General features: G+C 45.6%; 2 protein-coding genes across 3 annotated transcripts; both read left to right on the top strand.

The window, feature by feature from the left end:
• Positions 1-32788: 32788 nt before the first annotated feature.
• Positions 32789-69150, top strand: MTDH (metadherin). Of its 2 annotated transcripts, XM_088442706.1 has the most exons (13): positions 32789-33309; positions 37940-38041; positions 39594-39678; positions 42183-42341; positions 42837-43052; positions 43634-43705; positions 44042-44140; positions 44286-44342; positions 49750-49874; positions 58386-58505; positions 58969-59079; positions 60595-60748; positions 67372-69150. In XM_088442706.1, the coding sequence occupies exons 1-13, from the start codon at positions 32950-32952 to the stop codon at positions 67440-67442; spliced, it is 1731 nt and encodes a 576-aa protein (XP_088298832.1). In that variant the 5' UTR covers positions 32789-32949; the 3' UTR covers positions 67443-69150. The 2 variants fall into 2 exon arrangements, with proteins under 2 accessions (XP_088298832.1, XP_088298833.1); XM_088442707.1 differs by lacking the exon at positions 44286-44342.
• A 67109-nt stretch (positions 69151-136259) lies between these two features.
• On the top strand, positions 136260-267084 carry LAPTM4B (lysosomal protein transmembrane 4 beta). Its single transcript, XM_088442621.1, has 7 exons — positions 136260-136551; positions 213434-213545; positions 217358-217431; positions 218914-219036; positions 235742-235840; positions 242073-242168; positions 265925-267084. Exons 1-7 carry the CDS (start codon positions 136453-136455, stop codon positions 265997-265999), a joined length of 678 nt encoding a protein of 225 aa, XP_088298747.1. The 5' UTR covers positions 136260-136452; the 3' UTR covers positions 266000-267084.
• Positions 267085-288358: the final 21274 nt, after the last annotated feature.

Raw genomic sequence — 288358 nt, 5'->3', positions numbered from 1 at the left:
TTATATACGGGGAGAGCCCGGAGGGAGCCCGCCGATGCCTGCCTGCCCCACCTGACTGCAACCACGTCAGGCGCCGGACCAGACACCGACATGGACGGAGGCGAGGCACATGTCAGAGCTGGGGATAGCCCAGCAGGACCCACAGTATCACGCCCGTGAGGGGTCCTGGGCAATGTCATAACCCCGGCATATCTGGCAGGGGTGGGAGCTGAGCACTGAGGCCGGGACATAGTAGAAAGGTAAGATGGCAGGAAAGGCAGTAGGAAAAAGACTGAAAGTAGGTAGGTGAAAAGCTAAGATAAAAGAAAAAGTAGAATGAGGGAAAGAACTATATAAATGCTTGTGCACAACAATCTGGTACTTGCCTGTGGAAAAGTCTAGAAAAAGAGAGGCAGAGCCCTCCCTAACGTTCCACTATGAAGGACCCAAACTCCACCCCTACCATGACACCCTAATCTCCCATAGGCTGAAATACAAACACAATTAACACTCCACAATACCTCTACTGGCTAATAACTATCCTCCAAATCCCTAGGGGTTTATGAACGTTCTTGCACATAAAGTGCACTCTCCCCTCATCCTTGAATCACTGCGCCATAGAGCGCCAGCAATAAACTGTGATCAACTGTCAACCTTAGGTTCAGTTATGTGGTTGTGGACAGGGTTGTGCTTGTGTATGTCTATCACAATCACCATAAACAATTTGGGGGTCTATGTATTAAGCCTTGGAGAGAGATAGAGTGGATGGAGATAAAGTAGTAACCAATCAGCTCCTGTCATTTTTCAAACACTGCTTGTAACATGGCAGTTAGGAGCTGATTGGTAGGTACTTTATCTCCATCCACTCTCTCTCTCTCTCCAAGGCTTTGTACATAGACTCCATGATCAGGGGCTTATTGAGAGAGGAGGGGGCCTGTGCGCATTCCCCATCCGGGGCCCCCTTCTCTCTCCCCAGCGGCCAGCAACAGTCTGATGCGGCTGACTGGCGACTGCAGCATCAGTAGACTCTGGGCACTAGTCTGCCATTTTCCTGGGGATTTCCTCACTGCGCATGCGCAAAACACCGGAAAAATGGCTCTGGCGGCCATTTTTCGGCATTTTGTGCAGGGCTGAGATACCCGAAGCAGGACCTCAGCGAGGTAAGTATTAGATAATATGGGTGCAGGGTGTGCAGTGTGGGCCCCCCGTGGACCCAGGGGCCTGTGTGTACCTCACACACTACACCCAGTATAGATACACCCCTGGCCTTGATTTGGTTCTGGACCACTAACCCAGGGCACCCCTGCAAGTATCCTGCAGAACCCCGGGGTGCCATGGCCTTCAGTTTGGGAACCACAACACTGACATATTGGAATGTTGTCTCAAAACAGAGGATATTTGGATATCTTCATTGTGTAATTAAATTCAAGATCTATAGAAAATTATATAACTTGCAAGTTTCAGTATTTTGCACAGGTGAAGGTAAAGGCACGTATCCACTAGACAATATGCTCCATGTGTGATTTTGTCTAGTGTTTCCCCTGCAGTGTCGGGCTTAATGTCGTTAATGACATTGCGCATCCACTCTGAACCATATCGTTAATGATATTGTTCAGTTGCATCACCCTCCCTCATTCCCGTACTTGCAGAACCTGATGATATTGTCAGGCGATGAAAGATGTCGTCAACGCATCGCTGGACACTGACGGCATACACACTGAACGATATTGCGGACGATGAACGATAACGATATCTTTATAGTGCAAATCGTCCAATTTATCGTCTAGTGGATACCCGACTTTAGATCGTATTTTGTGGACTATAGCTGCCTTTGGATAATTAAATAGTTCTATAACTCAGGAGAGCTGAAATTTGTGTTTGCTGTTCTGCAGAAAGCTTCATGCCTCGAGGTCGAGGGACAATTTGTGGGGAGATGGGCAGCAGACAGAAAGTCTTGACAATGTGTCTTGATTCCTCAGTATTTCTTTATCTCTCTTTTGTGGAATAATTTGTTATCTTAAAAACTAGGAAATACCTTTTTCGGTTAATATTTCTTCGGACAGTGGGCCTGATTCAGAGGTGAATGGAAGCGGGCGATGTTTTCATTCCGTGCGTGTGTTCTTGTCGCACTGTGTATATCCGATGGTTACCGCTCAAAGTTACAGAGATGCAATTTCAGTGTGCATTCTTGGGTGGTAATAGGAGTGTGGCTTTGCAGATGTGGTCCTGTCGCGATCATTGACTGTGTCTAAAGATGTGGTTGCACTGACACAGGCGGCCATGTTCAGACAGAGAATCTGTACCTCCATAGGGCTAGTGCAATCTTCGATGGTGCAACCACTGGAGAGTCTTAATACGCACAGCAGTGGATTAGTGCCCCAGCTGGTGGGCAACTCACTAGGAAAACGATCGGCCACGGCATTAGTATAAAGATGCCGTCATGGCTGTCGGCAAAAGATGCAAATGACAGCTACAACTGCGTCCTCCTCTGAACCAGGCTACGTGGCAGTACATTTTCGGACTGGTGCGTTCCTATTTACTGCAGTGCTAAGTTCTTAAGTAGCACAGTGTGCATCAGAGGACAGGTCCAGAGTTAAACGCAAATCGGCTGTATATGCTCCCGCATTGTGTACACAGAAGCAATGCATGTACAGAGTTGGGGAATACTCAACCTCTATCCATATGCATGGTATTCTATTTGTCCTCATCATCATCAGTGAAGACTTTCACCATTGTTCACACGGGAGGCAATCGGGAAGCCGACTGCCTAAATACCGGCAGCCGGCTTCCCGACTGTCTTATCCCGGCAGGGGTGAAATGCCAGGCGTCTAGATGTAGACGCCCGCATTTCCCTGACGCCGGGAGACCGGCGCCCGGCATCACGATCGTAGTGATGCCGGGTGCTGCGAGCGGAGAGCCGCGGGGGGGGAGGGTTAGGTTTAGGGCTCCCGGGGGGGACTTAGGGTTAGGCAGCCCCCCGGGAGGGTTAGGCTTAGGGTTAGGCAGCCCCCTGGGAGGGTTAGGGTTAGGCTAGGGGGAGGGAGGGTTAGGGTTAGGCACCCCCCCGGGGGACAGGTTTAGGCAGCGAGGAAGGGGGTGGTTAGGGTTAGGCACTTAGAGGGGGGATTAGGGTTAGGCACTTGGGGGGGAAGTTAGGGTTAGGCACCCCTAAGGAAGGTTAGGGTTAGGGGGTTAGGTTAGTGGATACTTACCTATCCACGATCGGGATTTCCAGCGCTGCCAGGCATCCGCTGCGTCGCACTCTGCTCCTGTCGGGCTGCCGCCGACAGGAATCGAACCAAGCGGCCGGCGGTATTTCATACCAATTCCGTTCACACAACCTGCCTTCAAAGAACTTTGCTAATATGAGAATGCCCAATACAGCCCAGTTATGTCACTTCAATCATAAGTGGAGATGGGATTGAACAGCATACGTCTCTGCATTACCCGTACTTGCATACTCTTAGCCTGGGACCATGCACATTGTAATAACTAGAGATATGCACGCGGACCATGTTTTGGTTTAGGTTCTAATTCATCATCGTATTTTGGTTTTGGCAAAACCACCCTTAACTGTTTTGGTTTGGATTCGGTTTTGCACTCCATAAAATTAAATTTAAAAAAAATCGATGAAACAGCTAAAATCATGTAATTTGGACCTGTTTACATGCAATACAAAAACCTGAATTCGATTTTAAATCCAAGTTCCAAACTGACTATAGAACCGAATTGGGACTAGTTTTGACTCGGAACACGTAAGTTCGGGTGTGTTCGTATTTCAGGAAAACCGAAACATAGTAATAACGAGCAAGATATATTCCGCAGTCCATTCAACTCTGCATCAGGGCTTAAGTGTGCATTGTAAGTTACTTACACAGACTAACTTCAGGAACCCTGCATTAGTCCCTGTAAGTCCTTGCAGAAGAAAGCAATAGTACTGTTTTGTTTCAGTTTTGTTCAGCAGGTAATTACAATATAGAGTTAAGTGGAATGGAACATTTTTGGATAGGGCACTTTCAGTTCAGTCATCTGAGGGGTTGGAAGTCCCTGAAACAGACTTACTGGTTTATAAGCATAATGGGATGTAGTCAGGATGCCGGCGGTCAAAATGCTGACCGCCGAAATCCCGACATTGAAAGCCTGGCATGGGACTAAAGATAGGTGTCTAATTACTGCCGCCTATCATTAGCCCCATGCCGAAATCCCGACTCCCGGCATACTGAACTCAGGTAAGACGGGCATCGGGAGCTCTTAGCCGCGCGGGGGGGAGGAGGGTTAGGTTTACGGACTCCCGGAGGTACTTAGGGTTAGGCACCCGGGAGGGTTAGGGTTAGGCTAGGGAAACGGGGGGTTAGGGTTAGGCACCACCGGGGGGAGGTTAGGGTTAGGCACCCCCGCAGGAGGGTTAGGTTTAGGGTGCGGGGAGGGGGGGTTAGGGTTAGGCAGCCCCCCGGGAAGGTTGGTTTAGGCACTAGGGGGGGAGGTTAGGGTTAGGCACCACTAAGGGAGGGTTAGGTGACAGGAGGGAGAGGGAACCGTTAAGGGACTTACTTACCCTAGTCGGGATCTTCATCTGCCGGCCTTCCGGTCCAGAGTATTACATACCCATTCCAGCATAACATCTGAAAGATGATAAACATGTTTCTAAAATCAGTACACTTCACATTTAATTAATTCATCCTCACAGCATGCCCAGGTCATGTGAGTATAATCATGTTCTTTATTATGCAGGACTGGTACTTTTTAAATCATAGATAACACACAAATGCCTAATTTTAACACTTCATATACAAAATCTGCAATGCTATTTTACTGATGTAAATATGCTGTTTTACAGAATAAAATTGACAGAACTTGACTGCCACCTCCTGGTCAGTAAGATAATTGCATAACAGTCAAACTAATCTTCCATCTAAAATATGAAGCACAAAATATTTTGGGCAACCAAAAGGGGAAAAAAACTGATGAGTGCAATGGTTGCAAAATTAAAAGGTAAGTAGGATTGGCAATATAAAAATGTTCATGATTTACATCTGTGCTTTTATTTATTTTTACAGAAATATTGTTCTATTTCTGTATTTGGCTACACAGCACCCATGCGGGGTACTAACCAGCTTTGCTGCCCTCACACACTGACCAATCAGAGTGCAGTCTAGGGCCATAACTAGTTATGGTTGACCGGTTCTGCTGGACAGAGCACAGCGCTCTGTGGGCAGCACCGCCGACTATCCACGATCCCTGCATCTGGCTAGCAGGGTGCCTGGAACAGGAAAAGTCAAAAACTTTTTGCCTATTGTACTTTCCGCCGCATACGGCTGTTTGAGACGCAAATTTGCAACATGCACGTCCCCGTGATTCGCCCTATTCAATTGCAGAACAGGCGAAAACACAAATAGGCGAATGCATAACAGGCGGAAAGTACTGAATACATTGGGGAAATCAGTCTGTAACCCAAAATAAGATGCACTGACACTATAAATCATTATGGATGTATACTATTAGCCCTAATAAGTGTACTTTAAAGCTGCATACACACGTAACGTGTTAGCAACCAACGATTTTCGTTCAGATTTTCCCTTGAAAAAGTGAACGAAAATCGTTTAGAAAATTCGTTGGTTACTAAATTAATGAACAATTTTGTCAACGATTTTCATGAACGATTTTTTAATCATGCTTACAGTGAATGGACATCGTTCATCGATCATCGTTCATTCTGTACAACATGAACGATTTTTTGAACGAAAATCACTCTGTTGGACAGTCAAAATGGACGATGAACTACAAACTACTACAAATGGGAGCGTGCTTGGACGATTATCGTTCATCGTTCACCCCAGAAAAATGAACGATTTTTCAAACGTTTTAACAGTAACAACGTCGTTATAGTTAAATCGTTATATTTGTAAAAGTGGTGAAAAATTATAGAAAATAGTATTGCTTGTAGAAAATTGTCAAATTTGGGGTATTTGAAACTGGGTGCTAGCATATTTTTGTGTTTCTAAAGTTTACTTTTACAAAATGTGAAAAATCCACCTGCTGCATGCACCTGCACTCCTAAAAACATCTGCCCCTTCCCTACAGCCCCCCAAGAAACCTATTTCGCTACTTTTTATCCTTGTCTCCCCCCCCCCCCCGCTTTTGTCATTTCCACCCAAACAATGACATGACTTTTTTGGGGTGTCCTGAGGTAAAAAAAAATTGGTGGCTGTTTGTCCTTTAGGGGGTGTCCAAAGGGGTCTGAATCAATTCCCCACATTTGCACCCCAAAATTGAGATTTTGCACTTTTTTCCGCCTGCCATTCATTGGAGAAACTTTTCCGCCTGTTTCAGTGCATTGAGTTTCCGCTCAGGCGAAAAAAACGTCCTGGAATTGAATTTGGAGGTAAGATACAAACAAGCGAAAAGCGGCAAAAGGAACTTTTTCGCCGATTTTGGTTTTTTTCGCATCTAATTGAATTCGGCTCACAGCCTGTAACATGACAGAAAGGCTGGGTACACGTGTAAAGATTTTCTGTCCAACCATCCAACTAGTTGATGGTTGGAAATGAAAATCTGGTAACATAGGGGAGTAAATGATGATCAGCAATTTGCTCCTAAATGCCAGAAAACAGATGAAAATGGTCATTCAGACAAGTTTGTTAGATGTTTTTTATCCATTTTCCGGTGTTTAAGAGCAAATTGCTGATTGTCTTTTGAATTCATACGGTACCTTACCAGATTTTCATTCCAACCAATTAACTAGTTGGCTGGTTGGACAGATAATCTTTAAATGTGTGGCCAGCTTTAGGAACTGAGTGGCTGGTCGTTAATCACTTTCTAATTTATCACTTCCCAGAGCTTAGTACATCGCCCCTAAAATCTTGACTGGTTAAACTTTGAGCACTATTTAGATCTTCACCTCGCATAGGGGCATATGTATAAAAGCTTGATGTCAGATAAAATTGTGAGATATATATCACCAACCAATCAGCTTCTAACTTACATTTTGCAGGCTGTTTAAGAATGATAGTTTGGAGCTGATTGGTTGGAGATATATATTTCACAATTTTATATCACATTAAGCTTTGATACATATGCCCCATATGCACAAACATTTTGTTTAACTACATAAGCTTTGGCAATCACCCTTCTCTGTTTTGTCTGGAAGTTGCTGGTGTTCTATTCCACTTGCAAGCCAAACTGATATGCAATACTGTTGTTGCTATAATTCATAGGGTGCTTGCACTACATGCTTGCATTCGCCATTCACCACCATCTTGTGATTGGGAATTAGCTCAGGGGGTAGCATTTCTAACAGTGCTTCTTGTGTAGATGTGAAATAACAGGGGCAAATGTAGTACTTCTAGAGGGGGTTTTCCAAATGCTTGATTTTAAAGTGAGTGTGACCAGTCCATGAAGAGGACAGAGGGCCTGACTCAGCACATTAACTATCAAGTGTGCAGCATGGGTGCATAGTAGCATGCGGACCCTTCTATGCCTATGCCTGATTGACAGGCAGAGGCATTAAGGGGTGGTGCGGGGGCTGCCAGCATCCCTGGAAATGGGGGCGTGTCCACCCCGTTTTCCGGGAGTGACAAGCCCAGGTACTGCGTTGACACAGTGTCCTTGGGGTCTATTTACTAAGCAGTGTTAGGAGACAGAGTGAAAAGTGATAAGGTGCCAGCCAATCAGCTCCCAACTGTCATCTCACAGGCTGTGTTTGAAAAATGACAGTTGGGAGCTGATTGGCTGGCACCTTATCACTTTTCACTCTGTCTCCTAACACTACTTAGTAAATAGACCCCCTAGGCTTGCTAGCCAGACAGCCTGAGTAAGCTGAGGCTCGGCCTGATGCCATCCACCATCACGACCATCGACCACCGATGGTCGCGATGGCGATCCCAGTCTGCTGGGATCGCAAATGCAGCAGGGGGGGTCATACAATAAGGAGCCTTAGAGAGGCCCCTGGATACAGACAAAGGGGGGAGTCACCCCTCCCCACAGTCCTGCAAGGGAACTGCGGATAAAGACCAGTCCCACTGACATTGAACCTCTTCTGAGAAGAGGATTGGGGAGTGCTGCAGAGGTAGCAGCTGGAAGCAGAGTGCCTGTTGAGTGAGGAAGTCACTGCAGATGATCTCAGGGAAAGTACTGCCTGATGCCACAGTGGAAAATGAGAGATCTCCGGTGAAGAGACAGCCCATGTGATGAGAGGGTGAGTGTCTGTGATGCATAGTGCTGGATCACTGGTTGATAGCCCCTGGAGAAGTGCCCCATAGTCAGGGAGGGCTTAATGCAAAAAGGCAGTGTGGCTAGAGGGGAGTCCTATGGAAGAATCCTGTGTAACCATGTGCTGAAGTAGAGAAGCCCAGCAGTGAAAGGGTTAACAGTATATATTAAGTTGCCAGCACGTCAGATGAAAGATGGATAGTGGGACATGTACTAGAGGCAGAGTCCTGGGATACACAGGACGTCAGTATGCCTGAAGGTGTATGCGGGGTGATGGAAGGAGAGAGGGTCCCTGTGTAATGGGATGTGCCGCACGTTAGGAATCTCTCGTGAGGATAGAGACGAGTGCGATGAACTTCAAATCTGGAGTCCCCTGTATGCTGTATGAAGTATTTGTTGGACTGACATGTGTAGAACTACTGAGCCCAGCAACACCGGGTATGTGCTACTATTTCACTGCTGTGTCATATGTGTAAGTCTGCACTGGATGTGTTCGCTTGGAGTGGAATGTAACTAATCTTCTGTAACCATTAAGCTTAAAATACACCATCTGCTGCAAGTATTGTGCTGGAGGACGTTGGCGAAGTAGAGCTTGTAACCGTTACGCTTACTGTGCTGGAGGATATGGAGGAGTGTAAATAAAGTCTTCCTGTTATTGCATCATGAGATGGTCTGGCGCCCAACTTGTGTTCCCTCCAGGGGCGTTTCTAGAGAGGAGGGGGCCCGTGTACAGTCTCCGACACGGGCCCCCTCCTTTCTGCCCAGTGGCAGGCAGCGCACTGAGATGTGCGCGGCCGGCACCGGAGTTATAGACTCTGGGCACTAGAGTGTGCCCAGAGTCTATAGTGTATGCACAGGTAACCGGGAAAATGGCTACGGCGGCCATTTTCCCTGTACTGCGCATGCGCAAATGACGGGAAAATGGTCACCGGTGCCATTTTCCAGTCGTTTGACAGCACCGGACGCCTGCGCCGACGTGGGACTCCGGAGAGGCAAGTATTATTATGGGTGTAGGGTGTGCTGTGCAGGGCCCCCCTGGACCCAGGGGCCCGTGTTCCCCGCACACCCTGCGCCACTGGTTCCCTCCATCAGGTACTTTGTGCTAAGCACCCGAGTATTCGGGGGCCCTGCAGGTCATGGATGCCATACCCACGCCATAGCCGGAACAAAGGAGAGTTACCGTGAAGAGGTGAGAGACAGTATTCAGGTACTCCATGTAAGTGTACCACACTACCAGTAGGGTTTCACATTTTCATCAAAACATAATTATCACATGTGATAATATTGGTTTGAACTCACTGCGAGTTCAAACACAGTTTAGGAGGCATTCATCATGCCTCCTGTTCTAAACTATCACCTCCCAAATACTGCTGTTTCTACGATGCAGTTTTTTGGAAGTGTGAAACTTTTCACTGTCTGTCTTCAAGCTGCACATGCGCAGCTTGAAGACAGGCTGCGGACTTCACTGACCCCCACCCTCCCTGCGGCTCTCGTGTCTACTTTCGGTGAGCTGGGCCATATGTCTGCAGTGCTGAGCTCCGGGGCTCTGCAGTGCTGACACAGCAGGGAGGGATCTGAATAGATCCCTCTGCTGTGGCTGCCATGTTAATCTTCACAGGCTGCCGTGTAACCAGCAGCCTGTGAAGGTTATCGGGGGCTGAACGCCACCTAAAAGTGGCGTTCAGTAACACCATCAAGTTCTGAACAAAATGCTTTTTCGGAACTTGATGAATAGCCCCGACACTTTTCACAAAATTATGTGAAAATGTTAATTTTCACATGCGTTTGTGAAAAATAAGTGATGATGAATAGGCCTCTGAGTCTGTTTAGGATGCTGAGAGAGTGAGTGACTGTGCTGCTGAAATGGCCTGGGGCTGGGTATCTATCTATCTGTCTGACTATTTTATGTTATTTTTGGCATCCGCGTATAAACACTAATCCCGGACATACACATCCAGATAAAATGCCTCCAGCCGCAGATGTCCGCAGCATACACTGTGATATCTCACAGTGTATTAGCCCCGACAGCTGCGCTCCGCCCTCGGGGGAGGAGACATTTCCCTGTTCCTTCCATGGGAAGGAACACAGGAAATGCCTGTCGGCTGCAGTTGGGCATACACAGCCCGATGCGGCCTACAGTTTAAATTATAAATATTGCATCGGACTGGCATGCTGGACAATCTGGCATGCCCGACTGAGCGATATTTAACCCTCGGTCACCCGCACACACGCTTCAATTATCGGGGCGATCCGCAGGTATCAGATCACCCCGATAATTGTAGCATGTATGGACAACATTAGTTTGGTGGTGGGATTATCTGCTATGGGGCACCAAACAAAATCTTGCCGAGGGCACCAAATTGGCTAGGGCCGGCTCTGCGAAGAGGGATCCTTTTGGTCACGTATGCGCACTACTGTTTCGGAGCAGTGAAAAGATTGACTGCTGCTCCAAGCCACTCGCGGGACATCAGATTTTCGGATCAGCTGTCACACTCCGGAGTTCTAAAATCACTTTCTTACCTCTGCTGTGTTTGTCCCGGCTGGCGCTGAGGTCCACTCGCGCTGTGACCGCACATCACTCCCGGATGATGCAGAGGTCCGCCCACGCTGCACGTCACTCCCGAGCCAAAATCACTCCCACTGACATCACTAGTGATGTCAGTGGGGCCGGACCCAGACGGTAGGCGTTCCCATGGGAACGCCTCCGTCTGGCAGCCACGCCCCCGGCACGCCCACCAAAGGGGGCGTGCTGTCAGTCACCATCGACAGCACGCCCCCTTTGGTGCGAGACCCGGAGCGACAGCTTGGCTGACGCTGTCCGGGTCTCGCGCATGCGCACGATGGAGCTCCCTCCGTCGTGCGCATGCGCATTGGGGTAACATCAACTCTGCTTGCGAGCGTCCTGCGCTGGCGAGCGGGTCTGATTGACCCCCTCAGTGTGAATACACAGCATGCTAGTACTCATGCTTCACACCAGGGGCGGGATGCAGTAAACGAAAAATGCGGTAAACTCCCCGTTTACCGCATTTTTCATATGCATCATTCTGCTAGCCGCCGGGCTGCGATGTGGAGGGTAACGCCAGCTTTTGCTGGCATTACCCTATAGAAGCCTATGCGCTTCTGCCGCATCGCGCTGCTATGAGGGATCCGATCGGATCCCTCCCAGCATGCCCCGCGGCCGCCGTGTCAGTCTGCACATGTGCAGATGGACTCCCGGGTCATAAACCCGGAAGTCCACTGTGCAGGAGAGATCGCAAAGGACAGCTCTTATCGGAAGAGCTGTCCTTTGCTGTACAGATCGCATATGTTAGTGCATATGCGATCTGTACATTTGCGATGTCCGGTGGTAAGTATTAGTGCATCCCGCCCCAGATTTCCATCCAAAACCTCAGTATGGGCGCAGCCATGTTGGACTCCACCACTCAGAGGGCCTCATTCAGAGGCGGTCGGAGGATGCAAGCGGTCGCTCAGAAACTGGGCGGCTGCTTGCATCCTGACCGCCCGCCTCTCTTGTGGTTGTTAGGCTGTGGGTTAACACCCACAGCTCTAACGACCGCTCTGGTGAAGGTCGCGATGGTCAGAGACCATCACGACCATCAGGGCTTACGACGAGACCCTAGGGTAGGGTCTCCCTTGTCGTAAGCCCCGGAGAGCTTCTGGCTCTGTCTGAGCCGGAAGCTCTCCACTATCACATGGGAACGCCTCCGTTTGGGCTGCCACCCCCCCCGGCCCGCCTTCCAAATGGGGCGAGCTGTCAATCAACATCGACAGCTCGCCCCCTTTGGATCAAGACCTGCTACGACCAGCGCTGTCGGTCGTAGCGGGTCTCACGCATGCGCACGATGGCGCCGGCACCGTCGTGCGCATGCTCTGTGGGGGGCCATCGACCCGGTCCGAGCACATCGGCGCTAACGACCGGGTCTGAATGACCCCCAGAGTGCTGCTCCCAGACCAGCTGACCGTAGCATCCAATCACTGAATGGGGATGCAGTTTATAGACCGGCGGACTAAATGCGCGAACCATTCAGTGCGGCCGAAAATCGTTTGTTCGCTAAATAGCGAATGCCTGCTAATATGAGTGACAGGAGGAGGCGTATGTGGGTGGTAACAGGGGAAGGTGCTTGAAAACGGGGAGTGGAGATCAGAACGCAGGCGTGCTTAAAGGTCAAAACGGGCGGTTTATGGGTGTGCATAATTAATACAGCAGCGTCATTGACCACGTCACTGGGTTATTTTATAGTCAGAACTGCTCGCAAATTTGTGGTAGGAAAAACCAACCACAAGAATAGCGAGCAGTTCATACGCTGGTTGATGTACTCGATTAATCTAATAAATAGCGGACATGACGTATGATGCGAGCGGCCAGGGGGCGTTTTTATAAAAAAAACGACTGCATGTTTTGTTCGCTCGTTCAAACATAGAGGCGGCAACAGACCACAAAGAGCGAACGGTTCATTTGAATAGCCACCCCCTTTTTCTGAACGAGCAAGCGCTAATAGCGACCGGCTCTGAATCAGGGCCTTGGTCATCCAATCTATTAACCAGATCCCGTGACAGCAACATGTGTGGCAAATGTTGTGCAGGGTAGAGGTTTAAGGGGAGATGTATCAAACCTTTAAGGGAGATAAAGTGGAGTAGTTGTCCATAGCAACCTATCAGTTTCTAACTATGATTTTATAGACTGTGCTAGATAAATGATAGCTAGAAGCTGATTGGTTGCTATGGGAAACTTCTCCAATTTATCTCTCTCAAAGTTTTGATACATCTCCTCTTTAGAAAGAGGTTGTCTCTCCAATCAGAAGGTGACGCAGATGTTTAAATTGAACCACAGGACCCTCCTTGGTCTCTGTGAGCACGTCAGGGATGAATTCTAGCATTTATCTGCATGTTCCAATTAGAGCCAGATTGTTCATTAATCAACTTATGTTCCCACCTATGGCCCAGTGGGGCACAGATTACTGTAACCTGTTTTTGTGTGTGAGATTTTGAAAAATGGAGGGGTGAGGGGGTGTCCAAACCAGTATCCTGTACCTAATACTCTCGCCAAAGGCCAAGTGTACAAACCCAGTGCTCGAATTGTAACCTCTAGAAGAGCAATGTCTGCTGCTGGTGGGCAAGTTGATTACTAGTGCCTATAATATATTACACAGAAAGAAACAACAGTATCCACCATGCTATCTAGATGATAATATAGTTCTTGAAATGTTTGTATCAAAAAATTAAAATTTTATATATATATATAATCACTGCAAGAATGATTGCAAAGAGTTGGTAATAATACAAATATAGTACACATTTATTTATACATATATATCAATGTGAATTCTCCTAAAAATTATTAAAAAACCACTGGAAATATTAACTGATTCAAATAGTTATATATCATAGGTACCAGACCGTCACTCTGACAGGTAACAGCTCAGCAAGAGGCCTGAACTTTGACATGTGCTGCTGCGCATGCGTGCCTTGTTAGTGCATCTTCCCTCCCCGGCATTCCACATGAATGGATGTGTCCTCTAAAGCCACATACACACTAGACGATTCTTATGAACGTTATGGACGATAACGATATCGTTCAAAGATATAGCGTTCAGTCTGACGATATCATCAAGAATTTCCTGTTCAGAGATGTGACAGGATGCCTTCACTGAAACATATACTTCAGTGTTTACAACCAATATTGTTTGTCCTGCACTACAGAAAGTTCAAGGGTAATCTTTGGAATCGGTATGAAATACCGCTGGACCCCTTGCTGGCGGTTCAAATCCCGACAGCGCCTGGCCGACAGAGGAAGAAATCCCAATCGTCCCTTGGTAAGTATTGACTAACCTAATCTACCCTCTAACCCTCCTTTAGGGTGCTTAACCCTAACCTTCCCCCCCAGTGCCTAACCCTAATCCCCCCTCTAAGTGCCTAAACCTAACCCCCCTTCCCCGCCACCTAAACCTAAGTCCCCTGGTGGGTGCCTAACCCTAACCTCCCCCCGGGGGTGCCTAACCCTCCCTTCTCCTAGCCTAACCCTAACCTCCCATGGGTGTGCCTAACCCTAAGTCCCCCCGGAGCCCTAAGCCTAACCCTCCCCTCCGCAGCTGTTCGCTGCGGCACCCGGCATCCGCTCGAACGAGATGCCGGGCAACAGTCTCCCGACGTCAGTCAAATGACAGGCGTCTAGATTTAGACGCCTGTCATTCGTCCCTAGTCGGGATAACAATGTCTGGTAGCCGGCATTCCGTCCGCCGGATTCCTGAACGTATACCTAATCTTTCACCAATTCCTCCTTCATCCACTAGGGGACACTGGAGGCTTCATGACAGTGGGATATAGACATGTGCTAAGTGGGAGCTGGCACTTTAAATTTTAAAAATGTGACTAGCTCCTCCCCCTCTATACCCCCCTCCAAGCTCAGTCTTAGTTTGTGCCCGAGGGGAGCTGATAGTGTTACACTTCTCCTAGTGGAACCCGGTCGCAACTACTCACAGTTCGCCTGGGGTCCCCAACTACAGAGACACTATCTCTACATAGAGGATTCTGCATGCCGCTCTGTGCAGCGTGCATTGAGGTCCTCCACTAGAAAAACCGCCACCGGCAGTGGAGGCAGTTTCGTGAGTATAACCTGGCTCCCCGACTAGCGGGGTAGCCAGGTTCATTGGTGGCGTGTTATAGCAGCAGGCTACTCTGAGTAGCAGGGCAGCCAAGCGGCATCATTCTCTGTGTGAGGTCTCCCTCACACAGCACGCTTCACAGTTCAGGATAAGCGCCATAGCTGGGGGGTGGAGCCTAGCTCCGGAGTCCTGCTCCTTCCTCCCAGTGGCCTCAGCGCTCTCTGAAGCGTGCTGGCGGTCATTATGGAGGACACTGACTGCTGTAATAAGAAGAAAGCTGCTGCATGAGACTGATAGCCTGACCTAAACCTGTAAGTGAACAGTGGGGTTTAGGCTTGTCATGAGAGCATTTATGGCAGAAAGTAACTACTTTCACTTCAGTGGTTGCTTGTGATTAATGCCTAGCATTTTTTAGCATATAGGTGCGCTATTAGGGCAAGTGTGATAATCCTTATCTAAGCCCTTCTCTCCTGCCTCTAAAGCTATCTCAGGGTCTCATTCAGACTCGGTCGCAAGCGCTGAGCGCTCGCAACCGGTTCGATATTAAGGCCCTGCACATGCGCAGCGGCTACACTGCCCATGTGCAAGCCCCAGACGAGAAACTCTTGCTCCGGAGCTCACTACAAAAGGGGCGGCTGTCGATGTTGATCGACAGCTCGCCCCGTTTTGTAGGCGGGGCAGGGGGGTGGCTACACAAACGGAGGCGTTCCTTAAGGAACGCCTGCCATTTTGTGGGTGGCCGCACTGACATCAGCAGTGATGTCAGTGGAGAGCTTCCTGCTCGATCAGAGCAGGAAGCTCCCTGGGGCTTGCGGTTGCCGAGACCCAACCTTTCCTGTCGCAAACCCCGAGGGTCGCAATGGTCTTGACCATCGCAACCATCACCCTGGTCAGTCGCTAAAGCTGTGGGTGGTAACCCACAGCTTAGCTAGCAACCAGGAAGCTGCACTTGAAAACTGAAGTGGCCGCCCTCATTCAGAGCGAGCGCTCGCTTCTTGCGAGTGCCTCTGAATGAGGGCCTCAGTCTCTACCTTTCCCACTACACTTTACTGTTGTTTGTGTGGACTCTGCATTTATCATGGCTGGAATGGGCTATAAGGCGTCTCAAAAGTCTTTTACCTGCACAAAGTGTGCTGAGAAGTTTACATAGGGGCAGTCATCTAACTCCCTTTTGTGTGACAATTGTGATCCTGAACAACAAGCTTCACGGATGTCTGATTCGCCGTCTTGGTCAACTCAGTTTTCATCTGCTACTGTATGTCGCATCTCACTGAAGATTCCAATTTCAGAGGAACTAGATTCTCTTCTGATTTCAGCTTGGGAACATCCGGATAAAAATTTCAGATATCCCGGAGGATATTATCTTCTTATCCTTTTCCTACAGATAGCAGAAAATCTTGTGAGACTTCTCCGACGTCTGTCTAAGACTACGCTACCAGTTCCGGGAGCCATGTCTTTGAAGGAGACATCGGACAAGAGATTAGAGAACACTCTCAAGTCCATTTATACAGCTGCAGGGGTGACTCTGCATCCTGCGATTGTAAGCTGCTGGACTAACAAAGCTATTGAGCTTTGGGCAAGACAATTGGCTGAAGGGATGGGAGACCAGCTGCCGGTGGAGGAACTTATTCCTTTAGGAGAGCATATAGGTGAAGCTGCAATTTACCTTGGAGAGGCGTCCAAGGACGTTTGCAATTGTGCCTCCAGAACTTCAGCTCTAGCAGTTTCAGAGTGTAGATCCGGGTAAAGGCAGGGACCCTGAGACAACAGGTCCCGACATTGAGGCAGAAGGAACGGAGCGTCGATGGAGAGGCTCCGAAGATCGGAGTACCAAGGACGTCTGGGCCAAGCCGGAGCAACAAGCAGAAGCGTGCCGCTGTCCTGTTTGAATTTCCCAAGAACCCACGGAAGCAGGGATATCGGAGGGAAACGATACGCCAACCAAAAGGTCCATTTCACCGACAGCATGTCCACCAGGCTTGCGTCAGCACCTCTTGTCCTGGTCCCGTACACGGGCAACTTGTGATTGTGATGGGAGGCCATGAGGTCCACCTCTTGCAGTCCCCACTTATCCACGAGTAGTTGAAACACTTCTGGGTGAAGCGACCATTCCCCAGGATGCACGTCGTGATGGCTGAGGAAGTCTGCCTCCCAATTGAGGACTTCTGGAATGAAGACTGCCGAGATGGCTGGAAGGTGGCACTCCACCCAAGGCAGGATGCGTGACACATCTGACATCACTGCCCGACTGCAAGTCCCTCCTTGATAGTTGATGTACACCACTGTGGTGGCATTGTCGGACTGAACTTGCACGGCCCTTCCTTGAAGAGCGTGACCGGACAACTGGAGGGCCCTGTACACGGCCCGAAGTTCCAGAATGTTGATCGGGAGAACAGCTTCTTCTGCAGTCCAACGGCCTTGAAGGGAAAGTGGACCTGCACTGCACCCCAACCCCGGAGACTGGCATCTGTCATGAGCAGAACCCAGAAAGGAGCGACCCTTGGTGAGATGAGAATTCTGAAGCCACCAAGCTAGCGACAGGCGCACCTCCGGAGACAATACCAGTATCTGAATCTGGATCCAGTGAGGTAACCCATTCCATTTGGATAGAATCAGTCCCTGCAGGGGCCTGGAATGGAACTGGGCATATTCCACCATGTCGAATGGCAACACCATGGACCCTAGAACCCTCATTGCCGAGTGAACGGACACCCGGCAACTTCTCAGGCAACTGCGCACTCGTAGTTGCAGGGAGGCAATCTTTTCCAGAGTCAGAAAGATGCTTTGCGGACGAGAATCCAGAAGGACTCCCAAATGAACCATCCTTTGTGATGGAATCAGGGAGGACTTTTTCCAGTTTATCAGCCACCCGTGCACTTGCAGACAAGCAATCGTCAGGTGCAGATGTTGTAGAAGTACCTCCGGAGAGCTTGCCAGAAGCCGTATACCCTGGCTCCGCAGATGGGCAGCCATAATTTTGGTGAACACTGTTGGAGCCGTGGAAAGGCCAAAAGGGCAGAGCCTGAAATTGGAAGTGGTGCTGACATATAGCTAACCTCAGATACCGCTGGTGTGAAGGTGCTATAGGAACATGGAGGTAGGTGCCCTGGATGTCCAGGGAGACGATGTAATCCCCCGGTTCCATAGCCAGAATGATGGAACGCAAAGTCTCCATCCTGAATTTGAGCACTCTGAGGAACTTGTTCAGTGACTTTAGGTTAAGGATAGGCCGATGAGACCCATTGGGTTTCTGAACCAGAAACAGAGTAGAGTAGTTACCCGTCCCGCGTTGAGAAAGTGGAACTGGAACAATGATCCCTGCTTTCAGCAAGGACTCTATGGCTCCCTGAATCTGCAAGGCCTTGGTCTCGTCCTGAGAAGTACTCGTGCAGAAGAACTGGTGGGGAGGTCTGTGATGAAAGGAAAGGGCGTACCCCTGAAAGACCATTTCTTGTACCCAAGCATCCATGGTGGTGTTGCACCAACACTGGGCGAATTGAAGAAGTCGGCCTCCCACTCTGGGATGCCCCAGAAGGAGGCCCGTCCCATCAAGCTGAAGGTTTATCCTCTGGCTTGGAAGCAGGGCATCTAGCACTCCAGGCCTGCTTCTTTGGTTTAGGGGCGGCCTTGGTTGCCGAGTGCCTTGGGAAGGACTGACCCTTGGACTTCCCTTGAGTTCGAAAGGACCAAAAAGCAGAGGTCCTAGACTTAGAAGGCGCAGCCGCCGATGGTAGAAGAGTTGACTTAGCCAGGGTATCTACAATTTTGTCTAGGTCTGGACCAAACAATATCTCCCCAGTAAAGGGTAAGGCTTCCAGGCCTTTCTTGGAATCTGCATCCGCTCTCCAAGAACGTAGCCACAAAGACCGGCGAGCAGACACAGCTGCCGCCGATACTCTGGAAGTCAGAAGACTGGCATCTAATGCCGCTTTGCCAATATAGGAAGTGGCATCCCTCATCTGTCCCACTAGAGCTCTCTGAACTTCCGGAGCTTTCTCAGGCAAGGTATCTTCCAGTACAATGGCTTTAGCCACTCAAGAGATGGCCATGGAGGGATGGGCCACAGCCCCTGAGAGAGAATAAATTAATTTTAAACAATTCTCCACCTTCCTGTCTGTGGGATCCTTTAGAGATGAAATGGAAGGCATTGATTAAGCGAGTAACATGAGAATCCACCGCAGGAGCAGTTTCCTACTTTTTGCAATGACTTGAAGAAAACAGATAACTAGTCGCTAAATGTTTCTGCGGCTGGAACCTTTTACTAGGTGACTGCCAGGCCTCCACCATATGATCAGTCAGTTGGTCAGAGAGAGGAAAAACAGCCACTTTTGCCTGTTTGAAATTTGGGTATTTGGATTTAGGGGCCGGTGCGTCATCCTCTATATCAAGAATGGATCGCACCGCCCTTACCAATGCTGGCACATTAATGGAAGATTTAGTTTGCACTTCCCGGACAGGGGAATCCGAATCAGAGTCCTCAGGCAATTCCCCATCATCCGAGTCTGACAGTTACGTAGACTGGGACTACATAACAGCGCGTTTAGATGCCTTCTGAGGCTTGTCACTCTGTAGCATGGTTTGAAAGGCTGAAGATGAAGCCACCAAACTCTGGAATGAACTGGAGAACACATCCACCCAAGGTGGTTGACCCGCCTGAGGGAGTCCCTGAAAGGGAATGACGGACTGCTGAGTGTTGTCTGGGGTTCCAGACAACCAGAATACCTAAAGGAGTGAGACACCAGGAGACATTGGCCCTGATTCAGACCCGGTCGCAAGCGCTGAGCGCCGGTTCCGTCGTGTGCATGTGCGAGACCCGGCTAGCGACGAGCAATCAGTATATTTTTGGAGTGTGGGAGGAAACCGGAGTACCCGGAGGAAACCCACGCAAGCACAGGGAGAATATCCAAACTCCGCACAGTTAGGGCTGTGGTGGGAATTGAACCCACGTCCTCAGTGCTGTGAGGTATTAACGCTAACCATTACACCGTCTGTGCTGCCATATGATGGAGGGGTATAGCTGAATGAGAGCAGCAGCAGCAGCACGCTGTAGATCAGGCTCCGGAGGCCTCTGTAGTGGCTTGGGAGCCGAGAAACAGTCTGTGCAATGGTGCAGCTTTTTAGCTGGGAAGCAGTCTGTGCAATGGTGCAGTTTGGAAGCTGGGAAAATGACTTCATAAACAGAAACTGTAAAACTTGAAAGACTGGCTAGGACTCTTGAGAACAGAACAAACACAGCATGTCAGACAATATAACCGGCAGTGAGTCCAGGGCTGGCTGTATACTTATGAGATGCAGGCTCCAATCAGAGTTAATAAACGAGCACATGAGATCAGTACACAGACACGCAGGAATGACAGGCTATGAGCTGTACCCAGACAAGACAGGATTAGATGCAATATCCCAGTCGCAACTATGGCTGGAACTTGTCACCAAGATGATCCGCTACCCGCAGATCCTAACACTTAGTCACTGTGGTGACCCGCGACTTACCTGTTCCCCGGTGATCCAGCTGCAGCCATGGGATACCCCCAGAGCCTGGCTAGTACAGACTCTGGGATCCCACCGCGTTTCCCAGATCTGTGCTGGTGTCGCGCCGCCAGTGGGGTGTAGGAGCAGCAGCTTGGACGTCCAATGCTGCCGCTCTGAAGAGTTATAAAAATAAAATGAAAATTCATAAAAATAAAATAACCCAACTCTGGACGAGTACCAACTTAAACTGAGGTGCCTGTAGCTCGGGGGCGGGGTATAGAGGATGGACCCAGTGCATCCTGAGAGCTAAAGCTTTAACTGCGTGGTGCCCGTGGATCCAGATCCAGCTATACCCCAAGGTCAACCCTGTGCACCCCCTATGGACCCTGAAGAAAAATCCTTTTCTCCGATTCCATAGGTGACACTGGACGCCCACCCTGCACTGTTCCTTCCTGCCATGGTTGTATGTTATCTGTTAGAACTTATCGATTCCTACCTATCGATTCCTACCTACCTATACACTCTAAAATAATTGTCGCTGTTTAGCGTTATGAGTCGCACAAGAAATAATTGCTTTCAGACTTTGATTGTGGTTCCAAAGCACAAAAAGTTATTATTCAATATAAAAACAGATAGTTACACGCTGTGATCTAAATACAATTAGCGCAAATAAATCATACAGACCCAAGGTACAGTCGTTATATACGCACGCGCTATAGACCCAGACCCCGGCATCAAAGTAGAAACCTCCATCAACAGCAAAGCAAGCAGACTGGGCATCTAGTTTCAGAGAGCCCACATATATACTCTTACAGGGATAGGCAATACAATAGAACAGTTTAGCATGATTCCATTGGTTCTTCTTCCTGGTTCTTCTGTTACAATACAGTTCATAGGTCAGTTCGTATGGACACAATCCAGCCTCCAACAGCCCTTCGTGTCCTTTTTCCCGCTGCATAATAAATCTAAGCTGGCTACATTACAGAGTACATTTTAATGTTTAACTCTCTATGGTCCATAGTTTTCAGACACATGTTGCGATATTCTCACCGATGATACCGGAAATCTGCAAAGACACAGTGGATCAGTACAACACCAAACACAGTCTGCTTACCATGTACTAAACCTTAGATATCAAATTACATTTATTTCACAACATTACTAATACTGAATAAACCTTTAATATTACACTTTAATACTAGGGAACCTTTTATGCAAGTGTGCAGTGTGTAAGTATTGGGGTATTGAGAAAAGACGCTAGTTAGCGTTGTGCGACGTGTTTGTGGAGTACACCATGGTACGTGTTTTGCAGGGTTGATCATTTTATATGTTTTAGTGACTGTCTGTAGTTATATGTTGAGGACTTTCAACTTCTATTGTGTGGGAATTGCATGACGCTAAATAATAGCATCGCCGTATGTACTTATAATAGGCGAGATTCACTTAAATGGCACTGGGCGGCCAGTTACAAAATGGCGTTGTGCAGATTTAATTTTAAACCGATCCTGTCTCAGCCAATTATCCGGCTGTTTGTTTCTGTTTTTCCAGCTCTCCTCAGGCACAGTTTCCTAAGACTGAGCTTGTATATAGTATATAGGGTATAGAGGGGAGGAGCTAGGCACATTTTTAAAATGTAAAGTGCCAGCTCCCACTTAGCACACGTCTATACCGCACTGTCATGAAGCCTCCAGTGTCCCCTATGGAATCGGAGAAAGGTATTTATCGATAAGTTTCCAAAATCCTGTTAGCGTTCATACAGCACATTGTTCCGTGTGTATGAGCCTTACAGCACCTTACAGGCACAGCAAGTACCACACAGGGGCGCCAAGAGGGGAGGGGGTCCAGTAGGGGCCCTGTCCGTGCCTGGGTTAGCTGCCTCCCCAGCATTCGTTCACACCCCCCTCAGTACCTGGGCCCATGGCAGTTCTCGGCCCCTCTGGACCACATACCACCACTGCTTGTATAGGGTATAATAGCACCACTGACCACCAGGGTGTTTGTCATCTTACTGCCTGGCGCACTACACCGTCCAGCAATACCCTTGCCCTCCAGGCTGCTCCATACAGTTATTATATCTGTTCATCCCTGTTTCTCTGCTACTTGGTTAAATAAACCTGAGACCTGGTTAGGCCGTACCATGTGTGGACTAACTGCCACCAACACCATTATACTGCGCAACACACCATTATACACTTTGGCCTAGTGTATTGTCTTCCAACTGAACAAATATAATAATACCCAGTGTACTTAATAGTCACATCTCCCGTTGCACTCTGCTAATAGGTTACAGACTCCTGTGATTCTCTGCTAATTGCAACTCTGCTGGAATAATACTCCCTTCGGGATCAGCAATAATGAGCCCTGAATAAGTGTAGCTATTACTTTTGTACACAGTTCCTCTCCGTTTTGAAAGCTGCTTCAATTATGCTCCATAACTGTCTATGTGGTTCGCTAGAGTCCTTGTGCTGTAGGAAAATGTTTGGCCAGCCGGGCGGCATGTTTGAAACAAAAACTGCAGACAAGGTTCTGCTTTGGTGTTGACGGAAAGGAGATCCAGTGATCAGAGGGCAAAGCGAGTTGATGCGTTTTGTTCCAATACTATGAACTTTCCTAAGACCTCCTGCTTTCCTAGCCTGAAGGAACAACAGCATAAATTAAATATCACTTTCTACAGCTACTATGAACTACCCAATGATTTAGGATGCCTACATGTTGATCTGTGGCCACCTCACAACAGAGCACATACTTATATTAATACCTTAAGTGTTAAGGACTAGTTTGACTCATCCTCATCCGAAACCTCAAGTATGCGAAGGATGAGTCCCATGCATTCTCAGCATTGCAGGTGTTCAGATGAGGAAAAATACTGATTGCCACAAAATGAAAGTGGGGGTCGGGGTACAAGGCCCCCAATGTTTCATATTGCTGTATTAATGCCTTAAGTGTTAAGGACTAGTTTGACTCATCCTCATCCAAAACCTCAAGTATGCGAAGGATGAGTCCCATTCATTCTTAGCATTGCAGGTGTTCAGATGAGGAAAAATACTGATTGCCACAAAATGAAAGTGGGGGTCGGGGTACAAGGTGGCAGACTGATGATGACATTGCCCCCGCAGAGGTACACGCAATAGGCACATTTGTATACACATAGTGAGCCTGCCCAATCATCTCTATTTTGCAGGAACACACTAGACCACAGGTTCTCAAACTCAGGGCCTGATTCAGACCCGGACGCTATTTGCATCGCTTGCTGGCTAAAAGGGGCTGGCTTTTTAAATCATGTGCTCGCAGTGCGTCGCGCAAAGCCGCCCACTAAGTAATAGCGAGCGGACGCAGTATGCGCTCGCACCTGTATAAAGACGCCCCTTTGCCACCCGCAACACACGTCATCTCCGGCAGTTGTAGGATTAATCGGGAACATCGAGAGCCATCGGAGCTGCTCGCAGCGCTTGTGGTAGCCTTTTCCCACCACAACACTCCGAGCAGTTCTGGCTAAAATACAACCCAGTCACGTGTGTAATAACGCTACTTTGCTAATTATGCACACCCATTAAATGCCGTTCTGACGGTCAGGCACGCCTGCGTTCGCACATCCACACCCCCGTTTTCAAGCACCTTCCCGTTACCACCCACAAACGGCACTATCTGTCACTGCGGGCTAGGGGCGAGCACTTTTCCATCGCAATGACAGGTTCTTGCACGCGCATTACGACTCATACGCATGCGCAGATTGTGAAAAATCGCAAAATGCGAGCAAGCGATGCATAGCGTCCGGGTCTGAATCAGGCCCTCAGTCCTCAGGACCCCAAACAGTGCATGTTTTCCAGATCTCCTCACAGAATGGCAAGTGAAATAATTATCTCCACCTGCGGATCTTTTAAAATGTGTCAGTGAGTGATGAGTACACCTGTCCACCTGCTAGGTGACCTGGAAAAAATTCCCCAAAAATTGTGAAGCATGATTCCATTATAAAAACATTCTTCTCATGCCAGGGACTATTGAACATGTTTATCAATGGGGCCCCCCTTCCCCATTACCCCCCTTATTTTCCTGTCCACACCATTTATCCCTTATCATACCATCTCCAATACCTGTCTACCTCTGAAAACAGCAATAAGGCCGATCCTTGGATGCAAAGCATAGGCTAACACATTCTTTAAGGATGGCTAAGCTGTTTCTATATGTATGTTTCATATTGCTGCCATAAATATAATTTTTTTAACATTTGCTTTGAATGTTCTTTAATCTTCCTGATGTAGCTCCTATTTAGAAGTGCACTAACCCACTGTGGGATCTCTCAGACAGGTGTATTTATGTGTACCCTATTTCAGCCAAAAGATTGTATACCTATGTAAGCAATTACTGTCTACAGTACCTTTCATTTCAAAGCTTTAGAAGTTTTTTTTTATTTGACATTATATTTTCTGTCCATCAGTAAAAATTTGCATCAAAAAAATTCACTTTGATTCTGTGAGGTGAAGAAAATATAATGTGAAAAATGCTAAAGGTGGTGAATCCCTTTTTATAGCTGCTGTATATTTTGGCCTTTACAAAAGCATTCAATAATGTTCCACATAACAATCTCATATATAAAATGAGGTTACTAGGTCAAAGGACATCGGTATAGAACTGTTTTAACCCCTTTGCTTCGGAGGAAAAGTAGCGTTCATCTCATTTGTCATCCGAAGCAAAGTGCAGTGATGTCAGCGTGCATCCATGGCGACCTCCATTTTTTTGTAATGTTATTCATTATTTTTTTTTTAACTTTAACATATTGTCAGAGATGGGGGAGAGACTTTAAGCCCCTCTATCTCCGCAATCCTGGTACTTAGAGAGATGAGGACATTCTTGTTTGTAAGAGGGTCCCCTCTTACAAACTGTGAGCCCCCATTGAGATTATTGCCCAGTGATCAATGTGATCACCAGTCAAACGCCCCTGCACTACAGAAACACCATAGAGTCCATGGGATGTAGGAATGTCTCCACCCACCCTTACCTGGCATCCATGAAATTAGAGCCACCCATTTTGAAAAAGGGGGGTACCCCATTTCAAATGATGGGTGATTTGTTCCTTTAGTATTTATTGTCTGTGATCACATATGACCACTGGACAGTAGGGCTGATTCAGAAATGGACGCTATAGCACAGCGGCAGTGATAAAATATGCAAAGCGCTCAGAAGGCGCCTTAAGTAAAAAGACACCCTCTGGCAGCTTGTCTAAAGATGCAGCCACTGTCTTTGGCATGCCCAGAAAATGGGGCTGACACGCCATCCGTTTTCAGGCACACTCCTTGTCGCCGCCCCCAAACACCAGCAGCAATCAATCATGCTGCGAATTTGGGGTACTGCAACGGCCGGCGTAGAAATGAGATCTGCACTTGCACAGTGCGACTCCTGCACAGATCTGCAAACATCGGAGATTGACATAAATATCGAATTTACGCAAATTCCAGAATTATACCCAATGTTATGCTGCACTACGGAAAATGAAGGCTTTCTGTATATGGGGAAGGAGGGCACTATATGCCCTCTGACCGCCATATTATGTGGCCCACTAGTAGTTATTGTCTAGTGATCACCAGACAAAGGACGTCATTCAGAGGTGGTCGTTAGTTGCAAGCGGTCGCGCTGAATCAGGGCGGCCGCTTGCATCCTGAACGACCGCCTCCTTGTCGATCGCTATGCTGTGGGTTAACACCCACAGCTGTAGCGACAGACATTTGTGATGACCATCGGGGCTTACGACCAGACCTTAAGGTTGGGTCTGCGCTCTCGTAAGCCCCAGGGAGCTTCCTGCTCTGATCGAGCAGGAAGCTCCCCACTGACATCACTGCTGATGTCAGTGCGGCCGCCCACAAAACGGCAAGCGTTCCGGTGGGGCGAGCTGTCACTCACTATCGACAGCTCGCCCCGTCTGCTGCGAGACCCCTAGCGATGGAGCGTCCGTCGCTAGCCGAGTCTTGCGCATGCGCACGACGGAGGCGGCTCCGTCGTGCGCATGCCCAGTGGGGCAACATCGAGTCGGTTGCGAGCGCTCAGCGCTTGCGACCGACTCTGAATGACCTGCAAAATTATTACCCTGCGCTATGGAAAACTTTTTCCGTATTAGTGGGAGGGCGCTACGTGCCCTATCACACCAATAATTACACCTGGAAATTTGAGGTTGCTCACATATGAAAGAGGAGAATACCCTGTTACATATGCGAGCGATTCAGTATAATTCTGCTGCCTGGTAGAGGAGGAGAGGCTGGGGGTAGGCAGCCTGCAGTGAGTTCAAACTGGTAGATGATTCTGTTAGCCTGCGACTGTCATATCCCCCAACCGTCATGCTTTGGACGGGAAAGTACCACCTTCCAGGCACTGTCCCGCCGTTCCACCCGCCGGCCGCAGTGTCCCACTGAGGGGGGAAAGATTATTTCTGTAATACTGTTTTACATTATGATGGGACCTTGAAATTGTGAGGTAGGATCCCAAATTGTATAAATGATGGGCCCGTGTGATGACTAGGGGCAGGGCCATGAATAGACGACAGCAGCGCCACACTCCCCGCACCTCCCACCTGGCTGACCCCACCCTCTCTGAAATGAAAAGGTTGCGTTGGGTCTAAACAGTGACAATTACATATCATGTCACTCACACTTTCCAGAAGAAAATGTGTAATCAGAATAAAAATGTGCAAATATTACGTTTTTATCTGCATTCTGAGGTATGCGCACACTTTTTCCGTCTTGTAAGAAGTATTTTCTGTAATCCTTTTATTATCTTGCAAGTTTACTGCAAACAGAAGGGATTGTCACCTCTACTGGAATAGGTTTATGAGTGTGAGAATTAATTTATGTTTCCAGCAAAGTATCTATAACTGCTCGGATAGATAGGCAAACGTATTGCAGGTGTGAGAGTCAAAATGGTCTGGTTACAAGAATATAACTTGTTTCAGCCCTTAGCACAGATAATGGAACAGAACTTTATTTTCACTTGGATGTACAATGTTTGCAGTAACACAGAGCTATTTTTCAGGAAACGACAAGCAAATGATACAACTGTTTATGGGCCTGATTCAGACCCGCTCGCAAGCGGGATGATGGCCGAGCAGTGTGCACACGAGCCCCGGAGTGAGAAATCATTCGCTCCGGGGCTCGCTACAAGACTGGGCGGCTGTCGATGTTGATCGACAGCTCGCCCCGTTTTGTAGGCAGGTCAGGGGGGTGGCTGGACCCCTGGCGATTGTGCATGTGCAATATAACTCCTGGATCAGGAAACCCCCCGCGATTTGCGGGTCTGCACGGAGGGGGCGGGGTTAAATGACGCGATTCACATCATTTAGCCCCTCCCTACGGACCCGCAAATTTCACGGAAAATCTCTCCATCCTGCCCACTTCACTAGGAAGTGGGCGGGATGCGGGAGATCTGCCTACAATTCCGGGGATGCGGGGGGTTACCTGAAAAATTGGGAGCCTCCCGCGACTCCCGGGAGAGTAGGCATGTATGAAGTAGGACAGTTGGGCCCCCATTTATTAATGATTGCAATACGATTTGGGCATATTACCGCTAATGATCGCATTGCAATATAGATAATAGTGTGCGAGTTTGCATGTTCTTGCACCCTATTACTTTGGGTGAGTCCTAAAAATGTATAGTACTATACTCGCACATTTTAAAAACTCAGACCCTATTACATTTAGATCCAAATGTTGTAACGTAGACAAATCTGCAGAAAGGACTGGCCATCGACTATCAATAGTTAACCATGATAGTCGATGGCCAATAGTTTTGCCATTGATGGCAGAGATCCAACGGTTCTGTTCCATCGATGGCAGACTAGGACCCAATGGTTACCCCCAGTGCTATTTTTCAGCAGGAATTCAGGACCTGATTCAGACCCGCTTGTTAGGAAGCGTTCGCTCGTAACTGCCGATAGTTTGCATTGTGCGTATGCGTATGCATCGAAGGTGCATGCGCGAACTAGTCCGAGTGATCGGGAAGCGTACGCTCGCCGAGCATAAACAGCCCAGCTGAATGAGCAACAGGACAAGCCATTTGTGGATGGTAATGGGCAGGCCACTAGAAACGGGGGAGTGATGGTGCGAATGCAGGCGTGCCTGAGCGTCTTAACGCCGTTTCAGAGGCGTGCATAATTAACAGGCAACGTCATAGTACACGTCACCTGGTTGTATTTCACACTGAAGTGATTGCAGTGCTTGCGGTAGGGTATAATCAACCTCAAGTGCTGCGAATGCATCCAATGGTACCCGATGTACCGATGGTTGCAAACACTTCCTGGAGATGACGTGCGCAAGTGGGCATCTTAAGACAGGCTGGTGGGTGCCTGCAAACACAAAGCGATCGCACGCCAAGACATAATGGACGTGCTTATGCCTTGCCGTGTGATCGCTTGCCGTGCCGTCACTTTGCCGAATTTGCATACGCTGGGAGCAAGCGTATGCATCTAGCGAGCGAGTCTGAATCGAGCCCTCAGTTCCTGAACCTCTCATTAACTATGACATAATATCCTGGGCCAAAATGTATTTTCCATAAGATGTTTTATTTTAAAGTCCCTTTTGAGTGCCTTCTTTTCTAAATTATATATATATATATATATATATATATATATATCTATCCAGTAAAACCCGGCACTCACTCATCCATGTAAGTAACTGGGCTCCAGTGCCCTCCTAGGGGGTATTGCTCCCCCACAAATGATCCACAATCCACAGAGGCGACACTCAGAGACTTCGGTATCAAGTGAAAAAAAGACCCACTGTGGGATAACTTTTACTGTGACATACAGGTCATATAGGTCAACATTTCAGGGAACGTATCCCCTGTTGTCTTGATAAAGGGGATACGGTCCCCGAAATGTTGACCTATATGACCTGTATGTCACAGTAAAAGTTACCCCGCAGTGGGTCTTTTTTTCACACACATATATATATATATATATATATATATATATATATACACACATAAATATTGCATAAATATTGGGACATTGACAGAATTCTCATATTTTGGCCTCTATTCACCACCACAATGGCTTTGAAATTAAACAAACAAGATGTGCTTTAACTGCAGACTTTCAGATTTAATTTGAGGGGAATTATATCCAAATCAGGTGAACGGTGTAGGAATTACAACGGTTTCTATATGTGCCTCCCACTTTTTAAGGGGCCAAAAGTAATGGGACTATCAACTCAAAAGCAATTTCATGGACAGGTGTGGGCTATTCCCTCATTATTTCATTATCAATTAAGCAGGTAAAAGGTCTGGAGTTGATTCTAGGTGTGACATTTGCATTTGGAATCAGTTGCTGTCGACTCTCAATATGAGATCCAAAGAGCTGTCACTATCAGTGAAGCAAGCCATCATTAGGCTGAAAAATCAAAACAAACCCATCAGAGAGATAGCAAAAACATTAGGTGTGGCCAAATCAACTGTTTGGAACATTCTTAAAAAGAAAGAATGCACCGGAGAGCTCAGCAACACCAAAAGACCCGGAAGACCACGGAAAACAACTGTGGTAGATGACAGAAGAATTATATCCCTGGTGAAAAAAAACTCCTTCACAACAGTTGGCCAAATCAAGAACACTCTCCAGGAGGTAGATGTATATGTGTCAAAGTCAACAATCAAGAGAAGACTTCACAAGAGTCAATATAGAGGGTTCACCACAAGATGTAAACCATTGATGAGCCACAAAAACAGGAAGACCAGATTACAGTTTGCCAAACATCTAAAAAAGCCATTACAGTTCTGGAACAACATCCTATGGACAGATGAGACAAAGATCAACTTGTACCAGAGTGATGGGAAGAGAAGAGTATGGAGAAGGAAAGGAACTGCTCATGATCCAAAACATACCACCTCATCAGTGAAGCATGGTGGTGGTAGTGTCATGGCGTGGGCATGTATTGCTGCCAATTTAACTGGTCCCCTTGTATTTATTGATGATGTGACTGCTGACAAAAGCAGCAGAATGAATTCTGAAGTGTTTCGGGCAATATTATATGCTCATATACAGTCAAATGCTTCAGAACTCATTGGATGGCGCTTCACAGTGCAGATGGACAATGACCCGAAGCATACTGCAAAAGCAACCAAAGAGTTTTTTAAGGCTAAAAAGTGGAATGTTATGCAATGGCCAAGTCAATCTCCTGACCTGAATCCGATTGAGCATGCATTTCACTTGATGAAGACAAAATTTAAGGGAAAATGCCCCAAGAACAAGCAGGAACTGAAGACATTTGCAGTAGAGGCCTGGCAGAGCATCACCAGGGATGAAACCCAGCATCTGGTGATGTCTATGCGTTCCAGACTCCAGGCTGTAATTGCCTGCAAAAGATTCGCAAACAAAGTATTAAAAAGTGAAAGCTAGATTTAGGATTGTTTAGTTTGTCCCATTACTTTTGGCCCCTTAAAAAGTGGGAGGCACATACAGAAACCGTTGTAATTCCTACACCGTTCACTTGATTTGGTTGTAATTACCCTCAAATTAAATCTGAAAGTCTGCAGTTAAAGCACATCTTGTTTGTTTAATTTCAAAGCCACTGTGGTGGTGAATAGAGGCCAAATTATGAATATTCTGTCAATGTCCCAATATTTATGCACGTGACTGTGTATAATATTATATATATATATATATATATATAATATACATACATGTTTTTCTACAGCTCCACCCCCAGTAGCTCCACTCACAGTTCCTGAACCTATTTTTCCAGAAATATAGCCATGGTTGCTCCCCCACAGTACATAGCTTAGCCCCGCCCTAAGCGATTTTGATTGGCCTGCCGCCCACCATTTTCCCCAGTAGCAGTGACCATCGAGGGTTGCATTCAATCAATTGTTCACCATAGATTGTTTTATGCCATCGATGGTAATCATTGATGGAACAATCGATGGAGACAATTGATGGACTACCCACCGATGGCCATCGATCTGTAGTTTACTCAGGGCCTGATTCAGCTTGGATTGCAGTTGCTAATACGCACGCAATTGGCCGATTGTTGCGTACTGCGCATGCGTAAGCATCTCAGTGCACCAACCGGCCACTGCAATTGGGACTGCGATTGCAGTGACTACGCAGACCCATCGCAGAGTGATTGACAGGAGGTTCCATTTGCATACCCTCCAACTATACCGATTTAGCCGGTACAGTACCGTTTTTTAAAGGTCTGTACCGGCAACAGGGGCTGTACCATTTTGTACCGGTGGGGTACAATCTTCTGAATTCTTTAGCAGCGCTGCTGGGACACAGGACTCCCGCAGCGCAGTAGCGGCTCCAGGCACGGGAAAGCCGGTCCGTCACCCGGGTCGCTACTGTTTCCGGAGGGCGCAGGAAACGCCCACTACCCGCCCGGCGGTATAGGACATATTTAAGCACAGGGGGGAGGGAGCGGAGGAGGGAAGGGGCGGCAACACAGGACGGCGCTGGACGCAGCGCTGCCTAGCACCGGCCCTGCCGCAGCGCTGCAGAGTGACAGGCGGCACCGCTCCGTCCTCCCTGGTGGTCTGTAGTGCAGTCAGCACTGACGCTGACGTAATCACGCCAAATCCGGTGATCAGAAGTCAGAGCCCAGCCAGTGCCAGCTGCCTCCAGCCCCCATGTACAGCCCCGTGGATACGCCCCTTTATATGTAACCATGCCCCCTTTTGAACGTGGCCACTCCCCTGTACCGGGTTTTCTCTATGAAATGTTGGAGGGTATGCATTTGTGGGAGGTGACGGGGAGGTGGCCGGCGAAACGCAAGCGTGCCAGTGCGTTTGAACACTGTTGCATGGGCTGCATAAATTATGCACTGCGATGCCATATGCAGCCTGAGGCCTGATAGCATACGCTTAAGTTAGCAATTTCTGAATAAGGTCAGAGCTTGTGCAAGTGTGCATGAGGCTGCGATGGTACTCGATTGTACCGATGTTTTCGCAGTCTTGCTAAACATTACGGATGTTTGTAAGGTAAAGTGGGTGTAGCGCTGTGGCGGCATAGCGATCGCAATGAAATAGCATACTACAGCAGTTTAACTGCGTGCGTAAACGCAAGTGCGATCGCAATATCAATCCAATCTTAATCAGGCCGTCAGTGCTAGCAGTCCACTGTTCGCCGCTGTTTGTTTTTATTAAGGTTTATAAGAAAAATTTTTAAAAAAGCAACTGTGTCGTTTAGTGAGCTACAATGGGCCACAACACACACGCGCTCCCGCGCATGCGCAGAACACGGTGTTCTAAAATGCCTGCCGAGCGTGCAGGGGCGGCCATATTGGGTACTGGCACCATACGAAGGGCGCCTGTAGTGGAAAGTCAGCGTGCGCGGCGGGTAACTGCGTCAGATCCAGCTGATGATGTAACGCTGCCGAGACCGAGCTTCTTCGTCACGCGCAGTCATACCCTGTCTTCGCCCCCGGGCCGCAGTAACACGCGGCTGTCTACAGGTGCCTCTCAGCAGCCACGTCAGCAGCTTTGCCGAGGGTCACGTGACGCGCTGTCCCCTCCCAGCTACGTAGCGAAATGGCGTGTTCCCCCCTCCCCGGCCGGAGTGATGACGTTGCTATGCTAGGCCTGGGCGGAGCCGGGACGCCGCTTACTGCTCCCCAGCCGTCACCTCCTCTCTCATTTTGTGCTGTGCTGACTCGCACTGTAGCCGCTGGCGCTCCCGGCGGGGTAGGAGGCCAACTCCCGGCGCCTACTCACAGACACCATGGTCTCCAGCTGGCAGGAGGCGGCGGCCCAGCAGGCCGAGGAGGTGTCTGCCCGGCTGAGGCAGCTGCTGACCACGGGGCTGGGCCTCCTCCGTACGGAGCTGGGCCTAGAGTTGGGCCTGCAGCCCCAGAAGTATCCGTCCTGGGTGTTCCTCGCAGTCCCGGCTTCCCTGGCTGTCCTCCTCCTCCTGCTACTGGTCTGTGCCGCAGGCCGGGGATCCCCGAGCAAGAAGCGGGCGGCACAGGGGGAGCGGGAGCCGGCCGACGCCCAGACCAAGGCCCCTGTGTCCGGCAAGGCGGCTGTTAAAGTAGAAGAGGCCAAGAAGAAGGGCAAGAAGAAGCCCCCCGAGAAGGCCAAGGTGAGGGCTAAAGGGCCAGAGTGATGGGGAGGGGCACAGGCCATCCCTGCTACTTCTCGTCCCATTATTCTGTGTGTATGTGTGTGTATATATATATATATATATATATATATATATATATATATATATATATATTCAATCAGACATGCATACTGGGTGTTAATCTCATTGAAGCCTAATCTGACACAGGTTGAAGACAAAGCTACAGGGATGGTGCTTAGACTGTCAGCTTCAGGGGGAAATCTGTGTTGGGCTGTCATGAGGAATATCCCAATTTTATAGAATAGCTTTAATTTATTTGCAATTGTAGCAGAGTCAGTAAATTATCTATAGCTACTGTGACCACAAGCAGCTTTTGATGGGTTTTTTTTTGAGGAGATGTATGTGTGTATGTTTTCCACACAGGGACAGATGGTCACTGATTTGACTGTCACTTAACCCTCTCCCTTTTTTTTTTTTTTTGGCATACTTTTTATGCACCTCAAGGTGGTACACTGCTGATTGCTGTCATTAGCCATTCATTGTTCATGGAGTCTGTCCCAGAAGGGTTATTGCCTGCTGTAGTGTCCATGGTAAAAAGAGAATGGGGGTTATGATGGCTCGGGTTGGTGTCACAGTGGTGCCACTGACCAGAGCTGACCTCGCACCTAACTCACATAGAATATGGGCTACAGCCAGCGTTTTGTTTTTTAATCCCTGGTTACTAGTTACACCCTAATGGTGCGTACACACTGGGCGATTAAAGTGGACGACTGAACGATAACGATATCGTTATCGTTCAGTCGTCCACTTTATCGTCCATGTTTAACACAAAAAAGATGAACGATGACGACGACGCGCGTTCCCGCGGGTCATTCGTCATCCTCGTTCATCGGGCTGACATGCAGGCCAACCTGACGACCTCGTCAGGTTGCTGCATGTCAGGGAATGGGTGAGAGAGCCCGGCGCTGAACGATATCGCTAATGATATCGTTCAGCGGCTGTGCTCAATGTCATGAACGACATTGAGCACAGCCTGCCGGGGACACACTAGACGATATCGCTCAGGGAGCATATCGTCTAGTGTGTATGCACCTTAATGGTGCATACACACGATCAGATTTTTTCTTCAGATATGGACGATAACGATTTAAAAATCGTTCAGTCGTTCATATCTGAAGGAAAATCGTTCATATCTGACATGCCTGAACGATGGACGATCAACGATGCGCGTTCCCGTTTGTCAGATAACGATATCTGACATCTGATGGGTTTGCAGTCAGACTTGGACGATTCCATTCATTTTAATGCAGTCAAAAATCGTTCAATCGTTCAAATCGTTCAAAACTTTGGTCAAATCGTTCAAATCGTTTAGTCGTTCATCTGACAAATCTGACAAGTCTGACAAATCTGACCGTGTGTACGCTCCATAATTGTTACATTTTATAACGGGCTGAAAAACTCTTAAATTGGGTACACACTGACAGATATATCTGTCCAATCTGTCTGGTGAAAAGGAAAATCTGGTCAGTCTTCCAGGGTTTTGGAGCATTACCAGATTTTCCTTCCCACCAAACAGATTGGACAGATATCTGTCAGTGTGTACCCAGCTTTACAGTTGCTGCCTGAGTTTCTCTAACTGCTTATTGGGCTATATAACCTTGTGTCCGGGGCTACTTTAAGCTGGCTAATAAGGTTTAAAGTAGAAAATGCCCTCTGCTCCTTCACCCCTAGATTCCCCTGCTTTAAATATACCAAAAATGTGGAGTCGGCATTCCTGAATTTAGAAACTTGTTCCCAGCCTTGTGAAATATTTAACGCCATCCAGCGCTTGGTATGTCTGTCAAGTTCTCATTAGGGGGGTTTTGGAAATCAGAAAAAATATATATTTTTAAGGGAGCAACATACTTTGGTCTCAGGAACTGAGCAATATGATTTCTGAAAAGCATGGCGTGCTGAAGGGTGTTGGAAATAATGATAAACTGAATACCAGAGAAACTGCAATCTCACCCATGAACAAAGTCTAAAACCAGCATCCAACAGTATGAAATGGCCTAACGTCCTCATTGTGCCATACCTGTCTTGGCAGTGTAATGCTATGGGCCTCATGTTCTGTTCTAAGCAGGTGTTGGCCTTTTTTTTTTTTACCTTTTAACTTACATATTGTAGATAAATATTATAGACGGACACAGATACCTAATGTTTTCTTACTCCAATGAAGTGAGACCTGTACAGTCCTTGCCTCTACTTATAATCCTATTTACTCAGGAAACATTCCCACTGCTTATTAATGTAATTGTTGAAGTCCATCCTGCAAACTATATCCTACAATGAGATCTTATTGTAGAATTTAATTTGATCTGTAAAACCTCTGTATGTGACAGAATGTTAAAGTCAAAAAGTCTGCCGGTTGCCATTTTCCAGTAAGTGAAAAGATGCCTAGTATATGGGGTTTGGAGAGAGGCTTCTGACTTTTGATTTTTTTTTTTTTTTAGCTACATTAGGCAGTGAATAAGATTAAAACCCCATCTCATTCTGAGAGGCCTGCAGGCTCCTTGCATGATGTGATTGACAGTTCATTTCAGCCCTGTATTGCTGCAAATCACAGGAGATTTGTTGTAGTCATTTTCCAAATCCTAACGTTAAGCTTTGCATTATTGTATTCTTTCTTACAAAGCATACTTTTTATTATATACAGAATTTAATTTGGCTAAAAAAATGCACTTGAGAACGTTCTGAACTGATTCATTTGTCATCTTGCTCTATTACACACATGGGGGGCCCTTTTCATGTGTCTATTATGGAACCCGAAGCTCAGTGTAGGATGTTTTGCTATAATATGACATTGTACATTATCGTGGACCATTAGACACCTATGACATTTCATATTGGCGATTAGTGACAGGGAGCCTCCTCCTCATAGGTATGAAGATCTGGTTCATAAAGGAAACCATCTGTGAAATGGAGCCACAGGAAATCCTGAAATAAATGGGGGCTTTCAGTGGGAACTTATTTATTGTTAACGCCACACGTTAACAATAGTCCCACAGTTGGGACTTTCTATTGCCCATTTTATTTTTTTGGTAATATAGGTCACATACCCATGCTGGCGAAAGTAGCTTATGAATATACCATATTGCTCCCTACAGTCCGTGATTATGGTGGTATGAACCTTAGTTTGATGTAAGGGCAAGTTGTACTGAAGCACACACGTTCTACTAATAAGTGAACAAAAAAAAGTAACTTACAGTACAGTGAAGGACATTATATACATTGCTGCAGTAGTGATTAAAACACTCACAATAAGCAGCAGGGAGTTGGCAGAGATGTGTTAGGTGCCCTTATGAGGAGTAGAAGAAAGTGTAAGGAGAAGCACATGAGGGAAGAGGTCCCTGCTCGTGAGAGCTTACGTTCTAAAGGGGAGGGGCAGACAGACAGGCGTGACACAGAAGGGGAAGATAGAGAAGAGAGAGTATTACCGTATATACTCGAGTATAAGCCGAGTTTTTCAGCACATTTTTTGTGCTGAAAAAGTACCCCCTCGGCTTATACTCGAGTGAAGTGTAGCGCTGACCGGACGGAGTTCGGTCAGCGCAACACAGCACAAACACACAGCCGCCGGAGCCGGCAGCTGTGTGTTTGCTGTAATCAGCAGCCGCTGAGAGTCTGTCAGCCTCTCAGCGGCTGCTGCTGCTCCTACTGCGGGAGCCATCTTCCGGCTCCCGCAGTGGGTAAATGGGAGAGACGTCATGAGTAATGACGTCTCTCCCATGCAAAGCGGCCGGAGGAGCAGATCGCGCGGGACCAGGAGCGGGAGTTTCAGGTAAGTGATTTTTTTTATTTTTTATTCTCATTACGCTCTCTCTACTGGGGGGGGGATTACTACAGGGGGCACTAAAAGGGGGGATTACCACTGGGGAAACTACCAGGGGGGGATTACTACAGGGGGCACTAAAAGGGGGGATTACCACTGGAGAAACTACCAGGGGGGTTTACCACTGGGGAAACTACCAGGGGGGTTTACCACTGGGGAAACTACCAGGGGGGGATTACTACAGGGGGCACTAAAAGGGGGGATTACTACTGGGGGCACTGAAAGGGGGGATTACCACTGGGGGTACTACCAGGGGGATTACTACTGGGGGCACAACCAGGGGAAATTACTACTGGGGGCACTACCAGCTGCTGCATTTCCCACCCTAGGCTTCTACTCGAGTCAATAAGTTTTTCCAGTTTTTTGTGGTAAAAGTAGGTACCTCGGCTTATATTCGGGTCGACGTATATACGGTATGTGGGTTAGGATGAGACCTGGAAGGCCTTGATGAAGTAGTGGGTCTTGAGAGCCCATTTGAAGATATGCAGTGAGGTGGAGAGTCTGATGGGGAGAGAGTTCCAAAGGTAGGGAGCAGCACGGGCAAAATCTTGGAGGCGGGAGTGGGAGGAAGTAATCAGTGGGCAAGAGAGGCCTATTACACTAACATTCAGTTATACTTTTTGAACAAAGATGCAATGTTTGAAATCTCAATGTTTAGTTGGTCTTTTATCACTAACCTATTCCAAGTGTGTTTTTATAACCTTGAAGTTTACACACAGGTTTTATTTGAATTACTCGGATTAGAATCTGGTTCTCTAATTACGTTTTCTGTTTCAGCCTAATGGCCGCCCCATAAAGGTGTCTGAGGAAGAGTTGCCGATTTCGGTTAAGAAGGACAGTCCAAAGCAGCCGCTTGATGCTGAGAAGAAGAATGAGAAGGTGACTTGTTCATGTATAAGCACTACAGAATGAATCGATTCAATTACTGCAGGTTTCCTTCACTTTATTATGCACCAAACACTGCTGGATGCAAGATGAGGTCCTTTAAGGTCTCTAAATGAGCAAATCTGTGCATACTGTATGCTCACTGCATGGGACTCTCCGGTGTAAAACTAATTAGCATTTATTTGCATATCGCATAACCATATAGCTGTCTTGGCTTTCTTTACTGCTGGATATGTTCAACAGTTGACTTTCAGAGGCCATGAGCTTCTACATATAAATGGTTTTAAGTTTTTTTTTGTTTTGTTCTGTTTTTTTTAATCTATACTTTCCACTGGGGGTGGAGGTGGGAATGTTGATAAAGGTTGGTTCGAGCTGTACATGGGTGTTCTAAATTGTAAAATTAATATAATAGATGCTTTCACCTCACTGAAGCACACAATTAGTTTTTGGATTTTATGAACCGTTATTTACATAGTGCACATAAATTCCATATGTACACACATACACTAAAGTAAATTTTTTCTTTGAGGCAGACGGTAGAGGACCCGGTCTATGAGTTTACATTCTGAAGCAGGGTAAAAAGATAATTGGATAGTGTTCCCGCAGGTCGCTGCACCATTTAAAGTGGCAATATGCTCCCTGTCCTTATAGCAGCATCCTGGCAGCTTGCTCTATGCTGTCTCTACCCACGGGCCGAAGTGTCCTGCTGCTTCCGATCATCGCCACCGAGTGAATAGATGCCGTGTGCATGCGCACGCCTTCTATTCACAGTAAGTTGAGAGCTTGGGGGAAGCCCAGCACCTCCATAAGTGCTGGGCGCGCCCACCAAGAGTGACGAATTGGGGGCGTGTCACAAGGACATGTCCCCTTTTCAGAAGCCATGCCCGCACCTCCACTCCGTGCCCTGCCCCCGTTCTGGCGTGGATACTACATTTTACTTGCAATATTTTATTCATTACCAGTTATTTTATATAATGGTATCAACTCCACAAACAAAAAAGAAATGTGAATGAATAATTTTTATTGTAGCAAAAAATACTTTTTCAACTTGGTCTGTGCTTAGTTAATAGCTGTGTTTTCCTTACAAGTGATTCCTTTTCAGGTTTTAACACACAAATGCAATGCTTAGTTTCCTGCCTTACCGAACTGTACCTACTAAGCTTTCTCCCATCACAGGTTCAGCCATAGAATGGAAAGGAAGGCCATGTTCTAAGAGTATCATTTTAGTCTTTATGCGGCTAGTGGACAGTGCATAGCAAAATGGCAAAACCTAGCTCTTGCCTTTCGCTCCCATCACACACAGCATGCAGCCGGTTGCAGTACGGGATCGGTATACTGGTAGTCTGTTGTGGAAGTGTGTACCGGATTCAGTTAATGAGTCTGACTTTTGATATATTTAGAAATGATTAGTGTTTAGTGTGGTTAATGGAGATTCCACAGGCAACGTATCACAACAGTCAGATAAATGTCCCACTCCTTAATGAGTGTTCGTTGTCTGCCAGCATTGGCAAAACCTTCTAAAGGTTTTTCTTTCTCGTTTCCCTAGATCAAGAAGAATAAAAAGAAAACAAAGTCTGATGCAAAACAAACACAACAGTCACCCAACCAAGACAAGAAGGAAGCCGAAGAAGGTAAACCGTAATTACCATTCACTGCAATGTAGCACAAGCTAACATCAAATAGCCAACTAAGGAAGGTAGAGACAAGAGAGACAACTAGTCATGATAGAAATCTTAATGCTCTGCTACTGTCAGCCAAAACAGTTTTCCACTAATTATCTTAGCTGGACCTGCTTACTTTCATCTTCTAGTTCTAGAGAATGCTTAAACTTTTCTGTAGTTGTCCACCAGCTTAGAGTGGCTGGTGGTTTTTCTTTAACCACTGGCCTGGTATGGTCGTATCGGATACGACCACACCTGACTAGGCTTTCCCTGACATGGTCGTATCTGATACGACCGGTCTGAAGTGCCCAGTAGGCGGCTGCAGGAAGCTAATCTTCCAGCATGAAGGCTGATTCAGTCCCCAAGCCGCCTCCCTCCTCCTTACAGCGCGATGGCGGCGGCTTCTGTGACCCAGGTCCCAACTCCTCCCAGTGTGGCAGCTGTATCTGGGTCCCCGGGCCGGCCACCTCCTCCCTCCCTGCATGGCGGCGGTGGAGGCTGCTGTGTCTCCGTGCCAGCCAACTCATCCCAGTGTGGCAGCTGTATCTGGGTCCCCGGGCCGGCCACCTCCTCCCTCCTTGCATGGCGGCGGTGGAGGCTGCTGTGTCCCCGGGCCAGCCAACCCCTCCCAGTGCGGCAGCTGTATCTGGGTCCCCGGGCCGGCCACCTCCTACTGGCCAGCTGTCAGTGGTCCGTGATTGTGGCCGCAGCATACCCAGTCCCTGTGGGAGCTCTGCCTCTGTCCCTATCACAGCTGAACACAGTGATCGGGCAGAGGATTGTGTAATATATATACACACATACAGTGTGTGTGTATATGTATGTATGTATGTGTATATATACACTATATTCTCTCACACATACAAACATACGGGATAGTATACTAGGGATGGTAACCGACCATCGGTGGTTTGCAAACCATTGATAGCCTATGACAAGTGGTTTTGCCATCGCTGACGGGCACCGTTGATGCACCAACGATGGTAGCCCCCAAACAGATGTTGAAACATCGACGGATGCGGGCTCAAACAATCGATTAATTCTATTGATGCTTCAACTCATCGGCCATTGATGGTAGTTGTCAATGGCCATTACTACAGTATACCATAAAAATTGCTATTTTTTTAATAATATTGTTTTGGAAAAGTTTTTAAAGGTGTTCTTGACCTAATTTAATCATAAAAAAAAAAAAAAAAAAACTACTATTTCTGAGCGTTTTTTGGGAAAAAAAATGGTCAGTTAAGTGGTTAATATAATACCCACTGCTGGCAACAGAGCTAGGAGTCGTGCTCCCTAAGCTTGACGGCAGCTTCCGCCACCATGGAGGCAATGAAAGTGCCAGAGGAGGAGTCAGAGTGACTGTTCACAAGTTGCTATGGTGCAGTGCTCTTGTGGGTAAAATGTAAAAGCCTGTAAGTGCTGAGATTTTGCAGATTTAGTGTCCGTTTTTATGTTAAAGCAAAACCAAGTTGGTTTTACCTTTTAAAAAAAAAAAAAAATAGCTTCATTTAAATCTTGACTGTGGGGTCTGTGTACTATAATCGCAGCACTGCCGCAATTATTATGTATCCATCTCGCCAGGAATAATAATTTTAATGAAAATATCCCCGCTATGTAGCAAGGGTAACTCGCAGAGACAGCGGTTGCGGTAACCGCTGTCCCCGCGAGTTATATCCCCAGCATTTTGGAGAAGTGAGATACTTCCCCAGGGGAAACTGACACTGCGCATGCGCACATTGTCAGCTTCCGGGGGCTGCGGGGGAGATGAAGATGGTGTAAACTACCTGGTCTAAACTCCGAAAAGTTTTGCTTTTTGGAGTTTAGTACATGGGGGTCAGATCATAGTCGCCATTGACAATAATGGGGACTGCGATCTGAAGTGCTAATTAGCACTTTGCCGGAGATATCTGTGAAATCTCCTGCATTGTCCTATTAGTACATAAAATTATGCAGAAACTGCAGTTTCTGTATATTTTTATGTAATAATCGGCTTGATACATATGCCCCTATACCTGTGAAATCTATGCACTTGCCAAAACTCACAGGTACGTCGTATTTAAAATAACCTTCGTGGCAACCTGCATATAAAAGGTGCTGTACAGCTATTACTTGAGTTCGTGTGAAATTAGGGTCTTCATAAGAGACCCAGTTTTAGTTAGTTTGCAAATCCGTTGTTCTGTTTAAATTTGATATGGTGTCTTATACATAACTTGTGTCAGTGCAGCCCTGAATGGCCTTGCTTACTATGCCTCAGTGTTTTGTAATGGTTTGTGGGAGTTTTCAGTTCTCTTAACCTAGCTAGTCTCTCCTCCCCTCACCCAACACTTATTAAAAGGTCCATAGATTCTTTTGCAGACCTTTTAATAAGTACTTTGAAGGAAGAGAAACATGTAGACAATTCTATTGTCATAAATCTGGGGGAGTGCTCTTCACCTAAGTATGTATAGGATGACATATTTACATTTATTTGTTAGGAAACTGGGAAACTAAAATCAGCAACAAGGAAAAGCGACAACAACGCAGACGTGACAAAGGAGCGGACTCTGATGTAATCCTCTCTGAGTCTACCATGTCGCTGGGTGAGGCATTTACCCTGGTATCATCCCATTCTGCAAACGTTCGGAAATCTAAAGGTACGGTGCTCAAAAAATGTTTGTGTGGCATTGACTCTTTAGATTAAAGCAGCTGTATATCAGACAGATGTAAGAGATGCTAGCGGGACACTTATGCTGGGTACACACTGACCGACACGTCGGCCGTCTAATATATCGGTCTGTATATTGTGTGTACCAGCGATGTGTCTGTGAATTACGTAGTTCGCAGACATATCACGTCGACTGTGCAGCACAGCCCATGGCCAATATATCTGCACATCGTACTGTGTGTAGGGGCAGTCGTGTAAATGCTCACCCAGTTGTACGTTAGGCACGACACAGGACGAAGATTGGTAAGTGTGTGCGCACTTGCCAGTCAGATATTCCAGCCAATCCGTTGCCCTAGTGTGTACCCAGATTTGGCCTGTCTGATCAGCTGTATCATACTTTTTTTTTTTTTTTAACTGTCCTGTTTTTAAACTTGTGGCAGAGAAGAACCAATTTGATTTGTTATTGCTAATGTAAATTCTCCAGGTCCAAGTGAAGTTTCTGCTGTGAATGGAAGTGGTTGGAATGAGAAGCCTGTAAAAGTGGCTTCCTCCCAGTTGGTAGAAGAAAAGTGGGTGCCTACCACTTTAGCAGGAAAGAAGAAAGCTGAGCCTCCTTGTACTTGGAATCAGGGTACTGTGGACACCAATGGAAAGGTCTGGAGCGCACCTTGGAGCGAGCGCTCTATCTTCCCTCCAATAGGTAATAAATATAAATTCTGCATAGATTCAGTTACCTATTCAGATTTGCAGTTTAAGCACCTTATGGAAGCAAGTCAATTAGTGGTTAGGTGTAGTGCAGTGGTGGCGAACCATGGCACTCCAGCTGCTGTGGGACTACATATCCCAGCATGCACTGCTAGAGTTTTGCTATTAGGGTATGCTAAAACTGTGGCAGGGCTTGCTGGGATATATGGCCCCACAGCTGCTGGAGTGCCAAAGTTCGCCACCAGTAGTGGTGTCTCTCTACCGGAAAGAGACACAGCAACATCACTGGTTTGTCTTTGCACCCCATAGAAGAGCGCAGACAGGTTAGCTCTGTTGATCTACTGTAACAGGTGGAAATGTTAGCAGCCAGACATTGCAGTGCTGTTCAGCAGTACATCGGCTGGAAATAAATTGCCACCTGACTGTTTCCTATTTCCTTCTTGGTTTTCTCAAATGTGTCATTGCTTTATAACTTGTATTTTATTTTGTGTTTAACTTATTTATATATTTGCAGTATTTTCCATTGTGCTTTACAATTGGGACTACATGATCATTCTAGATTGTCATCTGTTTTAGCTCCATGGGTGAATTCATCGGAACAGAGGCCACCACCTTTTTCCACCATCGGATTGAACAATGCTGTGCCTGGTATGTGCGACGATCTTGAACCTAGATGTAATATGGTCCTTCTCTAGAAACCCATTGTATTACACAGTACATCCAACAGCCTGGAAAGCATACTGTGTGCATATTCAGGAAATGCAGCTTTGCTGTAGTTGTGTGTTACATAAAATGTAGCAGCTGAAGCAATTTCAGCTTTTAACAAATTTAACTTGACCAACCCTTCGTTTGTTTATATGAACCTTAGTGACTATAGATTTGCTACGCCGTCATTTCCAATAACCGTTGCCAGAGAAAATATTATGTGCATTATGCATATATGTGTGTTTATTATGTAACATTGACCATCCTTTTATTCTTAAGCTGCCACCAGTGATCCCGTTCCTCAGCCAAGTGCGTCTGATAGCCAGTGGGAAGCAGCACCTGCTGAGCCCAGCGTTGATGATGAGTGGTCCGGTCTAAGTATGTACACTACATTTAATGACTATTTTTTTATTATTATTATTTTAACCAATATTAACAGTACCTTCCCCCTTCTTTTTTTTTTTTTTATTTAATCCTGATTTACTCTGTAGCTGAACCCAATTTTCTATTTTCTTTGATTTAGTATATGTAGAAACGCAAGGCTCCAACCAGGACAAATATATGCATAAATCTAACAAAAGTACGTGTTCATTTTTTTTTTTATCAGGGTCGGAACAAATTGTCTCAAGGGAAGTTGTTTCTAGCTGTGAATTCACATTATGCAGGAGAACTTGGAAAGGGTTTTAAATTTGTTTAAATATATTCACAACTCACGGTAGAATTTCTCTCGCTACTCAACCAATGTTATACTGCATTGCCCCCTCCCACTAACAGAAATGTGTGTCTGCAATTTAGGATCCTTGCTGATTTTTGAGCTGCATTAAAAGACCTAGGTGTGTGTTTTGGAAAGCAAAAATGTACTGAAGTTACCAGGGATTGAAGTTGTACAGTGGTCACCAAATAGACAAGTTTTAAGCCTTGCCCTGAAACTTCAAAACTTTGCTTAATTGTACGTAGACCTTGTCTGCACAGGGGGACAACATAAACTTCGGCAAACTGTGTACCACTTATTCCGGCTCTGGTGTATTTTCTTTCCTGGCCATGACCAGAAAATGTCAGAAATTCCCCTGCAAACGAATGAAGTATATAAAGATGTGTCCTCGTACAGGTAGCCTCAATACGACATGCTAGCGTTCACTCTTGGTCCGGCGCCGAACCTAGAAAGGGCACCATATCACGCATGCCCTCGAAAAGGGGGTGTGCCCGTGAGAAAAGGACGTGCCCCCTTTTCATCACTCGGCGTGCCCGGCACTTACGGACATTCCGGACTGCCCCCAATGCATCCATTCACTGGTGGTGATTGCTGCACCGCTATTTTTCCCACCAGCGGGTGGGGACGGCAACCTCCATGTTGTGTTATCGCTAAAACAGCCTAGTGGGCAAGCTAAAATGCGACAAGAGCAAGTGAGCCGAGCAGTATAGCAGGTTTTTGCCCGACAATGTCTTAAAACACTTTCACACAAACCCTGGCTTGGACCCAGGACGCTGGCCCCAGGTTGAAGCCGTGGTATTCTGTACTTACCCCCATTCACACATGGGTAACGACCCGGGTTGTCACTCTTCACACTAGACTCAGATCTTCCGTCAGGAAGTGGAAGCTTTAAGGAGATGTAATCTCCAAGAGCCACTAAGCGTACCAATCGGAGCTCTTTAGGCTTGACCCAGGTCTAAACCTTCTACCGAGCAGGGCCGGCCCCTTTCACACATAATCTAGATCCTGGTCGTTGTGCGTTCACTGGCCAAAACCCAGGTATTTAGGCTGTGTGAAAGAGTATTAGAGGGGTATTCAATATGGGAGTGAAAAGTCCGTGCTGGACTTTTCGCTCCACATCGGAGATTTTCCTGGGATAAAGTATCGGGCGCGCGCCCGCTTTATCCCCGTATTCAATATACAACCTATGAAAACGGGAAGCTGCGAAGTTGTATCTGCGTAAAAAAAACAAAATTTTCCTGGAATAAATTGTAGGACCCCCCTAAACTTGTAAAAACATGGGGGATCACTATGGGTACCCCCGTTTTAGCCTGCAAATGAAAGTCGGGGATTTAAATAGCCGCAGCAGGTGTTTTTTCCCGACATTGTGTTGCAGAAAAGAGCACTTAGGTTTGTTTTTTTTTCGTCTTTTTAAGTGGTCCCATCAAATTTGGGGTACATGAAAATGGGTACTAGCATATTTTTATGTCCCTTAAGTAAGTTTTTTAAAAATTCTGCAACTATGCACCTGCCGCTAATAGCCTATTATAGAAAACACCTGCCGCATATTTGCAGAATAGCCCTGAACCGATTTCCCTATTGTTAAACATTTTTTTTTTTCACCCCAATTTTTAAATTTTTTGTGGTGTCCCTATTTTTTTTTTTTACACTTTTTTTGACAGTTATTTTTAAAATGTCATCCCCAGGGGTGCAGGCTTTTTTTTTTTTTTTTAAGCCTGCACCCCTAAACCCCAATTCTGCACTTTTTTTTGCCACCTATTCAGTGGTGAAAAGTTATCCCCCTTTTTTTTTTTTTTTTTTTTTTTCAAAGACTTTTTGAGCCTGCGAAAAGTCTTTGAAATTGAATACGGTGTAAAACCAAAACCTCCGAAAATGACGTCATTGGTGCGAAAACATCGCAAAAACGAAGTTTTCGCTCTATATTGAATACCCCTAATAGTCGCAATTGGATGTGACAAAATGTGTCCTGAGACTGCAATGATTAATTTGATATGCAACACTTGTATATCTGTGTGTGACTGTCTGAAGCTGTATACGAAGCACAATAGAACTTTGCGTGTAAAAAAAAAAACAAAGCGGCGTCCACTGCATCGTAGAACCTCGTATGCAGATTCACACTGCCGCCATAGATACAAGTGTTGCATAACAATTTGTTTACTCCTGAAGCAGTTTTGACATGTCATTGTGACTCCAATGCGTTTTCTTGCGATAGACGCTCAGTACAAGCCTATTCTCACGGGTCCTGGATCGCCAAGAAAGGCTTTTTGGCGTGACTGCAGCAGTAGTGTGAGGACACATCTTTACTGGTAAATTGTGCCATTTGGGAGGCTCGTTATCAACCAGCGCTACATAATAAGACTAAGGGCCGTATTCAATCAGTGGTGAAAACTGCAGTTTTGCCATCTGCGAGAACTGCAAAAGGCGGAAAAAAACTGCAGAAACGTTTTCTCCAGACCAGAAGAGAAAAAATGCAAAATCCCTATTTTTGGAAAAAAAAAAAACTTCCAGGAAATTACTGTTCCACATAAATTGAGGGTACGTTAAAATGGGTGCAAGTATATTTTTGTGTCGTAATTACGCAATTTTAAAAGCCTTTAAATGCCTGCTGTGGCCGCGTGCGATGTTTAAAACACTTGACACATCCACTCCCAAAAATCAGACCCAATATGTTGAAATTGGTTTAACTATTTTGCCCAAAATTTGCTAGGTTGTTTTTCGCCAAAGTACGCAACCTACAAAAAACTATTTGGTAATTTTTCTTTATTTGGGGTTCGGGGGAGGAGAGAGTGTTCAAAGGGTTCTGAAAGAAATCCCCCACTTTTGTAGCCAAAAATAGGGATTTTGCATTTTTCTTTCTCCTGGGATGGAGAGAACTTTTCTCCATTTTTTTTTTTTTTTTTTTTTTTTTTTTGCCTGTTTTGTGTTCGCTGGGTTTTTTTTTTTCTTCTTTTATTTTGTTTTTTGGTGAAAAACATCTGTTTTCGCCAATGGCAAAAAAAAGGAAAATTTTGCCGCTAACTGAATACAGCCCTAAGTGGGAAATGTATCAAGCTGTTGATAGAAGTGGATTGGTTGGTACTCTAACTGGCATTTTATGGGCTGTGTTGGAAAAATGGAGCTGATTTTCTCTCCACTTTATCTCTCTCCAAGGTTTGATACATCTCCCCCTCAGCCTTTTACCTAGAAGTGAAAAAGCATAACCTGATACAGCCATGTGTGAACGGTGGTGCAAAGTAATACAACATTGCACTTTGCTAGACTAAATTATTGGTGTTAAAAATACAGTAGAAACTAGCCAGTCACACAATCCAGATAAGAATAAGCCTCAGCTGTCTACCTAGAGATGAGATCATAACGTAACCAGTATGGTGATCACTCTTGATTGAGCAAGTAGGAATTTTCAATTATTGATTCTTTTTTTTTTAGGTTCAGCCAGAGGTTCTCAAACCTTTTTTGGTTCACGGCTCCCTGGAGTATCAGCATTGTTTTTTCACGCCACCCCTAAGCCAAACATTTAGAGCCGTATTAAATTTGAGCGGACCCGCAATACTTTTCCGCCTCCCGGACTTTTTTCACCTACATTGCATGTTTTGTAGGCGGAAAATTATTGCGCGTGTGTGCCCGTGGATCCGAAGGTACGCGAAAACTGGACCCGGCGAAACATGAACAGGCGGAAAGTACGTCAGATTTGGGGAAATCTGCATGACACCCCCCAAATGATGCTCTGACATGGGGGTTAGCTATGGTTACCCCCGATTTGGCTTTGCTGAAAGTATTTGGTGTTTTTAAACGGGCTCAATAGCTGCTAAATAGCGTTTTTGTACAATTAGTGCTGAATAGTATTCAGGAGGTTTTGTTGCGGAAAATAACTTATCCCAGCAAATTTGGGGTACTTGAAAATGGGGGGGGGGTCAGCATATTTTAAAGTTGCTAATGTGAAGTTGAAAAAATCGTCAAAAATCCACCTGCCGCAAGCTCCTGCAATGAAAAAAAACACATGGGGCATACTTGGGGACCCCCCCAGAGTCAAGTTCGCCAGTTTTTAACTTTGTCCCCCAACATTTTTTTTTCACCCCCAAATTGAAAGTGATTTTTTGGGGTGTTTGTTTTTTAAATAAAATTTGACAGTTTACCTTTGGGGGACTGTCTGAAGGCTGTACAGGGGTTCCCGCGACGTTGCACCCCAAAACCCCAATTCTGCACTTTTTCCGCCTGCTATTCATAGGCAAAACATTTCCGCCTATTACATTGCATTGACTTTCCGCCTAGGTGAAAAGTCTTCCAAATTGAATACGGCGGAAAGTCAAAACAGGCGAAAACGACGTCATCGGAGAAAAAGTATCGCTGAAACTGACTTTTCACCTCGAATTGAATAGGTTCAGCTATGTGGTTGTGGACATGTTTGAGCTTCAGTTTGTCCAGACATTTACATTACATTGACCATTAATATGGTTTGTTGCTGGACCACCAACCTGAGGCACCCCTGCATGTGTCCTGAGGCACCCCAGGGTGCCATGGTGCACAGTTTGGGTACCACTGGATTAAGCAGTAAATATGGCATATAAGGCAAGATTCAAGTAACATGTTAAGGCCCTGACGCCATTAAATGTTGTTGTATATGTAGATTCGAATATTTACAGAATTATACATACCACATTTTTAAGCACAATTACTTTAACACTACTTTTTCATTTGAAATCATTTTGCTGGTTTTTAAATTTGGCTTGTAGTAAAAACTTATGTTAATAGATTAATGGCTGTTATTTTCACGTATTTTTTTTTTTTTTCAGTATATCACATATTTTAAAGCCTCTTTCTTCCTCCTTATGAATATTAATTAACCTTTTGACTGAGCTTGGTTGTAGCACCTCCCCCTAGAAATGTTGGGATACTGTAGAAATTGTAATAGAAATATTAACTTCCCACATTGGTTGTGACTAATTGGAGTTTGGCAATAGCATAATCTGGTATGAACACTTGAATACTTATAAATTAGGCATGCACCAAAGCTGTAGTGTTGAAGGGATTTTAGTAAAGAGAAAGCAAAATGGTGCTCAGTGGTGAGCATCGCAAGCAGCCTCACTGGCACCATAATACAAACTAGGTATGTGTGTGGGGGTTTTTTTTGTTCTGTTTCTTTGTAATTTCATCCCTTTTTTTAATATTTTACATTACAAAAATGTGAGCATGGGCAAATTTAGGATTAAAGTCCCTTTTAAAATGTCATTATTGGGGAATCTATTTAGAATAATCAGCTTCTTCTTAATGTCTCCAGATGGCCTCAATTCGGGTGACCTCAGTTCTGACTGGAATGCACCAGCAGAGGAGTGGGGGAACTACGGGGAAGAGGAGCCAGAGTCTGCTCCACTGATTGAGGAACATGAACAAGAAGCTCCAAAGGTAACTAATCCTTTAATTGTCAGTGGTTATGCTGAAATTCCTAAGGCAAATAAATAGGACCGGACTATTGTCTCTGCAGAAGGATGGGATTGGTCAGGACTGTTAGCTGTACAACTGTTTTTTGATGGTACTTTGGGAAATAATGTGCAATATTTAAGAAATGAACACAGCCAGATCTCTAAGAGCAATGGATAAAATCACCACCTCTACTTCTATATCTTAGGCTTTCGTAAACCCCACATGTCCAAAACTGAGATCATACTAGACCCCAAACCACCTCCAATCCCTTGCTCGTTCCTCTCAGCACCTCCCCTAATGCATTGCCATTCTCACTCTGTACGAAAAACCGCTTCAGTCCCTCCTGCTCTGACTGTACCCGCTACAATATGTCCTAAATTCCATGGTGAAATAAATAGTTATCTATTGCACCACTCACCTGACCCCCCCCACTTACCATATACATCTCTGCCATTTAATGTTAAATGGGGACAATTACCCAAAAAAATAATATATATATATATATATATATATATATATTCTCAATAAGTCTATAAATAAATTCCATATACTTACAAATTAATACAAATAGAAAATATTCTATTAATACAAATAGAAGACCTGGATCCACAGAATAGTCACGTGTATACAAGATGTGTCAAAGTGCAACAAAGTATAACAAACCTGTTTAAGTTGCTCTTTAGAGTCCTTCTTTAGCACTTGTGATAAAAGTATTGATGGCTTTTTTTTTTTTTTTTATAGTTTTCACTCTACGTCTAGACCTAGAAAGAACGCTCTAGCGCACCAGAAAAGGGGTGTGTTTTTAAGAGGTGCCCCCTTTTCATCACTCTTGGGGGCGTGTCTGACACTTAGACATGCTGAGCAGCCTCCAAGCTCTCCCTTCTCTGTGAATAGATTCCATGCGCACGGCATCTATTCATCAACGGTCATCGCTGCACCACTATATTTCCCACCCGTGGGACATTGCGGCCGGCTGGTTGGGACGGCACTCGCCATTTTTTTTTTTGTTAAGTGAATGCTACGTTTAATGTATCCAGTATCCGTCATACAAAAGAGGTTACATTTACTAAAGTGATAGTTTTTAGAAGTGGAGATGTTGCCCATAGCAACCATTTAAATTCTAGCTATTATCTTCTAGAAGCTGCTTGTTAAATGTTAAGTAGAATCTGGTTGCTATGGGCAACATCTTCATTTCTAAAAACTCTCACTTTAGTAAGTTTACCCCTAGGAGTCAATATGATCTCTCAAATAGAGATGGGTACCCCTTGTTTGTGGAAAAAAAAAATGGAGTAAAAATAATAAAGGTGGTGAGTACTCGCATCCCAAAAACAAAAAGGGTTGGTTGACAGCATAAGCTTCAAATGCTAATGTTATTGCTACTTGTGTTATCTGCCGCCTTTCAAAACGCTTGTCGGCAGAACTGGGTAATAAAGCTGATTCAACCTATTGGTCCTGTGGAGCTGGCTGGCATCCAAGTATAAATCCCACCAGCCAGTTATGCATGCTGATACGTCTGTATGCAGCTGCTCCTAGATTGCCAGTGCTGGACATTGCCGGGTCTGAAGCGGCAGTCCTATATGGTAAGGGTAACTTCTGCAGGATATTAATATTCTCCGGCAGCATCTGTGTGGATCCCACCGGCTGATTGTGACCACCTATACTTGGGGGTGTAGCTGCTTGTGGGGGATTACCCGATCTGATAAATACTGTACAAGACAAGTCTTGTAGCTGTAACCGCTGTAGGGTGGCAGATTGCTTTGGTGGGTGGGTATAACTGCAACACTAGGAAGAAACTCATCCAAAGGGGTGTGCAGGACAGATTCTCGTAGATGCCAGAGGACTCCTAACTCGTTTCTTCGCACCTGGCCATTTCATCAGATCTGTGTCTTAATTAGTTACGCATAATGTGCCTTGACAGACTCTGATAGACGAAGGAGTATATCTCCATGACTGACCTATACCTGACTTCTCTCTAATAACCACTTCTACAGTTTCTTCTGGGCTTTTCTTCACTTATGGAACATCCTACTGTGCCTACCCCAACTTCATTCTTACAAGTACTCGGGCTATAAATAAAAGGTGGTCTATCTTCCTCACCACCTGATCCGATTATAATTTATTTGCATAGCGCCCTCATATGTCTCAGTACTTTATATTGCTGCTTTCTACTTCAGGGTCCATAGGGGGTCCACAGGGCTGACCTTGGGGTTATAGCTGGAACAGGATCCATGGGCACCACACAGTTAAGCTTTTAGCTCCCAGGATGCACTTGGGTCCTCCTCTATACCCCGCCCCCGAGCCACAGGCACCTCAGTGTAAGCTGGTGCCCGGCCGGAGTCGGTCACCGCGCAGGGGGGCTGCAGGAGCAGCCCCCAGAAGCTTTTTATTTTAAGTTAAATTTTATTTAGTTTTTTAATCTATTTTTACTACAGACGGCAGCGAAGGGCTGTCTGTACAGACGCCCACGCTGCCGCTCTGATCCCCGACTGGCGCCGCGACGCCAGTACTGATCTGGGGATCGCGGCGGGAGGACAGAGTCCGTACTAGCCGGACTCTGTCTACCTCCCAGGACTGCTGCCGGAGTCGCCGGGGATGCAGGTAAGCCGCGCGTCGCTGGCTAGCGGCGGCGCGCGGAATGCCTTAAATGCAGTCCTTTAGCCTCCGGTCCTGGGGACAGACCGGAGGCTGCTGGCAGTGGCGGCGGGCCCCCCCCCATAACCCGTGGGACCACTAGACCACCAGGGATAACCGGCAAGCGGGAAGCCAGCATCCCTGGGGTTATGGCCAGCCAGGGGAGGAAGCCTTCCCTGTCAGCGGCTCCTCCCCTCAGCTCAGCGCGCCTTTCAGCACGCAGTCTGGCGTCGCTGAGCTGCAGATTCCTCGGCCACTCCTCCTCTGAGGTCTCCAGCGGCCATTTTCCCACAGTGGCAGCGCAGATCTCAGGGAGCACGCGGACCGGTCCCCCTGTGTACCTGTCCCCTGATTAAGGACAGCGTACACAGCACTATAGCCCTCCCAGACACTGAATCTGGGCAGGTTGATTGTAGTGTAAAGGTGCAGTGAGTATATCTTCCTGTATGGTATGTGACTTTTTGCTAGTGCTGCCTGTCTGTGCTTATTTTCCGCTTACTGTCAGCTTATACCTATCCCTTTACTTCTCCTACAAGCCCTGCAGGTGTGTGGGGGAGGGGCGTTTCTACTGACCTCACTTATATAGATCACGTATTTGTGAGGTCCGTCACATACAGTAGTGTGCTACTCAGTGCCATATTGTGGGCTGTTGTTCAGCACACCGGTGAGTGCGTTTCACTTCTACCCTGGTGCCAGATATATAATATATTCTGTCATGTCAGACGAGGAGGTTGAGCGCTCAGTGGCTCCGGTGTTGGCCTCCTGCGGACGCTGTTCTGCAGGAGTAGATAGGGAGGATTTGTCACAGGATGGCCTGTGTAGTCGATGCCAGGTGGCTCCTGGCCCATCCAGACCTTCTCTGGTGCAGGAACCACCGTGAGCGATGTTTTCTCAAGTGCTGGTGTCTATTGCGGACCGTCTGTCGGTCCCGACTGCTCTCCCTACTAGGGCGGTGCCCCAGCCGACCATCCCCCATTCCCCGGGTGTCCCGCAGTTATTGCGGAGTCCTCCTGGGTCTCAATCAGTTGGTCCCTATGCTGGGTTGCCTATGTATATACAGGCTTCCCCTGTGCCGCAGCAGCCTGTGGTACCTTTTCAGGCCCCTATGGCGACGCCTCCACCATGGGTGGATGTGCTCTCCAACTCCGTGCAAAATTTGGCGGCCGCTTCCTCGGCTTTTCAGTCAATGTTGCAGACTGACATGCCTTCTAGGATTTCTAAACGCCCACTCATGACACGGGCTGCTCAGGTATCGGACTCAGAGGGTTCCTCAGATGATGGGGAGGTCCCTGATGACACTGACTCGGACGCCTCGGTCCAGGAAATGGATACCAAGTCGTCCATTAATGTGCGAGCACTAGTTAGGGCGGTGCGAGCTATTCTTCTTATAGAGGATGAGGCACCGGTTCCTAGGTCGAAGTTTCCTAGTTTCAAAAAAACTAAGGTGGCTTCTGCGGTGTTTCCCCTGTCGGATCAGTTGACGGATCATATGGCGGTAGCTTGGCAGGCGCCCAGTAAGAGATTCCTTCCTCAGAAGCGGTTGGCTTCTAATTACCCCTTCCCTGAGGCACATTGTAAAAAATGGGAAACTCCACCGGCGGTGGATTCCCATGTCACCCGTTTAACTCGGGGCGCCACCATACCATTACCGTCGATATCCTCGCTGAAGGATCCCACTGACAGGAAAGTTGAGACTTGCTTAAAGTCTATTTACTCCCTCTCCGGGGCGGTGGCCCGACCGTCCATGGCCATTTCCTGGGTGGCCAAGGCCATTGAGGGGTGGGCCAATGCATTGGAAGATACCTTCCCGGACGACGCTCCGGATGTCCAGCGGGCGTTGTTGGGACAAATGAGGGACGCCGCTTCTTACATTGGAGAAGCTTCTTTAGATGCTAGTCTGCTGACCTCGCGGGTATCGGCTGCAGCGGTGTCTGCCCGCCGATCCTTATGGTTGCGGTCCTGGAGAGCGGACTCTGATTCAAAGAAAGGTCTGGAGGCCTTACCTTTCAATGGGGAATTACTATTTGGTCCGGACTTGGACAAAATAGTGGACACCCTGGCTAAATCCAAGTCGGCCTTCCTCCCTTCGGCGGCACTGCCTGCTAAGGTTCGGAGTTCGGCTTTTCGTTCCTTTCGGGTTCAGGGTAAGGCGAAAGGTCAGTCCTTCCCAAGACAGTCTGCGAGTAAGACGGCCTCTAAACCCAAGAAGCAAGCCTGGAGTGCTCGGCGCCCTTCTTCCAAGCAGGAAGATAAACCTGCGGCCTGATGGGACGGGCCTCCCTCTGGGGGACCTCAGAGTGGGAGGCCGACTTCTTCTATTTGCCCAGTGCTGGCACAATACCACCACGGATGCCTGGGTTCGAGAAGTGGTCTCCCAGGGGTACGCCCTGTCTTTTCGGCACAGACCACCCCACCAGTTTTTCTGCACAAGTCCTTCTCAGAACAAGACCAAGGCGTTACAGGTTCAGGAGGCTATAGAGTCCTTGCTGAAAGCAGGGGTCATTGTTCCCGTTCCTCTATCACAACGAGGGACGGGGTATTATTCGTCTCTGTTTCTGGTGCAGAAACCCAATGGTTCTCATCGCCCTATCCTCAACTTGAAGTCTCTGAACAAATTCCTCAGAGTTCCCAGGTTCAGGATGGAAACGTTACGTTCCATCATTCTGGCGATGGAACCGGGGGATTACATGGTGTCCCTGGACATCCAGGACGCCTACCTCCATGTTCCGATAGCATCTTCACACCAGCGGTATCTGAGGTTCGCTATCCTTCAACACCACTATCAGTTCCAGGCGCTACCCTTTGGTCTCTCCACGGCACCGAGGGTGTTCACAAAGATTATGGCGGTCATGGCCGCACATCTTCGGAACCAGAATGTACGGCTGCTGCCGTACCTGGGCGACCTCCTGTTGCTGGCGAGCTCCCCGGAGGTACTGCTTCAACATCTCCACCTGACGATCGCTTGCCTGCAAGCGCACGGGTGGTTGATAAATTGGAAAAAGTCCTCTCTGATTCCATCACAGCGGATGGTTCATTTGGGAGCCCTGCTGGATTCGCGTCAGCAAAGGATCTTCCTGACTCCGGAGAAGGTCGCCTCACTACAGCTGCGGATACGCAGTTGCCTGAGCCGTTGCCGCCTGTCGGTCCATTCGGCTATGAGAGTTCTGGGGTCCATGGTGTCGACATTCGACATGGTGGAATTTGCCCAGTTCCATTCCCGGCCCCTGCAAGGGCTGATTCTATCAGAATGGAACGGGTTACCTCACCGGATCCGCTCTCAGGTGCTGGTGTTGTCTCCGGACGTTCGGCTATCTTTGGCTTGGTGGCTTCAGACAGCTCATCTGGTGGAGGGGCGCCCATTTTGGATCCCGGACTGGGTCCTGCTCACGACGGATGCCAGTCTCCGGAGTTGGGGGGCAGTGACCGGCTCTTTGTCGCTTCAGGGTCGTTGGTCAGCGGAAGAAGCACTTCTCCCCATCAACATCCTGGAACTGCGGGCAGTATACAAGGCCCTGCAGTCGTCTGGCCCCGCTCTTCACGGAAGGGCGGTACAGGTGCAGTCCGACAACGCCACCACGGTGGCGTATATCAATCACCAAGGCGGAACTCGCAGTCAGGCAGCGATGTCGGAGGTGTCTCGTATCCTGTCTTGGGCGGAGGGTCACATTCCAGCGATCTCGGCGGTCTTCATCCCCGGAGTCCTCAATTGGGAGGCGGACTTCCTCAGCCGTCACGACGTGCATCCCGGGGAATGGTCGCTTCACCCAGAGGTGTTTCAGCTACTCGTGGACAGGTGGGGACTGCCGGAGCTGGACTTGATGTCCTCCCGTCACGATCACAAGTTGCCCGTTTACGGGTCAAGGACAAGAGACGCAGGTGCAAGTCTGGTGGACGCGCTGTCGGTGACATGGACGTTTCGCCTGGCGTATCTGTTTCCTCCGATATCCCTGCTTCCTCGGGTTCTGCGGAAATTCAAGCAGGACGGCGGCATGCTCGTGCTGGTAGCTCCGGCGTGGCCCAGACGTCCTTGGTACTCTGATCTGAGGAGCCTCTCCATCGACGCTCCGTACCTTCTTCCTCAACGTCGGGACCTGTTGTCTCAGGGGCCCTGCCTTTACCCGGATCTGGGTCGGCTGTCTTTGACGGCGTGGCTCTTGAGACAGCCGTCTTGAGGTCTCGGGGCTTCTCCAGTTCGGTTATTGGTACGATGCTCAGGGCACGCAAGCCTGCTTCAGCACGGATTTATCACAGAGTGTGGCACACTTACTTTCAGTGGTGTGAGTCCAGACTTTATGATCCTCAGGTGTTCCGAGTTTCTAGGATCTTGGAATTTCTTCAGTCAGGATTGGATCTCGGCTTACGCCTTGCATCTCTGAAGGGTCATGTGTCCGCCTTGTCCGTGTGGTTTCAACGGCGGATTGCAAAACTACCAGACGTTCACACCTTTTTCCAAGGTGTTCTCAGGATCCAGCCTCCCTTTGTGCCTCCTGTGGCTCCTTGGGACTTGGCGGTGGTGCTACGGGTCCTGCAGGGTCCTTCGTTTGAGCCTCTTGAGGCGGTGGAGCTCAAGTGGCTGACATTTAAGACGGTTTTTCTCCTGGCAATTGCTTCGGCCAGGAGGGTGTCTGAATTGGGGGCGCTTTCCTGTCGCCCTCCTTTCCTGATTTTTCACCAGGACAGAGCGGTGCTCCGCACTCGTCCTGAGTTTTTGCCCAAAGTGGTCTCGAAGTTCCATATTAATCAGGAACTTGTTGTGCCAGCTTTTCAGTCCCCTGATCTTTCAGCTGGTGAGACTTCCTTAGATGTGGTCCGGGCGCTTAGAATTTATGTAGACCGGACGGCTTCGGTTAGGAAGTCTGATTCCTTGTTTATCCTCTTTGTTTGTTGGCAGGCCAACCCCTCTTGTGAAAACCAAACGTTAGCCCGTTGGCTTCGTTCCGTTATTTGTGAGGCTTATGCACAGGAGGGCTTACCTGTGCCAGCCTCTGTTAAGGCTCATTCCACTCGTTCTGTGGGTCCCTCTTGGGCTGCTAGACGTGGCGCTTCTGCTGTTCAGCTGTGTAAGGCGGCCACTTGGTCTTCAATTCAGACGTTTTTGAGGTTCTATGCGTTTGACACCTTTGCCTCTCAGGATGCATCCTTTGGACGCCGGGTACTCCTTTCAGCACAGGAGCGTCCCCGCCCTTAGTTGTACTGCTTTGGGACATCCCCAAGGTCAACCCTGTGGACCCCCTATGGACCCTGAAGTAGAAAACAAGAGATATGGTAAGAACTTACCTTTGTTATCTCTGTTTCTACGAAGTCCATAGGGTCCACAGGGCGCCCGCCCTGACGCACCTGGCTTCAAATGGGCTGTGTGGCTGGTCACCGGTTTTCCGTCTCCTATTGCTGTGAGTATGGTTTCTTGTGTGTTCCAGTCTTCCTTCTCTCTGTTCCATATTCTCCTCCGGCCTAGGCTGCTTACCAACTGAGGTGCCTGTGGCTCGGGGGCGGGGTATAGAGGAGGACCCAAGTGCATCCTGGGAGCTAAAAGCTTAACTGTGTGGTGCCCATGGATCCTGTTCCAGCTATAACCCCAAGGTCAGCCCTGTGGACCCTATGGACTTCGTAGAAACAGAGATAACAAAGGTAAGTTCTTACCATATCTCTTGTTTTTCCTTGGTATTACCAGCTACAGGCCCAATCTGTAGGCTGTCCACTCTTTGTGAGAAGGACCCTCTGCGTCATGTCTTCACCTTTTACCTTCCTCATAAGTACATAAGTATGACTTGTTACATGGCTGTCCAGCACTGCTGCTTTTTGTGACTCCTAAAACTTATCCTAATTAAACAAGAGCACTCTTCAATGCTAATTGTGTTCCAGATTTCCGATGATGAAAAAGAGAGAGAAGATGGTGCTGGCCAAGGTACAGCCAGCGGCAAAGCCAAGAAGAAGAAGAAAAAGAAGAAGAAACAGGGAGAGGAGTCTGGCTCTCCCACACAGGTAGGTGCAACCTGCACAGTGTTATCTGTTCTGAGTCTTACAGCCACTATTTACTAGGATTAATGTATACGAAAAGGAAAGGATAGTCATGTAGTCACTGTGGGACCTGTAAAACCAGAGACCTTGTTGTCTCTCTCACCCCCATGGGTAGGGGGTGTTGCATATTGACCATATCATTACTCTGGTTCATTGTTGGATAATACATTATCATAACTGTACTTAGCATACTAAATAGTATTCTGTGTATAATTTCTCCTTCCAAATTAATTGTAGTTTATTGCTTTTGTAGTTTATTAAAATGCTTGAAATAAAAGGATGACCACAGTCTGTAGAATCAGTTTGTTGGCTTAGCTCCCTGCGGTAGAACGTGAGGGTTCTAATGATGATCTATACTTGGCCTGATCAGTCTGTTGTGTTGTGGTAAGCTATACTTGTGATGTGCTATTAGTTTCTTCTCTCTCAGGAAGCAGAAGGCACTAGGAACGCTGTGGATAATTATAAAGAGGACTTTGCCACAGCTCCTCCACCTCCAGTAATTCACACAGTATTTGGAAAAAGTAATGAATTGAAAGAGGTATGTTAATTTATCTGAATAATGTAAATTGCAATGTCTACAGAGAAATTAAATCCATATTTAGCGTGCAATCCTCATAAATAAATTTATATTGATATTGGAGTAAATGCAAAGTTCCCTGCTCTTCCCATTGTGGCCAGAAGAGTAAGAGTAACGAAATGGCTCAATTTGCTCTCCCCCATCCCTTGGTCTTACATTGCTGTGCAGAAGACACTGCTTGGCTGTTGGATCAACCATTGATCTTCTAAAGGTTCTGGCTGGCATAGCTTGCTAGGTCTAGAGAAATTAATTTGGTGAATGACAGCTGCTGGAGAATTGGGCAAATGTCTATTTTACAAAGCAGTTGTGACGGCAACATTTCCTACGGCGCCTGAACCTGTAGGGGCAATGGCACCAGTCCCTTATCTCACCCCATGATCTCCATTCTCTCATCTGCCTGCACAAGACAAGTACAGTATATAAGAACTGGTCTCCTTGGTGATGACCCTGTGAAATCAGAATAAACTCCGAGGTCATTTTGTTGTAGAATGTGATTTCAAATTCTCAGTGTTTCTGTGGTTTGTTGAATGCAGCAAAGAAAAACATTCTTATCTGGGACCACAGATTTCTCATGACTGCTGAGTGGTTGTGTGTGTGTGTGTGTGTGTGTGTGTGTGTGCGCTTTATAGCCATGTGCCGGAACTGTAAGCACTCCCCATCCTTGACCAATTTGACAAAGTTTGCTTTTATTTGCACACTATTGTTTGTGCCATTAGCTCTGCGTCTATGGAGCTTAGATGTGGGGCAAGAGACCTTGTGCTGTATTCTATAGATAACACCTGTATGAACTCTTAACTGCTCTCCCAAGGTTATCTCCTCTCTACTACTTCATTGCCATTCACATACTGTACGAAGCATAGAAAAGCACAGTGACACATTACATTGTGCTGTATGATTGCTACACATCGCATGCTGTTTACAACCAAAACAAAAGGGGGTTGTTGCTCAATTGTTCGGTACGTACGTCTCTGAGCTTGTCGCCCTTCTAGCATTTCTCATTTAATGAAGGTAGAAGGTAAATGCAGTATATTATCTTCCAGAACTCTTTGCTTTTTGTGTGTGTATACCTGTGTTACATAGATATACACGTGTGCACGTATGTTTGATACTAAAGTGGAATCTATGCACTATATATGATCATCTTGTTATTTGAGATGTTGTGACATTATATTTGCTCTCTAGCAAGAAAGGTCTCTACAGACAGATAAGCTTCCACTTTACTCATTGGAACGAGGTCAATCCACCAACACTGCACACTGATTTATTGCACTTGTTCCACTAATGGGTGCCCTGATTTCTATTGCCCAGATATAGTTGGAGATAGAGAGAGATGGATAGAGAGTAAATATATATCTATCAGTGTATGTATTCTCTATTACACATGTCTTGCATTTTGTCTTTACTTTGAATGAATAGAATTGTGTTCTGGCAGCTTGTGCTGGTGGCTAACAGTCTGGTGTCTTGTTCTGGATACAGGCTGTGCAGGAAACACCTCAGCATACTGTGTTTATCGAGTCCTCGGTATCTGTGATGCATAACATTTCTGAGAAGAGTCCTTCCCAAGTACAGCAGCCAAAGGAGGCCAGTACTTCTGTCCCTAAGCAGAACAATGTGCCTCCGCCATCACAAGGTAATGTGCTTCTGTGTTCTTTAACTGGCAGCAATGATTTTTGTTTCTGCTGAGCGTTGTAAACCCACATTCAAATCCCAGTTTAATCTTTAATTCTATGGCTGTGTGGAGTATTGCTGCCATTATGGTAAAGCTGTGTAATGTGAGTGACTTTTACTAAGGTCCTGATAGATTATTCTTAATAAAGCATAACTTTCTGCTTACCCTGTTTGGGGTTACTACACGGTACAGACCATTGCTCTATATTTTGCACGAATGGATCTAACCAGTTGAAAAACACTAACTTGTTGAATTTGTTGCTTTGTGTGTGTTCATAATGAACCAGCAGTTTGCATTGTTGCCATTATAGAACTATTTTGTTAGTCTCCCAAAATGTAATTCACTATAGCCCCCAGTTCTTTGTTTCGGTGGTATGATGATGGTGGTTATAAACCTGCTACTGGAATGTGAAGTCTTGTGTGTAGAGCTAAAGCAAGTTTAAAGCAGAAAGGCCACCCAAATAAGCGATCTGAGCATTTCCAGGGGGTTACATAGGCAGGGTAATGCTGGTGTTGGGGCATCTTGCTGTTTGGCGAAGGCTGCGTACACACCTTTGGATATATCTGTCTATTGGGAAGGAAAATCTGGTCAGTTTTCCAGTGTTTGGGAGCCAATTTCCATTTGCTTCCATCCATTACCAGATTTTCCTTTCCATAGGACAGATATATTTTTGTGCATCAAGCCTAACTCTGAGACTGACGGGTAATGGAAGAGTTTGCCCGATCATTCTTAAGCTGCGTACACACCTATAGATAGATCTGGAAAATCTGGCAATTTATGAGAGCAAATAACAGAAATTTGCTCCCAAACACTGGAAAAACGGACCAGATTTTCCTACTTGCCAGACAGATTGGACCGATATATATCTATGGGTGTGTACGCAGCCTAAGGCTGGGTACACACCTGAACGATATCTGCCCGATTTGCCCAAATCTGAACGATAAATCTGGCATATCGTGCAGTGTGTATGCCTTATTTGCACGCTTCCATGGTCTCCTGCAATATCTCATGTGAGGCTGTACATATTAATGAACGGAACAGTGATCGTTCCGTCATTCATTAAGGGGTCGATCCCCACTGCCACAATGACACGCACATGTGAGATCATTGCACCTAATAAGATTGATCCCTATATCAGTGGTTCCCAAACTTTTTTGAATACCTGCGCCCTAGAGTTTCAGCATTATTTTCACGGCATCCCAAAGCCAAAAGTTTGTTGAGAAATTCAGAAAAAAATTTAGTAAAGGAAGTAAATTGTGCTTAGCTGTCATCCTTAGGGTCAGCTATGTGGTGGTGGACAGGTTTGCACTTCTGTTTATCCACATATTTACGTTGCTGTGACCATCAATAAATTGATTTGGTACTGGACCACCAACCTGAGGCACCCCAGGATGCCATGGCGTACAGTTTGGGAGCCACTGCCCTATATCTTTTGTGTGTAGCGGCAATCGTGTGATGTCCAGTATGAAGTCAAATCGTTGTTTAGGTGTGTACCCACCCTAAGTCATGAATTTTATTTAACACATCACTAAAGCTAGCTACAAAGTCAGTTGTTTGTTTGTTTGTTTGTTTTTTTTTGTTTTTGTTTTTTTTATCATCTGGACGAGGAACGGGACTATTTTTCGGCAAATTGAAAGCCCCAATACACTACACATTATGCAATTTTTACTTAGAAGCTAGCGATTTCTTCAGGGTCCATAGGGCTCCACAGGGAGACATTGGGTATAGGTGGGACCTGGAGGACTGGACACCAACAGCAAAGCTTTTCAATCCCAGGATGCTCCGGTCCTTCCCTTTATACCCCACCCGCAGCCTGAGGGCACTTCAGTTTTGTTGGTGTCCGACAAGAGCTGGACCACCATTATAACAGGGATACATTAAGCAGCCCAAGCTTTAGTTTTATGATTTCATTTACTTTTTTTTTTTTTTTACCAAATGGACTAGCAGCACCAGACTGTCCTCCGGACGTCTGTGCTGCCGCCCCCCCATTACCCCTCCGCGGTTCTGTAACACCAAGCCTGTGCTAGGTACCCCTGCCGGTGCTCCGAGGGGGACTAGCTAGCAGGCTTCCCGGACCCCAGACTGCTGCCCGGAAACCAGGGGTGGTGTGGTATAAGAGAGACCGTAATTGGATAGACAGTCTCCGACAGGGACTAAAGGTCTACACACTAAAGGTCAACATGTAAGAAGGTTGACTGGTACAAAAGGTCAACATGAAAATGGTCGACAGAACAATTTGCCGACACGTGATTTGTTTTTTTTAGCCCTATCTTCACCCTAACCCTCCCCTTGGTGTCTACCTCTAACCCTTCCTCCTGGTCCCTAACCGTCTGGGTAGGTGCCTGACCCTAACCGTCCTTTCTAGTACCTAACCCTAACTCTCCCTCCTGGTGCTTAACCCTAAAAAAAAAAAAGCATGTGTTGACCATTTTCATGTCGACCCTTTTGACCCTGTTGACCTATTGACTGTCTAACATCTGGTGTCTATCTAGGCATTTGCTATCTAATTACTGTCTATATACAGTCCGGAACCCATCCAGGGGACAGTTAAGGCAGAACCCACGTTTGTGGGGACCCGCGTCTTAATGCAGTCTTGTCTCAGGAGACAGGCAGAAGGCGCTGATATGGACACTGGCTTGCCCACTACTCCACTAGACCACCGGAGCATAACTATACTGGCGCAGAGGCATATTATAAAGGCCAGGTGACCCAGAGTTAACTTCAGCCAGGGGATAAGACTCGCTCCCATCCGCACCTCCTCCAGCTGATGCTTCAAGGGAACATCTATCCTCCTAATTAAGGGAAGCAGCTATGGATACGGCTTTCCTGGCCTCAAGGATATCTGCCACTTCGGTAGTGGCCTGCCATATTGTTTGGCTACGTTCTTGGAAAGCCGATTCAGACTCAAAACTGGCTCTGGAGTCTCTGCCTTATTCGGGAGACAGCCTATTTGGCCCAGAACTCGATAAAATTGTGACTAATTTGGCGGCTTCCAAGACGGCGTTCCTGCCCACTACATATAACACAAAACATAGGACCTCGTCCTTTCGCCCTCAAGGGCAAGAGTCAGTCATTTCCTAGGCAACAGACATCAGCCAAGGCCTCCAAGCCTAGGGCCAAATAAGCCTGGGCTACTAGACTTCCACCTGCCAAGGACAAGCCTGACTGGGTGGGAGGCAGACTTCTTCAATTCAATTCGCCTCGGTTTGGCATCAAAGTACGTCAAATGCCTGGGTAAGAGAAGCGGTCTCCCACGTATACGCCATCTCCTTCCTGAGGCGACTCCCCCAACAGTTCTTTTGCACAGGACCTACACTGGACTCAACCAAGGCCCTGCTGCTCCAAAAAGCCATTTGGTCCTTATTGAGTTCAGCAGTAATAATTCGGGTCCCCTCCTCACAATGGGAAAAGGCTTTTATTCTACCCTTTCTTAGTTCAGAAGCCCAGTGGGTCTCATCGACCTATCCTCAACCTCAAATCTCTGAACAAGTTTATCAGGGTGCCCAGGTTTCGTATGAAAACCCTCCATTCTATTATCCTAGCTATGGAGCCTGAAGATTTTATGGTGTCCCTAGACGTTCAGGACGCTTGTCCTACCTATAGCGCCTTCTCATCAACCGCTCAGGCTTGGCCCAGATGTCACTGGCACTCCGATCCTCAAAGGCTCTCCATAGATGTTCCTCTTAAACTTCTTCTACGAGTAGAATTGTCTCAGGGTCCATGTCTACATCCGGACCAAGCCCGTCTGTCTTTAACGGCTTGGCTATATAGATGTCCCTCCTAACGGCTAAGGGATTTTCCAGCTCTGTGGTCCATGCGATGCTCCGAGCACAAAAACCGGCCTCAGCCAGGATTTACCACAGAATATGGCGTACATATTTCCATTGGTGCGCTCCAAGAAACTGACCCTCAAGTTTTTAAGGTTTCTCGAATTCTTGCCTTTCTTCAGGCTGGACTGGATATAGGCCTCCGAATAGCATCTCTGAAAGTGCAGGTCTCTGCTTTGTCTATCTGGTTTCAGCGCAGAATTGCTATTATGCAGGGTGTTCTACGTATACAACCTCCCTTTGTTTAAGCACTTCAGGAACCTCCATTCGAGCACCTGGAATCGGTGGTTGTAAAGTGGCTCACTGCGAAGACGGTTTCTTCTGGCTATAGCATCTGCCCGTAGGGTATGTGATTTAGGGATGCTCTCATGTAGCTCCCCCTTTTTAATATCTCATCAGGACAGTGCTGTTCCTCGAACCAGCCCAGGTTTCTTTCCCAAAGTGGTTTCTCGTTGCCACCTGAATGAGGAAATTGTGGTTCGGGCCTGTAATTCACCAGACCTCTCAACAGCTGAGGCCTGTTTTGGATGTGGTCCGTGCTCTATAGATCTACGTGGACCGTACTACTTCCATCAGGAAATCGGACTCCCTCTCTGTCCTATATGGTTTTCACAAGAAATTTGCATGGCCATCTCACAGGCCTACATGCAGATTAGCCTTCCTGTGCCAACTACTGTCTCTGCTTCACTTGGTCACTTGTTTCCTTCTCTGCGTGAGAGTGTGATTCCTCAGTGTACCAGTCTTCCCTCTGTCCTGTCCTGCTCCTGCCTTGGGCTTCTTAACAAAACTGAAGTGCCCTCAGGCTGTGGACAAGGTATAGGGGGAAGGACCGGAGCATCCTGGGATTGAAAAGCTTTGCTGTTGCTGTCTGGTCCTCCGGGTCCCACATACACCTCAATGTCTCCCTGTGGACCCTATGGACTTTGAAGAAAAAGAGTTAATGAAGGTAAGATTATTTAGAATGCATAGACAGTACTCATTATCGGGAAATTGAGGCTGAGATTTTACGTTCTTGACCGACAGATCAGATAATCGAAGGTATGCGTTTGTGGATGTTGTGTCACTGTTCCCTCGGTGACACACTGAAACAATCGTTCATGCACACTATACAATAAATGAGGCCGATAATCCTATTATTTGTAAATTGACCCAATAATTGTATAGCGTATAGGTAGCTTAAGAGCTGTAACTGCTGAGAAGGTACCAGATGTTTTGTTATTTTTAACACCGATTTGAGGGATGTATTTTTCTCTTCTATAAACTGGTGACCTATCTCAAAGGTTTTTACTACAGGTTGAGTCTCCCATATACAAATATTCTGAAATACAGAATATTTTTAGCATGACTGAGATAGTGAAACCTTTGCTTTTTGATGGTTCAATGTACACATACTTTGTTTTAGGCACAAAAGTATTAAAAATATGGTATAAAATTACCTTCAGGCTGTGTAAGGTGTATATGAAACAAATACATTTAATGTATGTACACACTTTGTTTGAGCCAAAAAATTATTGAAAATATTGTGTAAAGTTTCCTGCAAGCTTTGTGTATATAAAACCTAAATGCATTCTGTCTTTAGATTTGGGTCCTATTCCCAAGAGATTTCATTATGGTATGCAAATATTCCAGAATATTCCTATATCCAAAATACCCCTGGTCCCTAGCATTTTGGATATGGTAGACTGAACCTGTATTTTATTGGTGCAGTAAACGTCCTTTTTTTGTTTTGGAGGAGTTCTTTCTATTGTTGTTTGCTATGTACAATACTAGATTTTCCATCCCAGCAGACAGATTGGACAGCTATATCTTTAGGTGTATAAACTACTTAAGTTTCTTGTGGTTATGGCTGGGTACACACGTAAAGATTTTCTGTCCAACCATCCAACTAGTTGATTGGTTGGAGTGAAAATCTGGTAAGGTATGAAAGCAAATGACAATCAGCAATTTGCTCCCAAACGCTGGAAAATGGACAAAAACTTGTTTGAACAAATTGTTTAGATCAAACATTTAACAAATTGTCTGACCGACCATTTTCATCTGTTTTCTGGCATTTAAGAGCAAATTGCTGATCATCAGTTACTCCCATACGTTACCAGATTTTCATTCCAACGAATCAACTAGTTGGATGGTTGGACAGAATATCTTTAGGTGTGTGCCCAGCTTAAGTCAATAGCTGATAGCTGGAGAGCCGTTTGCATAAATAGAGGAACAAAGGGAGATCTGAGGCATAGTGAGCTGGCACACCTATCCAAAGCTGTACAATCAAAAGATAAACTAACTTGTATTGTGTGTGGTAAAACTTGTAACATAACGGTGCACGATCAATCATTTTTGTTTTAAATGTTGGTCTTTCTCTAAAGTGAAAAAAAAAAAGAGGTGCCCACCATGTACCTAGATAGCTCATGCCGCTAATGTAATACATTAATTAAATGGCCAATAGTTGTTGTTGAACTGGGATTTTTGGCCCAAGTGAAACTGCAACATCATGCAGTTGAGGATGGAGCGGTCCCAGCAATTAGCCTTCACCACGGCAAGCCAGGTACTTTGGCTCCTAATTCTCTGAAGACTCACACACATTTGTGAAGAGCCCTTCAGTAGAACAGGATGGGTGCTAGTCTTCCACTACTTGTTTAAAAGACTTAATGGAAAGGAAAGTTGTATCGAAATGGACTCTTTCAAACGTTGGCCTAATAACTGTGTAATGTTCCCTAACAGTCCTTGCATGTTATGTCCTAACGAAACTAAAATGTCTTTCAGCTAAGTCCGAAGAGAGCTGGGAATCCCCAAAACAAGTGAAAAAGAAGAAAAAGGCCAGGAGGGAAACGTGATTTACTCTCATCACTGGAACACATGTTCAGGCACTCTTTAAGATTATGCTGTTTATGCAATAATTTGTGAACATGTACAGAATTTTTATAAAGAGAAGTCTGCGTTTTTAATACAACTGCTGCCAACATGACCTCCCCGCAACCGGAGGAAATACGAAAGGAACTCGGGCTTCATAGAGTAGAAGGTGCAGCAGTGGAGAAGATCCCGTATTTGCCAACTGAGAACTGTAATTTGATATAGAAAAGACTAATTCCTGTTTTTTACAAAATGGTGACCTGTTTACATTCATATTGTGCCCTACCTGACCTATGTGCGAATGGAACATGCCAGGGTGATTCTGTGAAATAGTTCTGCCATCTCATTGACTCATCCTATCTTATTGTCATTTTTTAGAGTCAATGACTATTGTACGATAAAATCGTCCTAACCCCGGTATCATGAAACATGCAAAAAGTATCATCGGATGTGTGAGGCTTTAAGCACTGAATAGGAGACTGAATTGTGATCTGATGAATGTATGAACCATTGTTATCTACACTATATTTTTTTTTTGTTTTGCTTAACGCTACTTGTCGTCTTCATTTTTGTGTTAGCTTTTAGCATTTTAATGTGTGAATTTGTGTTAACTTTCTCTCCATATTCTATCATGTCCCAAAATACTTAATTCTTGCACTCTAGCCATAGTCTGGTTAACATGATTCGCGAGATGGCTGCTGGAAGCAAAGCGGTCTCTATTTAGATCGACCATTAATAGCGAGGCAGATCTTTTTCTCCGCCAACATGAACTCTTCTGGATTATGTGGGTGGGCATGGTGGCTCCAGACAGCTTTAATTGACGTTGTCAAGACCTCCAGTAATCAGGAATGTTTTTTTTACTGCCTTAACCTGTAGTATTTAGATTTCATGAACTGAATTAGTGTTTTTATAATAAAAACTAAAAAAAACAGAAAAGAAAAATACATCTGTAGTTCTAAAAAGTATCTCGCCAGCTTCAAACTATTAATTTCGGAAGATGCGTGGGTTTTATCAACAATTACATTTTATTAAACTTGCCGCTAACTTTGTATCTATACATATATGCATGGTAAGTTGGGTTTTGTAAATAGCCTTACCAAATGGTCTTTGACAAAACAACATCGAACTAGAAAACTGTAGACAAATTGTAAACAGTGAAAACTTTAGAACCGTTATAGCCAAAGGTACTCATTCAGCAACGTGGTATAAACCTAATCTACATAGCTCTAGCGTAGTAACCCTTCATCACCTCTAAGGGTCTCTGATATGATGATTGGTTTACACATTCAAATTATTGAGTGTAGAAGAAAGTTAGCCGCCTCTAAGGTGGACCTATTACTGACGCACGCAGGTGGCCATTTTGAGTTCTGATCCAGCATTTGCCAGAATGCAGCTTTATCGGTTCACTGGTGAGGCAAGAAAATGTCTTGTACCTGCTGAATTTAATAGCCTGTCTACATTGGGTGTTGGCAACATGTACACTTTTTCTTTTTTTTTTTTTTTGTGGGAGGGGGGGCTACTATGGTAAGCTAATACCAATTTTTTTTACACAGATGTATTTCAAAAGAAAAAAAATCTAGATACAAATCCCAGTTTCAGAAACATGTCAAATAAGTTTACATGTTGAAAACGTTTTGTTTAATTCAGTGATATTTCTAAGTTGATTTTGTTTAAATAAATCTTGCAAATTCAGCAGGTGTCTTTGTTTATGCCGCGCTTGTGGGTTTATAGTGTAAGGACTACAAATACACTTATTTTGTTTGTACAGTATGAAATCATTTCAAATACATGCGGGTCTTGTTTGTGCTTGCTTAGGCATGCTTTTATTTATTTTTTATTCTCCCTTTGCTTAATTGCTTCTTTCTTTTTTTTTAGTAGACAGACTTTTTTATTTTTTCTCCCCACACTTAAAAGCTTAAGCCTCAGTGTTTACTGTGTGGGTAAAGTTCTGGATTTACGGCTCTGAGTTATTGAATTAATATGCATTTTCCCTGTGCTGTAACATATGGTATCTGTGGGTTTAATTCATAACTTCCACGTCAAGTGCCAGGAATTAATGTATTACCCCATGCAATGAGCTCCTGGTTTATGCGGCTTTTTCATGCAGCTCCTGAGGCCGCGAGGAAATTTCCGCGTTCAGTGGACCCTCTGGGCTTATCGCACAGGGAGCAATCTGTTATTGAGTAGCTCAAGGCTAATTTAATCTGCCACTAGTCAAATTCTTGCCATCTGTTTAATTTCCTTGAACTAATCAATGACAACCAATAATGTATGTGAATAACTTCTTTAACCATCTGAGTAGAGATCTGGAAAAAACACCCTTCTAAAGGGTATATAGGGAGAGATTTAGCAAATCTAGGCGAAAGATGGAAGTTGATTGGATGGTACTGTATCAATCTCAACTAACGGTCATTTTACAGCCTGTGCTAGATAAATGACAGTTAAAAGCTGATTGGTTGCTATGGGCAACTTCACTTTATAGATCTCCAAAATTTGATAAATCTCTGCCATAGTGTGTCCCCCTACTTGCCTTAAGTATCCTGAGAATCTTTCCAAGCTAGTCTACAAAAACAAACTGCTATTGGGGGGTTAGGATAGCCACCTGCCATGGAGTATTTCAAGGAAGTTAATTGGTAATAATTTGACTAGTTCTTTAAAACTACATGGCAGCCATAACGTCTGGGTTGAAAGAAAAAAGGGGTACACGTGCGCTCCTTGGTGTGTGTATGGAGGGGGGTGGAGTGGGGAGAAGGGCGGCTGGGGATGGCGTGTATCAGTGTATGAGTACAGTATCGGTGGGTATGAGGTGTTTAAAGGATGAGCCAGACACTGTGAATAGAATCCATCCTGTTTATTGGGTGAGGCACAATGCTTCCCAGGTGGTTCCGTTGGTGGGGTTGGGGATGGACAGATGGTTTCGTGTGATACTTGTCAGGGAGTGGGTAGACCCTTTGAGGGGGCTCCTTGTCGTGCGGCCCTTCTGCACGTCCCCTTTGCTGGACCTATGGTCTACAGTCTTAATGGACCAGGATGTGTGTGTTGTAAAGAAAGTCCCGTACAGTAGCAAATGGCGGCATCCCGCACTGGTTGTAATAGTAACCTACCGGTAGGTCTGCTGTCCCTGGTTCGGTTCAAAGTTAGTATGTTCTCCGGTGTGGATCCGGTGTCTGCTGGACGGGCGCCCGTCACTGCTCTGTGGGTTAGGGTGATGCGGAGGTCCGCGTTGCAGTTCTGACCCACGTTCACGTGGGGTTAGTGATGATCACCAATGGTGTGTTGATGCAGCAGTGATGTGCGGGGGATGTAGGTTCCCCAACGCGTTTCGGCCTGAAGCCTTCATCAAGGAGTTACTGATTAATGGACTGAGAGGTGTTATATAGGTGGAGGGTGGGTGTGTGGGCAGTCTCAAGTGGGTGCATAGCCTATCGTGGCCGGAGGTATTAATCTGAATTGGATACAGGTGTGGAGTAGGGGGCGGTGTTGTTAACTGAGTGATTGACAAGTGTAGCGGCCAACCAGTGTGCGTGTGTCTCAGCTGTGAGAGGGGGAGGTGTACGGGCATGGAGTTGGTGCCACGTGGTTACGGCCGGGCTGTGCAGGAATGTGCGTCGCTGTGGGAACGCTTGTCAGATCGGGTCTCCGTCTGACGTCACGTTCACACGTGGATGCAGTGTCCTATTGTATGTGAGTGTTGGTGGGTCATGTGGTCAGAAGGGTGTGACGCGCGTATTGAGGGATCTCCCTCAGCAACTGGGGTCACGTGGTGTGGGTGTTCCTATCAGGGGAGGGGGTTCCGGGTGATGACGCTGGTTACCATGGAGATGCCTTAATGATTGGGCATAGTGGGTTGAAACGGGCATTGGATGCAGGGTATGATTAGCGGTGTGTGCATATACGGGGAGGGGTTCATCTAAGTGACTGATTAAGCGGTAATGAGGGGAATGGGATCCATTCTACTGGGGGTGTGTCTAGTTAGGGACCGTGAGGCTGGGTGCGTGATCCCAGTTGCTGTTGAGGGTGATGGGTAAGGACCTGTGCAGATATGTGTGTGGCAGGTCCTTGGTCTATATAGTGTGTTACGTGTGTGGGCCTGTGGAGCCTGGATGGGACGTGTGGGTGGGCGTAGGGTGTGCTGTCCCTTCTGTGTATGTTGCTGGGTTAGGTCCATTTGATGTAGTTTACTGTGCTCGTGTGGGATTGTCGGCCCGGTTATAGGGTGCAGTTATGCGGGGGTGCGTGTGCGTTGGAGTCTGTACTGGGGAGGTGTTAGCGCTAGTGTTCTGTGGCTGCTTGTTGTAAAGGCGTGAGTTGTGTGAGGTGAGGGATCACGTTGTGATGGAGGTTGTCGGGAGGCTAGTTGCTAACCTCGTCAAATGTGGAGATTCTTACACGGTAGGGGTTGGTGTGTCGTCATGTTGGTTCCTGTGTATGGTGTTATTGGTGTATTATAGCGGTGTATTATATCTGTGAAGTGTGGTGGTGTGGGTGCGGTGCGTGAATCCCTGGTGGGGTAGGGTGGGTGGGGGGTCACATGTTAATCACATGTTGGAGTATGGTGGTCTGGGTGCTTTGGGTGAAACACCTGTGGGGTGGGGGGTCACAACTGTGGGTCTAATGGTGGGTGGGGGGTCCTTCGTCTGGAGTTGGATGTAAGTATCTAGTTTGCTAGGGGGCCTGCCCTCACGGGTAGGGGTCTATTTGGCTATGACTGATTTGATTTCATTGTCAATGTTCAGGCCGTGTGGTGTGAAGGTTTGCATAGTAAAAATCCATTTGAGTTCTTCTTTATTGACTCTTCAGTAGATCGCCTCCTCTTCAATTCCTATTCAGTGCTTTTATACCTATAAATGTCATGCCTTTGCTGTTACTGGCGTGTTTATCTTGGAAGTGTAGAGGGACATTGTGGGTGTCTGTCTTGTTTTTTATGCCTCTGATGTGTTCTGTGATTCTTGCCTTAAGTGGTCGTATGGTGCACCCTATGTACTGACAGTTGCAAGGACATTGTAGCATGTATATTACGTGACTTGTGGTACATGTTATGTGTTCTTGGATGTCGTAGGTATTTTTGTGATGAGGAGAATGTGGTTGTTGGTTTAGTGCTCCTGTGTCCCAATGTACGGCAGTTAGTGCATATCCCGCAATGGTAGAAGCCTTTCTTCAGGGGTTCATGATCTATAGTGGTTTGTGTCAGTGAGGTTGGAGGTATGTGGTTGCGAACTAGTTTCTTTCATGCTTGGGGCCTTGCGGTATAGTCCTTTGGGGTGCGTGGGGAGTACCGTGGCCAGTGTTTTGTCTTTAAGTAACAAATTCCAGTGTTTTCTAATTACCTGTTTTTATCCCTGTTGCGCTAGTGTGGTATTGCGTTATGTATGGTATGTCCGTGTGTTGTGTTTTGTTATTGTGTATTTTGGGGAGGTAGAAGAACACTGGGATCATGGGGTGTGGATTGTATATGAAGTCAAATTCTTTTTTGGTTAGACCCACAGTTGTGACCACCCCACACCCAACGCACCCAGACCACCATACTCCAACATGTGATTCACATATGTGACCCCCCCCACCCTTACCCCACCAGGGATTCACCCACCGCACCCACATCACCACACTTCGCAGATATAATACACCAATAACACCATACACAGGAACCCACATGATGACACACCAACCCCTACCATGTAAGTATCTCCACATTTGACGAGGTTAGCAACTAGCTCCCCAACAACCTCCATCACAACGTGATCCCTCACCCCACACAACTCACCCCTTTACAACAAGCAGACACAGAACACTAGCGCTAACACCTCCCCAGTACAGACTCCAACGCACACGCACCCCCGCATAACTGCACCCTATAACCGGGCCAACAATCCACACGGCTCAGTAAACTACATCAAATGTAGCAACATACACAGAAGGGGCATAGGCGCCCCAATGGACCTAACCAAGCAGCATACACAGAAGGGACAGTACACCCCACGCCCACCCAGGCTCCACAGGCCCACACACGTAACACTATATAGACCAAGGACCTGCCACACACATATCCCCACAGGTCCTTACCCATCACCCTCAACAGCAACTGGGATCACGCACCCAGCCTCACGGTCCCTAACTAGACACACCTAACTATGTACATCCCCAGTAGAATGGATCCCATTCCCCTCATTACCGCGTAATCACGCACTTAGATGAACCCCTCCCCGTATATGCACACACCGCTAATCATACCCTGCATCCAATGCCCGTTTCAACCCACTATGCCTGATCATTAAGGCATCTCCATGGTAACCAGCGTCATGACCTGGAACCCCCTCCCCTGATAGGAACACCCACACCACGTGACCCCAGTGGCTGAGGGGGATCCCTCAATACGCGTGTCACGCCCTTCCGACCACATGACCCACCAACGCTCACATACAATAGGACACTGCATCCACGTGTGAACGTGATGTCAGACGGAGCCCCGTACATTCCTGCACAGCCCGGCCATAACCACGTGGCACCAACTCCATGCCCGTACACCTCCCCCTCTCACAGCTGAGTCACACGCACACTGGTTGGCCGCTAAACTTGTCAATCACTCAGTTAACAACACCGCACCCTCCTCCACACCTGTATCCAATTCAGATTAACACCTTCGGCCACAATAGGCTATGCACCCACTTGAGACCGCCCACGCACCCACCCTCCACCTATATAAAATCTCTGTCCATTAATCAGTAACTACTTGATGAAGGCTTCAGGCCGAAACGCGTTGGTGAACCTACATCCCCCGCACATCACTGCTGCTTCAACACACCATTGGTGCTCATCACTAACCCCACAGGAACGTGGGGCAGAACTGCAACGCGAACCTCCGCATCACCCTAACCCACAGAGCAGCGACAGGCGCCCGTCCAGCAGACACCCTGCGGACGCAGGGTGTCATTAACCACCGGATCCACACCGGAGAACATACCAACTTTGCACCGAACCAGGGACAGCAGACCTACCGGTAGGTTACTATTACAACCAGTGCAGGACACCGCCATTTGCTACTGTACGGGACTTTCTTTACAACACCCACATCCTGGTCCATTAAGACTGTAGACCATAGGTCCAGCAAAGGGGACGTGCAGAAGTAAGGGCCGCACGACAAGGAGCCCCCTCAAAGGGTCTACCCACTCCCTGACCAGGATCACACGGAACCATCTGTCCATCCCCAACCTCACAAACGGAACCACCTGGGAAGCATTGTGCCTCACCCAATAAACAGGTTGGATTCTATTCACAGTGTCTGGCTCATCCTTTAAACACCTCATACCCACCGATACTGTACTCATACACTGATACAAGTCACCCCCCTTCCCCAGCCGCCCTCCTCCCCACTCCACCCCCATCCATATACACACACACACACACCAAGGAGCGCACGTGTATCCCTTTTTTCTTTCAGCATATACAAACAGGATCCGGTACCCCTGTTCCACGTGCAGCACCACCTTATCCCCCACCTTCCCCCCCATTCGCCCCTCCTTCCCCACACATCCATTAGATCCACCCACCAGAGCCTGGAGCGCGGACCACTCTGCTTTCATATTTTGCTTTGGGACAACCCATACGTTATATAGTAAGCAAAGGATGGTTTAAATGTAATAAACCATACAAGTGCAAATGGGTGGACAGTAAATACTTTCCTCTATCATCCACTGCGGTTAGCCATTACATGTGTAGTTAGAGGTGTAGGAGTTTGGCACTGAACTAGTTAAGAAACATACGATGTCAGCCCCTGGCTTTTAGTTTAGTGCCACAACTTTTTAGTAAGGTTTAATTTGTATTACTTTTATTCTGTTTTCTGCGCTTCAGTCCCTGCTTGTAGGAGACTCTGGGCCTGATTCAGCAAGGTTCGCAAGCGCGATTCCACATGCAGATGGCTCATTGTGCAGTACACAACAATGTGTATAGGCTACACTGTGATCGCAGACATCATGCAGACCCATCGCAGAGTGACAGGAAGTGAGTGTTGGAGGGGTGGTCGGCGAAACAGGCTTTCAGTGCGTTTGGACGCCGTTACAGAGATGTGCATACATCGGCCACTGCGATGGCATGCGCAGCTTAAGCTATCACCGCATGCGATGAAGTTAGCAATTTCTGAGTAAGGTCAGGGCTGCTGTATTTCTGTGTGAGGGGATGATGTATGTGATGGACTGGAAAGTATTAATGTTGTGAAATGGCAGCAGTGGAAGTCTCTATGCTGGCAGTGCAACGGCATTGCAATCATTAGTATATTTTTGCAGCAGACCTGTGTGCGATTATGGAGCTGCAATAGGAATCCTTACTGAATCGGGCCCTCAGGACGCTATGGCTTCCGGGCCAGTATTTTCAGGGATGTTGGATTCTTCCGGAGTCTGTTCTTCCCATCGATATCCTTGAGTTGTGAGGAATTCGTCATGCTCTTCTACAGGCACAGACCTCCTTGTCGGGTCACCCAGTCCGGATTCAGTCGCACAATGCCACAGCAGTGGCTTATGTCAACAAACAGGGCGGTGCACAAAGCATGCAAGCCATGAGGGAGATATCTCACATCGTCCATTGGGCGCCCAATATCTCGGCCGTGCAAATTCCCAGTGTGGACAAGTGGGCGGCAGATTTTTTCAGTCGCCACTCCATCCAAGAGCGAGGAAGTTAAACCAAGAGGTGTTTTAGGCAGTAGCGGACCTGTGGGGGATTCCCGACATAGACCTCATGGCCTCTCGTTTGAACAAGAAACTACCTCGGTATGGCGTGAGGTTCAGAGACTCAAGCGGCCTTAGTGGATGCAACGTCAGCTCCTTGGACCTTCAATCTGGGTTCTGTTTCCGACTCTGTCCATGTTACCCAGAGTGCTTCTCAGAGTCCAGCAGGAGGCCCTTATGGTCATTCCAATTGCTCTCTTCGCCAGTGGATCTCTCTCCTTTTGGAGTATATTGGCCGCAGATCAGTTCCGCCTTCTTCCAGTAGACCTTCAACAAGGTCCTTGTTTACACCCAAATTTGTGTCAGTTTGCTTTGAGGGCATGGCTCTTGAAAGCCAAATCTTAAGAGCTCATGGGTTCTCTCAGCTGGTGGTCTGGACTATGGTTCAAGCTCGTAAGCCAGTTACATCCAGGATTTACTATCGTGTCTGGAAGCGTTACATCTCCTTATGTGAATGTCGAGGTTTTTCGGCTGCTGTTTTTTGTTTACCCTGTGTCTTGTCCTTCATATCCAACCCCCATATGTGCCTCCTGTTACTCCCCAGGACTTGAACTTTTGTATTAGAGGCTCTTCAAAAGGCTCCTTTTTGAACACCTTGAATTTGTGGAACTTCGTTACCTCACTTTAAAAGTGGTATTTTTGTTGGCAATCACTTTGGGCAGATGGATCTCTGAGTTGGCTGCTCTTTCTTGTAAACCACCTTTTTTTTTTTTAGTCATTTTCAGTTTTGAGGGTTGGGTTTTGCTACAAAACTGTCCTTTCTTCATACGGTGGTGTCTAAATTTCACCTCCATCAAGATATAGTTCTTTCAGCGTTTCCCCAGGATTAGTCTTCCACTACTTCTTCCTCTCTGCGGTTGTTGGATGTGGTCCAGGATTTCCGAATATACTTGAATCGTACGTCTGCCATCTAGCATACAGATTCTCTCTTGGTATTAATTGATGGCCTGCTTCTTGGGCCTCTATTGCTCAGTGGGTCACTTCAGCCATTCGGCAGGCTTACATGTCCCATGGACAAGATGCAAAACTTTAACTGAACCTGCTTAAGCAGTGGGGTCTTAATGGAATTTTTCCTAAATCATAGGTTCTCAAACTCTGTCCTCAGGACCCCAAACAGTGCATGTTTTGCAAGTCTCCTCACAGGATCACAAGTAAAATGATTCGCTCCACCTGTGGCTTTTTTTTTTTTTTAAAGTCAGTGAGTAATGAATACACCTGCTAGCTGACCTGGAAATGTGACCTGTGTGGTTCTCAAACTCTGTCCTCAGGAACCCACTGTTTTAGATCAATTTGTCAGGCTTACTGTATAAACATCACAGAATAAATTCCTTAGATGGAGGCAGGATATAAGAGATCTGGAGTGTCCCTCTCAAAATCAGGATGCATTATGCTTATCCCAGACTCCGGTTCCAAAGGTTGGTGTTCTCATCTACAGACGTGGTACAAGGAGAACGGCTACAGAGCAAAATTTTACTATATCCACTCATTCTGGAGATGAGTACAGTACAGTATGCGATTCAGCACATTCAGTAAGACACAGAACATCTCAGGATATTATTTTACACTGACGCCATACAGTAGTTGCTTTCATAATTTACTAAGGTGGCAGAACCATGAATGCAGAATTATCAAGTTATGTCATGGGCAGAAGATCATTAAACATCTCTCTCTACATAGCAGGCAGACAAGACAGCAGATTATCTGCTGACTGCAAAGCCACCTAGGATTAAAGGTGCATACACATGTAAAGATTTTCTGTCCAACCATCCAACTAGTTGATTGGTTGGAATGAAAATCTGGTAACGTATGGAAGTAACTGATGATCAGCAATTTGCTCCTAAATGCCAGAAAACAGATGAAGATGGTCGTTCAGACAAGTTTGAACAAATTGTCTATATCAAACATTTAACAAACAACAGTTTTTGTCCATTTTCCGGCATTTGGGAACAAAGTGCTGATTTTCATTTGCTTTCATACTTTACCAGATTTTTTTTTTGTGTAGCAGTTAAGTACAACACTCATCTTCCATCTTCTTGGTGGCAAATCATGAATTCAAATTGCCAGACTTGTGCAGTTATTTCACAGTACACGAGGCCTTCAGTTCCAAGCAAGGTAGGCCACATTTCCAGCTGTTTGCAAATATAACAGGTTTTTGCAATGTCTCTGACCATGGTTTGGATGTAAGGGATCCCTTTGATTTGAGCTTGCTTGAATGCAGCTTCAGCTCCGTCATGGCTTATCAGTTCTCTTAGCACCATCAGTGTTGTCTTTTCCGGTGAATTGCACACCATGTTCTGTGCTCAGTTCACTTGTTTGCATACAATTGAAGCTCTAGGTGTGTGTATCACCATGTCCCACGTCGATCGTCTAGCTTTGGACAGCAGTCCATATAGACTTTGTGTCAAATGTCCATTTCTCAGTGTGAAGACTTACAGGGTCTTTAGTCTTGTCAGTGACTTGGAAAACAGTCATAGATTTCACAAATTCGCTAACCCCTTCTTCTGTCAGCTTGTAAAGATGTGGACCTTTGTTGGAGCAAAGCAGCCAACAGTCCTGTCGGGGTTTAAGCAGCATCATAGTCCATGAACCAATAATGCTCTCTGTCTTGGAAATCTTCCCACCACTGTGGAGCTGTGATCATAAAGAAATCCAGTATGGACAGTTCAAACATTGGTTTAAATTTCACATGGCCAGCAAGTAGTGCTTTGATCTCCTCAATCAACATGAGAGTTTCTGTCATTGTCGTTGGCAACTGTGTGTCTTTCAGCTGCTTCAAAACCTTTGGCTGGTGAGGCTTTGTAAGGAAATACACTGTGATGCGAATTTCATTACCAAAGACCAAATCTGCAACTTTGTCACAATATTCCCACAATCAGTGTGTCTGTAATACATGTAAGCCCCTTGTGGTTAGTCAGTGTGTACCCACCAACCCCTTTTTCATAATTAGCACATAAACCATAAACATCATTGGTAATGGATCTTTCATCAGAAAACACTTCTTGTTCACTTTTTGCATTTTAAAACTCGACAATGACACGCTGATGATCATGCCATGTAAAAGTCATACTTTCATGGGGGGAGCCTTCAGTCTCAGGGGCCTGGACTTTTACTGAAATCCTGCCCATTTCCCACCCCCTGGCTTTGGGTAACTCCCATATCTCATTGGGCAAGGCAAAAGGCATCATCACCACCCCTTCACATAGTGACACCTCTTTTAATGGGTACTGATACACTTCCTGGGTTTCATTCATTACACAGTGCATGGCAAACGGGACAGCGACTAGTAATTCAGGCATACCATCATTCACCTCAGGAGTACCACAAACCATTGGCATTTTGTCAGAAACCTAATTTGCATTCAATTTAGACTCTGATTTCTGGACATATTCCCTGAATTCATAGGTTTCTACATTTTGTTCACATTTTGTCAAATCAGCAGACATTTTCATCACACAATCACTTCTCTGATCAAACACATTTTCTGTAGTGTTAATACATTGCTCAATCGCTGTCTGAAATATGATCTGTGTAACTTCACACACTTCTCTGTGTATCTCTAGCTCACTAATTTCTGCACTAGCTGTGTGTAAATCAGCACCTGAAATTTCAACTTTTACTTGTGAGGACTCAGTAGCCCTCCCTACAGAATTTCTTAAAGGGAGACTATCGGATCTCTCAGAAACAAATAATGGCAAAATTTCAGCATCTGATGCAAAATCATTTGCTTTTAAAAACCTAAAATCACTACATTTTATGGGCGTCCCCAAACATGTATGTTTTATCTTTTTCTTTTTAAAAGAAAAAGACAAAACAACATACAATGTGATTTAAGCTAAATCACAATCCTTTCTCATAGTAAGGAGACAGAGGAAACACAATCCAGTGTACAGGACAGCAAGAGAAAAAGCAAAACATCATATTGCCTTTCTTACATTGATCAGTCAATTGGTCACAAACTATTTAACCCTTTTGATCCCACTTCTCGATACCAAGTGCTTAACGGTGGGTTTCGTTCTGATCAAAATGAATAGTTACACACATGACCATTCGAGCGAGTACAAATGAACACACTTTATTTACAAGTCACAAACAATTAACATACAAAGTATACAGTATACTCAACTTTTGTCTAGGTATTCAGATGACACCAGTAGTTTATCATCTTCAACATAAGATGTAGTTCATCTTCTGTGGGGAGCCCTCGTTTCAATAATACCCAGGTAGTCCAATACACATTGCAGGCACCCTACTGCAGTCTCAGGTCCATGCACGAACCAAAGAGCCTTTGTCTAGGTGTTAATTTATATACCATAGTCTGGGTGTTGGCTTTCCGGATATTAAATATTCGTTACATACTGGGTACCAAGCACTGGTTGGTACAGCATAGCATGGACCATTCTTAGATCTTGCACATGCTCTGTAAGTACTAAGATACACTCAGACAAAAAAATACAGTAATGATGTGTCCTAATGTCTGGAGATAAGCTCTCAGAGCCCCTTTGTCTAGAATATGGACATCACTATTAAGTAACCCATAATGCTTAGCGTCTCTACACAGCTTACAATGGTCATCCCACTGGAATGTGGCTCACTGTCTACTGATAACACCATATAAGGTATTAAGGGCTCATTATACATCTAATAATAATGACAGGTACAAGTTAGGGCCCCTCAATATATGTCTTGTTTGACCCCCATAAGGTGATCTGACCAGTCTGTGCATAGACTGCATGAATACAATCTCTTTTCAAATGAGGCCTAGCACAGGTTCTGTGTTACAACTTATATGTAGGGGTGAGCGAGTTCGGATTTCTGAAATCCGAGCCCCCCCGATCCGAGTCAGGCTCGACTTTTCCCGCCTGACTCGGATCTGAAATTGAGGCAAAACGTCATCATCCCGCCTTCCGGGTCTCGCGGGTTTTGGATTCTATATAAGGTACCTGTGTCGGTGCCATTTTCTCACTCAGCTGTGGACAGTGAAGAGGGAGGATGGGAGTTGGGGCTGGCTGGGCTGTGTAGTGTAGTGCAGAGTTGTGCTGTGCTGCTGTTGTCCATAGGGGCTGTGTCCACTCCTCCAGTCCAAAGTCCATAGGGGCTGGCTGTTTTGTGCTGTGCTGCTGTTTTCCATAGGGGCTGTGTCCACTCCTCCAAAGTCCATAGGGGCTGGCTGGACTGTGTTGTGCAGTCAGTTGTCCATAGGGGCTGTGTCCACTCCAAAGTTCTGTGCAGTGTCCCAGTCCTAAAGGAGTGCTGTAGTGTTGTCTAGGGGGTGCTCTGTCCATCAGGGGTGCTCCCCCCAAGTGCAAAAAAAATAATATTTTTTCTGTTTGTGAATTGTGTGCACTGTGGCTGCACGTGCATCAACAAAGGAGCAGCGCCAAGCTTGCGCCTGTGTCCCATAAGTAAAGGGGCGGCTGGCTTGTGCGTTAAAGGGTGCTGTAACCCCCAAAGGGCACTCCAAACAAAATAAAAAAAATATTTGGGAGTTTCCCCCCCCCCTCCAGTGTGTACTCCGAAAGAGTGTTTAGTGCAGCCGGGAACCTTGTCAGCGAAAGGCGTAGGAGGTTGCTTCCACAAAAAGTGGAGAAAATGATGTTCATAAAAATTAATTATCAACTCTTCCACGGAGACCAACCTCCATAACGTACAGAGGGACCTGTGGTGGTGGATTCCAGCGGGGACGAATTAATACTCTGTGAGGATGAGGTAGTGTGTCCCCAGTTCCAAATCCTGTCTAGATTCCACCTGCATCCTCAAAGCAGCAGCGACAAGTGTGCGTCAGTCTGTTAAAGGGTGGTGTAACCCTCAAAGTGCGCTTCACAAACAATAAAAAAAATCTTTTTTTTTCTCTCTTTGTGAATTGTGTGGGCTGTAGCCGCACCTGCATCCTCAAAGCAGCAGCGACAAGCGTGCGTCTCTCTGTTAAAGGGTGGTGTAACCCTCAAAGTGCGCTCCACAAAAAATAAAAAATAAAAAATTTTTCCGTCTTTGTGAATTGTGTGGGCTGTAGCCGCACCTGCATCCTCAAAGCAGCAGCGACAAGCGTGCGTCTCTCTGTTAAAGGGTGGTGTAACCCTCAAAGTGCGCTCCACAAAAAATAAAAAATTTTTCCGTCTTTGTGAATTGTGTGGGCTGTAGCCGCACATGCATCCTCAAAGCAGCAGCAACAAGCGTGCGTCTGTCTGTTAAAGGATTACAGCGGTGACAGCATCCAAGTAGGTATGTCAGACAGTCCGTACATGTACTGGCAGGAAAAAGAGGCAATTTGGAGGCCCCTGTACAAACTGGCTCTATTTTACCTGAGTTGCCCCCCCTCCAGTGTGTACTCCGAAAGAGTGTTTAGTGCAGCCGGGAACCTTGTCAGCGAAAGGCGTAGGAGGTTGCTTCCACAAAATGTGGAGATGATCATAAAAATGAATTATCAACTCTTCCAGGGAGACCAGCCTCCATAACGTACAGAGGGACCTGTGGTGGTGGATTCCATTGGGGACGAATGAATACTCTGTGAGGATGAGGATGTACACAACACTGAAGAGGGTGAGGAATCGGTGAATGAGGAGGATGAGGACGACATCTTGCCTCCGTAGAGCCAGTTTGTGCAGGGACAGATTAATTGCCAGCTTGTTTTGTGGGGGCCCAAACGAACCAATCATTTCAGCCACAGTCGTGTGGCAGACCATGGTGCTGAAATGATTGGTTTGTTAAAATGTGCATGTCCTGTTTATACAACATAAGGGTGGGTGGGAGGGCCCAAGGACAATTCCATCTTGCACCTCTTTTTTTTCTTTGCATTATGTACTGTTTGCGGCCTAGTTTTTCAAACTGCCATCCTGTCTGCCACTGCAGTGTCACTCCTAGATGGGCCACGTGTTTGTGCCACCCACTCGTGTCGCTTAACATAGTCATCCAGCTACCTTGGTGCAACCTTTTGGACATAAAAACACTATTGTGAGGTGTTATGAATAGACTGGAAATGAGTGGAAATTAAGGTTATTGAGGTTAGTAATAGCATAGGAGCAGAAAAAAACACAAATTCTGTGATTTTAGCTGTTTTTATGCTTTTTTTCAAAAAAATACAGATCCAAAACCCAGAACCCAAAACACGGAAGGGTGGTTTTGGCAAAACCAATCCAGATCCAAAACACGAAGAAAGATCCAAAACCAAAACACAAAACACGAAAAGTGGCCGGTGCACACCCCTACTTATATGCCTATGTAGAAATTAATTATTTAACTCCCTGGTTACAAGCACCCATTTTGGGTCATGCGTGTGTATATTTTGTTATGCTACATGATAACAGCAAAAGCATTTATATATTTATAAATTGAGAGCTAACTCACCTGGAGGCACCCCAATATCCTCCAAATGGCACTACAAGGACTAGCTTACCGTCCATCTACTGATACCATATATACCTTATAACCTTCCTGACTTTGGTAGAACAGTCACACTTTTCAGGCACTATCCCACACATGGGCTGCAGCATCCTTTGGGGGTGGGAGGAAGGAAGGGAGAGCACCCAAACACTGTAGAGAGAGGCTGGTTGCAGCCCAATTCCTCGGGAAGCCCTGGGTATGTTACCAGCTTGACAAGTAACAGGGATGTGATGCACGGCCATGTCCCCAATGTGATACATAATGGGGGGGCGACGCATGGTCATGCCTCTTTTTTGTGCATGCGCCGAAGGGACGTGTATAATGTCCCCAGTGCCCCTTACGAAATGTTGGGATGTATGCATCATGTATTGCTGTGTACGTGCATATGGACACCCCTAAGGAAAACTGCCAAAAGCTAGGTCCCACCATTGTAGCAACCAGTGAGCTAACCCTGTGCCTCCTCGCTCAGGTGCATCACAAGGATCCTCCAGAAAAATTGGAAAGCGCAAAAATATATCACACTACCATATCCGCTGGAGGCAGATAATAATGACGGACTGGCGCTCATTTGTTAGATGAAAGGAATATGAAGCAGCCTAACCCCAAACCTTACCAACATGTACTGTTGACATAATCAGGGCTGGTTCTAGACCTTATGGAGCTCAGGGTAAAAGTTCCCATTGGCGCCCCCCCCCAAAAAAAAAACCTTGCATAGATTGCGCTCTTCGATGTGCGCACTCCCAAAATGGGGAGTAACTGATCGAGGAGGGGCGTGTCCTTGCAGAACACCCCCAATTCATCACACTTGGAGGCATGGCCAGCACTCACAGAGGTGCTGGGCTTCCCCAAAGCTCTCCCCTCATGGTTAATAGATGCCATGGTGGTCAGTCACTGCAGCTTTTCCCAATCGAGGGACATTGCAAACTCTAGGTGGGTAAGGCTCAGGATGTTTAAGCAGGAACACTAGTAATGCCCCAGTATCCCACACACAGTAATGTCCCTTACACAATATGCCGCACACAGTAATGCCCGTTATAACACATTATGCCACACACAGTAATGCCCTTTATAATACATTATGCCACACATAGTAATGCCCTTTATAACACATTATGCCACACACAGTAATGCCCCTTATACATTATGCCACACTGTAATGCCCTTTACACTATTATACCACACTGTGCTCTCCCTCTCCCCCCCAGTGACTCATCCCCTCCTATTCCTTCCCAGCAATTCACCTCCACCTCATCTCTCCTCTCCCCCAGCAACTCACCTCCTCCTCTATGTCCCTCCAGGCTAAGGCTGCTCCTCTGTGTCCCGGTCTTGCAGGCTACTCCTCTGTGTCTTTGTCTTCAGTTCTAACCCCTGCGTCCCAGAATGCCAGACGCGGCCGCGACAGTATTACATGGTGTGCCGCACATGCATTCCGGGAGACAGTGGGAGGGAGGGATGGAGGCGGTGGTCATCACAGCACCGCTGGATTGATGGTTTAGATGGCGGCGCCTTGGGGGGCAAGAGCAGTGGGACACCGGACGGGTGACTGCAAGCACGCCCTCAGGCTGCAGTGCCCTGGGCAATATCCCTACTTGCCCACCCCTAGAACTGCCACTGGACATAATGTCGATAGATAGATAGCATATACATTCAGGTGCATAAATATTGTAACATTGACAGAATTTTCATATTTTGGCCTCTATTCACCACCACAATGGCTTTGAAATGAAACAAACAAGATGTGCTTTAACTGCAGACTTTCAGATTTAATTTGAGGGTAATTACATCCAAATCAGGTGAACGGTGTAGGAATTACAACGGTTTCTATATGTGCCTCCCACTTTTTGAGGGGCCAAAAGTAATGGGACTATGAACTCAAAAGCTATTTCATGGACAGGTGTGGGCTATTCCCTCGTTATTTCATTATCAATTAAGCAGGTAAAAGGTCTGGAGTTGATTCTAGGTGTGACATTTGCATTTGGAATCAGTTGTTGTCAACTCTCAATATGAGATCCAAAGAGCTGTCACTATCAGTGAAGCAAGCCATCATTAGGCTGAAAAATCAAAACAAACCCATCAGAGAGATAGCAAAAACATTAGGTGTGGCCAAATCAACTGTTTGGAACATTCTTAAAAAGAAAGAATGCATCGGAGAGCTCAGCAACACCAAAAGACCCGGAAGACCACAGAAAACAACTGTGGTGGATGACAGAAGAATTATTTCCCTGGTGAAGAAAAACCCCTTCACAACAGTTGGCCAAATCAAGAACACTCTCCAGGAGGTAGGTGTATATCTGTCAAAGTCAACAATGTAAAATGTCAAAGTCAACAATCAAGAGAAGACTTCACAAGAGTGAATATAGAGGGTTCACCACAAGATGTAAACCATTGGTGAGCCTCAAAAACAGGAAGACCAGATTAGAGTTTGCAAAACAACATCTTAAAAAGCCATTACAGTTCTGGAACAACATCCTATGGACAGATGAGACAAAGATCAACTTGTACCAGAGTGATGGGAAGAGAAGAGTATGGAGAAGGAAAGGAACTGCTCATGATCCAAAACATACCACCTCATCAGTGAAGCATGATGGTGGTAGTGTCATGGCGTGGGCATGTATGGGAAGCATGATGGTGGTAGTGTCATGGCGTGGGCATGTATGGCTGCCAATGGAATTGGTTCCCTTGTATTTATTGATGATGTGACTGCTGACAAAAGCAGCAGAATGAATTCTGAAGTGTTTAGGGCAATATTATATGCTCATTTTCAGTCAAATGCGTCAGTACTCATTGGGCACTGGGCATCAACAAAAATGGCTGCTGGTCTCTGGAGGAGGACTTCCCAGCCTCAGCAGCTCCTCCTCCCATGGGCCTTTGCAGAGTCTAGCAGGCTTAGTCTGTACTGACACCGTGCAGCCTGCCCGCACCACCCCCACAAAGCGCAGTGAGAAGGATTCACCAGGATCTGCAAAACAGCAGGGGTGGACGCACAGGCAGCCAGTTTTAAACAATAAGTGGCTGCTGGTCTCTGGAGGAGGGCTTCCCATCCTCAGCAGGGAATCAAAATATTTTGATTAAAGTTTTGATAAAAGTCAGCTCGGCATGTAGTGAAGGGTGCTGGGCAGTTGAGGGGTGATTGGTCTTGGGTGTGGCTGTGATCTGTGCAGCTGGGTCAGTGGTACTGTGCTGGGAGAGGGCAGAGGGATTCTGTATGAGGGGTGCTGTGCTGGGATGAGGATTGCTGTGTGGGTGAGGGGTGATGGGTGTTGTTGGCTGCCTCTGAGATGTGTGCTGCTGGGTGATGGGTGCTATGCTGTAAGACAGGGAGAAGGGTGCTCAGAGGCAGAACTAGCGGCAGTGCAGCCAGTACATTGCACCGACCTGGGCCCGCAACAATGAAAGGGCCTGCAGCAGGCAGCAGTATAATGAGTCAGATTGACTCATTTTGCGCCGTTCACCTCTGCGCCGCGGGCTGTAACAAAGGAGGATGCCTGGATAATTGTATATTTTGTACATTTAGTATGTGTTTCTTTAACAATAAAAAAATAAGCCATAAACCAATATGTTGTTATTGGTGTCCATGTATAAACACTAAACTTGGTGGTGGGATTATCTGCTAGGGGGCACCAACAAAAATCTTGCTTAAGGCATCAAATTACTTAGGGCCAGTTCTGGGTGGGACAGACTAATAGTCACTTTCTTCTTGATTTACTTGGATTTCATCAACAAACATCAATGTTGATAAGTAAATAATATAAATAGTTTCTCTTTTAATAAATAATATGCCCTTTTAGGAACAGCTCATCATTCAAGAGCTGCCACATGGAACTGTCCTAATGTTGTGCATTTATTTATCATGGCTATTTAGGGTTTTAAACATTTATTTATAAGATTTATATTCCCAAAATATTTGGGTCCTCTTTTTTTTTCCCTAACCAGATTGATTGAAGGAGAATAGACCTTGACCCCAGGAGCTACTGCAAAGTTGTTTGCATATCTAATTTTTTCCCTTATGGATGTTGCACCGGTCTCAGGTGCTGCAGCCTGAGAAGAGTAAGCCCTCGGCACATCAGTGACAAATACCAAAACGTACAACCACTTCGATTTACATCCATCCCCACACCTTCCAACATTTTAAAATCAGAATTTTTTTTAAACAAGGGTATACACTAACAAGCTCTTCAGTGCCCTCCTTTCCTCTTCCCTGCAAATGAATTTGCCTCCAAAGTTAATTCCATCTATGACATCTCCACCCTTCAGACACCATTCCCCCTCCACCATAGGCAAACGCAGGGGGGGTTTCCGTCTGCCTCGAAACCCCCCTCCCCAGCCCACACCATGACCACAATATAAATAGTAATGTAAAAGAATTTCACTAATGCTTCATGTTCTTCACAGTATCACAAATGAAATAATTAGCACCACCTGTGGATCTTTTAACATGTATCAGTCAGTAATAAACAACCTGTGCACCAATTAGGAGATCTGGAAAACATTCACTGTTAGGAATGTGCTGCTATAGAGCCCAATATGTACATACATATATATATATATATATATATATATATGTCCAGGGCAGTGCTAGGTTATTCTGCTGCTCCCCCAGGCTCCTGGACTTGCTCCCATGCCCTGAAATGGTTATAACATCTAAAATAAAACCAGCTCAGGCAGGATGACCTACTGCCACATTAATGGCTTACTGTGATCGCTGGTCCTGTATATGCTGGAATTATGACACACAATACACTTTGTATGAGGCATATTAAAGCTGGTAAAGTGCTAATTCTACCCATGGACTGGCCACACTCACTCTAAAATCAAGCATTTGGAAACCCCCCTCTAGAAATCCTGCGTTTGCCGCTGCTCCACCCCCACTAGGGCTGCCAAACTTGTATTACTTTCTCCCTGTCTCAGGATCTAAGGTCCATGCCCTTCTCTTCTCCTGCTACCTGCCCACTCAATCATATCCCCTCTTACCCCTACTGGTCTCTACCACCTGAGCCTGCTTCCACATCACCCACCTGTTAAATGTATCTTCTTTCTCTGGTATATTCCCTTCAATGATCAATCATGTCCTTTCTCCCCCCTGAGCCCCTGACCCTTCCTCTATCTCTAATTACTGTCTGATATATCTTCTCCTTTGCCTCCAAGATCCTTCAGTTAGTTATCAATACCTGGAAAAAAATAGAAATATCTCCAGCGCTGAGGGTGGGTATAGCCAGTGCTGTAAGAGGGCTTTATGCCGGCCCTGCCCCTAAAAATGTGACATCATGATGTCAAGCCTAGGGGGCAGGGTTGTCAGCTCCCCTACCAGCTCCAGCAAGTAGAGCTTTGCCCGGATGATATGGGCAGCTCCTCAGTCTACAGGAATACAACTACTGTCCTGGACAAACCACTGACATAACATTTTTCTCTAGTGCAGACAATAACTGAGGAAAACTTACAAAAAAAACAGTATTACATGATAAAATAGGAAATAATAATTGATATACTTAAAATTTTAAAATCTCACTTAAGCTGCGACGCATTTCACAGCATCCAGCCAATTCTGCAGGCTGTTTCACTGTTTATGTTGTGAAATGCGTCGTTACTTAAGTGAAATAATTTTATTTAGCTTTAAATTTTATTTTAATTATTTTTCTTGTACTGTAAGTTATTCATTAATTTTGTAAGGACCCAAGAAAAACATTATGTAATACAGTATGTTTATCGGGGACAGTAGCTGTATTTTTATATATATATATATATATATATATATATATTAGGGGTGAGCGGGTTCGGATTTCTGAAATCCGAACCCCCCCGAGCCCCCCCGATCCGAGTCTGATCCGAATCAGGCTCGACTTTTCCCGCCTGACTCGGATCTGAAATCGAGGCAAAACGTCATCATCCCGCCTTCCGAGTCTCGCGGGTTTTGGATCCTATATAAGGTACCCACGTCGGCGCCATTTTCTCACTCGGCTGTGGACAGTGAAGAGGGAGGGTGGGAGTTAGGGCTGTGTAGTGTAGTGTAGTGTAGTGCTGCTGTTGTCCACTACTTCAAAGTCCATAGGGGCTGGCTGTGTTGTGCTGTGCTGCTGTTGTTAATAGGGGCTGTGTCCACTACTTCAAAGTCCATAGGGGCTGGCTGGACTGTGTTGTGCAGTCAGTTCTCCATAGGGGCTGTGTCCACTCCAAAGTCCTGTGCAGTGTCCCAGTCCTAAAGGAGTGCTGCAGTGTTGTCCAGGGGGTGCTCTGTCCATCAGGGGTGCTCCCCCCAAGTGCTAAAAAAATAATATATTTTCTGTGTTTGTGAATTGTGTGCGCAGTAGCCGCACGTGCATCAACAAAGTAGTGCCAAGCGTGCGCCTGTGTCATAAGTAAAGGGCCGGCTGGCTTGACCGTTAAGGGTGCTGTAACCCCCGAAAGTACACTCCAGTCCAAACCAAAAAAAAAATTATTTTCTGTGTTTGTGAATTGTGTGCGCAGTAGCCGCACGTGCATCAACAAAGTAGTGCCAAGCGTGCGCCTGTGTCATAAGTAAAGGGCCGGCTGGCTTGACCGTTAAGGGTGCTGTAACCCCCGAAAGTACACTCCAGTCCAAACCAAAAAAAAAATTATTTTCTGTGTTTGTGAATTGTGTGCGCAGTAGCCGCACGTGCATCAACAAAGTAGTGCCAAGCGTGCGCCTGTGTCATAAGTAAAGGGCCGGCTGGCTTGACCGTTAAGGGTGCTGTAACCCCCGAAAGTACACTCCAGTCCAAACCAAAAAAAAAATAATTTTCTGTGTTTGTGAATTGTGTGCGCAGTAGCCGCACGTGCATCAACAAAGTAGTGCCAAGCGTGCGCCTGTGTCATAAGTAAAGGGCCGGCTGGCTTGACCGTTAAGGGTGCTGTAACCCCCGAAAGTACACTCCAGTCCAAACCAAAAAAAAAAATATTTTCTGTGTTTGTGTATTGTGTGCGCAGTAGCCACACGTGCATCAACAAAGTAGTGCCAAGCGTGCGCCTGTGTCATAAGTAAAGGGCCGGCTGGCTTGACCATTAAGGGTGCTGTAACCCCCGAAAGTACACTCCAGTCCAAACCAAAAAAAAAATTATTTTCTGTGTTTGTGAATTGTGTGCGCAGTAGCCGCACGTGCATCAACAAAGTAGTGCCAAGCGTGCGCCTGTGTCATAAGTAAAGGGCCGGTTGGCTTGACCGTTAAGGGTGCTGTAACCCCCGAAAGTACACTCCAGTCCAAACCAAAAAAAAAATTATTTTCTGTGTTTGTGAATTGTGTGCGCAGTAGCCGCACGTGCATCAACAAAGTAGTGCCAAGCGTGCGTCTGTGTCATAAGTAAAGGGCCGGCTGGCTTGACCGTTAAGGGTGCTGTAACCCCCGAAAGTACACTCCAGTCCAAACCAAAAAAAAAATTATTTTCTGTGTTTGTGAATTGTGTGCGCAGTAGCCGCACGTGCATCAACAAAGTAGTGCCAAGCGTGCGCCTGTGTCATAAGTAAAGGGCCGGCTGGCTTGACCGTTAAAGGGTGCTGTAACCCCCGAAAGTACACTCCAGTCCAAACCCAAAAAAAATTATTTTCTGTGTTTGTGAATTGTGTGCGCAGTAGCCGCACGTGCATCAACAAAGTAGTGCCAAGCGTGCGCCTGTGTCATAAGTAAAGGGCCGGCTGGCTTGACCGTTAAGGGTGCTGTAACCCCCGAAAGTACACTCCAGTCCAAACCAAAAAAAAAATTATTTTCTGTGTTTGTGAATTGTGTGCGCAGTAGCCGCACGTGCATCAACAAAGTAGTGCCAAGCGTGCGACTGTGTCATAAGTAAAGGGCCGGCTGGCTTGACCGTTAAGGGTGCTGTAACCCCCGAAAGTACACTCCAGTCCAAACCAAAAAAAAAATTATTTTCTGTGTTTGTGAATTGTGTGCGCAGTAGCCGCACGTGCATCAACAAAGTAGTGCCAAGCGTGCGCCTGTGTCATAAGTAAAGGGCCGGCTGGCTTGACCGTTAAGGGTGCTGTAACCCCCGAAAGTACACTCCAGTCCAAACCAAAAAAAAAATTATTTTCTGTGTTTGTGAATTGTGTGCGCAGTAGCCGCACGTGCATCAACAAAGTAGTGCCAAGCGTGCGCCTGTGTCATAAGTAAAGGGCCGGCTGGCTTGACCGTTAAGGGTGCTGTAACCCCCGAAAGTACACTCCAGTCCAAACCAAAAAAAAATTTATTTTCTGTGTTTGTGAATTGTGTGCGCAGTAGCCGCACGTGCATCAACAAAGTAGTGCCAAGCGTGCGCCTGTGTCATAAGTAAAGGGCCGGCTGGCTTGACCGTTAAAGGGTGCTGTAACCCCCGAAAGTACACTCCAGTCCAAACCAAAAAAAAATTATTTTCTGTGTTTGTGAATTGTGTGCGCAGTAGCCGCACGTGCATCAACAAAGTAGTGCCAAGCGTGCACCTGTGTCATAAGTAAAGGGCCAGCTGGCTTGACCGTTAAGGGTGCTGTAACCCCCGAAAGTACACTCCAGTCCAAACCAAAAAAAAAATTATTTTCTGTGTTTGTGAATTGTGTGCGCAGTAGCCGCACGTGCATCAACAAAGTAGTGCCAAGCGTGCGCCTGTGTCATAAGTAAAGGGCCGGCTGGCTTGACCGTTAAAGGGTGCTGTAACCCCCAAAGTACACTCCAGTCCAAACCAAAAAAAAAATTATTTTCTGTGTTTGTGAATTGTGTGCGCAGTAGCCGCACGTGCATCAACAAAGTAGTGCCAAGCGTGCGCCTGTGTCATAAGTAAAGGGCCGGCTGGCTTGACCGTTAAAGGGTGCTGTAACCCCCGAAAGTACACTCCAGTCCAAACCAAAAAAAAATTATTTTCTGTGTTTGTGAATTGTGTGCGCAGTAGCCGCACGTGCATCAACAAAGTAGTGCCAAGCGTGCGCCTGTGTCATAAGTAAAGGGCCGGCTGGCTTGACCGTTAAAGGGTGCTGTAACCCCCGAAAGTACACTCCAGTCCAAACCAAAAAAAAATTATTTTCTGTGTTTGTGAATTGTGTGCGCAGTAGCCGCACGTGCATCAACAAAGTAGTGCCAAGCGTGCGCCTGTGTCATAAGTAAAGGGCCGGCTGGCTTGACCATTAAAGGGTGCTGTAACCCCCGAAAGTACACTCCAGTCCAAACCAAAAAAAAAATTATTTTCTGTGTTTAGCCGCACGTATATATCAAATCGATATAACATAAATGGAGGACCAAACTTTCTCCGATAAAAATAAAATAGAGAAAGATCAAGAACCACTTCCTCCTAGTGCTGAAGCTGCTGCCACTAGTCATGACATAGACGATAACATGCCATCAACGTCGTCTGCCAAGGCCGATGCCCAATGTCATAGTAGAGGGCACATACAATCCCAAATGGCAAAGTTCAGGAAAATGACCTTGAAAAAGACATTTAAATCAGCTGAAGAGAAACGTAAACTTGCCAATATGCCATTTACGACACGGAGTGGCAAGGAACGGCTAAGGTCGATCCCTAGTATGTTCATGACTAGTGGTTCAGCTTCACATGACGATGGAAGCCCTCCTCCCACTAAAAAAATCAAAAGAGTTAAGCTGGCAAAAGCACAGCGAAGAACTGTGCTTTCTAAGAAGATATCACAAATCCCCAAGGAGAGTCCAAGTGTGGTGGTGGTTGCAATGCCTGACCTTCCCAGCACTGGACGGGAAGAGGTGGCTCTTTCCACCATTTGCACGCCCCCTGCAAGTGCTGAAAGGAGCACCCACAGTCCACTTGCTGATATGCAAATTGAAGATGTCACTGTTGAAGTACAACAGGATGAGGATACTGGTGTAGCTGGCGCTGAGGAGGAAGTTGGCGAGGAGGATTCTGATGGTGATGTGGTTTGTTTAAATCAGGCTCCGGGGGAGACAGTTGTTGTCCGTGGGATGAAAAAGCCCATCACGGTCATGCCTGGGCAGAAGACCAAACATTCCACCTCTTTGGTCTGGCAATATTTCTATCCAAATCCGGACAACAACTGTCTTGCCATATGTACCATATGTAAAGGTGAAATAAGTAGGGGTAGGGACGTCAACCACCTAGGAACATCCTCCCTTATACGGCACCTGCAGCGCGTTCATAAAAAGTTACTGTCAAGTTCAGAAACTTTGGCTAAGACCGTAAGCAGTCCAGGGACACCTAAATCCCGTTGTCCTGTTGTATCCAAGCGCCTGCAAACCACACCGTCAACTCCCTCCTCGTCAATTTCCTCCTTAGTCAGGATCGGAAGTAGTCCTGCAGGCCATGTCACTGGCATGACTGACTCTCCTATCCGGGATTCCTCTGGAGGATCCTGCATTGCTACGCCTACTGCTGCCGCTGCTGCTGTTGCTGCTGCTGGGAGTCGTTCATCATCCCAGAGAGGAAGTAGGAACACCACTACTTTTACTAAACAATTGACCCTCCAACAGTCCTTAGCGAGGAGGATGAAGTACGACAGCAGTCATCCTGAAGCAAAACGTATAACTGAGGCCTTGACTGCTATGTTGGTGTTAGACGTGCGTCCGGTATCCGCCATTAGTGCAGTGGGATTTAGACAATTGATGGAGGTAGTGTGTCCCCGGTTCCAAATCCCGTCTAGATTCCACTTCACTAGGCAGGCGATACCGAGACTGTACAGAAACGTCAGAAAAAGTGTCCTCAGTGTCCTGAAAAATGCCGTTGTACACAATGTCCAAGTGGAACAGGGCAGACTAAGGACTATATGACTGTGACAGCCCACTGGGTAGATGTATCACCTTACGCAGCAACAGCAGCAGCGTCAACAGTAGCAGCATCTCAGAAATGCCAGCTCGTTACAAGGCAGGCTACGCTGTGTATCACCGATTTCAGTAAGAGGCACACCGCCGACAACCTCTTAGAGAAACTGAGGGAAATCATCGCCCAGTGGCTTACCCCACTTAGACTCTCCTGGGGATTTGTGATATCTGACAACGCCACCAATATTGTGCGGGCATTACATCTGGGCAAATTCCAGCACGTCCCATGTTTTGCTCACACAATAAACTTGGTGGTGCAGAATTTTCTGAAAAGCGACAGGGGCGTGCAGGAGACGCTTTGGGTGGCCCGAAAAATTTCTGGCCACTTTCGCCATTCAGCGACTGCGTGCCGAAGACTGGAGCGCCAACAAACACTCTTGAACCTGCCCCGCCATCACCTGAAGCAAGAGGTTGTGACGCGGTGGAACTCAACCCTCTATATGCTTCAGAGGATGGAGGAGCAGCAAAAGGCCATACAAGCCTATACATCCACCTATGACATAGGCAAAGGAGGGGGTATGCACCTGACTCAAGCGCAGTGGAGAATGATTTCCGTGTTGTGCAAGGTTCTCCAGCCCTTCGAACTTGCCACACGTGAAGTCAGTTCAGACACTGCCAGCTTGAGTCAGGTCATTCCCCTCATCAGGCTTTTGCAGAAGCAGCTGGAGAAAGTGAAGGAGGAGCTAAGACGGAGCGATTCCGCTCGGCATGTGGGACTTGTGGATGAAGCCCTTCATTCGCTTTGCCAGGATTCCAGGGTGGTCAATCTGTTGAAATCAGACCACTACGTTTTGGCCACCGTGCTCGATCCTAGGTTTAAAGCCTATGTGGTGTCTCTCTTTCCGGCCGACACAAGCCTGCAGAGGTGCAAAGACCTGCTGGTGAACACACTGTCAGCTGAAGCGGAACGTGACACGTCAACGGCTCCTTCTTCATTTTCTCCTGCAACTGGGGCTGCCAGGAAAAAACTTAGGTATCCTAAGCAACCCGCTGGCGGTGATGCAGGGCAGGCAGGACCAAGTTTGGACATCTGGTCCGGACTGAAGGACCTGGCAACAATTTCTGACATGTCTACTGTCACTGCATATGATACTGTCACCATTGACAGAATGGTGGAGGATTACATCGGTGACAGCATCCAAGTAGGCATGGCAGACAGTCCATACCTGTACTGGCAGGAAAAAGAGGCAATTTGGAGGCCCCTGTACAAACTGGATCTATTTTACCTGAGTTGCCCCCCCTCCAGTGTGTACTCCGAAAGAGTGTTTAGTGCAGCCGGGAACCTTGTCAGCGAAAGGCGTAGGAGGTTGCTTCCACAGAATGTGGAGAAGATGATGTTCATCAAAATGAATTATCAGCTCTTCCAGGGAGACCAGCCTCCAGAAGGTACAGAGGGACCTGTGGTGGTGGATTCAAGTGGGGACGAGTTAATACTTTGTGAGGATGAGGATGTACACACTGAAGAGGGTGAGGAATCGGTGGATGAGGAGGATGAGGATGACATCTTGCCTCCATAGAGCCAGTTTGTGCAGGGACACATTAATTGCCAGCTTGTTTTGTGGGGGCCCAAACGAACCAATCATTTCAGCCACAGTTGTGTGGCAGACCCTGGCGCTGAAATGATTGGTTTGTTAAAGTGTGCATGTCCTGTTTATACAACATAAGGGTGGGTGGGAGGGCCCAAGGACAATTCCATCTTGCACCTCTTTTTTTTCTTTGCATTATGTACAGTTTGGGGCCTAGTTTTTCAAACTGCCATCCTGTCTGCCACTGCAGTTTCACGCCTAGATGGGTCACGTGTTTGTGCCGCCCACTCGTGTCGCTTAGCATAGTCATCCAGCTACCTCGGTGCAACGTTTTGGACATAAAAACACTATTGTGAGGTGTGAGGTGTTCAGAATAGACTGGAAATGAGTGGAAATTAAGGTTATTGAGGTTAATAATAGCATAGGAGCAGAAAAACCTACAAATTCTGTGATTTTAGCTGTTTTTATGCTTTTTTAAAAAAAAATACAGATCCAAAACACAAAACCCAGAACCCAAAACACGGAAGGGTGGTTTTGGCAAAACCAATCCAGATCCAAAACACGAAGAAAGATCCAGATCCAAAACCAAAACACAAAACACGAAAAGTGGCCGGTGCACACCCCTAATATATATATATATATATTTACATTTATGCTTGGTCACTGTGTGAGTAAAAGGTTAAACATTATAGTGGTTGAAGCTGAGACAATCATCAGGACAGTCCCAGAACTCTGTATAGCTCTCCTTTTAGGAGAGATGGGGACAGTTTAGTCACAGTACTGTGGCACAGACACATTTTATCAGGTTAGCTCAGATTTTTGCTATACTCTCATCCAGAGCTGAAGAGATTCCTCTTTTTTCCTTTCTATGGGGTTGGATAGGAATCCCTTTTTTCTTATTAGACTGCTGGATAAGGGTATCCTATTGTGGACGGCACAGACATCCCTTATTCTATACAGTTATCTATACCTACCTCATCTCCTTCTCCCCCTACTTCCTCCTACACCCACTCCAGTCTGGCTTTCATTCTCTTCATTCCAACAAAACTCCCCTCGCCAAGTTACAAATGTTCTTCTCACTGCACATTTTAAAGGTTATTTATCTAGTTTTATCCCCCTCTACCTCATGTAGCATTTGACACAGTTGACCAAGCCCTGCTACTCCATCGTTCTCCGTGACACAGCATTCTCGCGATTCACTTCCTACTTGTCCAACCACTTCTCACATCTCCCACTTCTAGTCAGTGTCACTCATGGTTCTGTCTTTAGCCCCTTTCCCTTCTCCCTCTATACCTTATCAGCTCTTGTGGCCTACAGTACCACCTAAATGCCTATGTCACCCAAATATACCTCCCTTCTCCTGAACTCTCCACTTCTGAACTCTCTGCTGTCTGCCAGCCATCTCCTCTTGGGTGACACAGCTCTTCTTTAACCACTTGCCTGGCATGGTCGCATTTTTCCGACCACACCAGGCAGTGCTTTATCTGATCTGTTTGCAATATTTTGACCCGTCAGATAAACAGTGTGAGCGGTGGCAGGAAGGGAATATTCCCACAGCTTCCTTCCGGTCCCTCAGCTTGCTTGCACCCTCCCCCAGTGTCTGCTGTGCTGCCAATCACTGCTGATCGGTCAGCACAACAGGACCCCCCACCCAGCAGCTGCAAAGATTAGCAGCCGCTGAGAAAAGTTATATTACCACAACCACCACCCCCTAAAGTGTACCTGAAGCCGCTGTGAAAAGGAAAGTCACAATGGTTGTAATGTTCCAATGGTGGTGATTCTATGTACCGATATTTAAAAAAACCAATGTTGTTATTTTAATTTTTTTTTACAAATACTAAAATAAATAAATATGTATATATATATATATATATATATATATACAGTCAGGTCCATAAATATTGGGACAATGACAGAATTTTCAGATTTTGGCCTCTATTCACCACCACAATGGCTTTGAAACAAACAAGATGTGCTTTAACTGCAGACTTTCAGATTTAATTACATCCAAATCGGGTGAACGGTGTAGGAATTACAACAGTTTCAATATGTGCCTCCCACTTTTTAAGGGGCTAAAAGTAATGGGACTATCAACTCAAAAGCTATTTCATGGACAGGTGTGGGCTATTCCCTCGTTATTTCATTATCAATTAAGCAGGTAAAAGGTCTGGAGGTGATTCTAGGTGTGATATTTGCATTTGGAATCAGTTGCTGTCAACTCTCAATATGAGATCCAAAGAGCTGTCACTATCAGTGAAGCAAGCCATCATTAGGCTGAAAAATGAAAACAAACCCATCAGATTGCAAAAACATTAGGTGTGGCCAAATCAACTGTTTGGAGCATTCTTAAAAAGAAAGAACGCACCGGAGAGCTCAGCAACACCAAAAGACCCGGAAGACCACGGAAAACAACTGTGGTGGATGACAAAAGAATTATTTCCCTGGTGAAGAAAAACCCCTTCACAACAGTTGGCCAAATCAAGAACACTCTCCAGGAGGTAGATGTATATGTGCCAAAGTCAACAATCAAGAGAAGACTTCATAAGAGTGAATATAGAGGGTTCATCACAAGATGCAAACCATTGGTGAGCCACAAAAACAGGAAGACCAGATTAGAGTTTGCCAAACAACATCTAAAAAAGCCATTACAGTTCTGGAACAACATCCTATTGACAGATGAGACAAAGATCAACTTGTACCAGAGTGATGGGAAGAGTATGGAGAAGGAAAGGAACTGCTCATGATCCAAAACATACCACCTCATCAGTGAAGCATGATGGTGGTAGTGTCATGGCGTGGGCATGTATGGCTGCCAATGGAACTGCTTCCCTCGTATTTATTGATGATGTGACTGCTGACAAAAGCAGCAGAATGAATTCTGAAGTGTTTCGGGCAATATTATATGCTCATATAATATTGCTTCAAATGCTTCAGAACTCATTGGACAGCGCTTCACAGTGCAGATGGACAATGACCCGAAGCATACTGCAAAAGCAACCAAAGCGTTTTTTAAGGCTAAAAAGTGGAATGTTATGCAATGGCCAAGTCAATCCCCTGACCTGAATCCGATTGAGCATGCATTTCACTTGATGAAGACAAAACTGAAGGGAAAATGCCCCAAGAACAAGCAGGAACTGAAGACATTTGCAGTAGAGGCCTGGCAGAGCATCACCAGGGATGAAACCCAGCATCTGGTGATGTCTATGCGTTCCAGACTTCAGGCTGTAATTGCCTGCAAAGGATTGGCAACAAAGTATTAAAAAGTGAAAGTTAGATTTAGGATTGTTTAGTTTGTCCCATTACTTTTGGCCCCTTAAAAAGTGGGAGGCACATATAGAAACCGTTAACCTGATTTGGATGTAATTGCCCTCAAATTAAATGTGAAAGTCTACAGTTAAATCACATCTTGTTTGTTTCATTTCAAAGCCATTGTGGTGGTGAATAGAGGCCAAAATATGAAAATTCTGTCAATGTCCCAATATTTATGGACCTGACTGTATACATATATATTTTTTTAATGAAATCATTTTGGATAAGTTGAAATAGATGTTCTTCACCTAATTCACTCATTAATAAACCCGACAATTTCTGAGGTGTTTTAGAAAAAAGAATTGTCAGTTAAGTGGTTAAAATTAACATCTCTAAAACTTTAATCTCTGTACACCACCAGGGTCCTGTTTCCTTCTCCTCCTCTGTTGACATCACATCCCTCTCCTTGAATACACATTCTGGGTGTCATACTTCTCTTCTCTCCCCACATTCTGTCCAATCCTGCCACCATCAGCTCCAATAATGTTTCAAAGATCTTGCTCTTTCTCAGCCTGGAAGCCACTAAAACTCTTATTAATACACTTATCACCTCTTACCTTGATTACGCCCTCCCTTCAGTATATCCACAAAACCACTGCCAACATAATTTTCCTCTCTCGTAGCTCCTCCTCTGCCAGTTTAAACAAGTTTAAATTCCTCCCACTCAACTACAAATCCCTCAATCATTCTTCAATCATTAAGCCTACCATGTTGCATTGGCCTTGCTTACCCTCATTTGGGCTAGAGCTAATTATTTGCTAACCCTTGTTAGACCCTTGTTAGTTGCAAAATTAGGTTTAAAATATGTTTTCAGAATGTTTATGGTTCATCATCCTTAATCTGCTGGAATGGTAGCGTACATAAATTGCACATTTAAGGTCAGAATGGAAAAAAATGGTATAGGAAAATGGATGATAATTGAGAATTTATTAAAACATATATCTTCAATAAAAAGACACTATTCAACATAATGCTGGTTGAGTCTCCCATATCCAAAATGCTTGGGACCAGTGGAATTTTGGATATTGGAATATTCCGTATTTTGGAATTTTTGCATACCATAATGATTTATCTTGGGAATGGGACCCAAATCTAAACACAGAAAGTATTTATGTTTTATATACACTTTATACACACTGAAGGTCATTTTATACAATATTTTTAATAATTTTGTGCATCAAAAAAGTTTGTGTACATACATGAAATTAATTAGTTTCATATACACCTTATACACAAAGCCTGAAGATTATTTTATACAATATTTGTAATAATTGTGTGCCTTAAACAAAGTTTGTGTACATAGGGCCTGATTCAGAGCCAGACGCTCTTTTAGAGCGCTCGCTCTGAATCAGGGTGGCATTTTTTTTTTACAGAGCCAGCCTCCTTTTGCAAGCGGCCAGGTGATGGTCGCGACCATCGCGACCATTGGGCTTGTGACGAGACCCTTGTGGTAGGGTCTCGTCCTTCGCAAGCCCCAGTGAGCTTCTGGTTCTAAAAGAGCCGGAAGCTAACTACTGAGGCCGCCCCCAAATGGCAGGCGTTCCTTTGGGAACGCCTCCGTTTGGCCAACCACCCCCCCTGCCCGCCTCCAAAATGGGGCGAGCTATCAATCACAATCAACAGCCGCCCCTTTTTGGTGCAAGACCTGTAGCGACAGCACGCCCTTCGCTGGCCTGGTCTCACGCATGCGTACGCCGTGCACATGCGCAGTGGGGACCATTGACCCGCTTGCGAGTGCTGTGCCCTCACGAGCGGGTCTGAATCAGGCCCATTGAACCATCAAAAAGCAAAGATTTTACTACCTCAGTCATGCTAAAAATATTCTGTATTTCAGAATATTAAGTATTTCAGAATATTTGGATATAGGAGACTCAACCTGTACAAATGTACAACTTGTGACAAGTGTATATGTATCAATCAATAGTAGTAAAAACTCTTTTCTTTAATCCAATATAATGGAAAAAAAGTTTCAGTGTCCTGTGGATATTAGGTTAAAAGATAGTCCTCGTTTTAAAAAATATATTAGTAGTGCCAAAATATTGCAGGTATTATAATAGAATTGAGAATCCACCTTGTAAAAAAAGGCTGTGTAATTTCTCAGTCAGATGGTGATATAGGGCCTGATTCAGTAAGGAACGCATGCTAGCAGACGCACGCACCCGTCCACTGCGAGAACATGCTAATCAATGCATACGCACGGAGACCGCAGCACAAGATGCAGATGCCACCCATCTCCCTTTTCTCACAGCCTGATCAGCACTCAAGATAGCGTAAACATCGGTAACATCGAGAACCATCGGACGCATACGCACAATAGTGGTTGACCTGACTTGCCCGCTTCCTGTGCACAGTTTACGGTATGTCTGCATATCCCGCCGCACTGCCTTAATTATGCACGCCCTTATAACGGCGTTATAACACCTGCGTTTGCCCCACCACCCCCCATCACCACCCACCATTCCTGTTAATCAATATTGGAAGGGTCTACGTACACACTGCATGTAGTCTGCGTACCATAACCCGATCGCACTGGCTAGTTCGAGCACGCGCAGCGCGATGCATGCACAGAGCAAAAACATCGGCCAAGTGCGTGCGTTCTCTCCTTTGCATTCCTTGCTGAATCAGGCCCCGCAGTCTTTAATATATTGTAACAGGGTGTAGTTACAATACCGACGCACGGGAAACCATTTGACGGAATCCCGGCGTCGAAATCCCTACTTAAGTTAGTACTAAAGATGGGTGTCTAAATACCGACGCCTATCTGTAGCCCGATGACTGAATCCCAACAGACGGCTTCCCGAACGAAGGTAAGCGGGGAGGGTTAGCTGTTAGCCGCGTGTGTGTTTGGGGGGGGGGGGGGTTGGTTTTAGGTACCCCTCGGGGAGGGTTAGGGTTAGACATGGGGAATTAGCCGATAAGATAAACCGAACTTGTGCTAGTTTGGCGAAAAGAACCAAGTCTAGACCGAACCACTCATCTCTATTTTAGAGCGAGTGTGGTCAGCCCATGAAGAGGACATAACTAGCACTTAACAAGCTATAGTCTGCCTCATACAAAGTGCAGTATATGTAATACTTCATACCACTGTCGGAGGCAGGGGCATAAAGGGCCCACCGGGGGTATGCAGTGCTAAGAGCCTATGCTTAAGGGGTGTGGTCAGCCACCAAAGGGTGTGGTCAGCCACTACAGCTGCTTAGCTAACCATTAGGCAAATCTTGGTGTAGTTTCTGTAGAAGTGCATCAAGCACCCATGTTTATCCATGGTACTGCTCCACCAGGTAACTGACCCTCTTATAGAGTAACAATGTATAATCTGAGTGCACAGTCTTGAACCTGACACCTAGTGGAAAGGGTGGGGCCCCCAGACACTGGGGCCCACCGGGGAATTCCCCTATACCCCTATGGGCCAGTCCAACCCTGCTTCATACATTTTCAGGGCCAGCAATTAAAGTAAGCCTGAACTGAATGTTTTTTGTTTATCCAGATGTCGGCACCATTCTACAATCCAGGTCCCATGCTCTGAGGAGTACTGGAGCAAGTCCAGGAGTCTTTCAGAGTGGGGACAAATCTAGCACCAGCCCTGGATGTGTATGTACACATTAGTTTCCTTATACACTGGATAATATATATAATACAGTATTAATAAGTAACACTGTAAAGATGGTCTGTAGTAAAGGCTGTAGGCGAGAGTCTAAAATGATCTTGATGTATTCTTTCTCATATAAATAACATAAGTAGTCAGGAAAAGGTTAAACATTCCATAATAAAGATACATACATCATTGTAAATTTTTATATATATTATTTGTGGGTCGTTGGTGGGGTTGAGTGGTTGGCAAGGCACAAGTTTTCCGCTGTTTTTACAATTTTGTCGTATTACTTTACCTTTTATTGTAATGAATATCTGTGTGATGGAGCCTATTGTTTCCTTACTTCATGGTCTTGATGATGGTATGTATCCTATGTATTATTGCACTACCATTTGTAATTATTTTTTGCTCAGGACCTTTGCACTGTTGTTCACTACAATATTTCTGTATGTGACAATTGATGCGTCAATAAAAACAAGTTTTATAAATATACATACATAATACAACCAGTGGGAGACACTGCTTAGTTAAGTACACATCCCACCTCACAGTAAGATGCCTGTTTCTTCTTGCTGGCAGCTGCTCTCTGGTCTCTTTGATCCTGTAAGCTAATTGAGGTCTCTGATCAAGCAGGCTTGGTAGGAGAAGCTGCTACCACTGGGCATGCGCAGCAACTCCGTTTCACTCTTTATATTTAGGCTTGCAATATCAACCCTTCTAATTCTGGACACATATGAATTACAGATTCTATGGCTGGCAGACTTCAAGTCTCAATTTCATTAGATTTTAATTCACGTGTCCCGAATTAAAGGGATGATGTGGCAAGCCTACTTATACTGCATGTTGTAGCTGCAGATTAGTAAAATCGCATTATATGCTACTACTATTGTGGTCATGATTTGCATCGCAGGCTATGTGGGAGGGGGTGGGGGTTTTCCAAGCAACTGGAAAACCCCCTGAGTTTGCTTATTATATTCCATTTCATAATGCACAACTACACCCACCATGCCCCAGTGAGAGTAATTAGAGATTCCAGTCTCTTCTAAAGAAGCTTATCCCACGTGTCCAACTCTTGTGTTTCACTTGTCCACATTTTAGACTACAAGCTAGGGATGGCCATTTGAAGTGTGTCACCAACTGGTTACATTTTCGTCGCCATTGTTACACACCTAATAATGGCAAGTAAACATGGTTTCTAAATCAACCGATGGTACAGTGGGAAGAGAGAGCTGGTGTGCACAGGAGCACTGTCACTGAATCACTGTTTCTCCTTGTGGTGTATTACATCAGGGAGAACACAGTTCGGAAAGACGCACACAGCGCATACATGCCTACCCTCCCGCTTTTAGCGGCAGAATCAGGCTCCTGCTGCCCCGCAAACATTACCATTACTCCCAGTTTTTCTATCGACCATTCGACCCTTTTAAAATAAGGACTGCGCATGCGTGAGGGATGGAGCATACAAATGGAGACTCACAACGTGTGACGTAAAGGCCGGCCACCGCGGGATTATGGGTAGCGGTGGCCGTCTATTTACACAGTACCTCTGAGCGACGGAGGCAGCAGACGCGGCAGTTGTGGCCTCTTCTACCCCCATGCAAGGTGGCCCTCAAAGCATACTCCTAACAGTGGTCCTCTTCAGGGGCTGGCTCTTCTTCTGCCTGCGGCTGCCATGCTGTCTCTCCGGCCTCCTCACGGGGTCTTTCTATTTATGGGCATCAGCAGCAGCATGAAGTCCTCTGCGACGGTGGCTAATTACCTCTGGTCCTGGCAGCAGGCTCCTTAGTCTCATCTGCGGGCACTACTCTGGGCAGCCAGCAGCTGATGTGGTCTTCCTCTGGGTCCTTCTGCTCTCCCAGCAGTTCCCAGCAGTAGCAGGTCATTCCTTACTCCCTATATCTACTCATGTAAATGTGTGTGTATGTGTGTGTGTGTGTGTGTGTGTGTACTGTGTAGTGAGATCTAGTAATGTGTGTGTGTACTGTGTAGTGAGATCTAGTAATGTGTGTGTAGTGAGATCTAGTAATGTGTGTGTGTGTGTGTGTGTGTGTGTGTGTGTGTGTGTGTGTGTGTGTGTGTGTGTGTGTGTGTGTGTGTGTGTGTGTAGTGAGATCTAGTAATGTGTGTGTGTGTGTGTGTGTGTGTGTGTGTGTGTGTGTTTGTGTAGTGAGATCTAGTAATGTGTGTGTAGTGAGATCTAGTAATGTGTGTGTGTGTAGTGAGATCTAGTAATGTGTGTGTGGGTGTGTGGGTGTGTGTGTAGTGAGATCTAGTAAAGTGTGTGTGTGTAGTGAGATTGAGTAATGTGTGTGTGTAGTGAGATCTAGTAATGTATAGTGAGATCTAGTAATGTGAGTGTAGTGAGATCTAGTAATGTGTGTGTAATGAGATTGAGTAATGTGTGTGTGTGTGTGTGTGTGTGTGTGTGTGTGTGTGTGTGTGTGTGTGTACTGAGATCTAGTAATGTGTGTGTGTAGTGAGATCTACTGTAGTAATGTGTGTGTGTAGTGAGATCGCGTAATGTGTGTGTTGAGATCTAGTAATGTGTGTGTGTAGTGAGATCTAGTAATGTGAATGTGTGTTACAGATATTAATGTCAGTGGGGGAGCTAGGGTGTCAGATTATAGGAATATATACACCCATAGGTGGAGTTAGACACGCCCTTTGAGTAGAGCAGACCACGCCCCCAAAACGGTGCTATGCGCAGTGCTTTCTACAATCTCCCTGAAAGTGGTTTCCAAAAGTAGGCAAGTGTGACGCAATGGTAACAGCCTGCAAAAGTCTGCAAAACTGTGATACTCAGTGTGTGAAAACTAGACCTTGTACTCTTGTCACATCAAACTGTGAGTAGCAGTGTATAAGCTGTCTCCTCCATCAGGCATGCAAATGTCTGGTAACTTGTCTGAAAACTGGAAAAGATTTAAACAAAGGTTTAATACTTACCTTACTGCATGTGGAACTGATATTGAGGATGATAAAACGGTTGCTGCTATTTCCTATGTGGCTAAAGGACCTCTGTGACGTATCCACAATGTGACCGCTGCAGGAGGCTGGACCGCTTCTGTGTTACCATCAACGAGGGCATAGAGGGGGAATAAATATTTGTGGCGAGCGCAGCGAGCCACCGTGCCCGAAGCGTGGCTAGCTTAGCGAGCCACCGTGCCTGAAGCATGGCGAGCATAGCGAGCCCGCTAGGGGACACTTTTGGTCCCCCGTTAGCATCCCCGCCCCTCCCCCTTTCAGGCCGGGTCACGTGGGTGTGACATCATAGGTCCATCAGCGCTGTTTAGTCTAGTCCTAACCATGATAAAACCAAGGCATCCATTTTTCTCCATGTGATAGGAGAGGATGTACTGGACATTTATAATAGTTTTCAGTTTGCTGAAGGGCAGAATATGGTTTTAACTCTATAATGCAAAAGTTTGAAGACTACTTTGTACCAAGAAAAAATGTGACATATGAAAGATATAAGTTTTTCACTTGTGGTCAGAAGAATGGAGATGGATTTGATCAGTATGTTACAGAACTGCGATCACTCAGCAAAACCTGTGAGTTTGGTGATTTAAAGGATTCACTGATTAGAGATCGTATTGTATGTGGATTACCTGATAATGGACTCAGAGAGAGATTGCTGAGAGAGCAAGATTTAACACTAGATAAGGCAGTGAATATGTGTAGATCTGCAGAAATAAAGCTAAAACCCTACACAAGGTAACTGATGGTGCTGTGCATGTTGTGAAGAAAACAGAGCCAAACAGAACACCATTCTCTAACATGAAGCACTATAAGTCACAGACTAACAGAGAAATGTGTAATAGATGTGGAAATAATCACAATCCTAAAATGTGCCCAGCTTATGGTAAAATCTGCATGAAATGTGGTAGAAGGAATCACTTTGCCAAATGCTGTAAAGCCAAAAGCAAACACAGTGCACACTGTTACACAAGCTGAGACTGAAGAGTTTTTTGTGGATTCCATTGAACTTTGCAGTGCAGATAAGATGGAATGGATTGTTCCTTTAACAGTGAACGAGATTGTCATTTCCTTTAAGCTTGATACAGGCACACAGGTTAATCTAATATCTTTTCAAGACTATGGCCCGTATTCAATTTGAGGTGAAAAGTCCCGACTTTTCGCCTCCTTCGCCTGTTTTCCAGGCGGCAAAGTATCGCGCGTGTGCCCGCTATTCCCCATATTCAATTCCAAAGTAACGTGAAATCGGGAACAGGCGAAACTTTGATCGGCGAAAAAATACAGCAATTTTCAGGAAATAATTGTAGAACCCCCCTAAAGATGTCCAGACCTGGGGGATCACTATGGGTACTCCCATTTTTGCCCGCAAAAGAAAGTCGGGTTTTTAAATAGCCGTGGCAGGTGTTTTTTTCCCGACTTTGAAGAAGTGATGCAGAAGAGCAGTTCACTTTTTTTCGTATTTAAAAGTGGTCCCATCAAATTTGGGGTACATGAAAATGGGTACTAGCATATTTCTAAGTCCCTGAACTCATTTTTTTTTTTAAATACTGCAAAAATGCACCTGCCGCTACTCTGCACAATGAAGAAAACACCTGCCGCATATAATGGAACCTCTGTGGATTTAATTTGTCTATTTTAGAAGTGTTTTTTAGTTTTTTTTTTACCCCCCCAAAAAAATCCCGATTTTTTTTCTAACTTTTTTTTGCACATTTCGATTTATGGGGACATTCCCAAGGGTGCAGGCTATTTTTTTAAGCCTGCACCCCTAAACCCCAAATCTGCACTTTTTTTCACCTGCTAAAGGTAATTGAAAAATTATCCCTGTTTTTTATAAATGACTTTTCGCAGCATCTACGAAAAGAAACGTGAATTTTTGGGAAATATGCCTGGGACTCCCCCTAAAGATGTCCAGACATGGGGGATCACTATGGGTACCCCCATTTTTGCCTGCTGAAGGAAGTTGGTGTTTGTAATAGCCGCAGCAGGTGCATTTTTGCTGCTATGAAGAAGTGTTGATGAATAGCACTTAGAATTCTTTTGTGGGGAAAATAACTATTCCTATCAAATTTGGGGTACATGAAAATGGGGGTAAGCATTTTTTTAAGTCCCTAAAGTTATTTTTAAAATTCTGCAAAAATGCACCTGCCGCTTGTCCCCGCAATGAAGAAAACACCTGCCACATATATGGGGACCCGACCTGAATTAATTGAAATAGTTTGGCACTTTGGGCCTGATTCAGACCCGGTCGCAAGTGCTGAGCGCACGCAACCGGGTCGATGGTGGCCCAGAGCGCATGCGCACAACGGAGCCGCCTCTGTCGTGCGCATGCGCGAGACCCGTATAGCGACGGGCAATCCGTCGCTCCAGGTCTCGCACCAAAGGGGGCGTGCTGTCGATGTTGAGTGACAGCACGCCCCATTTGGTGGGCGGGCCGGGGGGGTGGCAGCCCAGACGGAGGCGTTCCCATGAGAACGCCTACCGTCTGGGGTCGGCCCCACTGACATCACTTGGGATGTCTCACACTGATGTCAAGTGATGTCAGTGGAAGAGTTTTCAGCTCTGTTTGAGCTGAAAGCTCTCTGGGGCTTGCGGCCACGAGACCCTACCACAAGGGTCTCGTCGCAAGCCCGATGGTCGCGATGGTCTTGACCATCGCGACCATCATCCTAGCCGCTCGCATTAGCTGTGGGTGGCAACACACAGCAATGCGAGCGGCCAGGGGGCCGCTCCATAAAAAAAAAAAAAGACGCCCTGATTCAGAACGAGCGCTCTGTCAGAGCATCCGGCTCTGAATCAGGGCATTTGTTCCCCTATTTATTTATTTTTAACCCCCAAAATTAAACTGAATTTTTTTGGGGTGTGCCGATTATATTTAAACTTTTTTTGACACAGTTTTTTTTAAATGACACTCCCAGGGGTGCAGGCTATTTTTTGTAAGCCTGCACCCCTAAACCCCAATTCTGCACTTTTTTTCGCCAGCAAAAAGCTGGTGAAAACTTATCCCCGTTTTTTTATCATTGACTTTTCGCACCAGCGAAAAGTCAATGTAATTGAATATGGGGATAATTCAAATAGGCGAAAATGATGTCATCGGCGATAAATTATCGCCAATTCTGACATTTTGCCTCAAATTGAATACGGCCATATAAGACTTTTAAGATGCCCACACACTTAGTGATTTTTCACCCAATTTGGCCGATTTCGACAAATGAATCGTACAAATCGTGAAGATGAATCGTGTAAAAAAAGGCCAAATCATGAATTTATACTCACGATCACGATGCCGATGCGTGTGCCCGCTCGTCGTACCTCATATCTTCTAATCTGGCGTGCTGTAGGCCAGATTTGCTAATCCGGGACACGATGGGTGCCAATCGTGAGGATTTTTTTACTCACGATGAATCCTACAATTCATCGTACAACGCGAAATTTGACTGACAGGAGCCTGGACACGCCCCTCCGCCATCTTGTGTAGCATCATGTATGAAAAAGAAGGAAGCACAGTCAGCAGCCTGCACACTGAAGTGTATTTTGTTGAAGTTTGGTGAGTATTTGTACTGTATAAATGCAACCACACTGGCCACCAATGTGTACCCCCCACTGCGCACCAATGTGTGCCACCCACCTAGAAATGCATAACCAAGCCACCGCCCGCCGGAATGAGGCGGGCGGTGGCTGGGTCATGCATTAAGCTCCCATTGCCCACCAATGTGTGCCACCCACCTAGAAATGCATGACCCAGCCACCGCCCGCCGGAATGGACCGGGGGGGCCTGGTCATGCATTAAGCTCCCACTGCCCACCAATGTGTGCGACCCACTTAGAAATGCATGACCCAGCCACCGCCAGCCGAAATGACGGGCGGGCGGTGGCTGGGTCATGCATTAAGCTCCCACTGCCCACCAATTTGTGCCACCCACCTAGAAATGCATGATCCAGCCACCGCCCACTGGAATGAGACGGGCGGTGGCAGGGTCATGCATTAAGCTCCCACTGCACACCAATATGTGCCACCAACCTAGAAATGCATGACCCAGCCACCGTCTGCTGGAATCAGACAGGCAGTGGCTGGGTCATGCATTAAGCTCCCACTGCCCACCAGTGTGTGCGACCCACCTAGAAATGCATGACCCAGCCACCGCCTGCCAGAATGAGGCAGGTGGTGGCTGGGTCATGCATTAAACTCCCACTGCCCACCAATGTGTGCCACCCACCTACCAACTAACTGCCCACCAATGTCATGGGGCCACCGAATAATTATTTAGAAAACACTTAAAAATTTGGCAAAAATTAATAAACAAATATATTTCAACAAGATAAACAAATACATTACAACAAGATTAACAATCATATTTAAATAACATAAAATAGTTGTAAAAACATGTTTTAAAAAAAACACAATACATTACATTTAAAAACATCATTCCTTGTAAAACAGGCGTCTTCAACCTTTAGCCCTCCAGCTGCTGTGGAACTACACATCCCAGCATGCCTTGCCACCGTTTGGAAATAACAGCATGCTGAAACTGTGCCAGGGCATCCTGGGATCTGTAGTTCCACAACAGCTAGAGGGCCAAAGGTTGAAGACCCATGCTGTAATAGAAAGAAAAACATTAAAATACCAAAAAATAAACACATGACATTCCTGTAAAAGAAACCACGATTACAATACCATACCAAACATTAAAAACCTGTAAAAAAGAAAATATTAAAACATTAAAATATTTGACCATAACAACATAAAATATAACAAAACTATATACACTAATATTTATATGTCCTTTTTTATTCTTCTTCCTAGAAATGTCCATGGATAGTGAACGTGACTTCGTGACTGGATTCATAGAAATCCTGCAGTCTAAAGAGTGTCTGTGTCGTATAAGTTCTCGCCAATATCATAACAAGAACCACAAATTGGCCGCTTTACAGGTGTTGTTACAGTATACGAAAAGGTTCATTGCCGACGCAGACCTCAAAACTGTCCGGCACAAGAGTCAAAACCTCTGGACAGTGTACATTAAAGAGAAGAAGAAAGTCGATGACTCCGGAAGATCCGGCGCAGGCACCGATGATGTGTATGAACCATCGCTGTGGTACTACAAACATGTCCTTCTTAAGCGATCAGTAGCTACAACGGCAGTATCTGGTGTTGATGGCTGAGCGAGAGGGAAAAGAGGAGGTTGCAGAAGTGACTGGACCGTCTGCTGATGTGTGGTAAGTAGTGACACAGTTAAAAAACCGAATTATTATTGTTTTTGTAGTTCAATCCCAAATGTCCAATATAGTCACTTAGTTCACAGACATTCTTCCTGCCATGGCACCGCACCTGGTCTGTTAAAATAGGCCATGTACTCCTCCCTCACTTCTTTGGCACGTGCGGTCAATGTTGTTGTATTTGGTGGTGCAGACACAGATGTAAAATGGCCAATGTCCTCTGGAGGTCCTACATCTTCTGGTCTAGCTGGGACTAGTCCTCGTTGGGTAGATTTTCTTTGCAGAATGTTATGCAGCACACAGCATGCCATCACGACCCAGTCTATCTTCCCCACATGTAGGTTGATGGTGGTGTGGAAAATGCGGAAGCGGTTACTCAGTATTCCAAACGCATTTTCCACAATGCGCCGTGCCCGGGATTGATGGTAGTTGTAGATCCTCTTCTTTCTGGTCAAGCAAATGGCTTCACCACATGTTCATGTAATGCAAAAGCCTCTTCTGCGACGAAAACGTAATTTAGGCCATGTAATTTTGTCTGGTCCAATGAGGGCAAGTTAAGGGTTTTGTTGGTGAGTCTCTGGTAGAAAGCAGTCTGTTTGAGGGACCCACCATCCAAAGCACGGGCATTCTTCAGAAATTCGTAGTTGGCATTCACCACTGCCATGAGAACGATGCTGAAGAATCCTTTGTAGTTGTAGTAATATGATCCGGTGTTGGCAGGTGGGTTGATGCGGATGTGTTTTCCATCGATGGCTCCACCGCAGTTAGGGAAATTCCACATTGTTCAAACTGTTCAGCGATGCTCTTCCACTCCTCCACGGTGTTAGGAAACTGTAAAAATAGTAAAAAAAGGGGTTAAAACATGACTATAATATATTTTTTTTATTTGTTCGCTATATAGAGTCCCACCCAAGACCCTGATTTGGCCTCCACACCGGACCTCAGTCTGCTCGGGGACAGTGATGTGGAGAATAACACCCAACTGGCAACACCCATTGCACCCGGACCCTCGTCCTCTTCCCTACCACCACAATAAAAAAAATTAAACAGGGGAAAAAGGAGATTCATACTGAACGGGAGGACATATTTCTAAAGAATGCAGAACGCCTCCTTCAAAAACCTCCAGATGCTATAGACGACTTTACGGCACATGTAAACAGCAGTATGAGGAATATGGACGAGGGAACAAAGAAAAATTACCTCAGGCTAAATTATGACCTATTGAGTAGGTGTATGAGCAAAAACCTACACAACTCCACTTATATAGTAGACACAATGCTTTATTCCCCTGCCCCAAACACCTATGTCAGGCCCCCCCCCAGCCCAGTTAGAGATGACTCCCCCACCCAGCACCCCAAGCACAAGCACTACACATGTTTAATGCTCTGATGGATGAAGCGGATGAATCGCCCCGTTAAACACAAATGTAATTTATTTATTTATTTTTTTCTTGCTTTTACTATCACCAAATTTTATCCCTCCCAATAGGTGCTGCCTGAATTGTATACGGTGGTCATGACGCTGTTTGGACAAGGTCACTACGCACATGGCACAAGTACACATTGATGGAAGCCAGGGCCACAATGTATACTTGTGTCATGTGTGTATTGGCCTATTCAGACTGGCGTTTGACCCATATAGCAGACTACCTATTGGGATTGATAAAATTTGGTGATAATGCTGTTTTGTAAGTTTTGGGTTGCCTACAGGTCAGTGCACAGTTTTGGGTTGCCTACAGGTCAGTGCACATTTTGGTTAATGCAACCTATTATTTGCTGTCTAATAATAATAAAAAAAACAACTTTGTGAGGACATAGGACCTGATTCAGAGCCGCTCGCAAACAGCAAACGCTCGCTCTGAATCATAAGATGTGCAGTCTTGGAGTGCAAGGGCTCCTTGCTAATTAAAAACACCCAGGAACAGGTGGGAGGGGTGCTAATCAAGGTGGAAGGAGTCTTGTCCTTCCAGTGTACATACATACACACAGTACAGAATACATAGGGAGAGGGGCCCTGGATTGCACACCCTAAGCGCAATGTGAGGCACACTGAGGGTAAGACTTATTATATATATCCTGTGTCAGTTTTGGGACTGGTATTGGGGTGTGGGGCTCTCTGGGCTGGTGTGGCTGGACTGCTTCATGGCATCATAATGTACACTTTTTCACTTCTTTAGTTTGTTTTTTATATCTGTAGCACTTCATACACTTTTTACTATAACCTCCTACTTATGTAGGACTTAACACATAGGCTTTCTTTATTATTCTTTAACCCTCACTTTATATCTCACACTAGTGTGATGCCATGGGGCGGTTCTGCTGGGTTGGCCAGCAGAGGTCACCTGGACGCTGTGGGCAGGCCCATAATTATGGCCATTATTATGCTAAGAACCTCTTGGATGAAATTTAGCAGTATTATTATTAGGGATGTGCAGGCTCGGATAGGTTCGAGTTTGCACGTGGAGTTCGGATTTTTCCCTCCAAAAAAACGGAACTCAGAACGAGGCAAAACGTCATCTTACATGGACGAACATCATCATTCCTGGACAAAAGACCAGGAATGATGATGTTCGTCCATGTAAGATGACGTTTTGCCTCGTTCTGAGTTCCGTTTTTTTGGAGGGAAAAATCCGAACTCCACGTGCAAACTCGAACCTATCCGAGCCTGCACATCCCTAATTATTATTAGGTTCAGCATGGTTAGTATGCACTTGCATTTGTCTCTTTATGCTTGCAGCACTACAAGTCTTAGCAGGTAGCACCTCACATTGTGCTTAGGGTGTGCAATCTAGGGCCCCCTCCCCCTATGTATTTAAATTTCCCACCAATTGTCAAGAGGCTTTTTTTTTTTTTAACTTACGATTTATGTTGGCCGATCTCACGATGCATACGATCCGATAGATTGTGAGATCGTGAAACAGATTGGGTGAAAATTTTCCAAAATCGTGATCACGACGGCAAGCGAGCTCCCGTGAGAGTTCACGGGGAAATCGTACACGATATCGGATCGTAAGCACATCGCTATGTGTGTGGGCACCCTTAGAGTAAAACCTAAAATTCATCCAGTCAATGTGAAAGTTGCAGGCTATACTGGTGAGAAAATTCCTGTAAAAGGTACATGCCTAGTGACACTGAAATACAGAGGACAAAAGTTTAAAACCTCTCTACTGATTGTGGATAGAGATGTGCAACCAATCTTAGGACTAAGGGTCTGATTCAGAGCCGCTCGCTCTGAATCAGGGCGGGGATTTATTTTTATTTCTTCAGGCCACTCGCTAAGCTGTGGGTGACCACCCACAGCTTTTGCGAGCGGCCTGGATATGGTTGCGATTATCGCGACCATCGGGCTTGTGAGGAGACCATGTGGTAGGGTCTCAGGGGCTAATTCAGACCTGCTTGCATGCGCACAGCGCTCGCAAGCGGGTTGATGTTTGCCCCCTGCGCATGCGCCCCGTCCAGCGTGCACATGCACAAGCCCCAGCGAGCGACTGAAGTTCAGTCGCGACGGGGCATGCTTAACTTGATAAAGAAAGTTTTTATGGTGACGTCACAAGTAGAAGATAAGTGCAAATCAGTGTTTACAGAATACAGTGACGTATTTGAAGGGGTGTGATATGTATTAGCGCCGGCCGCTGCCCGACAAAGGAGGAAATCCTGATCGGTAAGTACTATAAACTAATCTAATTCTACCCCCTAACCCTAACCCTCCTTTAGGGTGCCTAACCCTAACCCCCCCTCTAAGTGCCTAAACCTAACCCCCCCTTTCCCACTGCCTAAACCTAAGTCCCCCGGGGGGGTGCCTAACCCTAACCTCCCCCCGGGGGTGCCTATCCCTAACCCTCCCTCCCTCCCTCTAGCCTAACCCTAACCTTCCAGGGGGGTTGCCTAACCCTAACCTCCCCCCGGGGGTGCCTAACCCTAACCCTCCCTCCCCCTAGCCTAACCCTAACCTTCCGGGGGGAGGTCAAATAACAGGCGTCTAGATTTAAACGTCTGTCATTCGTCCCTAGTCGGGATTAGAGTGTCTGGAAGCCGGTGGTCGGCATTTAGACCGTCGGCTTCCGGACTACGGACCTCATTCAGAGCCGGACGTTATTTGCGGTCGTTCGTTCAGAAAAAAGGGGTGGCTATTCAAATGAACCGTTCGCTCTTTGCGGTCTGTTGACGCCTCTATGTCTGAACGAGCGAACAAAACTTGCGGTTGTTTTTTGGATAACTACGCCCCCTGGCCGCTCGCATCCTACGTCATGTCCGCTATTTATTAGATTAATCGAGTACATCGACCAGCGTATGAACTGCTCGCTATTCTTGTGGTTGGTTTTTCCTACCACAATCTTGCGAGCAGTTCTGACTATAAAATAACCCAGTGACGTGGTCGATGACGCTTCTGTATTAATTATGCACACCCTTAAAACGCCCGTTTTGACCTTTAAGCACGCCTGCGTTCGGATCTCCACTCCCCGTTTTCAAGCACCTTCCCCTGTTACCACCCACATACGCCTCCTCCTGTCACTCAAAATAGCTATTTAGCGAACAAACGATTTTCGGCCGCAATGACTGGTTCGCGCATGCGTATTACGATCCCTACGCATGCGCAGTTGGGCAAACATCGCTCGGAACGAACGAGCGGGCGCTTACGAGCGGCTCTGAATCAGGCCCTACATCCCATTTGAAGGCATAGGTTGTCTGCCTGGTGAGCATAAGATAAATATAAACACGCAAGTTCCTCCAGTGAAACACCCCTGTAGAAAAGTGCCATTTGCACTCAGAGAAAAACTACAAAAAGAGTTAAACCGCATGGAAGCTTTGGGTGTGATAGAGAAAGTTGATGAGCCTACTGAATGGGTGAGCTCCATAGTAATTGTGGAAAAGAAAAATGGACACCTCAGAATATGTCTATATCCAAGAGATTTAAACAAAGCTATTAAAAGAGAACATTTCAAATTACCAACCAGAGATGAAATCATGTCGCAATTTGCGGGAGCAACATGGTTCAGTAAATTGGGCGTATCTTCAGGAGTCTGGCAAATGAAGCTAGATGAAACCAGCTCAAAACTGTATATCATTTAACACACCAGAAGGTCGATACAGATTTCTTCGACTACCATATGGGATACGGGCCCTCATTCTGACCCGCTCGCAAGCGATATGAGCTCACAAGCGGGTCGATGGTGGGGCACTGCACACGTGCCGCGCACGTGCGCAAGCCCTGGAGCGAGTGAGAAATTTACTCGTTCCGAGGCTCGCTACAAACGGAGCAGCTGTCGATGTTGATCGACAGCTCGCCCCGTTTTGTAGGCGGGGAGGGGGGTGGCTGGACAAACGGAGAAGTTCCTGAAGGAACACCCGCCGTTTGTGGGCCGCCCTACTGACATCACTCGTGATGTCAGTAGTGAGCTTTCTGCTCTATTAGAGCAGGAAGCTCACTGCAGTGGCAAACGCAGGATTTCTAGAGGGGCGTTTCCAAATGTTTGATTTTAGAGTGAGTGTGGCCAGTCCATGAAGAGTGCCTAATTAGCACTTATCCAGCTTTAATATGCTACATACAAAGTATATTGTGTTGCATAATTCCAGCATATACAGGACCAGCGATCACAGTACACTACAGTGGCGTAACTTCATCCCAGGTGCCCGGAGGCAAGATAAATGTACCACCCCCCCCAGTACCTATGCCAGCCCCAGCTGTTACCCCCCTATGCAGTTCCCCCAGTAGTGGTCCCCCTGTGCAGTGCCCTCTGTAGAGGTCCCCCTATGCAGTGCCACCTATGTAGTGCCCCCCAGTAATGGTCCCCCTATGCAGTACCTCCAGTAGTGGTACCCCTTTGCTGTGCCCCAGTAGTAAGGGCCCCTGTAGTGCCCCAGTAGTAAGCCCCCAGTAATGCCCCCTGTAGAAAACCCCCAGTAATGCCCCCTGTAGTAAGCCCCCAGTAATGCCCCCTAATGCCCCTGTAATGCCCCCTGTAGTAAGCCCCCCATAATGCCCCCTGTAGTAAGCCCCAGTAATTCCCCCTGTAGTAAGCCCCCTGTAGAAAGCCCCCAGTAATGCCCCCTGTAGTAAGCCCCCATAATGCCCCCTGTAAGGTGCCCTGTAGTAAGCCCCCATAATGCCCCCTGTAGTACGCCCCCATAATGCCCCCTGTAGTGCTCCCAGTAATACCCCCTGTAGTAAGCCCCAGTAATGCCCCCTTTAGTGAGCCCCCAATAATGCCCCTTGTAATGAGCCACCAATAATGCCCCCTGTAGTGAGCCCCCCCCCCCCGCGAGCGCACACACATACAAACAAAAAAAAAGACTTACCTGAAACACCCGACGCCCACTCCTCGGAACTATGGGAGTGACATCATGACGTCACTCCCATAGTGCATTGCGGGACCCGGAAGCGGAGCTCAGGAGTGAGCTCCGTTCCTCCGACAACCGCCAGGGGGTAAGAAGGAGCCAGGAGCCCGGTGAATAGGGGGTGCGACCGCACCCCCGTATTAACGCCGCTTGAGGTGGAGCGCCGATCAGCGGCGCTCCGTCTCCATAGCAGTGCCCGGAACGGCCCGGGGACAATGGAGCCAGGTGCCCCCTTAAGGGCTGAAGCCCGGCGGCAAATGACTCCATTGTTTCCGGGAGTTCCGCCACTGGTACACCATTAGATGCGGCATTATTCCTGAGCATTGGAGCAAGTCCAGGAGTCTGAGGGATCAGCAGAAGAACTTAGCACTGCCCTGGACATATATGTACATATCGGTCGCCTTATGTACTGGATAGTGTATTATTATACAGTATTAATTATTAACCCTATTGATGGTCTATTGCAGTGCACCCCTAACAGTGCATGTTTTCTTGATCTCCTAGTTGGTGCACAGGTATATTTATTACTGGCTGACACATTTTAAAAGATCCACAGTTGGTGCTAATCATTTCATTTGTGATACTGAGAAGAACATGCAGCACTAGTAACATTCTATTATATTACTATGTCTATTGTGGTCATGGTGTGTGCTGGGGAGGGGGGTTTCCAGGCAGACGGAAACCCCCCTGCATTTGCCTATGCACTGGGGCTTGCCACAGACGAGACCCTACCACAAGGGTCTCGTCGCAAGCCCGAAGGTCGCGATGGTCGCGACCGTCACCTGGCTGCTTGCAAAATCTGTGGGTGGCTAAAAAAAAAAAAGTGGCCATCCTCATTCAGAGCGAGCGCTCACTTTTTGCGAGCGGCTCTGAATGAGGTCCACTGTCCGCTCCAGAAGTATACCACAAAAGAATACACATGATTTTTTAACATATTCCAGGTGTTGAAACAATGATGGATGACATTATTATCTGGGGTTCTACAAAGGAAGAACATGATTCTAGATTGAGACAAGTGATGGAACTTACCAGAAAAGTGAATCTAAAGCTAAACAAGGACAAATGTGAATTTGGCGTGAAAACACTTACCTTTATGGATGACGTAGTCTTAGATCAAGTTAGATCAAGGTGTGAAGACTGACCCAAGGAAAATATCAGCCATAGTGAATATGGAACATCCTAACAACAAAGGTGACGTCAGAAGATTCCTAGTAATGATTACTTACTTAGAAAAATTTATTTCTCAACTTTCAGAACAATCAGCTCCTCTTAGATGGTTATTGGACAAAGATAAAGAGTGGATGTGGTTACATGAACAAAAAGAAAGTTGGACAAAATTGAAACAGACCATTATAGAGCAACCGGTACTAATATTCTTTGATCCTGCAAAAAGAATAAGAATTTCAGCAGATGCTTCTCAATTTGACCTAGGATCTGTATTATTGCAAGAACATGAAGATACATGGCAACCTGTAATCTATGCATCTAGAGCGTTGACAAGTGCTGAAACATGGTATGCTCAGATAGAGAAAGAACTTCTAGCAATCACTTATGCATGTGAGAGATTTCATCAATTTGTGTATGGTCAAACCTTTACAGTAGAAACTGACCACAAGCCATTGGTAGCTAGCGTGACTAAATCGTTGCATGACCATCCGATGAGAATTCAACAAATGCTTATAAGACTACAGAAATATGATGTACAATTGCTGTACTGTCCCGGTAAATACATGTACATTGCTGGCTCATTTTCTCGTGCTGTGGACAAAAGTGAAGGTTCCGGAAGTCTGATGGACAAAGAGATCGAAGCATATGTTGATTTGATTGTAGCTTCTCTCCCAGTGTCTCTTGCAAGACAAGAACAGATTAGAAAAGAAACATAGACGGATGACACAATGAAAGTGTTAAAAGACATCATTCTGAAAAGATGGCCAGCAGGAAAAAATGCTTGTCCACTGTCAATTCATGATTATTGGATGTACCACAGTGACCTTACTGTTGTCAATGACATAATTTACAAAGGCAATAGGTTTGTCATACCTGCACGACTAAGGAAAACTATGTTGTGCAAGATACATGAAGGCCACTTAGGAGAAGAAAATTGTAAGCGGAGGGCACGTGAAGTGATGTATTGGCCAAGAATAAACCAAGACATAGCACAGACAACAGCTACATGTCAGCTATGTCTTATGTATAGACCAAAGCAACAAGTTGAACCGCTGAGTTCTCATGCAGTGCCAGAGAGACCATACCAGAAGGTAGGCGCAGATTTGTTTGATTGTAATGGGAAGACGTACATTGTCGTGACTGAGTATTATTCTAATCATCCTGAGGTGAAGACATTACATACAACTACTAATAAAGCTGTAATCAATTGCATGAAGTCAATCTTTGCAAGGCATGGTGTTCCTATGGAGGTGTTCACTGACAATGGTCCTCAGTTTTCCAGTGCTGTATTTAAACAATTTGGTGATGATTGGGAATTTGTCCATACTATGTCAAGTCCCCACTATCCACGGTCAAATGGATTGGTGGAAAGTTCAGTGAAAACTGTAAAGAGTCTCCCAAGAAAAGCACAGGAAGGTAAAGAATATTTCTACAAAAGTCTCTTAATCTACCGCAGTACACCTCTGCAGAATGGATTCTCTCCAGCACAAATGTTGATGGGAAGGAGAATTAGAGCAAATATTCCAATACATGATGAACTGCTTAAACGCATAGTTCAACATTAGTCAGACTGAGTAAGGAACGACAACAGGTGAAACAAAAACTGTTCAATGATAGACGAGCAAAAAGCCTGTCTGATCTTAGATTGGGTGACCAAGTCCATCTCAGAGACTATGAGAAAGGCATTTGGATGCAGAAAGGTACTGTGCAAGCACAAGTAGCACCAAGATCTTATACTATACACACAGAGCATGGAACAGAAGTAAGAAGAAATTGGGTGGATTTAAGATCTCAACCTAACCAGCATGAAGACAACATGCTTGAAGAATATCCTTCATCTGACATGTATGATAATCTGGATAACGGTGAACAAACCATGATTCAAGAAAGGTCCAACATGGTTGATGAAACACAGACTGTGTATGAAAGATCCAAAAGAGAAATTCACAGACCTGAGAGACTTATTGAAACATGTTAGATGATATTCTTAACTTATTACTGCGATGATATGCTAATCCATTGCGATCGCTATGCCATCGCAGCACAACATAAGGACGCCCATCTACTTTACACACAGGGCCGGCGCAACCCCCTCAGCAGATCCTGCACTGCAGGGAGGCACCAGACTGGAGAGGTGCTCGCTTACTGCAGCTGCTGCTGAGACAATTCTTACTGCTGCCGGCTGCGTTGCGACTGTCAACCCCCCAGTGCAATGTAGTTTCAAGTGAGGGGTGCAGGAGCTGTGACTGATGGCCGGGTGACCTTACTTCTTTTTACTTCCTGAGTCCTCCATACAGCTGCCAGTGCCTGCTCAGTGCAGATGCCCCAATGATCCCTCCCCTCCCTGCCTGAGACCCCGAGTCTCCAACCCCACCAATCCTCTGCCCTGTCACTACCCTGATCTCCTGTTCCTTCACCTGGAGTCTCTACCCCCTCCTATCCCTGTCACTACCCTGGTCTCTGACTGTATTTTACTGATCTCCTGTTTCTTCACCTGGAGTCTCCGTCCCCTCCTATCCTCTACCTGTCTGTCACCACTCTGACTCTATAAGTAGTCCATTGCTTTATCGTAATTAACCCTTCTAACACAACCTTAATCTAATTTATAACTAAGAATAAACACCATTGCATTGGATTAGGGTCACAGCTTTATTAATTGGATGACCAGATTTTAATTCTTAAAGGGTGGCAAAAGAAGACGCTACCAAACCCAGCTCTAGCCAATTAAAACCATTACAATGGGGGGGCAACTAATACAGTCCCCCCCTGTATATAGGTGTAACCCATGCTGCAAAGGTCTCACCATTCTTTACTGTGGCACAGTCCAGACGCACCCATAAGAAAGCGCCCATTGTCCCACCCGCATGAATGGGACACACCCACCATCCTTCAAAAGGGCAAGTGCCCCCCCACAATGACCACTTACACCACATGTGGCCGCTGGTTAGCTGTGCTTTCCCGCCAAAGCCAGGTTCCAAGAACCGCATCCTGCCACCCAAACAGAACAAAAAATACAAACAAACCAACCAAAGCTCCATCTAATCAAATACTAAACAAAGGGCTTTAAGAAAAATTCCTAGACCCAAAGGAGAAAGATGCACACCATCTGCCCTAAAATACTGGGGACTTTGCAAAATTAAAGATGGATGTTTCACTATCACACCTCCAGAAGATGCCACAAACTTGGAGACGGCTTGGTTAATTTTCTTCCTGGCTTTGTCCAAAGCCCCTGGATCCTTAGAACCTCTCCAAACATATCTGGGTGCCATCTGTGACCAGACCATCCTCACCCCAGGCCAACGAGCACAAACCTCCGTCAAATCAACCTTTACCTTCAATATAAGGTAAATTCCTTTTATTTGGCCGAAATCATTCCCACCTAGGTGTACTATTAACCAACCTGGCTTTCCCCAAAGCTGCTCCTGTTTGAAAAGAAATTCTAACAAAGCCGTCCACCTAACCATCTAACCAACGGGTGCCTCTCGTCCCAATAGACATATGAATGGCCAACCAGCCAAACTTGCTCCGATGATTTTACAGATGCTGAAAAAAAAATACCCTAACCATCAGTAAAACCTCACCCAAAACCAAGCAATGGGAGAAACAAACAAAATATTAGAACGAATAAAAAAAACAAAGTGAAGAAGAAAACGTAAAAAACTTCCCGTGGACCTCTTATTAAGCCAACTGAGATTAGGGCCCCCTCAGAGGAGAAATTAAAAATCCCTTCACACCCCCAGTTTTTGAATGCTAATCATTAACAACTGTTTTGGGTTAGCGCAACATTAAACCTTATCACAACAAACATAAGTCTTGAATACTGCTGACCTCCATCGCCTAATGTTCTGGATCTCTGGTGCTGAGCAACCACTAGCCACAGCACAAGTAGCCGTACCAATCCAAAAAGAGAGAGTACCGTAATCTTCACTCTTAAGGTCCAACTTAGTCAAGCAGCGCTTAAATATGGCAGAAAACTGGAATTTAGTAAGGGGCAAGATGTCTATATAAACAAAAAACTGAGAGCCTCCTGCTGGGCACAACTGAACAAATAGGGACGCTAAACGAAATGGGCAAATTTCCTTTTTGGGGTGGCTCTTAATTGATGCCCAATGCCCCCGGCCTAATTAGTCTGTTTTTGAATGGGGTATCTTGCAAAGCACCAAATCTTCCTTAACTAAAACATGTTTAACTAATAAACCTGTGTGTGAAGAACACTTATTAGCAGCCACCAATTCACTTATTCCAAAGGCTCCAAAAAACGCAAATGAAAAAGCCGTCTGAAACAGGGTTACCTCGAACTCAAGAGTCTGCTACTATGGAAAGCACCAACAACAGATCCTGTAACAAACTTAAATCAATGGGCCGACGAGAATCGGCAGGTGTCTGGTTCTCTCTAGCCCAGCCTTTGAGAGCCTTGGAAAGGACAAATGACCTAGTGGGGTCATGCATGTGGTACAATTTAGCATGGAACGACATATCAGCCAATGCTGTGGACATAGCTGACTTTGACCTGCCTTGCTGATAATGACCCCACACAAGGGACAGCAAACATTGGTCCGCTGACTCACCCTCGTGTTCGTGCCTAAGTCGATAAGCCTCCCAATCTTCCCATGCTGCCGTATATGCTCGCAGGGTGGATGGTGCCAAGGATATTCGCGCCTGTCCAGTTATGCCTGATCGATAATCTGCCAGCCATAAGGAGGACATGTTAAACTGAGGGGGTTATCCCCCGGCACTAAAATGTGAAATCTGTCAAAATTGAAACGTGACAGAGTGTCCACTATCCCGTTGTCAACACCCAGCACGTGCTTCGCCCTAAAATTTATGTTAAAACATAAACATATCAAAACTAAATAAATCAAAAGCTGCAGAGCCTGAGGTGATGAAGAACGCTGGTTGTTAACCGCATGCACAACCCCTAAATTGTTGCACCAAAAAACTATGGCTCGGTTCGACAAACTCTTAGCCCATAATTCCACTGCCACAATTATCGGAAATAGTTAAAAAAAAAAGTTGGCTGTGAAACCACGAAGAAGGCCAAGGGGCAGCACACCACTCCCCTTGGAAAAAAGCCCCAAAACCAGAAGAGACAGCCGCATCTGTAAAAAGTTGCAGTACATAATTGGTTACTGGCCTTGAAGGCCAAATCAATTCTAAGTTACCCATACCCGCAAATCTTCCTTGATTTCTTTAGATAAGCTTATGGTATGGTGCGGCTTAGTAACGCCTGTGGTTGCTCTCTCCGGCAAAAAACCCTCCACATCGGTATGACCCTGCATGCAAAATTAATGGAGCCTAAAAGCAACTGTACTTGACGTAACCTCACCCTGTCTGCGCTTAAGCACTCCTCAATTTGCCCCAAAAGTTTATGAACTTTATCGGCCGGAATGCAACAGTACCCTGGCCCTGTATCTACTTCAATGCCCAAGTATGAGAGACAACAAGTGGGACACTCCGTCTTATCCCTGGCAACTGGAACCCCTAGAACATGAAACAAAGCAAGGACAGAGAACAAAAGCTCCTGGCAAATGTTACTATCAGTTGGTCCCATGAAGAGAAAATCATCCAAATAATGGGCGATGCCATGATGCCCGGTGCCAGCTTCGATGCACCAATGTAAGAAGGAGCTGAATTTCTCAATATAGGCACAAGAGACAGAACAACCCATGGGCAAGCATTTGTCTACATAAAATTGTAGATCAACTTTGAACCCCATAAACCGCAGGGAATCAGGGTGTAACGGCAAGAGCCGGAAGGCTGACTCAGTGTTTAACTTCGCCAAGAGGGCACCTGGGCCAAAACTCTGAATCAAATCGAGGGCCTCATCAAATAACTGATAATGAACCCTGCAAAATTCCTCATGAATAGAGTCATTGACGGAGCCGCCGTGGGGGTAGGACAAATGCTGGATTAAGCGGAATTTACCCAGAATTTTCTTGGGCACCACCCCGAGAGGAGAACTGCACAAGCCAGGCAAAGGTGAAGTGGGAAAGGGTCCACACATTTGCCCCAAACTAATTTCCACATCCACCACTGCCTCACCACCTGGGGCCACTCCCTAGCCGAATGCAAATTCCTGCGAGACACAACTTGCACCTCACTACTGATGGGTAAACAAAAACCTAAACTAAAACCATCTAACAAAAACTAGGCGTTGTCCCTAAAGGAATACTTGCTTAACAGATTACTCAGCTTTGTCAACACCACCGGTGATGAGGCCTTATTTCGCATCACCGTTGGCGTTTGATCTGTCTGGATGGCTGCTGCCCGCTGAGGACTTGCAGTCCTTGGCTGGGTGATATGACCCGCATATTCGACAAGAGTGTCGAAAATGACAATTGGAGCCCCTAGCACATTTTCCATCATTAAATGCAAAGCACTTACCCTTCACAATGTACCCTGATCCTCCCTTAGACACTACTGCCATTTTTCTGCCCTGGACTTCATTTACGCTCCTAGCCTGCTGGGTAACCTCTAACCAAACCTCTACATCCTTAAAACCATGGGGAATGGTCGAGTTCCCGTCTTGCTTTCTGCAGAATTTCTCATCATAGTCCTGCCAAACAATCCTCTAGATTTCATGAACATCTCATGGATCAAGAAAATGTATTTAATCGCATTGGGATGTTCATTGGGCCTGGTCTCTAAGTAGCAAGCCGTCAACACCAAAAAAAACCATAACCACTGATGGTAACTCCTAAACGCATTGTCTCCAATACCCCTCAACTTTTTTGCCTTCTCAAAACCTTATCTCATAGCTTCTAAAATGGTAAAAACATCAGCATACTTCCCCTTTTTAATCTTTTCCCGCATCTTCTTTCTCAAACCCCTAGTCACTGCTGTGTTAGAGCAATGTTCCATTTCTGAGTACAATGTTGTTTCCGCTTGAGCGGCAGAAGCATTAGAACCTTTACGCTTTGCACTTTTCTGCACCAGCTGATGCTCTATCAATTTGTCCAGTTAACGCGGGCGCTTAGGTGATCCTGATGACTCACTGGTGACACCGGACACAGGACAAAAATTGTTTGACAGATCATGCATAACATCATGCTCACTGGATCCAGATGGACCTGGAAGCCCGGACACTTCCTCCGTAGCACCTGCCACCGTGTGGGATGAGTCCCTCGCAATCTCCACTTGCTCGACTACGGGTTCACTCCTTTTCTGTGCCATTTCCACCTGAACAGATTGTCCAGGTGAACTGCTAGGCTGAACCTCATTGACGAAAGCAGAAACTGTTAAAGGACGCAGGGGTGCAGGTTCTACGGAGGGAGGAGGGAATGGGGGAGGGGGTAAAGCTATAGCTGTTGAAACTGGCTGAGGTGCAGGTAACTCAGAAATTGATTGGGTATAATTGCCCGGCATGGGCCCCGCAGCCCCAGAAAATTGCAGCATATTTGCCGGAGAGGGAACATGGTAAGTAGCCTCCCCCTCCGGCAACACAGCAGCCAGCTCACGCTGCGGCGCCAGTAACCTGCGGAAGCCAGCGGGCGGGCAGCCTGCTGCTGTAGGGGGGGGGGTTGGGCAAACCACTTTGGACATATTAGGCGAGGGGAAGGGGGAGAGTTGCGATTGAAAAAATATGAGACAAAGGGGGAAAAAAAGAAAAGAACTCTTGAAATATTAAAGGTGGAGGAAAAAAGTGCAATGCACAAGAAATAAAGGATGAGATAGAAAGAAAATGCAAGGGATGAAGTGTGAAGGAAATGTCAGAGAAAAACAATCTGAGATAACCAAACCACTATACAGATTCTACTCAGCCTGACTTGCAACTGAAAAGAGGCTGGACTAAATTCAAACTATCCCTAAAAAGTATACGCCCCTGACTATCCTGTAATTGCCTACTCGGCACCACATGCAAAAACACTAAATCTTCCTAGCAACAGGTTACTGATACTTATCAATTACCAAAAATGAGGACTCTTAAATAGCCTTGTGCCTAAACAGCCCTCAGCTAGTCTTCTATGCAATCTATTCACCTCCTGTCCCTAGTCAAGACCCCGTCCTTCACCCTGAGTCCCCGCCCCCTCATCTAACCTATCTGACTATTCTAATCTACTGCCTCCTGGCTAAGACCCCGCCCCTCGCCTGAGACCACACCTTCTTATACACTCTGTTTGACTTTTCTAATCTACTCCCTTCTGTCCCTTGCCAAGACACTATCCCTTTGCCCGGAGTGTCCGCCCCTTTCTTAAGGTGCGTATACACTAGGCGATCAGGAAAGACAGTACGATTACGACATCGTAATCGTACCGTCGTTCGTGATCTCCTGTAGTGTCTGCACTGAACGATCAGTCATTCAGTGCAGGCACTGTCCATCATTCCTGAACATGCCAATCTGTCATTATCGGCAGATTGTGCTGCATGTTCAGGCGATGGACAATGTCGGAAACGACCAGCGGGAGTGCGCATCACTGGTCGTTTCTGACATAAAAGTGCACGATTACGATGTCGTAATTGTGCAGTCGCTCAGTAATATCGCCCAGTGTGTACGCACCTTGTGTCTATCTTGTCTCTTTCTGAATTATTTTCCTGTACCCTGGCCTGGAGCTCCGAAGGGACCAGACACTTCCTCCTTCTTTTATGTGATAGTAGAGTTGTGAACATGTTTAAATGTTATCTAGGGGGATGGTATACTTATTCAGTGAGTATTTGTTTTTTACTTGGGGGGCTAATATTATCTGAGCTGGGGCTGGTGTATTAATGTGCGTGCATGGGTATAATTATTGTGTTTCTGTCAGTGTGAGGGGTGTATTCATATTATCTGTTATATGTTAGTCAATGATGGTCTCTGCATTATCTGGTGGTCACTGTTGCACTCTCTACTTTATCTGGCGGTCACTGCTACGCTCTGTGCATTATCTAGCGGTCACTGTTATGCTCTATGCATTATCTGGTGGTCACTGTTACGCTCTATGCATTATTTGACGGTCACTGTTACGCTCTATGCATGATATGGCGGTCACTGTTATGCTCTATGCATTATCTGGTGGTCACTGTTACGCTCTATGCATTATCTGGTGGTCACTGTTACGCTCTGTGCATTATCTGGCGGTCACTGTAACACTCTGTGCATTATCTGGTGGTCACTGTTACGCTCTATGCATTATCTGGCTGTCACTGTTACGCTCTATGCATTATCTGGCGGCCACTGTTACGCTCTGTGCATTATCTGGCGGTCACTGTTACGCTCTGTGCATTATCTGGCGGTCACTGTTACGCTCTGTGCATTATCTGGCGTTTACTGTTACGCTCTATTCATTATCTGGTGGTCACTGTTACGCTCTATGCATTATTTGGCGGTCACTGTTACACTCTATGCATGATCTGGCGGTCACTGTTACACTCTATGCATGATCTGGCGGTCACTGTTACGCTCTGTGCATTATCTGGCGGTCACTGTTGCGCTCTATGCATTATCTGGCGGTCACTGTTACGCTCTATGCATTATCTGGCGGTCTCTGTTACGCTCTATGCATTATCTGGCGGTCACTGTTACGCTTTATGCATTATCTGGCGGTCACTGTTACGCTCTATGCATGATCTGGCGGTTACTGTTACGCTCTATGCATGATCTGGCGGTCACTGTTACGCTCTATGCATTATCTGGCGGTCACTATTACGCTCTATGCATTATCTGGCGGTCACTGTTACGCTCTGTGCATTATCTGGAGGTCACTGTTACGCTCTGTGCATTATCTGGCGGTCACTGTTACGCTCTGTGCATTATCTGGCGGTCACTGTTACGCTCTGTGCATTATCTGGCGGTCACTGTTACGCTCTGTGCATTATCTGGCGGTCACTGTTACGTTCTGTGCATGATCTGGCGGTCACTGTTACACTCTATGCATGATCTGGCGGTCACTGTTACGTTCTATGCATGATCTGGCGGTCACTGTTACGCTCTATGCATGATATGGCGGTCACTGTCATCGTTCTATGCATGATCTGGTGGTCTCCGTTACGCTCTATGCATTATCTGGCGGTCACTGTTATGCTTTATGCATTATCTGGCAGTCACTGTTATGCTCTAAGAATTATATGTCGGTCATTGTTGCGCTCTGTGCATTATCTGGTGGTTACTGTTACGCTCTATGCATTATCTGGCGGTCACTGTTACGCTCTATGCATTATCTGGTGGTCACTGTTACGCTCTGTGCATTATCTGGCGGTCACTGTTATGTTCTATGCATTATCTGGCGGTCAGTGTTACATTCTATGCATTATCTGGCGGTCACTGTTACGCCCTATGCATTATTTGGCGGTCACTGTTACGCTCTATGCATGATCTGGTGGTCACTGTTACGCTCAATGCATTATGTGGTGGTCTCTGTTACGCTCTGTGCATTATCTGGCGGTCACTGTTTCGCTCTGTGCATTATCTGGCGGTCACTGTTATGCTTTATGCATTATCTGGCTGTCACTGTTATGCTTTATGCATTATCTGGCGGTCACTGCTATCCTCTATTATTAGTTGGTGGTCACTGTTATGCTCTAAGAATTATTTGCCGGTCATTTTGCGCTCTATGCATTATCTGGTGGTCACTGTTACGCTCTATGCATTATCTGGTGGTCACTGTTACGTCCAATGCATTATCTGGCGGTCACTGTTACGCTCTGTGCATTATCTGGCGGTCACTGTTACGCTCTGTGCATTATCTGGCGGTCACTGTTACGCTCTATGCATTATCTGGTGGTCACTGTTACGTCCAATGCATTATCTGGCGGTCACTGTTACGCTCTGTGCATTATCCGGCGGTAACTGTTACGCTTTATGCATTATCTGGCGGTCACTGTTACGCTTTATGCATTATCTGGCGGTCACTGTTACGCTCTATGCATTATCTGGTGGTCACTGTTACACTTTATGCATTATCTGACGGGCACTGTTACGCATTGCGCATTATCTGGCGGTCACTGTTACGCTCTATGCATTATCTGGCGGTCACTATCTGGTGGTCACTGCTATGCTCTATGCTTTATCTGATGGTCACTGTTGCGCTCTATGCATTATCTGGCGGTCACTGTTATGCTCTGTGCAATATCTGGCGGTCACTGTTACGCTCTGTGCATTATCTGGCGGTCACTGTTACGCTCTATGCATTATCTGGCTGTCACTATCTGACGGTCACTGTTACGCTCTATGCATTATCTGGCGGTCACTGTTACGCTCTATGCATTATCTGGCGGTCACTGTTATCCTCTGTGCAATATCTGGCGGTAACTGTTACGCTCTGTGCATTATCTGGCGGTCACTATCTGACGGTCACTGTTACGCTCTATGCATTATCTGGCGGTCACTGTTACGCTCTATGCATTATCTGGCGGTCACTGTTACGCTCTATGCATTATCTGGCGGTCACTGCTACACTCTGTACTTCATCAGGCAGTCACTGCAATGTTCCCTGCATTATATGGTGCTCACTGGGATGTTCCCTGTATTATCTGACGGTCACTTCATTAAAAATGCTACTTTATTTGCTGCAAAATGCTAAATGGTTTCTGCCATGTTGGTAGATGGAATAATAATGCAGCTGTCATGTTATATTTTGTATGTGTTATGGTGCGTACACGTGGTCAGATAAACTGTCAGATTTTAGGGATTACGATCCTATCGTTATCGTTAAAATCTGACATTTTCTGGCCTCTACAAACGACCATACGATGGTCGATGCGCGGCCACGTGTTATCGACCAACTACCGTCGTCTGTGCAAGCATGCAGATCTGGTCAATATCGACCAGGTTAGCCTGCTTACTATAGGGACGTTATAGTCATTAAGGGGTTACTGCATGTGTTGGATGAACATCCAACACATGCAGGACGATCAGACAACGATCGTCTGATCATTATCTGATCGTTGCCATCGTACCATGTGTACGCAGCATAACTGATACAAATGTTCCTGGTAGTTTGTGTTACTGTAGGCAGCAGCCATCCCACCAGGAGCAGAGTAGGTGGAGGTCATGTTCTTATAGAAGATCCAAATGGAGACTTTCCCCCTATTACCGATTTGTAACCTATTTAACTGAGAATGGAAGAAGTGTAAGTGGAGGTCTATGAGTCCCAGTAAAACTCTTCTAGACTGACAACCAAACACCCTGCTCCCACATTTTTATTACCAATTTGCTTTGACACATTTATTCTAAGTATTCTTATTTGGTAATCTAGACACCATGGGCAACAAACATGAAAATGGTTGGAAAGGCTGCGATGAAGTGGAAAAACAGTATCACATGACTGAAAGCTCGTGTCACATGATTTGCTTAAATTCTGCCCTAGGATGATGCCGTCTGGTTTCCTATCAGTACTACTGTGACATGTGTATAAAGGGCACTACTACTGTGACATGTGTATAAGGTGCTCTACTACTGTGACATGTGTATAAGGGGCACTACTACTGTGACATGTGTATAAGGGGCTCTACTACTGTGACATGTGTATAAGGGGCACTACTACTGTGACATGTGTATAAGGTGCTCTACTACTGTGACATGTGTATAAGGGGCACTACTACTGTGACGTGTGTATAAGGGGCACTACTACTGTGACGTGTATAAGGTGCTCTACTACTATGACATGTGTATAAGGTGCTCTACTACTGTGACATGTGTATAAGGGGCTCTACTACTGTGACATGTGTATAAGGGGCACTACTACTGTGGCATGTGTATAAGGGGCACTACTACTGTGACATGTGTATAAGGGGCACTACTACTGTGACATGTGTATAAGGGGCTCTACTACTGTGACATGTGTATTAGGGGCACTACTACTGTGACATGTGTATAAGGGGCACTACTACTGTGACATGTGTATAAGGGGCACTACTACTGTGACATGTGTATAAGGGGCACTACTACTGTGACAGGTGTATAAGGGGCTCTACTACTGTGACATGTGTATAAGGGGCACTACTACTGTGACATGTGTATAAGGGGCTCTACTACTGTGACATGTGTATAAGGGGCACTACTACTGTGACATGTGTATAAGGGGCGCTACTACTGTGACATGTGTATAAGGGGCACTACTACTGTGACATGTGTATAAGGGGCGCTACTACTGTGACATGTGTATAAGGGGCACTACTACTGTGACATGTGTATAAAGGGCACTACTACTGTGACATGTGTATAAGGGGCACTACTACTGTGACATGTGTATAAGGGGCTCTACTACTGTGACATGTGTATAAGGGGCACTACTACTGTGACATGTGTATAAGGGGCACTACTACTGTGACATGTGTATAAGGGGCTCTACTACTGTGACATGTGTATAAGGGGCACTACTACTGTGACATGTGTATAAGGGGCACTACTACTGTGACATGTGTATAAGGGGCTCTACTGTGACATGTGTATAAGGGGCACTACTACTGTGACATGTGTATAAGGTGCTCTACTACTGTGGAATGTGTATAAGGGGCACTACTACTGTGACATGTGTATAAGGGGCACTACTACTGTGACATGTGTATAAGGGGCTCTACTACTGTGACATGTATAAGGGGCACTACTACTGTGACATGTGTATAAGGGGCTCTACTACTGTGAGATGTGTATAAGGGGCTCTACTACTGTGACATGTGTATAAGGGGCACTACTACTGTGACATGTGTATAAGGAGCACTACTACTGTGACATGTATAAGGGGCACTACTACTGTGGCATGTGGATGAGGGGCTCTACTACTGTGACATGTGTATAAGGGGCACTACTACTGTGACATGTGTATAAGGTGCTCTACTACTGTGACATGTGTATAAGGGGCATTACTACTGTGACATGTGTATAAGGGCTCTACTACTGTGACATGTGTATAAGGGGCACTACTACTGTGACATGTGTATAAGGTGCTCTACTACTGTGACATGTGTATAAGGGGCACTACTACTGTGACAAGTGTATAAGGGGCACTACTACTGTGACAAGTGTATAAGGGGCACTACTACTGTGAAATGTGCATAAGGGGCTCTACTACTGTGACATGTGTATAAGGGGCACTACTACTGTGACATGTGTATAAGGGGCACTACTACTGTGAAATGTGTATAAAGGGCTCTACTACTGTGGCATGTGTATAAGGGGCACTACTACTGTGACATGTGTATAAAGGGCTCTACTACTGTGACATGTGTATGAGGGGCACTACTACTGTGACATGTGTATAAGGGGCACTACTACTGTGAAATGTGTATAAAGGGCTCTACTACTGTGGCATGTGTATAAGGGGCACTACTACTGTGAAATGTGTATAAAGGGCTCTACTACTGTGACATGTGTATGAGTGGCACTACTACTGTGACATGTGTATAAGGGGCACTACTACTGTGGCATGTGTATAAAGGGCACTACTACTGTGGCATGTGTATAAAGGGCTCTACTACTGTGGCATGTGTATAAGGGGCACTACTACTGTGACATTTGTATAAAGGGCTCTACTACTGTGGCATGTGTATAAGGGGCTCTACTACTGTGGAATGTGTATAAGGGGCACTACTACCGTGGCATGTGTATAAGGGGCACTACAGCTGTGACATTTGTATAAAGGGCTCTACTACTGTGGCATGTGTATAAGGGGCTCTACTACTGTGGCATGTGTATAAGGAGCTCTACTACTGTGGCATATGTATAAGGGGCCCTACTATTGTGGCATGTGTATAAGGGGCTCTACTACTGTGGCAGTATGTGTACTGTATAAGGGGCTCTACCACTGTGGCATGTGTATAAGGGGCTCTACTACTGTGAAATGTGTATAAAGGGCTCTACTACTGTGACATGTGTATGAGGGGTACTACTACTGTGACATGTGTATAAGGGGCACTACTACTGTGGCATGTGTATAAAGGGCACTACTACTGTGACATGTGTATAAAGGGCTCTACTACTGTGGCATGTGTATAAGGGGCACTACTACTGTGACATTTGTATAAAGGCTCTACTACTGTGGCATGTGTATAAGGGGCTCTACTACTGTGGAATGTGTATAAGGGGCACTACTACCGTGGCATGTGTATAAGGGGCACTACAACTGTGACATTTGTATAAAGGGCTCTACTACTGTGGCATGTGTTTAAGGGGCTCTACTACTGTGGCATGTGTATAAGGAGCTCTACTACTGTGGCATATGTATAAGGGGCCCTACTATTGTGGCATGTGTATAAGGGGCTCTACTACTGTGGCAGTATGTGTACTGTATAAGGGGCTCTACTACTGTGGCATGTGTATAAGGGGCTCTACTACTGTGGCAGTATGTCTACTGTATAAGGGGCTCTACTACTGTGGCAGTATGTGTATAAGGGGCTCTACTACTATGGCAGTATATGTGTAAGCGGTTCTACTACTGTGCCAGTATGTGTATAAGGGGCTCTACTAATGTGGCAGTATGTGTATAAGGGTCTCTACCACTGTGGCAGCATGTGTATAAGGGGCTCTTCTACTGTGGCAGTATGTGTTTAAGGGGCACTACTGTGTGTCATAACGTGAATAAGGGGAATTACTGTGTGGTGTAATGTGAATCGGGAACTGCGTGTGGTGTAATGTGAAATGTAAAAGAATGTGCTACTGTGTGGCGTAATTTGAATTGGGAGTCCTTATGTGTTGTCAAGCCCTTTACCTGTGAGACCACACATCTTCAGGGTACGCTGTCCTTTTATAGAATATGGGTGGGAGGGCACAAATTTATAGTTTGCAGGGGGCACCAAACACCCTAGCACCGGCCCTGCTTACACACATCCATAATATTTAGCAAGACGGCTAAACCATCGATAACTTCGAGAACCATCGAAGTCTCACGCACACTTGCACAAGCTCTGACCTTACTCAGAAATTGCTAACCACGTAATGAGTACACAGGCTGCATATGGCATCGCAGTGGATAATTTATGCACGCCCATGCAACGGTGTTCAAACGCTCTGGCACGCCTGCGTTTCGCTAACAACCCCCTCTATCACCTCCCCCAAACAGCACTTCCTGTCAATCACTCTGCGATGGGTCTGCGTAGTCACTGCGATCACAGTCCCGATCACAGTGGAGTGTTCTTGCACTCGCACTGCGATGCATGTGCAGAACTCAACAATCGGCCGACTGCATGCGTAATTGCAATTGCGAACCTTGCGGAATCAGGACCAATAATACTAGTTATATTCATGAACCCAAACACCTGAACACCACGACTCAGGCTGCAAATCCTAGTGAGGAACTTGGTTATCAAATATGTTTTACTTTTTATTTTATTTTTTAAGTGAAAAGGTAACAACCCATTTGGAGACCTAATGAATCCTGGAAAGGGAAAGCTGGCCATAGACACCGTGATTGTGCTAGCGATCAGAAGTAACAGATGAGGAGTGGAGCGATGAGACGATAATCGCAGTGCCGCCATAAATTGCAAGTTCTATGAAGCCGATCTACATTTCACAGCATAGAAGCGGCTGAACAGCGACCAGGACGAGTGGACAGGTTTCCAGCGGGAAGCAATCGGGAAGCCGACTGCCTAAATACCGGCAGCCGGCTTCCCGACTGTCTTATCCCGGCATGGGTGAAATGCCGGGCGTCTAGATGTAGACGCCCGCATTTCCCCGACGCCGGGAGACCGGCGCCCGGCATCACGATCGTAGTGATGCCGGGCGCCGCGAGCGGACAGCCGCGGGGGGGGGGAGGGTTAGGTTTAGGGCTCCTGGGGGGGACTTAGGGTTAGGCACCACCCCCGGGAGGGTTAGGGTTAGGCTAGGGGGAGGGAGGGTTAGGCACCCCCGGGGGGGAACTTAGGGTTAGGCCCCCCCCCTGGGGGACTTAGGTTTAGGCAGCGGGGAAGGGGGTGGTTAGGGTTAGGCACTTAGAGGGGGGATTAGGGTTAGGCACTTGGGGGGGAAGTTTGGGTTAGGCACCCCTAAGGAGGGTTAGGGTGGTTAGGTTAGTACATACTTACCTATCCACGATCGGGATTTCCAGCGCTGTCGGGCTTCCGCTGCTTCTAACTCTGCTCCTGTCGGGCTGCCGCTGACGGGAATCGGCCGGCGGTATATCATACCCATTCCGTTTCCAGCCGTTTTCATGCTGTGAGCCGCTACTAGATATGTCCATATGGTCGTTTCATCGACTGATCTGGGTGATTATCGTTGTGTATCTGGCCAGCATTAGAGTTTCCTCACTGGTACAATACACTGCCTGATTCACTACCGATCGCAGCTGCGATTACGCACACAATTGGCCGATTGTTGCGTACTGTGCATGCGCATGCTCGCAGTGCGCATATGCAAACTGGCCACTGCGATCGCAGTGACTATGCAGACCCATCGCAGAGTGATTGATAGGAAGTACAGTTTGTGGGTGTTGACGGGGGTGGTGGTCGGTGAAACGCAGGCATGCCAGTGCGTTTAAATGCCTCTGCAGCGGCGTGCATAAATTATCTACTGCGATTTTGTACGCAGCCTGAGGACTGAAACTAGCAATTTCTGAGTAAGGTCAGAGCTTGTGCAAGTATGCGTGAGGCTGCGATGGTACTCGATGGTACCGATTGTTTAGCAGTCTTGCTAAACATTACGGATCTGTTTGTAAAGTGGGCGTCCTTACGTTGTGCTGCGGCGGCATAGCGAACGCAATGGATTAGCGTACTATCACAGTGAGACTGCGTGCTTTATCGCTATTGCAATCGCATAACGATCGGTGCTGAATCAGGCCCTAAGACCATGCATCACTATAAATACAGCCTCCTCTCCATTAGAGGGTGCTAGCACACAGCTTTTGTGGGATGCTTGTGATCTTCAGCTAATCTGTTCTTATAGACTCAGTGGTATAGTCTGAGTGCTGCTGTATAGGAAAAGCCTGCAGTTATGACTGCTAATGCTGTGTGCCTATGTTATCCTTCCCTGTGGTGCTGAAGCTCTACTGATGATTTCCATGTACTGAAGGAAGCCGGATCCCTGCTTCTCAGCAAGAAAAGGCAAATTATTGTGTCTGCGATAGTGAAGATCACAGTTCCTGGCAGAGAGTTCATTTAGCAGAGGGAAGACATGAAGATGCATTCACCATGGGCTCGATTTTATTCCAACAGCTGTTGCCTGTGCTGTCATGTCCGCACTGGAACAATTATCCTCGGCGTGTGGTACCTGGTAAGCATCTCATTTACTCGCCCCCGTTCCGCATCGCCAACTGGATGCGTCATTTGGAGACGACTGCGATGTGACCAGATAAATTTTGCACCTACATTAATCAACTCCCCCTTCTCCTAATAAACCATTCTGCTATTGCACCAATTGTCACATAGTTCATTTACTTCTGCGGAAGAAAATAAACTATGTGCAGCGTACGTTCTACGTAAAAGAATAACTCGCCGATAAGGCTGCATGACTAGTTTTATAATGCCGTGATTTTAGGCGTTTACGATATTATTTTGTGTTTTCGAAAATGTGGTGGGTCGGTTCATTTTCATCTGGGCCATTTTAAAATGGGTAATACTGCTAGGGAAATGTGTACTAAAATGCAAGATGTACTGTATGATTTTACTGGCGTTAGCTGCGATATAAAAGCTTATGGCACTTTATTTTCATTTGAATACGTAATGTTGGTTTGTCTATAAAAAAAAAAAAGTTTATTGTTTCATCTGTAGTGATAGTCTGTTGTAATGTACTATGGATGGCCTATAGTGTCAGCTATTTGGCAATCTTACATAATTGCATTATTGGTCTCATCAGCTTATTTCCCCTAACAGTGGAGTGTGGACCTCATTTCGTATATACTGGAATGATCTAATAATAAGTGCTGGAGGATCTGTCCACTGAGTACCTGTTCTTTAAATTACTGGTTCCCTTCCACTGATACTATGGGGGAGAGATATCAAGTCTCAGAGAGTGATAAAGCAACTGTCATTTTTCTGGCACTGTCTTTGAAATGATAGTTAGAAGCTGATTGGTCGCTTTGGGCAACTTCTCCCCCTATATGACTATATAAAGGCATACTCACCTACTTTGTGATAATACTTTCCGGGGGGCAGGGCCAGCCGGATGATGTAAATAGGCCCCGCCCCTTTCACCTTAATAGACCATTATTAGTGGGTCCACAAACAGGGGGTGGGGCTAAATTATGCAAATCGCACCTTTTAGCCCGACCCCTCGTTGTGGACCCGCAAATTCCCTAGTAAATCTCCCAATCCTGCCCGCTTCACTAGGATGTGGGCAGGATGCGGGAGTTCTGCCTACACTTCCGGGGGTGAGGGGGGCTACCCGAAAAATCGAGAGCCTCCCGCGACTTCCGGGAGTGTAGGCAAGTATGTATAAAAGATTATGCATAGAATAACTGCAGTACATTTCAAGGGTCGTTTTATTTTACAATTTACATTTCCACTACAGCTGAAAGAAAATCAAAGATTTGTGTTTTGTTGATATAATTGTATTACTAGTAATATGTATCAATATAATAATGCATTTTTTTTTTCTTATGCCTTTGCTCTAAAATTGACCAGGGGTGTCTGTCTCTCTTACCGTAGCTGGCATATGCTTCCCATATGCACTTGGTGCACTATAACCCCCATCGTGACTTGTTTACTGAATTTGTTTGGAAAGTTGTTGTTTTTTTTTTATTATTGCATTTGAAATACTATTCTGTAATAATCATATAGCATATAGAGCTTAATATAATTAAAATAGACAGTGATATTTTCTAATTAAGTGAAATGGTGCTGTTGAGTTAATCAATTTTGAATGTTAGAACATGTTACCGTTACTTGGAAGTTAGGGACAGTTGGCAGCTTGTGGGGTCTATATATTAAGCAGTGTTAGGAGACAGAGTGAAAAGTGATAAGAAAGTGATGAGGTGCCAGCCAATCAGCTCCCAACTGTCATTTTTCAAACACAGCCTGTGAGATGACAGTTGGGAGCTGATTGGCTGGCACCTTAAAATACATTATGAAGCCATATTAAGGTTATACTTTATGGCACATCTTTTCTTTTGGCATAAGGCCCCACCTCCTGCCGGGCCAGATAGCCGTAATGCTGTGGCTATAGTAGTGCCCTTGTCTGTGCACTGCATGCTGATCAGCATTTTTCAAACACAGCCTGTGATATGACAGTTGGGAGCTGATTGGCTGGCACCTTAAAATACATTATGAAGCCATATTAAGGTTATACTTTATGGCACATCTTTTCTTTTGGCATAAGGCCCCACCTCCTGCCGGGCCAGATAGCCGTAATGCTGTGGCTATAGTAGTGCCCTTGTCTGTGCACTGCATGCTGATCAGCATTTTTCAAACACAGCCTGTGATATGACAGTTGGGAGCTGATTGGCTGGCACCTTATCACTTTCTTATCACTTTTCACTCTGTCTCCTAACACTTCTTAGTAAATAGACCCCTGTGTGTTGTAAAGAAAGCAGCCAGCGAAGCAATATGCAGGTATAGTCATGTGTGCAATATCTACATTATAATAACCCTTAGGATCTCAGAGTACATGGGATAAGTAAATGTTTCACCTTTCAACTCTAGTAACATCCATTACATCCATTACAGCTAGATGGGCTTTACTCCTGATCCAGAACAATACAGTACAGTACAGTAGATCAGTAATGCATGATCAGGATAATAGGTCTCTGGAGTATTTAGATAAGATGCTGGGTGTTAATCATAATTGCCAACTCTCCCTCATTGTCAGGGAGACTCCCCGAAATAGTAACAATCTCCCTGACTCCCTGAAGTGTCTAGCAATCTCCCTGATTGTGCCTTATCCCCATTATGCAGCTGGTATATATATTTTTTTTAAAACAGAGATATATACATTCAAATGGGATCATTAGTATCATTTCCCTGCATTGGTTATAAGGCACAATGATCCCTATGGCTGCATGCATTTTCTGAACAGTATTACTGGCAGATGTACTAAGCTCTGAAAAGTGATAAAGTGGAGAGTGATAAATCACCAGCCAATCAGCTCCCAACTGTCATTTTTCAAACACAGCCTGTAACATGACAGTTGGGAGCTGAGTGGCTGCTGGTTCATCACTCTCCACATTATCACTTCTCAGAGCTTAGTACATCTCCCCCTAGTGTTTACGTTAACAAATAGATCTTATTAACTGTTTTTGGGCTGGTTTACATTTGGATATAAGTACATTTTATGATGCACCTCTCAGATGTAGTAGTACACGTCCACTGTAACGAGAGCTCATAGGTGGTGCTTTCACAATCTCCCTGAAATGTTTTTTCAAAAGAAGGCAAGTATGGTGTTGATACAAATTACAATATGTGTCCATAGTTGCCATAAATATAATATTATTTCCAGCTATATTTTGATGTTGGGTAGCTGCGTCTAAGCATATCATATGCCGATCAGCATGCAGTGCGCAGACTACTATAGCCACAGCATTACGGCTATCTGGCCCGGCAGGAGGTGGGGCCCTATGCCAAAAGAAAAGATGTGCCATAAGGTATAACCTTAATATGGCTTCATAATGTAATTTAGCCGTAATAAATAGTGTCTGGGGATGGAGTAATGGGTAATATCGTGTTAAAGGGCCCATCACAATTTTGCTGTGAAACCCATACATTTCTAGTTGAGTCCCTAGACACATAGGGGCATATCCAGTTAGGTGCAGGGTTTACCGCGCAGGGCAAAGCTCCTTATGTAACACCCAGAGCTATTCAATTATTCTGGATTTTCCCTGAGGCGTAAACCCTGGGTTAATGCGCGGTAACCCATAGATTCCAAGTAAAATGCTGAAATCTATGGTTTTCCAAGCGTGTTAAATATAAGAATGTGCATTTTAACGCAGGTTGTTCCGCAAATGCGCACAGAGGTATGCCAAGGCTGCAGCACCAGTCTGTCCTGGGCCAGGGGGCAGAGTGCTTATTACCTTATGCTAACATGAGTATCCGCTCATCTATAGTGACTATTTTTCTAACTGTGGCCGCGGCCATAAATTTTTACTATCATACTTACCTCCACCACATGTTTGTTGCAAGAGATCTGTGGAAAATAGACTTCCCATTTGTGTTTGAACCCCACAAACAACGATTTTAGTAAACGATTTTCGGTCATTTTTCCTTTGAAAAAATGAAGGAAAATCGTTTACTAAAATCGTTCATTTACTAAATTGTTGTGTGTGTGTGCAGCTTTACAGTGGGAATTGTATTCAGTATACAGACTAAAAGAAAAAAAATTATTGCAGTTTTCACTATTTTGAAAATAGGGACTTTGTCTGGGTTATAAAAATGTCAGGCCTAAATCTTACAAACCTGTGACTGTCACTGGAAATAATATTTGGCAACAATGTGTGTTTGCGTAAGTGCCTGTGCCTGCAATTTTATGTGAGGATATGTCAATTTATAGGCATTACAATTGGCCAAATTCTCTGTATTTTGTAATGTAGTTTATATAACAGACTGTTCACACATCTTACAGATAAGTAGCTGCTGTAATTGAATTTCACACGGCTTAAATCTCATGCTTTATTTGCTGACTCTAATCTATATCAGCTTTGCTGTATCCACCTTTATCAGCCCTGTACATTGTGATGTAATCCATGAGCTGTGTAGTTATTATCACTGTGTAGCGTCATCAGTGGGTAATTTCCAAGGAGATGGTTTTGCAACTCCTGTTGTTTGATAAACTGAAACGACTATTTCTTGCTTATTTTAAAAATATGAGTCCAGCTTCCTGATCGCATCTAATGGTGCATACACATGGTCAGATATAACAGGACGATAAGAACGATATTGATAAATCGTTATCGATCATATCGACCTGTTTTTGGGCCCTTCCAACCCCCAAATGATGGTCGATGCGCGGGCACGGATGATGGTCGATATCGATATCGACCATCACTCGTGCATGCAGGCCAACCTGGTCGATATAGACCAGGTTAGCCTGGTTACTATGGGGAGCCGCGATCGCCGATCGTGGGTCGTTATAGTTGTTTGAGGGTTGGTGCATATGCTGGATGTTTGATATCGAACATCCAGCACATGAAGGACGATCAGACAACGATATCTGATCGTTGTCTGATCGCTCTGTGTGTACAGAGCTTTACTAAAGGGCCACATATGGCTTGTTATGATCATTTCACTTTGGCAGGATGTAGTTCTTACCCACTTATCCCGAAACCCAAATCAGTATGAGCTACCAATTAAAATTGTGGGGGAGGTTTCTCAAAGCTTGCAAAGAGATAAAGAAGAGAGAGATAAAGTACCAACCAATCAGCTCCTGACATTTTTTAAACACCGCTGGATAAATGACAGAAGCTGATTTGTTGGTACATAGTAACCACCAGGCCCTGCAGGGGAGGTGTAACCACGCCCCACTTGATGACGTGACACCTCCCCCACACTTAGATAGCCAATTATTGAATGATTCCAATTAATTAAAATAAAATGTAATTAAATTGTTATATGCACATTTAAAGGATACAGCAGTAGAGCCCGCACGCAGCTTCAGAAAGACAGCACGCGTTTCGCAGTGTCCATTTCGTCAGGGCAACCCGATGGATGGGCGGGGCCCGTTTATATGCCCTCTCTTCCTGATTACCTTGAATCACATCTCTTTAAATTTTAGCATTATCTTGCAGGATTTAATTTCGCATTATTTTAGTAAGTGCAATAATAGTTATATTTTATAAACAATTTTCTCTGTGCACCACAAAATGCAAACCTTTGTCTTTCCGATTTCCCTTGTGTATAATTTGTTTGTGAAGTGGTAGCACCCCCTAGCTTACTACACTTATATTTTATAAAATAGCAAAATGGGATCCTGTTGTGCGGTTGAATTCTTTGTATTTGAACCTATATTTACTATCCATCGATTTTGGTTCTATTCCAAAACCAGAGGTAACCGATGGATATAGACGGCATGTTGCTGTCTAAAAAATGATTATTTATCATCCGTCGGGTTTGAACTTCAATTGAAATCCGACGTCGATGTCCATCGTTTTTGTCAGCTCTAAAGTTCGTCAATCAAAACTGACAGCAAACAGAAGTTATAAAATGACCAATAAATGGCGGAAAACCCTCCCAAACAATAGAGTTTCCTGTGGTAGGCGTGTTTGGGAGAAGTACAGATCACTATGATCAGTGCAGGCTTTGTTAGGTTTAAAAGGTTTACAAAGATAACATTTTAAAATAAAATGTGTACCTGTCAACCTGGGCTGGTATGGGAAAATCGGGGGAGAAAAACGTTGTGGGGTTTCCCCTATTTTCCTATAACCAGCACCAGGCTGAACCAGCTGGGGGCTGATGCTGTAACAGGAGCACACACAGTGAGAGGTTCCCCTGCCACAGCGGCAACTAGCCCAAAACTGGTCAGCTCAGGGGTGGATTTCATCCCCCAAGGAGTGACCAGGTCTGGGCCTTCACCACTGGGCAGTTGGTGCAGAGTTATTGGTAATTGGTAAAAGAATAGATAATATTGTTCGTTACAGGCAGATTACAAGTCCCATCAAGCCTGCTCCCTGTTGGTACTTGTTGTGGAACAACAAGTACCAGCATGCCCAGACATTGAGGGCCCTCTGTCACCTGTACTCCGTCTGTAAAGCAAATGTTAAAGTAACCACAGTAATTGCAGGCCGCATGTTGTAATCTTTTTTTGAAAAAATAAAAATATCCCGAAACCACCAGTGCCAACACGAAATGACAGGCCATTGAAATGAATGAGGAAGTGCTGATTGGCTGAGAACAGACACTGCCATAGCTACCGTTCCCATGCGGCATGGGGGAATAACAACATCATATGGGATGGGACAGCCAGGTCGGCACAACGGGGGAGAGTGAGGGGACGTGGCGTGGAATAAGTGGGCGTGCCGGCATGATCACATGGCCTCACTATATAGTACCGATAAGACCGGTAAAGCGGGGACGTGGCTACGATGACGCAATTCAGCACAAATCACGCCATCGGCCACCCCACCTTACTCAGGGAAGTGGGCGGAGCCAAGCAGACGGGGGGCACTGCAGGATACTTGTATGCATTTCCGGGCGGCTGGGAGCAGCACCCGATTTTCGGTAGCCTCCTGGCCATTCTGGGAGGGTAGGCAAGTATGGGTTACATAAACTATAGCTCGGCAAAGTCTGCATGAAATAAACTACATGCCATGTACAAGTAAGGTCATTGATCAGACAGCAGTAATGCAAAACCAGTGATGTTTGTCTAATTTCCTTGCATTTCATGTCAGTTTGATTTACTCCTTTCTGTGCAATGTGATACAGTTTATGACAGTCATTAATACATGCAACGCCTTTGCCTTAATTCAAATGCTTGAGCTTTGCATGTGAGAATGGTTTATTCATCAGTATCGGATTGCTGAGTAAAGTGAATTCATTCAATGCGAGGTACTGTACGTGTTGTTGTGCTGTACTTGCTGTATTGTGGGTGACTTTTCCATACTCTGGGATCCTATTTCACCCTTTTGGGGAAATGCTATAAACACAGAACAGCATCCAAATAAACACTGTGGTGTAAAACTAGTCCAAGTCTTCCATTTAATTAGCTGGAGGATGCTATTGATTTCATAGCTGCAACTGGTGATTCGCTGGGGACAGCCAAGGCATGTTTAAATTATAAACCATGTAGCTATTTTAGATGATAGCTTCTTGTAACTCTGGACTTGTAATAGTTCATTGAATGGGAGCCCTGGGGACAGACAGGCAACGTATAGCTACCTAATTGCAGCAGGATCAGTTTGTACCAGGCCACAGTGATTACAGAACCCATTGGTGTTGCATTTGTGTTTTTGTGCTCTAGTTAAAACTTAAGTGAAAACGTGTCAAATGTACAATATAACATGCAATTGTTATCCATGAGCCTCACTACAGGCTGATACAATCCATTATATCTGCTGTAAATCTGCGGATCGGATCAGATGCCCCTGAAAATTGCAATTTGAACACTACTGCAATGCTGGAAAACCTCTGTAACAGCAGTGATAGATATTGGTCACACCATAAAAAACGCTAGTACAAAGCAGGTATTTAACGGGGAAAAAAAAGAGGTAAAAACTACTCAACCATAATACCTTGGAGCTGGAAACAAATATGATCAAGGAATAAAGCTCTATAAATATGTAACGATTTTAGTAACCAACGATTTTCGTTAAAGATTTTCCCTTGAAAAAGTGAACGAAAATCGTTTAGAAAAATCGTTGGTTACTAAATTAATGAACGATTTTGTCAACGATTTTCATGAACGATTTTTTAATCATGCATACAGTGAATGGACATCGTTCATCGTTCATTCTGTACAACATGAAAGAATTTTTGAACGAAAATCGTTCTGTTGGACAGTCAGAACGGACGATTAACTACAAACGGGAGTGCGCTTGGACGATTATCGTTCATCATTCACCCCCCAAAAAATGAATTTTCAAACAATTTAACGAAAACGACGTCTTTATAGTTAATTTGGTCAAAAAATCGTTACGTGTGTACGCACCTATAGTACGAAGTATTGTAAAGATAATGCAGCGCAGGTTGAACATCATTATGTAACAAGTAATGAGATAAAATCATAATATCATTCTCCACAACGAGTCAAGGGGCTCTATTTATTAATATTATTTTTACTAGAGTTACTAAAAATAAATTGTAAAAAAATACGAGGGTAAGCCCTGTGAAAATAACACCACCTGGAGGTGGCGTTATCCAGGGTCTACCCCGGTTACTGGGCTCCCACTCTGCTCTAACGGGGAGAGCAGAGGCGGGAGCCGGTACCAGTAATCAGCTATGTGGTCTAAACAGACCGCAAGCTGATTGCTGTAAAAAAAAAGAAAAAAAAAATTGAAACATTTTTTTTTTTTTACTTACCTGAATCCAGGGACCGGTGATTGGGCCTCCGGTGATGGCTCTTCTCCGGTCAGCTGGTCTCCCATAGTGCACTGCGGCCCGGTCATCAGGTGATCGGGTCCCAGTGCAGTATGGGAGATCACCTGATCGGGAAGCCCGGAGAAGATCACCGGAGGCCAGGAGGATGCAGGTAAGTGTAATGAAGGGAGGGGGGGGTCGCGGGGGTCCGCGATCGTGGGGGGCGGGGCTTATCGTTGGTGGGGGTAGCAGCGACGGTGGGTCGGCGCATGCGCGGGCTCTTAGTGGCGGTATTTTTTCCGAAAATACCGCGACTAGAGTGCGGATGGGATCCGCAGGGACAGAGCTTTATCACAAGCTCTGTCCCTGCAATGGATTTATAGTAAATCCCTGTGATATTGCCTGAATTCGCAATGCGAATTCACTCGGTAATATCACACTACAATCCGCATCAATATACGGATTGTAGTAAATAGAGCCCAAGGTGGTTTTAATAAAACAAATGTACTTCAGATTACAATTCAAAAATGGTTTCTCACTATTGCCCTCCGTAAATGAAGTATAGTGTATGTGCTTTCCAAGAACAATTCCTAAGCTGTAATGAGTGGTCTGTTTACTAACACTTGGCAATATGGCTGGTTCTGTATTAGCTGTTATCGCGGTGACAGCCACCTACTCCATGAAATATCAATAACATATCACTGAGGCAGCATAGTGCTACTCCGCTGCCTCAGCCATACTGGCCCGCAGCAGTGAGGCCTAACTTGGGCTTCCAGTACAACATATGGGTCTATTTATCAAGCAGTGAAAAGTGTGGAGAAGTAGACCAGTGGAGAAGTTGCCCATAGCAACCAATCAGCTCCTACCTATTATATTATAAACTGTACTTGATAAATGCTACTTCAAAGCTGATTGGTTGCTACGGTCAACTTCTCTACAGGTCCACTTCTCCACACTTTTCACTGCTTGATAAATAGACCCCTAAGTGACAAAAATAAAAATAAATGACATATAAAATAGTGTTTTTAAAAAGTGTTTTTTTTAAATAATAAAGCAATTTTGAATTAGTTTTCTTTTTTCTTTGGTTATCGCCATCATGAAATGAGAAAGCCTATGTACCAATCTCCGTCACAGGAAAAACCTGGTGATTCGTATCACCAAAGATAGGGCTTTTTTTCCCCATTGGGAAGGAGTTAAAATATGCACAAGTTATATTTCCATCCTGGGTTTTGCTGTTCTAGTTACAATAAGTGACTGTGTAATTTTAATTAATGTGGATCATCTTTTGTCCTCAGCCATCTCACCCTCCATACATTCTATTTTCTGAAACAGCTGGTGCCTTTTCTTCTGCCTTCTGCCCCACAGGACTGGCAAACTCATATCATCAAACAAATTCAAAGTCCTTGTACAGCCTAATGGTGATTCATGGGCACGTGTGGTTGTTAACATCAAAGATCCTATAGATTATAAACTTGTGAGCAGAGCAGGGCCCTCTTAAAGCCCCTATACACTAGACAATATTTTGAACGATTTGGCCAATTATGACGCATCGGAACTACACATCGTTCAAATCATCAAGTGTGTATGCACTGTGCGCACTAACATACCTGATATATTTCCCACGGAGTCGTTCGTCGCATCTTCAGATATTCTCTACATGCAGGAAGATCTGTCAATCTTGTTAACGATTCCACTCAGATCGTGCAGTATGTACGCACTACCGAATGATGAACTATATGTCGTTCCATCCTGGCCGATGAGGGCATCATTTGACTGGCACTCTTTGGACACTCCCTTCCTCAATTTTGTGTCTGGATCGTCAGTGCAAAGAACAGCAGCATCCAGGCGCACACGATCACCATCATCTTATCGGTAAGTATATGCCTGCCTCTATACTGCTGGTGACAACCTGCTGACCACCAATGTGTGTTATATGCCACTGACCACCAATGTGTATTAAATGCCCCTGACCACCAATGTGTATTAAATGCCCCTGACCACCAATGTGTATTATATGCCCCTGACCACCAATGTTTATTTTATGCCCCTGACCACCAATGTTTATTATATGCCACTGACCACCAATGTGTATCACCAATGTTGCCTAGACATGTGCATATATATACACTGGTGGCCAAAATTGCGGACACATTTTTAAATGTGAATGTTTTCAACTTTGAATGCTTATAAAAACTGTTTCACTTCATGCAGTGCAATGATTCATATATCAAATGAGAGGAAATTTAATGCTGAATTCAACACAACAAACAGAGGTCAAATATTTGCATTACAAGGGAAGTTATGCTACTTTCAGTCAGACAAAGAAGCACAGATGTGTGAGATTCAAGAAGCGGATTGTAGTGACAGCTACTACCAGCCAATCGGAATCGTCGTTCTGAGGACCAATCGGCTGTGGTTTATGAGCAGGTGCAAGGTCATGTACCAAGGTGAGAAAGGTCAGTTTGGCTGTTTCATTTTGCAGAATAAAGTTGGTTACTGAAGTGCAATTACGGTTGGATGTTTGTGTGTATTGTTTAGTGCTATTGACGGTGTAAAAAATAAATACAACAATGTCGCCCAGGCAAAGTGGTGACTGGTCACCCAGGAAGAGATTCAGGATTGTGGTGTTACATGAAAATAGTCTTTCGTATGCAGCAATTGCAAGAGAAGTTGGTGGGAATGTGACAACATCAGGAGTACGAAAGTTTTGTTTACGCTATCAGGAAACACAATCTATACAAGGAAAAGGCCGGAAAAAGTGCACAACAGCTGTTGATGATAGGAGAATAAAATTAATTTGCATCAGGGACAGATGGATGTCATCTGTGGCCATTAGCAGTGAACTGAGTGCAACTGGTGTTTTTGTCAGTGCAAGAACGGTACAGAGAAGACTAATGGAGGTTGGCCTAAAAGATAGGATCCCCCGAAAAATTGCTAAATAAACAGCAGCGGCAGAAACTAATACAGTGGGCAAAAGAACACATTGCATGGACAGAAGGTCAGTGGAAACAAGTGAGATGGAGTGATGAAACTAAGATATCGATATTAGGTAGTGATGGGGGAAAATATGTGAGACGTCACATCGGGGAAGAGGTACATCCAGATTGCATTCAAGCGACAACAAAGAATCCTACAAGTGTTATGATCTGGGCATGTATGACAGCAGATGCTGTAGGCCGCCTTTATGTCATAGATGGCACACTGCACAGCAGAAAGTACATTGACACCATCCTACAACCAAAACTTCTACCTTCTCTTAGGGATCTTTGTCCAGATAATGTCCCATTTTTTTCCCATCATGATTCAGCTCCCTGCCACACTGCACGGATATGCCAACAGTGGTTCATGGAGAATGACATATAGGTGCTGGGATGGCCAGGAAACCGCCCAGACCTGAACCCCATAGAACATTTGTGGTTCCGTTTGAAAAAACTGGTACATCTGAGACGTCCATCCAATAAAAGACAATTAATTGAGGCTATAATTTTCTCAGGGCACCACATAATAAAGAAGGAAGAGCTCCAAACACCGGTTGGCTCAATGACACATTGCTGTGCTGCTGTCTTGAAAAATAAAGGATACCCAACGAAATACTGATAGGACAGGAACATCATAAGTACACAGGGATTTTCACCATAAGTGTTGTTTTCACTGCATAACTTCCCTTGTAATGCAAATATTTGTTCTCTGTTTATTGTGTTGAATTCAGCATTAAATTTCCTTTCATTTGATATATGAATCATTGCACTGCATGAAGTGTAACAGTTTTTATAAGCATTCAAAGTTGAAAAACATTAAAATTTCAAAAAGTGTCTGCAATTTTGGCCACCACTGTATATATATATTGCACCCTATTGATCCTGGTGTAATGTTGACTAATACGTTTCATTCACACACAGGTCACTGCTCTTTTATTTATTTAGCCTTTTTTTTTACTGTGAACTTTTTAAAAAAAGGCAATGACTTTTGTATGAATAAATCTTGTTTTGTTTTAGGCACTCTAAACATTAAAAAGAACTTTAAATTATATGCATATTAAAACTTTATAACAAATGTAAACTTTATTTTAAAAGAAAACCTTAAAAATATTAAACAACTCCAACGACATTAAAAAAAATAAAAATATATAGAAACATCATTAAAACCAGTCGAAATATATACAAACTTTTGCAAATAGTTCAACTATTTTTAAGAAAATTTGTTTAAAAGCCCCCGTTGATTGGGGGCCAGGACAAGTGTCTAAAAATCTGGCCCCTTACTGGGGGTATCCAGACAGCGATTAGTAGTCTGTGTGTAATTGTTTTCAAATGTTTTTTTGCAATGCGTTCCTGTATACACTAATTATTTGTTGTTGTTTTTTTTTTTTTGGTAGATATGGCTGTGGACAAAGACCGTGAATTCTGAACAGGGTTTATCGACCTTTACAGAGAGAAGTTGTGTCTTTGGAGAATGAAGGCGAAAGACTACTCCAACAAGCAAAAAAAGAATACTGCCCTTTAAGAGTTAGCTGATTACAGCAAAAGTCACCACAGTGCAGCCTCCATCGACTGGGTCTGCAAAAAAATCCAGAATTTGCGGACTGTGCTCCTAAAAGAGCACAAGAAAAGTCCAGCTTCCAAAACATCGGGAGCGAGGGCAGGCGACATCTACCATCCAATACTCTGGTATTGTGAGCTGTTACGCTTAACCCTGGACCAGGACCCTCAGCGCCCATCTCAGAGCTCTATGGATCCTGAGCTTGGAGAAGATGCTGAAGATTTTGGGGAAATGTCCAGCGTTGATTTGGTAAGTGGAGACACAGTGCAAACACACCATGCCAAATGTATAACAATTCATAATAAAGTTCAAATTTGTCCTCTATAGTACATTTTAGGCAGTCTTCCTGCCATGGCACTACCCCCACTCCATTAAAATAGGTCAGGTTTTCCTCGCTGACCTGTTTTGTGCGTGCGGTGCCTGTTTCAGAAACCTCTGTTGCGGCCACAGACGAGCACCGATCCAAGTCCTCTGGCTGTTCTGGCATAACTGTGCTTGTTGTCCTTTGCTGGATGGTTTTCCACCTTAGAAAATTATGCAGGACACAGCATGCCAAGACGACCCAGTCTATCTTGTCCACGTCCTCTGTGATGGCTGCGTGGAGGATGCCAAACGCGTTCTCCACAATCCGGCGTGCCCTGGAAAGCCTGTAGTTGTAGATACGCTTCTCCTTGGTCAGTCCCTTTGGGCATATGGCTTCATAATGCGTTCTTGGAGTGCAAAGGCCTCGTCAGCCACAAACACAAAATTTAGGCCGTGCTTCGTTTTGCTCAGCAGACGGCAAATTAAGACTTTTGGAGATGAGCTTCTTGTAGAAAGCCGTCTGTTTGACGGACCCACCATCTGAAGCACGATCATTCTTGCCAACATCCCCAAATAGAAATTCATAGTTCGCATTGACCACAGCGATCATAATTTTTTAAAAAAGTTAAAACGTGACGTTTATGCTAAACTTTTTTTTTTTTTTTTTTTTTTACAACAGCTGACCTGGACATTGATATCACCCAGGACTTCAGCGGCATCATGGAGAGTGAGGGTTAAAGCTCAAGCCAAGCAAGACCACCCTCCCCCCCCCAAAAAAACAGCGATGCATTGCCACCAAAATCAAGCTGCGAACAAGCACCCCTGCAGATACATTTCTGCACAAACCCGAAAAGGTTCTCCAAAGCCAACCCGACCAATTTGATATCCTAGCCTCACATTTGGGCAGTGCGATGCATCAAATGGTCCTGGAGCAACAGCTACAATTTGACAGACTGACTTATTATTTGGTAATTCATGGGAAAAGTGGCCAACTAACGCCACGTACATTTATAAGTGAGTCTTAGCAACACCAAATTGATGTCTCCCACCCCATCAAACCCTACTCCCCCACCCACCTATTCGCCCACATCTTCCACTGGGTCCTATAGTGCCTTAATGGTAGCAGAGGAGGGCCCTCCTCAGTTTTATAATTTATAAAAATTGTGATATTTACAAACCTCAATTATCAACAAGTTTTATTTCCCAATAGCTGCTCTATGATATATGGTGTTTCTGCCACTGATTTTACTAGGTCAATAAACACATGCCGTAAGAGCAGATTGATGGTGCCGCAATTAGCGCTTATGGCTTGTGTTTATTGGCCTATTCAAATCAGCTTTAAGCTTGAAAAAGTCCCGAGACGGGATGAAACGTGTAGCTGCCCGTATCCACTACCATTGTTTTGCCCTGTAACCAGCTCCTGCATGTGCCAGTGTCCGCAGCCTTTATTTTTGATGTGGAGAGATCAGACAAGGCATTGGCATAGAGAGGTTTTGATAAGACGAGGCCGCGCTTATCCATCCATCCAACACTTCCTGTATCCTCTCCGGGCCTGATCATCAGCACTTACCATTTCACCTGCAGCCGGACAGAGAGCTTTACTATACGACCCGTACAGCAGCGAGACACGGAGGCTGCCTTCCTCTCCGGCTAACAGTCTCCACCGTACAGCCGGACACAGAGCCGCGCGGCTCACATCAACTGCCGTCTGTGACTTTGAGGTTGGTTAGTGTTCTAAAGCTTATTTCTACATTATGCACCCGATGGGGTGATACTCTAACTTTTGCTATTTACCAACCACCTCTCTACAAATATAAACCACAGACAACATATTATTGTGGACACTTAAAAAAGGATATCTTTACTGCAGGCTTGCGGTTACAGTGTTGCAACAAATTATTAACAAGCTATCAACAATCAAGTGGCTAAACACTTTTTATTGATGTTACTGAACTCTTGTTACACAATGGTTGTTGCTTAATAATTTTTTATATAGCAATATTTGCATCATCTATATATATTAGTGAATCTATTTAATATAGATACACATATTGTGTACTACGTGCTTTTTATTGTCAATATATGTTATTCTTTATATGTATTTTATACCAAATATTGTTGATATTATCACAATTCTCAGATACTTTTGTGGTAATTCTAGTGGTTCACTAATTCCATTCACCACTCATCTGCATATATGTATAATTGTTGACAACTATTTATTTTTTGGTTTTTTAATTTTTATTAATAAATTGATTCATTTTTGTCTGTATATTAGCGCAGTTTTTCCTATTTTGTATATGGTGTTGTGTGGGGTTGCAATTTCCCCTTTATTTTAAACTGCTGCAGCTACAGATATACAAGTGTCATTTAAGCGCCTTGATATCTCTTTGTTTCCTATTCAAATCAGCGCCACAAGCACCATATGTCATAGAGCACCAAAGTTAATGGGATTGATAAAACTTGTTTAGAATTTTAGTTATAGTATTGTTTACATATAAATATATGCACATATTGTTTGTTGTTAAATGTGCAAATTAGGCCAATATTTTAATAGGGCCATATTCTGTTGTCTATTGTTATACAATATAAAGTTTAATTATATGAATATATATACACATAGTTTTCCATAAAATATGCAAATGTTGAAATTTTTATATATATGTTGCGTGACATTTTATACATTTATACATACTAGCTTAGACTCCCAGAGGTCGCGGGAGGCTCCTGATTTTTCGGGTAGCCTCCCGCGCCCCCAAAAGTGTAGGCAGATCTCCCGCATCCCGCCCACTTCCCGAACGCGTCTTTTTTCAGTGGTGGGGTGGAGCCTAATGACGTGTACAGTCCGGCCCCGCCCCCCAAAGATGTTTGCAGAAATTCCTCTCCGGGCTGCTCCCGGGGAGGAGGTCTGCAAAGTCGATAAGTATACGTTTCTAAGACAAGTAAAAATGCAGCCGTGTTTTAGGGTGCATAGCTTGTTTTTTTTTAATAAAATAAAATAAATTCCTTGCACAAAAAATAAAAGTGTGTTGTCTTTTCTTACCTTAAAGTACTGCTGCTTCAGGACAGTAATGATGGCTTTACAGGGCTCTGGAATGGTGAGGCCCAAACCTTGAGGGGAGATAAGGGAGCCAATCTTCAGGTCTTCCTGTAGCCAGGTACCTCAGCGTAGCAATCAGCCTCTCCTCAGCAGAAATGGCCCTCCGCAACCTGGTATTCTGCCTCTGGATGTAGGGAGTCACCAGACACAGCAACTCCTGGAAGGTGGCGTCATCCAGGGCCAGCTCCAGCGGAACCAGAGAGGGACCTGGACGCTCCTAACCTTGCACGCGGTTAAGTTGTGCGTAACCAAAAAGGGGTGTGACCTAATTACCATAGCCCCCCCCTAAATGATGCTATTTGGGGGAGTGCCCGTACGGCACGCCACCCATTTAATGTTAGGCTGGGGGCGAGCATCAGTAGTTGGGCTGTCCCCAGCTCTCTCCCTGCACTGAATGGATACCGCACACATGCGCGCGTCATCCATTCTTCTTCTCCGGGGCTGGCGGCGCCCGAAAAACGGGACTGTCCCATTGAAATCGGGAATGGCTGGGAGGGGTGCGTCCTCAATGGGGTGGCGCCCCTGTTCGACCGCACTGGTCGAACATGCCTCGAGCCGGCCCTGGCGTCATCCCTGTGCAGAAAGTTGCTGTAATCATCCGGATTGTACTCCCGAATCTCCGTAAGCAGTAACATGTGAGAGAGAGGCTCCCTCTGTAGCAGCCACTCCTTTAACAGCATGATCTCAGGCTTCTCCTGTTCTGGGCCCTCTCCCTATGAGCTAACACCACAGCTACAGCATAGGATGCCATAACTTGATAGCAAAAAGTATTCATCACAAGAGAATGCTGTATAGACAATCTTTGTTAAGCCAAGCAAAACAAAGCAGGACAGTAAAGCAATGTACAGCATTCAGCAGGTATACGCCAAGCCTCACTAGTCACAGAGCAGAACTGCACAGAGCTAACATGGCGCCTGCTTTATATACCCTGTAGATCGTACAGCCCATTAATTCAATTTTGCAGAAATCTTTACGATGGTCGTCAGGTGTTTTAGAAAGCAAACAATATATCATTAACAATTTGAAAGTCGTTAATGACACATGATATATCGTTTTGTCATTTGTAAGATTGCACGGTGTGTAGGCAGTAGAACATTTGCCCGGGAGTTCAGGGGAAATCGTTGATGATATTGCATCGTTTGCAAGTCATCTAGTGTGTACCCGGCTTTACCTCTGTGTCTGTCTCTTGTTACAGTCTTGTCTTATTACTGGTCTATTTTGTTCCCAACTGCAAAGCGCAATGGAATTTCCTGGTGCTACATAAATGTCTATAACAGTAATAATGAAGCATTGCATCCTGCCAGTGCCAATGCACAACGTTCAGTTTCTTTAATAATGGTAATAAAGTACTATGGTTCACCTACACCGGAGCATTTAAGGGCAAATTCTCCATGTCTCAGTTTTACACTAGAAAGATCCATGATGAATGCTTTATCCATATCAATGTCCTTTTTTCACCTCTTGGCATCTTTACCTAATCAGGTAACTTGTATTGAACATCTAGAATTACCCGATGGCAATTGTTTATTGGTTACCATTGGCTACACAGTACTGTATAATGTTTCACCTGACCCGTGTTATATGTCCAGTCCCATGTACATTGTATACAAAGTGTTGATTTCTTTTTTGTTTCAAAGTAGTTTCTGTAATAATCTTAGGATGGCAAGAGGAGGCTTTATATTTGAATTCAAGGATGTTTAGCACTGGGAAATCTCACTGCTATTACAAATAAATGGAGAATTGTCTTTTTCTTAAAATCTGAAATAACAAAAAGCTTTTTAAGGTTGGGGTGTACTAAAGGGGAAAATGCAGTAAAACCCCCGAAAATGCAATTTTCGGGGGTTTTACCGCATACCCTATATGTATTAAGCATCCTGATATTCAGGTGGCATTACCCAATAGAAACCTACGGGCTTCTTTTCGGAACGCCTCTCCTGAGAGGGATCCAATCGGATCTCTCACTTCGCCCCCCCGCAGCCTTCTGCGCATGCGCAGACAGACGCCAGGGGGACTTCTGGGTGTTAAACCCGGAAATGCCTCTCTGCGGAGCCATCGCAAAGGGCAGCTCTTATAGGGAGAGCTGTCCTTTGCAATATTCTAGGTACATAGCGCAGTAATCAACCGCGGTATGTACCCGATGAGGGGTGGGATGTAACGCATCGCGAATGCGATGCTTAGTATATCCCGTCCTAAATATCTTATTTTTTTCTGTGTACAATAGATCATTGATGGGCAAAGCGGTATACTTCAAGGGCCACACTCAGCTTTTCAACCTCTAGAAGTTCAAGAATAAAAAAAAAATAACACAGCACCCCCACATCACTCATTCCAAAATGCACCCACATGTTGCTCCAAAATTGTTCAACATGCTGCACAAAACCCCACTGACAACAGAATGCCCTTTAGACAGCCAGATTCCGTTGGAACCTCCCCAGCATGCTACTCAGACCTGCCCATGTGACACCCACATGCCAATCAGACCTCCCTACATGTGTCTAATCCAAAAACATTTCCCTTAACTGTCGGTGCCGACATGGTAGCGTTTATGTCTAGATGCCCTTCACCAAGCGGCAGATCACATGGTTCAGAATGCATTGTGCACTCTCCTCCTTCTGTACTAATTGGTTGTGCTGTGACCTCTCTGGAGTGTGCCTAGGAGGTCACATGATATGGGTATCCCTATTCAGTCTTATGCTGGCCATACACCTACACGACCAGCATAAGATCCGATTCATCATACGATTTCCCTACAATTCCCCGGAGCTCCCTGGCAGTCCTGGCAGCATGTTTGTTGTTTTTCTTAGCACAGGATCTGTCGTAAGATCGATCCTGTGTCTCACAGGCGCATAAGGGAAACAGTCATTGAAATGACTTGAATTTACACACGATGGATCGCTTGAACAAAATAAACGGCACGATCTGCACACGATACGATGGACAAGATGTGCTGCACATATGACCATAAGATCCGATTATAGGAGCTGCGGAAGCATGCATCGGATCTTATCTTAATACATGATTTTCACAAGATCCATTTTATGACTCATCGAAAATCGTGCAATCGGCCCGAAATCGTGCAGGTGTATGGCCAGCAATTATTCTCTGCTTTACTGCAAAGTAGAGATTACGTCAGAATGGTGGCACAGAGCGAGGTAGCAGATGAATCACCGAACCGCCATGTTGCTCCCCACTGGTTCTCGATGCTGAATGTGCAATATTTTATTGTTCCACCATTCATTTTTATACCTCCTGTTTTTTAATTCCTTTTTTTAATCCTCAGCTGTCAATAGGCAGTACTGCAGGTATACTTGTTGAACAGGCTTCGTTATTTACAAGCAAAATAGCAGTGTTATTGCTGGTGCTAACCCTGTGCTGTACGTACAGTATATGATCAGTAAAAATGTATTCACTTTTTGTGCTCTTTGATAAATCTGTCTGCTAGTTCAAATCACAAAAGTGTCGCCAACTACTACAGTATTGTCTCCGCCTTACTAATATGGCTATTAGTTAAGCCGGGCATACGTTATGCAATTATAGGCCGATCCTCAAATTATCGGTGGATTGGGTTGATAATTGCATAGTGTATGGCCGTGACCAATCGGCGATCATCGGACGGCCGTGCATGTGAAATCTTCCAAAATATCAGACTGATCCGATCATTGGTCGGCTGCATCTGGCAGTGTATTCGGTGCCGCAGGCGACCTCTCAACATCTCCTCTGTACTTTCACAGGGGAGGAACGGTGAAATGTTTCCCCCCAGGGGAGGAAGCCAGATATTGTGGCCATAAATTGTGACATATCTCACAGTGTATAGCCACAATATCAGCTGGGTTTCAGGCTGTCAGATAAAACATCTGTCACTAGGACACATTTTATCTGACAGTCTATGCCCAGCATAACTTTTACTGTTTATGTTTGTGGACTGAGGTCCTGATTCACTACGGATCGCTATTGCGATCGCAGCTGTGATTACGCACGGAGGTCTGCTGCGAAAATATGCTAATGAATGCGATCGCAGCTGTGATTACGCACTGAGGTCTGCAGCGAAAATATGCTAAAGAATGCAATTGCAAAGCCGTCGCACAGCCAGCATAGAGACGCCCACTATCGCTATCTCACATTCGTAATACCTTGCAGTCCTGCGTATACATCGGTAACATCCGCCCCTCACGCAAAATGACAGCAGGTCTGACCTTACTCAGAAATTGTTAACCTTGTTGCATGCAGTGAGTACTCCAGCTAGGTCTGCTTTTGCAGTGGCTAATTTATGTACGCCCAAGTAATGGCATTCAAACGGATAGGCACACCTGCATTTCTCTGATCATTCCGCCGTCACCACCCCCAAACGCTGACCACCCGTCACTCACCCTGCGATGGCTTTCTTTCTGCGTGAGTGTTCACAGAAAGCACCATCGGCCGATCTGCGTACGCTGTTGCAGTTACGATCCATGATGAATCAGGCCCTTAATATAGTCAATCGAATACAGCTACAGCCTATTAAATTATTAAGAGCTAGTGCGATAATGAGGCATGAGGCACAACATCTGCAGTGCCACTACTTCCTACTGTATTGATAGGCCTTACAGCTCCCAATTCCCCAATCCCCAGACGCTGGGGCATTGGTGAAATCCAACATGTTGGATTTCTCTGATTTGCCAGTCACGATCAAAATATGATTACGATCGGCAAATCAGGGATTTTTAACATGAAGTATTTTGCCGATTCCCAGATGGATCGGCGATCATTGGTGGCCACCAATAGGTATTTCTGACCGGTGGATACGCGGTTCTGGTTAGATCGGGGAATCGGTCAAACGGTCACCTGATGTATGGGGCCTTAATATAGGTTTAGCCAGCAAAATAGTTTCCTGTCGTTTGTGTAGGACAGTGGTGTCAAACTTGGGCCTTCCAGTTGCAGTAGAACTACACATCCCAGCATGCACTGCAACAGTTTGTCTATTAGGGCATGCTAAAATTGTGACAAGGCATGCTGGGATATGTAGTCCCACAGCAGCTGGAGGGCCTGAGTTTGACACCACTGGTGTAGGACAAGCAATGATTTTGCTCCAACACAATCTAGAACCTTTCACTGTTTCATCTTACCAATGTGCAATAATACATAAGATCTTCCATAGAAATAAAAGCATTTCAATTAGTGAGACCATCCATACCAATTTCAGTCCACTTAATAAGCTTTAAATTTCACTGTACAGATTTGCTTATTGCCTGGTGAACTCCATTGTCAGTGTACAGTATAATTTACGGTAAGTCCTATATTAAGACTCCAATTTGCCCTGACTTGCTGTCCCACCTTTACTATAAAAAGATCTGGCTCCCAGGAACAGTTGCTGCTATTTGTTAAAAACTCCAATTGATTCCATGACATATTCAGGAGAATAATAAGTCAGACTGGATTTAATTAAGTTAATGATTGCTGTAGATTCAGGAGGAAAATTGTATTTTGGATGTTGTAACCTTAAGCCGGGTATACACTGGAGCGGTGTCAGGCCGCTATGCCGTTTCGTAACAACAATTCTCCTACATCGCTCAGTGTGTACGCATGATTGCGCTCTCCCGCAGTCGCTAGCCAAGGTCACCAGGTTTGATGTGCTGCACTTACAACCTAGCGATATCGCTATCGCCCAGTACATTGTTAATGAATGACATAACTGTGTGATCGTCGTTCATTAAAGTCACCCAGTGTGGATGCACATTCGCGGTTCACAGGCATTCGTTCCGATGTTAAAACTAATTCCCGTCGCTCCAGTATGTACCCAGCCTTACTGGAAGCGTGTACAGGATTTTGCACAGTGCAGTTATTCCACAAACTTTTCAAACAATTGATAATTTTCACTGCAATAGAAAATATCTAGATGGAAAATAAAATAATTAACATGCAATGGAAATGTTGAGGGTTGTTCACAACCGCAGCACAATGGGTCGTCATGTAGCCGGGGATGGGCCATGGATGATGTATTTCACTGTGGTAGCGGGTGGTTGGTTTACTGTCTCAGAAATCCAAGAGAACTCCCCGGTATTTGGGGGTCTTCCCAGACATTCCAGGAGAGTACACAATAGTAATAAGAGTTGGTATATGGTATGTGGCACACCAAGCAAATCATAAGAATGACTTATTTTGATCCTGGGCCTACTTCCTTCAGAGATGAGTTTGGAAATGATATAGCTCCACGCCTAATTATTAACATGAGTATAATTAAGTTTATATGCAAAGTGTTATTATGTTTGTAGTGGATAAAGGAAACAAATGCAACAAAACATAACATTTTATACTGAGGTGGTTCTCTAACTGGTAGGCAGAAAACTTTGTACTGGATATTCCCAGTTGCTTCAGGTTGAAGATCAGCTGTAGACTGTAGATGGTTCTTTAACTTTAACCGAAATATAAAAATCTAATTTATAAGACATGGAGTTTTGTGGGGGCACATAATACCCGGGCCTCCATTAGGGACTTGTCAGGGTCGTCTTTGGTGTCAGAGAGCGGGCAGTATCACACCTTACCTAGGCTGCCGGCACTGCCTTTTGCCGGGGTTGATCAGCTAGCAGGGGTCAGGAGATTACACTTTACGCTCCTGAGTTTGCATGGTGAGTATTTACTTTTATGCTATAATAAACCCATATTATTTTTCAAAACCACATATATCAGATATATAATTTTATTTTGTGTTACTAATGTAATACTAATCATATAATTCCCCTAATATTGTGTAGCATGCATATTTTGTAATACAACAGTGATACTTATATTGCCAGTTGTTGTCCCAGCTAGTCCCAACAGCAGAAATAGTTTTGCTCAGATTTGCCTGGTGCTGTAACAGAGGGGGTCATTCAGACCCGCTCGCAAGCGCAGGACGCTCGCAAGTGGGTCGATGTTACCCCAAGGCGCATGCGCACGACGGAGGGAGCTCCGTCGTGCGCATGTGCGAGACCCGGACAGCGACAGCCAAGCTGTCGCTCCGGGTCTCACACCAAAGGGGGCGTGCTGTCGATGGTGACTGACAGCACGCCCCCTTTGGTGGGCGTGCCGGGGGCGTGGCTGCCAGACGGAGGCGTTCCCATGGGAACGCCTACCGTCTGGGTCCGGCCCCACTGACATCACTAGTGATGTCAGTGGGAGTGATTTGGGCTCTGAGAGCCAAAATCACTCCAGGGCTTGCGGTCACCGAGAGCCTAGCGCAGGGTCTCGTCGCAAGCCCGATGGTCTTGACCATCGCGACCATCTTTTTGGCCGCTCGCATATGCTGTGGGTGGTCACCCACAGCTATGCGAGCGGCCAGGAGGCCGTTTCCATTTTTAGGTAGGAAGGCACTGATTCAGAGCGAGCGCTCTGGTCAGAGCGTCTGGCTCTGAATCAGGCCCAGAATCTCAGCCTTCCCTGAATTGGGATGACAGAAGTTATTTATTGACTATAAACATTTTGCTACAAACTGATGGAATGGTAATCTATCCACTTATATTTAAAATGAACACAACACGGGACAGGGCTGAGCTTCCCCAATCTTGTTTCTTCAGTTTTCCTCAGATCAGACACTTCGTACAATCAATACCCCCCCCCCTTTGAGACCCGGGGAGTCCAGACGCCTTGATGTTACTGATTAGGCTTGCGACCAAAATGACTTATAAAATTAACAGCTTATATAAAGAGCTGATTACCGCTTTATCTCTAAAAGTTTGGAGTAAATCAATAGAAGTTTGGAACTCGGATTTGGCTGTTGTTGATTCTGAGAATGTTTTGTTTCATAGGATTGATACCACATTGAGAATTTTAAACTCATCCTCATTACAAGAAATACATATTAAAGTTATTAACAGAGCATACATTGCTCCTCATCAATGTTCATTTATGGTTCCCTCCGAATCTGGAGTCTGTAAGAAGTGTGCTCATTCCAGGGCAACATTTATACATTGTTTCTGGGAATGCGGGGTGATAAAGAAATTTTGGAACAAGCTCATCTCATATTTTAATGGATTATATGACTTGAAGCTTACCCCTGACCCAATAGCACTTTTGTTTGTTAACTTTACTTCCTGGGTCTCTAGGTCAGCTATTACACATCTAATACCATTTCTCACTACCGCAATAACGGTAGCAAAAAAAGTGATTTTAAGACATTGGATTTTTAGATCCAAACCTTCTCTCTCCGAGGTGAAACAAATCCTACTTCAGCTGATGTATTTTGATCGATACTCCTCTATCCCAGAAATGGAAACTGGGATTTTGCGTTTTTACCGTAAATGGGGAGTCTTTATAGATACGCTAGACCCAGACACACAAACCGATGTGTTTAGGGTTTTTGAGAGTACCGAATGGTTCTGGCTTCGACAATTAGACAGGAATGCCTCGACTGCTCCAAATGAAGAAACTCAAGAAATTTGACTAGACATTCTTTGACTATGTTTAATGTCTTCCTTCCTTGTTTTTGATTTTGTTTGTTTTTCCTTAACCTCCCCTTCTTTCCCTTGTCGGTGTCTCCCCCATACTATCTACTTACAAGTTTTCTGATTATGATATAAATGTTGGAATGTAAGCGTATATATAACACAGTCAATTGATTATTGGACTTTGTTCTAACCAAGAAACAAATGCAAGAGATTATTTCTCTTTTTTCTCCTAACATGTATGTCTGCCTTATGTGATATATGTTATTTCTATTTGAAAAACCAATAAACATATGTTTAAAAAAAAAAAAAAAAATGAACACAACACTAGCACCAATATATTTCAATGGGAATGAAAATAGACAAGTGTCTCATGGGAGCAAGAGACAAAATGGCTGACAGGAAAATATCCCATTTCTGTCCGAGTGCTGTCATATGAATGAGAAACACAATTTCTGTCTACAGTATGTGCTAAAGACTAAGGACACGTTTTGATATTACTTGTGGAAAAACAGATTTCTCATGGATTAGGTTCCAGTTCTACAGTGATGGAGAGTACATTTATAAGGTTGCAGTGTGCTACCTGTCATTAGTCACTGAACAAATACTGACATATCATTACTATTAGTAATATACAATGATCTCACTGAGGTCTATAAATTATAGGGGGCTTTGAACAGGGAAACCATTTCGATGGTGAGTGTCATTTGTAGCCAGCCAGGTCAGTGGGCCAGCATAAAGACAAGACTTAAGACCAAACCACTTTGAGGTTGGAAATTTGCATTAGAATTTATTAAAAACAGATGTAGAGAGATCAGAAATAGCATTTTCTGAACATTTTACATCCATAAACAAGGTTTTCTAAGGTCATTTATGAGGCTGCAATTATGCTACAACTAAATGTAGCTATTTGGGCAATGTGTGCATGTCTAATAGAACATACATATGGTGCACATTACAAATTGGAGAAAGTGAGTCATAAGCAGGGGTTAAAGTGGGGCGGAACTGCGTTCCGTCACTTCTATTTGGAGACGGAACCAGTTCCGCCTCCTCCGACCCACCTCAGCCCGGCGCCGCAGGGAGGCTTCATTTGCCAGGCGCCTGCTGAGATTTTGTTACCAGCCGGCGCCCATTTCCCTCCCCGCAGCGGCAGCAGTCTTAGGCTGGAGCTCACTCCTGAAGCGAGCCTGCGAGAGGACCACTGTCTTCTTTTGGTGTACTGTATGGGCAGGAAACTGCACTTCCGCCCTCACTGCACGTCACTTTCAGGTACAGAAACAGAAGGGGCTAAAGGTAAGTATTGTTTTTTATTGGGTTTTTTTCGCGTAAGCGGCTTCACTATAGGGGACATTACTTATGGGGCAGTACTACTGGTGGCAGTACTACTGGGGACACTACTACTGGAGGCATTACTACTGGTGGCAGTACTACTGGAGGCATTACTACAGGGGGGCATTACTAATGGAGGCATTACATAGGGGGTACTGCATAAGTTGCACCACTCCTGTGTTCACTGCATAAGGGGCCCCATTACTGGGGGCACTGAATAAGGGGCACCACTACTGGGGGAACTGCATAAGGGGCACTACCACTTACTGGGGGAACTGCATAAGGGGCACCACTACTGGGGGCACTGCATAAGGGGCACTACCACTGTGGGCACTGCATAAGGGGCACTACCACTACTGGGGGAACTGCATAAGGGGCACCACTACTGGGGGCTCTGCATAAGGGCCTCTACCACTGTGGGCACTGCATAAGGGGCACTACCACCACTGGGGGAACTGCATAAGGGGCACCACTACTGGGGCACTGCATAAGGGGCACCACTACTGGGGTCACTGAATAAGGGACACTACAATTATGGACACTGCATAAGAGGCACTACCACTACCGGGGGCACTGAATAAGGGGCACCACTATTTGGGGCACTGAATAAGGGGCACTATCACTGTGGGCACTGCATAAGGGGCACTACCACTATGGGCACTGCAAAAGGGGCACCACTACTGGAGGCACTGCATAAGGGGCACTACCACTGTGGGCACTGCATAAGGGGCACTACCACTATGGGCACTGCAAAAGGGGCACCACTACTGGAGGCACTGCATAAGGGGCACTACCACTGTGGGCACTGCATAAGGGGCTCTACCACTACTGGGGGCACTGCAGAAGGGGCACTACCACTACTGGGGGAACTGCATAAGGGGCACCACTTCTGGGGGCACTGCATAAGGTGCGCTACCACTGTGGGCACTGCATAAGAGGCACTACCACTACTGGGGGAACTGCATAAGGGGCACCACTACTAGAGGCTTTGCATAAGGGCCACTACCACTGTTGGCACTGCATAAGCGGCACTACCACCACTGGGGAAATGAATAAGGGGCACCTCTACTGGGGGCACTGCATAAGGGGCACCACTACTGGGGTCACTGAATAAGGGACACTACAATTATGGACACTGCATACTGCATAAGGGGCACTACCACTACTGGGGGAACTGCATAAGGGGCACTACCACTACCGGGGGCACTGAATAAGGGGCACCACTATTTGGACCACTGAATAAGGGGCACTATCACTGTGGGCACTGCATAAGGGGCACTACCACTACTGGGAGCACTGCATAAGGAGCACCACTACAATGGGCATTGCATAAGGGGCACTACTGCTGTGGGCATTATGTGTAAGGGACACTACTACTGTGGGCATTGTGTATAAGGGGTTACAAATGTGGCACTACTGTGTGTCATACATAAATAAGAGACACTACTATGTGGTGTAATGTGAATCAAGGGTGAATCGAGATTGTGCTACAGTGTGGCGTAATTTGAATTGGGAATACTATTGTGTGACCACGCCCCTTACTTTTGAGACAACGCCCCTTTTTTTGGTAGGCACGCGTTGACCCTTTTTTTTAAAAAAAAAGCACAGCGGGGGGTGGTGAGTTCCACCACTTCTCTAGGACCACTTTAAGCACTGGTCATAAGTGTCCGTGAAGTGCACCTAGTGTAATGCGGGCACACATACTGTGTTTGCCAATGTGTCTTGACCACATCTTGAACTCTGCATATGGGTAAAAATACGCTCATTTATTTACTTTGTTTTGGTGTAATTTGCGCCCCTTTTGCTACCTACTATGATTTAGACCCTTGTTTTCTAGCTATTTATACAAAAGTTAAATGATATTGAAAAGTAATTATTTACTGGGGGGGTTTTTGTCTTGAGGATTTTTCCTGCTCAGTAATGTGTAAGAACAATACCCAGCATTTGTCCATGAATTTATGTGGCACATAAGAAGGGAGGAAAATAAGAATAGGGAAAATGTGGTGAAGGGATTCTTCTGCTAAGGGCTGTTACTACCATTAAGTGAACCTAGGCTACCAATAGCTACTGAGGAGTTAAGCACCTTGGGTCTGAATCAGAGTAATACGCTATTGTACAGTTTCTGCGACTCTGTACACAGCAGCTATGCCTGTACTGCAGCCGTCGTGAAGGGAGGAGGAAGGAGCCGGGACAGCAGCGGGTGCCGGGGGGCTCACTGTCTGCTGTCTATGGCAAGTAGTACACTGAGTATGGCCAGTGTTTTGACACTGCCGGGGCCAGTGAAGCTGCAATGGAAGACGCAGACCATTGGCAACCATTAGCCACCTAACCTTCGCCACAAATGTTCACCAGTGGTGATCATCCATTTGCGGCAAAACTCTTTACCAGTAGGATCAGACCATTGGTTGTTGCTAACCCTCGATTGTCGATGGCCATGCCTACAATGTCTCATCTTTGTGTCCTTTAAAGTTAGCAATTGCCTAACGATATCCAGAAGTGTCACATACAGTATGGCCACTTCCATACGAGGGAAATCATAACATTTCTCAGGATAAAATCTTGGCTAAGAGTACAGTAACACATAATTACCACTTGTCAGTCTCCGGGCATACTTACCTACTCTTCCAGTATGTCCAGGAAACCTGCACATTTTCGGGAGTTTACTCAGGCTCTCTGAAGAGTAGACAACTCTCAAGGATCTCCAGGGAAATGGGCGTTTGGTGAAGTGATGCCACGATTGCAGTCGCTAAACCCCAAACCATCCACCTTTGGAGTCATAAAAAATTGGCAAATATGTATTTAAGAGATGTACCCAAAATCTAATGAGAGTGAAGCCAACTAAGGGATTTAGGGGCCTATTCATCAACACTAAAATAACGTTTTTAAGGACATTTTCCTTAAATAACGTTATTTTAGTATTCATGATGACACTTAGCACAGGAGATAACACTGATCTTTCCTTGCTAAGTCCCCCTGCGTTAATTTTCACACTCCCCACACATTAGTATGGGGATATGGAAATTATGGTATTCATCAAATTCGGAAAATTATGTATTTTCGGAATTTGATGGAGGTACTATCCGCCACTCTGAGGTGGCGAATAGCAGGTGAGACTTACCTGTGGTCAGCTGGACAGGTCCCCCGCAGCTCCCTCCGGCGCTCTGGTCCCTCCTCTGGCTCCGGTGGTTGCTCGCACACTGTGTTCTCCCAGCAGAACACAATAAAGTTTACAATAAAAAGAAAAAAATTTTTTTTCTAAACAGTACTGTGGTGTGCCGGGAGACCACGTGTCCGACCAGCAGGACGGAGCCGGAGGCTGCTGCGCGGGCAGGTAAGTGCGGGACGGGGGGGGAAGTGAGCGGAGGCGGAGGGGGTAGGAGGGGGTTGGGGGGGCACACAAACTTACCGCCGCTGTAGGTAGTGCTGCGCATGCGCTGGGTTTACGAATGTAAAAGCGCATGCGCAGCACTGTTTCCAGCTGCGGTAACTTAGAGTAGAGAGGGAAAAGTATCTATTTCCCAAAAAGCTGTAATCACAAAAATTACAGCTTTTCAGAATAGATACTGATTGAGAGGAGGAATGATGAATTCCTCCGGTAATTAGGTAGAACTCCATGCGAGTTCTAAACCTAATTACCTCCATCGATTTTAAGGTATTATGAATAGGCCCCATATTTACTAAAGTGAGAATTTTTAGAAATGGGGATGTTGCCCATAGCAACCAATAAGATTCTACTTAACATTTATCTAGCACCATCTAGAACAGGGATGGGGAACCTCCTGCCCGGGGGCCTTATAAGGCCCTCGGTATCATTTGGTCTGGCCCTCAGAGCTTTTTTCTGCTAGCCTCATCTGGCTAGCAGGTTGCCTAGGCACACTGCAGCCAGAATCTATGCAGCAGTGCTACCTGGAGCATCCTTAGGATGCTTCAGACAGTCATACTGCTGCCCTTACAGCTACCCGGAGCATCCTGAGGATGCTCCGGGCTTTGCTGTAATCACCGGCGATTGTGGCCCCGCCCCCATGTGACATCGCAAATAATGTTATATATATCAAAAAGGCCCTCGGCAGAAAAAAGGTTCCCCATCCCTAATCTAGAAGATAAGACCTAGAATGTGATTGGTTGCTATGGGCAACATCTCAACTTCTAAAAACTCTCACTTAAGTAAATATACCCCCAAGTATAAAAAAATGCAATAAAATGCATAAATGAAAACACATCATAATATTAAAAGTAATTTGAACAAATTTGAGTGTATAAAAATTTAAATCTGAATAAATCTGCATCTTGAGATGCTATTTTTTATTATAAAAAAAACCCATACTTAATCTGTACAAAAATATTATTATGCGCACTGACTGCCTTTTATGAATAGTTCCATGTAATAAATCTTTCCACACTGGTTCTGTTCTATACCCTGTAAAAATACAGACAGCAAAGGATCAAACATTTTCATAAACGATATTTCCTTGCGCTACAACATCAACATTGTTCCCCTTTAGAAATAATATTTGAAATGTTCTAGGTCATAAAGATCCTGTCACTGGGCATAAATCTGGCATCTGCACTTTGTCCTTTCTGCACTAGATTGGCAAACCTAACAGAGCGAGATAAATGTATGAACTTTGGGCGTGATCCAGAGATGGACTTAATGCTGACGTTTACACAGTTGAGCGGTTATCTGTGATCTGCGCATGTGTTTTTGAGTCGCACTACACATGCATCAAGTTACATTTTCGTCGGTGGTCGCAGCAACTATTTCCCATAGTTTCACTGAAAGCCAGGGAGCGTTTGGGGAAGGGAAAGGGGAAGTGTCGGCAAAAACACAGGCGTATCGCTACCGTTTTGGGGGCAAAACTGCAACTGCAATCCCTTACACAGAAAACATGGCTCCTGCATCTCAGTTCCTGCAGCCAATCTGCACGACCACAGGATTACACAGAAGGCCGAATATCGAAGGATCTGTGACTGAATCTGTGTCTTTGTATGTAGAAGCTTGGATTTGTGATGCCGCCTGTCAATACAAATCCCGTTATCTGCGACATTTGCATATTTCTGCACAGCTGCTGCATTAGGGTCCATCGCTGAATCAGGCACTATGTTCTATATCCCCCTGTGCCCTGCATATCCTGCAGTGTACACCCCCTCTTCTATTTCTATGTTTTTGTATTGTGTCCCCCATCTGCATGTTCTGTACTGTGCTCAACTTCCTTCTAGTCCTGAGGGGGAGATGTACTAAGCCTTGTAGAGCGATAAAGTGAAGAGTGATAAAGTACCAACCAATCGGCTCCTTACAGTGATTTTTCAAACACAGCCTGTAATGTGAGTTAGGAGCTGATTGGTTGGTACTTTAACTCCACTTTATCACTCTGCAAGGCTTAGTACATCTCCCCTTCTAATGTTTTATACTATGTTCTCAACACCAACCTACAAACATCCACACATACACACAAACGTATCTCACGCCTGCCATCCATTTGTTCTCTTCCAGTCCTGCCTGCTCCGTAGCCCCCTCCAGTCCATGCAGTGGAGGACTGACTCTCTTCCAGCCTCTGTCCGGCAGTGTTGCAATGTCTTTACATCACATCCGCAACTTGCTGGGAACTCGGCTTGAACACGCGGTAGCTCCCCGTGCACCCCACTTCTATCACCATCCTATTGGAGATAGAAGTGACATAGCCAAGCAGGGGTCTAACTCTTCACTAGCCGGTGCTACTGCGAGTGACAGAGAGAAGTAGGTGAGAAGATTAATCTCTGTATACAGGAGAGAGGAGAGTTTATAGCTGATTGTCAACTTTCTTACATAAGTGGAGTAATCCAGTAACTGGTCACTTACCTCCAGTATATTGTAAACATGCAAAAAGATCATAAGGGAAGTGAAGTATAAAGCGATAATTTCACAGATAATCCAAAAATTAATCACAAAAGTATTTCAAGCAAGTAACATGGCTCGTACCAATGTGCTGATTCAGAGCTGTACGATGTTCTTGCAGCTGCGATTTTCACATGTGTGGATGTGCGAAAATATGGTAATGCAATGGCGGGCGGGTCTTGTACTGGGACACATGCCGGAGCCGTCGCAGCTGTCTGCAACTGCGTACACATACTGTACACCGCATAGGACACAGATCAGACAAACATCGACTTCCTGAGTGAGTCTATGGTCACTCAGCATGGCTGCCGTAACTGCAGACGCAGAATGTGACACCCCCCAAATAGGACAAGACGCGGCTGCGTTTTTAACCGACACTCCCTGTTGCCTCCCTCAAAAGCTCTGTCAGTGTCAGTGGAGTACGGTTATGTACCTTGACGCCTGTGCAGTGGCAAAAAAATCACTCCATTCGCGAAAACATCGGCAAAGCGTCCAAATCTGAATCAGGCCCATATTATAATGTTGAAACAATTCTACACATTTAATTTGAATATCATAGTCTTAGTACAGTATATAGGGCCTCATTCAGAGGCGGTCGGAGGATGCAATCGGTCGCTCAGAAACTGAGCGGCCGCTTGCATCCTGACCGGCCGCCTCTGTTTTGGTCGTTAGGCTGTGGGTTTACACCCACAGCTCTAACGACCGCTCGGGTGATGGTCGCGATGGTCAGAGAGGGAAAAAAGTGGTACCAAGGACCAGACGGAAACAGGTCACGGAGAATAGCCAAGGTCAAAACCGGAATTACCATGCGCAGTACCAGGGAGGAGATTAAATCGGATCACAAGCAGAGCCAAGGTCAGGAACGGGCAGTAGGAATCACTAGTGGTAGGAATGCTGGAGTATGGTTTGGGAGCCTATACTCTGGCAGGGAAGTACTCTCAGGGACTTCCTTTTGTAGGAGGTTTTTCCATAGGACGCCTAATTGATTTTTTTATGCGATCAGTACGAATGCGATGTCTGGCGGTATGTACCGCCCTATGTTAGTGCATCCCGCCCCCTGTATAGACCACAAACATACATAACTAGCCACACTCCCGCGGCATTGGACACACCCCCTGCTGCGGCATACAATAGGCCCTTCATAAATTTCAGCTCCAGGCCCATGTGGACCTTAATCTGGCACTGAGAGAGCCCGGCGCTGAACGATATCGTTCATTATATTGTTCAGCAGGTGTGCTCAATGTCATGAATGACATTGAGCACACCCTGCCGGGGACACACTAGACGATATTGCTTAAGGAGCATATCGTCTAGTGTGTACGCACCTTTAGGGCCTGATTCAGCTTTGGAAATAGAGTGAAATTTAGCACTTAACTGATCATCTTGGTGAAACCATGCTGCACTGCAGGTGGGGCAGATTTAAAATGTGCAGAGAGATTTAGATTTCGGAAGGAGGTGTCCAAACTGACATCTAAAGTGCAGTGTAATAATAAAGCTGTGCAGTATTTGTTGGCTACATACAAAAGTAGCCAGTATTTACACTACATGCAAATAAATGTATGTATTTACACTCCTTGTATTGCAACATGGTTTGTCCAGGTACACAGTTATGTGCTAATTCTCACTCTATTCCCAACTCTGAATCAGGCCCTAAGTGCAATGTAAATGAACTATAAAATGTATTGTAGCATACAGTGGGGGCGGTTAGCACGCTCTAACGAGGGGGTTTCTCACACATATCTGCTTGCACCCTCTTGAGGGTGCGAGAACTGCTTGCGGTTATCGCACCCTGACGGAGCAACAATTGAATTGCACCCATAAAATTAAAACAAAGTATTGCTGTTTCTGCATTCCTAAATGTCTTGGTCTGTAGAGGGTGCAGCCTTTGTACATCAAGGTACTCACCTTCTCTCCGGACATGCCGCTACGAACTATAATTGGATTTAAGCGCATGGAGTGATGTAAAAATCTGTAGAGGTACCCTGTGCAAAAGTGTAACCATCATCAGTATACATCATCACAAACCACTTTAGAACCCTATTTTTATTAAAATACTTTTTTTTATTCCTTAAAGATTAACCTTATTTATGGCAAAACGGAATCATGAAAGTGAGGAGACATCAGGACTGCCTGATTACAAGTGGCACTGTTGTGTCTAGGCTGCTTTGTTTTACATTGGCCCCTTATGAAGTGCAACTGGAAGGCACAAAACGCATCTCATTAAAAATATCAGATGAGATCCAATGTCCACTAGCTCAAATCTGGTGCAAAATCAAGTATTTTTGCAAGATTCAGACCAGCAAGGAATGTATGTGTAAATTGCATCACCATGCCCCTTGCACTTGCCCATAAAGAATGGCAAGTATGCGCCTCCAACCCGTGGCGACAAGATTCCCATTATGTGTAGCACCTGGAGAAGAAAGCATGTTTAATGACTGGATCCACAGCCAGAGGGACACATCTATCATACCCCAGTGTGAGTCATTATGTACCTCCAATATCTCATAGAAACTGTTCTCAAAGGTGAACCAACTGATACCCTTGACAGTCGTATTGCTATATTACTATGGGGGACTTGTACAGTACCAAACCTTCTAAAGTTATGGGCAACAGGCTTCATGGGGTTTCACTTTCTACTTTCTGCTTGGCTGTCATATTTGTCTGTTGTAGCATGTAATGCTTATTTAAAAGGCCTGCTGATATGTTATTACAGAGAGGTGTCTCATTTATTAATTAAACGTATTAATTTTACTTAGTTATTGAGATAAGAATAATGTGCAGGCCTTTTGAAGGTTAGTGGGCTGCCTGTCCCTGTTTTTAAAGAGGACAGGTGGAGAAATTGCCCATAACAGCCAATCATTTTATAGAATGCACTAGATAAATAATAGCTGATTCTGATTGGTTGCTATGGACAAGGTCTCCACTTGTCCTGTTTAGAAGGTTTGATATATCTCCCAAAGATACTGTGAAAGATGTCTCTTGCTCTACAGGAATATGCAAAACTATTGCAGCTAATTAACAATTGTCAGAACTCCAGCGTTCAGCTTCCCCTCTGGATTCTGTCTTATCGATCCCAACACAATCTCTAGAAGGAATTAGAGACAGGAAATCGATATTCCCTCCCTTTATAATCTTACCCTTCAATTAAGCTAAAATATGTAACACTAGCAACAAGCTCCTATCAGACTGTCAGATGTCTTTATGGCAAACCTCAGGAACTCCTATCACCTGCCATCCTTATAGACTATAGTCATTTATATGAAGTGATTGAGCTACATTTGACCCAGCCTGCCTCAATGACAAGTGTCATTTTGATGGCTGTAACTGATCTGTAAATTTACTATACAAAACAGATACAATATGTGATTGATAATCTAAAATGTTCAGCAAATGAACAGCATCTGATCCTCTGCCTTTTCTCTCACAGCACCTGCTGCCTATTTAAAATCATCTATCACATTATTTGTAATTGTAAATCATCCTGGAAAGGAAAGTCGAGTTCACACTATACAGCAGCAGCTTGACAGTCAAAACATCCTAGGGGAATTAAAGGGGTCTATGTATTAAGGCAAATCTGAAGGAAAGAACAATGCATTTCCTCATTTTACTCCATATTTTGTTACAGAGCAAAGCGCTCTGGCACTGTCTCCTAGGAATGGCCACTATCGATGGTTAACAACAATGGACCAATTACAGCCCCTGACTGTGATGGGTCCGTTGCCACTTGAGTCAGAGAGCAGTGGGCGAAACCAACCAAGGTTCCCCACCAATGGTTTCATACCATCGAGGTTAGCCACCAATGGTACCATCTATGGTGACCATTGATGCAGTGGCGTATATCTATAATGGGTGCAGTGTGTGCAGGGCACATGGGCCCCCGGGTCCAGGGGGGCCCCGCACCGCACACCCTGCACCCATATTATTTTAAAGTTACCTGTCCGTGGTCCCGTGGCGGGTGTCAGCGCTTCTCAGAACACTGGAAAATGGCCGCCATGCGCAGTAGAATCTGGGCACACTCTTGTGCCCGGAGTCTACTAATGCTCCGGTGGCTGGCCAGCCACGTCAGTTGGCTGCTGGCCACCGGAAAGAGAGGAGGGGGCCCCGCGTGGGAAGTGCACACCGTCCCCCTCCTCTCTTAAGATGCCCTGCACTGATGGTTAACCTACCGATGGCCATCGCTACTGTCTCCTCTCTATACTATTCATGCTAGTAACTAGCACCAGAGTCAGAGGGAGGCGCGACCGCCAACCTGATGTGTTCACCACTGGGCTACTACTCATGTGCAGCTGGCACCACCTTCATGTCACAGGGATAACCATCGTTGCATCGTTGGACAGAAAATAAAGAAAACCATGAACATAATATAGAGATGAGGCCAGGGCCGTAACTAGGGATGTACGATGTGCCGTCACACAGGGCGGAGGGCCATGGGGGCGTCACCATAACGGCCCCACGGCCCTTGCTACTCGCTAGCAGTGTGCCTGGACCAGCAGCCTGCATCCAGTATTGCTGCTGCAGTGTGACCCGGGGCACCTTTGGATGCTCCAGGCAGGCATCCTGCGGTCTGTGCAGCCACTCGGATGCTCCGAGCAGTGCTGCACTGACCGGTGCTGGCAGCCCTGCCCCCCCCTCTCTTCTCTGCGTCATGCGCTCAGGGGGAGAGGCTAATACAGGGCGTCCAGCCAGCTTGTCATGGTGCTAGGTGGGATTATTCATCCTAACATGAAGGTAGGTTATTACATTGCTCAGAGTGATCCTCTGCGCCAGTGGCGTCCCTCACCACGCACTGTAAAAAAGTGCAGAATTGGGGTGTAGGGGTGCAGAATATAAAAAAATAGCCTGCAGCCTTTGTAATGTCCCCTTAAAGTAATCTGTGTCAAAATGTTTTTAAAAAGTTCCTTAGGACACCCCAAAAAAGGTACTTTTTTGGGGGGGTTGAAAAAAATATTGGGGTACAAACGTTTAAACTAGCGAAATCGATCCCGGGGGGCCCCCATGTATGCGCAGGTGTTTTCTAGAAAGCGGCTGGTAGGTGCAGGTGCATTTTTGAAGAATTTTTAAAAATCACTTTAGGGACTTAAAAATATGCTTACACCCATTTTCATGTACCACAAATTTGATGGACAAAGTTATTTTCCCCCCCAAAAAAAGTTAAGTGCTATTCTTCACCCCTTCTTCAAAGCCTGATACTTTATCCCCTCCTAAGACGGCGATGATGGCAAATAGAGATGCAGGTTGGACACTTGCGCAGTGCCCCAAATGTAAATGCACCTAAGTAAAAATCTAAATGAGGGTATTCTTATTTATTTTGAATCTATGTAATTGCTTTTGATGCATCCTTTGTTTTACTATTCATGCAGCGTCTAATGGATTGCTGTGTCAGCTCTAGGGCTTGGTTTGTCCTCTACTTGCCTCTTGTACATTTCATTTATACTTACATCAAAGAAATAACCTATGAAAAGCAAAACCCCTGAGAGAGCTCTTCCTTTTTTTCCTTTCGGTATTCTGTCATTTTTTTTAAAAAGAAGAGTCTTGTGGAGCAATAGAAGAACTTCTGTCTGTGTATAAATCATTACATCATCAGGCTGACTTTATATATTTATGTATGTATATACAGTGTGTAATAATCTTCTATGGTCTGTACCGTCCCCACAGGGCCGGCACTAGGCTGTGCTGCGCCCAGCGCCGTCCTGTGTTGCCGCCCCTTCCCTCCTCCGCTCCCTCCCCCTGAGCTTAAATATGTCCTATAGCGCTGGGAGGGAAGTGGGCGTTTCCTGCGCCCTCCGGAAACAGTAGCGCTCCGGGCAACGGACCGGCTTGCCCGTGGCTGGAGCCGCTACTGCGTCCCCAACATGCATACACAGTGAAAGCTTGGGGCCACTGCTAGGGAGACAGGACAGATCCTAGCCGGAGACGGACCCGCTGTGAACGGGAAGCAGAGCAAGACATCGAGGGACAGAGCAGGACAGAGAGGGTGGTGGAGGGAGACAGACAGGGGGAGGGGTGGTAAAAACCAGATTTTGATTGGATTGAGGACCTAATTCAGACCCGCTCGCGAGCGGGTCGATGGTGCCCTAATGCACATGACGGAGGGAGCTCCGTCGTGCGCATGCGCAAGACCCGCATAGCGACAGCCAAGCTGTCGCTATGGGTCTCGCACCAAAGGGGTGACTGACAGCACGCCCCCTTTGGTGGGCGTGCCAGGGGCGTGGCTGCCAGATGGAGGCGTTCCCATGGGAACGCCTACCATCTGGGTCCGGCCCCACTGACATCACTAGTGATGTCAGTGGGAGTGCTTTTGGCTCTGATAGAGCCAAAAGCACTCCTGGGCTTGCGGCAGCGAGACTCTACCGCAGGGTCTCGTCGCAAGCCCGATGGTCGCGATGGTCTTGACCATCGCGACCATCTTTTTGGCCGCTCGCATAAGCTGTGGGTGGTCACCCACAGCTATGCGAGTGGCCAGGAGGCCGCTCCATTTTTAGGTAGGAAGGCCCTGATTCAGAGCGAGTGCTCTGGTCAGAGCGTCCAGCTCTGAATAAGGCCCTGAGATCTGGGGAATTTGGAGGTAAAGTCAACACCTAGATCTCTTTGTCATGTTCCTCAAACCATACGTGAACAATTTTTGCAGTGTTGGCAGATCGCATTATCCTGCTGAAAGAGGGAACATCATTGTCATGAAGGTTTGTACTTGGTTTGCAACAATGTTTAGGTAGGTGGCACATGTCTAAGTAACATCCGCATGAATGCCTGGCCCAAAGGTTTCCCAGCAGAACATTGCAAAGAGCATCACACTGCCTCCGTCAGCTTGCCTTCTTGCATAATGCATCCTGGTGCCATCTCTTTCCCAGGTAGACACACATGCACCCGGCTGTCCACTCGATATAAAAAAAAACGTGATTTATCAGACCAGGCCACCATTGCTCCATGATCCAGTTCTGATGTTCACGTGCCCATTGGAGGTGCTTTTGGCGGTGGACAGGGATCAGCATGGGCACTCTGACCGGTCTGCGGCTACATAGTCCCATATGCAGCTGTTTGTCCTGACCCCTTTCTATCATAGCCAGCATTAACTCTTTCAGCAGTTTGTGCTACCGTGGCTCTTCTGTAGGATAGGACCAGATGGGCTAGCCTTCACTCCCCACGCGCATCAACGAGCTTGGGTGCCCTATAGCCCTGTCGCTGGTTCGCCGGATGTCCTACCTTGGAGCACTTTAACTAGGTATAACCACTCCATATACCCAAAACACACTCACCTGCTCTGAAGGCTCACAGTCACTCGCAACACTTACTACATCACTGGGCTGGCTGCCTCCTCCACTTCATTGTATTCTTTCCGAACTTACTGCTTAAAAAGGAAGAGAACATCAAAATTCCCCACCCCTCTGAGTAGTTTCCATGCAGTGGTTATACTTACCTACTCTACCAGAACGACTGAGAGGCTCCTGAAAATTCAGGTGGCCCATGTACACACCTCTCAAAACACCCCCACACCCACCCACTTTCCTAGTGAAAGTGGGAGATCTGGGAGGGGGGGCGATGGCGCAATTCACGCTGAATCGCGTTATTGTAGCCCTGCCCCCTAATCTCGGCATTGTATAGCAGGGGGCGTGGTCACGTTAGCGCTGCCACGCCCCTGCACCACCCACCATAGCTGCCGCCCCCTCCCAGAGGGGGCAGCCAGAGAGTTGGCAAGTATGGCAGTGGTTGTGGTTAGACAGCATAGAGGTGAAGGACCTTGAAGTTATACATTTTCAATTCTGCCTTAATTATTAACAGGAGACCGTTAAGCCATACTTGCCAACTCTCCCTGATTGTCAGGGAGACTCCCTGAAACGGTATCAATCTCCCTGACTCCCTGAAGAATGTAGAAATCTCCCTGATTGCACCGTACCCCAATCATGAAGCTGTTATATGTAAATAAAAACATATATATATATATATATAAATTCAAATGGGATCATTAGTATCATTTCCCTGCATTGGTTATAAGGCACAATGATCCCTATGACTACATGCATTTTCTAAAAAGTATCAGTGTGTACTCATCAACAAGGGCATCTTACTAACTGCTTTGGGGCTTGTATACATTTAGATGAAAGTCAATTTAATAACACTAAGATACCTCTGCTTTAATACCCACATACGTGCGGAATTGCATGATGGTGTATTTGTTTGTTTTTTGTTTGTGACCTATTACAGTATATTCAAACCATGTCACCATACCTGACAAAGGCTATTCATGTTTATGGGAGCACATTATATACATAAAAACTAGCAGCTAACAAGACCGGTGACACCACCTCTCTGCCTACTGTAGTTACCAACCATACTATCCAGTACTGGGGCAGGGGCACTCTGCTTTATATATTTTTATATATTTCTAGAGCTTTTCCTATTGCTTTATATATTTTTATATATTTCTAGAGCTTTTCCTATTGTTGACAATGGCCCATTCATCTAAATTGGGTTTTTTGAATGTGCATAAAGCTGGAAAACCCATTGAAAGGAATGGACTGCTGAAATTATGGGTACAGTCACTGTCTGCGTACCACTTTCATGCTCAATGCAAGCTCATACTGACCACATATCAAACACATACCAAACGTTTCCCAGACCAATGCTCATACGTTTAGCATTTATATGTCTTTTTCACATGCAAATATCATTTTTCTGTAGTTGCAATTCCAGTTGGGAAGGGTCCTAATTCAGTGGAGCATCAATGACCACATGTTCAAACTATGGGTGCTGACAGCTCCCTGAGCACTTTTTATTTATGTAGATAATCTTTTTCTCATGTGGGCAGAGGCATTTCCCTGTGTTGCCATAGCTGACGTATAGTACAACTGAACTGATAGACCAGTGACAAAAGAATAATGGATACACAGTATGTGATGACTTAGTAAATTGAAACTTTGAGTTATACTGTACAGCTGGGTCAGCATTAGGGAATTTAGGCCCTCATTCAGACCCACTCGCAAGCGGGCGCACGTACGTTAGGCGTACGTACAAAAATATTTAAATTCAAGGGCTCGCTCGTATTTTCGATCGCATCTAAAAATCCTCCCCAAACTCAGACGACCCCTCCTCTAACTAACGAGCGTGCGAAATAGCGAGCGTACATCCCCGAAATGGCTTGAAGGGAACGCACGCACAAGTATAAACCGGAAGTGGCCATGTCAGATGTCGATTACCTGCTCCTTTATTCTGCCTACCTCCATCAATCGTATCATGCCAATCAATGTATCAATTAGCTTAATGGGTTTTTTTTTCAACACAATGCAAGAAACTTTACTCTTGTCCGTGTTTGTGTTTACCCGCAGAATACGTACGGCTTAAACATTCGCTTTTATTGCTCAAAAAACATGTTAGCCACAATGACACAATTGTTCTATTGCTGTGGATCCCCGCATATTTTCCGGGGTTCATTTCTTTATTTAAATTTGCTTACGCATGTCACTGCATCAAGCCTATCATAACTCTCCAGAGATTTCTGGCCCTGTCGAACACATGACTCATACACTAACCAATCAAATTGCTCCTGTTAATTTCCAAGATACATTAGCCAATCAGAAATTTTTGGCACACTTTATCAAAAATGAATTTTAAGAAAAACACCATTGCCATCATGAGAGCCTCCGCATTCACCAGGCGCGAGCTGCTGGTGCTAACGGAGGTGATGGATCGGCGTATCACCAGCCAGCCTCCACCCATCACCAACCGGCAGAAGCATTCCGCGTATGCGGAGGCACGGGCCCTGCAGAAGCCAGTCCAGGACAATCCCCCTCGCAGGCAGTGGCCCTCCTCACAGAACTCAATTTCAAATCGGATTCCCATACGGAGATTCTGCAGAGGATGGACGCCAGTCTGCTACGGGTGGCTTAGGCCCTGGAGCAAAATGCTGCGGCCAACGAGACCATTGGTCAGGCCCTGGCGGAAAATACCAGGGCCAACATCCGCATCGCCAATGCCCTGGAGCAGCTCGTTCGCCATCACATGGTGGAGCCGACCTCCCTTCCTGCCGGAACATCAGGATCCTCCACCTCTGGCACAACATCAGCCAATCCTCCAAATGTGCCTAGCCCTGTGCCTAGTCCAGAGGCCACAACATCTGCCTCTGGACAGGCCAGCCCGATGACATCCCGGACCCGGTCTGGCGCCCTCCCTCCCCCATCCAAACGGGTGAAAAAACGGTGACAGCAATGGTGACTTTTCCCACAATCCTTCTGTGCTTGGCTCATATTCCTTTTGGGTCAAAACTTCCCTCTCCTTTCTTGTGAGATGTTTTTATTTTTTTGATGTATGTTTATGTCAACAGTTATGTTGGGCCAATTTGTTTGATTTGGGAACATATCTTTGGGCTAAAAAGATGTCCCCAAAATTTTTAAAATAAGTTATTTTGTTTGAGCAATAAATTGGAAATTAAACAATGACATTGGATTGTGAAATTATTGTACAAATGGGTTACATTTAATCCTGGGCCAAAAGGCAAAAACTCGGACAAAAAAAAAAAAAAGGGCTCTTTAAGGAACGTTTAAAAATTCATATAATTCGGCAAATTCAAGAGGCACAAATAAAATGGTGCGAAAATGAAAACATGATGAAATTATTGTTACAATAGGCCCTAACCACCAAATTGCTGCCCAAATAAACCCCCCCAAATGAACGCAAATTGACTGTGTCATCCTGACATTAGCAGCTCTGAGTTCCACCTGCGTACGTTTTGTGCTATCCCAAAAAACTGATTTCAAAACACATACCAAGCCGGTTCTCAATCCAACACTAATTGCTTTTCTGCCCGCCCGCGATTAATCGCAACAACATCGTGGAGTCCAGGGACGGAGGAGAAGGCCATCGCCAATGTGGTCGAGTAATCCAGACCCTAAGCTGTGCGAGCATTTGGAAGGGAAAGAGGATCATCCAGTGACGTAGGAGTCGGTCCGTACACATTTTACGCTCGCATCTGCTAATGTATGTATGCCCCAAAAACGCCTCGCCACGCCTGCGTTTTTCCATCTCCACCCTCGTCAACACCCTAAAACGCCCTGTTCTGTCAATCACATTTGACATGTCACTTCCTGTACGCTATTTTAGGAACGAGTCCAAAAAAACTCGCAATCTGCAGTACGCACATGCGCAGTGTTACACCGACGCATGCGCGGTTATTCAACATCGGAATGCAACGAGCGTACTGCTGTTAACGAGCGGCTCTGAATGAGGGCCTTAGATTGTAAGCTCCTATGGGGAGGGACTGATGTGAGTGACAGTCCCTGTACAGCACTGCGTAAATGGTGGCACAATAAACAATAATAATAATATATGTGTTTATATTTATATTAGTAATACAAATAAATAATATTTAAAATAATGGAGCGTACACACGGTCAGATTTGTCAGACTTGTCAGATTTGTCAGATGAACGATTTGAACGATTTTACCAAAGTTTTGAACGATTTGAACGATTGAACGATTTTTGACTGCATTAAAATGAATGGAATCGTCCAAGTCTGACTGCAAACCCATCAGATGTCAGATATCGTTATCTGACAAACGGGAATGCGCATCGTTGATCGTCCATCGTTCAGGCATGTCAGATATGAACGATTTTTAAATCGTTATCGTTCATATCTGAAGGAAAAATCTGATCGTGTGTATGCACCATTACACTTGAAACATACATAATAGAATAGAGACCTTTTATTTTTAAATATAGTGATGTGTCCTCATACACGGTGGCTTCAGTCACGCCAAACAGGTCCCGGGCGACTTAGCTGCTCCGAGCATTTTATACGCTCAAAACATGCATCTTAATTTCATTCCTAATACAGCTGGACAAAACTAGATTGCACTGATCAATTTGATGTGCGACATTTATACATCTGTGTAAATGAGTCTGAATCTGTATACATAGTGTTAGGATGCAGCGGCCGCAACTTTTTCTCACGCCGAGTTTCATTGTGCCTGTACGTGTTTAAAACTAATTCCTGTGTGGTTAAAGTCGAGTTGATCATTATGCCGATATTCATACAGTTGAGCGATTATTGGTGGTCTGCGCATTGCATCACAGTCACGTTGCGCACGAGCGGTGAATGAATTCCGATTGAGCTCGCTGTGGGGATTCACTCGCCAATGATTGACAGGAAGAGACCGTTTTGTGGGTGGTTACAGGGAGTTCTGGGCAAAATGCAGGCGTGTCGGGACCAGTGGTGGCTCCAGAGGTGGGGCTGCAGCACAGTCCAAAATTCAAATAGGGGAGCCACACCAACTGAAAGTGAGTCCCAGCCATCTATGTTTGGCAGCGTGTGAAATGGCAGTTGGTGTGGCTCCCCTATTTGAATTTTGGACTGTGCTGTAGCCCCTTCTCTGGAGCCGCCACTGGTCGGGACCGTTTCCTAGGCGTGTACTAGCCAGCGTCTGCAATTGCGCACACAGAGAACACAGCTCCAGCGCTCAGTTACCGCGGCCATTCTGAGTGACCATCGACTTACTTGAGGAGTCGATGTTTTCAGGATCTGCGTCCAATGCTGCGTTTGTGTACACAGATGCGGGAGGCTGCGAGGGATCCGGTGGGCGTCTCAATGCAAATACCTCCGGCTGATGCGTTTGCATATTTTAGCAATTGCTAAGCGCCAAAATGCGCAAATGCGTTTGCATTAGCGTACAACCCTGAATCAGGCCCTGTGAGTGGTGTTTGCTGCATTTGCGATGCACATAAAATTTAAAGCGAAAAACCGTTCACTCCATCTCTCGCAGCTTCTCCGTTATGCTGAGCATCATGCGCTGTATGGTGTATTGCCAGTAGGTGAATAAGGACACGTCTGTACAACATACAAACTGGGAGCGTAACAAGCTCCTATATTAATGTGTTCTCTAAATCCTGATCTCCAGAATACAGCTTTTAACAAAGCCAATCATTTGATCATTTTCTTTAGAATGTAGAATTGCTAATAAATATCTTCTTCCCAAATAGCATTTTATGCTGTCCTTGTCCTATACACACGTTCTAGACCGTTTTTCATTAGCAATAAGTACATATTGGCCGCCACTGTACTTCCATTAGTGCTGCCTAACACAATTTAATGCACAGCCCTCATTATCAAAGCGGGAGAACCGTAAATCTCACTTACTGCAAACTCCTGAATCCTGCATTTATAAGGGTGATAAATGTCTCTGAACACGAATGACACCGGGATTAGGACTATAAAACCAGCCCCAATAATTCCTTCTGCTGAAGGAAGACATTACAGCCATACAGATTCAATAGGATCTTTTGTGACAGTGGGGGAGATGTAAGAAGCCCAGAAGCGGTATAAGCGCACGTTAGGTGCGCTGATACCGCTTCTCCCCGATGTATGATCGGGGGTCTGGGCGGTAAATGGCAGGGGCACTATGCGCCCTTGTCATTATCAGCTCTGCTATCTACAAGATAGCAGCGCCAATAGCCTGGGCCATGTACGAACGGTCAGATCGCCTGACCGTTTGGCCCGCTGTAGCTGTCGTTATCGACAGCTATAGCCTGGCGCTGCCCTATCTCCACAGCAGAGACAGCGCTGTCCCTGCTGCCGGCTCCAGGCTGCATGCGGGGATCTCGCGATACTTGCGAGATCCCGCACATGCTCAGGGGAGCCGGCCGGGACAGAGACACAGCGCATCAGCACTAGGCTGATGCGCTGTGGTCTCTAGTGGTTAGCGCCGGAGGGGGGAGTTAACGCTCCCCCTCGCCGGCCGATGAGATGTTCATACATCTCATCGGTAGTGCTTCCTGCTTCGTCTCGGTAAAGAGGCGAAGCAGGAAGCGTTATAGCAGCACGTTAAGTGCCGCTATCATACATCTACCCCAATGAGTCTAAAGCCCAGTGAGGTCAATGGTTGATTAGGTGTTTTCTAGTATTTATATTGTAACATATTATTATAATAGGACTATATACAGAACCCTCCATCTTGCGGTTTCTTTTTGTAACACTCTAATACCAACATCCAGGAAAATCAGCTATAAAATCTATATCCAAATCTATAAATTCAATACTTTCAACACTCTCTATTCAGAATCCAGTCACAAACCATGTCGTCATCACACTGTGTGTACTACTGGGATATAAATGGTAAAATTAAGATAAGTGATGTGTCTACAGCCTAATCCCCTTCAAGTACTCTCTAAGAATTGGCAACAATGGTCTATACTTAATTAACTTGGGGTGGGTACAGGATGTCAGCACCGGCATCCCGACAGGGTTAGGATACCGACACCTGTCGCTCGGTATCCTATAGTGCCTAAACCTAACCTCCCCTCACCACACTCTAACCCTCCCCCTAGTGCTTAACCCTAACCCTGCTCCTAACCCCGCTACTTACCATCGGGATGCTGGTGGTCAGGATGGGGTCACCAGGATTCTGACAGGCATCGGGATTCTGGCACTGGTATTCTAAGCATCGGCATTCTGACCATCAGGATATTGACCGCATCCTATTAAATCTGCCCAGGGTGTTGTCTTTTCTATACTTCAGAGACAGCAGTCATTGCTTAGAAGTGACTGGTTTTTGGGGTGGCAGATATTTTTCTGGAGATTTGCCTATACGCAATAGGGAAGTCTAGCGTGGTCACAAAGCCAGAGTCTACTGCGATGCCCCCGCCTCTCTTAAACTGCCCCTGCTCCTCTTTATAACTTCATCCTGATATTGTGAATGGCTGGCTAGTTTGCTAGGTAACAGAATTGCCCTGTACAGGTGACAGAATGGTAGATTTATACACAGTGTCAGTGTTGTCAGCTCAGATGGTTGCAAACTAGGGGTGTGCACCAGCCACTTTTCGTGTTTTGTGTTTTGGTTTTGGATCTGGATCTTTCTTCGTGTTTTGGATCTGGATTGGTTTTGCCAAAACCTCCCTTCCGTGTTTTGGGTTCTGGGTTTTGTGTTTTGGATCTGTATTTTTTTGAAAAAAAAGCATAAAAACAGCTAAAATCACAGAATTTGTGGGTTTTTATGCTCCTATTCAATTATTAACCTCAATAACCTTCATTTTCACTCATTTCCAGTCTATTCTGAACACCTCACAATATTGTTTTTATGGCCAAAAGGTTGCACCGAGGTAGCTGGATGACTATGCTAAGCGACACGAGTGGGCGGCACAAACACGTGGCCCATCTAGGAGTGACACTGCAGTGGCAGACAGGATGGCAGTTTGAAAAACTAGGCCCCAAACAGTACATACTGCCAAGAAAAAAAAGAGGTGCAAGATGGAATTGTCCTTGGGCACCCACCCTTATGGTTGTATAAATAGGACATGCACACTTTAACAAACCAATCATTTCAGCGCCAGGGTCTGCCACATGACTGTGGCTGAAATGATTGGTTTGTTTGGGCCCCCACAAAACAAGCTGGCAATTAATGTGTCCCTGCACAAACTGGCTCTACGGAGGCAAGATGTCGTCCTCATCCTCCTCATCCACCGATTCCTTGGATAAAACAGGAAAAAGGGATTTAGGTGTCCCTGGACTGCTTACGGTCTTAGCCAAAGTTTCTGAACTTGACAGTAACTTTTTATGAACGCGCTGCAGGTGCCGTATAAGGGAGGATGTTCCTAGGTGGTTAACGTCCCTACCCCTACTTATTTCACCTTTACATATGGTACATATGGCAAGACAGTTGTTGTCCGGATTTGGATAGAAATATTGCCAGACCAAAGAGGTGGAATATTTGGTCTTCTGCCCAGGCATGACCGTGATGGGCTTTTTCATCCCACGGACAACAACTGTCTCCCCCGGAGCCTGATTTAAACAAACCACATCACCATCAGAATCCTCCTCGCCAACTTCCTCCTCAGCGCCAGCTACACCAGTATCCTCATCCTGTTGTACTTCAACAGTGACATCTTCAATTTGCATATCAGCAAGTGGACTGTGGGTGCTCCTTTCAGCACTTGCAGGGGGCGTGCAAATGGTGGAAAGAGTCACCTCTTCCCGTCCAGTGCTGGGAAGGTCAGGCATCGCAACCGCCACCACACTTGGACTCTCCTTGGGGATTTGTGATATCTTCTTAGAACGCACAAGTCTTTGCTGTGCTTTTGCCAGCTTAACTCGTTTGATTTTTTTAGCGGGAGGAGGGCTTCCATCGTCATGTGAAGCTGAACCACTAGTCATGAACATACTAGTCATACTAGTATGACACACACTAGTCATAGGGAAAGACCTTAGCCGTTCCTTGCCACTCCGTGTCATAAATGGCATATTGGCAAGTTTACGTTTCTCTTCAGATGATTTAAATGTTTTTTTTTAAGGTCATTTTCCTGAACTTTGTCATTTGGGATTGTATGTGGCCTCTACTATAACATTGGGCATCGGCCTTGGCAGACGACGTTGATGGCATGTTATCGTCTATGTCATGACTAGTGGCAGCAGCTTCAGCAGTAGGAGGAAGTGGTTCTTGATCTTTCTCTATTTTATTTTTATCGGAGAAAGTTTGGTCCTCCATTTATGTTATATCGATTTGATATATACGTGTGGCTAAGGTGCACACAAACACAGAAAATATTTTTTTATTTTTGCTGGAGAGTAGTGCACTTTGTGGGTTACACCACCCTTTAAGAAATGAGCCAGCCGGCTCTTTACTTATGGGACAGCACTAGGAGGAAGTGGTTCTTGATCTTTCTCTATTTTATTTTTATCGGAGAAAGTTTGGTCCTCCATTTATGTTATATCGATTTGATATATACGTGCGGCTAAGGTGCACACAAACACAGAAAATATTTTTTTATTTTTGCTGGAGAGTAGTGCACTTTGTGGGTTACACCACCCTTTAAGAAATGAGCCAGCCGGCTCTTTACTTATGGGACAGAGGCGCACGCTTGGCGCTGCTCCTTTGTTGATACACGTGCAGCCACAGTGCACACAATTCACAAACACAGAAAATATTTTTTTATTTTGTTTGGAGTGTACTTTGGGGGTTACAGCACCCTTTAACGGTCAAGCCAGCCGGCCCTTTACTTATGACACAGGCGCACGCTTGGCACTACTTTGTTGATGCACGTGCGGCTACTGCGCACACAATTCACAAACACAGAAAATATTTTTTTATTTTGTTTGGAGTGTACTTTGGGGGTTACAGCACCCTTTAACGGTCAAGCCAGCCGGCACTTTACTTATGACACAGGCGCACGCTTGACACTACTTTGTTGATGCACGTGCGGCTACTGTGCACACAATTCACAAACACAGAAAATATTTTTTTATTTTGTTTGGAGTGTACTTTGGGGGTTACAGCACCCTTTAACGGTCAAGCCAGCCGGCCCTTTACTTATGACACAGGCGCACGCTTGGCACTACTTTGTTGATGCACGTGCGGCTACTGCGCACACAATTCACAAACACAAAAAAATATATTTTTTTATTTTGTTTGAAGTGCCCTTTGGGGGTTACAGCACCCTTTAACGGACAAGCCAGCCGGCCTTTTACTTATGGGACACAGGCGCACGCTTGGCGCTGCTCCTTTGTTGATGCACGTGCAGCCACAGTGCACACAATTCACAAACACAGAAAAAATATTTATTTTTTTTGCACTTGGGGGGAGCACCCCGGAAGGAACAGAGCACCCCCTGGACAACACTACAGCACCCCTTTAGGACTGGGACACTGCACAGGACTTTGGAGTGGTCACAGCCCCTATGGACAACAGCAGCACAGCGCAGCACAGCACAGCACAACACTACACTGCACTACACTACACTACACAGCCCAGCCAGCCCTAAGTCCCACCCTCCCTCTTCACTGTCCACAGCCGAGTGAGAAAATGGCGCCGACGCAGGTACCTTATATAGGATCCAAAACCCGCGAGACCCGGAAGGCGGGATGATGACGTTTTGCCTCGATTTCAGATCCGAGTCAGCCGGGAAAAGTCGAGCCTGACTCGGATCGGCCTCGGATCGGGGGGGCTCGGGGGGGTTCGGATTTCTGAAATCCGAACCCGCTCACCCCTATTGCAAACTGTTTTTTTTTTATGATTCTCATCTATCCAGAATGGGATGTAGTTGAAATACCGATGGCCGGGAAGCCGTCTGTCTAAATCCCGACGTCTAAATCCTGACTCGGGACTAAAGACAGGCATCGAAATCCCGACGCCCATCTAGATCCTGACGCCGGAATCTCGACAGACGGTTTCCCAAACGAAGGTAAGAGTTAGGGTTAGTCTGCTGGGTGGGGGGGGGTTAGGGTTAGGCACCACCAACGGGGGGAGGCTAGGCACCCCCCGGGGAGAGTTATGTTTAGGATGCGGAGAGGGGTGTTTAGGGTTAGGCACCACGAGGGGGAGGGTTAGGGTATGGCACCCCCCCCAAGAATGTTAGGGTTAGGCTCCACCAAGGGAGGGTTAGGGGGGGAGGGGTAGGATTAGGGTACTTACGTGCCCATGTCAGGATCTCTCATGATCGGGCTTCCAGCCCAGTTTTGAAGGTTAGTTGCTCATTTTGCATAAACACTGTACCTGTTGTTTTCCATCTTTGTGATGAGCAATTTGTTTACAAGCTCAGTGCGGGAGATTAATATCACTGACTCATCTGAAAGGTGACAGTTCAGCTTTCCTAAGTATCACCAGACGGGTCTTATCTCACCTGCTGTAAACATATTTTGGGCTTAATTAACTAGGGCAAATGGTGTCATTTTTCTCCTTGCTGCAGAGAAAATGTGTGGGTTTGTTTCAGGTATATACAGTGAGGACAGCATATAATTGTATTAAAATCTGTCACATACTGTACATAGATGTATCAAACCTTACAGAGAGAAGTTCCCATAGCAACCAATCAGCTTCTAGCTAATAGCAGATTTAGGGGTCAGACCGTCCCTAGGCACCACATTGTTGGTGGCCTCCCCACTCTCTCCTTCACAACTGCCCTTAGCCGCCACATTCACAGCATGGCAGAGCTGCACGGCAGCAGTGACAGACGGCTCTGCATAGACATCATGATAGTGTCACTACCGGCTCAGGCTCCACCCCTTTCACGACGTATGGGGCCGGCTGGTCCCAAAACTGAAAGCCTCCTAGCAGACAGCAATTAGGCAGGTAGCCCCAATCTCTGCCACACCTCCTCACACAAATCGCCACCCATGCCCCTCCCCGCTGGTGCCACAGGAAAAAACACGCACTTTGTCCCCCACAGAAACAAAACACAGAAATTGTTCCCCATGAGAAGATAACACACACATTGGACCAATTGTAACAGGGCGAGAGTTTAGAAAATGTGAGACCTTAGCAGTAACCTCTCACATTGGTTAAGTTTTATCTTGAAAATGGCAAAACATCTGGATGAGAGTTTAAATCGTGAGGATTTTTTGTCTAAAAATATGCGAGTTTGCCTGTTCTCGGACTCTATTACATTGGGCGAGTTTAAAAAGTGTGAGAGGTTACTGCTAAACTCTCACAAATTTCTAAACTCTCTCCCTATTACATTTGGCCCAATGTCTCCGATGAGAAAAAAAAATGTAGACCAAACAAACAAACACATTGGCATCCACAGAAAAAAATAAAACATATTGGCCTCGGCTGAGATTGGAGATTACCGGCATTGTGAATTGTACCATCGGCCACCTGTGCCGCCCCCAATTCACTGGGAGACTTGTCCACCTTTCCGGTTGACTTGGACCCAATTATCTGGGGCCTCCTGGCCATTCCCTAGGGTCTAGTGAGAAATTTGCTACTGCGTATCTAGCACAGTCTATGAAATGAAAGTTAAAAGTTCATTGGTTGCTATGGGCAACTTCTCCACTTTATCTCTCTCTCCTTTGATGCATCTCCACCATAGGGTTTTATGTTTTTTCTAATCATGTGAAAAATGCTAAGAAGGGTGGGCATGGCTTGGCCAGCATTGAGTGCGGACGCATCTGGCCTCAGCTCTGGAGACCCTGAGGGATTTCTCCCTCCCTGCTGCGACTCTCTGTCCCTGGAGACCTGTGTCCGCCCTTGGAGTCGCATTAGACACCACGGGTCCTCCTCTGTGGCAGATCCGCACATTGGTGCCTAGTCGGTCACCGAAGCCGCGGCATAAATTTACAGGCACCTCCTGTGACGCACTCCCGCGGGTGCACTCGCGGTACTCTGGAACTCCGAGACCCGCTGAGAACTGCTGGCTACACCCTACCAGCTTACCTGCTTCCCTGCAACCCCTGACACCACGAGAATACAGTGCTCCCACACTGCAGTGGCCTCTCTGCGGGTCTGGAAGCAGAGCCTTGGGCGGCCATCTTGACAGCACTCCCTGTGACTTCTTCCTCAACACAAACCCAGGTCTTGTCTGTGCCTCTCCATTCAAGGCTCTGGCTACCTCTTCATAAGCAGTTGCTCATTGTGCCTCCCTAAGCATGTAACTGTCTATTTTGGCACCCCCCTATACGGGACAGTATGACTCCTGTGATGGGCTGATTGCAGCACACCCATGCAGTGACCTATTAGTGAGCTGCTATACCTGTGATATCTCCTACCCTCTTGTCTCCTAGCTCTCATCCTGGTCCTCTTCTGGATCACTTCTCTGTCACCATGTTGACAAAGAGAGAGGGGAAGACCCATCATCTGCCCGCTCCTATCCAATTTCCGAAATCATCTATTTCCGGGCATAGAACCCCCATGACTACCCTGGGGAAACCGTCAGGTCCTGTTGTACCACCATTAACCTTAAGTTCATCTTCCATGGCAGGAGAAGGTCTGGATTTGGACCCTGTAGCCCCCCTTACTACCCAAACCATGCTCCAGTTGTTTACTGCTTTCCATACAGATATCCTATTGGGCATGGAAACGTCAGTTCAAGCACTCCGTGCGGACCTTGTGGGGATAGCGGGTCATACAGATCACTTGGAGGGCAAAATGCAAGAGTTGGTGGAGTCTCACAATGACCTTCTCATGGCATACTCTGAGTTACAGGCCGAAATGACTTCCGTCAAAGACAAGCTGGCGGATTTAGAGGACAGGTCGAAAAGAAACAACATTAAGATTAGAGGCATTCCTGATTTTGTTGCACCTAAGGAGCTACAGGAATATGTAACCAAACTGTTCCAGAGACTCCTTCCATCGACGACGGAGCAATATTTGCTCATTGACAGAGTGCATCGCTTACCAAGACCAAGAGGTGGCTCTACTAATTAACCCAGAGACACCCTGATGAGGATACATTTCTTTCACGTAAAGGAAAATATTCTAAAAGTGGCTAGATAGGCTGAAGGATCCGACTTTTGGGTGGTCTAGAAATCTTCCCAGATCTATCTCCCTATACCTTGGCCAAAAGGCACTCATATCATGCCATAACTGCTGCACTAATGAAATCTCTTATCGATGGGGATTCCCTGTCAAGATCCTGGTCCAACACGATTCTTTCACCTACGTAATATCTTCCATTGAAGCAGGTGTCAAGCTATTGGCGGACTGGGACATTACTATCTCCAGTGGCAGGCTGGACCGGGGGGCATGGTGCCATGTGCCCCCCGGGTCACAGTGTCATGCGGGCCGCGGGCCGGTGCAGTCTGTGTCACTGTGACACAGACTGCACCGCGTGTGTAGCACTGACCGGACGGAGTTCGGTCAGCGCTACACTGACAAACACACAGCCGCCGGCTCCGGCAGCTGTGTGTTTGTTGTAAGCAGCAGCCAATGAGAGTCTGACAGACTCTCATTAGCTGCTGCTGCGCCCACTGCAGGAGCCGCTCCATCTTCCGGCTCCCGCAGTGGGCAATGGGAGAGACGTCATGATGTCATATGACGTCTCTCCCATAATGCAGAGCGGCCCGGCCTGGGAGGACAGACGGAGGAGCAGATGGCGGCGGTGGTAGCGGGGATTCAGGTAAGTGGGTTTTTTTATTTTGTTTTTTATATTACATGTGTCTACTGGGGGGGTGTCGGGCACTACTGGGGGCACTACAAAGGGGGGACTACTACTACTGGGGGCATTACAAGGGGGGTGGGGGAGTACAACTACTGGGGGCACTACAAGGGGGGGACTACTACTACTGGGAGCACTACAAGTGGGGACGACTGCTAGGGGCACTACAAGGGGGAGGGGACTACTACTACTGGGGTCTACTACTACTGGGGGCACTATAAGGGGACTACTACTACTACTGGGGGCACTACAAGGGGGGTGGGGGACTACTACTACTGGGGACTACTACTACTGGGGACACTACAAGGGGGGGACTACTACTACTGGGGACACTACAAGGGGGGGACTACTACTGGGGGCACTACAGGGGGGGACTACTACTACTGGGGGCACTACAAGGGGGGACTACTACTAATGGGGGCACTACAAATGGGGGGACTACTACTACTGGGGGCACTACAAAGGGGGGGGACTACTACTACTGGGGGCACTACAAGGGGGGGGACTACTACTGGGGGCACTACTGGAGGCCTGCATAAGGGTGTTCTCTCCTGTGGCACACGGGGGCACTGCATATGGGCACTAAGACAGGGGGCTGCCCTAATCTTTATTTTTACCTTACATTAATCCCATATGGACCCTCCCTGGAACACTGGAGGGGGAGAGGCGCCGTAGCACGCATATTCTTCGGACACACACGCTAGTCCTCTGCCAGGGCCGCCTGCATGCATTTGCCCCCCAGGCTAAAAGTTGCCAGCCAGCCCCTGACTATCTCGTCCACTGCTCCCGCCTCTTCGGATCGGGTTTCTCCTGGCTGATGTGGTATCTACAGTATATGTCTTTGATATGCTTATTGTTGAAATTATTCTTGAAATTGTTCCGGTTGTTCTTAGGTATTCCACCAGTATTTCTGGTTTGATATATTTCTGACGAACACTATACTGTAGCTCTTTATTAATATATTCAATTAATATTAGCTATGTTTGTTGCTTTATATTCATTTGTTTTTTTGTTTTTTTTATTATTTTTTATCTGTATTGCATAAGATCTCCATTGGCTTATTGCTAATTAAATACCTTAAACATCCTTACATAACTTAGCACTTAACCTATCTATTAAATAAAGAGACGGGCACCATAACAGCTTGGATAAAAGGTCACAGCTTTTATTTCCGAATTAATTAATTCACCTAACCAAGGTGGCCAGGAGACGCTGCGTACTCAGTTCTAGCTTTCAAGCTGGAGACACACACGGGGGAACGACTGAAATGCTCCCCCTAAAGACGCACTTACGCTGCGAAGATCCCGCATCCCTCCTGGGCCAGCCTAGTCCGAGCGCTTCCATACAAAAGCGCTCGGGTCACCTCGTACGAGAAGGACAAACTTGCCATGTTACATCGAGGTCCAGCGCCCTCACAATGCTCTCTTGCTCCACAATAAAGCCACTGAGATGCAGCGTTCTCCTGCAAAAGCCAGCCTCAAATTGAGACTGGCCCGCCACCTAGAGAAAAACACACTAATTCAAAAAGGCAAGCAAATCCTTAATAAACAAACCTAAACCCAAATTGCTAAAATGAACACCATCTGGACGAAAAAATCTATCTAAATACGAACCCCAAAAGCTATGCCTGACTACCAAGCCACCAAAGGACAGAACATGTTTATTCAAAGCTCTGTTAACCTTACGCCTCGCCTTATCCAAAGCCTTGTGATCTTGCGCACCACGCCACACCAGTCGCGGCACTATTTCAGACCAGACAATGAGCACATCTGGCCACAACAAATGAACCGCATCAACCAACTCTCTTAGCCGAAAAGACAAACCCTTCATCTTACAAAGATTATTCCCACCAACATGCAGGACCAACCAATCTGGCACCCCCCATTTCGCTGCAGACTCCTCCAACAAATTTTGAATGTATGCACACATCAGGCCACGCACACCTATCCAGCGAATATGCCTACCGCCCAACAATAAACTAGCACATCTAGCCAAACCATGCCGTTCAGTCCAGAAAATATAGTAATGGCCGACCAGCCAAACCTGCTCTTCTCCAAAGTCTCCCACTGTAAGGAAAGAACACAAAATTAACACACAGCAACTAAACTAGCAGGGAAGCAATGGGGGAAACAGGTAACCCGAGTGAAGAAGAAAAACTAAAAAAAACTTCCCCGTGAACCAAGTTGGACCAGATAATGGTCCCCGGGAGGAAGATTTTAAAAATCCCTTCACACCCCCACTTATCGAATGCTAACCATTCAATAACTGGCTGGTAAACAGCGTTTTCAGGTTGGCGCAGGAGAGCACTTAAATCTTGTCGCAGCGAACATAAGATTTATAGGCAGAGGACCTCCACCTCCCAACCTTTTGAATATCGCTGCTGGATGCTACCGCTATCGCTGCACTAGTAGTGGCACCGATTCGAAAGGAATGGGTCCTGTAACTAGCGCCATCTAAACCTAACGCCAGTAAACTACGACGAAGAACAGCAGCAAATTGAAATTTGGAAAGGGGGCAAATTTGAATGCACCATCCATTGAGCGCCGCCTGCCGGACGACCAGCCATATGCAACGCAGCAAGCCACACCGGGCAAACAGAGGCGTCACCCTGTTTATGCAAGGTAACCCACCTGCCCCGGCCTAATTGATCCATCTTGGAAAACCGTAGTTTGCACAAAAAGGATGACTCCTGGAACACGATGTCTCCCATCATGAACCCTGTGGATACCGAGGACTTGCTGGAAGCTACAATCTCACTGACCCTAAAAACCAAAAAAAAACGTGACTGCAAAAGCCAAACGAAACTGCGAGGCCTCGAAAGAATCTGAAGCCACACTGTCCATCACAGCCAGCAAGCGAACAAGGAGGTGGAGATCGATAGGCCTGCGGGAGAGCCCTGGCGGGAAACTCCTTGGCCCAACCTTTAAGGGCTTTAGAAAGGAGGAAGGATTTGGTGGGATCTAGTAAACCCTGTAATTTATTAAAAATTGAAATCCCCGCTAGGGCCGAGGCCTTGGAGTGATCATGCTGGTAATGCTCCCAAACGAACTTAGCTATCAACTCTGAGGAAGACATACCCGACTGGGGGCTTTGCAAACAGAAAGCCTGCCAGTCCTGCCACGCCACAGAATAAGCCCTCTGAGTTGCTGGAACCAGCGACCTCTGCGCTAGGCCCTCTATTCCGCCCTGATGATCTGCCATACAAAAAGAGGGCAATGTAACCCAACTGCAGAAGCTGACGGCGCCAGCAAACGAAAACGGGAAAATTGGAATCGGGACAATGAATCAGCAATTGCATTATGCACCCCAGGGATGTGGCGCGCACAAAACCGAATGTTGGCCTCTAAGCAACGCAAAACCAAATGTCTAAGGAGACGCAAAGCCGGAGGGGAGGAAGAACGCTGATTGCTAATGGCCTGAACCACCCCTAGATTGTCGCACCAGAAAACTACATGCTGACTAGCCAAATTCTCCCTCCATAGCTCAACTGCCACTACAATAGGGAAAAGTTCCAACAAAAGCAAATTGCCAGTAAGGCTTCCAAATGCCACTCAGGAGGCCAGAGCGCTGTGCACCACTTCCCGTTAAAAAAGGCCCGAAGAGCAGAGGAACCAGCTGCATCGGTGAAAAGCTGCAAAGTAGCATTCTCCACAGGAGCAGAAGGCCAAATGCGTTCACCATTAAAATGAACCAGAAAACTGGACAAAGTTTGAAGATCCTCCTTAATCTCAGAAGACAAACAAATGTAGTGATAAGGCTGGCTCAACCCGGCCGTGGACTTCTCCAGCTTTCTGCAAAAAACCGTCCCATGGGGATAATGCGACAGGCAAATTAAATGACCCAAACAAAGACTGAACTACGCGCAGTTTAACGCTATCTGTTCCTAAACAAACCGCAATCTGATCGAGCAACTTATTTACTTTGTCGTGCGGCAAGCGACAACAACCCGCCACCTTGTCTATCTCAATGCCCAAATAAGAAAGGCAAGATGAGGGGCCCTCAGTTTTGTAATGCGCAACAGGAACCCCCAAAACCCTAAACAAAGCTGTGGCAGCAAAAAGGAGATCCGTTCAAACCTCACTCCCTCCTGTAAAGAGAAAATTGTCAAGGTAATGCGCAACACCGACATGGCCAGTGCCCGCCACTATGCACCAGTGTAAAAACGAACTGAACTTCTCAAAATAGGCACAGGAGACCGCACAACCCATGGGTAGACATTTATCCACAAAGAAATCACTCCCGAGCCTAAAACCCATATACTGCATTGGTTCAGGGTTTAAAGGTAACAAGCGAAATATGGACTCAACATCTAACTTTGCCAGCAAAGTGCCCAGACCAAAACTACGAACCAGACCTAAAGCGTCATCAAAGGATTGATATACAACACTGCAAGCTGAATCGGGTATAGCATCATTAACCGAATTACCATGGGGGTAGGATAAATGTTGAATTAGACGAAATTTCCCAGGCGCCTTCTTAGGGACTAGGGATGTGCAGGCTCAGTTCTACTCGGTTCCGTTCGGTTGTTTTTCCCGAATCTTATTGGGTTTCAGCTGTCACGAGTTTTGGATAGCCAATAAGATTCGGTAAAAAAAAACGAACGGAACCGAGTAGAACCGTGCCTATTAGGGACCACCCCAAAGTCGAGATGCAAAGATTCAGCAAGGGAGGACAAGGGAATGGGCCCTCCATCCTGCCAAGCGAAACCTCAGCGTCCACCTTAGACCGCAAACTTGATGGAATTCCCGGGTGGAGCGCAAATTGCGGGGCGCATTAACGTGGAGTGGACTGGAAATAGGCAAACCAAAACCAAATTTAATACCATCCAAAAGAAAGGCAGCAGCCTCTCTATCAGGATAATGAGCCAACCACTTAGTAAGCTCTGGCAAACAATTGGGCGATCTATCCTTAACTAGCCGTCTAGGAGCTATCGTTCCTATCAGACCCTGCAGCTCCGGAGCCCCGACGGCAATCCCTGGCCGGCTGTCCCCCGTTACAAATGCGGCAGGAGTGATGAAAACAACAAGAGTCGCCACGAGAACACCTCGAGTCATTGAAGGCAAAACACCTCCCTCTCGCCACTCCCGACGCACCAGACCTAGGTAAAGAAACTGTGTGGGGGGGCACCGCATCCACAGGAAGCCGCCGCTGCTGCAAAACTTCGAGCCAAACCTCGACATCTTTTACACCGAAAGGGACTATGTGACTACCCTCATGCTTATGCCTGAATTGACGATCATAATCCTTCCAAGACGTGCCCCGCGACCGAGCTAACATATCATGCACCAAGTAAATATACCTAATAACATTCTGATGTTCCTCCGGTCGCATTTCTAAATAGCAAGCCGCAAAAATTTAACATACCTTTAAGTCAGGAATTGTAACCGCAGAACACATTTTCCCCAATCCCTCCCATCTTCTTAGCCTGAGCTAAACCTTTCTTCATATCGTCCGTGAGGGTGAAAAATCAACAAACTTTCCCCTACGGATCCTTTTCCTAATGCTTTTGCACAAACCCCGGAGTACAGCAATATTAGCACAATGCACAGAATCAGCTCCCGGCGGTGGGTCAACATGGCCGGAAGTCTCACCTATCTTACTCCTGCCCTCAGCCTTTTTGGCTAAACGCCACGCCACCAATCCAGCAGTCTTGCGCGGGCACCCCGGGGAACCAGACGAATGAGAGGATGAGGCAGAAAAAGTAGATGAAGATGAAGTCATGTCATACTCACCAGCACCCGGATGAGGAACCGAATCACCAGAAACTTCATGCGGAGGGTCCGCTGGAACAACCTCCGGGTCCACCACGACGCGCACAGGAACAGGAACTGTGACAGCCCCCACGACAGCCGGAATGATCGAAGCCGCCAACGAATCTGAAACTGGAACAGAAACGTGAGTGACCCAAACAGTAACTGGCTGACCAGTGAACAGGGGGGGACAATGGAAGGAGGGGGGTGCTGAGAAACAATGGAAGCAGGAACAGGGGGAACAGACAAAGTAGGTGCAGAAAGGGAGGCGGATGGCACTGAAGGAGCGGAAACAGCGGGGCAGGACCAAATGAGGCAGAAACGGGGCACAGAAATCAGAGCTGATTGGGAAAAATGGGGGGTGAGGGGGATAATGCACGAAAGGAGCAGAAGGGGGGAAGGGCCAGGAAAAGAGGGAGGCTGCCAATAAGGATAGCTAGGAGGAAAGGAAGCTGAAACATACAGGGGATAAATAGACAAAGGGGCGGCAGTGGAATAAGAAGAAACAATGAGTGGAGCAGGGCCAGCACTCCAAGAAGGCTGGGCCCACGTAGTAAAGGAGGCAGAGGAGGGAAGATGGGAGCTGGCAGGTAATGAACCCATCATAAAAGTGGCTGGCTGCAGGGGATATGCCCTGAAAACAGAAGAGAAGGATAAACTATGAAGCACAGGTTGTGACACTTAGCTGACTTCAGACTCAGCAAAGAGGCTGATCACATGCATATCACCTCTTTTATACCCCAAATCACAGGCACACCCACAATTCATACCATTGGTCAGCTAACAACCACCTGACCCCCTAGACCCACTTAATCTGCCTAGTAACAAGGCTGTCAATAAGCAAAAACCCCAGGAATCTTATTTAATTTCAAGTCTATGCAACCTTCGCTTTCTAATTTAAATGCTGTGCATTTCAAACTTACCAGCCAGATTCTCTAAAGTACTGGAAACTGTTAATCTTTTATCTACTATGATAGAGTCACACAGTTCTTTATGCTATTTTTGCTGATTCCAGATTTTGGATAATATTTTACTCTCATATGGTTTCAGGTTTATATATGCAACAATATTGTAGTAATTTTTTGTCACCAACTATTGTATAGGATGACCTCTGCTAGATTATATGGCAGGGGTGGCCGAACTCAGTCCTCGAGAGCTACCAACAGTTCACGTTTTCCAGGTTTCCTCACAGAATCACAAGTGAAATAATTAGCTCCACCTGTGGATCTTTCAAAATGTGTCAGTGAGTAATGACTACATCTGTGCACCTGCTGGGTGACCTGGAAAACGTGAACTGTTGGTAGATCTCGAGGACGGAGTTTGGCCACCCCTGTTATATGGTATTACCATAAGTTCACTATGTTTATCAGGTTCGCTATGTTCTTTCTATACTACTGATATATAAGATATTAGACATTGTATGGGTGGGTCCTGATTGGGCTGCCTTCCCATTGCTCCTTTTTTTTTCTAGTTTTGTCTCCAAATATTTCCCGGAGACAAACACTATGGCCCTAATTTTTTCTCTTGGGCTATTTCAGTTTTTCAATACCCTTTATCCCTATGCCCTATTCTCCTATTTTTCCCTTTGTTCTTCCCCCTCCTCCCCCTTGGGAATTCAGATTTGTGCCCGATTACATGACTGCACTATTTGTTTCTCTAATATACCATGGTTACGTTTTATTCTTTGAGCCCCATGGTCTTAATTCTCCCAATAAACGACGTCTAACTCTAGACACATTTCATAAGGAAAATGCGAGGGTGGTTGCTCTCCAGGAAACCCATTTTTCATCCTTGGCTCCCCCTGTTATACGTAATTCCCGATACCCTATTGCTTATTATGCAAACGGCCCTTTTAGAAGAAACAGAGTAGCCATTTTGTTTCACCGCTCAGTAGTTTCAAGTGACAACTCAGTTAGCTGATAAAGATGGCAGATACCTTATCTTAGTAGGGAAATTGGAAGATAGAGTGATGACATTGGTTTCAGTATATGCCCCTAACTCACGCCAAGTGCCTTTTTTACACAAACTCTTAGAAACTCTCCAGACGGTCCAGCAGGGTCATCTAGTACTCATGGGTGAATTCAATCTAGTGTTGGATGATAAGATGGATAAGACACCAATAGCTCCTGGTCCTACGGCGGGGAGAAGCTCTGCTAGTGCTTTGCGGCGACTACTTGCCGAGTTGGATCTTTACGATGTCTGGAGGAATCGTTCTCCTTTAGTTAAAGATTACACCTATTTCTCTCATGTCCACAACTCCTACTCCCGAATTGATTTTATCTTGCTGGATAAGTGGTCGCTGGAACACACACGTAGCTTTACCATTGTCCTTATGGTGTGGTCAGATCACGCAGCGGTGACTTGGTCATGGAATTGCTCCTAATGTAACATGCCCCCTAGACAGTGGAGATTCCCAAGTTACTTGCTGTCTTCTCCTGAAGCGGTCAAGGCGCTATCTGACGCTCTGTCTACTTATTTGGTGACTAATTCCCCCCCTTGATACGTCTGTCCCGACATTTTGGTGTGCTTTGAAGGCTGTGTTACGAAGGATAGCCATTCAGACAGGCTCTAAACTTCGGAAACAACACCTTAATCACCAGACTGCCTTAGAAGAATGTCTCCAACAAGTGGAGTCGCTGAATAGGACCCACCATTCCCGCTTGCTTAAAACAGAGTTGGTCTCTATCCGAAACCAGCTTCATAAGCTGTTTTTGTCTCACATGCAATTTGCCTATACTAAACTGCAACAAAAGTTCTATACTTTGGGTAATAGATCCGGCAAGTTTTTGGCCAACAAACTCCGAGCTCAACATATTAGAAATACAATTAAGCCCATCCGGACTTCCGATGGACACATTTTATTAAACCCATCAGACATAGCTAAGGAGTTTTCTCAATACTATGAGAAATTATATAATTTAAAGGATGATTCTACAGTCCCCCAGCCTACAGCTACCCTTATCTCCTCCTTTCTGAAGGACCTTAATCTCCCAAAGCTAAGAGGGTAGGATTTGGAGTCCCTTAACTCAGCTTGGTCTGTTGAGGAAATCTAGGAGGTGATTAAATCCTTACCGTCAGAGCAGGCTACTACATATGCTACAAAAAATGGCTCCCTCCCTAAGAAAATGTTGCAACTCAACTAATCACTATTCATAAGCAAGGAAAAGACCCTTCTCTGTGTCAGAGTTATAGGCCAGTTGCCTTACTTAACACAGATGTGAAAATCTTTTCTAAATTAATTGCCAACAGATTATCTCCTTTCATCCCTCATCTTATCCATCCGGATCAGGCTGGCTTTGTTCAAGGTAGACAGACGTCCGACAATACCCGTAGAGTATATGATCTTGCGGAGTTACTTCTTAGGGAAAAACGTGAAGCTATACTCCTTTCCCTAGATGCTGAAAAGGCATTTGACCGCCTTAATTGGGACTTCCTAAATGTGGTTTTGTCTGGGTTTGTATTTCATGGTGAGATAGCAACATCTATCACGGCACTTTATAGTTGCTCTACGGCCTCAGTGCTGAGTAATGGCTTCACATCTCCAGCCTTTGAGATCACTAATGGTACTCGACAAGGTTGCCCCCTCTCCCCGTTTATGTATGTACTAGCTGTTGAGCCGTTCACTGCTTCAATTCGCATCGCTCTATCTTTCCCTGGGATACGGGTGGGTGCCTCTCTCCATAAATTGAGTTTGTTGGCGGACGACGTAATCATGTTCGTCACTGACCCTAGTTATTCTTTACTTACCCTACATAATATCATTGATCAATATAGTGCAGTATCTTACTACAGGCTTAACACTACTAAAACGGAAGCCTTGCCTTTCCATGTGCCCCCTGACAAGTGTCAAGATTGCTATCCGGTATTTCTAGAGATTGAATACGGTTCTGGTATACTATTTATCAAGATCGCGAGGAAGTGGGTAAGTCCTCCGCGCAACTACAATGGGAATCTGATCTACACACTACATTTTCGCCCCAACAATGGGAGTCTATATATTTAACTGCTCATCGCTTCTCTAGATGCCATAACCATCTGGAAATGCAATTTAAACTATTACAGAGGCTTTATTTTACACCGGCTAAGCTACATAAAATCTGGCCTACCCAGTTGAAATTTTACTGGAGAAACTGTGTGGAAATAGGTGATATTTTTCATGTTTTTTGGAGCTGTTCTAGCATTCGACTTTTGTGGAGCGAGGTGTTCACGCTACCTTATAAAGTTCTACACGTCCGTCTTCAGGAATCCCCCTTTCTGGTGTTATTTCATATTTACCCTACAGGTTTGTCTAAAACTGACGGATATGTATTAGGCCACATATTTATTGCTACCAGAGCGGCTATTGCGCAGAACTAGAAATGTTCTTCTCCTCCCCCCCTTCATAAGATAATACGTAAAATCCATCATGTTTTTCTAATGGAAACTCTAGGAGTACCGTATTCTTCTTCAGCCTCTTCCCCCCTTATCAAGTGGCTTAGCTGGCAGGAATTTATGGGTGTAGTAGGTATTACAGATCCCGACAGCGGCAGCCCGGCAAGGGTGAAAATCCTGATCGTCCCTAAGGTAAGTATGGCTAACCTATTTCTACCCCCTAACCCAGACCCTCCCTTAGGGGTGCCTAACATTAACCTCCCCCCCCAAGTGCCTAACCCTAATCCCCCCTCTAAGTGCCTAAACCTAACCACCCCTTCCCCGCTGCCTAACCCTAACCTCCCTTTGGTGGTGCCTAACCCTAACCCCCCCTTCCCCTAGCCTAATCCTAATCCTCCTGGAGGGGTGCCAAACCCTAAGTCCCCCCACGGAAGCACTAAGCCTAACCCCCCCCCCCCCACCCCGGCTGCCCGGCTTACCTTCGTTCGGTATGCCTGGCGTCGGTCTACCGGCATCTGGTTAATGACAGATGCCTGTCATTAGTACCACGCCGGGATTGAAAAGTCTGGAAGCCGGCGGTCGCCAGTTAGACAGTCGGCTTCCAAACTACATCCCGAATTTACTACTAATGGAGAAGGTGCATCACTCCTTATTGAAACTCCTTAAACCCTTTTTCACTTTTCCATATAGTTGTCTCTTCTTTTAGTTGTTGGAATCCTGTATATTTTCCAGTCTCTGGGGTTTTTTCTTTCTTTTTATTTAATTTTTTGTGTCATTGTTTTTGCTGCTATTTGAATTTGAGGTCTGTAATTTATTTGCCATTGTTTTCTTTTTTTATTCATTATCAAATGTATTGTTGGATATATTGATATTGAGATTGTATCTGATTCCCTCCCCCCTTTTTCCTTTCTGTATCCCTTCCCCTCCGTGGTTCACGGATTTATATTCTAATAAAAACCATTGATGAAAAAAAAAAGAAATATACTAAGAAGCCAATAAAAAGAGAAATATAGTATTTGTCTGATAGCAGGAAGCCACATTAATGAAATGTATGGAAGATGATGTTATGAAGATAGCTGTTTTATTTATGAATAAAGACACATAGGATGGATTTAATAGCAAATTGAACACATCAGCCATTTATAATCAATGAAGTCACAAGAGTCACAAGGACAACCTTTAAGACTACAGGAAAGTACTCTTCAAGGATGAATGGTTGGCTAGCGTAAGAGCCCTCAACATAATTAATATTTACGCTTTATTAGTGGAGTTAGGAAATTCAGAAGGAATAACAGGATATGTGCTGAATCTAGTACCAGGATAGCATAACCCACACTCCTACTATATGCAGCTATAACCACTTGTTACTGACGTTAAGGCGTGCATCTAGGGTCCAAACTCAACCGATACATATTGTGGTTTGCATAGACTTTCTTTATAGTCACAATTAATTAATTTTAATACAGGTCATATAGAATGTAGATTAAAATAACCGTTGACACCTATGGAAGCCAATGGAGCTACAAAGAAATACAAAGAAGATTGGTCAAAAACTGCAGTGTCCATATGTGTAAAAGAAACCTACCCAGACGACACTCATAGCTGCAATTACAGCTACATGTGATTTAAATAATGGCTTGACTACGTATTTGACATTAAGGCCCGTATTCAATTAGAGGCAAAAAGCCCAGATCGGCGAAAAAGTTTTCGCTGATGCGCAGTTTTCACCTGGTTCCGAAGTATCGCCCTATTCAATTCCACAACGTTTTCGCCTAGTTGAAAAACTCCGTAGGCAAAAACAGGCAAAAAAGTTTCTCCACCCAGAGGCAGGAGAAAAGGAGTGCAAAGTCCATATTTTGAGGTCAAAATAGGGGGACTTGGTCCAGAACCCTTTGGGCACCCCCCCCCCCCCTAATGACTAACTAGGCAACAAAAAAATGATCTTAATTCACCCCAAAAAAGATATGTTATTTTTGGGGTGAAAATTTAAAAAGTGTTTGAAAATGGGTTTTAAGTATTAGGTCGGGTATTTTGGGGTGCTCTATGGCTGGGACAGGTGTTTTTAGGATTGCAGGGGGCTGCAGCAGTTTTTTTTCCTAAAGTTTTTTAAAATGCACTTTATTAACTCCAAAATATACCCATTTACATGTACACCCGATTTAACTACAGCAATTATTTTTCACCAAAGAAATTGCTTTATATAATTTTTTCACACTAATGCAAAAATGCATATAACAGCCATTTGACTCAATTTAGGAACCCAAAATACTTTTTATTACAGGTATTAATACTATATTGATTACCAGGGTCACTTATGTTTTTTTGGGGTACAGACTGATTTGCCTCCCCAAAAAAGTATTTTTCGCAAGTTTCGCATGTCCGTGTTTTTACCTGTTTTGCAATTGAATAGAAGCGAAAAGCGGGAGCGCGCAATGTGAAAGTACACGATAAGGCGATTGAGGCAAAACATTGTGCTTTTCGCCGATCTCGTTTTTTCGACGCTAACTGAATCCGCCCCTAAATGTTGTTCTTCTGTGCTAATAAGTGGTAAAATTGATTACATGAAAATAAAAATGCTAAAAATCCCACTGTACAAAGGTGTCAGAGCGCACATGACATGCAAAACACCAGAAAAGGATTAGTAGAGTCGGCATTTGTATCTAAGGGCCTGTTTCATTACGGATCGCAATATTGCGCACGCACGCAGTTCAACTGCGATAGTATGTTAATCCATTGCAATTGCAATGCAAACTGAGCACTACATAAAGACGCCCACTTCAAATTGCACACATCCGTATTACTTAGTAGAAAAGCAAAACCATTGGTACAATTGAGTACCATCGCAGCCTCACACACACTTGCACAAGCCCTGACCTTACTCATTACTTGCTTACAACCACACACGCTATGAGACATCACACTGCATATGGTATCGCAGTGGCTAATTTATGCACGCCCCTGCAGGGCCGCCATCAGGGGGGGACTGCCGGGCCTGGAGTCCCGGGCCCGGACACTTGAGGGGCCCGCATTCTACTTCCCTTCCCACCTGCCACAATAACTGTCACTGTCAGGCCCGGCCAGGGGCCTGCTCCTACCAGTGCGCTGAGGTCACTAATCCCTATATCTCCTCCCATCCACCCACCCCCGCCATGTTCAGGGCTGGCTGTGGGACAGGGTGCTCCCCAGCTGCTCTGTGCTGCTAGCCTTTAACACAGTCGAGCAGCCGGACAGCTTTGCTTCTCTGAGCACCTCGTAGCAGCGCTAGAGCAGGGTTGCCTACCTTTAATATTCTCTTCCCGGGAGAAGCCCGGGTAAGAGAAGCAGCAGGGGGCCGCCCCCTCGCGGTAAAATTGCCGCGATTTGGCACAATTTACATAGGGGGCGGGGCCAAATGCTGTGATTCATGCAGAATCACAGCTTAAGCCCCGCCCCCTTCACGGAGACCCGCGATTGCCGCGGGTATTCTCCTAATTCTGGCCCTCATTCAGAGCCGTACGCTCTGAGCAGAGCGCACGCTCTGAATGAGGGCCGGCCTCCATGAAAATGGAGCGTCCTTCTGGACGCTCGTATAGCTGTGGGTCACCACCCACAGGCTATACGAGCGTGCATTTTGATGGCCGCGATGGTCGAGACCATCGCGACCATCGAAATTGCGAGCCGGAGCCTGCGGTTGAGGTTTTCAACCGCAAGCTCCGGAGTGATTTTGGCTCTATCAGAGCCAAAATCACTCCCACTGACATCACTAGTGATGTCAGTGGGCCGGCTTTTGACGGGAGGCGTTCCCGTGGGAACGCCCCCGTCAGGGAGGCACGCCCCCGGCACGCCTACCAAAGGGGGCGTGCTGTCAATCAACATTGACAGCACGCCCCCTTTGATCGGACACAACGAGCGAAGGACTTTCCTTCGCTCGTCGCGTCTGGCGCATGCGCAGGACGGAGCTCCCTCCGTCGTGCGCATGCTCAGTCCAGAACATCGACCCACTTGCGAGCGGACAGCCGCTCGCTAGTGCGTCTGAATCAGGCCCTCTGTCCACTTCACTAGGAAGTGGGCAGAATGCAGGAGAAATGCCTACCCTTCCGGGGGTGCGGGGGGGTTACCCGAAAAATCGGGAGCCTCCCATGAAAACCGGGAGGGTAGGCATGTATGCGCTTGAGGTGTTCAGAGTAGCTGAGCTGTCTGGCTGCTCGACTTAGCACTGTCGGCAGGTGCGCATGCATCGTGACTTGTCATATCAGGGAAGGCTGCTCTGCTGCCCGCCGGCCGCTACAGTGGAGAAAGCCTCCATCAAAGCAGAGAGGATAATACGGTAGACCAGAGACCAAAGAAATGGTGGTAAGTTTTCTGGAGAAGGGGAAGGGGGATTTGAGACTGGTGATTATAAAGGAGTAGCTGTAGTGTGATTTTTAAAGGGGGGGGGACTTGCTATGAGGAGGGGGAGGGGGTTCAGTAAAGTGATTATTAAAAATTGGGACTGTGAGGTAATTACTGAAGGAGGGGAGCTGTGAGGTGATTACTGAAGAGGGGGAGCTGTGAGGTGATTACTGAAGAGGGGGAGCTGTGAGGTGATTACTAAAGAGGGAGCTGTGAGGTGATTACTGAAGGGGGACTTTCTGTGAGGTGATTACTGAAGAGGGAGTGCTGTGATGTTACTGTAACAACATGGTCTACTCCACTGGCTCCAGTTATTTTTAATATGCCTCTATTTTTCAAGGTTCTCTGTATAATGAGGGCTGGGGGGCCCTGTATATTTTGTCAGTCCTGGGCCCCAGAATTTTTGATGGCGGCCCTGCGCCCCTGCAAAGGCATGCAAAAGCACTGACACGCCTGCGTTTCCTCGACCATCACCCCGTCACCACCGACAAGCGGCACTTGCTGTCAATCACACTGTGTTGAGCCCTGTTACGGCAATCCATGTGGCTTGAAAGTGGTAATATTAATGCTGAAACGTTGGCACACAATATTATACATGTCTGGCAGTGTTATTAATAACTAATAAAGCTGTGATTACCATGTAAAAGACAAATATTGAACAAGATGTAAAGCTAAAGGGCCTGATTCAGAGGCGCTCGCTATTTGCGAGTGCTCGCTCTGAATCAGTGCGGATTTTTTTTTTAAATAAATAAAATCTGCCTCCAGGCCACTGGCATAGCTGTGAGTGACCACCCACAGCTTGTGTGAGTGGCCTGGCGATGGTCGCGATTATCGTGACCATCGGGCTTGCGACGAGACCCTTGTGGTAGGGTCTCGGCTCCCGCAAGCCCGAGTGAACTTCCTGTTATAATAGAGAAGGAAGTTCACTACTGACATCACGAATGATGTCGGTAGGGCCGCCCACAAACAGCAGGCGTTCCTTCGAGTCACCACCCCTCCCCGCCTACAAAACGGGGCGAGCTGTCGATCAACATCGACAGCCACTCCATTTTGTAGCGAGCCCCGGAGCAAGTGAAGTTCTCACTCACTCCGGGGCTCGCGTGTGCGCATTGGCCGACCATCGACCCGCTTGCGAGCGCTGTGCGCTCGCAAGCTGGTCTGAATCAGGCCCAAAATACGAGCATTAAGTTCAAATCTGTACACACATCCATCAAATGCTCATTAAAAAGTAGAAAAAAATATGTCGTATATTATATTGCTGCAGACCGATTACCAATATCACTGTAATAGTGCAGATAGATTGCAGCAGGAACAGTACTAAAGTATTAGGAGAAGGCATTCTCATTCAATCATCCAATCAGAAGCAGCCACTGCTCCATACTTGCCCACTCTCCCAGAATGGCTGGGAGGCTACCAAAAATCAAACACCCGTGAAAGTTGGAAAGTCTCCCGCATCTCCCCTCACCCGCACACAAACCTCCCTCCCCTCGGCCGCCCAATTATATAGTGGGAATTCTGGGATGGGTATGAAGCGATTCAAGCTGAAAAGCGTCATTATGGGTGGGCGCGATGATGCAATCTTGCCACCACACGCCCTGCAGAGTCCACTTTTCTGCCCACCACGCCCCCTCTGTGCAGCAAAGTCGGTAAGTATGCACCAGGGATGGCCATCAGAGGGGTGTCCATCGAAGATTGCCATCAAAGGGTCCTTCAGTGGTTACAATCGATGGTAGACAAACCATCTATGGTGAACCATCGATGGTTTGCAACCCTCGGTGGCCACCGCTGCTGTTGGGAACGGGGCCATTCAAAAAATGGGTGGGGCTAAGCTCTGTCCTGTCCAGAAAAAAAAAGTATCGTCTGCTACTCGCACATTGATGGCAAATAACCGTTGGCTCTCTGTCATCGATGTTAAAGCTATTTTACATCTGCCATAAACCGTCGATTTTGAATCATCGATGGTCGATGGCCGTCCCTAGTATGTACTGATTGTCATCAACAGGTTGCATTTTGCTCCAGAGATGGAGCATCTACAAATGTAGTCCATCTCCAAATGGGGGCATAAGTGTCTGTCTTGTGGTCAGCATGGGACCCACTGCATGGAAACACGTCCTTACTGCACTTTGGCTGCACTTACACGCCTCTCCAAGCTCCTTCTCCTTGGGTCGTAAGCGCAAAATGATTCTCTACTGACACGGATACGGATGCACAAGAATTTTCGGTCCACAGTTTGCAATGACAGAAAAGGCTCAAATTTCATTTTTTGTCTAACTGTACATGAGCCATTTGGTGCGCTGTACTCAGGGCCTGATTCAGACCCGCTCGCGAGCGCTGAGCGCTCGCAAGCGGGTCGATGGTGCCCTAGTGCGCATGCGCACAACGGAGGGAGCTCCGTCGTGCGCATGCGCGAGACCCGCAGCTTGGCTGTCGCTATGGGTCTCGCACCAAAGGGGGCGTGCTGTCGATGGTGAGTGACAGCACGCCCCCTTTGGTGGGCGTACCGGGGGTGTTGCTGCCCAGACGGAAGCGTTCCCATGGGAACGCCTACCGTCTGGGGCCGGCCCCACTGACATCACTAGTGATGTCAGTGGGAGTGCTTTTGCACTCCTGGGCTTGCGGCAGCGAGACCCTACCGCAGGGTCTCGTCGCAAGCCTGATGGTCGCGATGGTCTTGACCATCGTGACCATCTTTTTGGCCGCTCGCATAAGCTGTGGGTGGTCACCCACAGCTATGCGAGCGGCCAGGAGGCCGCTCCAATTTTAGGTAGGAGGGCCCTGATTCAGAGCGAGAGGTCCAGATATCTAGCATTTTATATTTGTATTATGCGTACAGCCCCAGTCCAGCACAGATACAATTTACCACATGGCATCATTGTCCATATACAGTCCCATGATACTAGTACAGTTTTTGGTACTAAAACTCTGCGCCACAGCTCTATTGTGCTGCTTATGAGCAGAGGGCCTAATTCAGACCCGCTCGCAAGCGGGTCGATGGTCCCCCACTGCGCATGTGCACGCCGGAGCCGGCATGCGCGAGACCCTGCCAATGACGGACGCTCTGTTGCTACGGGTCTCGCACCAAAAAGGGGCGGCTGTCGATTGTGATTGACAGCAGGGGGGGTGGCTGGCCAAACGGAGGCGTTCCCGAAGGAACGCCTGCTGTTTGGGGGCAGCCTCAGTAGTGAGCTGCCGGAAGCTCACTGGGGCTTGCCATGGACGAGACCCTACCACAAGGGTCTCATCACAAGTCCGATGGTCACGACCATCACCTGGCCACTCGCAAAAGCTGTGGGTGGTCACCCACAGCTTAGCGAGCGGCCAGGAGGCCGGTTCCAAAAAAAAAAAATGCCGCCCTGATTCAGAGTGAGCGCTCTGAAAGAGCGTCCGGCTCTGAATCAGGCCCAGAGTCCATTGTCTGAGAGCAACCTGGCATATTATGGTGTTATGGCGCATATCCACTACACGATGCGCTCCATGAGCGATATCGTGACGTATGGTAAGCTGGTACCTGAAAAACTGATACTGCAAACAGGTCCCCACCTAAAAGTCTCCCTTGATATTAGCAACTGGCTGGCTGGCTGGCTGGCGTGTCCTGTACAAAGTGCAGCCAGCACACTACAAATTCATTCCTATCGCTATCTCTTGAGCTCTGCCATGTGTGTTATGAGTTACCCGTCTACTTGACTGCGGGGCACAGGGCCTAACCCTCCCCTCTCCCCCCTAAACCTAACCCTCCCTTAGTGGTGCCTAACCCTAACCTCCCCACGATGGTGCCTAAGCCCCTCTTCCCGCACCCTAAACCTAACTCTCCCGGGGGGGCTAACCCTAACCCCTCCCCTCCCTGTAGCCTAACCCTAAGTCCCCTAGAGGGTGCCTAATCCTAACCCCCCCCCCCATTCCTGACTAAGCGCGCATTCTTGCCGCCATCCGGACGTTCAGGCTTCCGAAAGTCGGGATGCCGATGCCGGTTTCCTGACGTCCATCAGGCTATCGGCATTATGCCAGGCGTCGGTATTTCGACTGCCGGCTTCCCGTCCGCTGGTATATCAACTACATTCCAGATTTACTGCACCGTGGCCTGTCAAAGCTGACGATCATTGGTACCTTTGACCGCAAGTTTTAAAAGTGCAATAGGAATGGGTGCTAAAGAAACCTGGTTTAGCGTTCAATCCTATTGCCGTTTTAAAACTACTGTATTGATCAAAGTTGCCGATCAGTGGCTTTGACAAACCATAGCATAGTATTTATACTATATACAGTATACTCCTAAATGGCATACTTAGCAAAAAATAGCAGGGGCTATCTGCAAATATTAAGCATCACTTGGACGTGTGACCACTGCATATATAGGGGATAGGTTTCTATACGGGCTGCTAAAATGACAAATTTACCATGCTCTGGCATATGTAGGATCCTTTCCCGGCAATGGCAGCTCGCACATGTGTGGTCGGAGCTCCTGGGCCTGATTAGCGTGTTATGGGAGTGTCGTGGCGCTGTCGCTGAAATGTGTACATACACAGACGTTTCATCGTTCACTCTGGAGGCCATTATCAGATGTAAAGTCTGCACCCGGTGCACATTTCGATGGTGTGACCTAGGGAGGCATCTAAAGACACACCAGGCGGTATTACAGCGCCTACAGATGCTCAAAGTGGGCGTCTTAGTCCTTGCACATTCATATGCATGGATGTACACCAGGGAAGGGCTTTGGTCGCAGAGGGGTGACCGCCAAAAGACGCGTTTGCTTGTCATTTTTGTTCGTTTGATTAATTCTATTTGTATGGGCTCACCTGATAGGAGACATAATTCTCTGATTCTAAGGGGTATATTCACTAAAGTCCGGGATTTTTGAAGTGGAGATGTTGCCCATAGCAACCAATCAGAATCTCCTTATCATTTATCTACTCCTAGAAGATGATAGCTAGATTGTAATTGGTTGCTATGGGCAACATCTCCACTTCTAAATACCCGCACTTTAGTAAATATCCCCCTAAAACTGAATGATTCATTTTACTATTGTCAGCACTGAAATGCCACCTGCGTTTGTTCTTTAGAATACTCCAAATAGACAAATGACACATTGTAATTCAGCACATACAGTATATACAGCTCTGAGTTGGTTACATCAGTCAGCCTGATTGCTGTCCTTGTTAAATATACAATGCCCTCCTTACATTTCCAACCCTGAAATTATTTATAGCTTAATTCTCAGAAATGTCCGAACCATGAAGATGTTGATCTTGTTTTATAACCTGAAAGAGGATTAATAACCAGGATTGGAAAGGTGACCTATCCGGGGGTTAGCTACGTGTATATTTCTGGATGCTTGTCTGAGCTTATTGTTTAGTTAGTACATAATGTATCAACAGAGCATACGCTATACTGTACTGTAATACATTATGCATACAGTATGTGGGGTATGTATAAAATAAATGTTATACCATTGAGGTATTTTATTAATTGATAGTGTAAAAAAAACAAATTAATAATATATTTATTTTTTTACCGATAATAGAAATTTGTTTGTTAGTGTTAGTCATAATATCTATTTAAAATTGTGATATATTTTTTTTTTATAGGGCCTATTTTTGGATAGGCTGAGAGCAGGGCAGTGACTAGGGTAGTGCGACCTGTGCCATGGCACAGGGCACCGCAGGGCAGGGGGCGCTGTTCGGGCCTGTCAATTTTCTGTTTTACTATCATTCTCACTTGTAGCTTCCTCTTATTTTATCCCCAGCATCTCCTGGTCTCCCCTATCTCTTCCCTGGCCCTTCCCCATGAGGCCATGGCGAGTTTTTGGGTGTGTTATCTTCCTATTTAAAAAATAAGGGGGCGCCAATGCTCTTTCTGGCACAGGGCACCAAAAAATCTAGTTACGGCTCTGGCTGAGAGACCTATACTCTGTGTACTCCGGGGGAAAAATTTTCTATTTTTATAACTGTATCTTGCAACGTAAAGGCTGACTCTCAGATTGTGGCCATGTGCCCATTGTTTCTTAACTAAAAGTCCAAACCAGACAAAATTAGAAGAAAGGGAGGAAGAGGGGTGAAGCTCAAGAAACCCTGCATTATATTTGCTTGCTGCTGTATACTGGATTGGAGCCACCTCCAGCTAATGTTGTGCCGCATGATTTATACCCCTGTAAAGGTTATGTTTAAGAATATATTTAAATTATGCACAATTTAGCAATAGTGTTACTTAAAGTTGAAAATAAGAAGTCCTTGGAATGACTCCTATTTGCAGAGCAGTGAATCCTCCAAGCACTTATGTTGGATTTGTGTGATGTACAATATACTGAGTGTATACAGTATTTATGTAGAGAATTTCATTGGTCTACGCAAGGAAGGGGGTTTGTGGTAGCTGGCGGCCCCGCATGCGCAGATACAGGGGTCTATTTACTAAGCAGTGTCAGGGGACAGAGTGAAAAGTGATAAGAAAGTGATAAGGTTCTCACAGGCTGTGTTTGAAAAATGACAGTTGGGAGCTGATTGGCTGGCACCTTATCACTTTCTTATCACTTTTCACTCTGTCCCCTAACACTGCTTAGTCAGTAGACCTCACAGTCTCCATGTATTTTTTCCGAAAAATACAGGGAGAAGTGTACGGAGGGGATTCGAAGGGACAGAGTTTTATCGCAATGCGAATTTAGGGCCGTATTCAATTAGAGGCGAAAAGCCACTTTAGCCGATTTGCGCTTTTCACCTGTTTTCAAAGTATCTCTGTATTCAATTCCAGGACGTTTTCGCCTAGGCAAAAACAGGCGAAAAAGTTTCTCAAGCAAAAGGGAGAAGAAAAAAAGTGCAAAATCCATATTTTGGGGTACAAATGTGAGGACTTAGGGCCTGATTCAGACCCGTTTGCTAAGATGCATACTCTCGCTGCTGACGATGGTATGCAATGTGCGCATAGACAGCCCAGCAGAGTGAGTGACAGGAGAAGCCGTCTGTAGGTGGTAACAGGGGCTGGCCATTACAAACGGCGGAGTGAAGGTACGATCGCAGGCGTGCCTGAGCATCTCAACAGCGTTTTAGAGGTGTGCATAATAATAAGACAGCATCATAGTACACGTCACCTGGCTTGTTTTTACACTGAAGTGCTCGCAGTGCTTGTGGCAGGATATGCTCAACCTCAAGCACTGCAATCACATCCGATGTACCGATGGTTGCATACACTTCCAGGACATGACGTGCACACGTGGGCGTCTTAAAACAGACGGGTGGGTGTCTGCATACACTATGTGATCGCTCTCTAAGAAATACTGGGCGTGCTAATGCATTGCTGTGCGATAGCACTGCCTACGCAATTTGCATACACATCGTGCGAGCGATCGCATCTATCGACCGGCTCTGAATCAGGCTCTTAGTTCAGAACCATTTGGACACCCCCCTAATGACTAATTAGGCAAAAAAATAAAAAAATTATCTCAATTCACCCCAAAAAAGACATGTAATTTTTGGGGTGAAAATTTAAAAAGTAGGGGGCCTGGTATTTTTTCGGGGCTATAAGGTTGAGACAGGTGTTTTTAGGATTGTAGGAGGCTGCAGCAGGTATATTTCTTTGATTTTTGAAATCTTCACTTTTGAGACACCAAAATATACTAGTACCCATTTACATGTACCCCAAATTTAACTACGGTAGTTATTTTTCTCAAAAAAACATTTCTTTATATAATTTTTCCACACTTATGCAACTATGCATATTACAGCCCTTTGACACAATATAAGATCACTAAATACTTTTATTAGGGCTATTAATACTATTCTATATTCATTCTCAGGGTCACTTAGGCTTTTTATGGGGTACAGAATGATTTCCCCCAAAATATGCTGTACTTTTCGCTAGTTTCGCTTTTCATTACATTCCCCTACGCGTTTCACCTGTTTTGGAATTGACCAGGGCAAAAAGGGGACACGCATGGCAAAAACATTGCGTCCAAACAGGCAAATGAGGCAAAACCATTGTGCTTTTCGCAGATCGCAGCTTTTCGACGATCGCAGCTTTTCGCCTCTAATTGAATTCGGCCCTTAGTCGGAGATATCACGCTACAACCGCATTTTAAATGCAGACTATAGTAAATAGGGCCCTTTTTGTGCTCATCAACACTCAAAAAACTTCATAATGGGGGAGATGCACTAATCCTTGGAGAATGATAAAGTGGAGAGTGATACTAACTGTCAGTTTACAGGCTGTGTTTGAAAAATAACAGTTAGGAGCTGATTGGGTGGTACGTTATCTCCATCCACTTTATTACGCTCCACATTTTGCAATAGACAAAGACTATACTTTATATCTTGAAGCGAATATCACAAAGGCACACTCTGATGTTTCACCTCTTTCTTCCCAGATAATAAATTCAGTGGTCCTCCTCATCCTGCTGAGCGCCCTCGCTGACCCAGACCTGTACCACCTTCCGAGCAATGAGCTGAGAAATGAATTTGACTTCATGGATGATGCCAGTAAGTATTTAAATTAAAAGTGCACCCAGTCCAGACAGACAGTGGAAGCAAATATTAAGGTCACTTACATTGGTCATCTAGTGGTAATGGCTCCTAATAGGCATAATAAAACCATCCTTAAAACTTCCCAACCGACACTAGCCAACTACAGTAAAACATGACAAGATTGGTGGTATAAGGACACAGCTTTTATTAATAGAATAAATAAAATGGGTGGCTGAGAAACCATTGCAAGCAAGCAGCTACAGCCCAAGCACTATGGGGCTGTGTGAACAGTGTGATGTGCGGTAGTCTGACTTACTACTACCTTACGCTAATGCGAGTATCCTTCGGGCTAACGCGAGGATCTGTGTGGCTGCATAAATAAAAAGTCAGTACAGTAAAGATTTTGGGCGGTTCATAAATTGTGTCTATTTTGATAGCTGTATTACTATTTGCTAGTAAGTAACTACCGTAGTGAAGCATGAGACAGGAGACAGGCCCCCTTTAATGAAGCTAATTACAGATATAAAAATAATGTAGACACGTCTGGAATTTAAGTCCAAACAAACGCAGCGAGAATTAAGACAAGAAGATTATTTACAATAGAATCTATAAAGGGATCTGCCTGAGAATTTCTTTTCACTTGATTAATCCCTGATCGCACCTCATGGGGTGATATTGTGCCATGATCTTGCTTAGTCTATGAGGACATAGAGAATTCTTACTGCCACTCTTATATACAGTGCCCACGCTGGCAATAGCTCTGTCATTGTTTACAGGGGGAGTATTTATCACAACCCGTATTTTTAATGCGGCTGTGATAAATATATTTAGCCTAAATTTGCATTGAGAAAATGAATATTTTCACGCAAATTGACCATTATGCTCTTGCCGGGACATGGGCTTCGCTAAGAGCCCATCCCGGCAAAGAACTAGAAGTAGGATAATAGCTTACACTATCCCGCCTGCACTGCACATTCCCGCCTGCACTGCACATTCCTGCCTGTACTGCACATTCCCGCCTGTACCTCACATTCCCATCTGCACATTCCCGCCTGTACTGCACATTCCCGCCCGTACCTCACATTTCCGCCTGTACCTCACATTCCCGCCTGTACCTCACATTCCCATCTGTACTGCACATTCCCATCTGCACATTCCCGCCTGTACTGCACATTCCCGCCCGTACCTCACATTTCCGCCTGTACCTCACATTCCCGCCTGTACCTCACATTCCCATCTGTACTGCACATTCCCATCTGCACATTCCCGCCTGTACTGCACATTCCCGCCTGTACCTCACATTTCCGCCTGCACTGCACATTCCTGCCTGTACTGCACATTCCCGCCTGTACCTCACATCCCCACCTGCACATTCCTGCCTGTACTGCACATTCCCACCTGTACCTCACATCCCCACCTGCACATTCCTGCCTGTACTGCACATTCCCGCTTGTACCTCACATTCCCGCCTGCACTGCACATTCCTGCCTGTACTGCACATTCCCGCTTGTACCTCACATTCCCGCCTGTACTGTACATTCCCGCCTGTACCTCACATCCCCACCTGCACATTCCTGCCTGTACTGCACATTCCCGCCTGTACCTCACATTCCCGCCTGTACTGTACATTCCCGCCTGTACCTCACATCCCCACCTGCACATTCCTGCCTGTACCTCACATCCCCACCTGCACATTCCTGCCTGTACCTCACATTCCTGCCTGTACTGCATATTCCTCCCCCTGTAAACAGTGCATGAATCAGTGAGGGGATATCAGCTCTGGTCCCTCATGATAAATTCCCTGGTGTTTTCTGGGGGGGTGAGGATCTCCCGCAAATATTAATTGACAAATAGGCCCCGAATTATTCTATATTTCCTTACAGAACAGCTGCGAGGAAAGCAGTTGACTCAATTTATTCTCCTTCTAATATGGAAACATGGTGAATAAAATTATATTTACATATGTGATAATAAAACTAACTCTTGGGGGCTCAAAAAATTATGGATAGCACTGTTATTCTGGTTCTCCTCTCTCAGATGTCTGGAAGCCCAAACAGGGGGATTATAGAAAATGTAAATATGACAGAGCGCACATAAAACTAAGAGCCTTATTCAGCAGTGCACGTATGACCCGTTCTGAGCATGTGGAGAACGGGTCTGTGATCCTGCACGGAGACTGGCAGCAGACTGGCAGTAATTGATAGTCTGCTGCCGTTTGTGGGCAGGGAGGGGGCGGCAATGCCCTCCATTCCCCGAAACGGAGGCGTGTCTCCACCGTTGAGGGAACAAACCAGGATCTCCGTCAGCTGACGGAGATTTCCTGACTTCTTCCTCTCAACTGCGGCGGCCGGCTCCATGAGACACCTTAGCCGGCCGATGTTCGATGCTGCGTTGGACAGCACAGCTCAGATAAGTATTGCAGCAGGTGGCGTGATGACTCCTGCTGCATTACCATATCTGCACACACAGAATTGCAAAGCTGCTTGTGATATTAATTTACAAGAACTAGTAAATAATTTTACCACACCGCCATCACATGTTGAAAAAGAAATATGTTTTTTTTTTAACATTCCCATAGAACTTAGGGGCTGATTCAGACCTGCTCGCAAGCGCTATGCACTCGCAAGCGGGTCAATGTTTACCCCCTGCGCATGCGCCTCCTCCGGCGTGCGCATGTGCGAGACCCGGCCAACGACGGGCGCTCCGTCGCTACGTGTCTCTCACCAAAACGGGGCGGCTGACGATTGTGATTGACAGCTCACCCCGTTTTGGAGGCGGGCAGGGGGGGTGGCTGGACAAACGGAGGCTTTCCCGAGGGAACGCCTTCCGTTTGTGGGCGGCCCTACTGATGTCAGTAGGTGGACTTCCTGCTCTATTAGAGCAGTAAGTCCACGGGGGCTTGCGATGGACGAGATCCTACCACAAGGGTCTCGTCGCAAGCCCGATGGTCACCCACAGCTTAGCGAGTGGCCAGGAGGCCGGCACAAAAAAAAAAATGCCGCCCTGATTCAGAGCGTCCGGCTCTGAATCAGGGCCTTAATTCCTTTCTCTGCTTCCAGCATATAATAAACTCTGCTGTGATAGAATGGAGAATAGAAGGGCTGAATGCCAAAAGTCCTAGCATCGGTCCTCTGCTGCTCTGGTAATTGAAGGCTGAGAATGGGGGGCTTAGTCACAGGAGGGGGAGTGGCTACACAGTACGTATACTACCTTTGGTGAACCCGGTGGGCGTGGTCACAGCATTGCAGAGTGTAGTTACACCTCCCCTGCACTCATGGGGGCCCCTACACTGGATACACTGGGGGGCTTAGTCACAGGAGGGGGAGTGGCTACACAGTACGTATACTACCTTTGGTGAACCCGGTGGGCGTGGTCACAGCATTGCGGAGTGTAGTTACACCTCCCCTGCACTCCTGGGGGCCCCTACACTGGATAATTTGTACACACTACCCCCCTCTCTGCGCTACTGCATGAATAAGAGGAATTTAATACTAAAAACATGTTTGGGTTGACATTACTCTTGTTCTTGTATTCTACACATAAGCCGTCTATAGTGTCTAATCACTGGGAGCTACGGTATTCATTCAATTGCACATTTCAATAGAACACTTAAGGGACGGTATGGAAAGAGGGACATTGGAATAAGGACAAAATTAGGGACTGTTGCTGATAATTATTGATAAATGTTCACCATTGATTCCCTTTAATGTTTTCAAAGCATTATATTCCCTATTGTCTTTTATAATGACTTGTTTATGACATTTTATTTGTAAATGTGTTATGTACATATTGTTTGTTTTATCTATTTATCTCATTTTTTTATCTAGATATGTGTATCGCTACTTCTATCTCTCTGCTAATGATTCTAATCTGTGCAATGGCCACATATGGAGCCTACAAGGTAAGTGATAGGACACTTATGATACAGCCTTTGGGACACCTAAGTGCTATCAGAGCTCATTTTAGGACAGACGGAGAGGGCATTTGCTTAGATTCTCAAGTAACTGACCTTTGTAAATTGCATAGGTTGTATTCTACGTGATCATTTGGTATACAGTAGTTCTGTAATTTTGATTGACCTTTTATATGACTTTTTATTAAGGCTTTAACCCCTTTGCAGTTGGGGGTTTTCTCATCCCTGTGCTGGGCCCATTTGTCAACTTTTGTGCTCCTCACATCCCAATATCAGTATCACACATGTTTTATACAATATCAGTATTTTTTATGAAGTACCCACACAAATTATAGCTTGGGTTTGTTTTCAGAAGACTGTACCATAAGTCTATTATGTTTATGCAACCATCACGATTAAACATTCTGCTGTTCTTATTAAGCCACCTTTCCAAAATACAAGAAAACCCGGATTGTACACAGAGTTTACATAGCAAAATCCGCACTTTTGCTAATTTGCACCATCTTGATTTAAACGCTTACAATGTGTAAGAGTACTGTAGTATGGTAGACCAATAATTAAAACCAATTTTTACATTAAAAAACCTACTGCATTAAATGAGGGGAACACTATTTTTGTTAACTAACTTTTTATTGAGACGGGAGCCTCCTACATCTATGGATAACGTTATTTTTCCAAATTGTCTGGTGATGACAGATGAACACCAGACAATACAGATGTGTCCTTATACATCTTTGCTGCAGTTGCGCTATAAAGCCCCTCTTGCTGCACCAGGCTTGTGAGACTCTGCTAGCGCCGGGCGTCTTTTTTGCGATGCAAATAGGACGCACCAGCAGACTGTGCTGATTCATTTGATATGCGACACTTGTATTTCTGTGTGTGACTGAGTCTCTGACTTTGTATACGAAGTGCTACAATGTAGCGGCTGCAGCTTTTTTCATTACAAGTTCCGTTGTGGTTCATACAGACTCCGGTGTGCACAGATATACAAGTCTCGCACATCAGATTAATCAGCGCACTCTGCTGGTGCATCCTAGTCGCATCGCATTGCCACTTGATGCATTTTCGTCAAATAAAAAGACACCCAACGCTAGCGGAGTAGCACAGGACCTGGCGCTCACGTTGCCCTGCATGGCGTATTGAGACTAGATGTATGAGGACACATCTGTAGCTATAAAGGTCGGGGCCGCATCCTTTGAAAGAGGGTTCACTTTCCAACTACAGTACACCTAGAGCTAAGCACAGCAAATGTACTGTAGTTTGCCCCAGCTGTACATCTGAAGGTTCCCTATTCCTGCTTTACAGTCTTTAGTTGGCATTCATTGGCTATGGTGTATAGTCACTCTGTGGTGGGAGCCAAAGTTATACTCAGAACAGTAATGTAAATGCAGAAACTCTGAGTAAAATGTACAATATATGGGCTTTTTTACATATAGTACCTCTAATTGCTTTCTCCTTTCCTCCCTATAGCAACATGCGGCCTGGATTATCCCATTTTTTTGCTACCAAATATTTGACTTCGCCCTGAACTCCCTGGTTGCAGTCAGCGTGCTCGTCTACCCCAACACAATACAGGAATATCTGCGACAACTGGTAAATATGTACATTACAACCTTGTGTGTTTTTATTGGTTGCGTATAGTTAGAGCTGCAGCCTTCAGGATTGTCATCAAATTCCCTTTCTTTACCACTGTAGGGCCCAATGTGCCTTCTATGATGTGCAGTCTGGAAATAAAAATAAAATACTTAATGAAAGTTCCTTGTGAATGGCTACTTTGCACATTATATCGGGGGGCGCAATGGTTTCAGTCTGCGCATGCGTCCAAGAAGGACAACGCATGGGTCCATATGGTTACCGCACAGAGACGGAGATTGATATTGCAGGCAAACTCATGCAGTTATGTTGGGCGTTTCTGGGCGGTAACCCTGGGGGTGGCAACCAGGTGCGGGCATATCGGTGTCAGCGACTGAATCTAAAGACGCAGTTGTACAGACACCGGTGGCCAGGTTCAGTCTGCCATAGTGCAGGTGCAGTGTTCGATGGTGTGGCCAGTGCTGCGCCGATAGTGCGCCTTTGTACACGCATCTGCGCATTCACTGCATGGCCTGTGGGTAACCGAATAGCCGCGGTATTAGAATAAAGATACAGTGGCCGCTACTGCAGTAGGGTCCACCTCTGAATCACTCCCACTACTGTATCTCTATGCTATTCTCATTGTGTAATCTGACCAATTCTCAGTTGTGTATACTGCAGAGTATATAAAGCCTACAAACATAATACAGATATTTTATATATATAATATACACTTCTATAGTAGATTAGAAGAATGGTGCCAAATGCTGACTGATTGTGCACACATATATAGGTGACTATAGACCAATAGCAGCTGCACTGTGTACATGTCTCTTTGGTGAGCATCTGGGTTTTCATACATTTCCAGTGGGCTTCTCAGTATGACAAGAAGGATCACCAATAGTATAATATGTGCACACTATTTACTTCGTACTGGACGTAAACATAATAAAATATGTGTACATTATAGAATTAGAATAGCTTATCTGGTAAAAAGAAAAGAAACTCAGGACTAAGGGTCTGTTTCAGAGATGTACAGTCATCCGATGATGAACGTACATCTCCGATGTTTCCGGGTCTGCGTCTGTGCATGTGCAGAACACCACCAGCGTGTGGGGAAGAAATGCAATCTACGTGACTTTGACCATGACATGATTGTTGGTGCCCGGGTTGATTGAGTATCTCAGAACTGTTGATCTCATGGTATTTTCATACACAAGTTTATAGAGAACGGATCGCAAAACAAAAAAACTCCAGTGAGCAGCAGTTTTGTGAGCAAAGGGCCTGAATCAGAGGCGCTCGCTATTTACGAGCGCTCGCTCTGAATCAGGGCAGAATTTAAAAAAAAAAAAATCCGCCTCCAGGACACTCGCATAGCTGTGGGTGACCACCCACAGCTTGTGCGAGCGGCCTGGCGATGGTCACGATTATCGCGACCATCGGGCTTGCGACGAGACCCTTTTGGTAGGGTCTCGTCCACCGCAAACCCCAGTGAACTTCCTGCTCTAATAGAGCAGGAAGTCCACCTACTGACATCAGTAGGGCCGCCCACAAACGGAAGGCGTTCCCTCGGGAAAGCCTCCGTTTGTCCAGCCACCCCCCCTGCCCGCCTCCAAAACGGGGTGACATCACATGTGATCAGCGTCGGACTAGAACACGAAGGGCCCACTGGGAGAATGAAGTGATAGGGGCCCATATTTAGGGGTGTGACCAGCCTCTAAAGGGGGTTCGGCCAGCCTCCACAGAGACTTGGATAATCATTAGAAAGTGCATGGACTGGGCTCCTTAAAAATGTATATATAATATAGTGAATGCTGCTAGTGCATGCATGATTATGTACCAGATTAATACCAGCAATGCATTGTAGAAAATACACCATAGTCCTGTGCAGTATAATGTAACATATGTATAATGTTTAGTTCAAGTGCACAGTTCTGAACCTGATCTCTAGAGGAGGGGATGGGCCCACAGGCAGTGGGGCCCACCGGGGGATTCTCCTGTACCCCTATGGGCCAGTCCAACCCTGCATGTGATGTCAGTAGGGCCACCCACAAACGGCAGGCATTCCTTCAGGAACGCCTCCGTTTGTGCAGCCACCCCCCCGTCCCACCTACAAAACGGGGCGATCTGTCGATAAACATCGACAGCCGCCCCGTTTTGCTGCGAGCCCCAAGCGAGTGAAGTTCTCACTCGCTCCCGGGCTCGCGCACTGCCCAGCCTTCGGCCCGCTTGCGAGGTTAGAGGAGAATGATCAGACTAGTTCAAGCTTACAGGAACGTAACAGTTACTAAAATAACTACAATGGTGGTACTCAGAAGGGCATCTCTTAATGCACAGCACATTGAACCTTGAAGTGGATGGACTACAATAGCAGAAGACCACACTAGGTTCCACTCCTGTCAACTCAGAATAGGAAACTGAGGTTTCAGTGGACACAGGCTCACCAGAACGGGATAGTTGGAGATTGGAAAAACATTGCCTGGTCTGACTCCTGCTGTGGCATGCAGATGGTAGGGGCAAGGGGCGGGATGCATGACACATCGCATTCGGGATGCAATGCATTCCGCTGGTCTTCGCATGTATGCCAGTGTTGGTAGCGCCGGTATGCGTGATGAACACAGCAAAGGACCGCTCTGTCGGTAAGAGCGGCCCTTTGCGATGGAGGGACTTCCGGGTCTATGACCCAGAAGCCCCTGTCGTCCTTCTGCACATGCGCAGAAGGACACACGCGCCGCGGGGGGTGCTTGGAGAGATCGGATCCCTCTATCACCACTCTGCGGAGAGAAGCCCATCAGAAAGATGGATTTACCCACAGCAACACTCCGGGACTTGGTGCATATGAGAAATGCGGTCAAACCAACATTTTGGGGGTTTGACCGCATTTCTCTCCTTCCTGCATCTCGCCCAGAATTTGGTGTAAATAACTTGTGGATCCATCTTACCGTGTAGCATATGTGCCAGCCCGGTGCTGTTGTGTAGGACACATTCCCTGTGATGACATCATCACTGGTCAAGGCTGGAGAGCAGGTAGATCAGGGAGGGAACAGGAACTGTCTGCTCCTTTAAATACGTAATTGATCTCTATTGGGAAGTACAAACAGAACACAAGAATAGACTTTGAGCAAAAGAAATTGCTGTGCGATTGTTCTACTCAGTGTAAGTCATGATAATTTAAGTTCAATTTATTTGAAGCCATGAATCACAGACATTCCAGCTCTGGTGACCTCTAAGACCGAGTATTATGTGGTCAGATGTACCAATATTTAGACAATCACTTAACCTTGAAACATGTCTCCATGACACGACGTGCAGGATACAAACACGGAGCTCTGTCTCAATGACCATGACAAATGAGAGAGTTTTGCCAGTAATACAGAGCTACAAGAATCTGATTTTATTGCTGTTTATGTAATGAGGTTTTTTTTGTTTAATTCATTAACACATGGATTTCTGCCAGTATTCCCCTCTTCCTGTAGGGTTTGGTTGTCATAAATTCTGCTGGATAGGCTTTGGGTATGTTGCCAAACAGAGCATTTAATATCTGAATTGCTCGGTTCCCTTGTACTCCGTCTGGATATGGCTACACGCAAGAATTATCAGTGGGTAACCGGTGTAGTTACATTTGCTGGCTGGTGTTTATAGCTTCCCCAGCTATAATTCCTGAAACAATAAAATAGGTATAATTTTTCTTTATTTTTTTTTCAACAAGATAATTATTAACGGGGAAGTAAAGACACACAAGACAGTTGGCACTTTTATAGTACAAGTAGACAGTGACTGACTGCTAGGAAGCCTTACTTTGCGGAAATGCACAGTGTGGATTGGTTAATTCATACAGGGGCGGGGCCAGCGATGTCACAGCAATTTCCTTACTGTGTATAAGTATATAATGCCGAATCCAATTATTTTTATCTGTAGGGTTCACAGGTCAAAATTTCAATTTTAGGGCTCTCTTTACCATGAAAGTAAAAAAAAAACATTATAAGAGTGACCCTAGTGTTCATATCACAACCTGTGCAGTTCCTCTTTCCTGCCTAGAGTGTGCTAGAAGCACCAGAGCAGAGAGCAACACCCTAGGCAGGGTTGTGACAAGTGCAGCATTCTAGTATGAACACTGTGACCCCCCTATTGTAAAACATGTAGGAGGCAACTATTTATGCAGATAAGTGACAAATGGATATCAGTAAAGAACAAATGAAGATGGGACAGTGTCATTGGGAATAAGTGAATTGAGAATTTAGCCGAATAAAGTTCTTGTTGCATATTTCAACGGGATGTAGTTATGAGACCGGTCTCCACGAAGTCCAGGGTTCCCTTAGTGTTAGCCGCGGGGGGGGGGAGAGGGTTAGGTTTAGGTAGCATGGTGGGGTTAGCGTTAGGATTGGGGGGGTAGGGTTAGGCACTAGGAGGGGAGGGTTAGGTTTAGGCACGAAGGGGGGAGACTTATTTTTAGGCACTAACGGGGGAGGGTTAGACTACAAAAAGAGAGGGTTAGGGGGAGAAGGGGGGAGGGTAAGTATACTTGACGGGATACCAACCATCAGGATGCCGCTGTCGGTATTTTGACATGAGGCATCCCGACAACCGGCATTACATACCCATTCCATTTCACCTAACATATCACTTATAACATAGTAGGCACTTTTTCCGGGATCAGTTAATTTACCGGTGTCCGGAATGCCGAACGTCGGATTCCCGCCGCTGGAAGCCCGACTCTGTACTAAAGATAGGCGTATAAATATTGACGCCTATGTTTAGCCAGATGCCGAAATCCCGCCGCCCGGCATCCCGAACGAAGGTAAGCGGAGACTGTTAGCTGTTAGCCGCGGGGGAAGGGTTAGTTTTATTCACCCCCGGGACGGACTTAGGGTCAGGCACCCCCCGGGGAGGGTTTGGGTTAGGCTAGGGGAAGTGAGGGTTAGACTCTACTGGCGGGAGGTTAGGGTTAGGCACCACCGGGGGAAGGTTAGGGTTAGGCACCACTAAGGGTTAGGGGGGGAGAGGGGAGGGTTAGGGTACTTACCAGCTAATCCTGACGGTTCGGGCTTCCAGCGTCGGTATTTAGTCCGCCGGTAATACATCCGGCAGCATTACATACCGATTCCCTTTTTCCAATAGTTATTTAAATGCCGAGACAATATCTTGACTGGTATTGTTGGTATCAGGATAGGGTTCTTCATAGACACCGAACAATGGGCCTGATTCAGCAGAGGACGCTGCTAACATGGTAGTAGCTGTGATAGCATTAATTTGGTAATGCAGCAGGAGGCGTCCTAGGACGCAGCATCTGATCATCTGTGTGTCCATCAGCCGGCTAGGTGACCCATGGGGTCATGCAAGCCGGCCGTCGCAGATGCACAAAAGAGGCTAGGAAATCTCCGTCAGCCAACAGAGTTCCTGGCCTCGTTACTCCCCCACAACAGTGGTGACATGCCTCCGTTTTGGGAAACGGAAGCCGTCGCTGCCCCCTTTCAGCCCAGATATGGCTGCAGAGCAGGGCTTGACAAATTTTCTAAAATCTAGGAGCCAGGATTAAATTGTAGGAGCAAGACCACCGCCCACCAAAAAAAAAATTACAGGACTGAGTGAGGAGCCCAGTATACTAGTCCACAAAATGGTCATAGTTGAATGGATACAGTAAAATGGAGGCCTCCTCACTGCTCTGCACAGCTCCCCTGCTCTCCACCCTCCAGTAATAACGGACCACATTTCACATAAAACAATGGTGCCAGAAAGTACAACAAAACCCCCCTTCCCTCATGGTCACACCACTATCCCTCTGAAGCCGCTCCGCAATCCCTGGCAATGCATAGACCCTACTACCGGAGAGCTTTATGCAGCCGGAGATAGGAGACAGTAGACAGCCGGGACGTACAGGCAGATCAGCGTAGACTGGGACAGACAGCAGGGAGAGCAGGCCAGGATGGAGATGAGTCGTCAGTGCAGGCCGGGACGGACAGAGGCACAGCAGTCACCGCAGGCGACACTCAGCACATGCACTCCTGTACATGATATGAACACCGCAATACTATAGGCACGAATCTCCGCCGGAGCTGATGAGGATCTGCTTCCTCCCTCACTGCAAAATCTAGTAGCCAGGCAGCAAAATCTGGTAGCCATGGCGACCTGGCCCCCGGGATTTGTCAAGCCCTGCAGCAGAGTCACAATCACTAACAGTCTTCTGCTGGACTGCGTGAGGGATCGCAGACCTTTTCTGCACATGCACAGATTCCCGATAATCCGTACTCTGGGATCAGCAGCGCACGCTGAGTCAGGCCCTGTGTCTCAGAGGGTAGTTTATTGCCTATAAGTATTACAAAACAAATTCTCAGTAAATCTATGCATTGTGTTGTCGGATCAAATAGACGTAAGTCTTACTTTGGAAAGCTCTGATATATAGCTTACATTAGACTTTCTATGATAAGAGAAGGTAGACAAATAGATATGTGCTGATTCATCCTTGTCATTATTTTTTTAAGTGTTAGGGTTACTACTTCCAGAACCAGAAGATCTGCCATTCTGCAGTTTGGTTTTTGGTATCCCATAAACCAAAGAAGAATGGGAGGACAGCAATGGGATTAGGGGGGAGATGTATCAAACGGGTTGGGTATGGGATCCCAGCGGTTAGGATGCCGGCAGTCAGAATACCGACAGCGGCATCCCGACAGTCAGAATCCCGACGCCTAACCCTAACCCTCCCCCTAACCCACCTTTCCCACAGCCTAACCCTTCCCCTAACCCACCATTCCCACAGCCTAACCCTAACTCTCAACTTCCCCTCCCCCAGCGGTGGGATTCTGAGCGCCTGCATCTCGACCGACGGGATGGTGACTACATCCAGTATCAAAGAGAAAAAGTGGAGAAGTTACCATAGCACCAGTCAGCTGCTAGCTATGATTTGTTTAGTACAGTCTATAAAATGACACAAGCTGATTAGTTGCTATGGGCAACTTCTCCAGTTTTATCTCTTTCAGAGGTTTAGCACATCTTGCCCCTGGTCTTGTCCGTGTGTAGCATAGAAGTGATGGAAGGAGGTGATTTTCATAGCTAATATATAATACCCCTTTTCCACCAAAAATCCTGTGTCTGACCCTGGATTTGGAACACGGTTCCAAGCCGGGTCAGACCCTGGATTTACCTAATTTCCACTGGGATGCCTATTTGGGAATATCCCGGGTCGATGCTGTTCACTCTACACCCGGGTGCAGTGCCGGCGCTTAGCGATGATGTCATCACCAAGCACCGGAAACTTCATCTCTCCCCTGAACGCCTTGACCGGAGCGGACCGGCAACCAGGGGAGGGGATACTTCCCGGAGAAGGGGGGGTGTCATTCGGGAGGCTGACATCGGGGAGTGACAGGTTACAGCCTCCCTGTATGAAGCTGGGATGGGGTGAAATTCGGAATGGTTTGGACCATACAGGGAGACTGTAATCTCTCCCCCTCCGCGGTGACAGCTGTCACAGACAGCTTCCGAATGACACACAATCACCATGCTGGAAATGGGTCCCGGGTTCGGAAGACGCGGGTTACACATTTACACTGAGCAGTAAAACCCAGCTCGAGACCCGGGAAGAAATACCGGGTCAATCAACCCAGGATTTTTTCCTAGGACATTTTCCACTGGGGCGCTACACGGGTTGACACAGCAAAAACCCGGGTATTTTGGCCAGTGGAAAAGGGGTATAAGTTAGTGTAGAGTAGTTTCATGAAGATAGCGGGTAGTTTTGTGCTTCTTGTTGTACAATATAGAGGGGAGGAAATAGTAAGAATGTTTAATGTATAGGCACCTGTAAGTGAGAAGGAGGAAAGCTTTGTTTCAAAGCAAATAGAACCACATTTGATTAATATCAGCAATCTCCTGCTGAGCATCTTTTGTGTACTACAACCTGTGGTCTCCAGCGTCTGGAGAAGTTAGAAGAAGCCATTAGGCTCTGTGCTCCATAGGATTCAGTGGCAATCATTAGAGGCATTCAGAGTCCATATACTGAGCCTGTCCTCATAATATGTAAGCAGCGCTATCAGTCAATGATTTTATTTCAGAAGGTGTTTTTTAGGTCATTGTTTTAAAAAGGTCTCAGTAGCTTTCATGTTAGCAATACACACACAAGTCATAGGTGCTTCAAACCTGCTTGTGTGAAGTCATTGTTATATTTTAACTAGGGGTTAATATAGTTTCAGTGAAGTTGGTAGAGTATTTTTGTATGGGTTTTTGGGGCAGCCTTGCCTACAACATTTACATTTACTTTATAGTATACTGTACTTTTTAGTTACATTGGATATTTTCTAGCTTTTTTAAAATGTGCAACTAAATCGGTCTCTCTTCTCCTGGTAGTTACAGTATATTGTATCTGGCCGACAGGGGTAAAGAGGAAATCCCCAGTTGTCCCACTGCCGGAGGGCACCCTTCCTCTAGGGGTCAAGTTCCAGACTGTGCACTTGAATAATATTTGGTTACTTTATTAGTGGGTCAGTTGGGATCCAGTCACAATGTCGATATTCAGGACATCGACAGGTTCTTAATGTCCACTGTCAAAATGTCGACATGGACTTTAGGTTGACAAGAAATGTCAACATGGTTATAATGTTGACATTTAACATGTCATCACCAGTATGGTGACATACAGTTTTTTACTTATTTTTATGGTTAGATTTAGGGCTAAGGGCTAGGTTTAGGGTTAGGCTAAAAGAAGCAAAAAACTGTATGTCGAAATTCTGGCGTCGACATGTTAAATCTCAACATTATCAGCAGGTCGACATTTGAACCATGTCGACATTTTTGATTGTTAACATATTGATAATAATCCTAAAGTCCATGCAGATATTCTGTCGACATTCAGAACCTGTTGACATTCTGGTGTCGGCATTCTGAATGTCAACTTATCACACTACACCCAGTCAGTTATTTGGTGTAACAAGACCACGGATGAACATGGATGCTTGGTTCTTCTTTAGACACTACACCATTGTTGTATTTTTAACTAAGGGTTAAAATAGTTTTAGTGAACTTGGAAGAGTATTATTTGCAGGGGTGTAGGAACCGGGGGCACAGAGGGGGCAGTTACCCTCCCCCCCATGATTTCTGTTGGGTGGGCAAAGACTGTGTTTTGCCCCCCATTAACTTTTACACAAAAGCGAATGGGGATGAAGCGATAATAGCTTTATTTGGACTCACCAACTGTTGTCGTTTCTGTTTACCAAAAATAAAGTTCTCTTCATGTTTGTTCTGTGTACATTTTCTTCTTGCAAACGCTTTTTGTTTTCTTTCTTAGAGGCCCCACTCATTTTGCTATCACAATTTGCAGTCAGCATAAGCAGACACACGAGGCTTGGAAGCTGCACTTCCCATTGACTGTTCTGTAAGTTATACGACAATGGAACAGAGGGAGCAAATGATCGCGGCCTGCGGACGGGGTAAAACGTTAGCAGTGGTCTCATTGTCGCCAGATCAGTAGACAATGGTTGCCTCCTTTAACGACAGTTGTAACTTACCAACTGAGATACCAAACGCGAGAAAAAGGGGCTCCAGGCCCTATACTGTCCTTGGCCTTTTGCGCCCCCCATGAATATTTTAATTCCTACACCCCTGATTATTTGTATGTGTTTTTGGGCATATGTACTTTATGCTTGTTAGTTACACTGGATATTTTCTGGTCTCAAGATGCCCAACTAGAATGGTCTCTGTAGTTATATATCACAGTTTGTATTCAGTTGACATTGTCTGGTCACATGACCACCAATAGTCACAGCTTGTGATTGAGACAGACCGTACAGAGTAATGTTTGTTGGCCCACTTTATACTTTAATTGACGGTAGCACCTCCAGGGTATTTCTGAAGAATTCCATAAGGGTACAATTTATTTGTTGAATTGGAGAAGAAACAATAGATTACAGTGAATCTGGTTTTCTCACCAGCTGCTTCTGTCTGGTCACTTGTCCTCCCAAAGCTCAAAACATCTGCAGCATGAACTGGCCGGTGTTATTTTATAACTCCAGTGTAGAGGGTTTATGCTGTCGCTGTTGTGTGATACTCTTGGCGGTTCTTCCAATGAGTGCTGGCCTGGTTTTATGTATTAAGGACATAATTGTAGGATAGATATTACTGCCTAGTTTGCAAAGTTACAGAGGAAATACTATAGACTGAAATCTAAACTGGTTCATAGCTTGTGGTTTCTTCATCCTTGTAGTCTGGCACAATGAATCCCCAGGCTTTCCTAGGTTGCGGTGTTTTCAGAATGTCAGCTGCGGATTTCCTGCTGACAGTGACTGTACAGTATGCTGCTTATATGATTGTTATAATAAAAGGGCATTTTACATTTGCTGATTACTATGTATTGCATTGTGATTTGTGGTACATCTCAGGGGCCTGAACACACAAGGAGTATTTTCACAGTGAGAGGCATTTTGCAACAGCACAAAAGGACATTGTGGGTGGTGAAATATCACATTTCCAGTAAGGTACTTTGGGTATATATTATTTTGAGACTGTTCCGGATGGTTCATTTTTTGAGTATATATCTTTAATAACAATTGTACCTGAAGTTTGTGATTCTTTTACCTCACTTTGGACTGAGGGCCTGATTCAGAGCTGAACACTCTGACCAGAGCGCTCGCTCTGAATCAGGGCCCTCCTACCTGTTTTAGGAGCGTCCTCATGGACACTCGCATAGCTGTGGGTTACCACCCACAGCTTATGCGAGCGTCCATGATGATGGTCGCGATGGTCAAGACCATCGCGACCATCGGGCTTGCAACGGAGACCCTGCAGTAGGGTCTCGCTGCCGCAAGCCCAGGAGTGATTTTGGCTCTATCAGAGCCAAAATCACTCCCACTGACATCACTAGTGATGTCAGTGGGGCCGGCTTCAGACGGTAGGCGTTCCCATGGGAACGCCTCCGTCTGGCAGCCACGCCCCCGGCACGCCCACCAAAGGGGGTGTGCTGTCAATCAACATCGACAGCACGCCCCCTTTGGTGCGAGACCCGGAGCGACGGAGAGCCCGTCGCTCTCCGGGTCTCGCGCATGCGCACGACGGAGCTCCCTCCGTCGTGCGCATGCGCAGTGGGCCAAAATCGACCCGTTTGCGAGCGTCCTGCGCACGCGAACGGGTCTGAATGACCCCCCCGAGTGTGTACAATTTCTGTTTTTATTTTGTATTTGTGTATTTACACTATTAAATACTGAAAAACTAGCTCTTGTTTGTATTGGATAAATACTGAGGACCTCTTGAATAAAAGAAACCCTTATGTGCTTCACCTTGCACTTATTACGTGAGTTGGGTGCGTGTTCAATTGATTTGGAAAAGATACCTTTATACATTTTTCCCTATTATAATTGATGTGAGTGGGGTACATTCATACCTGTTTCTGGTTGTATGTTGAAATCCGCACGGTGTTTTGAGAAGTTCCAAAGATACCTTTTTGAGATCTCCATTACACTGACCTTATGTGAGTGTGGTACGGCCTTGATTTTAAAAGTGAAAGGATTTATCTATGTCATAAAGAATTTGCGTGTATGAAAAAACATATATGAATTTTGAAAACAATCAGACACAGATGTGTTTTCTTGTTTATTCTTCTATTTTATGAACATATGCTGTTGGAAGAGGAAAAACGCCTTAAAGAAAGTGACAAGCAAACAAGGACTTTTTATGAGTATATTTATGTTATTGAGCGTTTTAAGAACACTATCCGCATTTTAATTGTACATGTTTATTTTGCTTGTATTTGGGCAAGACGGGGTAGAGTTTTGAAGCTGCCGATATTAAATTTGCGCTGTATTTGTTCCAATAATCCCTTTTTTATCTAAAGAAGTTGTCCCCTCGCAGGCTCTCATCGCTCACCACTAGGTTATATTCCCCCTCTATGCCCACATGGATGGTAGGGAATGATGTTGGACAGTAGCAGATGACGTCAGGGTCCTCTCCGTGAATTTAGACGGTTGTTGCTAGTTCCAAGTTGAAGAAAGGACCTTTGACGTCACAACCACGTGACCACCACGGCAGGGCTCGTCAGCTACCACTGTTACTATCCACGTGGGCATAGAGAAGGAATATAAACCTGTGGCAAGCGAAGCAAGCCACCATGCCCGAGCGAAGCGAGCCCACAAGGCGACACTTTTGACCCCCCCCCCATTCTGAACTTCGCCCTTCCCCCTTTTGTCGCTGGTCACGTGGTTGTGACGTCAGAGGTCCTGTACAGCCCCTATTTCTAGACTTAACTGTTTATAAACACTGCGGCAGCAACAGCCATAATACCCAAATGAGCGGCGGTGCGGACAAACCCAAAGGTTTGGTTGCTGTTATTGGCAGTGGGGAGGAGATGATTATATAAGTGAGGGAGAGAAAAGCATGAGGGAATACGGCCCTGCTCGTAAGAGCTTACAATCTAAATGCTTAAAAAGTGAGCACAGCATCAAGGTCAGATTGGCAAATATTATGAAAAATGTACTACACTAACCGCATAGAAAAGGGAGTTTTGCCCCAAAAATAAAACTTTAAGGGTTAATTTACTAAGCCGCTGCTTGTAAAAGCCATAGCTTCCTGGAGTGTTTAAGCCCGAAATTGAAAAGGGCAGTGCTTTTAAAAGCAACCCCCCCCTTCTAAATAACTCCCTTTGTTTATCATCAGGATGATTTGTTATGTTACCTGTTATATATATAGATATATGTATATATATATATATATATATATATATAATTTTTTTTTATGAATAAGTAAATAATAAAGGTGATTGTGATAAGTAACATTAGACAATAAACTCAAAATTCTGAAAATATGTAGAATAATAATAGGAATAATTGATAATAAGTAGTGTTGTGTATTTTCCTTTGGTCTATTGTTTTGCCATAAGGCATTTTCACATTATTCTATATTAACAATGTGATGGATGAACTAAATGCCAGATGATATCATAGAGCAAGCCGGCATGCTTTAATGCTAAACTAATACAGAACTGTGGGCCTAATTCAGACCCGCTCGCGAGCGCTGAGCGCTCGCAAGCGGGTCGATGTTGGGGCAGTGCGCATGCGCACGACGGATCCAGCTCCGTCGTGCACATGCGCGAGACCCGGATATCGACGGGCAAGCCGTCGCTATGGGTCTCGCTACAAAGGGGGTGTGCTGTCGATGATGAGTGACAGCACGCCCCCTTTGGTGTGCGTGCCGGGGGCGTGGCTGGCCAGACGGAGGCGTTCCCATGGGAACGCCTACCGTCAAGTGACAAGTGATGTCAGTGGGAGTGCTTTTGGCTCTGATAGAGCCGAAAGCACTCCAGGGCTTGCGGCAGACGAGACCCTACCACAAGGGTCTCGTCGCAAGCCCGATGGTCGCAATGGTCTTGACCATCGCGACCATCTTTTTGGCCGCTCGCTGTAGCTGTGGGTGGTCACCAGGAGGCCGCTCAAAAAAAATAGAGGGAGGGGCACTGATTCAGAGCGAGCACTCTTTCAGAGCGTCCGGCTCTGAATCAGGGCCTGTGTTCTCTACCATTTAATGTCTGTTTGGCTCAGTCTCTGAGTAAAAGCCAAAACTATGACATAATTTCTTGTGGGCGCATAGAACAAAATATAAAACAACAGTATGTTCTACACTCTGTCTGAACATCACTGAATGACCGAGTAGATTTCTGAAGTAGACGGTGGGCATCCCAAGTGCTACATCTATCACTGCTGACAATTTCCTGCAGTTGCTTGAATGATACACCATACTTTTAAATCATTTTTTATTCTTGTATTATGTAGGTGTTCATGTACCTAGATCATTATAATTAATGAATTAATGGTTCACCTTCACATTCCAAATGTTTTATGATCATTGGCAACAAGATAGAAGAAAATCATCTATAAAATCATCATTGATCCATAAAATACTGAAGATTTGCAAATACATTGAAAGTTATGCTGAGCTGTGGTTTGTCACCAGTAGTCACTGCATGTGTTATACTCATGTATATAGCAGAATGCACCCACATTTTCATATCACCCATTGGATAGCTATGATTAGCGTATTGGCCCTTATTTAGAGTTGTACGCTATGCCGATGATTTCGCAAATGGTCTTCTGCACATGCACGAAAATCCTTGGAATCCCTTATTGCGCACGCAGTTGCGTACTGATTTGCGAAGATATGAGAAGACCACGGTGAAGGTTTTGCAAATCTGGGTGGAGATTGGGAGGTAACCATACTTCAACGCAAAACCAGGCTCTGTTGTGGGCGTGTAAATGCAGTGTCACGGGCGTGCTCTCTCGCAGTACCGCAGGCACAGTGGCCATATTTTGTGGAAGTTACACAATTAATTCTGGGCGACCAAGGATTTACCCGAGCAGTCGATGTTTATCCGATGTTTGGGTGGTGGAGGAAGAGTGCCCGACCAGACGACGGATCTGCACAGTGCACAGATAAGTAAAGTGGGCGTTTCACATTTTACATAGTCCATCTCACACTCCTACACGTGGAAAATGCTTATATTAGCATTTGCATATTGTCGCACTTTAACTGAGTACGGGATTGCAGTTGCGGCGGCATTAGCGTACAGCTGAATCTGTCCCATAGATAACAAAACATGGTAATAAGATCCACTACTCTGCCTTGCTGACTACATATATTGTATCCATTTATGTTTTAAAACTGCAAAGAGCACATCACATACAAACAACAGCCATGATGTCAGGAGCTGATAATTGCTGCATGTTTTGGCCCTTTTTGTAACAATAATTTTGTGCCTGATTTTCTTTTTCTTTAAGGGGCATATTTAGTAAAGATCTTTTGCAGGAATACGTTTTCAGTACATCCTGGCAAAATTTAAGTATCCATAAGCGGCCCCCCGAGATGTTGTAGAGCTACACATCCCAGCATGCCCTGCAACAGTTTTGCTATTTGGCCATGTTAAAACTGTTGCAAGAAATGCTGGGATTTGTAGTTCAACAACAGCTGGAGGGCTGCTTATTGCCCACCCCTGTTTAGATGTAACAAGGAAGGACCATAGCAGATATTTCTCTGATATCTGAATGGACTCTCCATTTCCGACAACAATGCGGTTGATTTTACCAAACTCCAGAATGCAAAGCTTTCCTGAGCTTGGCCCCGGGACCCAATCAGTATATGGCGTTAGACCATAGTAGCCTTTGGGTTACTTTTTTGCAAAGCTTACTGGAGGGGCATCCTCCGGATCCTTCTCTGTAGGGGATGTAGTTTGGAAGCCGACGGTGTAAATGCCAACCGCCGGCTTCCAGATTCTCTAATCCCGGCGTGGTACTAATGACAGGCATCAAAAACTCGACGCCTGTCATTAACCATACGCCGGAAGACCGACGCCCGGCATACCAATCGAAGATAAGCCAGGCACCGGGCGCGGACAGCCGCGGGAGGCTTAGGTTTAGGGCTCCCGGGGGGACTTAGAGTTAGGCACCCCCCTGGGAGGGTTAGGTTTAGTCTGGGGGAAGGGGAGGTTAGAGTTAGGCACCCCCCAGGGGACTTAGGTTTAGGCAGCAGGGAAGGGGGGGTTAGGTTTAGGAACTTAGAGGGGGGATTAGGGTTAGGCACTTAGGGGGGAGGTTAGTTTTAGGCACCCCTAAGGGAGGGTTAGGGGGTAGAATTAGGTTAGCGATACTTACCTTAGGGACGATCGGGATCTTCACCCTTTCCGGGCTGCCGCTGTCGGATTTGAACCTACTACACCCCTTTAGGCCCCACTGATTCATGCACCAGCAGACGGACGCACATACGCAGTATTTACGCCAATGCTGAACCTGGAAGCAAGGTGATAGCAATAGTTATCTCTTTGGCTCTAGGCATTCACCGGTACAGAGATTTTTCTGAAGCTTTATCCCACCGCCCCAACTTTGACAAATGCAATTAATAATTTTCAGGACCGCATTGGGAGTTGTGCTGAAATTTTTAAACCATATACGCTCCTGAATATTTTATTGCGGTACAAAATATATATAAAATGCTAAATTTATAAAATGCTTCCACAAACTTTTCCTGATGCATAATCAATTTTGGAATTCTGCACATCATTTTTAAGTGGTTGAACACTGGTATTCCAACAATGGATATTTTATAGTGTCGCTCGCAATGTGTATTTTGTGGTACAACATGGTATTATGTGGGCAAAATGTCATATTGATATAAAATTCCCAATACAAGGAAACTAGTTGATAGCAATGGCTAAAAGAAAGTCCAGCTTTTTTTCCTCTGTGATAATGTGGAGTAAAATTAATGTGCACCTGTTCGCCTACACATGATGGAAGCAGTCATTTTATGGTCTTAAACAACAATCCTAACATTGCAACTTTCTAAATCACGAGGGATTAGTGACTTCAAAAAGGCATAATACATTTTATACATCATGGCTGAGGAAAACGATGAGTTTATAATGAATTTAATAGACATGTTAATGTTTCAGTTTCAGGACACAAAATGGATGCCTCTGCTGTAGTATGGCAACAGGTGCGGATCCAACCGTGCCACTTTATCTCTATAGTCCAGAGCCCGCTGAGGCCTGAAAGCATTTACTTCAGATAAGTGTAATAAAACAGAACATGTCCCATAATGTTGTTATTCCTAATGTAATTGTGCCCACTAATGGACCTTTACAACATTCCATGTCAGGTTGTGTGATATCACAGCTGGAAACACTTCTCCGTGAGCATGGCTGACACATGCAATTTATTACAGTGTATTTTCTGACAGAACCCATTTTAACATCAGTGTGTTTATCTTCCAGCCATCCAATTTCCCATACAAGGAAGAGATCCTTTCACTGAATCCCACATGTCTTGTTGTGATCATCCTTTTCTTCATCAGTGTCATTTTGGCTTTTAAGGTAAGTGTATTGATAGCATATTGTGTCTGTGAGATCTGGAAAATGTGCTGTAATTTCACTGCTGCTATTTATTTTGATTCTATTGAGCCAAGAGCGTGTATCGCTTTAATTGAACGTGTTAAATACCAACTAATGCTCTTTTATTGTAGTTAAACTTAATTCTCTATGACAGCTTCAGAAATCAGTTGAAGTTCCAGGAATGTTTTTTTTTCCAATTTCCAGTAAATTAGGTTTAAGGTTCTGTATAATGTAATTAAACTTCAAAATGTATTATATTGTACAAGGGTTAGGGTTAGGCTACAGGACAGGAGGGTTAGGGTTACACTGCGTCCGCGGAGGGTTAGGCTACGGGACGGGAGGGTTAGGATTAGACACTAGGGGGAATATTAGGCTGCAGGAGGGGAGGTTAGGGTTAGTCACTAGGGGAGGATTAGGCTGCAGGAGGGGAGGTTACAGTTAGTCACTAGGGGGAGGTTTAGGCTGCAGGACGGGAGGTTATGGTTAGGCACTGGGTGAGGGTTAGGCTGCAGGAGGGGAAGTTAGGGTTAGGCATTATGTGAGGGTTAGGCTGCAGGAGGGAGGTTATAGTTAGACACTAGGGGGAAGTTTAGGCTGCAGGACGGGAGTTTAAGGTTAGTCACTAGGTGAGGGTTAGGATGCAGGAAGGGAGGATAGGGTTAGTCACTAGGGGTAGGATTAGGCTGCAGCAGGGGAGGATAGGGTTAGTCACTAGGGGAAGGATTAGGCTGCAGGAGGGAAGGTTAGGGTTAGTCACTAGGGGAAGGATTAGGCTGCAGGAGGGAAGGGGTTAGTCACTAGGGGAAGGATTAGGCTGCAGGAGGGAAGGTTAGGGTTAGTCACTAGGGGAAGGATTAGGCTGCAGGAGGGAAGGTTAGGGTTAGTCTCTAGGGGAAGGATTAGGCTGCAAAAGGGGAGTTTAGGGTTAGACACTGGATGAGCATTAGGCTGCGGGAGGGGAGGTTAGGGTTAGTCACTAGGGGGAGGGTTAGGCTGCAGGAGGGAAGGTTAGAATTAGCCACTAGGGGGAGGTTTAGGCTGCAGGATGGGAGGATAGGGTTAGGCACTGGGTGAGGGTTAGGCTGCAGGAGGGGAGGTTAGGGTTTGTCACTAGGGGTAGGATTAGGCTGCAGGAGGGGAAGTTAGGGTTGGTCACTAGGGGATGGATTAGGCTGCAGCAGGGGAGGTTAGGGTTAGTCACTAGGGGAGGATTAGCTGCAGGAGGGGAATTTAGGGTTAGTCACTAGAGGGAGGATTAGGCTGCAGCAGGGGAGGTTAGCTTTAGTCACTAGGGGTCGGATTAGGCTGCAGGAGGGGAAGTTAGGGTTAGTCACTAGGGGATGGATTAGGCTGCAGCAGGGGAGGTTAGGGTTAGTCACTAGGGGAGGATTAGGATGCAGGACGGGAGGTTAGGGTTAGTCACTGGGTGAGGGTTAGAATGCAGGAGGGGAGGTTAGGTTTAGTCACTAGGGGGAGGATTAGACTGCAGCAGGGGAGGATAGGGTTAGTCACTAGGGGAAGGATTAGGCTGCAGGAGGGAAGGTTAGGGTTAGTCACTAGGGGAAGGATTAGGCTGCAGGAGGGGAGGATAGGGTTAGTCACTAGGGGAAGGATTAGGCTGCAGGGCGGAAGGTTAGGGTTAGTCACTAGGGGAAGGATTAGGCTGCAGGAGGGAAGGTTAGGGTTAGTCACTAGGGGAAGGATTAGGCTGCAGGAGGGGAGGTAACGGTTAGGCACTGGATGAGGGTTAGGCTGCAGGAGGGGAGGTTAGGGTTTGTCACTAGGGGTAGGATTAGGCTGCAGGAGGGGAAGTTAGGGTTGGTCACTAGGGGATGGATTAGGCTGCAGCAGGGGAGGTTAGGGTTAGTCACTAGGGGAGGATTAGCTGCAGGAGGGGAATTTAGGGTTAGTCACTAGAGGGAGGATTAGGCTGCAGCAGGGGAGGTTAGCTTTAGTCACTAGGGGTCGGATTAGGCTGCAGGAGGGGAAGTTAGGGTTAGTCACTAGGGGATGGATTAGGCTGCAGCAGGGGAGGTTAGGGTTAGTCACTAGGGGAGGATTAGGATGCAGGACGGGAGGTTAGGGTTAGTCACTGGGTGAGGGTTAGAATGCAGGAGGGGAGGTTAGGTTTAGTCACTAGGGGGAGGATTAGACTGCAGCAGGGGAGGATAGGGTTAGTCACTAGGGGAAGGATTAGGCTGCAGGAGGGAAGGTTAGGGTTAGTCACTAGGGGAAGGATTAGGCTGCAGGAGGGGAGGATAGGGTTAGTCACTAGGGGAAGGATTAGGCTGCAGGGCGGAAGGTTAGGGTTAGTCACTAGGGGAAGGATTAGGCTGCAGGAGGGAAGGTTAGGGTTAGTCACTAGGGGAAGGATTAGGCTGCAGGAGGGGAGGTAACGGTTAGGCACTGGATGAGCATTAGGCTGCGGGAGGTGAGGTTAGGGTTAGGCACTGGGTGAGAGTAAGACTGCGGGAGAGGAGGTTAAGGTTAGGCACTAGAGAGGGAGTTATGGTTACAGTAAGTTAGGGTTAGGGATACTCACCGCTGGAAGCGCCGCAGGATCAGCAGTAAGTCCACAATAGAAAAAAGTGCAGGTACACACTCTGTAATTCAAATCAAACTGAGGTACTTAGCATAATTTTGGCCAAAAATATGAGCCTACCCACCATGTCCAGGTGAGGTCATTAGGCAGGTCCCTAACATTCCTATGGTAATCAGTCAAGGGCACGGGACCCCCCAGGTCAGCACAACCAAACCGCCCCAAGGCATCACACTAGTGAGAAATAGCAATTAAAGTGTTAAGCAGTGTCAAATATGAAATAAGCTATGTGTGAGGAGTCTTATATGGGTGAGAGGAGATAATATGGGTGTTAAAATTGTTACATAGATAAAAAAATGCAAACAAACTATAAAAGAGTGCTGCAATAAGTGTTACATTGTGATGCCCACACCAACCCAGGGGGCCCCACGCCCCAAACTCTCCCCATACTGACATGCTAAATAAATGTATTAAGGTTTTACCATTGTTGTGTCTGAGAATGCAAGGACTCCACACTGATTAAAACCACCCAGGGACAGGTGGGAGGGGTGCTAATCTAGGTTGAATGAGTCTCTACCTACAAGTGTACATACTTATACACAATATAGGATATAGAGGGAGGGGCCCTAGACTGCACACCCTATATATCAGCTGCAAATCCTCATCACCTGACCGCCAGACCCTGAAGACACCACTAGAACACCAGGAACGTTGTGTCAATATTCTAATCATGTTGACATTTCATTAGTATTGAAGTGATGAATGTCGATGTGGTCAATTGACATTTCAAGCTTATCGACATTATAAACATGTCAACATTCTCAATGTCAACAAAATATGGCTCACCTACAGACTGTGAAAGTTCTAAGCTGATCGCCTTCATGGTTATGTTGGAAATCCACAGTACTGTCATAGTAGAAGGGTCCAAAGGGAGTGAGCTGCTATGTCATTCAGAATGTCGACACCAGAATGCTGACATGGGCCCGTATTCAATTAGAGGCGAAAAGCCTCGATCGGTGAAAAGTTTTCACCTGTGTGCAGTTTTCGCAATAACTCCATAGGTAAAAAGGTGAACAAGTTTCACCAGCAAACGGCAGGAGAAAAGAAGTGCAAAATCCATATTTTGGGGTAAAAATGGGGGGACTTGGTTCAGAACCCTTTGGACACCTCCGCTAATGACTAATTAGGCAAAAAAAAATTAAAATTATCTTAAAAGACGTAATTTTTGGGGTGAAAATGCAATAAAGTGTTTCAAAATTGAGTTAAAGTACTGGGATAGGTAATTTGGGGGCTCTATGGATGGGACATGTGTTTTCAGGATTGCAGGAGGCTGCATCAGGTATATTTTATAAAAAGAAAATTCTTGACTGCACAATCACCAAAATATACTAGTATCCATATTCATGTTCCCCAATTTAACTACAGCAATTATTTTTCATAAAAGACATTTCTTAATATCATTTTTCCACACTTATGCAAATAAGCATATAACAGCCCTTTGACTCAAAATAAGATCCTAATTACTTTTATTATGGCTAATAATACACTTCTATATTGATTCCCCGGGTGAGTTAGGCTTTATTGGGGGTACAGACTAATTTCCCCCCAAAAAAACTGACCTTTACGCCTGTTTCGCTTTTTGCTGCATTCGCCCATATGCGGTTTTGCCTGTTTGGCAATTGAATAGGGGGAAATACGGGTGCGTGAAAATTTTGCCTCAAAACACGCGAATGAGGCGAAAACATCTCGCTTTTCTCCAAGCTCGGCTTTTCGTCAACAGTCCATGTTATTATTAGGGTTAGGGTTAAAGTTAGGTTTAGGGTTATGGTTAGGCTGATGTTGGGGCACAATGTTGACATGAAGACCATGTTGATTGATGATCATGTCGACATTGTGCATGTTACATTGTCACATGTCAACATAACATAACTGGTGTCAACATTCCTAATGTCGACATTCCCCAACCAGACTGTTATACCATCACCTTTGGAGAACTTCATTAATGTTATAAAACACAATTATACTGAACAGTAGTAGGTGCTCGGCACAAACAGGCAGTATATACTGTATAGTTGAAAAAGAAAACTATAAGAATGGAAAAATATATAAAATAATATCTGTCCTCAAAATAAACCACTATTCAGTATAATATGAAGATTAAATGGTTCAAGTATTATTTACCAGCTATCAGCATTCTGTTTCTGTTATATAATACAGTGAGAAACACATTTATCTCCTTGTTTGCAAAGTTTTTGGTCTGACGTTATTAAATTATATTTTCTATGGAAGTTTGGATGCCGCCCTGAAGTTATACATCTGTTCAGGCAACTTAAACACTTGTACAAACATTGTTATGGCAGAATGCTTAACTTGGCTCTTATTCTGTGAGGCTCCAGCCCTGGCTCTAATCTCATTGCGTTATGGTTGTATTAGTTGTTATATCATGTACATTCGGAGAGCAATTCCCACGATGAGCTTCATTAGAAAACCTGAAACGATGTATCTGAAGGATTGTGAACACAGAAAATCACCCCGGAAAGCTCGTCCAGCTTTGGTTTTATTACCTATGGTTTATTCTCTAGTTCTCAAAGTGTAAGCCTGTCAAAATGTGTTCTATGCGTTTGCAGGTGGATACATATTAATCATTCCAGTTAAGAGTATTTGTTTCTGCACTGGAAACGTCTCAACATGAGAGGAACATATACAATAAATGTCACTATCCAGCAATATACTGATTGCCAAACATACAGTATGTGATGCACCTGATGTAACATCTGCTGCTGTAATAGAAGTGAGATCATTCATTTAGTGCAAGAACGGGTTTACCGGGAAAGAATCTCTCATTCAGATGTTCACAGGAATCCGAGTCTAATAATTCTTTGAAACTAGAATATAACTGAAGTAAAACCAGGCAGGGACGTTTTAACAGATGTGATGGGGGCCCTGTGCATTGTTGTCTCTCCCCCTCTCTCCTCTCCCCCCCCACACACACATTTTGCAGTGCTCCCTCCCATCATACCTGGTTCCAGTGTCAGCATTTGTACAGCGTCCCGACCCTTACATGCTCCCAGCTGCACCGCCATATTTGCGGCAAGTTATTCAGTAACAATGGCAAACAGAGACGTAAGGCTCTGGCTCGGCACCTAACAAATATTTTGGCGTACATTGCGCCTTCTTAATGATTCAACTTCGAGCACTATCAGCGCGGAGGGCACAGTAGCTTCTGGCTTATCTGGGTCCCAGCCCGTGGAGGATTTGCATGTGACTGTGGGAAATCTCCTCCTCTATTAATCTTTGAGAGCCTGGGGCATCCTCCTATTAGCTGGTTTCCAGCTGGCACCTATCTCCTAACTATTAAAATTTGAGCCCCATGGTCTCTAATGCCCCTTTTCCACTGCTGCAATAACCCGGGTTGCGGCTCAGTGTAACGGGGTCCTAAAAAAATAACCCGGCCCAGTGACCTGGGAATCCAACCCAGGTAGGGACCAGGGTTAGACACGGGAAGGACCTGGGTTAAGGGGCTGTGTAAACAGGTAACCCATTCGGACAACTAGGAATTGGTTTAAGACCTTTTTACATCTTTTTTAGATATTGCCAATTTTGTATTCAATTAATGTGTAGTACATACTGTAACTAGATAAATTAGCATAATCTGAGACCTGTGTCTGTATCCAGGCTTACCTGATCAGCTGCGTGTGGAACTGCTATCGGTACATCAACAACCGCAATTCATCAGATGTCCTGGTCTATGTAACCACCAATGATACAACGGTGAGTCCATGTATTATACATTACTTTCTAACAGTATAATCTCAGTTGTGTACAGTAGATCATGAATGTTATAGTGAGTTTTAAATGAAAACCTCAAACTTGAACAACTTGAATTATTAGTTTGCTATTGTAAATATTTAGAATATTACAGATGAATATATTGAGTACAGTGCCACTTGGTACTCAGCACTTGACAAATTTATAAAAATACACTATAGGAAATAGTCTGCACTATCGGTGCAGACTATCGGTGATAGTCTGCATCAAAATGTTGACAGGTACAATATGTCGACTATCAAAATGTCAACATGCAATATTAACCTTTTTTCCACAGGTATTGTGCTACACATTTTTAAACAGATACAGTATAAACTCTTGATTCTATTTTTATATTATTGTAAGTTATTAAATTAAGCAGCTATACCGATATACCATCCATTAGCGCAGTGATTTTAATTTTAATACTAAGTTGAATACTATGTAAGTATTTGCCACTAACATCTTTTTATTGATTAATTAATATAATACAAAATGGAAGCGGTGGATGTTAGGGTAGCAAGTGTGTGTTCTGTGTTGCAAATGATGGATGCTAGGCCTACTAGGGGTGGATACTAGAGTTGTTAAGGGTGGTCTGAAAACAAGTGGTGTGTCTTATGGTGCATACACACGGTCAGATTTTTCCTTCAGATCTGAACGATAACGATTTAAAAATCGTTCAGTCGTTCATATCTGAAGGAAAATCTGACATATCTGACATGCCTGAACGATAGACGATGAACGATGCGCGTTCCCGTTTGTCAGATAACGATATCTGACATCTGATGTGTTTGCAGTCAGACTTGGACGATTCCATTCATTTTAATGCAGTCAAAAATCGTTCAATCGTTCAAAACTTTGGTAAAATCGTTCAATCGTTCATCTGACAAATCTGACAAATCTGACCGTGTGTATGCTCCATTAAGGTCACATAAGTGCTCTGGCTAGTAAGTGGTGGGTGTAATGGTTACTAAGGGTGATTTGAGTAGTGAGGGGTGGGTGTTAAGGTTACTATGGTTGGTATGGCTAGCAAGTGGTGGGTCTTAGTGTGAGAAGGGTATGTTCTGGGTTGCATATAATGCAGAGAGCATCAGTGACTACCATACAATACAGAGAGCATCAGAGACCATCATATAATACAGAAATTATCAGTGACTGCCATATAATACAGATAGCATTATTGACCTCCATATAACACAGGGAGCATCAGTGACCATCATACAATACGAAGAGTAGTTTGGACCGACATATAACACAGAGAGTAGTTTTGGTTACCTTTACCATTCCCTCATCAATAATTAACCCCTTCTCAAATTCTATTAACTTCTTCAATTACCCAATAATTATAATTAATATAATTAACACTTATACTTACAATCATTACCTTCATAATCCCGTTATTAATTAGCCTGAACATTATCAAATAATTACATTCATATACATTAACCCCTAATTACCTGCCTCTCATAACAAAATAAATATCTTAATCAACCCCTTACCCTTAATACCACTTTCCATAACCTATACCCATCCCCCCAATATCCTAATTTATCTGATGGTGTTGTCATCTGATTATCCTTTTGCTGAAGCCGAGCAGCGTTCAGGAAGCAGCCAGGCAGGTTAGGTCCTGCAGGGATTGTAAGGGGAAGGAGGGGCTATCAGAAGGAGACAGCCCCTTGGAGGGGATAAGATGTATGCACTAACCATGCAGCTGACTGCAGATGGTTAGTGCTATATATATATATATATATATATATCAGTGGCGTAACTAGGGTCTTTGGAGCCCAGGGCAAATTGAAGAACAGTGCCCCACACACACAGCAAAATATATGGGCGTGGTCACATACCAAAGGGGTGTGGCTACTGAAAATGGGGCGTGCCAACATGACATGCAACCCATTTCTCGTCACTCTGGGAACATTCCTTTCCATTCTATATGTACCTTACCTATACGGTAGTTTTTCACAATGTGGAACTTCTGAAGAAATGTATCCTCCCTGGGAAGATGGCGTCTTCAGTCGGTATTCACTATTCATGTAGGTCACATCGTCCAGAAGATGCCTGTTTGTGTAGGAAGGTCATCATCATACAACAGCAGTTCAACCAGACTCGTTCCCCCTTTGCAACTTCCTTCCCCCTGCGTCTGTCAGCCACACAATCTCCCCCTGCGTCACTTCTTAGCACACCATTAGCGTTTCAGCAGGACGCTATGCCCTGCCCTATTTCTGAAGGGCAGAAAGCACCCTGACCTCCAGCGCGGCGCCTTGCTGAAACAGCCTGCGGATTCTGACCTCCACCTGCGGGCCGCAGTGTTCCATGGGTGGGGAAACAGCAGAGCAGCGGTCACTGCCGGTGAATAGATGCTGGGTGCATGCGTCCGGCATCCGCATCCATTCACAGTAACCGCACTGCTTGGGGGCTGCCCGGCATGTCCGTAAGGTCTGGGCATGCCGCCCCCAAGAGTGACGATAAGAGGATGCGTCATAAAGACAAGCCCCCTTTTCATTGGCTATGCCCCCTTTTCACACGCTCGCACACAGAAGTGCCCTTGCTCTAAGTCCGGCGCCCTGCCTGCCGCCGGACCTAGAGTGAACACTACACCATCACCTCCCCCCTGCGTCATCTCTCAGCACACCATCACCTTCCCCCCTGCATCTCTCAGCCACACCATAGCCTCCCACCACCGTCTCTCAGCACACCATCACCTCCCCCCTTGCATTGTTCCCCAACACACCATCACCTCCCCCCTGTCGTCTCTCAGCCACACCATTGCCTCCCCCTGCGTCATCTCTCAGCACACCATTGCCTCCTCCCCTGCATCTTCTCTCAGCCACACTATCACCTCCCCCATGCATCGTCTCTCAACACACCATCACCTCCCCCCCTGTCGTCTCTCAGCCACACCATTGCCTCCCCCTGCATCTTCTCTCAGCACACCATTGCCTCCTCCCCTGCATCTTCTCTCAGCCACACCATCACCTCCCCCCATGCGTTGTCTCTCAGCCACACCATCGCTTCCCCCCCTGTGTCGTCTCTCAGCCACACCATCACAGATACACACCCATACACACTGACACACATACACACACACTGACACACATGGACACAGATACACACACACTGACAGATACACACAGATACACACACTGACACAGATACACAAACCTCTTTCACACAAATGTACCCCCCCTCCCCCCAGTGGCAGTCCGCCCACTGCGTAGCAAAAAAACTAAGACACACCTGGGTGCTCTGGAGCTGAGAGATCGCTGGGGAAGGAAAAGTGACTCTGTCCGGCGGCAGCTCTCAGGATGGGAATGACTGCCTGGGAGAGGCTGCGCGCTTCTACTGTAGCTCCCTCTACAGTCAGCACCACCAGACACAATTGCCTGCTCATTACACTTCGGTCCGGGCGCAATGGTAGTGGGGGCAGGTGGTGCCGGTATGATGCCCTGGCCGGCGGCACCCCCCTCTGCTGTGCCCCGCTCGACCACATGTCATGTCATGTGGCATTATTATTATTATCATTTATTTATATGGCGCCACAAGTGTTCCGCAGCGCCTTGCAAAGTACATGAACAAATAAGTAACCAGTGACTTACAATACAATACAAAGCAGGACATGGGCATGTATAATAAACATAGCTATATTAGTGACCTTTACGCCCACATAAGCAGCCGAGTGTTGGTTGCCCTAGTGGGGAGTAAGAGATAAAGTAAATTACAGTAGGGAGAAGCACAAGAGGGTAGAGGACCCTGCTCGAAAGAGCTTACGTTCTTTAAGGGAGGGGCAGATGAACAGGAGTGACACAGATGGGATAGGCGGGGAGGAAGGAAGATGTAGCAGCAAGTTAGGATGAGAGCTGGAAGGCTTTAATGAAGTAGTGGGTCTTAAGAGCTCGTTTGAAAGATTGTAGAGAGGTGCAGAGTCTGATGGGGAGAGGGAGGGAGTTCCAAAGGTGGGGAGCAGCACGGGCAAAATCTTGGAGGCGGGAGTCTGAGGAAGTAATCAATTGGCATAAAAGGCGGCGTGCATTAAGTGAATGAAGAGGGCGGACAGAAGAGTGAAGGGAGAAGAGATCAGAGATGTAAATGGGAGAGGAATGGATGAGGGCTTTGTAAGTGAGTGTGAGAACCTTGAATTGGGTTCTGAAAGGGAAGGGGAGCCAGTGGAGGGCTTGTAAGAGAGGGGAGACAGAGGTAGAGCATTTGGAGAGGAAGATGAGCCGAGCAGCAGCATTGAGCACAGACTGGAGAGGAGAGAGATGGGATTTGGGGAGGCCAGATAGGAGGAGGTTACAGTAATCCAATCTGGAGATGACCAGTGAATGTATGAGGGTTTTGGTGGCATCCTGGGTGAGAAAGGGTCTGATCTTGGAAATATTCTTGAGATGGAAACGACAGGACTGTGAGAGGTTCTGAATATGTGGTTTGAAGGAGAGGGAAGAGTCCAGGATGACTCCAAGACAATGCACTTTGGGACTAGAAGAGATAGTTGTGCCATCTATTGATAAAGAAATAGTGGGACATGATGTTATGTGGGAGGGTGGGAAATCGCTGGGACATCCAGGAAGAGAAAGCAGAGATACAGTTAGAGATACGAGTCAGTAGAGAGGGGGACAGATCATGTGAGGAAAGGTAGATCAGAGTATCATCAGCATAGAGATGATAATGGAGGTCAAAAGAGCGGATGAGTTTACCTAGAGAGGACGTATAGAGAGAGAATAGGATCATAACATACTTGCTCTTTGTGCCAGGACTTATTGGATCTCTGCATCCAAATGGTCGGAGGCTGAGGTGGGGATTAGGGGGCCATTTCTGTTTCATCTGTACTGGGCCACACAATTTCTGATGCAGCCCTAGATAGGTAGATAGATGCGTTGATGGTGAGCATTTCCTTTTTCAGGGCTGGATTAAGGGCCATATGGGCTTTGGGCTGGAAATTATGAAAGGCCTATTGTGAGAAGCGGAGGAAGTATGTCGCTGTGGCCAGTACCATGTGGGCGTGTACACCCCCTTCACTATCAGCCACAATGTATCCATAAATATGTAAAAGTATAAAAATTTGATAATTTTGTGAGGAAAATAGAAATTCAATTTTAATATGTATGATGTATGGCCGAGCGAGTGACCTACTGGTGGCTGGTCCTCATCATGATGTCATGATAATGAGCCTATTTTTATGTGGAGGTCTGGAACTGTAGTCCCATCTGCCCACTGTTAATCTGGCCCTGCCTTTACTTGACTCTCGTCTACCTGACTTGAGTTGGGTTGGGTATGAAATCCCGGCTGTCGGGGTGCCGCTGGTCAGAATATCGACAGCGGCATCCCGACAGCCAGAATCCCGACACCCATAGAGAACAGCGCGGAGTATCTTCCTAACCCCTACCCTAACCCTCCCTCCCTCCCCAGAGCCTAACCCTAACCTCCCCCTCCCTGCATCCTAAACCTAAAACCCCCTCCCCGGTTCCTAACCCTAATCCTCCCCCTAGTGCCTAACCCTAATCTACCCCTAACACCCCAATACTTACCTTCGAAATGCCGGGGTTTCGGCGCCGGGATTTAGACCGTCGCATCCCACACGCCGTGATGCCGACTACATTCCCTTGAGTTTACCTCATATATTGTATGTGGTAATTCACCCCAGTGCCATTCTGCCTCTTGAAATAGAGTAAGGTGAGGCTGACATTTTGAACACTATTATAAGATTGTGTCTCTCACATACAGATTGGTCCTCACTCGCCTAGCGTCTATACGCCATATGGAGTGATACGTTCGATGCAACAGAGCCACTCCCACAGAAGTAGCGTACCATATTTTTCTATCAATTTAGCATTTTATCCCAGACGCAGCGTCACACCACTCCCGGTTTACTAGAGATGCTGGGCTGCGACTCCAACTACACAGGAATTAGTTTTAAACACCAACACAGTCACAGATTAAGCACAACGGAACGTGGCGTGAGAAAAAGGCGCGGCCACTCCCATTGGGCACTTATTTCACAGATTCAGACTCAATCGCACAGTTATACAAATGTCGCACATCAAATTGCTAGCAATGTAGTTTTGTCACTCCCAGTTGTTTTATTTTTATAAATAAGATGCACTTTTTGAGGGAGAAAGCTGCTCAGAGCGGGCGAGTCGCCCGGGACCTGGCAATCCGAGAGGGTCTTGAGCAACAATGCATGAGGGCACATCTATGCACTAAATATACCTGAGTAACCAGGTTAAGAAACATCATCTTAATGTGTGTGGAGGGTTGGACAGTACTTTGTGTTGCTGGAGTGTCACGTTAGTGTTAAATACCAATGTAAGTCGAAGAACTTGCCACCACAAGCCAATATTTGTATAGAAGCCAACACTTAAATGATTGGTTTCCTGGCTGTCTATAACTGACCTTGTCATTATGTATTGAGTACTAGGGGAAAGATGCATGTGTGAAGCTACAGCTGTGAAACAAACCTATTTAAAGCTATATAGGGCGCGGTGTGTCAAGCATCGCATTATGGATGCGATACATCCCACTACTTATAGGTATGGTGAGAACGTGGAGCCCACCAGTGTCTGTGGCTGCAGCATAATTCTGAGAACAACATACCGCTCATCACGAATTACTCCTGAGTAGCGCATTCCCACACACAACCTATCACACACCCATCCCGCTACTTTCCACATGCATACCGGCGTCAATAACCGTGGTATGCACGTATAAAGGCGATTACAAAAAGAGCTGTCCTTTGCCAAGAGGACTCTTTCTGCACGTGCGCTAGTTGACGCGGGGGACTCTTGGAGGGATTCTCCTGGATCTCTCCCATGAAAGAATGCGAAAAGAAGCCCATAGGTTTGCCTACCAGGTACAAGCTCCGAAAGTTTCGCTTTCGGGAGCTTTGTACATATGGAGAAGGCGGACAAAACCTCGAAAGCAGCAGTTTTTGAAATTTTGGCTGCATTTTCCCTTTAGTACATCCCGCCCATAGACTGTAAAATAAACCTAAAGTAGAAAGGTACAGAACAAACACAATGGCCAGTAATAAAAAGACATCTACTTACATACAGAGTAAGTCACACTGTCACAGTGAGAGAGGTCATTAATATTGCTCAATAAACGATAGCACATCTGCCTGCCTACATTTGCTCATGTACTATCTTGGCTTCCGTGCAAATGTTTATCAGGTTAAAGCTGTCGGCTTGAGATATACATGCATCGCGGTAATAAGCGTTGTACCGGTGGCTTCTCATTTCTTCAGTGTCTATTATTAAATTACTCATTAAAGTAAAAATGTGGAAGTAATATCTACAATAACATTAATGATGATTAAAAATTGTTGACGTGCAGCTTACAATTTGCAGTCCGAACACGGCCATCATTAGAAACATCCAGAAATAACTTGTGAATAACAAATGAAGGGAAAGAAGGTAATTTAATTTCAGAGAAATATGACTTCACTGAGTGGCTCTTAGTGGAAGAGTTCTCCCCAAACATTGCTAATCAGAGTTCAGTTCAATTGAATTCTGATGGTTCGCCTGCAAATAAAACGCTTTGTATCTTGCCATGAAGCACAAATCAATTATTCAGAAGTAGACTCCATTTCATTAATGTGACAGAGTCCCGGAGAGAGATGACCACTTTGTGGCATCATTAGCCTTTGGTACATAGGCGCTATATAACATATCTGTTAAGCATTTGTGTGCCACATTACTCCAGTTTGAATCCGTTTTTTTCATTTTCTCCCTCGAGAATTGGGTGCACTTTAGTTAGTGAGAATACCTAAGTTTTATATCTATACAGTGCATATTTGGTTCATTGTGTGCACGTTCTCATAATCATGTAAATGGGAGCTTTGCATATGGCTTGTTCCTGTCAGAAAGGAACTATTGGTACAATAGGTGCGCATTTAGTACCTGACTGGCTACGGATTGTCAGACATTTTTCTATAATAACCAGATCACCAGATTTCAGAAATCAGTTAATATTAGAAATGGGGGATCAGATCCAAGGCGATACAGACATAAAATACAAAGTATAAATAATGATAATAATACAATCAAACCCCAATGTTGTCAGGCGACTCCTCCCTCATAAAGGTCAACTCCAAATAGGCAGGATATGAAAATATACAAAAACCGAAAAAAGCAATTTGTGAAGTACAGCAACAAATCTTTAGGCAAATTGTTAGAGAATTATTCCCGTGTAGAAATGGAGCAGTGTAGACTAGCAACTGAAGAAAATCCAAAAGATAGAACCTCACCACTACTATTGAAGGAGCTGGGCGTGCCATAAACTCACATAAATTTAAGAGTGGAAATATATATAAAGGTATCTTTCCAAATAGCGTACCCCAACTCGTGTAGTAAAGAAGCGGGGATCCACATATAAAGGTGTCTTTAGATTTCTTAATCTGGTGGTCTCTTTAATCCAATATAATCCACATACTCAATTGTTGAAATTGTATAAATTTTAAAAGTTACTTTAGTCCAAAAATGATTAAAAAAGCACTAGCTACAATCAACAAGGTCCCAAATATCCAAGTCAGAGGAAACAAGAAGTCCAAAAACAAGTATAAGGTCCAGACTTAAAATAAGTATCGGACTCACTGTATATCCTCCAGATCAAAGGTCCTGGTCTCTGTGACTGTCCTTAATGCCTACTAGTCTCAGCACCAACGCCGTTTCGATCTCCACAGGATCTTTATCAAGGTGTAGTGAGACAATGGGTTGATGGTGCTATTTATCCTTCCTGACAGGAAATTATGTAATGAAATCGTGTCTACAGTACATGAAAGGAAAAAGCAAAAAATTACCTTTAATCATATGTGTTCATAGATATCCCTTCCATATATTGCGTCCAATAAAGGATCTATAATGAGGGGGCATAGACTGGGGTTGAAACAGGCTAGGGCATAGATGCGGACCGGAAATCCTGCGTTTCACATGCGTTCCAGGGCTTCCGGAAATCACATGACCAGTAAGACGCGGACCAGGAAGTCCTGCATGTCATAAGCATTCCACTTCCAAATCTGAAGATACATGGTGTTTCATATGCATTCCGGGGCTTCCGGGAATCACGTGGCCACTGAGACGCAGACCACGAAGTTCTGCGTGTCATGAGCGTTCCACAGCCAAATCTAAAGTTAAATGGTACGGGATGCAGGGCAGAAACCCTGTATGTAATGTGTACACCAAGTATACACACACATTGTAAATCATTAATACGAAATGACAGGTAGGTTATATAGGATTTTCTCCCTTGAGAATTGGGTGCGCTTTAGTTAATGAGAATACCTAATTTTTTATCTATACAGTGCATACTTGGTTCATTGTGTGCACGTTCTCATGATCATGTAAATGTGAGCTTTGCATATTGCTTGTTCCTGTCAGAAAGGAACTATTGGTACAGTAGGTGCGCATTTAGTACCTGACTGGCTACGGGTTGCCAGACATTTTCTATAATAACCAGATTTCAGAAATCAGTATATTAGAAATGGGGCATCAGATCCAAGGCGATACAGACATAAAATACAAAGTGTAAATAATGATGATAATAATAATGCTTCAATTTAAGCAGGTGGGATGCATAAAACCTGCGGTGGGACAATTCCCCTTAAGATCAATTCTTAGATATCTGGCTGGATGAATCTATAAAGTGCATATGCATAGTAGGGGTGTGCACCGGCCACTTTTCGTGTTTTGGTTTTGGATCTGGATCTTTCTTCGTGTTTTGGATCTGGATTGGTTTTGCCAAAACCACCCTTCCGTGTTTTGGGTTCTGGGTTTTGTGTTTTGGATCTGTATTTTTTTGAAAAAAAGCATAAAAACAGCTAAAATCACAGAATTTGTGGGTTTTTCTGCTCCTATGCTATTATTAACCTCAATAACCTTAATTTCCACTCATTTCCAGTCTATTCTGAACACCTCACACCTCACAATAGTGTTTTTATGTCCAAAAGGTTGCACCGAGGTAGCTGGATGACTATGCTAAAAGATACGAGTGGGCGGCACAAACACGTGGTCCATCTAGGAGTGGCACTGCAGTGGCAGACAGGATGGCAGTTTGAAAAACTAGGCCCCAAACTATACATAATGCAAAGAAAAAAAAGAGGTGCAAGATGGAATTGTCCTTGGGCCCTCCCACCCACCCTTATGTTGTATAAACAGGACATGCACACTTTAACAAACCAAACATTTCAGCGCCAGGGTCTGCCACACGACTGTGGCTGAAATGATTGGTTCGTTTGGGCCCCCACAAAACAAGCTGGCAATTAATCTGTCCCTGCACAAACTGGCTCTACGGAGGCAAGATGTCGTCCTCACCCTCTTCAGTGTTGTGACAGAAAAAAAAAGAACAATATTTTAATTGTTTGTGTAGCACACTTTGAGGGTGTCACCACCCTTTAACAGACAGACGCACGCTTGTCGCTGCTGCTTTAAGGATGCAGGTGCGGCTACAGCCCACACAATTCACAAAGACAGAAAAAAGAAGAAGAATATTTTTATTGTTTGTGTAGCACACTTTGAGGGTGTCACCACCCTTTAACAGACAGACGCACGCTTGTCGCTGCTGCTTTGAGGATGCAAGTGCGGCTACATCGCACACAAGTCACAAACACATTAAAAAAAATAAATTATTTTTTGGAGCACTTTGAGAGTTACAACACCCTTTAACAGACAGACGCACGCTTGTCCCTGCTGCTTTGAGGATGCAGGTGGAATCTAGACGGGATTTGGAACCGAGGACACACTACCTCCATCAATTGTCTAAATCCCACTGCACTAATGGCGGATACCGGACGCACGTCTAACACCAACATAGCAGTCAAGGCCTCAGTTATACGTTTTGCTTCAGGATGACTGCTGTCGTACTTCATCCTCATCGCTAGGGACTGTTGGAGGGTCAATTGTTTAGTAAAAGTAGTGATGTTCCTACTTCCTCTCTGGGATGATGAACAACTCCCAGCAGCAGCAACAGCACTAGGAGGAAGTGGTTCTTGATCTTTCCCTATTTTATTTTTATCGGAGAAAGTTTGGTCCACCATTTATGTTATATTGATATATACGTGCGGCTAAAGCGCACACAAACACAGAAAATATTTTTTTATTTTTGCTGGAGAGTAGTGCACTTTGTGGGTTACACCACCCTTTAACGGTCAAGCCAGCCGGCCCTTTACTTATGACACAGGCGCACGCTTGGCACTACTTTGTTGATGCACGTGCGGCTACTGCGCACACAATTCACAAACACAGAAAATTAATTTTTTTTTTGGTTTGGACTGGAGTGTACTTTGGGGGTTACAGCACCCTTTAACGGTCAAGCCAGCCGGCCCTTTACTTATGACACAGGCGCACGCTTGGCACTACTTTGTTGATGCACGTGCGGCTACTGCGCACACAATTCACAAACACAGAAAATAATTTTTTTTTTGGTTTGGACTGGAGTGTACTTTCGGGGGTTACAGCACCCTTTAATGGTCAAGCCAGCCGGCCCTTTACTTATGACACAGGCGCACGCTTGGCACTACTTTGTTGATGCACGTGCGGCTACTGCGCACACAATTCACAAACACAGAAAATAATTTTTTTTTTGGTTTGGACTGGAGTGTACTTTCGGGGGTTACAGCACCCTTTAACGGTCAAGCCAGCCGGCCCTTTACTTATGACACAGGCGCACGCTTGGCACTACTTTGTTGATGCACGTGCGGCTACTGCGCACACAATTCACAAACACAGAAAATATATTATTTTTTTAGCACTTGGGGGGAGCACCCCTGATGGACAGAGCACCCCCTGGACAACACTACAGCACCCCTTTAGGACTGGGACACTGCACAGGACTTTGGAGTGGACACAGCCCCTATGGAGAACTGACTGCACAACACAGTCCAGCCAGCCCCTATGGACTTTGAAGTAGTGGACACAGCCCCTATTAACAACAGCAGCACAGCACAACACAGCCAGCCCCTATGGACTTTGAAGTAGTGGACAACAGCAGCACTACACTACACTACACTACACAGCCCTAACTCCCACCCTCCCTCTTCACTGTCCACAGCCGAGTGAGAAAATGGCGCCGACGCGGGTACCTTATATAGGATCCAAAACCCGCGAGACTCGGAAGGCGGGATGATGACGTTTTGCCTCGATTTCAGATCCGAGTCAGGCGGGAAAAGTCGAGCCTGACTCGGATCGGGGGGGCTCGGGGGGGGTTCGGATTTCAGAAATCCAAACCCGCTCACCCCTAATGCATAGTAAAGGTGGATCAAACAGATAAACACTTAACAATTCATAAATAAATAGAATTACAATCTTAAAATGTTCATAAATATATACAAAAATGAATTAATAAAAATTCATCAACTTAAAAACCATTTAAATTCAAAATCTGAATTAAGGCCTTCAGGCATCTTACTCTTTCATTTACATATACATATAACAGGACCCCATATCCAGGTTGGGTGCAATTCCCAGATCGCTGAGACATACAGTTTTGAAGATATGAGATATCTCAAGAATACACTATGACAACCACATCATATTTACACTTTTATAACAGATGAAATAAGGACCAGTACAATGAACACCCCATATTGTACGTAATACATCCACAGGGGAAGTTATTAGGCTTATTCTGTTATAAGTTTAAAGGGGTTTAAACTTAGCTGGGAAGTTCCTGTCCTCCAATTATCTAATCCACAAATCCGAGCGGACGGGTACGACATCACCCCAGGTGTGATGCTCTTCTGATAAAAGGGATTGAAGTCCTGTGTTCTGTGTCAAAACTGGGGGATCAATGCCGCATTGAAGTTTAACCTGCATTCGTTGCATTTCTTACCATTCCTCCTGGGCAGAACGCTGCATGTTTCTAACGCTGCATGTTTTCTGTAAGTCAATCTCTACCATTTTTATTTAATATTGCTATACATGTACTGTAAGTAACTTGGTAACCATTCTTTTCTTTGTAACATTCTTTGTTAAGCATTGTACTCCTTTTTCTGTAAATAAAGTATTCTTTATTAGTTTATTTCATATATGCTCCGAAACCTAGTCTTTGAAGAGACTATTAGTCCACTAGGGGGATGCTACACTTATTGTTAAGTACGGGAAGCAGAGGGTTGGTCTCAGCGAACTGTGTGGTCATCTGGGACGCCGAGTCTGCGCAGTTGTGGAGAGGTTAAGCAAAAGATTAACTGCGTGGGAACCTTGTTGCTGAGCCTGTGCAATTATTCGGAAAATAGAGGACCGGTGGCCTCTTTAAATCGTTTCCATCGTTGGTGGCAGTTTCATAAGTAAGGTATTTGTATTACGGCTCTCTTGTCTATAGCAGAGGTGCACCCCCACGTCAGGGATACTGGGTGCGGGTCCCTGACAAATGGGACAGCACAGACGGTTTAATGGTTAGCCTTACTGCCTCACAGCACTGAGGTCATGGGTTCAATTCTCAACACAGCCCTAACTGTGTGGAGTTTGTATATTCTCCCTGTGCTTGCGTGGGTTTCCTCCGGGTACTCCAGTTTCCTCCCACACTCCAAAAATATACTGGTAGGTTACTTGGCTCCCAACAAAACTTTGTGTGTGTGAGCATGTGGTAGGGAATATAGAGTGTAAGCTCCACTGGGGCAGGGACTGATGTGAATGGACAAATATTCTCTGTATAGCACTGCGGAATATGTGTGCGCTATATAAATAACTGGTAATAATAATAATAATTTAAAAATCCACTGCATTTCACACCTAGCCAGGTTTCCGTCCACATCTCGATCTCTCCAATTGGATTTAACATGTTGTATACCTATAAATTTCACAATATTACAGGTAGAACACCTATGATTTTTTTAAAAATGTTCTGATAAAGTGTGTGTGGTTAAACCTTTTTTTAATATTACGGATATGCTCCGCTATCCGTGTTTTCAGAGCTCTCCCTGTTCTACCTAATAAAATTAGATTAAACCACAAGAACATTTTATAAGGTATACAACATTTGTTGTATGGCATGTTATAAAATCTTTAATTTCATATTTAAAACTTTTTGTAGTAAATCCAGTGATTTTAGACTCTTGTGAGGGGATGGTTCTACACGCAATGCAAGTACCGCATCGGTGAAAGCCCTTCGATCTCACTGGATTGAATGGTTCAAACTGCAAACTACTACGTACCAACTGATTTTTAAGATTGCTCCCTCTCCTATATATGAACCTTGGATGTTTAGGTAGAATATCCTTCAAAATTGGGTCTCTTAATAGCAGATGCCAATGCTTTTTTATAATTTTTTCTTGCTCCTTATAATTACTTCCAAAGTTGGATAGAAACGCCCATTCCGAGATATCCTCCTTTTCTTTATGTTTTTTAATCAATGTATCCGATCTATTGATGTTATTTACTTCCTGTTCCGCTTTTTCTACAATATCTTTAGTATATCCTTTAGAGAGAAATTTATTTTGCATGGTTTTTGTTTGTTCTTCATAGTGAATGTTTTCGCTGCAGTTTCTTACAGCAAGTTTCTTTCCCTCCATTACTTGGTGTCTTGGCACAGGGACAGATAGTATCTGTCTTGGACTTGGTAATTATTTTGTCTGGATTTATCCTAAACAATTGAGTACAAACACTCTTGGAATTCTATTCAACCTATAAGCACCCATGGAACATTTTTATATGGTGGATTGGATGATGCATCTTTAATTGTGTCTATATTGATTTTATTGGTACATGTTTACATGTTATTAAATTATATTTTTGTGTAAATGTCAGATTAGCGCTGTGAGTTGTGTATTTTTTGTATATTTATCTTAGAGGTCTGACTAACCTCTCTATACAGCTGCTTCCAATATAGAAACCTCACCCCATATCAGCGCTCCTCCAGTATTGATACTGTGTGTGTTTTTTACTTGGTACTACTATGAAAGGTAACAGAGAGGTAAATTCCAATTAGCAGGCTACTGTGAGGAGCAGTAATTGCACCTTTGCAGACTGGTTGTGAAGTCTGACGTAGTCATGAGAAGTGAGTCACCCACTGACCTCCGTGGGCTGTTCTGTACACAGGACACGGGAATAAGACTCTGTGAACCTGGAGCAGTGGTTCACTTACTAACACACATTCCAGCTATTGATTCCTACACACTCTCTCTCCAAGGACAACATTAGCAACTTAGGTGGAAGGACCACTGCCTGCAGACAGTACCACGCTCTGACTGTCTGGCCCCAAAGAGAAATGTTCAGTGAGGTAAAGGAAAATTGTTCTCCATACAGTGAAAGATAAAAGTTCTTTCAGCTTTCATGTCCAGTGTGCAACAGAAGCTGTATTCAGAAAAACTTGGATCATATATCTTTTATTAATTATTATGATTCCATTTTGTTTTTTGTACATGGCTTTTACTTTTACATTTTTATTCACTTAAATTAATTTTAAAACTAATAGAAATAGGTTTAAAGAATCCCTCATCACGAGATAGAGGAAGAGAGAGAGAGAGAAAGAGAGAGAGGGAGAAAAAGTAAGAGGGAGGAAGGATATTAGACAGAAGTTTAATTGTATTTGACTGCCAATAGCATTGAAAGGTTCACTTTAATGTTTATTTCTAAATTACTTCTCAATCAGAGGTAAAATATTTCATAACAGTTCTTATACTCTCTCCCCAATAAGGTTAATAATTACATGTACTTGACCTGCTTTCCTTGGAGTCTTGCTCTGACTACAGTTGTCCCTGTGTGTATGGGGGATGGTGGCTCTCTCAGTGAAGCGGAAAGGGCCATTGTCACCATAAGGACCTGTTAGAGAGCGACATAACACTTCAGGTGTGGTCCAACCAGTGCTTTTTTTTTTGGGGGGGGGGTCTCATAAATTTGTAATTCTTATAATTTGTTCCAGAGAAAGGAAATCAGTGAGATAATTTCCGAAACTAATAAAGAATTATCTACATACACATTTAATAGAGTGTGGGAGCTGCTGTAAATCTTCTATCAATTTGTAAATTTAAGTGGGCAACTTTTTCCTGAGTACCGGTACCTTTTCCATAGAAAGAAAGCATGGGGTCTAACTAAATTCTCTTCCTGTTGTCACTTCTTATGGATACTGCCTGTACCAGAGCTGTAACTAGACTTTTTGGTGCCCTATGGCCAGAAATAGCATTTGCGCCCCCCCATATTTCAAATTGGGACATAACATACCTGAAAAAGGGGCATGGCCTCATTTGGAAGGGCCTGGAAAGAGATAGGGGAGGCAAGAAGATGCTAGGGATAAAATAAGAGGAAGCTACAAGTGAGAATGATAGTAAATAGAAAATTGACAGGCCCAAACAGCGCCCCCTGTCCTGCGGTGCCCTGTGCCACGGCACAGATCGCACCACCCTAGTTACGGCCCTGGCCTGTACCATTGCCTTGTTGGCTTTATCCAGCCCAGGGCCATAACGAAGGATGTGTGACCAGTGCCGCCTCCCAAGGTGCAAGGCTTAGGGGATGGCACAGTTGCTGCCCCGATGGTACCCTTTTTCAGCAAGAAAGGCAGATGGCACTTCCATAGGTTGTGCCCAGCCAAGAACTTCCTGCTCCCCCTGTGCTATTCTGTGATATTGTAATATTGTGAGCACCATGACAGGATGTGTCGGCCCAGTGCACCATTACTGGCTATGTAACGCTGGGGATGATGACGTAATTCATAGTGAATCATCATATCATCATCCGCATCCATCCCACTTCACAGTCAACCCTTCGGGGGGTTTGCACAGTTCATCGAGAGCCGGGAGGCTCTCCCCCATATCCGTAAGTCTTGCGGAACTTCTTGGACAGTCGGCAAGAACTGATACATTGTAGTCCATGCCCTGTTGAGGCCTGTCTTGCAATTGCACATAATTATCCAGTTACTGAAAGATGAATATGAGCATTTTAAATAAGTCAGCGTCTCTGAGGAATTTGCTTGCACAAATATTTAACGAACCAGTTAATAAACTTTTCCTATTTTCATATCTAATAGCAGATACTTACAGATATATCACACAGTTACCCAGGAAAAAAGGAAATTGTAATCCAAGAGTATCCTACTAAATACACTGTAATATTCCACACAAGTCTGACATCTTTTCACCGATCATCGCTGGCTAGTGACAAATGAACTTGTGCATCAGAGATATTTTAGAAACTGAATATGTAGAGAGTGTCTGGAAAATCGCCGCAATGGTAAAAATGTTTTAAAGGAAACAGCTGCAGCTCTTCCCTTATAATTTCCACGTTAGTCACGATATGTGTAGATTTCAAACAACAGAGCAGATTTTCTTGTTCTAACTCAAGAGAGGTGACACACAAAAAAAACCCTTTATTACATACAGTGCTGGAAATGCATCTACGTGCCCATAGACAGAAGCGACTGACTCTCCTAATGACTTTTCAGGAAAACAGGCAGAGGTTGGAGTAAATGGGACACAGTGGATGCAGGGCCTAAATTTGAGTTGACGTAGTGTCTATGCCGCACGCAGTTGGCCGATGCGTCCCAATTGTCACAGCTCAGAGAGGGAGTACAGAATCAGATGTAGGGTCTGTGTGTTTTAGTTGGCGTTTCTGGGAGGTACCTGGAGGGTGGCGTAGACTTCCCGGGCGCTTCGTTGTAAGTGGGGGAAGACACAGGAAAAGTGTCCCTGGGTGGAGCAAAAAGTTAAAATCTGGTTCTGGCACTACTAGTTGAGCAGCTTGTGTACAACAGTCTAAATCAGCTCCTCTAACTCCATCCTTGCATCTCTGCAATTGGTTCTTCTTGCTTCACTCTTACCGTGGCTGCTAAAGTGACCAGTCCTCTGCTCTCAGCAACTTTCAGAGGTCAATTCTCCCTACTCATTGTCCTTGGCCTTTTTGCCACTTTCAATACAGTCTACCACCCTCTTCTCTTGCACAGCTTCGCTCACTCGGCCTTCACAGCACTGGTTCAGCAGCTACTTTTTTAACTGTCCTTCAGTGTCTTTACTTCTGACACCTCCTACCCTCCACTTCATTAGTTGGGCTCCCTCAAGACTTTGTTCATAGTCATCTGCTTTCTCTCTTTATACATCTTAGTGAACAAATACTCTCCTTCGGCTTCCATATCTAGCTTAGATGACACCCAAATGTACCTCTCCTGTCCTTCTCTCACATGGCTCTTTCACTCTTATCCCATGCTTCCAAACTGCCTCTTCACTATCTCCACTTAGATGTCCCAATGCTACTTATAGCTCAACATGTTCATAACGAAGCTCATCACCTTCCCCCCTTCCAGCGTCATTACCCCCTCCCTAGTGTAAACCCCTAGTCATGTTCATGTATACAACATCATACTCTTCTCAATCCACTATTCCCCCTGATTCCCACTGATTTGGTGACATCACTGACACTCCAAGCAGCTTTACTCTTTATCCCCAGTGCCTAGTAATGTCATGTCGCCACCTCGTTTGAAACATCAAGACAGTACACACTTTCTAGCACAGGACTTAACCAAGCTAACCTTATAGACGCTCTCATTATCTCCCACCTTGACTGCTGCAACCTCCTCCACTCTGTCCTTCCCCTCATCCATCTATCTCCATTATAATCAGTCCTAAATACCATAGAAAAACTAGTCATTCACAAAAGCATCAAAGTTTTGTTGGGATGGGCATGAGTGACCTGCGGTCGGGATGTTGTTGGTCAGAATATCAATAGTGGCATCTCGACAGTGAAAATTCATAAGTATACTACCACTAACCCTAAACCCTACTCTAAACCTCCCCCCTATTGCCTAAACCTAACCTCCCCCTCCCCACACCCTAAACCTAACCCTCCCCTAGTGCCTAACCCTCCTCTAACCCCCAATACTTACCTTTGGGATGCCGGCGGTCGGGATACTGGAGCCTGGATCCCGTCGCTGTCGGGATTCTGGCGCCGGTAATTAGACGCGATGCTGACTACATCCCTTTTTGTCACTGTGATTTCATCAGGAGACCTCAATGTCATGATACGTCCAAAGTGACTTAAGAATTATATGACATCTTGGGTTCAGTATTTTTTATGTTATTGAAGTATACAGTACATGGGGAGGCTGATGCAGAGGGAAATTGCTCTGCACATGCTCACAAAGAGAATGCACATGTATGTGTGATGTGCACTTTCACCTCTTACAAATGAGAAGCATAACAGGGAGGGAAATGTTGGTCTGACATAGGCCATGTACAGAAAAGGAGTGATCCTGTAATATGCAATTGATGCAGACCTGCAGAAACATATTATATTATATATGCACCTGTTGAATGGCCTATCTTATGCACCTGTTGAATGGCCTATCTTATGCACCTATTGAATGGCCTATCTTATGCACCTGTTGAATGGCCTATCTTATGCACCTGTTGAATGGCCTATGTTATGTACCTGTTGAATGGCCTATCTTATGCACCTGTTGAATGGCCTATCTTATGCACCTGTTGAATGGCCTATCTTATGCACCTATTGAATGGCCTATCTTATGCACCTATTGAATGGCCTATCTTATGCACCTGTTGAATGACCTATCTTATGCACCTGTTGAATGGCCTATCTTATGCACCTATTGAATGGCCTATCTTATGCACCTATTGAATGGCCTGTCTTATGCACCTGTTGAATGGCCTATCTTATGCACCTGTTGAATGGCCTATCTTATGCACCTGTTGAATGGCCTATGTTATGTACCTGTTGAATGGCCTATCTTATGCACCTGTTGAATGGCCTGTCTTATGCACCTATTGAATGGCCTGTCTTATGCACCTGTTGAATGGCCTATCTTATGCACCTGTTGAATGGCCTATCTTATGCACCTGTTGAATGGCCTATCTTATGCACCTGTTGAATGGCCTATCTTATGCACCTATTGAATGGCCTATCTTATGCACCTGTTGAATGGCCTATCTTATGCACCTGTTGAATGGCCTATCTTATGCACCTGCTTGAAGGCTGGGGTAAATACATGCAAATGATAAGAACTTGACACATACCAGGTGCATCCATTGCGGATACGGAGTTGGTTTCTTCTCCAGGTGTGTACATGGGTGGAAATATTCTATTTTTGTGTGAGCTTGTTTTCTTTTTCACTTTACACCTATTTTGCCAACAACTCTGCTTCAGTCCCCCCGAAAGCATCCAAATCGTTATCTGATTTGTAACTTCTTCTTTTCATTCATCATACTGAAGTCCACACTGACATTTTGTTAATAAATTATGTCTATAGTGTCACCTGATGAAATCCTTGATTGTTATACTGTCTCCTGTTACATTGGGTTTGCACAACACCTTCTCTCCACTTCCCCACCTCTCCTTCTAACTCCCCCACTGTCTCTATATCAATGCACCCTCAGTCTCTCCTGTGTATCTCCGACACTGGTTGGAGGCCAAGAGTTCATAGCAACTCATTACATGTCAAAGTGATGAAATTTTATATATATATATATATATATATATATATAAAAAACACAAATTGTCCACATTAAATCTGAATCCAATGCTGGGGTAGCTGACCCAAACAAGGTAAATACCTTATCAAAGACAATCTCCAAACAAAATGAGGATGCACTCACCAGACTCCATAGATATCAAAAAGATTTGTTTTATTTACGTCATCTTAAAAATACAGCCATAGTACAGCCATCCATCGACGTTTCGGTCCCATGCTTGGACCTTTGTCAAGATGCAAGTACATACAACACTGAACATATAAATACACACACTAATTACATAATTAATGTAATTACATTGATCCAACACCTCCCTCTTAAAACACCTGCGTGGTACCTGTTACATGTATAATCAGCAAACTGACCGGCTGTAAGGGGACTTAGATGATAAATCCAATGAACACATCTTATAATACACATATTAAATAAACATCCAAAGCAAACCCACCGATTGTTATGTAATCTGGTCAGACACGGAGCTCCCGCGTGCGTTTCAAACCCTGCTCCTTCCTTCTCGTGGAACGCACACATCCTGGTTACCTAAGCGCTGTAGCGCTGTAACCAGGAAGTGGGCATGAGCATGTGACTCACCTCGAGTCATACTGATTAACGCTAGCAACAATAGCTAGAAACGCCGCTGAATCATCTGACAAAATCACGCCCCCTTGTTGCCATGGATATATATAAACAAAAAACTTAATAACTATGTTATAACACTGTGCAAACACATTAGTAAACTAATATGTGCAAAAATAGCACACATATTGAACAGACACAGATGGTAATAGGTCATATCTGCACACATCACATTATAGAAACTACATGCAAATCTAATGGGCACAAAAAACCTTATTGATGACATATAATCAATATATTGTTGCTAGCGTTAATCAGTATGACTCGAGGTGAGTCACATGCTCATGCCCACTTCCTGGTTACAGCGCTTAGGTAACCAGGATGTGTGCGTTCCACGAGAAGGAAGGAGCAGGGTTTGAAACGCACGCGGGAGCTCCGTGTCTGACCAGATTACATAACAATCGGTGGGTTTGCTTTGGAAGTTTATTTAATATGTGTATTATAAGATGTGTTCATTGGATTTATCTTCTAAGTCCCCTTACAGCCGGTCAGTTTGTTGATTATACATGTAACAGGTACCACGCAGGTGTTTTAAGAGAGAGGTGTTGGATCAATGTAATTGCATTAATTATGTAATTAGTGTGTGTATTTATATGTTCAGTGTTGTATGTACTTATGTACTTGCATCTTGACAAAGGTCCAAGCATGGGACCGAAACGTCGATGGATGGCTGTACTATGGCTGTATTTTTAAGATGACGTAAATAAAACAAATCTTTTTGATATCTATGAAGTCTGGTGAGTGCACCCTCATTTTGTTTGGAGATCATATATATATATATATATATATATATATATATATATATATATATATATTCCTTTATTTAAAGATGCACAAGACAAATACATTAAAACAGTTTGCGCAAATATAAAATCCAGAGCACAGATTGTGCAAATGCATCCAAATGTAGTAACAACACAACAAAAACAAATACAGGGAGGAGAGGAAAAAGAATGGAAAACAAAAGGGAGAGGAGGGCATGGGTCATTCAGGTCACCAATCAGAATAGGCAAATCTTAAGCTAGAGCTACTGTATGTATAACGGGGTTAAGCTGGACAGGCCATTAATACCCCTTTCACATTGCCAAAATAACCCGGGTTATTCCCGGGTTGTTGCCGGGTCGACATGATTTTTAAATGCACCAAAATTAATAACCCTGGTCGACCGACCCGATATTTCAACCCGGGTTAAAAGGAGGGTTAAACACAGGTCGGATCCGGGTTATTTGGCTCTTAAATGGTACAGACCCGGGATATTCGACCCGGGTCTGAGAAAATAGTGCTGATTGGCTTTTTCCAGTCAGCTGACCAGCCTGCACACAGAGCACATGTCTCTGTATTTACATTACTCTCCTGCACTGCACACTTTGGGGAAAAGGCAGCTAATAATAAGCTATATACAGACATCACAGTGTACTATACTGTACTTTACTTTCACTGGAGGAATCATGGCAAACTGAAGTGATGAAGAAGTAATGGAGTTGCTGCGGATCAGGGGTGAGGAAGAAATATGTAAACAGATAACTGGCACTGTCAAGGAGGTGATAACTTATCGCAACATCAGCAAAATGTGGGCTGCATCTGGGACATGTGCTCTGTCGGCCATGATTGCTGCACTGCAAGCATTCCCCAGCCCCTCCTTTTTCTTTACTGAAAATGTCATCATAATTGTGAGCCAATAAAATCCTAATTACATCACACTGTTTTAACATGGGCAACCTGGGTTGAGTTAAAAGGCACCAAATCTGCGATAACCCGGGTTATTAAGGCAATGTGAAAGGCCCTGACGCGGGTCGGACCCGGGTTCAAAACTATATTGCGATGTGAAAGGGGTATAAGGTTTTGTATTTGTCAGATTCCCTAAATTCTAACCAATAGAACCAGGTGATAATGAATGTAGAAAGGCGGTCTGTAGCAGTCTAAGAAAGCTCTTCCATAGTCATATACATATCAAGATGAATTAACCAGTCCTTAAAGGAGGGGGGAGACGTTGATCTCCATTTGACTGATTTAACCGCCTTGGCTGTGCTATTCATATGACTTACGAGAGATTTTTTTATATCGAAATAAAAATGGCCCAAGGAATAATGGTCAGAATCGAAAACTCTGGACCAACAGGTATCTCCTCTCCCACAATCTTTTTAGAGATTTGAATAATTTGGTTCCAAATGGAAGACAGAGAACGGCAAGATCACCAGATATCTGAGGGAGAACCTGAGTTACCGTTACATCTCCAACATATATTAGGAAGACCCGAAAACATTTTGTTCAAGACACTGGGGCATCTATACCACCTTGAAACATCTTCATAATGTGTCTGCCAGGACTATGGTGTTTTGTGATCCTGACCGTGGTGCTGGTGGCTCAGTGGTGGAACTCGGGATCTGGAGATTAGTAGGCTTCATATAGTTTCTGTGCATGTGCAGACACAGAAGCAGATGGAGAGTAGGCAGCAGAGTAAAACGTGATTAGAACTCAAGGAATAAGCTCAGGTACTGGAGCATGGTGATGACCAGGACTATGGAGGAGGAACACAAGGAGACTGTACTCAGCGTGATGACATTTTTTATCAGCCATTGATTTTATTATATAGAATAACTTACCCACACAGCACATAGACTTAAATTTAGCTGATCTCCGAAATCCTTCATTTGCATTGACAAAGTTATTTTTATCTCTGCAGGTTCTTCTACCACACTACGAAGACAGCGGGAGTGGATCGGCTAAAGAGCCACCCCCACCTTACGTGTCAGCCTGATGAAACATACTTCACTCAGCATCAGAATGAATCTTCAAGCAGCAGCTTTATACATGGCCGAGGCACTGGGGCAATAGTACATTTAACTCACAGGTTATACCCTACTGAACAGCAGCACTACCAAATATCTCGTTAGTTAGCATCATATGGTGTAGCTGCACTAAGTTCCGCTCACAAGTAAGACAAATTGATCTTCTATAAGTCAGCGACCTATAGTGCCGGGTCAAGTTGTCAGAATCATTAGAGGAGCCCAGTGCATCTCACCCAGTGTGTTCCCTTGGCTTTGTTTTGTGAAACTTATTGAAACGTGTGTATCTGCAAAGTGTTTAGTGCGATCTACATACCTTGCCCCACTAATTATACCCCAAACAGCACTTATCCTGATCTCTCTGCTTTTTAATAGAGGAATGATGCATTAAATTAATGTTGATATTGTAAATACAGTAGCTCAAAGTCCTCTGTTGTTTATTCACTTTAACAATATTTAGACAATGTATAGCTCTAGAACCATTGTATAGTGTAACTAGGAATTCTAAAAATGAATTAAGGTGCACGGTTCAACATGGCTCTTTGTATTGTAAACATCCGTAAAATATACTCTTTAATATTATTGGTGTTTTATCTCACAAAATATACTGTACTTGTGAGCGTTACGGCGTCATTTAAATCAACGTTGCACGCTAAAGTTGGAAATCGCATGTTCAGTTAAAAAAAAAAATCTAACTTTTTTGCATGTTCGAGTAAGGAAACCCAAACTTAATATAATACAGGACAAAAAAACATAGACTTACTAATCTCTCTTTTTTTCCCCTCAATTAGTATCATTATTGCTGATTAAAATTAGGCCACTTTATTACTGGAAAATTATCCTCAGTGAACTTTTTGTCTTGTCCAAGTTATGTATCTTTTAGGGAATTAATATAATCATCTAGTGATAATTTTTTTTTTCATGCAGTATATATGTTGTTTTTGTTTAACCAATCAACTGTATGGCTATACCAAAATATTGGCAATGTACATATGTTACCTATAAAAAGGACATACACTTATTACATATTCTATTATTATTACTATATTATTACACTATTGTAAATAAGCCAGAACTTATTTTACTGTTATTATTTGTATATTTGCCACATATATGTTTTAAATCAGTAGCAAATTATCATGAAATATGTATTATTTATTTACAAAAAGATTATGCAAACTATATAAATTATTAACTTGTGTATTAGAGATATTAATAATAACATATTATTGCACTGTTTTGCACAAACATAATGAACATTAGTAGTAAATCTTATCCAATGAGACTATGGGGCATATTCAATTAGAAGCGAAAAGTCAGTTGCCGGACTTTTCGCCGTCAACGGAGGTTTTGGCTGCAATAAAGTATCGCGCTCGTCCCCGCGTATCCTCGTATTCAATTGCAAATCGGCAAAATCGGGACACGGCGAAAAGGTAATCAGCGAAAAGTGCAAAGATTTTGGGGAAATCAGCCTGACACCCCCCAAAAGATGCTCTAACATGGAGGTTCACTATGGGTACCCCTGATTAGCCCTGCAAAAGGTATTTGGGGTCTTTAAATGGACTCAATAGGTGCTATTTAGTGTCTTTGGGAAAGTGGTGAAGAATAGCATTTAGCAACTTTTTTGGGGAAAAGTAGTCCCATCAAATTTGGGGTACATGAAAATGGGTACTAACATGTTTTAAACTTGCTAATGTGAAGATTTTGAAAAAGTCAAATATCCACCGCTGTAAGCACCTGCAAACAGAAAAACAAGTGGGGCATACTTGGGGACCCCCTGAGTCTATTTCGCTAGTTTTAAAGTGTGTCCCCCAACTTTTTTTTTTCGCCCCCCAAAACGAAAGTACTGTTTTTGGGGTGTCCTGTGGAACTTTAAAAAAAAAAAAATGTTGACACAGATTACCTTTGTGGGTTTGTCCATGGGGTGCAGGGTGGTTTTTGAAGGTTTGTACCCCAAAACCCCAATTCTGCACTTTTTTTTCGACACCTATTCATAGGTGATACTTTATCGCTGGGTTCGAACCACTGACTTTCCGCACCGGTGAAAAGTCGGGAAAATTGAATACGGTGATAAGTGAGAAATGCGAAAATGATGTCATCGGCTATAAAGTATCTTCGATAACGGCTTTTCGCAGACTAATTGAATATGACCCCATAAAGGAAAATGTAACCTAATATTATTTTAATGCAAGTATTTTGGACCCGTAATTTACCATGTCGCTAGTTATTGTGCAGGTTTTTTCCTCCACCTTTCCATCTCTCTTTCCCTATTATTCCCACTATTCCTCCCCCTATTCTTCCCATCTCCCCCTATTCCTCCCCCTATTCTTCCCATCTCCCCCTATTATTTGCCCTATTCTTCCCATCTCCCCATATCCTTTGCCCTATTCTTCCCATCTCCCCCTATTCTTTGCCCTATTCTTCCCATCTCCCCCTATTTCTCCCATGTCCCCCTCTATTCATCCTGTCTTTCCTATTCTTCCCATCTCCCCCTATTCCTCCCCTATTCTTCCCATCTCCCCCTATTTCTCCCATGTCCCCCTCTATTCATCCCGTCTTTCCTATTCTTGCCACATATTACTCCCCATGTCCCCCTTTTGTTACTGTTTCTGCGCTTTTCTTATCTAATTATTGGTTTCCTTTTCCTCTATTTCCTCTGTCTATTCTGTCCCCCTCCCCTCTCCCTTGCATCTCATTTCACTGTATCCCCCCTCTTCCTTTTTGTGACTGCCCCCCTCTTCTCTCTTCTCTGTCCTTCTGTGCTATCCCTTATCTGGCTTTCTCCCCCCTCCCACCTTCCTTTTTACTAAAAGAATGTGAAAACATTATTTTATTATCACTTAAATGTGTCAAAGGGCTTTTGGAAGTTTTCGTAAAAAACTACTCCAAGCCCTTATATTCGCATTCATTTAGTAATCAGATCGCATTTCCCAAACTTGTAATGGGAAATGCGATCTGCTCCAATTTGACTAAATTACTAAAAAATACCGGGAGGGAGCCATGTAGGAAGGCCAATCCTGGGATTTTGGCCTAAAAATGGTCGGAATTCGGGATTGGCCTCCCTAGCGGTGACTGGGGAGGGAGCCGGGCGGCGGGAGTCACTGCTGCCTGGCTCTCCGATCCACAGGCTCCGGCTGTGTGCACTGGGTGGGCGGACGCAGGACTGTGCAGCGTGACCTCTGTCCTCACGTCATGCTGCACAGCCCTGTGCCGGCTGGAGCGTCCGACCGCTAGAGTCTGCGGCACAGGAGCATTCACACTGTTAGTGTATTTTTTTCTCACTAAATCTGTCCCTGCATGCGATATTTAGTACATCCTTGTAATGTATTCAAATATTGCTTTGCGATATTGGGCAAATTTATCACATCCCATTCACATCTGAGATGCAGATTGTGATAAATAGGCCCCAGAGAGAGACAAAGTGGGGAAGTTGCTCTTCTCTTTTCTATTCCACTATTTTCTCTCTTCCCTGCTGTTTTTGATAAGTGTGTCCTTAGAGGCACTATCAGTCACACTTTCCTAACTTGCATCAGCCCTATAGCAGGCCCAGATTCCCCGTCTGAGTATAGCTTTCTATGTGAGCAGCTAAGCATCTGTGTTCGTAACCGCTTTCAGCGACATACCCCGTGACATTCCCATAACACGCCCCTAAGACAAGACCATCTCCGTGTGTCTGTAAGGTAAATGCTAAAAAGACAGCGAGGGATAAATGTCTAATAAGCGATATATAGTAGAGATGTGCGTGGACCCAAATGTTTTGGTTTTGCCAAAACCACCCTCAAATGTTTTGGTTCAGATTTGGTTATTTTTATTTTTTTTCCAAATGGATAAAAACATATAAAATCATGTAATTTGGACCTGTTTACATGCAATCTAAATACCAAAATTCGTTTTTAAATCCGAAGTTCCAAACTTACAGGAAGACCTGAGCCAGGACTCCAAAAGTGATCCGAGCTGGAACTCTGTGCGACTCGGAACCCTAAAGTTCAGGGGGTTTTCAGCAAACCGAACCGCACATCTCTAACATAGAGGCCTAATAGATGGGTGATTTAGTGTTTCCTGAGAGAAAGGAATTTAGTAAGTCAGACGTCATTTGAGAGAATAAGTATTTACCTATCTTCAGTAGAACATTTCTGTAATAGTAACCGGTCTTACAAAGTGGAAGATGGAGATTATGCTGATATGGGGCGTTTCTAGAGAGGAGGGGGCCCGTGTGCAGCCTCCGACACGGGCCCCCTCCTCTCCGCCCGGCGGCCGGCAGCGCACTGAGCTATGCGCGGCCAGCTCCGGAGTTATAGACTCTGGGCACTAGAGTGTGCCCAGAGTCTATAGTGTATGCGCAGGTCACCGGGAAAATGGGCACGACGGCTATTTTCCCTGTACTGTGCATGTGCAAACGACGGGAAAATAGCCGCCGTGGCCATTGTCCAGTTGTTTTACAGCGCCAGACGCCAGTGCCGACGTGGGACTCCAGAGAGGTAAGTAATATTATGGGTGCAGGGTGTGCGGTGCGGGGCCCCCTGGACCCAGGGGCCCTGTGTTCCCCGCACAGCCTGCACCCATTATAGATACGCCTCTAGATTCAGGGGACATTATGATAACCATGTCATTCAACGATCGCATTTTTTATATCAAAATAAACATGATGGACACATTTGCACCTTAGTAGCATTAACATATATATCAAAGCCTACGTATTATTGAGGCAAATACTGTACCTCAAATAAATGATGTTCTTATACTTAATCTGGCCAATGCCTATTGTAGCCTGTAGATAAAAAAGTCATTTATTAGGAAGGTGGCACTTCTTTATCTTCCATCATTTTGGGTGGTTTACAAGACGATGTTTGTACAATTGGGTTACAGGTTTCCGGCATAATAAAGATGGCCGTAACAGACTGTAGATTGGTAAATTCCACAGACAAGGTCATTTCCAGTGAATTTGAAGCAAACCCAAAGAAATTGCTGTGTTATATATAATGTGAGATTTTTGTCCTATCATTAGTGCCACTTTAGACAGTGTTTTAAATCTATGGATACGTTTAAAGGTAGAGAAAATACTCAATGACACATTAATTTTCGTAAAAGGCAGAGGAAGATGGAATAATGGATTTAACCTTCATGTTTTCTATATGAACAGTTCCAATTCAGGGATTTAAATAAAACACCTGTTCTGAGACAGCAGATGTTATCATCACCAGTAACTATATAATAAGTATACAAGTATGTGAGGGAAGACTTTATTGTATTGTTAAATACATTTGTGTTATTCATCTAGTTATAAATAAGTCGCTATCCGTTACCTTCCCCACAGATGCTCAGCGGTCCACATTTGAATAAATTTTACGAGGAAAGTTTGATGCCGAACTAGGGACAGTTGGCCCACTTGCGATGGAGGCAGCTATTTTGTGAGCTTAATCAGTGTTTTAAAAAAGGTAGCATATGAATAGTGGGAGCTGGTAACGTCTATAAGGCATGAGGGTTTTGTGAATGGATAGGCTGAATATTCAGCAGATATACAGAGGCTTGAATGAACCCTTAAGGTGCCCATCCACTACAAGATCTGAAAACGACTGCACGATTAGGACATTGTAATCGTTCAGTCGTTTGTCAGTCGTGTGAGGAGCCTGCACTGAACGAGCAGTCGTTCAGTGCAGGGTCATCAATCATCTGGAAACATGCTGAACCTGACTATACCGTCAGGTTGACCAGCATGTTGGAAGGATGATAGATGTCTAAACGACCAGCGGGAACACGCATCGCTGGTCGTTTTAGACACTTTTGCAAATGATTTGCAAATGATTGAACGATCAAATGAATGTTATCGTTCAATTGTTCATAAAAATCGCTATGTGGATACCCCCCCTTTACTGCTCAGACCCATATAATTTTGTTACATTTCGGCAATAAATGATTTTTTTCATCGGCTTGCTAGAGTCTCCATTGATAAATAGGCCATTAACCACTTGCCTGGCATGGTCATATCTGATACGACCATACCAGACTGGGCTTTCCCTGACATGGTCATATCTGATACGACCAGTCAGAAAAGCACTGTGGGCGGCTGCTGGAAAATCATTTTCTAGCAGCCGCCAATCACAGAGGGACCTTATGTTCCCTCTGCACACTTTGCCCCTCGCCGTGGGCCGATCACTGCAGTGATCGGCCAGCCCAGTGCCGGCGCACCCACCCCCTCCCCCGACGGCTGCCGAGAGGACAGGACAGAGAAGGCAGCACTGATAGCGCTGTCCTTCTCTCCCTATTCTGCATAGCAGCAGCGGCTGCTGACAGGGCAGAGAAGACAGCGCTAACAGCGCTGTACTCCTCTCCCTCCAACTCCGGCTAGCAGCAGACGCCGGGCAGGGAAGGTAGCGCTATCAGCGCTTCAGCGCTGTCCTTCCCTCACTCCACCCCCGCTATCAGCAGCCTCTCCCCCATTGTGGAAAGCCCCACCCCATGAGTAAATCAGAGCCCTGGCTATAATATATATATATATATATATATATATATATACATACACGTATATAGATGGCAGCCCCCAACCGATGTTAAAGAAACATCAGCAGCTGTGGTCACAATCGATGTTTCTATCGATGGCCATCAGTACTAGTATATACCATAAAAATTGCCATTTTTATGGTATACAGCATTTTTTTTTTACAAAATTGTGTTGGATAAGTTTTAATAAGCTGTTCCTGACCTAATTCAATCATAAAATAAAGCGACAATTTCGGAGCGGTTTTTGGAGAAAGAATCCGTCAGTTAAGTGGTTAAGAATTATACAATCTGACTAATATCCATGAGACAGTTTTGTGTTTAATAAGGATGGACTGCAGTACATTCATTTACATTAAACCCCCACAAAATACCTGCCTAGGCTACATGCAGGCTACAGGTGCATGAAAGCAAAACAAAATTTGTGTACTTGTATGTACCGTATTTTATTAATTATATAATTACCTATATACGAAAACATAGTGAACTAAATATACATTCAGTGTTGTTATATCAGTAATTAATTATTCTATGCAAATTTGCACTTGTTGCCTCACGATTGGCTTAAAATGCTAGAAACATTTGTACAGTACTTTCCTTTATAACGTTTTGGTTACTGTAATAAAACCAAACGGAATAATAATCAGACAATATACAGATAAGGGGATACATGCATTAGACCTAATAGACACTTTGTTGAACCTTCCCTAAGAACTAAACTAACCTTACAGTACTAATAACTAGTCAGAGATCACCTGGCCACCCCGCATGTATCTACTGCTGTTTTTGTCCTATTGTGATTCATATTTAATGTATTTAAAAATACCTGTCATAAAATCTTTATGAATAAAGTAGATATGATTTTTCATTCTGAAGCGTAAAGCAGCGTTATTCATTGTCCTCGCTGTGTTCTTGCCTCTATTCCCTGCAGTCACACTCACATTCTATGTTTTTCTCCACATTCTTATTAATGGGGATTTTTGGTTTCACACTTTATTATATTATTTGGTAAATGTCTTCTCACAGCTACTACTAAGGCCCTGATTCAGAGCCGGACGCTCTGACCAGAGCGCTCGCTCTGAATCAGGGCCCACCTCCATTAATATGGAGCGTTCACCTGGACGCTCGTATAGCTGTGGGTCACCACCCACAGCATATACGAACGTGCAGGATGATGGTCGCGATGGTCTTGACCATCGCGACCATCGAAACTGCGAGCAAAAGCCTGCAGTTGAGTTTCTCAACCGCAAGGCCAGGAGTGATTTTGGCTCTATCAGAGCCAAAATCACTCCCACTGACATCACTAGTGATGTCAGTGGGGCCGGCTTCAGACGGTAGGCGTTCCCTTGGGAACGCCTCCGTCTGGCAGGCACGTCCCCGGCACGCCCACCAAAGGGGGCGTGCTGTCAGTCAACATCGACAGCACGCCCCCTTTGATGAGACACTCCGAGCGAAGGAAAGTCCTTCGCTCGTCGCGTCTCGCGCATGCGCACGATGGAGCTCCCTCCGTCGTGCGCATGCGCAGTGCAGACCATCGACCCACTTGCGAGCGGACAGCCGCTCGCGAGTGGGTCTACTCTGAATGAGGGCCTAAATGTGCTGCTTTTTATATATTAGCTCCCCTAGGTTTTTTCCTAAAACTGTAATCCAGGAAGAGGTGACTCTTTCTGTTGCCCTTTAATATGGCATAGCTCAGCACAGCACTGGGCACAATTATAAACACAGAGCAGTTTTGTGTCATGTGCAAGAGCAGCAGAAATAAAACCCTCTCTATGATATAAACATAAATGGTCGGCATAAAGATACTGCAACATAATTTGTTAGAAGTTTCAGCAGACTATGTACAATTCATTAAAATAAACATATATAATACTTAACTTAATATGGGATGAAAGGAGCTAACAACAAGCATACAATTAGTACATTAAGGGCATGACCCCATACAGTAAATACGACTGTATTGGAATGTGGATGCAGATGTCAAAAGGGCTGATGGGCCGGTCCGGACTGAAACCTGGCCGAGCAGCTCTGCCTCCCGGCACACGGCTTGGCCGGGATACTGAGGGACAGGGGCATGCGGCAAGCTCACACCCCCATGTGGCGAGGCCATGCCTCTTTACACGAGGGCGCGCACAGACATTAATGCCAGGGCTGACCTGGAGCCCCAGTCCGTCCCTGCCTGTGAGGAGGTGTATTTCTTGCAAGAGATTAAAGTAGAGGTTCCCAAATGCCGCCATTACAGTCCATGTTTTAAGAATATCCATGCTTGAGCACAGATGGTTAAATCAAATTGACTGAGGTACTAATTAAGTCACCTGTGCTTAAGGATGGATATCCTTAAAACCTCGACTGTAATGGCGTTGGGAACCTCTGGCGTAAAAGGTAGGTGCAAATATACGCAATGATGACAGCTTTCAGCAGCACGATCTAGTTCTAGCTACTTCTGATCAGCTGTTGCAGAATAACCTCCAGCTGATGGTACTTAGGACCTGATTCAGACCCACTCGCTAGCAAGCGGCCGCTCGCTGCAGATGATGTTCGCTAATGTGCACATGCATGTTGTTCGCAGTGCGCGTGCGCAAACTAGTACGAGCGATCGGATTTTGCTCGCTCGCCCTGCAAAGACAGCCCAGTGGAATGAGTGGCAGGAGACGCCATTTATGGGTGGTAACGGGCAGGGCAGTAGTAACGGGGGAGTGTAGTTGCGGACACAGGCGTGCCAGAGTGTTTTCACGCTGTTTCTAGAGCGTGCATAATTAACAGGCAGCATCATAGTACATGTCACCTGGTTGAATAATACACTGAAATGCTCACAGTGCTTGCGGTAGGGTACAGTCAACCTCAAGCGCTGCGGTCAGATCCGATAGAACCCGATGTACCGATGGTTGCATATACTTTCTGAAGATGACGTACGCTAGTGGATGGCTAAAGACAGGCTGGTGGGCGTCTATAAACACAAAGTGATCGCTCGCCAAGACATAGTGGGCGTGCTTATACCTTGCCGAGCAAGCGGCTGCCTTGACGTCACTTTGCAAAATTTAAATATGCTGGGAGCGAGTGGCCGCATCTAGCGAGCGGGTCTGAATCAGGCCCTTAATCCTTTAGCATCACCGATACTGTACATTAGATTTCTTATTTAATTAGCAGACATCTATTTGTGTTCTCGCATTCCAAGTGTCATGGTGACATTGTTCTGGAACCCCAAGTGTTAGGGCAGTGTTGGCTAACCTTGACACTCCAGCTGTTGTGGAACTATATATCCCAGCATGCCCTGCCACAGTTTTAGCATGCCCTAATAGCAAAACTGTAGCAGTGCATGCTGGGTTATGTAGTTCCATAACAGCTGGAGTGTCAAGGTTAGCCAACAGTGTGTTAGGGGGGTAACATTGTTCTGAAATCCCAAGTGTTAGGGTGACATTGCTCTGGAATCCCAAGTGTCAGGGTGACATTGTCCTGGAATCCCAAGTGTCAGGGTGACATTGTCCTGGAATCCCAAGTGTCAGGGTGACATTGTTCTGGCATCCCAAGTGTCAGGGTGATATTGTTCTGGATCCCCAAGTTTCAGCGTGACATTGTTCTGGCATCCAAATGTCAGGGTGACATTGTTCTGGAACCCCAAGTGTCAGGGTGACATTGTTCTGGCATCCCAAGTGTCAGGGTGATATTGTTCTGGCATCCCAAGTGTCAGGGTGATATTGTTCTGGATCCCCAAGTTTCAGCGTGACATTGTTCTGGCATTCCAAGTGTCAGGGTGACATTGTTCTGGAACCCCAAGTGTCAGGGTGACATTGTTCTGGCATCCCAAGTGTCAGGGTGATATTGTTCTGGCATCCCAAGTGTCAGGGTGATATTGTTCTGGATCCCCAAGTTTCAGCGTGACATTGTTCTGGCATTCCAAGTGTCAGGGTGACATTGTTCTGGAGCCCCAAGTGTCAGGGTGACATTGTTCTGGAAACCCAAGTGTCAGGGTGACATTGTTCTGGCATCCCAAGTGTCAGGGTGATATTGTTCTGGATCCCCAAATTTCAGCGTGACATTGTTCTGGCATTCCAAGTGTCAGGGTGACATTGTTCTGGAACCCCAAGTGTCAGGGTGACATTGCTCTGGAACCCCAAGTGTCAGGGTGACATTGTTCTGGAACCCCAAGTGTCAGGGTGACATTGTTCTGGAACCCCAAGTGTCAGCGTGACATTGTTCTGGCATTCCAAGTGTCAGGGTGCCATTGTTCTGGAACCCCAAGTGTCAGGGTGACATTGTTCTGGAACCACAAGTGTCAGCGTGACATTGTTCTGGCATTCCAAGTGTCAGGGTGACATTGTTCTGGAACCCCAAGTGTCAGGGTGACATTGTTCTGGCATTCCAAGTGTCAGGGTGCCATTGTTCTGGAACCCCAAGTGTCAGGGTGACATTGTTCTGGAACCCCAAGTGTCAGGGTGACATTGTTCTGGAACCCCAAGTGTCAGCGTGACATTGTTCTGGCATTCCAAGTGTCAGGGTGCCATTGTTCTGGAACCCCAAGTGTCAAAAGGTGGCATTATACCTCCCAAACATATTTTGAATTCCCATATAAGTTGGGAACCTCTGATTGAATACATCACCAGAACTTGAAAGAATAGTGACAATTAATTTAAAATTGCAGATCTTCTAGCAGCCAAATCAATGACAAGCTAAAGTAGGGCTATGAAGCACAACACCCCGGCTACATTGTTATTACAGTATATTTTGGATTAATACTGTATCCTATTAGCATTGTTTTTCATCAAAATACTGTAATGGGCAGACATTCTCGGTAATATGTCAGTGTATAAACCTGCACCAGCCTCGGACAATAGATCTTTGTTACACGCTGCATGTACATATTCCAGCATCACCCTGAACTTTCCCTGCACTGTGACACGGGCAATAAGACTTTATTTCCATTAGGATATTTTCCATGGTCATGATAAAGAAGATGCTCTTGGGACTCAGCTCAATGGATCTAGTCACACTTTGCACTCTGTTTTAATTGTCTTTTACAAAGACGACTTTATTTTCCACACTGCAACACCCACACGCCTATAATGAGATTAGCAACTGCTTTAGGGCTCAGTCTTTCTCAGTGTTCTGTTCTCTCTACAGGAACCTGTGCTGCACTGAGGATAGTGACCATTGAGTGATAGAGGGCCTGACACAGAGGTGCACGCGGAGTCCATGCCGCACGCAAGTGGACGGTTTTCAGTCTGCACATGTGTCCGAATTGCAATGTGCTTGCGTCTCGATGCTTACTGCCGGGAATCGCAGAATTAGTTTGGATGCAGAGAGAGGCAATTTCAGTGGGCATATCTGGGTGGTAACAGGGGTGGCTAGCCAGGCACAGGCGTGTCGTTGGCATGTCGCGGTCAGTGACTGCATTTAAAAACTGTTGCACTGACCCCGGCGGCCATTTTCTGAAGGAGAAATTGCACTTGCCGTAGGCTGGTGCAATCTCCCATGGTGCATTCTAATGTGCACATTGGCAGATTAGTGCTGGAGCTGGTGAGTGTTTTGTTTGTATGCTTGTATATGCACTCATAAGGACACTGATGCATGGGTAACCACTGCTGTGCTTCTTTATTCAGCCATTTGCAAACTATATACATACTGTACACCAGACTACACCCACTTCCCAGAATTCCCCATGGTCCTAGGGACCGTCACTGAAGATTCTGGCTTTCACATATAAGTAAGGGAGTGTCTACACACATTAAGCATATCTAATGCCATAGCTTCACATCCTCTTTTCTTTAAAGATAAGCCCTGTATCCTTCAGTGCAACAATTCAACAATGTAATATGTTAAGAATATCATCTAACATGTTTCAATGAGTCTCTCAGGTCTGCGAATTTCTCTTTTGGGTCTTTCATACACAGTCTGTGTTTCATCAACCATGTTGGACCTTTCTGGAATCATGGTTTGTACACCGTTATCCAGATTATCATACATGTCAAATGAAGGATATTCTTAAGTCATGTTGTCTTCATGTTGGTTAGGTTGAGATCTTAAATCCACCCGATTTCTTCTTACTTCTGTTCCACGCTCTGTGCGTATAGTATAAGATCTTGATGCTACTTGTGCTTGCACAGTACCTTTCTGCATCCAAATGCCTTTCTCATGGTCTCTGAGATGGACTTGGTCACCCAATCTAAGATCAGACAGGCTTTTTGCTCATCTATCATGGAACAGTTTTTGTTTCACCTGTTGTTGATGCTTACTGAGTCTGACTAATGTTGAATTATGCGTTTTAAGCAGTTTATCATGTATTGGAAGACTTGCTCTAATTCTCCTTCCCATCAGCATTTGTGCTGGAGAAAATCCATTCTGCAGATGTGTACTGCGGTAGATTTAATGGGCCTATCCATTACACGACTTTGTGAACAATCCGACCAAAACCAGGAGGTTTTGTTCGGATGCACGCTGGGTCCTTGCCGACCCCGACTATATACTGAACATGCCCGTCAACCTGACGACGCTCGTCAGATTCGGCATGTTCAGAGAAAGGAGGCCGTACTCCAGCACTGAATGACGTTCAGTGAACACCGTTCAGTGCGGGCACCACACCTCAGCGACCTTTCAGGTCGCCTAGTGGATAGGCCCCTTAAGAGACTTTTGTAGAAATCCTCTTTACGTTCTTGACTCTTTACAGTTTTTACTGAACTTTCCACCAATCCATTTGACCATGGATAGTGAGGACTTGACGTAGTTTGGACAAATTCCCAATCATCAGCAAATTATCTAAATTCAGCACTGGAATACTGAGGACCATTGTCAGTAAACACTTCCATGGGAACACCATGCCTGGCAAAGGTTGACTTCATACAATTGATTACAGCTTTAGTAGTAGTTGTATGTAGTATCTTCACCTCAGGGTAATTAGAATAATAATCAGTCATGACAATGTACGTCTTCCCATTACAATCAAACAAATCTACGCCTACCTTCTGGTATGGTCTCTCTGGCACTGCCTGAGAACTCAGCAGCTCGACTTGTTGCTTTGGTCTATACATAAGACATAACTGACGTGTAGCTGTTGTCTGTGCTATGTCTTGGTTCATTCTTGGCCAATACATCACTCCTCGCGCCCTCCGCTTAAATTTTTTTCTCCTAAGTGTCCTTCATGTATCTTGCACAACAAAGGTTTTCTTAGTCATGCAGGTATGACAAACCTATTGCCTTTGTAAATGATGTCATTGACAACAGTAAGGTCACTGTGGTACATCAAATAATCATGAATAGACAACGGACAAGTATATTTTTCTGCTGGCAACCCTTTCAGAATGTCTTTTAACACTATGGGCGGAATTCATATGTTTCCAGCCCCCATCACCCCGACGGAGCTATTCAATTGTTGCTCCTGTCGGGCGCGATCAGCTGCCAGCACTCCATTTCAGCTCGTAGCCCCAGAGGGGTGAGAGCTGAAATCGGCGAAAGTGACCTGTTTGGGCACCCAAACAGCACTTTTCGCGATTGCGCCCAGCACTTTGGTCAGGGTTAGCTGATTTACGCGGCTAAACCCGACCACTTTGGGCGCGATCAGCGCGAAAAGCTGGAACAATTGAATAGCGGCCCGCGATCTCCCGTCACTTTAGACGGGAGATCCGGGCCATGAAAACAATTGAATTCCGCCCTATGATTGTGTCATCTGTCTCTGTTTCTTTTCTAATCTGTTCTTGTCTTGCAAAAGACACTGGGAGAGAAGCTACAATCAAATCAACATATGCTTCCATCTCTGTGTCCATCAGACTTCCGGAACCTTCACTTTTGTCCACAGCGCGAGGAAGTGTGTCAGCAATGTACATGTATTTACTGGGACAGTACAGCAATTGTACATCATATTTCTGTAGTCTTATAAGCATTCTTTGAATTCTCATGGGATGGTCATGCAACGATTTAGTCATGCTAGCTACCAATGGCTTGTGGTCAGTTTCTACTGTAAACTCTTGACCATACACAAATTGATGAAATATCTCACATGCATAAGTGATTGCTAGAAGTTCTTTCTCTATCTGAGCATACCTTGTTTCAGCACTTGTCAACGCTCTAGATGCATAGATTACAGGTTGCCATGTATCCTCATGTCCTTGCAACAATACAGATCCTAGGCCAAATTGAGAAGCATCTGCTGAAATTGTTATTCTTTTTGCAGGATCAGAGAATCTTACTACCGGTTGCTCTGTAATGGTCTGTTTCAATTTTTGCCAACTTTCTTCTTGTTCACGTGACCACATCCACTCATTATCTATGTCCAATAACCATCTAAGTGGAGCTGGTTGTTCTGAGAGTTGAGAAATAAACTTTCCTAAGTAATCATTCCTAGGAATCTTCTGATGTCATCTTTGTTGTCAGGACGTTCCATATTCACTATGGCTGATATTTTCCTTGGGTCAGGCTCAGGGGCGGATTGGTCATTATATTCAGTGGGATAAATCCCGGTGGGCCGATTGGTCTGTGAGGCCTCTTGTGATCTGTGGCCCCACCCCCGAATCACGTCAAGGGCTGTCCCTGTGTTTGCATGACAGGCAGCCCGTCGGCTGCCTGTCGCAGCTAGTAAAGCGGCCAGCCTCTATGTGAAGAAGAGGCTTTCCTTTTAGTCCCCACCCACCCAGGGAAGGTGCTGCTGCTGCATCCTATGCCAGACAACAAGCACCACAGAAGAGGAGCGGGTCCGTGGCCGGCGGCGGTAAGTAAGTCACAGAGTAGAAGGGGAGGGCCAACCATTGCCTGCCTGCCAGTCCCGATTGTCTCCTCTCCACTCTGTTCCCTCCCCAGGCTGTGAAGTTAAACTATAACTTCACAGCCTGGGGAGGGGACAGAGTGAAGAGGAAATAATCGGGGCTGGCTGCCTGGGAGACTCAGGGACTTGGTTAGTGTATAACTAAAGGGGAAGCCAGGAGAGGAGACCATCGGGGCAAGGGGAGGGGAGGTTTTTAACATAGTTCAGCCCCGGCAGACTGTCAGCACATTGGTGGACAGCTGTCAGGTGTGCTCTGTCTCACAGCCAGCCCTTCTCTCCACTGCTCTGTGCTGTGTGTGACCAGGGAGGATCCCTCAATGCTGACTGAAAGGTGAGTGCCATTGGTAAGGAAGGGGGGGGGGGGGGAGAGTGTTGTGTATATCATGAAGGCTGTGTGCTTTGTGAATGCATCATAAATAAGTCTGTGTGTCTGTAAGTGGTGTCTGTGTGTCAGTAAGTGGTGTAAGTACTGTCTGTGTCAGTAAGTGGTGTCTGTGTCAGTAAGTGGTGTAAGTACTGTCTGTGTCAGTAAGTGGTGTAAGTACTGTATGTGTCAGTAAGTGGTGTCTGTGTCAGTAAATTGTGTAAGTACTGTCTGTGTCAGTAAGTGGTGTCTGTGTCAGTAAGTGGTGTAAGTACTGTCTATGTCAGTAAGTTGTGCCTGTGTCAGTAAGTTATGTCTGTCAGTAAGGGGTGGATGTCAGTAATTGTGTCTGTGTCAGTGTCTATTTGTGTCAGAAAGTGGTATCTGTCAGTAAGGGCACTGTATGTGTGTGTGCGGCCATGGGGGTCCTGTGTGTACGTCTATAATGGCAGTGTGTGTGTGGGAGGCTATAATGACAGTGTCTGTGTATAAAATTGCATGCGGTTGATGGAGTGGGGCCGCAAAGTGATATCTTGCTTAGGGGCTGATGAAATCTAAATTTGCCTCTGAATGGGGGCAGGGGGCTATTCTGTACTAGTCTAGGGGGGTTTGAGAATGATGATCTGTCTGTCTGAGGGGAGGGGTCATTCTGTACTAAGGGGGCATGTTCTGTCTGAGGGGAGGGGGCAATTTTGGGGATGTAGTTAATGTCCCGACGATTGGGATGCTGACTGCCGAAATTCTGGCACCGAAATCCCAATCACCAACAGAAGATCGACGCCGAAATCCCAATCGTAAGGACACCGGGACAAGGTATGTATCATCCGCGGGGGGGAGAGGGTTAGGGTTAGGCTGCGGGAGGGGGGAGGTTAGGGTTAGGCTACAGGCAGTGGGGGTTAGGTTCAGGCACTACCAGGTAGGGTTAGGGTGCAGGGTGGGGAGAGTTCCTATTAGGGTACAAAAAACAAGAGTTAGGGTGTAAATAGGACGGGGGGATCTGCTGCTCTAGGGGGAGATGACCTGTCTGTGGGGGATCATCTGCTGTACTAGGGGGAGATGATCTGTCTGTGGGGGGGGATCTGCTGCACTAGGGGGAGATGATCTGTCTGTGGGGGAGGGTGATATTGTTTGCTAAGGGATGAAAGGGGGCTATTCTGCGCTAGGGCAGGAGGACGTCACTGGGGAGACACAGGATAATGGCGCTGGGGAGACGCAGATTGTACCAAATTAGAAAATATATTTTATTAAGATAAAATTGTTTGATATGGGAAACTCCCATTTTGTCCTGCCCCAAAACTTCTGTTACTATGTATTCTGGTTGAACCTCTGTTGCATGTTGATGACATTGGCTTTATTCCTACGCAAACAGGCGGCTTCCGGACCATGTGATCCCCTGCATGAATAGTGAATACCGACTCAAGACGCTGCCTTTCCAGGAAGGGGAGTGGCTTGCGAGCGTGGCATTTTACATTAGGACACAACCCTTGCAACTAGGCCCCACCCACTTTTTCACCCGCGCCTACGGCGTGCGCACATGGGGCCTCTTCCACAGTTTTTTCCAGGGCCACTTTAATTTCCCAATCCGCCCCTGGTCAGGCTTCACACCTTGATCTGAGACCACGTCCCCCATTAAGGAAAGTGTTTTTACACCAAATTCACATTTGTCTTTGTGTAGCTTTAGATTCACTGTCTCAATCTAGAATCACTTTCTTCCTTTGTAGAACCCCAGATAATAATGTCATCCATCATTGTTTCAACACCTGGAATATGTTCAAAAATCATGTGTATTCTTTTGTGGTATACTACTGGAGTGGACAGTGGGCCTGATTCCGAGCCGCTCGTAAGCGGCCGCTCGTTCGCTCTGAGCGATGTTCGCACAACTGCGCATTCGTATGGGTCGTAATTAGGGATGTGCAGGCTCGGATAGGTTCGAGTTTGCACGTGGAGTTCGGATTTTTCCCTCCAAAAAAACGGAACTCAGAACGAGGCAAAACGTCATCTTACATGGACGAACATCATCATTCCTGGACTTAAGTCCAGGAATGATGATGTTCGTCCATGTAAGATGACGTTTTGCCTCGTTCTGAGTTCCGTTTTTTTGGAGGGAAAAATCCGAACTCCACGTGCAAACTCGAACCTATCCGAGCCTGCACATCCCTAGTCGTAATGCACATGCGCAAACCAGTCATTGCGGTCGGAAATCGTGCGCTTGCAAAACAGCGAGGGGCTGCTAATTTGATTGACAGAATGTACCATTTGTGGGTGGTAACAGGGGAAGGTGCTTGAAAACGGGGGAGTGGAGATCCGAACGCAGGCGTGCCAAATGGTAAAAAGGGCGTTTAATGGGAGTGCATAATTAGTAAAGGAGCGTCATCGACCACGTCACTTGGTTGTCTTTTAGCCTGAACTGCTCGCAGTGATAGCGGTAAGAAAAACCTACCACAAGCACTGCGAGCAGTTCAGATGCCTTTCGATGTTCCCGATTAATCTAATAAATACCGGAGATGACGTGTGATGTGAACGGCAAAGGGGCGTCTTTACAAAACAGCGAGCGCATTTTTCGCTCACTCAGACATAGAGGCATCAACAAACCGCAAAGAGCGAGCGCTCAATTTAAATAGCCGGCCCCTATATTGGAACGATCGTCCACAAATACCGTCCGGGTCTGAATCAGGCCCAGTATCCCATATGGTAGTCAAAGAAACCTGTATCGACCATCTGGTGTATTAAATGTACACTGGGCCCGAATCAGAGCTGGCCTTCTGTTTTTTTACAGCGGCCTCCTGGCCCCTCGCATAGCTGTGGGTGACAACCCACAGCTATAGCGAGCGGCCAGGAAGATGGTAGCGATGGTCAAGACCATCGGGCTCGCGACGAGACCCTTGTGGTAGGTTCTCGTTGCCGCAAGCCCTAGAGTGCTTTCGGCTCTAACAGAGCCGAAAGCACTCCCACTGACATTCCCATGGGAACGCCTCCGTCTGGGCAGCCACCCCCCCTGCCCGCCCACCAAAGGGGGCGTGCTGTCACTCAACATCGACAGCACGCCCCCTTTGGTGCGAGACCCGGAGCGACGGCTTGCCCATCGCTATCTGGGTCTCGCACATGCGCACTGGGCCACCATCGACCCGCTTGCGAGCGCGTAGCGCTCGCGAGCGGGTCTGAATCAGGCCCACAGCTTTCAGCTGGCTTCATCTAGCTTCATTTGCCAGAATCCTGAAGATACGTCCAATTTACTGAACCATTTTGTTCCCGCAAATTCCGACATGATTTCATCTCTGGTTGGTAGTTTGAAATGTTCTCTTTTAATAGCTTTGTTTAAATCTCTTGTATATAGACATATTCTGAGGTTTCCATTTTTCTTTTCCGCAATTACTAAGGAGCTCACCCAGTCAGTAGGCTCATCAACTTTCTCTATCACACGCAAGGCTTTCATTCGGTTTAACTCTTTTTTGTAGTTTCTCAGCAAACTGAAAACTATTATAAATGTCCAGCACATCCTCTCCTATCACATGGAGGAAAATGGATGCCTTGGTTTTATCTTCCTCATTATGTGCTCCACATGCAGTAAGGTAAATATTAAACCTTTGTTTAAATCTTTTTCAGTTTTCAGACAAGTTATCAGACATTTGCATGCCTGTTGGAGGAGACAGCTTTGATGTAACTAACGAGAGCACAAGGCAGAGTTTTTATACACTGGGTATCACAGCTTTGCAGACTTTTGCAGGATCCTATCACACTCTGGGCCTGATTCAGACCCGGTTGCGAGCGCTGGGCGCTCGCAACTGGGTCGATGGTGGCCCACAGCGCATGCGCACGACGGAGCCGGCTCCATTGTGCGTATGCGCGAGAACCGGCTAGCGATGGGCACTCCGTCGCTCCGGGTCTCGCACCAAAGGGGGTAAGCTGTCGATGTTGAGTGACAGCTCCCCTTTGGTGGGTGAGCCGGGGGGGGTGGCTGCCCAAACGGAGGCGTTCCCATGAGAACGCCTGCCGTTTGGGGGCGGCCCCACGGACATCACAAGTGATGTCAGTGGAGAGATTCCGGCTCTGTTAGAGCTGAAAGCTCTCTGGGGCTTGCGATGAACGAGACGCTACCACAAGGGTCTCGTCGCAAGCCCGATGGCCGCAATGGTCTTGACCATCGCGACCATCATGATGGCGCTCGCTATAGCTGTGGGTGGTTAACCACAGTTATGCGAGGGGCCAGGAGGCCGCTCCAAAAAATAAAAGCCCGGCCCTGATTCAGAGCGAGCGGCTCTGAATTAGGCCCTCTGAGCACTAGCAGTCCATTTAAACTTCTTCTGACACCACGTTTTGTTTGTATGCTTTTATATGCATTCATTAGGACAGTGAAGCATGGGTAACCACTGCTGTGCTTCTTTATTCAGCCATTTGCAAACTATATACATACTGTACACCAGACTACACCCACTTCCCAGCATTCCCCATGGATCGAGGTAGTTGTAATGACACCGGTGATCAGTCACCTTCTGTTAGTGCCCTGCTGGGGAGGAGAGGAGCAAAGGTTGTGCTGGGTCAGCAGAGAGATGAGGGCAGGGGAGAGCCAGACAGTTCATACAGCAGCAGCCAGCACTGGTGGGGTATATAGTCACCACTGCTACTGGCCAACGGCACCTGGAAATGTCCACTAGCCGGAGAAAACGTTGCAGCCAGCCAGGCAGTTTTATGGATCAGCCCGGGCCAGCAGACAGTGTGAGTCAGCCCAGCCACTGGGCGTTCCCCCCCTCTCTGTCTAGACCCGGGACTCCAGTCCCGACAGTCCCTCCCTGATGGCGGCACTGACTGCACCTAACCCTTGGTTTCTGCCACCCTGCTGCTTATTTCAGTGTTATGCAGCAATCTTTAGAAACCATGTACTTGTCATGCCATACTTGCCTACCCTCCCGAAACGGCCGGGAGACTAACGAAAATCAAGTGCTGATCCCGGTTGTCCCTAAAAGGATACATGTATCCCACAGTGCCCTCAGTCTGTCCGGCCCTGCCCACTTCCCCATTTCATTGTCGCTCCCAGTGAGGATTTATTCGCAAAGTGATTGACAGGCAGGGACCGCTCGTGGGCAGCAATGGGGAGGTGGCGGGTCAAACGCAGGTGTGTCGCAACCGTTTTCGAAAAGGCATCTCTGCCTGTGACTGCGATCCAGTACACAGTGAAAATGGCTCTGGTGGCAGATCAGTCCAAAATTCAAATAGGGAAACTACACCAACTGCCATTTCAAATGCTGCCAAACATAGATGGCTGGGAGTCACTGGCAGCTGGTGTGGCTCCCCTATTTGAATTTTGGACTGTGCTGCATCCCCATCTCTGGAGTCGCCACTGGTTGCTTGGAATTCCTGTGGGTGTCTCAATACAAATCGGTTATGTCATTTGCATTTTTTTTGCACAGCCGCTGTGTACAAAATCGCAGCTGCGGCTGAATGTGTCCATCTCTGAATCATGCCCTACAGTATGAGCAGACAGGTGCCCTAAGGTATAATAATAGAATATTGGACTTTTTATACAATGTGCTTGTCTTTAATAAATCATTTTAGAAAGCAGTCACCAGAGCTGTGATTGTTTGCACTATAAACTAGAAGCAGAGTAAACATAAAGTACAACACCAGGGGGTAAATTTACTAAGATGGGAGTTCTATTTCAGAAGTGATGTTGCCCATAGCAACCAATCAGATTCTACTTCTCATTTATCTAGCACCTTCTAGAAGATAATACCTGGAATCCATACATGCCTACTCTCTCGGGAATCGCGGGTGGCTCCCGGTTTTTTGAGTAACCCCCCGCACCCCCAGAAGAGTAAGCATATCTCCCGCATCCCGATCACTTCCTAGTGAAGTGGGCAGGATGGAGAGATTTTACCTGGAATTTTCAGGTCCGTAGGAAAGGGGCGGGCCTAATTGGCGCAAATCGCGTCATTTAGCCCCTCCCCCTCCTCAAGGACCATCGAATCGTGCGCGGGGGGGTGTTCTGTAAAGGGGGCGGGCCTAATGCCATCTATTGTCTGACCCCACCCACCGAAGAGGAGAGCAGCAGGTCCCCTCCTGCTGCTCTCCTCTTCACTTCTTCACTCATCACTTCTTAATAGAACTCCCATCTTAGTAAATTTACCCCCAGGGGGTATATTTGTTAAAAGTCGATTTTAATCGGTCAAAAACGATTAACATCGATGTTGTGTTTCTGCGGCTAAATCACACATTTACAGTACTAATGCTTAAAAAAGAAAAGAAAAATTGTCTGTTAGTAAATGTTTGTTTAGCCCCAGAAATACATCAATGTTAATCGTTTTTGATCGATTAAAATCGACCTTTAGGAAATATAGGCCCTCATTCAGAGCCACTCGCAAACAGCAGTACGCTCGTTGCGTTCCGATGTTGACTAACCGCGCATGCGTCGGTGTAACACTGCGCATGTGCGTACGGCAGATTGCGAGTTTTTTTGGTCTCGTTCGTCAAATAGCGTACAGGAAGTGACATGTCAAATGTGATTGACAGAACAGGGCCTTTTTGGGTGTTGACGGGGGTGGAGATGGAAAAACGCAGGCGTGGCGAGGCGTTTTTGGGGCGTACATACATTAGCAGTTGCGAGCGTAAAATGTGTTCGGACCGACTCATACGTCACTGGATGATCCTCTTTCCCTTCAAAATGCTCGCACAGCTTAGGGTCTGGATTACTCGACCACATTGGCGATGGCCTTCTCCTCCGTCCCGGGA

Source organism: Taudactylus pleione, unplaced genomic scaffold (assembly GCF_031769625.1).
Source record: "Taudactylus pleione unplaced genomic scaffold, aTauple2 ptg000314l, whole genome shotgun sequence".
NCBI classification, from domain to species: Eukaryota; Metazoa; Chordata; class Amphibia; order Anura; family Myobatrachidae; genus Taudactylus; species Taudactylus pleione.
Note: the sequence above shows the minus strand (reverse complement) of the source record. Positions and strands in the feature narration are given on the sequence as shown.

Coding starts and splice junctions, on each gene's coding strand:
- MTDH (XM_088442706.1), top strand. CDS start 32,950: ATGGTCTCCAGCTGGCAGGAGGCGGCGGCCCAGCAGGCCGAGGAGGTG. Junction 43,706..44,041: donor ATTGAACAATGCTGTGCCTG/GTATGTGCGACG, acceptor TTTATTCTTAAG/CTGCCACCAGTGATCCCGTT. Junction 60,749..67,371: donor TGTGCCTCCGCCATCACAAG/GTAATGTGCTTC, acceptor AATGTCTTTCAG/CTAAGTCCGAAGAGAGCTGG.
- LAPTM4B (XM_088442621.1), top strand. CDS start 136,453: ATGAAGATGCATTCACCATGGGCTCGATTTTATTCCAACAGCTGTTGC. Junction 219,037..235,741: donor AGGAATATCTGCGACAACTG/GTAAATATGTAC, acceptor TTTATCTTCCAG/CCATCCAATTTCCCATACAA. Junction 242,169..265,924: donor TAACCACCAATGATACAACG/GTGAGTCCATGT, acceptor TTATCTCTGCAG/GTTCTTCTACCACACTACGA.